The sequence below is a fragment of the Sus scrofa genome, chromosome X, assembly GCF_054392235.1.
Source record: "Sus scrofa isolate SSC_HxYL_T2T_F1_AM1 chromosome X, Sscrofa_HxYL_maternal_Yorkshire_Landrace_v2.0, whole genome shotgun sequence".
NCBI classification, from domain to species: Eukaryota; Metazoa; Chordata; class Mammalia; order Artiodactyla; family Suidae; genus Sus; species Sus scrofa.
In genome coordinates, this window is record NC_139401.1 from 63,572,502 (window position 1) to 63,816,294 (window position 243,793).

Consider the following 243,793-nt stretch of genomic DNA (forward strand, 5'->3'; position numbering starts at 1 on the left):
AAAATCTGAGCTTACTTAATATTCTTGAACAGTCTACTTAACATTTAAGGACTTTCTTTTAGTCATTGAAGCAGATGTTGAGAAATAAGGCAAGGAAGAGGTCAGGTGGTTGGCGTTTATTGGGTTAAAAAGGCTGATCCATGTCATTCTCTGGGACTATGGAGAAATACAGAATGAACATGGGCTTAAGGGGTCCGACAGATCCTGGTTCACATGCCAATTCTGCCATTTATTTAGCTGTCATCTTAAGCAAGTTATTTAACTTCTTTAAGCCTTGATTTTATAATCTGAAAAAGAGTAATCAATGTAAAACCATAGTGCTCATCTCACAGAACTACTGAACGTTGGTCATTCACATAAAGTGTGTAACATGATATATAGCACATATTAATAACTCGGAAATCGTAACTCCTCTCTTTTGCTTATAAATTTGATTTTTCATCACAGTTCTCTTTCTTCAATGAATGCCTTCATAATTCATCTAGTTACTCAAAGCAAAATACTTCAGATATCATCCTTAATTCCTCCATATCTGTCATTGCTCCCTCTCACTGACAAACACACACACACACACACACACACACACACACACACAATTACTTCGTTCTTAAGTTCTTCATGTCATTTTTACCTCTTGAATATTTCTCAGGTCTATCCATGTTTCTTCATTCCAATTGATATCTCCTTAGTCCCAGTCACTATCAACTTTCCCACTTAAGTGGTAGTCTTGTTTCTAGTTTTTCCTAATCTAATATATTTTTATTTCACACAGCAAAAGTGATTTTTCCAATATATGAGTTTATCCTATCATTCACCCACTTAATACATGCCAGCAGCCTCCTATTTTCTTTATGACAAAGATCAGTTTCTATAAATCAGCTCTCAAGGACCTGACATCGCAAACTCCTACTGCTCTTTCAGATGTGCTAACTTTAATGTCTCTTTTTCTGAGAAGTTTTGCCTGCATGTGGGTGTTATTTTTATTCCCATTTTTTTAGGTGAGGAAACTGAAGTATAGAGAAGTTAAGTTTACACAAGGTCATACATCTAGTAAGTAGCAGAGCTGGGAATTTGAAACCAGGCAATCTGGTCCCAGAATCCATGCTTTTAAAGCACTATATTATGTTGCTCCTCACTTTTAATAAATTACTTACTAACAAATAATTATGTAATTATATTAGACTATAGGCTCCAGGTCTGTGTGATTTACCACTGTATCACTGTATCTCCCAATGTGGGTGTCAGAAACATAATTAACATTCAGTAATTGATCATTAGATAAATTGGTCAATATTTATTGAATTAATATTGATGGAATAAATAGTACCTATTATTATCATTATCAAATCCTGCCTCAAATATCATCTGCTTTGTGAAGATTTCTCTAATTTCACACCTAGCTCTTGACAGATTTAGTGGTTCCTACCTCTGTGCTCTCAAATTCATTACATGTAATGAGTCTTATCCAAGAGCATGGGAAGTGTTTGAAGGCAGCAGATATTTAATTCATTTTTGGATCTTTAATATCAATATCAAGAATACCTGGCATATAGCAGGTACTTGATTAATGTTAATGAATAAGAAAATGAAAAGAATATGAACATCTAAGTAGATGATATATGATAGACAGATAGATAATAGACTGACAGATATTATATCACCAAATGAGAATCCAAAAATAAGTTTAAAACTAACGAGGTGAAATTTAATTATAATAACTGTATAGTTATGTTGAGGATTCCAAAAACTAACTTCATGAGATGTCAGGGAGATGATGCTATATGGAAATACATACTAAAAGACTTGGTTACATACTATAAAGGCAAACTCCTCCTTGTTAATTAATCATGTGCTATTTTCAGCAAATATAATGTGATGTTAGGCCATTTCAACAGCAATAGTGCCCTGAAAGAGGGAGCTGACAGCTGTACCTTCTGTGCTAATCTGCCTATACCAACATTATATACCCCACCATCTGTGAAGGAAATTGCATGATTATGAAAGTAGCCATGACTACAGTTCTTCATAAAGATAAACTTATTTTGGAAACAAGTAATCATTACCCCATTTGTCACTTTTATAGGTTAAGATTTTCATATCCTTTCCTTTCCTTTATAATGACAATAATAATAGCACTCCCCCGTAGGAAGACCAAATGAAATAACATTCTTAGAGCACACTTCCCTGTGTCTGGCTGTCTGACTCCAAAGCTATTAATACATTTTATGATGTGTAATACAGACACATCATAGTATTCACTTGTCACATCACACTCAATTGTCACAGCACACTTCTGAAATTTATCTTATTATGGTCATTTCACTGATGATAAAACTAAGGATCAAAAAGCACAAGGGCTCTCTAGTTAGTGATATTAAGTGATGGCTCTGAAATGCAAACCCAATTCCAGAGCCCATGGCCTTTCCACTAAACCCACTATTGCCCTGTCAGATATAAAAATTGTCCTTTGGAAATCCATGAGGAAGAAGAAAGACAACATGTGCACCTAACCTTCATCTTTCAAATGAAAAAAGAATTACAATTCTCAAAAATCACTGCCTTTCACAAGTGAAGAATACATCTATTGAACAACTAGGAAGTCTCTTGTCTTTTGAGCATATGGGAAAATTACCTTTTGGGAACTAGCCACAAGTACTTACTGAGTACATTTTCAGCAGTTAAACTGCTCTAAGCCTTTGCTCCAAGAATTACACACACACACACACACACACACACACACACACACACACACACACGCCCTTTCACCTTCCCCACATTTGATCTGCTGTCTCTCAACAGGCTATAGCTCAGATTTTGGAAATGTAAATCCGTGTTGAGGATTCCTTGGGCCAAAGGAGCTTTCTCATTGATTAATTTAAATGTTATTTCAGTCACTGCTAGTCCACATCCTTTAACATATAAAAGGATTGATGTTAAGCCCATAAATATAAGACTTCATTTATCTATTCCTTTATTTATTCAATAAATATTAATAATAACAGCTATTACAGATTGTATCTACTATATGTTCCAGGCACCTTTCTGGAACCATTCCAGGACCATTCTATGGACTTTGCACCTATTAACTCATTTATTTCATATAACAAGACTTTGAGACAAGTACTACTATTATCTTGTTTTAAAGATTAGATAACTTAAGAATGAGAGAAGTTATAGAATTCACGTAAGGTTATACAGCTAAAATAATAGAGTTAAGATTAAAATATGGGCTTTTAATTAACTATCTCCCTAAACTTCCCTAAGTATGTGTCAGACACTGGAATAGTTTAAGTGTTCAATAGACTTGAACACCCAATATGTACTTCATACAGTGATAATCACTACATTAAAGATACCATTTTTACCTTCAAAGAGCCTACAAACTATATGAGAAGAGGCTAACACGTATAAAACAACATATAAAGACATGGTGTCACTATAGTACTGGAATTCAGGATAATCCTGAATGCAAATAGATTGTCCTAATATCTCTGTAAACCCTTGAAATGTACCAGCAACTCAAATGTTTTATCATCCAAATCATATCACCCAAACTACACATAAACCCTTTCTCCTACATCCAAAGTGGCGCAGAACTTTGGTGACATATATATTATCAAAAACATCAGTAATCCTATTTGACTAATTTGGGGATAAATTCACAAATCACCTTCTGGACTGACCCAGGTGAGCCTTTTCTCAAGAAATATAAACCATAGTATTGCTATTTGGCCTGAATGGGCACCAGGAAATACCAAGGGCTTTTCGAAAATGATTTTTTATTCTACTTTCACTTGGCATTCTGTTAATGACATATGCCAGAGCCTGCAATAGCAAAGGATCATGATACATAAGGCAAGACCAGATATGGCTATGAAAACTTTGCCATAAATTACACATGGCTGTTGGGAAATTTTGTAAGATAATTTAATTAAAATGTGGAATGATCTACAAATCTATGCATTTACGATATTTTCTCTTTTAAATGTTTAAAGCTCAAAGACTTCAGTGGTATTTACAACATTTTGCTATTTTATATCTTTACATTTTAGTATCAACTATTTTAGGGGTTAACAAGCTATAGTTATTGCCTGTTTTGTACATAAAGCTTCATTGGAACACAGTCACACTCATTTTTGTTTTTAATACTGTCTGTCTCTGGCTGCTTTTGTGCTACTTTGGCAATGTTGATTAGTTGAAACAGAGACCTAATAGCCCACAAAGCCTAAAGTATTTATTATTTAGAACTTTACAGAAAAAAGTTTGCTAACTTCTGAACTATTTCATTGAAATTGTTATTATAAGTCTAAAAGTAAAGGGGGTTTAAGGTATAAAAAGCATTGAGGAGTTCCCACTGTGGCTCAGAGGGTTAAAAAGTCAACTAGTATCCATGAGGATGCGAGTTCACTCCCTGGTCTTGCTCAGTGAGTTAAGGATCTGGCATTGTTGCAAGCTGTGGTGTAGGTCACAGATGGGGCTGAGAACTGGCATTGCTGTGGCTATGGCATAGGCCAGCAGCTGCAGTCTCAATTCAGTCTCTAGCCTGGGAACTTCTATATACCATGGGTACAGCCCTAAAAAAAAAAAAAAAAAAAAAAAGAGAGAGAGAGAGAGAGAGAGCAAGAAAAGAAAACTTATCAGGAGATATATATATATACTGACAGCTCATTTTTTACCAAAGAAACATATTAGGAGATTAAATCCTAGAATATTAGAACTAGGCAAACTTTTAGAAGTGTGTCCATAGGTATTCAACTTTGTTATTTTTTAATATTATTGTATTTAGTAGGAAAAATAATCTCAAATACTTTTAACACAGTTATTCAAACCAGTCTGAGTTCTCTGATTCTGGGCAGTGCTCACACATACACATTTACAGAATTATTCATGTAAGTGTGAATTTTATCATCTGCTTTCTGCATTTAACATTATTGCACAAATTTATAACATGTCAGTGCTTAGAGATACTTAGAGCTTCTCTAGTTCAACCCAATCCCACCCTCACTCTAATGTTATACTGAGGACAATGAGGCTTGAAAAGGGGAAGGGATTTGCCCAAGACCCTACAGTAACAGACAAAAGTGAACTGTTTCTACTGCTATTGCTTCAACTCTGTTTTGTATACACATTCTTATATATGGACAGACTGCATTTAAATGTTAATGGAATTTCTTGCTTAACCATTCTCTTACTTTTGTAACACACTTGGTTTCTAGATGAAAAACAAAGATCCAGAAAAGCAAAATATCTTGCCTAAGATATCACAATAAATTACAGGTAGATTTGGGACAGATTGCATAGTGCTAACATCTGCGGAAAATGCAAAAACATGACATTTGATACAAGCCAGCTGAGAAGAAACAAGTGGCTCTCTGGGACTTATCATATTCACAAATGAATGTCCATTCTTCATTTGATGTTAAGAAATTATAGATCGTACTACAAATCTGGCTTCTTGCTTCCTTGTGGGCATAGTGGCCGGAAACCGCTGGTTCCCAGGCAGCTTCTCTTGACAGGCTTGAGTAAAACAGACAAAAGAAAGACCTGATGACGGTAGGAATTATGAGATGGTACAAGATTACTACTGCTTCATATATTCCCAAAATCCAGGGATCCAGACAGCAAGACAGAAAAATTGGGTACTTGCAGAGACTCTGACATATTGGCTTTCAGAATTCAAGCAGTTCTAACCTTTAACTTTGTGCTCTATTTGACCTGAATTGCCCAATCTCTCTCTCTCTCTCTCTCTCTCTCTCTCTCTCTCTCTCTCTCTCTCTCACACACGCAAAATCTGCTTTCCACAGTCCCCACTTGTCCTATATTCTAATGGATAAATGTGACCATTTTTCAGTGTCATAACACCAACTTGAATGCTCCTGCTTGAGAAAACTTCCAAGACCCCTGCAGCTGAAAATAAGTTCTATCTCTTGTGAAGCCTCACAGCTCTTCCTTCTATAATTATTTAGTCTTAGCCCCTGTATTTCTAAAATAGTATCTTGTACAGCTAGGTATAAATATTTATTGAAAAATAAAGACATGATTTGGTCTTCACAAAAACTGATGTTATAAGTAGAACAAGGGTCACCACTCCCATCTGTAGATAATAAAGTTGAGGTTTTGAGAGGTGAAGGGCCACATAGTTACTAGATAGAGACCAGACACAAACCTAGTCTTCTATTTTTCATTATTACTATATTTGAGAGATCAACAGAAGTAAGGCTTCTTTCTTCAGCATATCCTTTGTCAAGATCATCCTAGAACCCTGAACATACACTAGATCTCCTAAAGTGTTGGAAATATGGCTTGGAACCCATACAGGAAAGCTCGAGTGTGGACTCAGCGACTTTTCAAAACAGTTTGTGTTTTCTTGGGATTATTTTCTATAGCTAGTATCAGGGCTGCGTGGTCTGAAAACACTCTCTGGGTTATCTAGGACAAGTTTGAAAATAGCAAAATAATAAATTAAGACTGATAAAAAACTGGAAGTTGTGAAAGTGCTGGCTGACTCTCCTTTTTCTCTATATAGACTAAAGCTTATACGGTACACTCCAAGGGAAAAATACCTTCAAACTTCCACAGGAGTTAATTGTGTCTCACTTCAATCCTCTCATGCTGCTGCTTTGTTACCCTAGGGAACAATCCAAATAGCACTAGTTTAATTGTCAAGTTTAGAATGACTATTCTCTGATGAAGAACCATCAACAATCAAGAAGCCTGTGGTCAGGAATTAAAAACTATGCAATTGGCTTCCCAGGGGCCTGTTTCTTCTGAGGCTTATTTAGAGTCAGAGTTGCATACTTGACAAAAACTAATTTTTGCAGCTGTCAGGAGCTAGGACAGCTGAGAAAAGAGTGAGTTGGATTGGGTTCTGCCTCCTGTACCACTCTAAAGCTCTGCCAACACCAGTTTCTAGAACCTTTCCCACAAATGAAAGTACAAAGGGGAAAGAGTCATGTGTGCTTTTCACAGGCCTGGCAGAGCCTGGAAGCTTGGCACTTAGGTACTTCTCCTTGTTTCAACATGTACCCTGAGTATTCAAAATAGGAATGGCTAGAGGTTAAATATGAGGCACTGGGGTAGATTTTTTTACACATTCTCATTTCTGGCCATAACTTCCTTAAATTGTGTTTAAATTGAAATCACCAACACCTGTTCTCTCTGCAGCATTCAATTTGGAAGAGGAGTTTAAGATTTGCAATGTGCTTAGACATGTCTTAAAAGTTTCCTGATACCACGTCCTATATTTCCCATACTAGATGGGCTCAGAATTGCAGCATATGTTTCCAGAAATGCAGACAATGTGAATGGGTCAGGAAGGATGTGAAGCTGCCAGGATTGGCTATTTGCATAAGCCCAATACCATGTAAAAATTGGGGACCCTTTGCTAAAACTATTAAATTTCATGATGAGGATTGCAAATCATTAAGCCAAGCCTAGTTCCTTCTAAATATGGGGCTCTTTGTGACTGCACAGGTTGCATGTTCATGAAATCATACTTGCTCCCAGTTTACACAGAGACCTGAACACATAGGAATTCTCAAATTAAAACTGTCCCTTGGCAGAAAACCTGATAGGTATAATGGTTATTAAACTATCCTCCCCTATGTAATGATTACATTGTGAAATACTACAGGAAGAGAAAATAAAAGTCTCTGAATGATACTAAAGAACAATTTGAAGACTTTACTAGTTGAGATAGTGACTTCGTAAAGACAGAGAAGTTGATTAGATGAACTTTTGCCAATATTTTTAAACGATACTATTTCTGTGACCCTCACTGACCTTCCCTGACAAAGTTCAGAATCTCTTTGGACCATAATTAACAGCCGATGTTGGCTTCTTGCCACTTCACATTTATTCACTGGACCAGTGCATGACTGCTCCTCTCATCCCACACAGTTGGGTCAGAGCCTTCACTGGTTAATATTTATAAAAAATACTTTGAAGATGAAATCCTCAGTGAGTAGAGAAAACAGTTGGATTTGATAGAACAGGGAGTTTTGGGGTCTGGGCCTCTTTCATAACTGCCCCTACCACACATTTGATCTTTGATAGATCTGTTGTAACTGAGTAGTTGTACTTTCCTTTGGGTGAAATAGCAAAAGCCAAATAAAGAGACCATAACTTCTAGTGGGGTTTTTCCCAGGTCCAATACTGAATGCCTGGGGTTACTTTAAAAGAGAAAGTTTGGCTATTTTGTCTCTCTGGCCCTTAGTACCTTCTCCTTACACATACATTTGGTTTCTATAGCTAGATAACTGATTTAGGTGATTTTGTTAGCATTTTCTATCCTGTTATTCTGGTGCCATGAAGGCCCTACCTAGAAATGTGAATTGTGAGGAAATAAAGAAGTTAATTCTGAGCTCATTTTCCCCAAAGCTTCTGAGTGGACTCAACCTTCTTCCATGAAAGGAAGTTGGAAGGGGTCTATGTTTTTAATTCCATGCAAGGTCTGACAGTGGACTACTCATAATGTCTCCCTTTGCAATAGTATCCTAACAGCAGGGAGCTGCAGCAGTGTAAATAGATTGGGCTAGGCTTCCGGCTCCAGCCTCAGCCTAAGCCTTCGACTGGTAGTATCTCCAGTCAAGCCTATGACTTATATTACCTTCCTGACTTGCCTCCTGGGTGAACTGTAGGCCAGGATAAGCCAGGCCACCTCAACATCTGTGTCAGGGAGCAAAGGTGAGGGAGGGAGTCTGTTTCTTCAGCTCTTGGCTTTGTCGCTGTGTCTAGCTGCCTGCATACTGTTGAAATTCAGCTGCTAGCCTTACTATAAATTCAATCAGTCAACTCTCTTAAAATAATCTGATTTCAGAAACTCCTCAGGCATGGATTAAGATTCTGTATTGCCTTTGGCCTTTGGCTCTAGGGCATTGGATATCTGAATTGATTTCAGAGTCATGGGAACTTAGATAGACTACCAAAGGCTTCTAATTGGCCAACTCTTGGTCCAGTTCAATGTGCACTTATGAAGCCAATTGCTCTGTGCCAGGCCAGTACTAAGAACTAAGTGTACAAAGTAGACTGAGGCCTAGTCCCTGCCCTTCAGGAATTCATAGCCTGTTTACAGAGCCAAAGGAATAAACAGATAATTTCAATATAATGTGATTAATGATAGGCAGGAGATGAGAACTTGATGTCTTGAAAGCAATGAGGAGAAGCAGCCAACCCAGCCCAGAGGCATCAGGGAAGACTTCCTGTAGGAGAGTTCAACAGGTAGAGTTCAAGGGAGTTATCGAGAAAAAAGTGAAAAATAAACATCAAAGAATGAACAACAATAGCAATGACAGATGAGTTCTAAGAGCACTCTATACTCAGGGAACTGTTAGGAGTTAAGAAAATTGAAATTTAAAGTACAAGGGTTGGAGTGATAAGAAATGAGAGTAGAGAGGCAGGTGGAAAGGGAAGCAGTCATGGGAGTCTTGGATGTCACATTAAGGAGCTTAGCTTATATCCTAAAGGCAATAGGGGGCCAGTTTGGAGTTTTAAGCTAGGAAGATTTGTCAACTGAAAGATCACTTGGAATGCAGTGAATGTATGGATTAACAAACACATCTATGTCACAACTTTACCTTAAAATGTGCAATGTTTTCCCCAAAGTCTACAGAATAAATCCTGAATTCATTGGGTTGATTTTCATCAGTTTGCTCTAACCTAAATTTCCATTCTCAACTCATTTTGTTGTCCAACTACATAAAATCACTCTTCTCCATTTATTTAAAGGTCATGCTATTATTTATTCCTAATTGGTCCCCTTATTCTTCCCTTCTCTGGTGAATTCATATTAATTCTTTGAAAATAAGGACAACTGTTTCTCTGATAAGTCTTCCCTGACCTCTAGTTACTCTACTCCTCCTTTCTCTTCCCATAGGACCCTGCTCGTGCTTTATAGCTTTTATGAGAAAGTGTTGTAACATCTCTGTTTCTGTGAGTGTTCCTCACTTGGCATTAGCTGCTTGAAAACAAGAAGATGCTGTATTTGTTTATACATTCCCAGCATTTTACATAGTCAACACTCAATAAGTTTTGGTTGAAAAAAAATCTAAGGAACAACCAGTTAAAATAGAAGGTTAGATACAGACCATAATAATCATTTTGGCACTGGAAGAGTTTAATTGTGAAGTGTAGCAAAAAACAAACAAACAAAACCAATCACTAAGGTGTAGAGGATGGGACAGCACTTGAAATTTCAGTCCATGTCCTGCTGTTGACTTACTGCAGTCATCTTTTCCTATCTCTGTACCTCAATAGTCCCAAGCTATGTATTAGTCCAACTGATTTCCTAAAAGGTTACCAATCACTCTCCCAACCCAGATCCAATTATCTAGGATTATATTATTCATGTTATCCACATTCTTACATTCCAGAGGTGTACAGAAGCTATGGCAAGATAATATATATAATGCACTTGTGTCGAGAAGGAAAAATAAAGTCAAGTCCCTGTGATAGATGAATACTGGGAAAGGTACCTAACAGATACTGAATGCCTCACTCAGAATGGAAACAGCTTTATCTCCCTCTCTTTTTTCCTCATATATAAAGAATGGGCTATAGTGGCAGAGTGGCATTTAGAGCTGTGCTGTTGACTTTGACTTTCCCCAGTAGCACATGATAGCCCATACAAAAAATTCTACAAAGTGAATCTTATAGGTTATATTCTGTGAGATACATACTCATTCATTTGCAGCTTTCCTACACTAAGAAGTCTTCTGTTTGATATTCTCTAACCTAAAAAAAAAAAAAGTAGGTGTTTTTTTGGATTTTGTTGTGAAACCAAAGCCACAGTAGCAAAAGTCAGGTAAGAAAAAAAAATAAACATATTAAGAGGACCTTTACTAGCTGCCTGACAGTAAAGGGGAAAAGCTTAACAATATCTACAAAATGATGGCTAATAGAATGTATAAGTATATGATTTGTAAATTTTTAATTTAACGGGAAAACAAAGCCCAGGTTCTTTATCTATTCTTCTATCACTACTTCCAAATTTTTATAACTCTGGCCTATTGTCCTCCCAAGGTTGGACAATGTTGAATTGACTGAGCCCAGAGAAATGAGTGTCAGGGTTCTAGGACAAACTGTGAATATAAATAATAATGGCAATTTAAAATGATAGCATTTACATAATGCTTTACCATTATAATCATTTTTGCATAAATCGTCTTAATTAATTATTTTAATTACCATGCTCCAGTGAGCCTCAGGGCCTTTGCACGTGCACACTTTACACATTTTCTTTATTTGGATAGTTCTTCTCACCTATCTTTGCTAGTTCTACTAACGCTTCAGGTCTCAACTCAATGATCACTTTATCAAGGTAACCTTCCCTGAATTCACTATCCATATCAATTTTCTCTCTTACACAATCATGGCACTAGTACCATTCTTTGTTTTGCTTATTATAATTGCTATTTTACATGAGTGCCCATGAGTATTTAATTATGATATCTCTATAATATAAATTTGATGAAAAGTGGCTGCCCAGTCACAGACTATATTTCTCAGCCTTCCTAAAATTTTAGGGAAGTGGAAGGTGCATATTACCAGTTCTTACTAATACCATATGAATAGAAGTGTGTCATTTCTCGGCCACAATATTTAAAAAGCAAGTTCGCCTTCTTTACCTTCTCTTTAAATTTCTCCTGCTTATGTACAGAGGCTTCTGAGGCTCTAATGCAGTGGTTTTCAAACTTGACTGCAATGTTATAATCACCTAGAAACTTTATAAAAATTCTGAAACCCCTATGGCATGCCAAGTCAATTAAATATCTGCATGTGGAACTCAGGCATCAGTAATTTTTAAACTCCTTAGGTTATTCTAATGGGTAGCCAAAGTTGAAAACCAGTGCATGGCTTTTGGATCCCTGAAATATTGTGTGGACAAATGTTGTCAGTTTGCGATGAATATCTCTATTGGATTCTCATGAGAGGAAGAAATAAGCTAATGTCAAATGACAGAATATTGGAGAGTTTATTACATCAGTTATTTTACCATAGCTAATATACTCTCCATTATATCTTTAGTGTCTATTGTAGAGTCAGGCACATAGTAGGTGCATACTTACTACTTATTGAAGAATAGTATTATATTTCTCATCTTTACAGATGAAGCTCAAAGTGGGTTAATTAAGTTACCCAATTTTCACAGCTAGAAAGCAGAAGTCTGAATTTGAACCCAGGTCTCCTTGATTACAAAATGGGTATTCTTCCCACTACATTATGATGCTCCATTTTGCAGATGAGGAAATTATAGGATTTCAGAAACACCAGCATTCACTTTAATGTCCCTTATAGGTGACAATCAGTGGCCTGTGATGGCCTCAGAATTCTGGCAACAATTGGTGAGACTATTAGCACCTAATTAGTGGTAAATGAAGGAGCAGAAAGACACTAATGGAGTTGACAGAGGTTGATAAGTGGTAAGACCCCTATCTAGGTCTTAGATTGTCTGTTTCAAGGCCAAGCCTAATTAATACCTCAAACTTTTGGCAACAAAGACCTTTTTTCATGAGACCAGAAAGCTGGCAATTAGAATATAGTATTATAAGGTAGAAAAACAAAGCCTTGGCCCTAGACCAAATCAAGATCTGCATAAATGATGTCATTGACTCCAATTCTCCCATACCTTCCAGCTTTGTCTAACACATCTTTCTAAAGACCTCTTGCATCATATCACCCCACAACTCAAAAATACGTAATGGCTTCTTGTACTTTCTTATATCAATTTTGTATCATTTTGTCTAAACCACTACAAGACAACTTCCATAAGCTGTCCCAGTTATATTCATCCAACTTTTTCTCTTAGCCCTCCTCTATACCACTTCTTCTTAGACAAGGTGCCCTCTTCACACACCCCATCAATACCAACTTTAGCACCCCTTCAAACCTTCCTTTATTTTGAAGCCTGCTCTCCATTTCACTCTGTTCATGTCCCACAACTCCATGAAGTCTTTTATACTACCCTGATCCATCTAGTATTTTCCTGGTTGTTATGTTTTATGCATTGGTTACATCTCCCTGAAGGAGTTGTCAGCGACTTGGTTGGCAAGACCCCATAACAAGACTTCATTTGTGTAATTGTGATCATGATTATTTTCTTTTTCTTTATCTTTTTTTGCTTTTCAGGGCCACACTTGCAGCATATGGAAGTTCCCAGGCTAGAGGTTGAATCAGAGCTGTAGCCGCAGGGCTATACCACAGCCACAGCTGTGGTATAGCAGTATCTGAGCGGCATCTCTACCTATACCACAGCTCATGGCAATGCCAGATCGTTAACCCACCGAGCAAGGCCAGGGATCAAGCCTGCATCCTCATGGATCCTAGTGAGATTCGTTAACTGCTGAGCCACGAAGGGAACTCCAATTATTTTCTTTGCAAAGGTAGTTGGAAAGGCATTAAATACATGACCACATTTGATAGTTACACTTACCCCATGCAATACATATTGATTCCCTAGTTTACTAAATATTTATTGAGAATCTGCTACCTGCCAGGCACTGTGCAGGGAAGATATTTCTATCTAGCCTCTTTTTTTTTTAGAAGAGGAAACTGAAAATTTTGGTAAATGGCTTAGACAAATTCACATAGCTGAAAAATGACTGATCTAGTGTTCCAACTTATCATTCTGCATCCAAGTTTTTCTCTATTACATGTTAGATCTTTCCAGAATCATTCAATATTTCTAAATAGAAATAAAATAAATTTTATTTTTATACATTTGGGGGAATCCATGATATATTATTGGGAGTATTAGCAATATGATCAAGAAATATTTATTGAGCACCAATTGTTTACTGTGTAGAAAGGACATATTCATAAAAATTAATAACACTGGTCATGCTGTGTAAAGTGCCAACTGAATGGCAGAAGTTTCCCACTCTTTCTGAAAAGGATAAGAGAACTATAAGTTGGGTTGGACCAGGAAGGTTTCAAAAGAAAGGTGAGCTTTGAGCAGAGTCTTAGAAGATAAGTAAGATTTTGATAGAGAAATGTGAACATAGGAAGGGTATTTCAATAGAGGAAATAGTGTGAGCAAAAGCTTCCCAAGGTGTTTCAAAACCAGGTTGGGCATCACTGGTTTGTACCAACAGTAAGAAACAAACTTTTGAGCAATATGTGATAAGTGAAAACCCAGCTGGTTTGGAGGATTGAAAGAAGGTGATAAAGAAGTATAAGACTAGGAGACCAAAACCCTGAAATGAGTTAACGAAAGTGACAGAACTTTACAAACTGTAAACATGGAAATGGTTTAAGGTGTTATTTTTGTTATCGTAATTGCTATTTGATAGTACAGTAATTGGTTCAATTTAATCATCACTTTCCCATTGAGTGCTGGCCATTTTTATAAAGCATTCAAAGGCATAACCCTTCACAAGAAAGGCAAATAAAGAAAATATAAAAATTGGATCATGGACATGGAGAACAAACATGTGTTTGCCAAGGGGGAGGGAGTGAGATGGACTGGAAATTTGGGGTTAATAGATGCAAACCCTTGCTTTTGGAATGGATAAGCAATAAGATCCTGCTGTATAGCACTGGGAACTATATCTAGTCACTTGTGATGGAGCATGATAATGTGAGAAAAAAGAATGTATATATGTATGTGTGACTGGGTCACATTGCTGTATAGTATAAAATTGCCAGAACATTGAAAACCAGCTATAATCAAAAAACATAAAAATAATTAAAATAAAAAAAGAAAAAGTAAAAATTGGAAATTTTTTCTCACATTGTTATGAGTCCATTAGAAGTTCAAGAAGACCTGAATCACTACATGGATGGCTTCAGGCACCGTTACTCTTTCACACCTAAAGTGAGTTTCTTGGAGGAAATGGGTTTTGGGGAAAGTGAATTTGTATTGAGGAAAAATAAAGTCTAACAGAATAAGCCAGCAACACTAATTATCATCTCGTACAGCCTGGCACTTTAATCTTTTCAATGATTTGGTTGGACTCATCTTTCTCTCACTCTGACTCTGAGAAATGAAAACTGATTACAATTATTATTTTTTATGGCCACGCACATGGCATATGGAAGTTCCTGGAACACAGATGGAATCTGACCTACACTGCAGCTGCAGCGACATTGGATCCCTTAACCCGCTGCACCCAGCTAGAGATCAAACACGTGCCTCCACAGAGACCTGAGGTGCTACAATGGTATTCTTAACCCACTTTGTCACAGCAAAAAATCCTCATATTACAATTCTATAAAGTAAGTCTTGAAGGCTGTAGAGCTAAGATTAACAGGTTCAAATCCCAGTTCCGTCGCTTCCTAACCATGGAATGTATATCTCTCTGAGACTCAAGAGAGAAAGAATAATTCCTACTTTGCAGAGTTCTCATGAAGATCAAATAAAATATGTATATACAGGGCCTGGAACGTTCCTCAAATTTCAATTCTTGTTTGGTTCTCTGGCATTATAGAGCATAGGTTTGAGAGTCAGAGAAGATACAGGCTAAAGTGAAGGATATTCATTCAATGAATTGCAACTGAATTCCTCAAAAGTGTCAGGCTCAGTGCTAGGGGCTGGAGAAAGCATAGTAAACAAAGCAAGCAAGACTTTTATTTTTATATAATGTATAGGCAAGAGCTTTTCCCACATATATTAGCTGTGTGCCTGTAATACTTTACTGAGCCTCAGTTTTCTCAATTGGATGATAATCATCACCCAACATACCTTACCAGAAAGTTATAAGAATCAGATTAGATAATGAACATAGAAACATTCTTACAAACTGTAAATTACTTACAAAATTACTAATAGTTGTGTTCCTATTTGATAGCAAGAGGGGCTAACAAATATTAGCCATAGGTACCAGAGAACACATTTTCACGGAATGTTTAGGATTGGGAGAGAATACAGATCAGTTGGCACATGCAGAGAAACTCATCTCCAAATCTCACTAGTAAGGTCCTCATGCTGCATTAGTTGGCAAAAAAATGTATATACTCTTTGATTCTGTTTAAGAAATTATTTGTATGTTTGTCTTCCCAGAAACTCCATCTGAAGGAAACTGTCAAATTTTCTAGAAGGAATTTGCCATTCAGATGTTACTGAAAGCTGCTATGCTCTTACAATATGATCCTTCTCCCTAGTAAAAATTAACTGTCCAAAAAGAATGGGCACATAACTCAAGTTATTACAATCAGTCATTATGTAGGTTTTTGACCTGGAGATTCTGGCCACTTTGGCTCTTAACTTGAGCTGCAGATGTGATCAGTAGTTGTTTTTTCCAGTGTGGACTTAGAATGGAGAAAGTGGTCTGTAGAGAGATGAGGAGGAAATGTTCCAAAAGAAGTAGAGACAATAAGATGGAGAAAGACCTGGCAGCACTGAGTCCTTTATTCTAATTGAGCCCCCAAATGGTTTTGTAAGACATCCTTATATGCTTAATTGTCAATAGCTCTTATGCTAAGTTATTCAGTTCCGCTTTTTGCCTTAGTAAGCTTAGCTGGGTTTCTATTACTTGCAACAATACTCCTAAACTAGTAAAGCCCCATAGTTTTCAAAACCAAAGGCAGGAGTTCCCGTCGTGGCACAGTGGTTAACGAATCCGACTAGGAACCATGAGGTTGCGGGTTCGGTCCCTGCCCTTGCTCAGTGGGTTAACGATCTGGCGTTGCCTTGAGCTGTGGTCACAGCCGGTCACAGACGCGGCTCGGATCCCGCGTTGCTGTGGCTCTGGTGTAGGCCGGCGGCTACAGTTCCGATTAGACCCCTAGCCTGGGAACATCCTTATGTGGCAGGAGTGGCACAAGAAATAGCAAAAAAAAAAAAAAACAAAAAAACAAAAAAAAAAACAAAGGCAGGTCATTAGTGAGCTTTTATATACATACAATCCTACCACTGTACAAGTATTTTTTTTTGCTTCTATGTTTATTATTACTTAATCACATGATTTTTTTTGATTACAGAACTTGTAAGCCAGGTGCTAATTACATGGTTAAGAAACATATAGAAACTGAGGTGCAGAGCAAGGCAAAGACTTATCAAGGGTCAATTCAGAGCTAGAAAACATATAAAACTGATATGATTTTTGGATTATTTATGAATTTTGTCATCTCAGCACAAGATGGGGGACCTTGGATTTGTACTAGAGGGAATGCCTCAGAGATGGCAGGGTAAAAAGCCAAAACGTTTCCTTTAACCACTTGAATGACAGAATCTATGAGCCTAAAGCTGTTATAGCATGTAAGCATAGCAATTCTGAGTCCAAAATTGTTGACACTTTCATTTTATGCACTGTGACATATGATAGTTAAGAGAATACAATTTTCAGAGTCAGAATTGTTTGAATTTTATCTGTATAACTTTCAAACTATGTGATCTTAAGCAAATACTTAAACTCTATGAGCTTCAGTTCTCTCATTTACAAAATGCGACTGGAAATACCTTCCTAGCTGAACTCCAAAGTTTTTAGGACTAGACAAAGTAAGAAGGCTTTGGAAACTCTAAAATGCTATCTATGTCATAACTGTTCTGATTTTTTAGAAATATAAAAGTCTTTTCTACTAATGTTGAAAATGATGGGCTTGGTTATGTTTCTATTGTGAACATCATTCTATTATGAATTTCTACGTGCTAGGCTAGGTATGCCTAGCACATAGTAGGTACTGAGAAAAGGTCAGTTACTTGTTGAGATTTTCTGGCACTTTTCAATGAGAAAAGGACCATGCAAGTGATATGCAAATATCTTTTAGTAATCAGGATAACATAAGCAATAGTGTTAGGTTTCAGGAGTTCCAAACCTGGCCTCTCACTGAATTCCTTCTGCATGGAAACATGAAGAAACTGAATCTCAGTAAGTCCAGACACAGGGCACTTGAAAAATTATTTATCAGGGGAGATGGGATTGAGATGGTAGAATAGAAGGACTGGAGCTCAACTTCTCTCCTAAAAACAACAAAATTTACAACTACATGCTTAGCAATCTTCAACCAAATGGACCAGAAACCTTCAAAAAGATATCCTACTCCAGAAGACAAAGAGGAGGCCACATCAAGAGGTAGGAGGGGCAATTATGTGATATAAGCAACCCCATACCTCCAGGGTGGGAAACCCCACAGACTGGAAACTAACTGGTTCACAGAGACTCACCTATAGGAGTGAGAGTTCTGAGCCACACATCAAAATCCCACATGTGGGGAACTGGCACTGGGAGAAAGAGCCCCCAGATAATCTGGCATTGAAGGTAAGTGGGGCTTGTGCACAGGAGCTCCACAGGACTGGGGGAAATGGAGACCCCATTCTTCAAAGGTGCACACAGACTTTCACATTAACTGGGTCACAGGGCAAAGAAAAGTCTCCATAGGAATCTAGGTCAAACCTGACTGCAGTTCTTGGAGGACATCCTGGGAAAACAGGGGTGAATGTGGCTTGTTGTGGGGGAAAGACATTGGAAGCAAAGCTCTAGGGAGTATTAAGCAGTGATCTTTTCTCTGGAAGTGGTCATTTTGGGAAAATCTAGACCCACCCATCAGTGCTAAGAAGCCCCAGGCCAAACAACAATCCAAGTGGGATCAGTAAACAGCCCAGCCCATCAGTAAACAGGCTGCCTGAAGACCCCCCCCCCAGGCACATAGCTGTCTCAAATCACATCCAGAGACAAAGTCCCACCCACCAGAGGGATAGGAATCAGCTCCACCTACCAGTGGGCAGGCATCAGTCCCTCCCAGCAGGAAGCCTACAGCAAACCCCTCTACCAACCTCAGCCACAAGGGGGAAAGACACCAGAAGTAAGAGAGGCTACAATTCTATTATCTGTAAAAAGGTCACCACACCAAAAACCTATAAAAATGAAAAGACAGACAACTATAATTCAGATAAGGGAGAAGGGAAAAACTCCAGAAAAACAGCTAAGCAATGAGGAGATTCCTAGCCTCCAGGAAAAAGACTTTAGACTGTTGAGGCTGAAGATGATGCAAGACATTGGAAATAAACTGGAGGCAAAGATGGATAACTTACAGGAAACACTGACCAAAGAGATACAAGATATAAAACTTAAACAAGAAGAGATGCAAAATACAATAACCGAAATAAAAAATTCGCTAGAAGCAGCCAACAGCAGAATACAGGAGGCAGAAGAACGAATAAGTGAGGTGGAGGACAGATTAGTGAAATTATGGATGTGGAACAGAAAAGAGAAAAAAGACTGAAAAGAAATGAAAAGAGTCTCAGAGAACTCTGGGACAATGTGAAACACACCAACATCCATATTATAGGGGTGCCAGAAGGAGAAGAGAGAGAGAAGGGGACAGAAAAAATATTCCAAGAGATAATAGCCGAAAACTTCCCTAACATGGGAAAAGAACCACTCAGTCAAATCCAGGAAGCACAACGAGTACCATATAAAATAAACCCAAGGAGGAATACACTGAGACACATATTAATCAAACTGACCAAAATTAAAGACAGAGAAAATCTTGAAAGCAGCTACGGAAAAGAAACAAATAACATACAAGGGGACCCTGATATGGTTATCAGCAGATTTTTCAGCAGAAACTCTGCAGACCAGAAGGGGGTGGCATGATATACTTCAGGTGGTGAAAGGAAAAAACCTCCAACCAAGATTACTTTATCCAGAAAGGCTCTCATTCAGATTTGAAGGAGAAATCAAAACCCTCACAGATAAGCAAAAGCTAAGAGAATTCAGCACCACTAAACCAGCTTTACAACAAATACTAAAGGAACTTCTCTAGGCAGAAAAGAAAAGGCCGCAACCAGAAACAAAAATACCACAAATGACAAGGCTCATCAGTAAAGGTATAAATACAGTAAAGATACAAAATCATCCATGCACAATTATGCCACTAAAATCAGAAATCATGAGTAGAGGAGGGTACAAATGCAGGACACTGGAGATGCACTTGCAATGAAGAGAATGACAACTTAAAATAATCTCATATACATATAGACTCTTATATCGAAACTTCAGAATAAGTGCAAACAAAAAATCTACAATTGATATACACACAAATAAGAAAAATCAACTCAAATACAACACTAAAGATAGTCATCAAACCAGAAGAGGAGAGAACAAGAAGAGAAGAAAAAAGAGCACAAAAATAAATCCAAAGCAATTAATAAAATGGCAATAAGAACATACATATCAATAATTACCTTAAATGTTAATGGACTAAACACCCCAACCAAAAGACATAGACTGGCTGAATGGATACAAAAACAAGACCCATATATATGCTGTCTTCAAGAGACCCACTTCACTTCTAGGGACACATACAAATTGAAAGTGAGAGGATGGAAGAAAATATTTCATGTAAACGGGAATCAAAAGAAAGCTGAAGTAGCAATACTCATAACAGACAAAATAGACTTTAAAATGAAGAATATTTTAAGGGACAAGGAAGGTCACTACCTAATGATCAAAGGATCAATCCAAGAAGATACAACAATTTTAAATATCTACTCACCCAACATAGGTTCACCACAATATATAAGGCAACTGCTAACAACCTTAAAAGGACAAATCGATGATAACACAATTATAGTGGGGAACTTTAACACCCCACTTACAGCAATGGACAGATCATCCAGACAGAAAATCAATGAGGAAAACACAGGCCCTGAATTACGCATTAGACCAGAAGGACTTAATAGATATTTATAGGATATTCCATCCAAAAGCAACAGAATACACTTCTTCTCAAATGCACATGGAATATTCCCTAAGATTGATCACATCCTGGGCTACAAATCAAACAAACCTCGGTATCTTTAAGAAAATTGAAATCATATCAAGCATCTTTTCTGACCACAACGCTATATGACTGGAAATCAACAACAAGAAAAAAAAAAACAGAAAAAACACAAACACGTGGAGACTAAACAACATGCTACTAAACAACCAAAGGATTACAGAAGAAATCAAAGAGGAAATTTAAAAATACCTAGAAGCCAATAACAACAAAGATATGACACTCCAAAAATATATGGGATGCAGCAAAAGCCATTCTAAGAGGAAAGTTTATAGTAATAGAAACCTACCTCAGGAAGCAAGAAAAAGCTCAAATAAACAAGCTAACTTTACATCTAAAGCAGCTGGAGAGGGAACAGACAAGACCTAAAGTTAGTAGCAGGGGTTCCAAACCTGACTGTATCACTGACTAGATGTTTGATCTCAGACAAGTTGTTGTATTCTTCTGAGTTTCTTTTTCCTCGTTTGTAGAATAAGAGTAACAATAGTACTTTTGCATAGGATTATTGTGAGGGTTAAATTATTAATTTACATAAAGCTGTTAGAAGAATGGCTGAACACAGAATGATTTAAAAGGATGGCTAGCATATAATAAGTGTGTAATAAATATTAGTAATTATTACAGTCCATTGCATAGACTCTGGTGATAAGAGAACCATAATCTTGTTATTGCTAGATGAGGAAATTTCCTTTCAAACTGATCACATAGTACAAATGTTCTTGCAATTCTATATTACTTTAGTTTCCATATCCCCATCCTGGTTTGCTAACTGTGACAGGGGCTGCTTTCAACAGCATTGCAGACAAGTTTTCCAGGCACTCTCATAGCACATGCAATTGCATTTTGGGCAGCATTGAAAAAAAAAGATGTCTAAGGAATGGTGATGCTGGATAGGAGACAGCTGATAGGCTAGTGTTTGCTGTTTTTGAATTTGCTTTAGTCCCAGGTTTAAGTTAATTCAAGAAGGAAAACAACCAGCATTGGTATCCTTTGCATTTCTATGAGAATATAGTCAGTTTTGGTCTGTTGGAAAATACTGTTTGTTTTTCTCTATGGCTTTCATCATAATAATTCACAATTCCAGTATACACAAGCCTGAATCATCTATCTAAATAAACAGATTTTCAACTGAAAATATCAGAGCACTATTTGTGATTCATTCAGTAATTTATAAGAACTCCTAATGATAACTCTCGACTTTCCAAAGTATATGAGAATGATACCCCTTCCTTTCATTGATCAACATTTCAATTTAGCCAGAAATTAAAGAGATTTTTATGTTCACAGATTAATTTATAATGGTCTAAGGATTTAGTTTCCATGGTCAGGGCAGAACTTAAATGGTTGGAGCATATTCTCAGGAACTTTTGAGGTAAGTCACAGTTCTCTGAAGGAGAGGCGTATTGAGGAAGGCCCTAGCAAGGGGTTGTAGGACTCTACTTGTAGCATATCTCCAGCTCTATCCCTTTCACTGTCACTCATGCCCAAAAATAGCTGTCAGGAAAGTGGACTCCAGATAATCTATCCCAATTTCAAGACAGACCTAGTCCAAACTTAAGCAAAATTTTCAGTTAACTGCAAAGAATGTGTGACCCTGGGTACAGGGGATTACTTGTTGAAGGGAACTAATCACTGAAAATTCTGGTGTAGAAAAAAGAACTCTGACAAAAGAGAATGCTAGCCCCATATTTCTCTACCTCTGAATAGCTGAATGACCTTGGGCAAGACACTTCAGGTTCAGAGGGCAAGTTCCTCTTCTATATAACAGAGTTAATTTTGCATGCTCTGCTTAAACCCCCAAATTGGTATGAGAATTGCCTGAGGAATTATTGCAAACGTGTGTGTGTGTGTGTGTGTGTGTGTGTGTGTGTGTGAGAGAGAGAGAGAGAGAGAGAGAGAGAGAGAGAGAGAGAGAGAGAGAATCATATTGTTCTATGCCAAAGTCACTGCTTTCAGGGCCCAAAGCTGCAAAGACGTCACAGAGGTAGGGTTAAGAAATAACATGAACGTGATGGCTGTTGTTCAATGGTTTACTTCTCCTAGCTTTAAACTCTGTAGGGAGGCTCTCCTACTATGAACAATAGCAGTGATCTCAAGTGCATCTTTTGGCCTCACTCTGATTTCCCCAGATTATTCCATTCTTAAAGGCCCATAGGTGATATATGTTCTCTGATTGATTGTTGTCTCCCCTTTTGTCAACTATTGATTCCCTCTTGTTTACCTTGTAAAGCTGAAACAAATATGAAGCAAGATTCTCTGTATATTGCCATCTACAAATGTGTTTTTCACAGTAAATGCTGCCAAAGGCATTTCTAGAGTAGAATGAGATAGGGCCTTTTTTCTAGGGAAGAGTGAGAAGTAAAAGAAGAAAGAGAAGTCTTGCTGAAATGATTTCCAACTGTTGACCAATGCCTCACATGTTTTGAAACCTTTCAAATGTGGAGTTTAAACTTTGAATTTCAAATGTTATCCCTGGCACCTGAACTTAGGGGCAAATATCCTTAGGCATTTTGAAAAGTAAATAGCAGTATACAAATGATACCAGTAATTAACTGTTGCTTAATACGTGAGAGTCAATATGACATTCTGTTTTGTGTCAAAGACAGTGGGCTTCAAGTTCTATCTCTGCCTCAGTATTGCCATCTTTAAAATGGGATAATAACAACAATACTTGGATAGCTGTTGTAAATATTATATATATATATAAACTAATAACTATCATCATATATATATAATGCTTATATGTATATATACTGCTTACATTATATATATAATGCTATATATATATAATGCTTACATATATATATATATATATATAAAATGCTTACAACAGTTCTCCAAGTATTATTGTTATCAGTCCCATTATATATATGCACATAATGAACAGATTATTATAATAATCCTTATTGCATGTTCCTTTTGCTGCCTTCTTCTTCTTCTCCTCCTGCTTCTTCTTCTGCTCCCTCTTCTGCTTTTTCTCCTTCTGCTTCTTCTTCATCATCTTCTTTTTTTTTTTTTTTTGATTTTCACTGTCAAGATGAAAATGATTATGTCCATTTTACAAAGAAAGCCAAAGGAGGACCAAACTGGGAGTTTATCCAGAGGTCATGTAGCACATAAATAGGAGTGAAAAGTAATTTTTATTCTTCATTAAATGTTACTGTAAAACCTATTATGAAATGCCTTGCTCTACCATAGACTCAATACTGCCCCTGCTCATCTAATGTTTGTTCTGCATGTTATGGATGGACAAGGCACCTTGCCAGAGCATCAGAGAGGCAAATGAGGCATAGTGGTAAGAGGTCAGTTGCTTTGAAACAGAACATCTAAGTTAACAGTTGTACTGGTCCTGCTTCCTATCAGCTCTCTGATCTTGGACAAATTACTTAATATTTCTAAGCCCCATTGCTAATCCATTCCAAAGGCAATAGTCTGCATCTATCAACCCCAAACTCCCAATCCATCCCACTCTCCCACCACCCCTTTGGCAACCACAAGTCTGTCCTCCAAGTCCATGATTTTCTTTTCTGTGGGAAGGTTCATTTGTGCTGTATATTAGATTCCAGATATGTGATATCATATGGTATTTATCTTTCTCTTTCTGACGTACATCATGCAGTATGAGAGTCTCCAGTTCCATCCATGTTGCTGCAAATGGCATTATTTGTTCTTTTTCGTGGCTGAGTAGTATTCCATTGTGCATATATACTACATCTTCCTAATCCAATCATCTGTCGATAACGTGAGAAAAAAGAATGTATACATGTATGAGTAACTGGGTCACCATGCTGTACAGTAGGAAAAAAATAATGTATTGGGGAAATAAAAAAAAGAAAAAAAATACATTTCTAAGCCTTAGTTTCTGCCTCCAAAAAATAGAGGTAAATTCTACTGACTTGGCTTCTTATACAAAAGTGATTATCAACGTCCTGTAATGCCACTGGATTTCCACTGAATTATCCTTATTAGCAGTCACATAGCAGAGGTGTGGACAAATCTCTATTTTTCAAATTACTTTTGTATCCTGCTTGCATTTAACACTTCATACCTATATTTTCATCAAGTGGAACATCTAGAGCTCTTAATCTTAGTGTCTAATAGAGTGCCTGGCACACAGTAGGAGTTTCACACATTTTTTTCAAAAGATGAAAAAAGGAATGAATGGTAATGCACAGGGTGTGGAATACTGCCTGGTGGAGGAGGAATATTTTCTATTATAACATATATATAAACGTATATAACATATCAATCTGTGACAAGTGTTTTAAAAGAGATAAGAATAAAAAGTATACAAATTACTTATAATTGATAAATCCCTAAACATTTCCCAGAAAACTCAGTTGGGGCTATATTTTGAAAATAAGTTTAATTTGGTCATGAAGGAAAGGAATGAGTAACATTTCTGTAAAAGTGAACAGAATTATCCAAAGGTAGGCCGGCCCGAGAATATTGGATATTTTCAGAGGGAGCCCAAGAAGTCTTATATGGCTAAAGAGGTGGGTGGTTGTCAGAAGAATGAGATGAAAGAAGGGGCTGCAGAGAGAAATTTGGGCTTGTGATAAACTTTAAAGGCTAAGCTATGAAACTTGGACTTGAACCTACAGGCCAGAGGTTGCAGACTGGCAGCCCACAAACTAATTTTTATCCAAAGACATGTTTTTTTTGGCCTGAAAAGAGTTGGCCTGCATGATGTTTTTAAACCAATTGAATTAGCTGCCCACTTTAAAAAAAAAAATTGAGGAGATTTCACATTAAACTCTGAATGCTGTTCTTAAAAATAATGGAACATCTGGAATACTCAGGCTTCATTTTTGCCTGGCAACAACCAGTTGGACCTGAGTGGTGGCTGCCTCCTTTAGATGGGGGCATCTGTTCTCTAGTTGGCCGCAGCCTGTACCACCACAACCTTTTCTCTCTCTCTAATGCCAGGTTCTCTTCACTCACTTTGTTATTTAGGAAGCATTTGGGTTTGAAACCCCTAGTAGAGGAAATTGAAGGCTATAGAGAAGAGAAGAAATGCTATCAGAGTTACCTTTTCAGAAAGAACCTTCTTATTCTGATTCTGCTGAAGACAGGCTGGAAGAAGGTGGTTAGGGGAGAAGTTAGAACTTCAGTTGTGGGGAATGATAAGATGGAGGCTCCAACATTTAGGGAGAAGGAAGAAAATATGGGATGAGAGAGTAGTCTTTTATAACCCTCTAATTGGAGGAAATAGCAAACATCCACAAATCAGGAGTTGTAAAAACTCTGAGGGTTTATTCATAACCCCCCCCCCACTCCTTATTTCTAGCCACACTCAAATGTAGTTATTTAAATGATTTTCACTCTTAGACTGTGAATAGGCTCCTCAAAGACAGAGTCCACAATATCTTATTCAACAGTGAATTCCTAATACCTAGCACAAAGCCTGGCAAACAGTAAGTGCTTAGTAAATACCTGTTCAATGCATGAATTGAAGAGATTCTCTACTTGTAAGTGGAGGAAAGGTTTACTGCATGCCTAAGCATGTTGAAACCACAAAAGTCTCTGCAAACCTCCAAAGCCAAACTCTCAGTTTGGAAATAGAATTTTAATTCTGTGGAAATAGAACATATCCATTTATTCAACAGATATGTATTAAGCACTGACCATGTGCCACACCACACTGAGTCCTAAGGATTCAGTGATAAGAAAACTAACATGGTCTGTACTCTCAAGAAACAAATTTACAGTTCAGTGAGAAAAATAAGTATTAAAAGTACTAAACACACAATAAATATAATTGCATTTGTGAGAAGTCCTCCAAAGAAGAAATACTGGGTACTGTTAAAACTCATTAAGAGGTGAGTGAGTGGGGAAACTGAACTAGCCTAGGAGGTCCAAGAAGTCTTTCTGGAAGTGCTCTATTCAAGGAGAACAAATGGTAAGCCAGCATTTCAGGTATGGGGAACAGTATATATGAAAAGGCATAAAGGATGATGGGACATCTGAGGAATTCTGAACAAAGGCCAGTGTGAGCAGAGCACAGAAAGCAGGATCAAAAGTGGTATGAAATAAAATCAGAGAGGTGGGATCATGTAGAGTCTGGTTAAGGATTTGGACATTTATACTAAGAGCAATGGGAAGCCAGAGATAGAACTTAAGTGGGTGAATGATATGATCAGATTCACTTAAAAAAAAACCCTACACAAAAGCATATTGACAATTGGTTATTAATACAAGTCTAAAGGAGAAAGGATAGTCTTTTCAACAAATGGTGCTAAAACAGAAGTACATCTGTTTACCAAAGGACTGAATATCCATATACAAAAATTAACTCAAAATGGGTCATATATCTAAATTTAAAACTGAAAACTATACCACTTCTAGAAAAAAAATGTCGGCTTTAAAAAACACAATTTGCAATTTTGGGTTAGAAAAAGATGTCTTAAATTTGACACCAAAAGCGGAATCCATAAATAAACAAATTGATAAACTGGACTTCATCAGAGTTAAAATTTTCTGTTCTTTAAAAGAACTGTAAGATAATGAAGACAAACTACAAACTAAGAGAAAAATAAGTGAGTCATATTTCTGGTAAGAAACTTGAACATAAAATATATACATAACTCTAAAAATTCCATAAAATACAAGCAGCCCAATTTAAAAACTGGCAGAAATATTGATCAGTATTAATCAAAGAAAATACACAAGTGGAAAATAAGCACATGAACAATGCTCTATATCATTATTAATTGGAGAAGTGCAAATTAAGTGAGAAATGCCTACACTCCAAACTAGAATGCTAGCTTTAAAATGACTTACCAGGAGTTCCCGGTGTGGCTCAGTGGTTAACGAACTCACTAGTATACATGAAGACACAGTTTCAATCCCTGGCCTCCCTCAGCAGGTTAAGGATCCAATGTTGCTGTGGGCTTTGGTGTAGGGTGCAGATGCGGCTCTGATCCTGAGTTGCTGTGGCTGTGTTGTAGGCCTGCAGATACATCTCTGATTCGACCCCTAGCCTAGGAACCTCCATATGCCATGTGTGCAGCCCTAAAAATAAATAAATAAATAAATAAATAAATAAATAAATAAATAAATAAATAAAATGACCATACCAAGTGTTGGTGGGGATATAGAGGAAATGCTGGTGGGAATATAAAATGATAGAACCTCTATGGAAAACTGCTTGGCAGTTCATAATAAATATACACCTACTCTGTGACCCACTCATTTCATGACTAAAAAATATATAGTCTAGGGAAATGAAAGCCTATGTCCTTAAAAAGATGTATGTATGTGTGTTTATAATAGCTTTATTTGTTAGAGCCAAAAATTGTAAAGAATTCAAATTCCATCAGCAAGCTAATAGATACACAAACTACAGTACATTCATAAATGGGATAATATTTAGCAAAAGGACGAACAAACTACTGATACACATATAAGCTTGGATGATATGTGATGATATCACATCTGTGATAGATGCCAGACCAAAAAAAATGGTTATTTCATTGAAATGAATTTTGGAAAATGAAAATTAATCTATAGTGACAAAAAATCAAATCATTGATTGCCAGAAAGGGAGTATGGGGATGGGTGAAATGGAGACAGGAAGTAAAAAGGGGTATAAAAGAAAATTTGGGGGTGTGAATATTTTCTATCTTAATTAAGCAATGTTTTCATGAGTGTATGCATATGACAAAAGTTATCACTTTGTACAACTTTAAATATGTGCACATTATTTTATGTCAATAATACCTTAATATGGTTATTCTAGAAAATCCTTCTGGAACAGAAAGCTTAGAAATAGACCTACATAAATATAGTCAACTGACAAAGGAGTAAAGGCAACAAAATGAAGCAAAGATAGTCTTTTCCACAAATGGTGCTGGAACAACTGGCTATCCACATGTAAAAAATGAATGTAGATACTCTTCACAAAAATTAACTCAAAATGGATCATACCTAAGTGTAAAATACAAAACTATAAAACCCTTAGAAGATAACATAGGAGAAAACCTAGAAGACCATGGGTGTGGTGATGCCTTTTTAGATACAACACCAAAGGCACAATTCATGAAAGAAAAGAATTGATAAACTGGATTTTATTAAAATCAAAACTACTGTTCTTGGAAAACAATGTTAAAAGAATGAGAAAACAAGCTACAGACTGGGAGAAAGTATTTGTAAAAAACACATCAATAAAAGACTATATTGTTCTTTTTTTATGGCGATAAAAAATAAATTTATTTATCATGTGAGAAAGAAAAAAAAAAAAAGACTATTATCCAAAATCTACAAAGGGAGTTCCCATCATGGCTCGGTGGTTAACGAATACAACTAGGAACCATGAAGTTGCAGGTTTGATCCCTGGTCTTTCTCAGTGGGTAAAGGATCCGGCTTTGCCGTGAGCTGTGGTGTAGGTCACAGACGCAGCTCGGATCTGGCATTGCTGTGGCTCTGGCGTAGGCTGGCAGCTACAGCTCCGATTAGACCACTAGCCTGGGAACCTCCATATGCCACAGGAGCGGCACTAGAAAAGGCAAAAAGCCAAAACAAAACAAAACAACAACAACAGGAGTTCCCGTCGTGGCGCAGTGGTTAACGAATCCGACTAGGAACCATGAGGTTGCGGGTTCGATCCCTGCCCTTGCTCAGTGGGTTAACAATCCGGCGTTGCCGTGAGCTGTGGTGTAGGTTGCAGACGCGGCTCAGATCCCGCATTGCTGTGGCTCTGGCGTAGGCCGGTGGCTACAGCTCCGATTCAACCCCTAGCCTGGGAACCTCCATATGCCGCGGGAGCGGCCCAAGAAATAGCAACAACAACAACAAAAAAGACAAAAGACAAAAAAAAAAAAAAAAAAAAAAAAAAAAAAAAAAAAAAAAAAAACAACAACAACAACAAAAAAAAACAAAATATACAAGGAACTCTTAAAACTCAAAAGTAAGAAAACAAACAGATGAAAAATAGGACAAAGATCTTGACAGACAACTCACCAAAAAAGATATTCAGATGGGAAATAAATATATGAAAAGATGTTCCATATCATATTCTATGAGGGAAATGCATACTTAAACAGCAATAAGATACTACTACCAGAATGACTAACATCGGAACCCTAGCAACAGCAAATGCTGGAAAGGATGTGTAACAACACGAACTCTCATTCTTTGTCCATGGTAATGCAAAATGGTACAGACACCTTGGAAGAGAATCTGATGGTTTCTTGCAAAACCAAATACACTCTTGCTATACTATCGAGCAATCATGCTCCTTGGTATTTACCCAAAAAAAGTTGAAAACTTATATTTACACAAAAACCTGCACATGATGTTTATAGCAGCTTTATTCATAATTGCCAAAACTTAAAAACAACCAAGATGTCCTTCAGTAGATGAGTGGATAAATAAATTGTGGTACCTATAGACATGGGATATTATTCAGTACTAAAAAGAAATGAGATATCAAGCCATGAAAAGACATGAATAAACATGCATGTTACTAAGTGAAAGAAGCCGGTCTGAAAGGCTACATATTGTATACAGTACATATGGTATGATTCCAACTATATGGCATTATGGAAAAGGTGAAACTATGGAGACAGATCAGAGTGATAGGGTGGGGGATGAATATGTGGAGCACAGTGGACTTTTGGAGCAGTGAAAAATCTCTGTATGATAACATAACGATAGATACATGTCATTATAATTTGTCCAAAACCCATAGATGTACAACATCAAGAGTGACTTTGGATGATTATGATGTATCACTGTAGGTTCACCAACTGTTACAAATAATTCACCTCTGTGGTGGGGATTTTGATAATGGAGGAGGTTATGTAAGTGTAGAGACAGGGAGTATATGGGATCTCTGTGCCATCCTCTCAGTTTTGTTGTGAACTTATTAAACTGCTCTAAAAATTAAGTTTTAATTTTAAAAAGTGCCTCTAGTTGCTCAATGAAGAACTGACTCTAGGAAAGTAAGAGTGGAAGCAGGGAGACCATTTACAGTGGTCCAGATAAGAGAGGGCAATGCTTTGAACTAGATCGTCAGTAGCAGAGATGAAGTAGAGAGACTTGTGAGATATCTGGGAAGTAAAACCCACAGGACTTGGAGAATGTCCATCATTTTCCAAAGGTCAGCTCATTCTGGCTTCCAAGAGCAAATAATTAGGGGCAATTCCATTAACAAAGCACCCTTGAAATTGCAGAGGAAGCCCGTGGCAAAAACTTACCCTCAACTTTGAATGTCCTAAGAGGACACTGCTGGTTATCTACTTTGTTGCTAAAAATTGCAAAGAAGACAAAGAAAAAGAAAGATGGGACAAACACATAATTTACATAATAGTCTTCATCAGTGTCTCTTGATCTTTAAAGCAAGGGGAGAAAAATAAGATTTGGGGTGGGAGATCAGAGCTCAAAATTCAAAATAGAGTATATACTCCTATTATGTTCACACTGGTCTTTCCCAACAATGACATAAATGTTGATAACACCACCTTTAAACGTAAAACATTACAAGGTGATCCCTCAGATTTGTACAATGTTTTCCTGTTAGTATAGTTGTTCCACATACATGAACTCTATTAATTATCACATCAACCTTCTGGAAATATGTACTCTTGGCCACATTTTTTTTTGTTGTTTTTTTAGGGCTGCACCTGCAGCATATGGAGGCTCCCAGGCTAAGGGTCTAATCGGAGCTGTAGCCACTAGCCTATGCCAGAGCCACAGCAATACCAGATCTGAGCTGAGTCTGCAACACCACAGCTCACAACAACACCGGATCCTTACCCCAGTGAGCAAGGCCAGGGATCGAACCCACAACTTCATGGTTCCTAGTTGGATTCATTTCCACCATGCCACGATGGGAACTCCTTGGCCACAGTTTTTAGTAAGAAAACTGTGAAGACAATTTTGGGTGATGTGCAAGCAACATGAATTTTGGAATTCTTCACACCTGGATTTAAATATCTGTCAGGCTGCCATTTTTTCAATGGGCATCTTATTTTTTTTTTCAGGCTTCTTTGCTTATAACTACCCTCCTCACATCTGTCCATTGGATTTTTCATTGTCACCAACAACCTCCTCCTAACCCACTCTCTATGGAGTGTAGATAAGAAAAAAACTCAAGTCAGTCACAGCACTCTAAATTATTAGTTGTTTGAAAGACTGTCAGGTCCAACCTCTACCTCCTCCTTCCCCATTTCACAGAGCAAAAACCTAAAGTTGAGGGAGAGAAAGAGATTCATCACCAATCTGTAGAAAAACTTCTGGCTTTAAGACCTATGTTACTCCCATTCTATTTTCCTGCCAGCCCAACTGAATTCCCTTTGGGCAAACCTTGTTAAAAGCTTTGGTGGAACTAAAGGTTGTGATGACTACTTAAATAAAGTTTTCAAAGTATCTGTGCATTTCAATTACATATTCCTGTTTTCCATTACAATAGGGAATTGAAAATTAGCCCTTTTACAGTTTGACATCTCTATGAATAAGACTGTTTTTTACCATAATGAGTAAGTTGTGAGATTCTTTACCAACAAAGGGAGTATATCTGGGGTAAAGGCATTAAAATCCCACAAGATAATTTTTCACATCCTCAGGTGAAAAGCTCCCCAGGTCTTTGAATTCTGGAAGGTTCATTTGTAGCCCTTTTCCAAATGCGCATGACATTGATCAGTCTAGCTAAAATAGCAATGAGATGGAAGACTAGTTTTAGTTCTACTAAAGTGGAATGTAGAACAAATTATTTTCTTGCTTCGTTGTCTTCATCTGGAAAATAGAGCAGACGGTGTGCACTCTTCCCTGTCTTTAATATTGTTACTTCCTTTGGTTATGCTAAATAAATTCCCATGATGCTTGGCTGTGAACAAAATAAGACTCTGTGAAGAAACCTGTAAAAAGCAGAAGAAGCCCAGGTGGAAAACCTCCAGTAGTCTTCTGGGACAAGAGAGACCCTCCCCAGATCCAGAAGTCTAAGGAATTTAAAAGCTATGGAGGCCCAGGGCCCCTGCTGACACAAAGGGAAACCTCCTTCCCCATAAATCTACCCTTTCGTTTTTCTCTACTCTTCCATTCCCACATGCCTCTCCATCTTTACACAGGGAAGAGGAGACCTCCTCTACAAAGAAATAATTGCAACAGCCCACATCATCTTCTACTCCTGGCTGTCCACCAAGAGGAAAAAAAGCAATCCTATGTAGGTTCCATTCCTTGAACAGTGCAGTTTGTGAGCCTAAAACATGCAAAGGCCAACTTACAAAAGCAAGTGTCTGCCTATAAGCAAATGGCTACAAAACCCTGGACAAAATCGATGTCCCTTGTACATGACAAGTGTTTCTGGTGTTTACGTGTTTTCCTGCTGTTCTGAGTGATTTTGCCTTTGTACCTCTGGATGGGTGAAGAAAAATGTGTGGTTAGAGGCAATTTCAGACAGGAAAAGGGGAAGAGAAGGGGGTAGAGATTACCTTTGGTTCCAGGCAGAGGGTTCCTAGAGCAATTGGCACCCTGCAATGAGGCCCAATCTACCCCTGTGGAGAAATCTGAAAGGTTTCAACAAGTACAGGCTGGCTTGGCCATAGCTTGTTCCTTGGCCATATTTTGTAGGCGACCCTTCCAGCCTTCCAGTTCAGTGTACATGCCGTGAACATAGACCCTCTTTAAAGGAGATCTCCTCTTTCCTCTATCTTCTATCGCCCTTTACCACTCTCCCCATCACTTCCCACAGGCGCACAGGGTCTGTTTTGAGATTGGATTTCAGAACCAAATCTGGCAAATGCCGGCTTTCAAGAGTTCAGCAGTCCTGTCCTCAAAATAAAGCTACAGGTTAAAGCTTCAGCCCTGAAGCCTAAAACCTGGTCCAGGAAATCAGGCGGCAGTCAGGGAGCTGGGGTCGTCCTGAACTAGAACAATCCTCTCCTGCCCTCACCCACGCTGCGCCAGCACTTGTTTCTACAAAGCCACCAGGCGTTAGCAAGCCACGAGGGGAGGGGAGAAAAGGAAAGGGGAGGGGAAGGGAGAAAAGGAAAGGGGAGGGGAGGGAAAAAGGAGGTGGGAAGGCAAGGAGGCCGGCCCGGCGGGGGCGGGACCCGACTCGCAAACTGTTGCATTTGCTTTCCACCTCCCAGCGCCCCCTCCGAGATCCCGGGGAGCCAGCTTGCTGCGAGAGTCGGAGGGTCCGGAGCAAGCCTGGAGGCAGAGGAGACCGAGGCAGCTGCTTCAGTGAGGGAAAAGAGCCCAAGGGACGCAACGCGTCAACCCCAGCCGTCTCTGGCGACAGCCAACGCCGCTAGGAGAGCGGCGTCTTCGAAGCCGCCGCCCCGAAGCTGCCCTTTTCTCTTCGGTGAAGTTTCTAAAAGCTGCTAGAGACTCGGAGGAAGCAAGGAAAGTGCCCGGTAGGACTGACGGCTGGCTTTGTCCTCCTCCCCTCCACCCTGCCCCCCCTTAAGGGTCTCTCGCCGGCCGCTGCCTCCGCCAGCTCCTCTCAGCCCCCTCACCCTCCCCTCCCCACTCCAGTCAGCCGAGCGCGGCCAGCGCGAGTTTGCAGAGAGGTGACTCCCTTTGGCTTCGATCAGGCGAGCTAGCTGCACGTTGCAAAGAGGGCTCTGGGGAACCAGGAAACCGGGGAGCGTCTTCAGCACTGCAGCCGAATCTGGCTGATTAGGCTATACGCAAGGCAGACCCCCAGGTTCCTCTCACTCCCTCTCCATTTACTCCTGCACGCCGCTATCCCCTCCCAGGAGTTTGTGGGGCAAGAGATCAGACGATGAAAAGGCAGTCAGGACTTCAGTAGCTCCCCAAGTCCCCCCCCCAAAAAAAAAGGAAAAAGAAAAAGGAAAAAACAAACAACCAACACAGCCACAACAGAAAAACGTAGAGCAAAACACAAAGAAAATAACCTGGTTTCTATTTGCACCTGCTTCAGCGGACACTGCATTCAGAAGGCGGAAGGTTTTCCTTTTTTTTCCTTTCCTTTCCTTTCCTTTCCTTTCCTTTCCTTTTTCCTTCTGTCTTTCTTTCTTTTTTTTTTTTTTAATTTACCCCTTCAAGATTTGAGCATCTTTTGAATCTATCCTCCAAGTATTCAGGAACATATTGTGAACCTACCAGGGAAGATCGTGTCTAGAGGGTGTTTCCTCTGCAGGAGACTTTGAGGCTGTCAGGACGCTTTGGAGTGGTTATTCCTGCAAGTTTCCTTCCCAGGAGCTTCCCGCAGGTGGGCTGCAGAGACTACGCATCGTAGCCTGTTGAACTCTTCTCAGCAACAGACGCGGAGACAGGATAAATTAGGTGGAAGATTCTGCCAAGCTCAAGGATGGAGGTGCAGTTAGGGCTGGGGAGGGTCTACCCCCGGCCGCCTTCCAAGACCTTTCGAGGTGCTTTCCAGAACCTGTTCCAAAGTGTACGCGAAGTGATCCAGAACCCAGGTCCCCGACACCCTGAGGCCGCGAGCGCAGCACCTCCCGGCGCCCGTTTGCAGCAGCAGCAGCTGCAGCAGCAGGAGACCAGTCCCCGGCGGCAGCAGCAGCAGCAGCAGCAGCCGAGTGAGGATGGCTCTCCCCAAGTCCAGAGCAGAGGCCCCACAGGCTACCTGGCCCTGGACGAGAAACAGCAGCCTTCACAACAGCAATCAGCCCCTGAGTGCCACCCGGAGAGCGGCTGCACCCCAGAGCCGGGAGCAGCTTCGGCCGCCAGCAAGGGGCTGCAACAGCAGCCGCCAGCACCTCCGGACGAGGATGACTCAGCTGCCCCATCCACGCTGTCCCTGCTGGGCCCCACTTTCCCGGGTTTAAGCAGCTGCTCCACCGATCTTAAAGACATCTTGAGCGAGGCCGGCACCATGCAACTTCTTCAGCAGCAGCAACAGCAGCAGCAGCAGCAGGAGGCAGTATCCGAAGGCAACAGCAGCGGGAGAGCGAGGGAGGCCACTGGGGCTCCCATCTCCTCCAAGGACAGTTACCTAGGGGGCAGTTCGACCATCTCGGACAGCGCCAAGGAATTGTGTAAGGCAGTGTCGGTGTCCATGGGATTGGGTGTGGAGGCATTGGAGCATCTCAGTCCTGGAGAACAGCTTCGGGGGGATTGCATGTACGCCCCACTCCTGACAGGTCCACCATCTGTGCGTCCCACTCCTTGCGCCCCGTTGGCCGAATGCAAAGGTTCTCTGCTGGATGATGGTCCGGGCAAAAGCAACGAAGAGACTGCTGAGTATTCCCCTTTCAAGGCAGGTTACACCAAAGGGCTGGACAGTGAGAGCTTGGGCTGCTCTAGCGGCGGCGAAGCAGGAGGCTCTGGAACACTTGAGCTGCCATCCGCCCTGTCTCTTTACAAGTCTGGAGCACTGGACGATGTAGCAGCCTATCCGAGTCGCGACTACTACAACTTTCCTCTAGCCCTGGCCGGGCCGCCGCCCCCTCCGCCGCCTCCCCATCCTCATGCTCGAATCAAGCTGGAGAACCCACTGGACTATGGCAGCGCCTGGGCGGCCGCGGCGGCGCAGTGCCGCTATGGGGACCTGGCGAGCCTGCACGGCGGGGGTGCCTCAGGACCGGGCTCAGGCTCACCCTCAGCCACCTCCTCCTCTTCCTGGCACACTCTCTTCACAGCCGAAGAAAGCCAGTTGTATGGGCCCTGTGGCGGAGGTGGGGGAGGCAGCGCAGGCGAGGCAGGGGCTGTAGCACCATACGGCTACACTCGGCCACCTCAGGGGCTGGCTGGCCAAGAAGGCGACTTGGCGATACCCGATATCTGGTATCCTGGCGGCGTGGTGAGCAGAGTGCCCTATCCAAGTCCCAGTTGTGTCAAAAGCGAGATGGGCCCCTGGATGGAGAGCTATTCTGGACCTTATGGGGACATGCGGTAAGTTTTCTAATCCTGGAAATGTCTTTTAAGCCTAGAGTCAGTCCTCTCCTCCCTGGGGTGAACACACTGTTACTGGGCCACCTCAATAGTGTTCCATGAAAAGAGCCACCCTAAAACTGGAGCCTTCCCTGGACCCCTGGCCTACCAAAGATTAGACTTTTGAGCTCTGAACTCCCACTGTGTGCCCCATTCCCCACCACTGCCAGCCCAGGGAAATGGTGCTAGCCCTTCCAGATTCCTTGACAACCTCCCACCCCCAACCTCCTAAAATCTTCCCTGATACTGGGTACTCTGTGTCCCCCAGAGCTCCAAATTTAAATCACCTTCGGAAACAAAACCCTTAAGCCCGCCACTACTTTTTTTTCTCCCTTCCTCCAATTCTGAGAATCTGAACAAGAAATATGAGCACTTTCTCCTCTTAAGGTCTGTTAGGGTTTTCCCCTGGCCTGTGGCTGGTCTTGGAGGATTAGAGGCAAAATGACTGGCCCAAGCTTTTCTCAACCCACCTCCTCCAAAGAGATGAAATGGAGTTCAGGATTATGGGAAGAAGGTGGTCTCTGGGTTCTGAGGGCTGCTGTGTGAAGAAAGGGTGAAGTCTCTTTGCAGACAACTGAGGACTTGTCCCAGGGTTGGAGGTCAGCAGAGAGACTCCAACCAGGCACAATTAGAGCAGGGAAAGGTAGGGGAAAACCAAATGACAACTTTCCTGGTAAACAATAGGCAAGATTTGCCTTCACAGGTTGACTTTGTTTGAAGTAGATGCTTGGGTTGGTTTTCTCTTGTAAAAGTGTTTATTTTCTCTATGGATTACAACAGATCCACAGTTCCATATTTCAAATTTACATCAGATCTATAAAGAAGAGAATTTTCTTTTAATGAACAATTTAACCAGATTTGAGTCTATAAAAGTATTGGGAAAAATTTTAAGGATTCCCTGCTATTCCAGTGTGCTCAGAAATCTGTTTTTGTGAGGGAGGAATAGGGTCCTTCAATACATTCCTTCACTTTAAGGACATTCTTGCATTTTAAAACATGATATTTTACCTCTAACCAATAGAGTAAGAACAGTTAGGGATCTTTGAGGATTAATCTTGCCCAAGAGTTTTAATTAGGACATGAGAAAAGTGGCAGTCATTTTCATCTTGTCTGTTAAAAATTAGTCCCTAACACAGTTGAGCTTTTTGGAGACCAGGTTAAAGATTATTTCCCCATAAAACTAAGATGTTAGTTTATCTCCATGATGGCGGGAATATTGACTGGGGAATTAATTACCCAAATCTGCTGGATGCCAGTGTCCTCATGGACTTGTGTCTTGTTCTGTGTTTCTTAGCTATTTTCTTTTACCTTTGACTTTGTTCAAGATTTGTTAGCCTTAGTATCTTTGTTTGGATATTTAAATCTAATAATTTACCTCCTTTCACTGATGTTTCTCTTCTTGAAAGGTTGATGGCACAGTGTGAGAAAAAAGAAGGAATATTATTTTCTGGGCTATTGAAGAAACAGCTTCTAACGAGGCTTTACATTTTTTAGGCTTTTAAGGTTTGGCTTACAAGATTTTCAAATGGTTTATTTATATTGTCAGTTTTTTTCTAGTTAATTTGAAGTTTGTTTGTTTTAAAATTTTTGCAATGTGGTTATACTGTGGAACAAAGAGCTTCAATTTATATGAAATGATTTACTTGCTAGAGTATATTTTGTTTTCCAAGGGCTGTTGCTAGTCAGTGGAGCTTTCTTCTACTGTGAACTTTTTTTGGGGGGGTAGTGGGGGGAATGTCTAAAGTACTTCATGACTTGCCCCATCACGGAACTGTCCCTCCTCTGTATGCCTCCCCACAACACCCAAATAACTTAGTTAACAGGAAGGAGATGAATGTTTCCACATACTTGTTAAGGGATGTGTGTTTTCAAAGACATAATCTGAAATTTTCAGATGGCTCTAGTGAGCAAAAAGTTCTTCCCATTAGGTGTGCAGTAAGCTAGGTGATTTTATCCCAGGTCTTCATGGAAATACTTATTTAAAAAGCCTGTATAAACTAGTGAGAAATTAGCAGTACCTAAAGAAAGTTCAAGCTTATTTAATCTTTCCTGGTTTCTGATTGCTGCACTGGTTACGGAAGTCCTGTGAAAGAAAAAAACTGGAGTTCCTGCCTTGTAGGTTTAAAAGATTTTTTCATTTCTAGGATATAGAATATCCTTAAATCAGTTTTTTTGAAAATTTATCAATTTCATCAGAATTCAATCAAATCCAATCTAAAAGTTAACATTTTCTTACTTTCTCTTTCTTTTCTTAATTTCATAGGGGCTCAATTTGGTGAAATTGCCTTTTTTAAGCCAAAGCTAAAGTTTCTACCTTTTCTGTATTGTGTGCATCATATGCCAGTTTTGAATTAAAAATCTCAACGTTCTAGAGACTTCTGATGATCTGCTGGATTCCTCCTTTTTTTCAGTTGTGTGTGTGTGTGTGTGTGTGTGTGTGTGTGTGTTCATACACATTATTTAATTGCAGGTTTTTTTTTTTAACTTTAGTAACTTCTGAAATAACTCTGTGTTCTTATACATCTACAATGTTTCTGTTGAGAGGAGAGAGGCCCAAGGTGGTCCTTTATATTTTTTTAACTTATCTTAGCATGTGGTATGAACAGAAGAAGTAATAAAAAGTGATAGGGCTTATATGAAAAGCTGATAATCCTTTATGGAGCTGTCTTTCAGAGATCAAATAAGACTGCAACTTTGTTAATTGACTTCTGTCCCACTTGACAGAAGTAGGGCCCTTTATATCCCAGGAAACTGCATAATAATATGACAAATATTTATTCTTCAGAGATGAGACCAAGGGAAGCCTGTGCAGGAATTTGAGTTGAGTTTCAAATAAATTACCCACATGCAAAAAAGAACATTTTAATTTTTCTCTTGGTCATCGTTCTGGTCTTCATAATAAGTAGTATTTTAGTAGTGCTTTGAAATTGGCAAATACTGCCTTTCTCTATTAGCTATTTCAAAAGAAGTCATTTTATTAATTCCCCTTTCCATCTCCTCTCCCCTCCACAGTTATCAAGCAGCTTTTTTTGACTGTCTTGCAAGGAGTAGTTTGTCTGTTTTGTAAAGCCGAGTTTTGCTTTGGGAATGATGTTTTCTGTCCATAAACCTTCATATATGGGGTCAGTATGCTGGAAAGAATAATCCTTTCTTTGTGCTCAGCAAATAGCTGGTGAGTTCTGTCTGGTTACCACTAATCAGAATCCTAGAACCAAATAGTCACACTGGGTGATACCCCATTTGGAAATATGTGTAAGATATAGCGATATAATTCTCTCCTGGTTGTCCACAGAGTATCTCTCTCTGCTCCGCCAAAGGTTAACATCAGTGAAAGATATTTTGAAGAAGCTTGCAGCTTTCCAATTGCAGGGTCACTTCGGGTGCTTTCTTGCTAGTGCTAATTTTGCCTCATCAGACTTCCATTCTTCTTGAGTTGTAAGCTTTGATGTTATATATTGAATTTGCTGGCACATTTAATTTTCTTTTTTACACGTTTTACCTCCCTCTAGTAATTCTCTCATCTGGTATGCATATATGAATTTAAAACAAAGAATTCTTCAGTCTCCTGACCCTTACTTGTGCTGTGGCTCTTCTTGGTGGAATTATGAGTTGGAATTAGGGACATGGACAATTTTATTAATTTTTATGGTGATATCAAGACTACCAGTTTCAATCGGAACCCTGCTCAAGCAGGGAGCAGAGGGCCAGCTGGGAGTGGTAAGCAAGGGGCTTATTTTATAACCAAACCTGAAATCATGATTCTGAAAAATGAGAAACAAATAAAAATCAAGCTTTGTGAGGTTGGTTGGAAAGGGAAAAGGAAACCTCTCTCCACCCCCTACCTCCACCATTTTCTCTTTGTCTCCAGCTTCCTAGAGTGCTGCCTGTTCCCAAATTTCTTACATTCTACTCCTTTCATGCTTTCAAACTTGAAATATAGACTCTTCTTTATATTTTTCAGCATATTTTTTTCTCATTACACCTGTGGCATGCTCCTAAAGAATTTTTTTTTCTTAATCTGGAGAGATCAACCCCAGCACACCTCTCTTTTTAAGACTAGATGATTTAGGGGATTACAAAATGTATAGCTGGGCTTTTGTTTGTTTGTTTGTTTTTTTTTTAACCTTGAGGTTAGAGCTTGATTCAATAGTTGCTGAGGAAGCTAAACTAAATGGCTTGAGGACTTGGCGATTTAATGAAGTATTTTTCTGGCTTCTGTCTCTGTCTCTTGTTCTCTGTCTCCCTCTGTTTTGGCTGTTTTCACAATCTTTTCTCAAAACCTGATGATAACTGGACCCTTTCACCTCTGAGACAGCTCAGTCTGGGTCAGACTTCCGCAGTGCTTTCACAGGCGGTACCTAATCTGTGTGTGATGGTGCTTGATGGCAGTGTCCGGCTGGGCTAATGCGGTGTGCTATATGTAAATTGATTGTTTGAAAATGAAGAAAGGTATTAAAGAAATTATCCTACCTCAGAATTTGCCTGCCAGCCTGTCATCAAGTTCTGAGATGTTGAACTCATAGAGTAAGTTATCCTCATCCTAAACATAAAGTTGACTTTTTTCCCCTTCTTGCTTGTAAAGTTCCATACACTTATCAGTATTAGTTGTCATTTGTCATATTGAAGAGAATCTTGTGTTCTCCTATTTATACAGTGCCCTTTTCAAATAATAAAAGACTTAGCATTTTCCACTTTATTTACTGGCACTCATGTAAATTTGAATAAGCCAGAAGGGTGCTTAGTGAACATCTCTTTGCTAGTTGGGGAGAAGTAGTTGTATTTTCTATAATATTTGTTTATGACGTGGGGAAACCAATCTAGAGCAGCACTTCCCAGCTTTTTTTTTTCTTGAATTTTCCCACCTGACAGATGATATTTTAGATTTTTCCTCAGTAAGGGCTACTTTCAGTGACTGCTGGTTAGAAATGATAGACTGTGATTTGTACACAATTCTTTGTACACTCATGAGTATTGCTACCCTTTCTCTCTCACATGGATTCCTGCTGCCAACCTACAGACCGGAGCATTTTTGAGAGTGGCTCATCTAGATAAGCTTATAGCTCTAAGAGGCTGGTTATTTGAGAATTCTGCCAATTTAGATCAGGCAGTACCTGAGTTTTATTTTTTAATAGCAGCTTTATTGAGATGTAATTCACAATATATATTAGAATTTACCCATTTTAAAGTATATAGTCGCTCAGGGTTGGGGTGGGGTTTGACTGGTAAGTGATTAAAATGTTCTAAAATTGATTGTGCTAATGGTTGCTCAACTTTAAATATAATACAAATATTTTAATCACTTACCAGTCAAACCCCACCCCAAATGAGCAACAACCAGCCACCAATTTAAGTCTCTATGGGTTTGCTTATTCTAACATTTCATATAAATGGAGTCATGCAACATGTTGCCTTTATGATTAGCTTCTTTTGTGTAGAATAATATTTTCAATGTTCATCCATGTTGAAGCACATATCCGTACTTTCCTTTATATGGATGTACCACATTTTATCTATTCATTCATCAGTTGCTGGATGTTAGAGTGTTTTCTACCTTTTGGTTCTGATGAATAATACTGTTATGAACATTTACATACAAGTTTTTGTGTGTGAACATATGTTTTCAATTATTTAAGGTTGAAAGAAGTGGAGTGGAGTTTAGGAGTGGAGTTTAGGAGTGGAGTTTCTGGGTCATATGGAAACTCTGTGTTTAACCTTTTGAAGAACTCCCAAACTGTTTTCAAAAGTGGCTGAACCATTTCACAATCTCACCAGCAATGAATGAGGGTCCTATTTCTCCATATCCTGCCAATACTTGTTATTGTCTTATTAATTGTAGCCAACCAAGTGGGTGTGAAGTGGTATCTCAAAGTGGGTTTGATTTGCATTTCTGTAATGACTGATGATTAGGTTTCTTTTTATGTGCTTATTGACTGTTTATATTCTTTGGAAAAAAATGTATATCCAGATCCTTGGGTTATTTTATTTTATTTTATTTTATTTTTTTGTCTTTTTGCTATTTCTTGGGCCGCTTCCGCGGCATATGGAGGTTCCCAGGCTAGGGGTCTAATCAGAACTGTAGCCACCAGCCTACGCCAGAGCCACAGCAACGCAGGATCTGAGCCGCGTCTGCAACCTACACCACAGCTCACTGCAACGCCAGATCTTTAACCCACTGAGCAAGGGCAGGGACCGAACCTGCAACCTCATGATTCCCAGTCAGATTTGTTAACCACTGCGCCACGACGGGAACTCACCTTGGGTTATTTTAAATTAGATTATTAGTCCTTTTATTATTGAGTTGTATGAGGTATTTTTTTTTACTTATAATAATTTTGTGTTATTTATATGTTTAAATGACATTAGTTTAAGTATATTAGACTAAATAAAGTACATTATTAGTATTAACCTCACTTTTTCTTTTGACTTTTTTTAATGTGGCTACAAGAAAATTTCAAACAATATATGTGACTTACATTATATTTCAATTGGAAAGTGCTGCTCTATACAATGAGGGGCAGTAGCAGATAATCTTTGAAGATTTTTCCAGGTGGATTGGGTAGAGTAGAGTTCCTGGTTGGATGAAAGGAAGTCTAGGGTTCCCCCAAAGGAAAAAGAAGATGATTGCTTAGCATTTTCTTAGATCCTCAAAATAATCAAAAGTTGACTCTTTGTCCGCCTGTGTTAGGGATGTGTCTGTGCCTGTGCATGAATGTGTGTGTGTATGTGTGTGTGTGTGTGTATGATTTGTGAACGTTTTATCAAATACTGTGAGTGTCTTTTCATTTTCTTTTTTTTTTTGTCTCTTTTTTTTTTTTTTTTTTTTTTCTATTTCTTGGGCCGCTCCCGCGGCACATGGAGTTTCCCAGGCTAGGGGTCTAATCGGAGCTGTAGCTGCCAGCCTATGCCAGAGCCACAGCAACTCGGGATCCGAGCCGCGTCTGCAACCTACACCACAGCTCACGGCAACGCCGGATCGTTAACCCACTGAGCAAGGGCAGGGAGCGAACCCGCAACCTCATGGTTCCTAGTCGGATTCGTTAACCACTGTGCCACAACGGGAACTCCTCTTTTCATTTTCTTAATGGTGTTCACTGAAGAGCAAACTGTAAATTTTAAAGTCCACTCCATTTTTCATATATGGCTTGTGGTTTTTGTAAGTTTTTTAATAAGTTTTGAAATGAGGACGTGTGAGTCCTCCAATTTTGTTCTTCTTTTTCAAGATTGCTTTTGGCTATTGTGGAGACTTGAATTTCTGTATGCATTTTAGGATCAGCTTGTCAATTTCTACAAATAAGCCATTTAAGATTTTGATAAAGGTTGCATTGAATCTGTAGATCAATTTGGGGAGTGTTGCCATCTCCGCAGTGTTAAGTCTTCTGATCTACGGCCATGGAATGTCTTTCCATTTATTTATGTCATCTTCACGTTTTTCAACAATATTTTGTAGTTTTAAGAGTATAAACTTTTCATTTCTTTTGTTTAATTAATTCCTCAACATTTAATTTTTGATGCTAATATAGTTTTTTAATATCCTTTTTAAATTGTTCATTGCCAATGTATAGAAATATGATAGATTTTTATATTGACTTCATATCCTGCAACCTTGCTGAAAGTACCTGAGTTTTGAACACCTCTGGGACTTAAGAGGCAGAAGATTCCTGCTGCTGTGCTGAAAATTAAAGCATCCTTCATTTCATCCTGTATGAAGGCTGCATAAGGACACTGTTCTCAATTTACCTCAACTATGAATTAGAATCGGTAATGACAGCCCCTTCCTGGATGAATAGAAGAATGTCTCTAAAATGGTCAGGTCTTTGGAGAATAGTAGGAAATAAATTTATTGATAAGGTTTATGCAGTTAGTAGTCATCTTTTTAGTATTTAGATTTGAGAACTATTAGCAAGGGGATGAGGAATAATAATTTCCATCCAGAAAACTAACATGAAAACAGGTAACAAACGCATACTAGGCCAAAGAGATTACTAGCTGTATTTGGCTTATGTTTAGGTTTGTGTACGCAGCTAGAGTCATAAGTTTATGTTTTTATATATTGTTCTTTAGATAAAGTAAATACCACCACTCCTTCTGGTGTGTATTTGTAGATGAAGAAGTGGTTCATTTACTGTCATATAACTCGATCTTCTTTTCAGAGATGGACTCGATAACCATAAAGAAGAGGTAAAATTCACCTATAAAGGAATTGACCTATGGTCTCATTAACACACTAGGCTAAGGGTGATATCTAATCAGCTATAGCTATTGTGCCCTGAAATGGTAAGTGAACTGCACACTGCTGAACAAAAGGTCCTATTGTGACTTAGTTTTCTTTAGAGATGACCCTAATAAAATGATTTTTAAAAAGTACCCATCAATCAGCCACTTTTCATTAAACAACTGCTATCTGCCCAGCTGTGTACTAGGAGATCAGGGTAAATGAAACATAATTCAGGGAGACTCTTGAGATCACTACCCTCAAGGAGTTTATAGCTATTAAAAAAAAAAACAGAATGGCAGCACCATGATGCCAGTATGATGTCATGCTGTATTGTGTACAATGTATTTTTAAAATGTAGACATTGAAAAAGAAGCTAAAATGGTCAACAGTATTACCTGTGGCTACCTGTTATCCTTTATGTATTAGGTGGGGACATGATTTTACTAAGTAATAGATTATAGGTCTTGATGGATATTTCAGATACCAGGAGGTGATACTTTTTAGAAAGACAGTGAAGAGTGAACTCAAGTAAGGGGTTGGAATATATTTCTGCTTTTTCAACAGTGCCACCCTAGTCAGGTTACTTAGTAGTTTCTTCAATTTTGGCTGTATTACTGCACTTTGCTGGGAACATGTTTTGTCCTTGACTATACAAGTCTGCACTATGTGAGGAATTATTTAAATTGAAGGTGATTAATGAGTCTAAGTTTGGAGTTAGAGCAAATAAAGATGCCCAATGTAGTGGTCAGAACAAGAGTGATTATTTTCCTCTCAAGTTTTCTATTGATCATGGTGGCTTGCTTTGTGGTTCTGTATAAATGGAATTTCAGGGTGTTGGCTAAGGGAGGGAAGTGAGAAGCACAAATAAAACAATTCTTGGAGTAAAGGGAACACGAAAACTTGTTTTATAAGGGCTTTGCTGGATTAGACGATGTAACTTAAAATGGCCCACCTCTTAATTATGGGTTCTGTTTTCTGCAAGTTGAATAGGTTCCTTGCTTGTGAAAGTGTAGTCCCACTATCTGGCCACTAGGGGGACTTCAAGTGTCCCGTGGCAAAGTTTCCCTGGAAATGGCCTCCTTTTGTGTTTTCAGCTTATCACCTGATAACTTGAGCCTGAATCACCTAGTACCAGACAGTAAATAAGCTATAGTGGTACCTAGTATTTTATCTGGGGTGTTCATTTCCAAAGTGCAAAAACATTTTAGTAACACTATTTGACTCCTCTTTGACACTTTTTTCTGAGTGTGGAATAGGGAACAGTGACATTGGACATATTCCAGTAATACTTTACAGTTTACAGAGTGGTTTCATATGCCATTATTGCATTTCATCCTCATTTACACCCTATACAATTAGCCAGGTTTACTGTATTATAATAGTCTTCATACTATTATAATACTGTCCTTCCTATTGTAAATCTTATGTTCAGAGAAGTTAAGTAACATATCTAATGTAAAATAGCTTCAAGGTGGCAAAGCTGAGATTTCTCCCCCCCTCTTTTTTCCTCTAATCAAGTGTTCCTCTTTTATCACACAGGTCTCTCACCTCATAGATAGGAAATAGGAGAGCCAGAGAGGCAAAAGAAACTTAACCAGCATAGGCAGAAATTTGTGATGCTCTTAAGGCTTCTGGGTCTTTTATCCACTCACCAGACTGATGCACTGGGTTGTGTGGGCCATCTAGTTGCCAACAACCTTGTCATTCTACTTTATAGACTGAATTTATTCAACAAAAACTTACTGAGCTTTTTAGAAATCAAGTTCTATACTAGGCACCTATGACAGCAGTGAACAAGGCAGACAAAAATTTCTCCCTTTATGGAGTTTATTTACAGTTTAGTGAAAGGAGACATATAGAATATATCTGAAGGTGATAAGTGTCATGAAGAATAATATAGCAGAGTGTGGGGAATAGAGATTGATAGTGGGAAGGACTATTTTATGTTTGTTAGATGATATTTGAGCAGAGACCTAAAGGAAGTTAGAAAGTGAGCCATAGGATATCTGGGGTTAGAATATTCCAGACATAGGCAACCACAAGTCGAAGTGGCCTGAGGCAGAAGCATATTTGGTATTATGGAAAAGAGAGATCTGTACTGCTGGTTTATGTAAATGGAGAATGATAACAGATGAGATCAGAATTAATGAGGGACCTCTCAGGTCTTCCTTAGAACTTTGGGGAGTCATTGGAAGGTTTTGAGTACAAAAGGAACAAGATCTGACTGATATTTTAACAGGATCCTCTTCTTTAAAACATCTACATTTTTTGATGTTTTATATATTTGTTTGCTTACTTATTGTCTGCATGGAGAAGAGACTATAAGAACAAGGGAGGAAGCAAGGAGAAGAGGCTACTGCAGTGACCCAGGTCAAAGATGATGGTGGCTTAGACCAAGGGGTTATTGATAAAGGAAATGAGAATACACTGGATTCTCAATGTGTTCTCATGATAGAGCCTACAACATTTACTGACAGGAGTTCCCATCGTGGCACAGCGGAAACGAATCTAAGAACCATGAGGTTGTGGGTTTGATTCCTGGTCTCACTCAGTGGGTTAAGGATCCAGTGTTACCATGAGCTGTGGTGTAGGTCGCAGACGCGGCTCGGATCTGGCGTTGCTGTGGCTCTGGCCTAGGCCGGCAGCAACAGCTCCGATTAGAATCCTAGTCTGGGAACCTCTAAATGACATGGGTGTGGCCCTAAGAGGACAAAAAGAAAAAAAAAATTACTGAAAGATTATATATTCATTGTGAGAAAAAGAAAAAAATCAAGGCTGATTGCCAAATTTTGATCTAAGCAATTTTAAAAGCATGATTACTGTTTATTGAGATGAGGAAGATTGTAGGTAGAGCAGGTATGTGTGTGTGGAGGGGGAAGGAATCAAGAGTTTGATTTTGTATGTATAAAGTTTGAGTTGTCTGGTGAACATACTTTTGACTTCTTCTCAGTTAATTTTCACACAGTACCCTTGGCTTTCTAGTCATCACGGAGATTAGAAGGGACATCCGAGATCACCTAGACCTTTAGTGCCTCTTGCTTCTACTCTTTTGCTGGATAGAGGCCAAGAGGGGTGAAGTCTTTTCTAGGGTGAAACAACAAGCCGGCAACAAAACTAGAGCACAAACTCAGTTCCTCTGGAGACCAACTTGCTGTTTCTTTTCTCAGTGTTATTCTGAGCTCATTTGAGCAGGGGGTAGGGGTGGGGATGAGTTTTTTCTTGCCCAAACCTTATTCCATGTAATTAAACTAAATTATAAAACACTGTAACACGACACAAATAGGCTGCTGCCTCCAATCAAACCAATATATTATTATTATATATTTACCAAACCATGTACCAGAATAATTTTCCATGAAAAATACAGTAAACAGACTTTTAATGGCCACTGAGCTTTGATCTAAGCTGAAACTTACAGAGAATCTGAACATAAATGGCCTGAGATTGTAGGATACTAGAGTTCATAGAACGTGGGAGACCGTCTGGTCCAGTTTGGTTATTTTATGGATAAGGTGCCTTAGGCACAGAGATAGAAGGGAATTTGACCAAAGTCACACAGAAAGCTACTTTCTTGTAGTCCGAGCCTATTCTGAGGGTTAGCTCTCTGTTGTTTCCTTGGAAAATCCTACATTGGAAAATGAAAACATAGATGCAAACTATTGCTTTTGGAATGGATTAGCCATGAGATCCTGCTGTGTAGCACTGAGAACTATGTCTAGTCACTTATGATGGAGCATGATAATGGGAGAAAAAAAATGTATACATGTATGTGTAACTGGGTCACTATGTTGTACAGTAGAAAAAAATGTATTGGCAAAAACAAAGAATTATAATGGCAATGATAACGATAGTACTTGCTATGTGCCAAATTTTGGTGCCTTATGTGGACTACTTAATTTAATTCTCACAACAACCTTGGTATATAATCTCCTGGAGATTAAGTGACTTGCCCAAGGGTCACGCAGGTAGGAAGCAGTAGAGCTGTGTGCACATTTGGGATGTCTGGCTTGTAACTGCGAGGTTCTAGTACCAACAGCTTCTCAGATTAACTTGTCATTCACTTCTACTATCACAAAAGACTGATGACTGAGGTGAGCTCATTATGCGTTGGCACTGTCTATTATAGTTCACTGATCTGATCCTCAGCAAATGGCTGAGTGCCTGGGGATTAAAGTGGAGGTGGAGGGACACAAAAGGGGTGGTAAAGAAGTTGATCATTTGCAATAGGGATCAGGGATCGGGAAGCAGAAGTATAGAAATTATTGAAAAAGACCTGGAGATACCAAGGTGGTTGAAAATCTCAAAGCCTGCTACAAACCTGGGTAAGTCAATGCCTGCTTAAATAGGAGGTAAGAAAAATAGGTGAGAAAAATAAAATAGCTTATTTTTTTGGAGTCAGGAGCTGTTTTATGTGTATTAATTCATTTAATTTTTAAAATAATCCCTAAGATAAGCACTATGATCATTCCCATGTTACTGGTGAATGAATAGGCACAGAACAATTAAGTAACATGCCCAAGGTTATAGAACAGGTAACTAAAAGAGTCTAGGCAGTTCAACTCCACAACTTTTGTTATTTTCCATGACATTTAGGGAAAAGAGTTTTACTCATATTATAGAAGTTTTTAATGCAAAACGTTGTGCCTGAGCTTCAAACATTAAGCAACTCATCCTTAAAATGCACCAACTTCTTTTAAGGACTTTTAGTAGGGAAGACACTTATCCAAGGGCACATGATGAATAATTAGCAGAACCAGAGTTTGAGCTTGAGACTCCAGACTGCCAAACTTATTTGCATTTTTCACTATTTCCCTTTTCACATTGACTTGTCTCCCTCTATTCCTCCTCCTGTATCTCCCTGCCTCTCACCTTTTTTGTTTAAATTAACTTTTTAAAATTAATTTTTGAAAATTAACTTTCTGTATCAGCAAGATTGGGCAGAGAATGGGAAGAATGATCAGAATCCTTGTCCTTCCAGATGTCCTTCTAGACAAAAGGAACAAAAATGTCATGAAAAGATGTCAGCATGTGAGAACTGCCCTAAGTAAGAAGAGGAGCTTCCCAGTCTGACCTCTGTCCTTCTAGCCCAAACTGATCGTGCAGGATCCCATAGGAAGTGATAAATGTGGTTGTCAGATAAAACTTTTTGTTATTGTGGAAATGGAAGAAGGCTTCTATGAAAGTCTTCTTCTCTCCAGATTTTTTTTAAGAAAGGTCCAAACTCCCCACTCATATAAGTGGTAACTGCTTAGGCATTTCTTTTGGAAATTGGCAGTACATAAGAGAATGCATCTTTCCAAATGTGTCATATTGGGCCACTTCTCTGAAGCATTGTCCAACCTCTAATTAAATAATGAGGTCGCATAAAATGAGAGTTGGGAGTAAGATGGAAACTCTTGATGTTTGATGTTTGGGTGCAGAAAGAATTCCAAAACATGTTTTGGGTCTGTTTACTCTGCTTACCATCTTTTCCTTTTATCTTTGTCTAAATATACAAAAGTTAGCAAGTGTGTAGTCTGTTGGAGTTTCCAGTTGTTCATTTGAAAAATCTGTTTGATCAGCATTAAAAAAAAAAGACTAAATTAGATTGAGATATTTCAGTTACCAGCTACCTAATAGTAAACCAAAAATCTTAACCATACTTGTATTTTCAAATGGTATGTTGCTTGCTTTGGACATTTGCTAAATTGACTCAAAATATGCCAGGTCACATGTGATATTGGATGGGTGGGGACATCTCTACTCTTCCAGGTTCAGAGTTCCCTATCAGAGATGACCTCACAGTGTCTGGGAGAAGCTGCACTGGCAGTTTTGGGAATTAAGGTAGAGAAACAATATGTTGTTTCCCAAAGCTTTCTGTGTCATTCCCTTTCCCCAGTTTCCAATCCTCATCACCTCTTGCATGGTTTAGTGCAGTGACCTCATGCCTGCTCTCTCCAATCCTCTGTGCTGCTTTCTGATTCACATTGTATTCATCCCACCAGGTTAAATTTCCCAAAGTTCAGTTACAATATTGTTAGTATCTTATTTTTAACTTTCATTGATATGTAAGTTCCTTGAGAGTTAGAATGCTGTTTTTAATCTCTGTGTTCTCAATACTTAGCACAGAGGAAGTCTTGCTGAGCAGTTATGTAATGCATGTTTGAAATTGCAGTTCCTCATCATTTGCTTATGGGTTAAAATGCAAATTCTTTAAGTCTGGTGTTCAAAGCTTTTCATGATCTTGATTACTTTTCCAGCCTCAATTCGATTCCTGTAATTCCATTACAAAAACCTTAAACTCTAGCCAAATGGATCTGTCACCTTAAACCATTTTCACTCTTTTTTTTCTTTGAACTTATTGTTTTTCTCATTATTTCTTTGGCCTTGAAGGCTATTCCAATTTTAACACTATCCATTCTTATAACATTAGCTTGGATACAGTCTCATAAGATATGCAATTTCTCATCCCCTAATCCATTGAGAACTTATCTCTGTGATGTGCTTAAAAGAATGTAGGTTTCAGTTTCCTCCTCTGTAAACTAGGGCTTGAAATTTTTAGATTATAAGATTTTTGCAAGGAGAGGAACAGATGGCATGATAGGTGTTAGTTATAAGTCAAGAGTCAGATAAATCTTTTAGATTTATCCCTTTTTTCCTTCTCTATTGATATGTATTTAGTCCTTAAATTATAATTATTTGTGTGCTTGTCTTATATATCTTTTAAAATTGTACCCTCTTTTAGGGCAAAGGTTGTTTCATGGATATCTTTGTATAAGATTAAAAAATACATAGCTTAGAGCTTGGCACATGGTAGGTATTCCATAAGTATTTATTTATTAAGTGAATCAGAGTCAGTAGTATTAAATGCCAAAAAAATGATCCATTGATCATTAGTTGAACTAATAGAAATATAGGATTCAGAATAAAGGAAGTGATAGTCTTGTTCTGTTAAATTCTAGTCAGACTATAGTTATAATGTGGTGTTTAGTTCCAGTATTCATGGTACATCTCCTCTTGTAAAGCATGGGAAAGCTGAGATGCTGAGTTGGGTATGGGAATGAAGGAAGGGAGCAATGGACATAAATATTGTCTCATATCTGTAGAGCTGTCATGGAATAAAGGAGTTAGATATTTTTTCTGGGGTACCACAAAGGCAAAACCAGTGAGGCTAGATTGCAGTTTAGTAAAAGGAAAATATCATAGTGGATTCACCCTACATCAGAAGTTTCCAACAAGGACCAGATGAGTTGTGAAACATTTGTATGTACTTGCATGGGCACACACCTGTGTGTGTGTGTGTTTGTCAAATTACATTTCATATAAAAATTCAGATTTCTGGCTTTGGAAATGAAGATCTGGCATTATTGGAACTACATTCCGGCATGACGATAATCAGCTGGAGGTGAGGAGCATGTAATTTCCAGTTTGCTCAGACCCAGCATCCTGCTTTATTCACTTGTTACTTTTTTTTTTTTTTTTTTGTCTTTTTGCTATTTCTTAGGCCGCTCCCATGGCATATGGAGGTTGGGATCAGATTGGAGCTGTAGCCTCCGGCCTACACCAGAGCCACAGCAACATGGGATCCGAGCCGCGTCTGCAACCTACACCACAGCTTACAGCAACGCCGGATCGTTAACCCACTGAGCAAGGGCAGGGACCGAACCCGCAACCTCATGGTTCCTAGTCGGATTCTTTAACCACTGTGCCACGACGGGAACTCCTAAGTTACTTTCTTGACTCTTCTAAGCATTTGGTTTTGCCATCCTTGTTGGATCAATGACTTTGGCAGATCTTGACAGACTTCCTTACCGCAAGGGCTTTTCCTTCTCATATAGGAGGGACTAAATAAAAGTACAAGGGATGCTGCAATCAGATCTGACCTGGCTCTCAGTTTTGGCACAGCCATTTACCAACTGTATGATCTTGGGTGAGTAATTTAACCTCTCTGAACCTCAACTTCTTCATCTCTATGCTCTCCTCACAGCATTATTGTGACAACTAAATAAAACAGCTTAGATGAAGGTCATGCCACTTAGTAGATGCTAAAATGTTAATTCCTGTCTTCTTGTTCACCACAAACTTCCTATCCAGTGGGAGTATCACATAGGTAGTAAATTCACCCATATTGAAGGCATTCAAAAAGAAGCTGGACTTGCTGGGAACCATATATATAAGGCAGAGGTTTGGATTCACAGTAGGTAATTTTCACAGTTGCTTTCTGACAATTTAAAAGCCTATAAATGACTCCAAATGTACACCTGGATGATTTTAGATATACCTTGCAGAGTTAGGGATTTTTAATAAATTACAGAGAGGCTTAGGGCTCTTGGAAAAAAAGTTGGGGTCAGGGCTAAAGTATAATGTGTTAAGGCTCAGGCACAGGCTTTGGCATCTGACAGATTTTAGTTTAAATCCTCGGTCTGGCAATTACTAACTGTGTCTTCCGGGCCACCTAATCTTTCCTATTTTCAGTTTCCTCATTTATATAATGAAGATACTAGTACTTTGTGCATTGGGTTTTTTTGAGTATAGCAAGATAATGAATGTAAAAAAGTCTTGACCAAAGCCTGGCCCAGAATGAAAGCTTAATAAAATGGTTCTCCTTTTCCTCTTTCACCTCATTATTATTATGTTTATTATTATTAATTATTAGTACCAGACAAGCAGAACTTGGGAAAACACATGGCTAGACTCTAACTGAAGTATATGAGCCTTTCCTCAGGCCATTTCTGCCCCTTCCTCCCCTCCACAAAGCTCTAAGTCTCCAAAATGCTTTGACTGGAATGTAAGCATGAGGTCATTACAGATAACGGGAACATGGTTTGCTTTGGTAATGTGAGTTACTCAGTTACTTCCCTCAGCCCAGCTGAAATCTCTTGTTTCAAACTGCCAAGACTGAGTTGGTCTGAGAAGACAGGGAGAATGAGAAGACCCCTCCTCTAAGCTACAGCTCATGCAACAGAACAACCCAGTGCAAAGTCCAGCCCCTTGGTGATTTGGGGGCCCCTACATTTAAATCTGTCACTCTGTTGCACACATCAGTCCCTTGCCCCACAGAATCATTGAGAGGGAAATTCCTTAACTCCTTCCATGGCCTGGAACCATCCCCCTTCTCATCCTTGTGCTCTACACAGCTGGGAAACAGCAGACCGCAGAATAAAAACAAGCTTAGTATACAGAGAGCTTCATAGCAATGCTGAGTTTCTTGGGAACTTCATGTTAACAAAGGACCTTCCTGACCGCCCCTCAGCACCCCAAACAGACTAAAACATTTTTTAAACTGTATCTCAGAACAGCTCCCTGCCTGGGTATATTTAAAGATCTGCTGAGTCACTGAAGAGCAGGCTGGCAGATCACAAGAGGTAAGGACTATACCCTGGTCTATGGGGTAATAAGTTGAGAAGTGAAATCTATTTGACTTCTATTTGTCTGTCCAATGGGGACAGACAAGGTGACCCACTTCTAGCCCCCATGACTCTAGAGAACATCTAGTAAGACTTCCTTTTCTATCACTTTTTGTTTCCTTCTCAGTTGATAAAATAGTAAGGGTGAGAGGAAGGGATCACTTGTACCAGTGGGCCAGCTATCCGAAATTTTAATGCTTCTGCTCTCGTAGATGAAAGTAAATGTGAAACTTGATTTGTTCATTTCCTTCTTTCTTTTTTCAGTTTATGGTCTTGTGCCTTGGTAACTTGGCACGTGCCAGTTGCTGGAAGGTGTCTTTCATACACACACACACACACACACACACACACACATATGGTAATATAATTCTTTCTACTTTATTATCCACTGCAGTTCTAAATTTATGAATTTATTACTGGGGTAAAATATCAGTTAGCAATTATTCATTGTAGGTACAAATTGGTCCTGGCCTCTTTGAGCCCTATTCCACAGACTTCACGCTGCTTTCTCTTTCAAGGCAACTTTTATCCTCTTTGCCCATTGCTGCCTCTCTTTACCTACTTTGCCGTATTTTGCTCCTCAGTCTGTATCCCATAAGAGTGACATAGATGCCCACTCTACTTCTATAATGCCATCTCCCTCTTAGCAGAATCTTCCTCACAGCCCTTCTCTTTACTGGGCGTAGAAGCCATAGTGGATCCCAAAAGGGATGTTTCTTGGATGACTTTAAAAGGTTGTTATTAAGACTTTTTTTTATCTCATCAGCAATAACTTGTTTAGGCAGTCATATCCAAGACCTAGAAGAAATCAGGTAAGCCAAAATTTGCTTAAAGCAGGCAGGAAACCTAGGCTTCTGCCTTCCTTCCAACCACCTTCTTGTATTAAGGTCTAATTGGTTTATATCATATGATAATTTCAGGTGTACAACATAATGATTCTACATTTGTATATCCTTTCCCTCGCATTCAGTTTTTAAATAGTTTGCAGAGGATGTGGTGGCTGGCTTTGTTATAGCCAATTGATTTAAGAAATGGGAAAGGACTGGAAAATGGGAGTGGAACCATTGGAAATGTGTGAGATTAAATGGTTACAATTCTTAGGAAGTATAAGGTGCTTGAGAGTTTACCAGTACTTTCAGGCATATTGTCTTCTTTCCTTCCTTCTCAAAACCAACTTGGAGATAGGCACAGCATACATAGATCAACGTCCTTGTTTCATGGATGAGGAAACTGAAGCTAGAGGATATTAAGGGAATATTCCATGGTAATTTAGATAGTAAATGGAAAAAAACAGAATTTGAACCATGTATTTCTGGTTTTAAGTCTTATTTTCTTCTAGATCACTGTAAAGATTTGCTACTGAATAAATGAATGAATCCACATTTGATTGGGAACATTGTTTTCAACTTTGAGTTAAAGATATGCTCCATCCTTTGTGGAACATCATTTTAATTCTCAGCAATATAGGCCCAGTCAAACGATAAACATTTCCTTCATTAATTCACTGATTCATTCTTTTATTCATAAATGCACTTCCTGGATTCTGAGAATTAAAATGAAAATAAGACATCATCTCAGGTCTCAAAACTCGCAGAGACTGGGTACTGATATTTCAGTAGTAAACATAAGAACAGCTGCTTATGAAAAGCCATATCCCTCTTGCATAATGAGTATGGCCCTCTTGAAAATGGGGATGTCTTTTATTTTGGGTGCATGAATATGAAACTTTATGACTAATAGCTTTTTAATCTAATCCTCTCTTCTTAAGAACAGAAGTGAAAGTTGCAGCCTCTTTGTACGTGAATGTAAGGGTTAGGCTTGTGATGATAGACTTTTTTCCCCAGGTACTAGTCAGCAGAACTGGAACATCACTATTCCACTTGTTTGAACACATGGCACTTAAAACTCTTTACTGGCGTAGGTAAACCGATCATGATCAACTATTACATTTTTTTTGAGCATCCACCTCTCAGTAGATGGTGTTAGGTGCTGTGTTAGATGTTGGCAAGGTAGTTTTTTCTCGTTTAATCTTTAATCTGATCCTAAACATTTTTTATTAGTTCCACTTTATAGATGAGGTTAATGACTTGTTCAGGGTCACACAGTGAGTAATTTGGTGGATTTGGGATATAAATTTCAATTTTTAGCTTTTTGTCCTCTGGTCTCACTGCTGTTTCTATTCTTCAACACAACTTAAGCTTTGTTTTTCATAGATACCATTAAATCTACCATTAGCCAAAGCTTCTTGCCTCCATTCAACATTATCCTTCTCTAGAATCTTCTTAAGAAATCCTCAGAAAAGATTTTATAACCTTCATGGGTACTGTGGCCCAGAGCTTAATCCAGGCTTTTAAGTACTTTGGTTAACTGTAAAATGGAAAATCAAAGTTATAGCTAATTCAGGAAAAATGATTTTAGGATATGAATTTCCTGGGCAACTTGTCATCTCTATTTTACTTCATTAGCTTCATAAACTTACCCACAATGTTCTCTGAGAACTAGCAGTAATAAGAATGATAAAGATTTCTTTCCCTTCCTTTCCAAGAGCCCTTCAGCCAGGTGCCACACCCCATCCTGCTTCCCTATTTTCTGTGCACACATGGAGCTGGGAGTTAGACATGAGTTCCTTTCAGCCCTGAGTTGATGCCAGGGTTTTCTTTTCCTCCTGCTGGACCGAAGTGGGAGGAAAAGTTGAATGATTACCAGGAGGACCATGAATGAATGAAAAGGCAGAGCTATGTGAAAGAGCAGTGAATGTATGCTTCAGATACCAAGATTTTTGACCAGACTTTGTTGCTTACTATCTGTGTACCTTGGACAAATTAACAGTTGAGGGTCAAAATTTCCTCATCTGTAACATAAATTCTAATTTTATAGATGAAAGGATAAGTCTAAAAGTGTTTTGTAAACTCAGAAAGGGCTTATAGATTTAAAGTGTGGTTTTTTTTGTTCACAAAATAATGGTTCTTCAGTGATGAAAACTGTCTTGTTTTTCCTAAAAGCCTGAATGTGTGTGGCATTCAGGGATGGGTCTTTGCCCCAGTACCAGCCACACTACAATTGTAGTAAATATGGGCTGAGAGTAGTAGACATCCTAAGCATTGAAACATTGTAAAAATAGGGGTGAGCAGATGGCAGGCAGAGCAGACCCTCCAAGTCCCTTTCTAACACCTCAAAGCCCCTATTATTTATTGATTTAACATTTGAGGCTTGTTTCAAGTGGGCATGTGTATCTGAGCTTTTTTCCTTCTTGTATATAACAGGCATTTGTTAACTTAGTGAAAAAAAAATACTCACCTATCCACTTCTAAGGATTAGTTGTGCTTCTCTAGACATCGGTTCAAAACAGTGAGTTGAAAGGGGACAAGCTTATACCAAAGAATCAGAGATCATCAGAATTTATAGGGGACCATGCTGGTCAGTCCCTTTTTGTACAGGGTGGGCAACTGAAATCTAGGCAGGGAAGTTCAAGTTCACAAAACTCATCATGACACATTCAGATTGGAAATAAAGGGCTTCTACTCCTACATTAATACTAGATGCTCTTTAAGGCCACTTTTAGCTCAGATATTCTGTGATCTTCAGGATTTTAGCCCTTTCTACAATACATTGAGGACAGCGGGGTCTGAGATCCCAGCTCTGGCTAAAGTGTAAATATGTCTCCCCTGTCCCTTTTGTTTTTTTCAGGGATCTAGAAGATGGAGGAAGTATGGTTATCATGTATAATAGTTTCATCTCACTGTCCTCATTAAAATCACATTTGTGAATTCTGTTAATTAATAAAGAGATGATTACCATGGAGAGGTCACGTTGGCTTAATCTTCCCCCCCTCACACTTTGCACATAGCAATAAAGGTTTTTCAGCTCTAATTTGCCAAGCTGCTCTCTTCTCCTGTACCTGTTGAGAGTAGACAGGGATTCCTCAGAGGTCATCTGTTTCATCTTACTCTTTATGTAAAAACCTGCCTCTGAGGTGCTGGAGGCCTGCTTTGAACAGGACTTTGTACAGTGCACCAGGGAAATGAATGCATAATGCTCCTGAAATTACTTCTCTCCTTTTCCCATGATACTTTGGCCTCACAAGTTGGAGGTTTTTGTTTGAAACTTGGAACTCAATGGTGAGTGTTGTAAGGTTTGAACTGGGACCTATAGGATGCAGTCACAGCATTATCTATTAGGCATGTAGGTCAGCTTGCTTATTAAGCTGTTTTTGCATTCAGTGGTTTGGGGAAAACTAAAGTGTGGGTGGGGGATTGTGGTGGGGGTTTTGAGCAATTCATTATTATTAACATAAAAAAAACGCTTTATCACCTAAACTAAGGCTGCTTTTCTCATGCACATTGGCCTGCCTGCAGGATGCTTAGGGACAGTAAGCAGCATACTTGGAGCCCTCCAGTTTTCAGCCTTGGTGCACAGGATAGCAGTGAGTTTCAGCACCTGTATTCTGGCTAGATGCTTGCACATAATTGTGTAGCAGACTATGTGTATCTATATATGTTAATCCATTTCTGAACAGTTGTGTCACAGAGACGTATTAACAATGTCTAACTCTGTGTGCTTTGCTAGTGGGACCATGTCTCTTTTGTACTTGTGACTCTAAGTAACCCCGCATGCATCTTACTGAGTCAATGTGCCCCTGTCTCTTTTTATCCATTCTTAGTTCTCCTGTCTCTGTGCTTTCTTATATCTTTTTCCTCTGGGTTTGGACATGTTTCTATCTTTGTGAACATCTCTTACTCCAAGCCCATATGTCACTGCATCTGTATATGCAGCTCATTGTTTTTGTCAGTGTATGGATTTCTAAGTTTGGCTGGATCTTTATTTTTATTTATTTTATTTTATTTTTTATTTTTTAATTGTTATTTCCCCAATACAATTATCTTTCTACTGTACAGCATGGTGACCCAGTTACACATACATGTACGCATACTATTTTCTCCCCTTATCATGGTCCATCCTAAGTGACTAGACATAGTTCCCAGTGCTAAACAGCAGGATCTCATTGCTAATCCATTCCAAAGGCAATAGTCTACATCTATTAACCCCAAGCTCCCAATCCATCCCACTCCCTCTCCCTCCCCCTTGGCAACCACAAGTCTATTCTCCAAGTCCATGATTTTCTTTTCTGTGGAAAGGTTCATCTGTATGGCTGGATCTTTTAGTGCCAATGCAAGTCTGTTTTGGGAGGACCGTTTCTATTTGTGTATTAGCCCTTCTCTCTTTGTCTGCTTCTTGTCACTTTCTCTCTCTCTTTTTTGCCCCTAGTGTCCTCATATTCATGTATTCATTCATGTCTTTCTATGTATATGTTTCAATGCATCTGCCTACTTAATTCATATTTCTCTAACTAGGTATACCTATGTTTTGCTTTCCTGGGCCCTTGTAATTTTTGACTTATATGTTTGTGTGCATCAATTGGAATTGACCTCTTTATCTTTTTTTGTGCACATGCCTTCATTTTAGTTAGTGTGCATCAGCTTTGGGCAGAACTGTTTATGTTTGTAATCAGTTGTGTATGGTTCTCTGTGCGTGTGTCCCTGTGTGTGTGTATCTGACTGTATGTGTAACAGTCCATTAAGAAAAATTATCAAACATCTAGACATAGTATTTATATACAGTTAACATGATGATTAAATAATTCATCTATTTAGACTCTCTTAACTTAGTTTGCATTACTAAATGTAAAATAATGCAAATAACACAACCAAGAGGTAAAATTTATCATATTTTATAATTCAGATAGTTGAGTTTCTCTTTTGTTACATCAATTTGAATACAGAGAATTCTGTGTTGCTAGATTTCAGTCAGAAAATGGAGGTTTGTATGTAGACTCCACATTCTAGCCAACCTTCATAACATCAAAATTTGATTTCCTCATTTTCATAATGGTCATAATAAAGGCTATCTCACTACCAAATGATTGCATGTGGCAAACTTTTCACCTGTTTAGGGAAAATAAGAAAAAAAGGGCAATGGGTGGATATTTCAAAAAACAAAAATTATTCAGTTAAAGTAATATTCTGAGATTTCCTTTTGCAGCAAAACTGGACATTCTGTTTTGTTTGAGAAAATATTGATCAGGTTTAATTCTGCCTTTTCTAGGGAGGGAGGGTAAGTGTTGGGTGGAAGAGTTACAACTTTTAAAATATCCATGGTAAAAATAATGTTTTATACAAATGGCATAAAGTGTCCAATTTTGTTAGCCAATACATATTTGGGACAGCCATTAAGACTGCATGTGCGTAGGGACTTCCTTATTTTCTTTTTAATCTTTTGTTAAAAAAAAATCCAAATCAGAATATCAAATAGAATATCATTACAAAAGTATTATTATGAAGTTACTTTTTATATCTTCTGAAAGAGTGAAAGTCCTAGATGTTGATCTAATTATTGATAGAATATTAGATTTTAAAATTCTAGGGATCCAGCATTGCCATGAGCTGTGGTGTAGGTCACAGACATGGCTGGCAACTGGCATTGCTGTGGCTGTGGTGTAGGCTGGTGGCTACAGCTTGATTCGACCTCTGGCCTGGGAATTTCCATATGCCATGGGTGTGGCCCTAAAAAGACAAAAAGACAAAAAGAAAAAAAATCTAGTATGTGAAAGAAAAAGGACAGCATCTTGGAATTTATTTTAATTTGCTATGAAATAACAATCCAAATTTATATTTTCTATTTTACTAGTGTGGTGAAAGCTGGATTTCAAGTTGTAGGTAGATCATTAGACTAAAGGTAAGCCTTAAGCCTTGAGGAACAAAAGTAATCAAACCAGTCTATCAAATCACTTTTCAAGGAGGAAACTCTGTCATGTGTTTGGCTAGTTCAGTATATCATGGGTAGTCAAAATAGTTTAAATACTCAAGTTGGCATCCCCAAATGTGTTCCATTGTGCTTAAATGCTTTCCGGGACCACCCTGCCTTATTTATTGCAAAGTTCTATATGTGTAAAGTGCTCTGACATTTTAATCCTCACAACAACCCAGTGAGGTGGGTAGTAAACTTAATGTCTGTTTTATAGAAGAAGAAATTAAGATTTGAAGACATAAATTAACCGGGCTAGGTTTCTACTACTAAAATGTGATTGGAGTAAGATTTGAATCTAGCACATAATCATCTTCCCATCAATATTTGTTTTCTGATTATGTGGAAATCTGCTCACCAACCATGGTCTCTGCTCTCTGAGGTTAACCATTCTATAAAACAGAGACTAGAAGACCATTCAAATAAAGCGTCCATACTTTCAGAGGGCCTTTAGCAATGCTCAAGTTCAGGAAAAGCAAACAGACAACTGAAATACTGACACTTTCAGAAAGTACTTGGGTAACATTTAACCTTAGATAATTTGGCTTTGCGTAAGAAAGGTGAAGTAAGATGGAGGAACCAGTTCTTCTCTGGATCAATGTTTATTTATCTTGTTCTTCTGAAGTCTAGGCCAACAGTCCTATTTGTTATGAAAAGCCCCGTAATGTTTCTCTATTTAAGGACAGCAGATTTAGCATAAATGGATTGGTTTTTTGGGTAGCCCACAGAAGGCTGCACTGACTGACTTTTAAAAGTCCTTCCCAACCCTTCAAATCCATGACATTTTCTCAGGATCATCAGATCTCAAGCCTTCATTTGTGATACTGTCTCAAGTGCATTTGTGATTAACAGCACAAGGTTGCAAGCTGACCCACTGTGGGTGTAGATTGAGGCTTCTGCCCCACCACCCTTTGACATACAGTTCCAGGGTGTTAATAACACCTTCGCATTTTATAAAAGGAGACATTGAGGCTCAGAGTGGTGAAAGGACTTTTGCAGGGTCACACAGCTAGTTGTTGCCAGAGTAAATATCTATTTTGAATTTGTATAATAAATGGTTTTATCTCTGATGTTTTAGTTTATTGTGAAAGTTTTAGAAAGGATAATTAGAAGGAGCACTTAGAATATAATTGCTCCAATTAGTGACTGAAGATCCAGTTAAAGTAACTTATTGTCATCTAGGATCACTTTGAGGAGAACTTTTCCATAGTACTTGTCAGTAATACTTTCCTGTCTTACAGTTCTCTTGGGACTGTTGACCTAGGGCAGTGTTTCCTAAACATCACTCATTCCCAGTGAACTTCACCTTCGCAAGTTTTGACCCTTCACACCACTTCTACTGCTCTGTACTTAACATTTTCTTTTTATTGACTTGCCTTTTGCACTTAATAAATTTATTTTAAAAGAAAATTTCACACAAGTATTGTACATGAGAAACCAGGATTTCTTCCCCTATTAAAAAAAAGGATTTTAAAAAATGTACCTTCACTTACCCATCCCTAGCTTCAACAATTATCAACATTTTTGCAGTTCTTGTTTTTATCTCTTCACCACTCATATTTTTTCTTACTGCAATGTTTTAAAGCCAATCTCAGACTTATTTCACATATAAATACTTCAGTGTGTATATCTAATAGGTAAGAACGTTCTCTTTTTAACATAAACATAAAATCATCACCATTCCTAAAAAATAATAATCTCCAAGTATTGTATAGTACTCAGTCTGTGAGAACCTGTGCTTTTAACATAATGACTAAAATACATATCAGAGTACTAAGAAACTTTACTGTGGTGCCACCTCAACTTATCATCTCAACAGCAGCATACATTTTTACAGTTGGGGAAACATTGCTTTGAGTCTTACAGTTCTTGAAAAGGTTAAAATTCCTTTCCATTCTCTGGGTACTATTTTCCTCATCTGTAAAACATAATGGAAATGTAGGAAAGATAACAGTAGATGATCTATAAGGCTCCTGCCAGCACATCAGGACACGTGTTCCTCTAAGTGGTAATTTAATTTACTTCAGCTCTGCAAAGCCTATTGGACACCACCTGTAGAAGGTAGTTTGAAAAAACACTAGTGAGTGTGTTCCTTCCTGCATGTCTTCTTGATGGTAATGAGTTCTAGCTTTTTCCTCAGAGTTGAATTTGGCTTTCATTCCCCTTCTCCACCCACCTTCTCAAACCACAGAGGCAGCACCCATTTATATACTTTCCCATAATACTGTATTCCTGAAAATACCTTTTGTCAAAATGGAAGTATATATCCAAGTTCCCCAATGACCCATTGGACTGGTTTGGACCTGTGTGTGCCCTGTGTGCTCAGTTTTTGCTTAGCCAATCCCTAGTCTACTGAGGACTTTTGTGTCACTCAGTAGGGAAATGGCTGTCATCATAGCTCACTTATTTCCTCTCAACTTTCCTTCACTGTCTTCCCAGCAGAGGCTCACATCCCCAGAGCCAGTAATGTGGAGTTACAAAAGCTTGAATCAAATATAGTGCTTCTAGATATCTACCAATTGCTTCTTAGCCTTTAGAAGGTAAACTCCTTTAAAGAAGTACTACAAAAACTGTAATTGCAATGTATACATGTAAGGATAACCTGACCCCCTTGCTGTACAGTGGGAAAAAAAAAAGAAGTACTACAGTTAATACAAGTAAAGGAAGAGAAAGCAATAAAGCTTTCCTTCTTTGTACAAGTATGGCAACTGCTGGATGGAAACAATTAGCCTAAAGCCTTGTGATTACTAGCAAAATTCAGAGCAGAATATTTTACATTTCAATGTAAGGTAAAGACCACAAGCTTAAGTTTCTGACTTTCTGGTAGTGCCAAACAATATTAAGCAAATCAGGGAAACTATAAAGTTAAACCCAAATAATAGAGCTGGTTTTCTTTCTTTCTTTGGGGATGATGTCTGATTCATGACATTGGGACAGGTAAAGGAATTTTTTTTAATAATCTGAAAAAAACGTTCTCAGCACAGATGATCTCTGCTAATTTCACTCACTGGGTCCTTATGGGATCTGGGCCTACTTTCAAGTGCATTGGATGCATGTGGAAATATCTGCCAAGGTTATGAGAATTGGGCCAAGAATTAATACATTTTTGAAGCCCCCAAAAGTAGCTTACTGGATAGTGGAGGGGGCATTGTGGGGATACTGAAAAGTATTTGTAATTATTTTTTAAAAGGGGGGGGGGATAAAAGGACAGACTGGGTCATCTATCCATTAGAAAGAAACCTTGAAAGAGGTCCAAAAATCCTTAGAAATCCTTGACTTCTTAAATATGATAACTGTTTTTTTTTTTCTTCCCTGACAGTTGTAGAGGTCAGAGAGTTCTCTCTTCTATTGCAAAATGTTTAGAGGATGTAGAAATAATTGTAGGTAGCTTAGCTGTGGCTGTGGGCAGAACTTCTGTGCTTTATGATCTGTTTGAAGTTATATAATATGTGGCTGTGCCAAATAGCCCATGAGTTATCAAACTGGAATAGCATTAGCGATAGTGCTTTTGTTTAAAAGAAGAAATGTAATACCTGTGGTCAGGTAGCTAAAAGAAGGCGATAACGACTTTTAGAAGCTCAGTGCTACACTGAAACACTGAGAAGAGCTTAATATAGAAGAGCCATTATCTCTTCTTTCCTTGTAAGACTGAAAAGAATATGGAAATTCCCATTAGCATTTCAGATATGTAATTGCCAATATCTTAGTTTGTTAATTACTTCAGATGTTATCTCCTTTACCCCCTTACCTTTGGGTGTCTATTTGGGATGGTCTGTGGTACTAACTATTCTGTTTATGTGGTTCACTTTTGTTTGCATAAAGAACTGGTGTGTGTGTGTGTGTGTGTGTGTGTGTGTGTGTGTGTGTGCATGCACTTGTGTGTTATTTTGGTAAATATCCACTCATTTTGCAACTAAAGTTTTATTTCTTTATGTTTCACATGGAGAGGCAAAGGAAGAAAAAAACATCTTCTCAGAGCAGAATGAAAGAATAAGAAGGGTCAAAGAAACATATTTGAAATGCCCAAGTAACTTGTGGGGTTTTATGTATATTACAGAGGAAAGATTTTCTGTCATCTGGTTGTCAAACCATTGGGGCCAGGAGACTTCAGATGTATACCAAATATGTTTCTTCAGAAAGAGAAATAGTTGCATTCTCATGTCAGCAATATGGCTGCAGACCATAAAGTCCTCATGAAGAACTGGAATATAGGTATTTTGGAATCTCTGGTTAGAGCAGGCTTTTAGTTCAAGCCCTCAGTGGTACTCTTCAAATTTTCTTTTTCCTATTTGATTGTGAAAAATGGTGAAAACCATGCCCAATTTGGTTCCATTGTGTAGTTGACAAATAGAGTTCACTGTTAATTGAGCCCAGCAGCCATAACTTCCTTGGCATTATACTCATCTTCTGCTGTGCTTGTTGATGAGCTGCCATACCGAGTATATACATGGACAACAAAGCCAGGGAATTAAATAATGAGCTGATGCCTTTGGAGCCACAGTTTAAATGTGTACTATTTCTCTCCCTTAGTGAAACTTCTCTTTGAAAAGGAAAAGACATGAAACTTGAAAAATAGCCTGGAAAGAACCCTTCTCCCAATACTTACACAAGTCCGGATAGCCCGGTCTCAGTCTCAGAAATCGTATTTTCAGCAATGTGGCTTCCAGTAGTAGATCATTTTATTTTACAGAGTTTGGTTTTTAGAGCTGATGTGCTGAGTGCCAGAAGAGAGGGTTCTTCTCAGGCAAACATGCTAAAGGGGAATGGTTGCTGGTGGAGACTGCAGAATCCTTTTGTAGGTCTCTCTTCATTGTAATGCCCGGTTGTGTAACCTTTATTTAATTTTCTATTATTCCTCTCTCTCTGAAAAAAAATTATGATCGATTTTCATATGGAACATATTGCTTTTTGGTAGCTTTCTTGATATAAAATTTCCATACCATAAATTTCACCTACTTAAAGTATATAATTCAGTGTTTTTGGTATATTCACAGCATTGGGCAACCATTATTAAAAGTCAATTTTAGAAAATTTTCATCACTCCCCAAAACCCAGTACCCATTAGCAGTTACATCCTATTTCTCCCTATCTCCTCCAGCCCTGGGCAACCTCTATTTATTTAATCTATCCTGGACACTTCATGTAAATTGAAACATGCAATATGTGCCTGCTGCATTTGGCTTCTTTAAGTTAGTATGATGTTTTCAAGGTTTATCCATATTGCAGAATGTATCATTTTTATGGCTTAATACTATTCAATTTTATGAATGAACCACATTTGTTTATCCTTTTATCAGTAGATGGACATCTGGGTTGTTCCCACTTGTTTGCTATTATAAATAATGCTGTCATGAACATTTGTAAACCAGTGTTCGTGTGGACATATGTTTTCATTTCCTGGATATATGCCTGGGAATGGAATTTTTGTCATAGAGTAATTCTGTTTTTAAACTTTTGTGGAACTGCCAAACTTTTCCAAAGCAGCTGCACCATTTTATAGTCTCACCAACAGTATATGAGAATTTCAGTTTCTCAACATCCTAGACAGCACTCGTTATTGTTCTTTTAGGTTTTTTTTTTTTTTTTTGATAGTAGCTGTCTTAGTGGGTATGAAATGATATCTCATTGTGCTTTTCATTTGCATTTCCATTGACAGCTAATGATGTTGAACATCTTTTCCTGTCCTTACTAGCTGTTTATATATCTTCTTTGAAGAAATGTCTATTCAGATCCTTTGTTCATTTTTAATTACTTGTTACTTTCTTTTTATTATTAAGTTGTAAGATTTTAAAATGTATTTTGTGTGTGTTTGTCTTTTTAAGGAAGATACTTTATAGTTATATAATATTTTCTGGCAGTCATTTGTGTAGTTCTATTGGTGTTACATATTTTAGTTGCATTAGCCACTTTGCTGGGTATGAATACCAGCAGAATCTGAATGACCTTGGCTTCCCTGCTGAGAATGCAGCCCAGGAACAGAAATTTATCAGAAATGTATCAGAAGTTTGCCATTTAAGCCCCCCACCCCCACACTTATCTTGGGAGAAGGAGAATCTACATTTAAAGGTCTGTTTTATTTATTTATTTATTTATCTTTTTTTACTTTAGCTTTGTTGGGTCTGGGACCTTTTCTTTTTGCTTTGCTTTGTGCAGAATTGAACAGTGAAGGAAGGGCACATGAAATCGTGATAGAAAAGTGAGTAGGTTTTATTCAAATCAACATATTTATATTGGTTTTTGTGACCGGTCATTTGGCCAAAGAAATTGCTTATGTTAAGTTTGGGGATACTTTGAATTACTGATAAGACGCACACAAAAGTGTATTTTGCTTTTTATATGGGCTCTATGTACTTGTGTATGAAACAATGGACATTAAGAATAACCCTCCCCCTTTGTTTTAGCAATTTATATTGGTGATTTAAAAATAAAATACCCTAAAGTGGAGAGTCATGGAACTCCATGTAAGAGGAAGACATTTTAAAATCCCACACACATGAGTTTCAAATATTGGTTTTTCTGTTTCTTAGCTGTGTCCTTACACAAGTTACTTTGCTTCTCTGAGTCTCTTCCTTTTTGATGGAGTATATGAAAACCTACTTTCTCAAATTACTGTGAAGACTAAATAGCATAATGTATGTAAAGTGGGACGTATGTGCTCAATGAACTAGCAACTGTTTTTGTATTTGAGGATAGGGGCTAGTGGGTTTATTAATGGGAACCTGTACATTAATGTTACAGTTTAACCTCAGATGGTAGCAGAGAGTCCATAAAACAGAATAGGCTGAGAAAATTAAAGGACTTTGAGCATTTATTTTCTCCTTTATCTAGGCATAAGTGCTTGGTAGCTATTGATAGTTTCTTCTCCTGGTTATTTTGTTTTTTTGAGGACACTATTATCCAGCAGCATTTTCTTATAATAATAATATCTTATAGCTTGTTTTCTGTCTTTAGAAGTGCTTCATGCCCTTTATTTCTGTCTTCTCATAAATAGCCTCTGAAGCAGGTGTACAGTCAGTATCAATTCCATTTTTCAATCAGATAACTGAGTCCCAGAGACATTTAGACATGTAAACTCACCCAGCAGTTTAGTGACAGTATATGAACCAGTGTCTAGGTCTTATTTTCCGACATAGCTCTTTTCTACCCATTACATTCTGCCCATTATGGTAAATAGATACATAGTGTGAATGCATTATTTTACCAATTATCTTGAAGATCCATTCAAGTGGCTTACTGTGGGCAAGGTTTTTCATGGTTCCACCTCTGTTAGTGTGCCTATAGAATTGTCATTGAATATCTTAATACTCTACATGGTCCTGGTTAACAGCTTTGCCTTCAGAAGGACATTGAAAACTGGAAAGAACTGCAGAAAAGTAGGTGAACAGACATCACTTTTCAGGCTGGTAGACTTTCTACTGAAGCTATTTGCAAGGTTACTTTGTAGTAAAGAACTGCAGAAAAGTAGGTGCACAGACATCACTTTTAAGGCTGGTAGACTTTCTACTGAAGCTATTTGCAAGGTTACTTTGTAGTATCTAAAAGCACTACTTCAGAAGAATGTTGTGAGATCAAAATAGACACTTTGGATGAAGAAAAGAGGGTAAGCATGGGTGAAAATGTGGTAGATGATTGTCCTGCATTAGTTTCTTTAATGTCCAGCAAGCAGTCCTTGGAATGCTATTTCAACAAACCTTGTATAATTTAGAAGATACTGTTACAAATTTCTAACAAGAAGCTCATAAATCTGCAATTCTCTGCAATTCTATGTCTTCCTAGGCACATGAAGGAAAATTTATGAGCTTCAAGTTTCTATGTAGCTATTAAACAAAGCATATTTAATCTGGTTAGAGCTCACACTGGCTCTTGCTTGCACGATTATGCTCTTGTTCTCACTCTTGCTCTCTCTTTCTTTTTGGTTAAAAGCAATAAATAGGTTTGTTTTCTTCACATGTCATCAGTGCAATCATTTGTAACTTTTTAGCTGTTAGTCATCCCCTTGCAAAATAAAATGGCAGCACACAGGTGATTGGAAAAGTTAGATTAGTTCCATCTGTGAGTGTTGCCATAGGTCATCAGTTTGCTCTTCTTTCTTCCATTTGACTCATGACTCTGACATTAAAGGTAGGATAGTCATTTTTGGTATTTTTGGCCTTTCCTCAGCAACACTCAACAGTTCTCCCACGTATTTGTCATAGTCTACTTCACTAATTCCATTCCACAGGAGTGCTTAATTCATCTTAAGCAAAAAACTATCTGTCTTTTTCCTAAAGATCCCCAAGGATAAAAAGATACCTCCAGGGGAAATTTAGTGCCTCAGTCCTGACAGAAATTTGTTCCCAAATGCTGACCAAAACTTTTTCCTTCCATTTGCCGCTTATTGTGTGTTCAAGGGGGATGTATAACCTAATAATAATGATTATATTGTACACAATAATGATTTTAACAAGTAGTAGTATCTTTTGTCAAAAATAAACAGAGCTTGGATTTCATTATTATAAACACTCATCTATGGTTTAATAATAGCTATGAATATTAATTTTGTAACAATATTACCACATAATTTTGAAACTTATAAAGTCACATTTAAAGTGTTTCTATTATTCTGGCCAAGATATGGAGGGTTTGTCCCTAATTACTAATCTATAACATGAATGTTCATTGTACTTTGTTGCTGGATCTAAAGATACTATCTTCACCTGACTTCCCATGGTTGGTCTTTATGACTCTAGGTCTCAGCTTAAAAGTCTCCTTTTCAGAGGGGCCTTTCCTGACCACTCTATTTCAAGCTAACTTTCTCATTAATCATAGTCATAGCATCCTCTTTGCTGCCCTTGAAGCACCTTTTCCAATTTCTCATTATAAATTACTTTTTTCACTCAGTTGCTTATTTTATCCACCTTCCCCACTAGCCTGTCAACTCTATGAAGGCAGAGATCATGATCCTTTTGTTCACTGCTGCATATGTTCCCAGTGTGATCAGAGTGCTTGAGTCATAAAAAATGCCCAGTAGATATTCATTGAATAAGTAAATCATAAGGAAGAATTCACATTCTAACTCTTAGTTGAATAAGTGTAGGCCATGAATTCCTTACCTTGGTTGCATGTGAGAATCATTAATGAAACTTGAGCAGGTGATACTTTTTATTTATTTTTTTGTATTTTGTCTTTTTAGGGCTGCACCTGCGGCATATGGAGGTTCCCAGGTTAAGGGTCAAATCAGAGCTGTAGCTGCTGGCCTGCGGCACAGCCACAGCAACGTAGGATCTAAGCCACGTCTCCAACCTACACCACAGCTCACAGCAACACCAGATCCTTAACCCACTGAGCAAGGCCAGGGGTTGAACCTGTGTCCTCATGGATGCTAGTCATGTTCAGTTATCACTGAGCCATGATGGGAACTCCACAGCTTTAAAACAATGTCAAAGCTAGCTGTCTACCCTAGGTCTAAATGTGAGAATGTCTATTTTTTAAAAGGACCATAAATGACTCTAATACACTTCCAGGGCTAAGAACCACTTGTTAGCAGTGTGAAATTAACTCACTGGCTAGATGACTTTCTTTGCCTTTAGTTTCCTTATCTGCAAAATGAAATGATAATAGCTCACAGTGTTATTTGGCACAAAATATTAGTCAGTCAATCAAAGTCAATACTCCTGTTCTCTCTTTACAATCAATCAGTCAGTCAATCTTCAAGATAATTATTTTGTTTTATTTTTTTGGCTGCACCTGTGTATGTGGAAGTTCCCAGGCCAGGGATTGAACCTGCGCCATAGCAGTGACCCAAGCCACTGCAGCAACAATGCTGGATCCTTAACCTGCTGGGCCACTAGGGAACTCCCAAAATAGTTAATATTATATTATAAGTGAGGAAACTGATCTCAGAGAGGTTAGTTTACTTAACCAGTAAGTAGCTAAGCTTAGATTGGGTGGTATGGTGTATTAGAAAAAAAAAAGCAGCCTACATAAAGTTTTCCCTTTTCTTACTCTGTGCAGCAGAAGAGAGAAATAATTTGCTAAAGACATAGTCCAATTTTATAAGACTCTTGGAAAGTTATAGTTCCCAGCTACTAAAGTGAGTTCCAGAGTACTAGTACCTGGATTGCCTTGGAGATTAGACTACTTATCTTAACCCTTTTGCCTGATCCTATTTGTTTGAAAGACCCTCCCAACTAACATGGGAATGCATTTCCAATTTTGTAATTTAAATCGTGAGCAGATTTAGTTAAAATTTACTTTCCTTACAATTTTTTTAATATCACATGTATTTTGCAGAGTCGTAGTGATAAATGTACCCACATTTGCTCATATGTGATCTCTTTTCTTAGTCTACGATGTCTTGGTTGTACAAATATAATGGGCTCTTTGGAGTAAAGGTACAGTAAAATTACCAATCCAAGAAGCAAGTTTTCTCATTTTTTGTTCCTATTTTGGTTGACAACCAGAGCATATGTCTCCAACATTCTCTCTGCATTTTATTGGTCAGGAGATCTGGTATCTCCAGACTCTTGAGATGAAGACTTCTTCCTGGTTATCAGGAAGAAGCAGGTGATATTTTTTCAATGGGAAGAGAATGTTTGGTTCTATGTCAGCTTTTGGAAAGGAAAGATTGTAGCCTTAACTCTAAGTAGACAGATTGACTTTTGACCTCATTTGTTCCTGTTTTGTTCATGCCCAAGTGTTCTTGAGGGGATGGACACTTTAGGCTTATCCATCTATTTTGTGGTCAATTAATACAAAACTGAAGATTATGGTTCCCAGTCAGAAGCTTTTCAAAGTATCCTAGGGAATCAAAAATAAATATACTGTTTCCTATCCTTCGAATTTCTGATTCATTTTATCTGGCATGAAGGCCAGGAATCTATATTTTAAAAATTTACTGAGGGATTTTAATATACAGCTATAATTGAAATTTTATGATTGATATTTTCTACTTTCCCACCCCCTGCAATGCTTCCCTAAGGTGGCATGTAAGTTTGGTCTTGAATAATATATAATGATTTAATATGCAAAGATGAGTAGAAAGTGAAGACTTTACATGTGGAAGGAATTGGAAGAAAAATTTGTAAAAACATGCGAGCAGCTAGAACTTGGAATTTTTTCCTAATGAGAGAAGAGGAAGCTCTATATTTGGACAAAACAAATAGCATTGCCCTGTGTATGGGTAAAGAAAAAAAGATGGTGCTCATCAACTTTAAATTCCTTTGTAATGAAAACCTTGATACACCTCTCTGCTTATAAAGGTGATTTAACTCCAAATCATATACCACTATGGAATTTCTTCCTCAGGCTTGAGGTCTTAAAGAGTAAGAGAATTACTTCTTTCTTCACTATCTACTAGGTTTTTTTCCCTATTGCAGATTCCTCCAGAAGAACAACATTCTGTTTTTATGTTTCATTGGAGTTTGAGTTATATAAAAATACCCAAACTCTTTAAGTGTTGTTCCTTTTAAAGCAGTGATCTTCAGTTCTATTGGAAAAGTCAGGAGTCATAAAATGAAAATGGTACAATATTTTCAATAATAAAGAGCCACAACAACAGCTCTTTGATATTTTCACAGCCATCACATTGCCATGGAACTGCAAGACTGTGCAGGTGATTAATCTTTGCCTGTTGATAAATGATTCTGTGTTTACACTAATGGAGTGATCTGGGAGATAGGTCTCCACTGTCAAGAGGTTGGTTTTGAATGTTTTTTCCCAGTGGTCGTGCTGCTAGCAACTACTGATCTCCTTTAGATAAAAACCTATTTAGATTCAAGTCTTTATATAATTTGTGCCACAATCATGATACACACCAGATATATCGACCACAACAAAAACAATTAAGGTTCAAGAAATGTCTCAGAGCATAGTCGTTGGTGGTGTATAACTCCCCAATACCAAGGAGAAGTGGAGAACAATGTGTTGTTCAGTAGTGGCATCCTATATCTATCTTGCAGTTAGGATTTAAGAATGTACATCTGATCTATACATTTTGAGGTATTGTTTGTCCCCTAGACAATCCTAGTGGAGTTTTCTGGTGTTGGTTTTGTCTTAATGTTTAGGACATACCCACAGAATATTGCTTATTTCTGCCTATTTGTAGAGAACCCACAAAACATAAGATTAGTTTGTCTCCAGGATCAAGGAGAAGTGAATTAACAGGTATGAAACAAATGGAAAATGGGCCAATTCTATTGTCCAGTCACTCCATTAATATTTGCTTGGTGTTCAGTAACCCTCTAGCAGACACTACTTATTGGGGATCTTGGGGAAAAATACATAGTTTCTGTGTCCACTGTTCACCATACCTCCTCCCCACTCACAAACTCCTGTCTCCATCATTCTCCATGCTCATAGGCCCAGGGCACAGTACAGGGAAGAAGGACAACTTAAGTATACATAGAATGTTGGAGATCGATTTCAAGGCAAGAGGTGTAAGAAAATGCAATGGCTATGGTCTCTGTAGAAGAAAGTGAATCAGATAGGTTCTAGAGGGCATTTTTAGTAAGGATTTCTGGAGATTAACATTGTAGAAAAGTAGGTTGTAATCTCGTTCCGAGAGGAACTCCTGTGGACTCATTGAAAATATTGCCTGACTAGGATTCAGAGAGATCTGCATTTGACTACTGGCTTTGCCACTTGAAATAACTCAGGTAAGGATTTTTTAAAAAACAGATTGTTTATCGGGAAAACACTCAATAAGTACATGAATCTAAGAAAATTAACTGCCCAGCTTTCCTACCATCAGATGATCCCCCTTCATTGAATAACTGGGGAACCATTGATAACCTTTTCTCAGGAATCAGGAAGTAAAGAGGTTGGGGGAAATGTAAGAAATAAAGAAACATATTCCTAAATATGTTTCAACTCTCCCAAGCTTCTTTGTTGGTAAGGTTGGCTTATGTAGTTCTTTTTGAGTTAAGTAGGTCTTTTCCTTGAACCATATGAATTAGACTGTGAGCAGCAATAGTTTCTAGTTCTCAACTGACATTGGAGGACATTAACTCATAGTAGTCCCTCACTGGGAAGTGAGAAATTATCTCCACTGTAAAATAGTACAGGAGTTGATAGCCAAATATCCATGTCATGGGTCTCAAACTTTTTTTATCATTTAGTATCAGCATATTAGTGATAGCAATAAGCATTATGGATTGAGTTCTGAGTGGTGGAACAGGGAAATGCATCATGATGTGATAAGACTAGTCATTTGGCTTCTGTTATGTATGTTATCAATTACCTCAACTGTAACAATCAGTTGGTGAACTTTTAGTGTGACACAAGTGATTGGCCTGGTTGGTTCATTCTCCATGTAAAGGCATATCTCTGGGGTAAAATGTCTGAATCTGAGGTTACTTAGCCCTGAGGTTACAGTACCTTAGTTGATGAGGCCAGGGTCATTCTAGGCTTTGATTCCTGCCTGAGATACCTCACTCCTTTCATGGTCCGTGATCACAGCCTACACCTGCCACCAGTAAGCAGTTTTAGAAATCACATACAGTACTTGTATCAAGTGTTTAGAAATGGAGAAAAGGTGTGAATGGATCAAGGCAGTCCATGGATGGTGATTGGCCCACAGTACAGGCTGGTGTACAAGTCTGTTGTACTGAAAACATATGAATTACTCCCTATACTATACTGATGACAGTAGACACTCTCTAATTATGTATCAGAGCTTGTTTTCTGTGAGAAATTGAGAATATTAGTCAAGTGACTCTTTGGTATCTACATACATTCCCATCAGATCTCCAAACCCTTCCCTTTGTTCCCTTCTTGCAAGTTCTTTCCCGTAGCTGACTATCCACTATTGTGGCTCTTGGTGGCTTCTCCCAAGGGCACTTGTATTTTAATAGGGGCACTTGTATTTAAAGAAGAGAGAAAGCTCAAAATTCAAAAGACTAAATTACTAAAGAGGTAATTTTAGGAATCAGCAGATTGTGAGTGTATTTTGGGAGGGAAGAATCTTCCATGTACCACCAAATCATGGCTGTAGATGATGGCTTCTTCCACCTCCATATAAGAGTATTTCATTTCCTTCCAACTGATCCTCCATCCCCACAAACATCCAAACATACACATACTTTCTGCTTCAGCCACACAAAATTTATCTTTCCTTTCACTTCTGTGTAGGTTTGCACGTTCTGTTCCTTCTGCCCAGCAGGTTCTTTTCCTTTCGTCACCTGGAAAAATCCCAATTTAGTGGTCACTTTACTTATGTGTGCCATCTTTGTTCATACTTCCCTTATCCCACCTCTTTTTAAGTCTATTCACTCATTAGTTATACCTCTACAAAAGAAGAAATTGCCTTTACCACTCTGGTTCTCATGCACTTGGTATATTGTATGAACTTTATAAATGATTGAAGATTGAGTGCATTAATTAATGAATGACCTTCACCCTTTCAGGTGACCAGTTTTCCTCCTAAGAAGAACCAAATGAAAACTAATTTTGGAGGATGAAGTTAGATCTTTAATACATGCATACATTTATTATTAAAGCATACATAGTTACATAGTTTTTGAATATTGAGTTTAGTGTTAGATTGGCTTCAAACATAGTAAGGCTTGTTCTAGAACCAGTTGTAATACAATTGCTCCTCACTGTATTACTTCTTTTTAAGGCTGGGCTAAGAAAAGGCACTGACCTATTTTTTTTTAATATTGTATTATAAAAGGGTGGGAATTCACCACTATCAATTCTAGTTCATTTGCTGATTTCTTTGGCTTGCCTAATGAGAGTATTAACACCCCTGCACTTCTCTGTAGCTCTGTCACTTAGAAGATACCTCCATACCCATTATCATATTTAATATTCGGAACAACTCCATAAAATAGGCATTCTCAAATGATAGAATATTGTAAATCAACTATACTTAAAAAATTTTAAAAATAAAGTAGGCATTCTCATTTTTCTGATGAGGAAACTGAAGCTCAGCTAGGTGAAGTTACTTGTTAAAGATAATGCATTTAGGAAGTGGAGGAAACAGGAGTTTAACCCAGGTTGTCCTACCTTCTAATCCATTGCTTTTTACTGGACCACACTGAATCAGCCAGTAGGCAGTAAAATCAGGTGTGGAATGGAGTGCCATGTGTGATGTTTGCCTAAATGTGTACATCCTTGCTGGAAGGCAGTCATGATTTATGCTGAATAAGTGTTCAGTAATGTTTGTTTCATTTATTTGGCTACCCATATGCTTCCTGGGGGGAGGCAAGCTAGGGCAAGTGTAGACAAACATCTATAAAGTTTGGATGCTTTCCTTCAAAGCAGGCTGCCTGTTTGAAAAACATACTTCTTGGTGATAGAATATGGCTCTAGTGTATATTTTATTTCATTACTGCATCAACATGAATGGGCATTTTCCAAAAAAGTCTCCGAAAATATTTGTGAGTCCCAGATATTTTCTAATTTAGACAGTCTTGAGCATCATCACCACATTTGGCATTTATAGGAAATTCTACTAGAATGCTTCTGGGAAGGCTGCCTGGTATAATGAAAAATAAGAATGGACTTTGAAACTAGTTAGATTTGGGTTATAGTCACTCACAGTGTGACCCTACGTAAATTATTTAACTTCTCTGAATTTCACTTTTCTTATCCTTTGAATGGAATTTTAAAAACCCCATCTTGCCTGACTGTTGTGAGAATGAAAACTAAATACAGCGCTCGGCACATAGAAGCCATTTGGTAAATACTGTTTCTTTCCTCCACACCCCAGCGCTGTCCTCCCAGTCTTTAGTTATCCACAGACATACATTTAAAGGTTGGCCTACTGCTCCATTCTGAAATTCACAGCTCTTGCAAGGACTGATTATCTATTTTTTTTTCTTCCAGGGCCTCCTATGTTCTGCTCCCTACCCCACAATTCTAGGGGCTCCCAAAGTAGATAGGTACAGGATGTTCTGAAGAGTATCAGAGGCTGTTACTCAATCTTCTGGCCAGCACTCCCAATTGCTCTTCACACACTCCATATGAAGGCACACTCCAGGTCTTGGAGCCCATGTATGCGTCATACATTGCATTGCCTCTTGTACCCAAATCCATCTCAAGGGTGAAAAGACCAGGCTCAAACTTGTCCAGGGAGTAGATTTCCCAAGCTGCCCTTCTCCCCACTCCATTTGATTAAAGGGGGGCACTTTAAACTCATTGAGCTTTATTTATATAGACTAGAATCAGAGTGATTGGTGATGCCTTCTGTTCCCAAGGTATCCTAAAGTACTTTTCAAGGCAATGTGACAAGCACCAAGGCCACACAGCCCAGTGCAGTGGCCGCCACCCAACACTTCACAATTAGTCATGCCCAGCCAGGGATCACCAAGCCTGTTTTTATTGGAAGAGCAGAGAGGGAGGGAATGTTAGCTGGCAGTTTCCCTATGTACCCTTTGTGAAAGCACCCTTGGCTCTTCAAATTTCACATGAATAACCAGCTCAGGTGAATTTCCCTCTATCAAAAAGCAGAATGTCATAGTGCCAAGCTGATGCCAGGGTAATGCCTCAGGACATTGACCAGATAGGCATGGCCTCACAATTGTTTTGTGTCCTTCACCTCCTTTTCTCTCATCTGTTCTCTTTCTTTCTTTCTTTCTTTCTTTCTTTCTTTCTTTCTTTCTTTCTTTCTTTCTTTCTTTTTTTTTTTCTTGCATTTTAGGGCCGCATATGGAAGTTCCCAGGCTAGGGGTCTAATCAGAGCTACAGCTTCTGGCCTATACCACAGCCACAGCAACGCCAGATCCGAGCTGCATCTGCGATCTACACCACAGCTCACAGCAATGCCAGATCCTTAACCCACTGAATGAGGCCAGGGATTGAACCCACATCCTCATGGATCCTAGTCGGGTTCGTTAACTGCTGAGCCATGAAGGGAACTCCCTCGTCTGTTCTTTTTCTGTCTTTTTCTTCCTTTATCCCCATCTCCAGTATGTTCTGAGGAAAAGTTCAGCAAAGTAGTGGATGGTGTGTCATTTTAAGGTGATTCCTTTTCTGTCTACCTTTCTCTTTCCTCATCATCACACCAGAGCTTTTACAGCAGGGGAAATTTTGAAAGTGAAACTGCAGTAGCACCCTGGGCTTCTTTCCCTTTAGTAGCACTCAAGACACTTGTTACTACTTGTTCACATTTTTTTTGTTACACTAAGGTTCAAGAAGACAAGGGCTATGTTGTCTTGCTTACCTCTCTATCTCTAGTATTTGGTAGACACATAAAGTAAACCCTCAAAAAATGTTTGTCAACTGTAAGTATTTAAGAGCTCCATTGCTAGTATCTTAGCTCCTGACCCCTCTTACCTTGGCCTTGTAGGTTACCTTCTTCATTTCCATATCATGCAGAGCAAATTATACAGCTTATGTCCTTGAACAGAGTATGTAAGTTAAAATGAAATCAACTTCCCTATCCTAGGCCTTCTAATAGGTTTGGGTTTGAGATTAGATTTGCATTGGCCATTGGCTTTTGTTCTGAGTATAAATAGAGTCCTTTTTTACTGTTGTAGTCACCTCTCTGTCCCTTGGGAGTCCCAAAGGGGAAAGTTTGCCATTGATAACATTTTGAGGACAGACTAAACTTGAATAGGTTGAGCCTTCCCCATATGCCTAGTAGAGATCACTGCTAGTGCCTTGCTAAAAAGAGAATTATAGGACTTCTCTCAAAGCAGAGAGGCCTAAAATTAGACATGCCAGCTGTGTTTTTGGTGTGCAGGTGGAGGGGATACAAGCAGGCAGTTTCTCCTCTTTTTCCTCTCTTACTTACACAGCCGAGAGGTGGAGCCAAACTTCAGGAGGTGGAGCTGGACTGTGGAACATGCCCAGTGGTTCCTGGCCCTGGCTAGGTGACTATTTTGCTATACCTACAGAGAAAATTAGAACACATTTGGGTTGCCACTCTCATTTAAAGTTTCATATTTAAAAAAAAAAATAAGTAGAGGTCTGAAGGAACTTTTTTTCTCCTCTCAAGTTGATTTTTGAGCTTTTTAAAGCCATAGCTTTCAAACTATCCAAAACTCTTATTGTTTTATTGTTTTCTTTCCTTCTTCTTACCATGTGTTTGATGACCATCAGGAGGCTCATAATTGCTCCCTCTGGCCAGGTATGGAGCCAAGTCTTTGATTTAGGTTATAAAATACCTTGGAAACTCAAAGACTAGATTGGAGTGGGGGAGGTAAAGACTTAATTTCCTTTCAGGATTAAGCAGAATGACAAACTAAGAACTCAAAGTGAAAGCCTTGAATTGTCACAGATATCACAGGCAAAGAATGATTCTTTGCTGAAATAACAATTGCTCAGATCTTCCCATCTGAAGATCCTGGTTCAAGGCCTTGCTACACCATTTAATGATCTCAGGCATGTGATTTAAGCTCTTTGAGTTTAAGGTTTTTTCATCTGTGAAAAGGAAATTATGACAATAATTATTACCTCATAGGAGTTGATGATAAATATGTACTTCAGTAGGGAGAGAATTAAGTCAGATAAAGAATGGGGAAATGTTTTGTAAACGGCACAATTATACTATAATATGAAAAGCTATTCTTATTTTCCCTTCATATTCCCTTCTCCCCACACTTCAATTTTCTTGCTTTTTTGTACAGCATGGATGATTTAGATGTGATTCTGGACAGAGGGATGGACTGGGTGACTTCTTACAATCTCTTCTAGTTGAAGAATTTGTAATGTTTGCTTTTTCCTATTATTTCAAATTAACTCAAGTAGGAAGATCATCTTTTAAGACAAAGTAGAAATCTGGAATTCATCAATTTTGATAATGTCTCTTAAAGTGTAACTGGAGATGGTGTCCGTCCATTAAGTTCTGGTGTCTTACCATTGTTCAAATAAACAGTAAAATGCAAATGACAGGAAATTGGCTGGATTCTGAATCCTATTCTTGCTTGGGGTAGCAATGAGCCTGTTACGGTCACTGTGACCTTTGATTTGCTGTTTCTGCAACTTCACACTTAGCCCAGAATTATCCTTCTGCTTCTGCATTTTATGTTGGAGTTTCTTCCAGGTATCAGATTAAACATTAAGCTAGCCATGTGTATCTGCATGAGCCATGGGCCTGAAAAAAGTAGCTTGAGGTGGGGGGAAAGTCAAAGCTGTGAGCAAGAAGTGAGTATGCAATTAAAAACAAGATTTGGGACCACAGCTCTGGGCCTAGAAAAGTGACATGTCAGCTTGTCATAGTTGATACCAGTAAGTGTGGGATGGGCTGTTTGAAACTTTTTTTGGCTGGCTTAGTGGAAGAATGTAGAGAGACTAGGATAGGAATGCATGTCTCTGTAAAGCTGAGGAAACAAGAAATAAAAGAAAACACATAGAAAAAATGAGTTTTGTGGTAATAGGATCACCACAGACCAGATTGTGAGAAGTAAATTGGAGATTTTGATTTCTCCTGAACATATTTTTTGATAATGTAGTCCTTTTTTATTCTAAATGCAGAAGGCTTGGTTCCCTTTTTCAGCTCCCCTAGCATATGAAAGTTGAATCCTTAAAGTGGGCTTGCTGGATAAGCTCTACCCCTTGGTGAGCACTATGACCCCTCCACATTCCAAATAATGCTTAACAGGGCTCTCTGAGGATACAGGCTCCTGGAGATACATGTCTATTACATAAAGGTAGGCAAGGAAAATCATCTCTTAGAATTGATTAACCAAACATAAAATCTTCAAAGGAATTTGTTGGAATGCTGAAATGAAATGGAAATTTGTTGGGATGTGAAATGAAAACCCCAGGCTAGAAGGGCATCTTAACAGCAGTGACAACTCCTAAGTTTCCCTCTGCGATGTCATGGCCCCTTCTTTGTTCCCATTGCTGATACCACTTGTGCAATAATGTCTTCTCTTAAATCAACAGAAGGTACAATCCTCTAAATGTCCAAAGAATAGCTCTCTATGAGGACACTTGGTGGTAGTGTTTTCTTCATGTAAGTGGTGAATCTCTTTACAGAAGCAGATTAGAGGATTTGGGAAGAGGCGTAATCAAGCTGGGAGATATATGCTGAATATTATATCTAAATATGAAAGTAAGGTGATGGATTCAAGGGTAATGCTTTGCTGATGTAGGGTCCTCTGGAAACCTTATTGTTCCGTTTGATGGACTATAGGTTTATTAATAAAGATCTTGTAGTTTGGGTGTTAATTGAAATTAGCCACTTTAACTTAAGGTGGAGATGATGTGAATCTGCATCCACTAACTATAGCCTCCACTTCAGGTTGAAGCTGGCAAAGAAATGGACTAAACAATACCTAAGAGTGAAGTTAAGTCAGACAGAGAAAGACAAACATCATATGATAGATGTTGAATCTAAAAAAATGATACAAAAGAACTTACAAAACAGACTCACAGACTTCAAAAACAAACTTATGATTACCAAAGTGGAAATGTGGGGGTAGGAAGATGGAATGGGGAGTTGGCTTTGGCATATGTACGCTATTATATATGGAATAGATGGTCAACAGGGACCTGATGAATAGCAAAGGGAAATCTACTCAATATTCTGTGATAAACTATATGGGAAAAGAATCTGAAAAAGAGTGGATAATGTATTTGAATAACTGGATCATTGTTGTACAGCAGAAATTTTAAAAAATGTAGATCAACTATACTACAGATGCTTTTCATACTAAGCAAACTCAATAAAGAAAAAATTGAGATTTACACAAGGGATAAATTATGGAGCAATTATCCTCATTTTCATTTCCTTAAAAGATTTTGAATATGATTCTTTTTAAATAGGAAGCTCCCTGAATACATTTCAAATATGGTTGGATGTATACACATTTACCATTCTAGGAATTGTATTAAAACACATAATTTTGCAGCATAGAGGAAATGTGCTTCTGATTATACATTGGGCATTCTTTTTTTTTTTTTTTTTTTTTTTTTTTTTTTTTCTGTTTAGAGATACTCTTTATTTTTTTTTTTTTTTTTTTTTTTTTTTTTTTTTTTTTTTTTTTTAATTTTATTTTCCCACTGTACAGCAAGGGGGTCAGGTTATCCTTACATGTATACATTACAATTACAGTTTTTCCCCCACCATTTCTTCTGTTGCAACATGAGTATCTAGACATAGTTCTCAATGCTATTCAGCGGGATCTCCTTGTAAATCTATTCTACGTTGTGACTGATAAGCCCAAGCTCCCAATCCCTCCCACTCCCTCCCCCTCCCATCAGGCAACCACAAGTCTCTTCTCCAAGTCCATGATTGATTTTCTTTTCTGAGGAGATGTTCATTTGTGCTGGATATTAGATTCCAGTTATAAGTGATGTCATATGGTATTTGTCTTTGTCTTTCTGGTTCATTTCACTCAGTATGAGATTCTCTAGTTCCATCCATGTTGCTGCAAATGGCATGATGTCATCCTTTTTTATGGCTGAGTAGTATTCCATCGTGTATATATACCACATCTTCCGAATCCAATCCTCTGTCGATGGACATTTGGATTGTTTCCATGTCCTGGCTATTGTGAATAGTGCTGCAATGAACATGCGGGTGCATGTGTCTCTTTTAAGTAGAGCTTTGTCCGGATAGATGCCCAAGAGTGGGATTGCAGGGTCATATGGAAGTTCTATGTATAGATTTCTAAGGTATCTCCAAACTGTTCTCCATAGTGGCTGTACCAGTTTACATTCCCACCAGCAGTGCAGGAGGGTTCCCTTTTCTCCACAGCCCCTCCAGCACTTGTTATTTGTGGATTTATGAATGATGGCCATTCTGACTGGTGTGAGGTGGTATCTCATGGTAGTTTTGATTTGCATTTCTCTTATAATCAGCGATGTTGAGCATTTTTTCATGTGTTTGTTGGCCATCTGTATATCTTCCTTGGAGAAATGTCTATTCAGGTCTTTTGCCCATTTTTCCATTGATTGATTGGTTTTTTTGCTGTTGAGTTGTATAAGTTGCTTGTATATTCTAGAGATTAAGCCCTTGTCAGTTGCATCATTTGAAACTATTTTCTCCCATTCTGTAAGTTGTCTTTTTGTTTTCTTTTGGGTTTCCTTTGCTGTGCAAAAGCTTTTCAGTTTGATGAGGTCCCATGGGTTTATTTTTGCTCTAGTTTCTATTGCTTTGGGAGACTGACCTGAGAAAATATTCATGATGTTGATGTCAGAGAGTGTTTTGCCTATGTTTTCTTCTAGGAGTTTGATGGTGTCCTGTCGTATATTTAAGTCTTTCAGCCATTTGGAGTTTATTTTTGTGCATGGTGTGAGGGTGTGTTCTAGTTTCATTGCTTTGCATGCAGCTGTCCAGGTTTCCCAGCAATGCTTGCTGAATAGACTTTCCTTTTCCCATTTGATGTTCTTGCCTCCCTTGTCAAAGATTAATTGACCATAGGTGTCAGGGTTAATTTCCAGATTCTCTATTCTGTTCCATTGGTCTGTCTGTCTGTTTTGATACCAGTACCACACTGTTTTGATGACTGTGGCTTTGTAGTATTTCTTGAAGTCTGGGAGAGTTATGCCTCCTGCTTGGTTTTTGTTTCTCAGGATTGCTTTGGCGATTCTGGGTCTTTTGTTGTTCCATATAAATGTTTGGATTGTTTGTTCTAGTTCTGTGAAAAATGTCATGGGTAATTTGATAGGGATTGCATTGAATCTGTAGATTGCTTTGGGTAGGATGGCCATTTTCACAATATTGATTTTTCCAATCCAGGAACATGGAATATCTTTCCATTTTTTTACATCTTCTTTGATTTCTTTGATTAAGGTTTTATAGTTCTCGGCATATAGGTCCTTTACCTCTTTGGTTAGGTGTATTCCGAGGTATTTGATTTTGTGAGGTACAATTTTAAAAGGTATCGTATTTTTGTATTCCTTTTCTAATGCTTCATTGCTGGTATACAGAAATGCAACTGACTTCTGAATGTTAATCTTATATCCTGCCACTTTGCTGAATTTATTAATCAGTTCAAGGAGTTTTGGGGTTGAGTCCTTAGGGTTTTCTAGGTATAGAATCATGTCATCTGCATACAGTGACAGTTTGATCTCTTCTCTTCCTATATGGATGCCTTTGATTTCTTTTGTTTGTCTAATTGCTGTGGCTAAGACTTCCAAAACTATGTTGAAGAGCAGTGGTGAGAGTGGGCATCCCTGTCTTGTTCCAGATTTGAGTGAGAAGGCTTTCAGTTTTTCCCCATTGAGGATTATATTTGCTGTGGGTTTATCATAAATGGCTTTGATTATATTCAGGAATGTTCCCTCTATACCCACTTTGGCGAGGGTCTTGATCATGAATGGATGTTGAACTTTGTCAAATGCTTTTTCTGCATCTATTGAGATGATCATATGATTTTTGACTTTTTTCTTGTTAATGTGGTGTATGATGTTGATTGATTTGCGTATGTTGAACCATCCTTGTGAACCTGGGATGAACCCAACCTGGTCATGGTGTATAATTTTTTTGATATGTTGTTGGATTCGGTTGGCTAAGATTTTGTTGAGAAGTTTTGCATCTATATTCATCAATGATATTGGGCGATAGTTTTCTTTTTTGGTGGTATCTCTGCCTGGTTTTGGAATGAGGGTGATGGTGGCCTCATAGAATGTCTTTGGGAGTATTCCTTCTTCTTCAACCTTTTGAAAGAGTTTAAGGAGGATGGGCACCAATTCCTCTTTATATGTTTGATAGAATTCACCTGTGAAGCCATCTGGTCCTGGGCTTTTATTTGTAGGGAGTGATTTTATGACCTCTTCAATTTCATTTCTAGTGATTGGTCTGTTCAGTTGGTCTGTTTCTGCTTGATTCAGTTTTGGCAGGCTGTAAGATTCTAGAAAATTGTCCATTTCTTCCAGATTGTCAAACTTATTGCCATATAGTTGTTCATAGTATTCTCTTATGGTTTTTTGAATTTCTGCTGTATCCGTTGTGATTTCTCCTTTTTCATTTATAATTTTGGTGATTTGGGTTCTTTCTCTCCTCTTTTTAGTGAGTCTGGCCAGGGGTTTATCAATTTTGTTCACCTTTTCAAAGAACCAGCTCTTGGTTTTATTAATTTTCTCTATTGTTTTTTGAGTCTCTATTTTATTGATTTCTTCTTTGATCTTTACAATTTCCTTCCTTCTGCTGACTTTAGGACTTCTTTGTTCTTCTTTTTCTAATTCATTTAGGTGGAGGGTTAAGTTGTCAATTTGGGATCTTTCTTCTTTTTTGAGAAAGGCCTGGATTGCTATAAATTTCCCTCTGAGCACTGCTTTCGCGGCATCCCATAGATTTTGAGAGGTTGTGTCTTCATTATCATTTGTTTCAAGATAGTTTTTAATTTCCTTCTTGATTTCCTCATTGACCCATTGGTTTTTTAGTAGCATGTTGTTTAGTCTCCATGGAGTAGGTTTTTTCTCTTTCCTTTTCCCATGGTTGATTTCTAATTTCATGGCATTGTGGTCAGAGAAGATACTTGAGATAATTTCTATGCTCCTAAATTTATTGAGATTCGCTTTATGTCCCAATATGTGGTCGATTCTTGAGAATGTTCCATGAGCATTTGAGAAGAATGTGTATTCTGATTTTTTTGGATGTAGTGTCCTGAAGATATCAATTAAGTCTAACTTTTCTATTGTTTCCTTTAGGATCTCTGTTGCTTTATTGGTTTTCTGTCTAGAGGATCTGTCCATTGATGTGAGGGGGGTATTTAGGTCTCCTACTATGATTGTATTCTCATCAATATCTCCCTTTATGTCTGTTAATATTTGTTGTATGTATCTGGGTGCTCCTATGTTTGGGGCATATATGTTGATGATAGTAACATCCTCTCCTTGGATGGATCCCTTAATCATTAAATAGTGTCCTTCTTTGTCTTTCTTTATGTCTTTTGTTTTAAAGTCTATTTTGTCTGATATGAGCGTTGCAACTCCTGCTTTTCTGTCATGTCTATTGGCATGAAATACTTTTCCCCAGCCTTTCACTTTCAATCTATATGTATCTTTTGTCCTAAGGTGAGTTTCTTGTAGGCAGCATATTGAAGGTTTTTGCCGTTTTATCCACTCAGCCATTCTGTGTCTTTTGATTGGGGCATTCAGTCCATTGACATTTAAGGTGATAATTGATAGATGATTATTTATTGCCATTTGATCCTCGTGTTCCAGTTGATTCTATGGTTCTCCATTCTTCTTTTTTTTTTTTTTTTTTTTTTTGGTTGGATGGTCTCCTGTTATTATCTGCTTGAGTGTATTTTTTTTTTTCATTTTTTGCAAATGCAATATTTGGTTTTGGCTTGTGGTTGCCCTGTTTTTTAAGTATGCTAACCCCTTCCCATAATTGTGTGTTTTAGCCTGATGGTCCTGTAAGTTCAAACACTTCATTATTATATTAAAATTAAGAAGAGAGACATACATACAAACAAAAAGGATTATTTACCTCCTAACATCCCTTGCCCACATTTTATGGTTTTGATGACTCTTTTATTTTTTTCTTTTTAATTTTATTTTGTTTGAAGCATGTTCATGATTAAATCTGTATGCTGGCTTATTTGAGTGACTGCTCTCTGATTGTATCTTCCTCAGTCCTAGTTCTTCCTCTTCTTCTTCTTCTTCTTTTTTTTTTTTTCTTTTCTTTTTTCTTCCCTTTCCTTCCTTTCTTTTTGGTTTAGAGAAGCCCTTTCAATATTTCCTTTAACCTGGGTTTTGTGTTGCTGTATTCTTTAAGTTTTTGTTTGTTGGGAAAAATTTTTATTTCCCCTTCTATTTTAAATGATATTCTTGCTGGATAAAGTATTCTAGGTTGCATATTTTTTCCTTTGAGCACTTTAAATATCTCTTGCCATTCCCTCCTGGCCTGTAGTGTTTCTGTAGAGAAATCAGCTGATATTCTTATGGGGGTTCCCTTGTAGGTAACATTCTGTTTTTCTCTTGCTGCCTTTAGGATCCTCTCTTTATCACTAACTTTTGCCATTTTTATTATGATGTGTCTTGGTGTGGGTCTGTTTGGGTTCAGTTTGTTTGGGGCCCTCTGTGCTTCTTGTATCTTGAATCCAGTATCCTTTAGATTTGGGAAGTTTCCAGCGATAATTTCTTCAAATATATTTTCCATTCCTTTATCTTTTTCTACTCCTTCTGGAATTCCTATTATGCGTAGATTGGCCCGTTTTATATTATCCCATAGGTCTCTTATATTGCTTTCCAGTTTTTTGATTCGGTTTTCTGTCTGTTGACCAGATTGAGTGATTTCCATTATTCTATCTTCCATATCACTGATTCGTTCTTCTGCATTATTCATTCTGGTTTTTACTGCCCCTAGTTCAGTTTGCATCTCTGCAAATGAATGTTCTAGTTTTTCTTGGCTCCTCCTTATATTTTCTAGCTCCTTTCTGAGGGTATCTGCATTGCTGTTCATATCTTCTCTTAATTCCTTCAGTATTTTCACTATTTCTCTTTTGAACTCCAGGTCTGTCAGACTGCAGAGATCAGTTTCATTGTTGACTGTTTTAGGTGAGTTCTCCTGTTGGTTTGACTGGGGGTGGTTTCTCAGCTTCTTCATCTTGCTTGTTGTCTTCTTTCTCCTGAGGGAGTTGTACTCTCCGTTATCGGGTAGTGTTTGCCTTGTCACTGCCCTGGAATATTTCCTGAGGGCTGTCGTTGTTGGTCAATCTTTTTTTGAGGCAGTGTGGCTTTTCTGAAGTGTTGATGGGACTAACAGTGTTTCTTTGAAGCAAAGGAGGACTTCCTGAGGGCAGACAGGACTGGGAGGTCCACCCCACGATGGTAGCAGATTTCACTTGGTTCTCAGCACCCCCTGGGGTCTTGGGCGGGTAGCAGGGCCCTTGGAGACTCAAGAGGTTCCTCCCCAGGGCAGCCCGACTCAGAAAGACCGTCTGAGATCTTTTCCCGATTCCGCCAGGCTTGTTGTAGCTTTTCTGGGCTGCAGGGGGTCCTGCCTGGAGCTGGCAGTCCTATGCAGCTGGTCCACTAGGTCTCAGCACCCCTTGGGGTCTTGGGCGGGTAGCAGGGCCTTTGGAGACTCAAGAGGCTCCTCCCCAGAACAGCCCGACTCAGAAAGACCGTCTGAGATCTTTTCCCAAGTCGGCCAGGCTTGTTGCAGCTTTTCTGGGCTGCAGGGGGTCCTGCCTGGAGCTGGCAGTCCTATGCAGCTGGTCCACTAGGTCTCAGCACCCCCTGGGGTCTTGGGCGGGTAGCAGGGCCCTTGGAGGCTCAAGAGGCTCCTCCCCAGGACAGCCCGACTCAGAAAGACCGTCTGAGATCTTTTCCCAAGTCGGCCAGTCTTGTTGCAGCTTTTCTGGGCTGCAGGGGGTCCTGCCTGGAGCTGGCAGTCCTATGCAGCTGGTCCACTAGGTCTCAGCACCCCTTGGGGTCTTGGGCGGGTAGCAGGGCCCTTGGAGGCTCAAGAGGCTCCTCCCCAGGGCAGCCCGACTCAGAAAGACCGTCTGAGATCTTTTCCCAAGTCGGCCAGGCTTGTTGCAGCTTTTCTGGGCTGCAGGGGGTCCTGCCTGGAGCTGGCAGTCCTATGCAGCTGGTCCACTAGGTCTCAGCACCCCCTGGGGTCTTGGGCGGGTAGCAGGGCCCTTGGAGGCTCAAGAGGCTCCTCCCCAGGACAGCCCGACTCAGAAAGACCGTCTGAGATCTTTTCCCAAGTCGGCCAGGCTTGTTGCAGCTTTTTCTGGGCTGCAGGGGGTCCTGCCTGGAGCTGGCAGTCCTATGCAGCTGGTCCACTAGGTCTCAGCACCCCCTGGGGTCTTGGGCGGGTAGCAGGGCCCTTGGAGACTCAAGAGGCTCCTCCCCAGGACAGCCCGACTCAGAAAGACCGTCTGAGATCTTTTCCCGATTCGGCCAGGCTTGTTGCAGCTTTTCTGGGCTGCAGGGGGTCCTGCCTGGAGCTGGCAGTCCTATGCAGCTGGTCCACTAGGTCTCAGCACCCCTTGGGGTCTTGGGCGGGTAGCAGGGCCCTTGGAGACTCAAGAGGCTCCTCCCCAGGACAGCCCGACTCAGAAAGACCGTCTGAGATCTTTTCCCAATTCGGCCAGGCTTGTTGCAGCTTTTCTGGGCTGCAGGGGGTCCTGCCTGGAGCTGGCAGTCCTATGCAGCTGGTCCACTAGGTCTTAGCACCCCCTGGGGTCTTGGGCGTGTAGCAAGGCCCTTGGAGACTCAAGAGGCTCCTCCCCGGGGGAGCCCGTCTCAGAAAAAACCGTCGGAGAATTAGGTCGATCTATTCACGGCCTGGCTAGGCTTGTTCTAGCTTTTCTGGGCTGCAGGCCTTTTCTAGGGGGCTGGTGGTGTTTGGTGCTGCTCTGTGGAAGTGTAGCCCCTCCAAAGGGCAAGCAGGCCTGTGCAGGGAGAGCCCCTGCGGTGGTAGGCTTCAGGCAATTGTTGAGGCCAGCCCTCCTGGATGGCAGGCAGTCCCAGGTTCAGCGAGAGCATAGGGGGTGGCGGGGGTGGGGGGAGGGAATGCACTGGGAAGCACAGCTTTCTGCTAGCTAGCGGGCCTGTAAGCTTGCTGTGGCGTGGGGGGTATTCTATGGGGACCCACCCCTTCTTCTCTCCCCTCCCCAGCACGGGCGCAGACCAGGCTCTTCTCCCAGGTTCCCTCTGAGGCGGCTTTCCACTTCCCCGCCCCTAGAGTATTGCTCCCTTCCTCTGCGACAGCTTTGTTTTCTAGTCTCCCAGGCAGTCTCTGCCCCGTCAAATGGTTTAGAGACCTCCCAAGCAGTTTCCGCTCTTCCCCGCCCCCCTAGCCCGGGGACTAATCTCTGGAGCCGAGGTCTCGGTGCCCACCCCCCCCCACCAGGCGTCCCCCGGCCCTTTCTTGGGGACTAACCTTCGGAGGCGAGGTCTCGGTGCCCAGCCCCAACCCAGGCGTCCCCCGGCCCCCTCTCGGGGACCAACCTTCAGAGCTGAGGTCTCGGTGCCCAGCCCCCACCCAGGCGTCCCCCTGCCCTTTCCCGGGGACTAACCTCTGGAGCCGAGGATTCGGTGCCCAGCCCCCACCCAGGCGTCTCAATTTTTGGTGACTGTGCCCGTAGTTCAGATGGTCCGTTGGGTTCTTGATCTTTTTTCCGTACTCCGACTTACTGCTACACTCTTCTCTGCATCTGGAGATTCCTCCGGTTCGTTTGATCTTTCCCCCGGTAGGAGACTTTCCAGGGTGCGGGATCCCTTTCTCCTCCGCAGTTCCCTTTCAGGAGCGCCCGTCCCGCTCGGATTCACCTTCTCTCACTCTCCTCTTTTCTCCCGTTCTGCCCAATAATGTCACGAACTTCTTGCCGTTATTGGAGTTTAGGTTCCTCTGCCAGCGATTGGTTGTTGTTCTGTGCGAGTCATTTCTTCTGTAGATGTGCTTTTTTTGTTGTGTTTGTGGGAGAGGGCGAGCGTGTCCCCCTACTCCTCCGCCATCTTGTCCTCGGTCGATTATACATTGGGCATTCTTGAGAGATTGTAAAATTAATTTATTGCCTATAACATCATTTCCTGTTGATTTCTTGTTTTTTATTATCAATGTTTCTAAGGAAACTTTTTTATATACTAGGTATGATGGCTATGAATGAAGATGAATCTATTTAAATTATGCTATTATCAACTATTTATAAAGAATTTGTGATAATCTTAACACAGTGGAATTTTTGAGCATATCAGGGGTTAGTTAGTTACCTCTACAAACTGTGTTTCAGTGAGTTTATTACTGGCAACTGACTTTGTTTTTTTAATGTTAATTTTTTATTTTATTTTTAAAATTTTTATTAGAGTTGATTCACAGTGTGCTGTCAATTTCTGCTGTATAGCAAAGTGACCCAGTTACACATATATACATTCTTTGTCTCGTAATATTTTCCATCATGTTCCATCACAAGTGATTGAATATAGTTCCCTGTGCTATACAGCAGGACCTCATTGCTTATATGTTCCAAATGCAGTAGTTTGCATCAGCTAACCCCAAATCCCCGGTCCATCCCAGTCCCTCTCCCCTCCCCCTTGGCAATCACAAGTCTGTACTTTATGTCCATGAGTTTGTTTCTGTTCTGTAGATAGGTTCACTTATGCCATATTTTAGATTCCATATATAAGTGATATCCCATGGTATTTGTCTTTCTCTTTCTGACTTACTTCACTTAGTATGAGAATCTCTAGTTCCATCCATATTGCTGCAAATGGCATTATTTCATTTTTTATGGCTGAGTAGTATTCCATTCTTTATATGTACCACAGCCTCTTAATCCATGAACAAAAATAAACTAAAAATGGCTTAAGGACTTAAAAAACAAGACAAGGCACCATAAAACTCCTAAAAGAGAACATAGGCAAAACATTCTCTGACATTAACAGTACAGATGTTTTCTTAGGTCAGTCTACCAAGGCAATAGAAATAAAAACAAAAATAAACCAATGGGACCTAATCAAACTTACAAGCTTATGCACAGCAAAGGAAACCATAAAAAAAAGAGACAACATATGCAATAGGAGAAAATATTTGCAAATGATGAAAACTGATAAGGTCTTAATCTCCAAAATACACAAACAACTCATACAACTCAACAGCAAAAAAAACCCCAACAATCCATTTGAAAAATGGGCAGAGGTTCTGGATAGACATTTCTCCAAAGAAGACATATGGATGGCCACAGGCACATGAAAAAATGCTTAACATCACTAATAATTAAAGAAATGCAAATCAAAACTACAATGAGGTACTACCTCACACCAGTCAGAATGGCTGTCATTAATAAGTCTACAAATAACAAGTGCTAGAGAGGGTGTGGAGAAAAGGGAGCCCTCCTACACTCTTTGTAGGAATGTACACTTGTACAACCACTGTGGAAAACAGTATGGAGGTACCCCAGAAAACTAAATACAGAACTACCATATGGTCCAGCAATTCCACTCCTGGGCATATATCTGGACAAAACTTTCATTGAAAAAGATACATGCACTCCTAGGTTCAAAATAGCCAAGACATGGAAACAACCTAAATGTCCATTTACTAGTGACTGATTTGGTGCCTCTTATTTTGCTAACTTCACAATGTGGATAAGTAGAAAACCAAGAAAGCTCAAGGAAATGCTACTCAAGCATTTTTATTAAAAAAAAATCAAAATAGTACCAGAGAAAAAGAATATACTCTATTTCCAAAGTCTACAACTCTTTTATTTTCATAACACTATTCTAACTCTGCTTCAGTCCATTCCCAGCTGATTTAAGAATCAAGGTTCTAGTGTGTCATCACTCTTAAGACTACTGTTTTACTTCTCACTTTGGTTCTGAAAAGGCACAGCATATTAAATTTCCTTAGTCAGCCTCCTTCACATTTGATTTCTTTTGAACCTTTTACTTTTTATTGAAGTCTAAATCATCTTTTTGGAAACACACCTTTATCTCTATTTTCTTCTCTGGATATTTTCCCTACCTGAATTTCTGAACTTTATGGACTAATGGTTTTGTATCTTCTGTAATTGGTCACAGTAATATATTTTATTTAAGTGATTTCTTAGTAATCTTACTTTATTAAAAGATCTAGACTATTTCATTAGGGAACAGAATGTTAAATGACTTCATAGAACAATGGCAAAATACACATGGATTTTTTCCTCAGATACAAATGTTTTTCCACAAAAAGTGAACTAATGTCTTTATAACATTGAACATATTTTTGCAACTAATAGGCTGTTTTAATTTTAGAAGGCACAAAATATATTTAAGGCAGTAGTTAATTAACTTTTTTCATATTAATTTTTCAGAAAGGTAACTGATTCTATTTATTTAACTCCAGGCATCAAAAGCATTTAATCAGAGAGAACTAAGGAATAATTTGGTTATTTTTAGATCTCGTTAAACTTTGTTAAGAGGACAGTTTCCAATGAGATGGGCAAATTGTGGATAATTGGAACTGTTTTCCAATAATTTTTGTGGTAAACAACAGATCTCCCTAACAGGCAGCTCTTTGTAACATTCCTATTTAATGAAAATGAAAAAAATACTTTATCTTGAACAATAAACATATGTATTAACCAGGCAAGCATCTGTAGTTTAGCATTAACAAAGCAAACTAAACAAAAACCTTATAGAAGTGGTCATTTTTTAAAATCACCACCACAACAAAAATTATTACATAAACTTGTATTCAAATTTGTGTGAAAAACTTGAGATATTGACTTATGGGACCAATTCAGTGTTCACCTTCCTCTTCCTATTTATTTCCTAATAACTAGGAAATGAAAAACTTCCCTTTTTTATAATTCCTGATTTCCAAATTTAGCATGTGATATATTTCAAAGGAAGAAAGTTACCATTTCAAATCTGTACAATTTGTAGCTTTGATTTAGATTAGAGTATCTGTTGAATTAAAATGAGCCTCACCTTTGCTTAAACCTACCTGTCTTAAAACATTCTGAGCAAGCAGATTACTTGAAATGTCTAAGCTAGAACACTTCAGAAAGTGCTGTGAAAGGATTGTTGACGGATATTGTGTCACAGATAACTCTTCTTTAGTAATTAAAGATTAAGAAAACCCACATAATGGAGTTCCCGTCGTGGCGCAGTGGTTAACGAATCCGACTAGGAACCATGAGGTTGCGGGTTCGGTCCCTGCCCTTGCTCAGTGGGTTAACGATCCGGCGTTGCCGTGAGCTGTGGTGTAGGTTGCAGACGCGGCTCGGATCCCACGTTGTTGTGGCTCTGGCGTAGGCTGGCAGCTACATCTCCGATTTGACCCCTAGCCTGGGAACCTCCATGTGCCGCGGGAGCGGCCCAAGAAATAGCAACAAAAAAGACAAAAAAAAAAAAAAAAGAAAACCCACATACTGATTATTGAAAAATTTAGCAATGATTTTGAGAAAAAGAATTATGGCCTATCACAGCCTGCTTTTTTTTTTACCTATTTATTTATTTTAAAGTTTTATTGAAGTATAGTTGATTTAACAGTGTTGTAATAATTTCTGCTATACAACAATGTGATTCATTTTTAAAATATTTTCACATATAGATCATCACAGAATACTGGGTTGCATTCCCTGTGCTATTCAGTAGGTCTGCATTGGACTGTCATTCCATATACCTCGTTGTCAATATTGCAGTTTTTTAAAAACCTTTTTAAAAGGTTATTCATATTATATATAAATACCGTACACTGGAAGTATAATTGTAGTTTCATAATTCTATGGTAATAGTTCACTCTAACTCAGATGAGGATTATTTTAAATGTAAATGATGTCTTTTGTCTTCATTTATTATTTTATTGTAAGTTTCCCATGGAATTTAAAAAAATTCATCAAAAGGACTTTCGACTCCATTAGGTCATGAAATTTCTGATGGAGTTCAGAGAGGCTACTGTTCTCTCTATTCACTTATATTCAAACAGTGAAAGACTTTATGCTAATTACTGTATATAAATATTATATTTTCTCGTGCTTTACCAATCTTAGGAATTTGGGGAACCTTCATTCTTTTTCCTTTTTTGCTCTGAGTACTCTTTTTTAATGCCTCTTATTTTTCTTCAAAACATAAAGAAGTAAAGAAAAAATAGCAAAATAAGTGAAATAAGTTAGAGAAAGACAAATACTGTATGATTTATATGTGGAATCTAAAGCTGAACTCACAGAAAGAGAGAGTAGAGTAGTGGTCTCCAGGGGCTGAAGGGTTGGGAAAATTGGGTTGATCAGAGGGTACAAACTTCTTCCAGCTATAAGATGAGTAATTTCTAGGTATCTAATGTCCAAGCATATTGACTGTAGTAAACAACATTGTAGTATTCACTTGAAAGTTGCTAAGAGAATAGATATTAACTGTTCTCACTAACTTGTATGAGGTGATGATGGTTTTAATTCACCCTATTGTAGTTCTCATTTCACAGTATATACATGTATCAAATCATCTCATTGTATACCTTCAATATACACAATGTTATATGTCAATTATATGTCAAATATATCTCAATAAAGCTGGATAAAAAATGTTACTACTTGCATCATGTAGTTCAGTGGTTCTCATTGAGGTCAATTTTGCCTCTCCCCTGCCCCACCATATTCCCAGGACATTTGGCAGTGTCTGGAGACATTTTTGTTACAACTGGGGTGGAAACAGTGCTCCTGTCATCTAGTGTAGAGGCCAGAGATGCTACTAAATATCCTATAATGCACAAAACAGACCCCCACAAAAAGAACTATCTTTCCCCAAACGTCAATTGTGTGGAAATTGAGAAACTCTGGTATGTTGGAATCCAGGAAACTTGGAATCTAGTCTCAACTCTACCACTAACCACCAAGTAATTTAACAGTTTTCTGGGCCTCAGTCTCCTCACTGAAAAACGAAAGATTGAATTACATGATCTTTATAGATTTTTCCAGCATCACAAGCTTAGAAACCTATGAAACCTCATGATGGTCTCTTTGCTATCAGAGAAGGGTTCCTTGGTATTCCACTTTTTTCTTTGTTTGAGTAGCCTTCCAGATGAAGTACTTATTTACTTTGTTTTTCAATTTTTTTATTTTTAAATTTAATTAATTATATATATGGAGATAGAGATCTCTCTGTATATTTAGATATCTTTAAAGCATTTTTAAAATCTATTTTATACAAAGCAGTAGAAATATAAAGTCCTATTTTAGATTATTTTGAATATTTGATTTTTAAAATGGATTAAAAATCTACCTTGTCCTCCATATACAATTAAACAAAAACATACTTTAAGCATATTGTTTGCTTTGAGAGTTCTGCCATGTGTATTCAGTTCTCCCACACAACCCTGCAAGAAGCTAGTCAGATGGATAATTAGATTATCATGCCACATGATCTTCACATACTCATTTTAGGCATACATAGATTAGTGAACACCATACATTACATGCCATTTCTCCAGAGAAACTAGTTGTGTCATTCCTGCAGAAATCTCACTTAAATAGCCACATGTGGGCATGTTTTCTCAGGCAGTTCAAACAATAAAGTGGTCCCTAATCTGTACTGAAAAGTAATGATTCCTTTAAGAGTAGTTCTTCTGGTTCTCCCTGTCTCTCTAGGTACCACATGCCAACCATTGTTCTATGCACTAAAACAATAGCTAGGTTTTATACAGTACCTTACAGCCGTATCACACCCATTTTACATGGGTGAAACAGAGGTAAGTGACTTGCCCCAAATTACATAGCTAGGAAGTAGTTTGCTCAGTGTGGAAACTTTTTCAAAAAATTATTTCATCAATACAGTATTTGTTCACCTGAAACTAATAGTGTATGTTAATTATAACTCATTTTTTTAAAGCCATTTCATCGAAATGTAAAAAAACCTTCTGGCATGTCTCCTGAGCATGGATCAGCAAACTTTTCTGCAGTGGCCCAGATAGTAAATATTTTAGGCTTTGTGGGCCATATGCTCTCTGTCACAAAACTCAGATTTGCTGTTATATCACAAACTCATGGACATGGAGAACAGACTTGTGGTTGCCATGGGGGAGGGAGATGGAGTGGAATGGACTAAGAGTTTGGGGTTTGTAGATGAAAACTAGTTCATTTGGAGTGGATAGCCAGTAGATCCTGCTGTGTAACACATAGAACTATAACCAGTCACTTGTGATGGAACACAGTGGAGGATAATGTGAGAAAAAGAATGTATGTATATGTGTAGCTGGGTCACTTTGCTACACAGCAGAAATTGACAGAACATTGTAAATCAAGTATAATAAAAAATTTTTTAAAAACCCACAAGGTAAAAAAGAAGGTAAAAAAAACCAAGGTGAACAAGGTTTAAAAATAAGCAGCTATCGACAGTACATAAATGAATGATTATGGCAGTATTCCAGCACAACTTTACAAAACAGTAGCAGCCTGGATTTGGTGTGTGGGCCACAGTTTGTCCATCTCTGCTCTTGAACATTCCTTAAGGTTCCATGACCCTGCGTGGTATATCCATCTGTCCTCTTTCCCCCTTTAGGAGCATAGCTAATTTAAATATTGCATTAGATACTTGTAGTAAGAGCACACTTAAAACGCTGGCCTCCTCGGATAATCAGAAATTAACTTCCTGAACTCTTTACCACAGCCTAGGCACTGCTCTGATTTGCTGTCTTCTAGCTCCACCTTTGGCCCCTTCACAAATCTGACACACAGGCTTTCCAGAAAGCTGTTTGATGTGGAATGCAGAACAGTTGGCTTATAATGGCTATGACTGTCTGGTAACTATTTCCCAGGTGAGTAGGTGCCCTGCCCTTCCTACACAGAGCGTTTTGCTAGTCATGACATAGAAATTGTGGATATCCCTTGATTTTGGAATAGATGTGTTCCAGCAGGAACAGGCTAGAAGTGGGAAAATAAAATTATCCAACTACTACTTTGTAATTGGACATGGATTCCTTTGGATAAAAATCATCATAGCAGACTACCCTTTTGGTGAAAGGAAGCCTGTTTCAGACGGAATACTTTGGATGAGATTTTGAAGTCCTAGCTTCCTTTACTACCCACTTAACCACTGTGTTTATGGCCTTGGACAAGTCACTTCCCTTCTGTGGGCCTTAGATTATTAATCTTTGAGATGGGGATAACAATTTTAATTATTCCTCAAGGTTCTTCTGAGAACTAGAGGAGATAATGGATGTGAAAGTGCCTAGAATTGCCACATGTAAAGATGAGGGAATAATTGATAAGAGTGGGCCATTGGGGCAGCAATCCAAAAATTTCTGAAAATATGCTGCTTAAATAAGCATCTATTATTGCTTTTTTTGGTAACACTTTGTAGTAATTAGCTTCTATTCTAATTAGAAAAGTTATCTTTGGCTCTTTGCTGAGTTTACTTATAATAAAAGATTCCAGTTTACCCTTAGAACATTACTTCAGTTTTTTTTTTTTTAAATATAGAATTGGCTCTGACTGGAGCCACAATCCACTTTTAGCCACTCCCTATTCTCTCTCCCTCACCTTATTTTTGTCCACTTTTTTCTACTCAAGGCAAAATTTGCAGAGAAGAATGTCATCTTGTGATCTTAAGGCAAGCATGATGGTAACCTATCCATGAGCAATTTCTCTAGTGCCTAATGTATAATGAACAGTTGACTCTCATAGAATTCAGTCTAGATCCATGTTTTCCAGTATGTAGCCATTAGCAATATGTGACTATGAAGCACATGAAATATCACTAGTTCAAATAGAAATGGGAGGGAGGGAGTGGGAGGTGAAGGGATTTATCCAGAAGAAGCTACTCAAATAGACCATAAATGGGTATTTATTAGAAAAGAGGGCTATAATAGTTAAGTGTGTGTGACATTATTTGCTCTTATATATTCTGCTTTTCACCTATTTGTGGCTTTGATGGATGTAGTCACAGTTCTATGTTATAAAGGTAATATTACTATATAGATATTATATTTTAGCAATGTACAATGAATACCTACTTATGCATAAGGGTACTGGACAGTGGAGAATAATTTGGTTCTTTTGCTTCATGGACAGTACAAAATGCTCAGTGGTTAGATATATGTCATAGTGAGTTCACTACTGAAATTAGACTGTGAGAATCACTTTGATTTAAATGACTGGTTAGGAAACTGGGTTCAGTTCACTTAATTCAAGAAACTAATTTTTGGCAATTTCTAAATCACCAAAATTGTGTTTGAATGTTAGAGCCTATATTTGTCTTTCAGTTACTAGGATGTAGGAGCCTTGAGAAGGGAGACCGATGTTTATCCATATCTGAGCTTATATCTGTCTGTCTCTCTCCCTGTGCTTCATGTCAAACAAGTACTCAATAAATATTTATTTGCAGTATAAGTAATAGGAGTCCAAGAAGTTTACTATTTGACAAAGGAATATAATTTTAAAGGCAACTTTACTACTTGGAACCACATGTAGATTTTCATTTTAGAGATTTCACAGTACTGAGTAATTTATTTTAAAAATAAATTTGAAGCTAAATGACAAGTCTGAATGATGAAATGATTTTATTTACTTATTTTATTTGTCCCACACTTATGATTTTTACATGTCATTGCCTAGAGAAACTGTTAAATAAATTATGGTATACTCAATAATATGGAATATTATGCAGCCATTAAATCAGGCAAACATGCATATACTGACACATTATATGTCAGAGTGAAGAAAGCAGATTTCAAATCAATATGTTAGGTATCATCTGACTTTTGTAAAAAGAAAATCACTACATTTGAATGTACTTATATAGATATGTTTATATGTGCATAGGAAAAGTTATGGCAGAATATATCTTAAGTTGCTTAAAGTGGATCTTCCTGAAGAGTGAGATGGAAAAGAGTTGTGTCTCGGTGTTTATTTATACACTCTGTATTGTTTGATTTTTAAAACAATGGTTATTAATTATTTTTATAATTTTTTTAGAAAATTATTTTAAAATAATTGGTACTAAAAGTAGAACAGGTCAATACAAGTTTCAAACAAAACAAAAGTAATTAGGAGGAAACCGATCCCCAATTGAATTGGGTATTTAGGGGACATTTTGACTATTAGTTCAGCAGTGGTCACTTGAAAAAGGTTTTTCAACAAGTTCTGCTTAGTTCTTTAAGACAATTTTTCTGATACCACGTAAGTTTTTTTTTTTTTGTAAAATGATATATGTTTTTAGTTATTTAAGTTTGAAATATAAATTGTATGTGCTTTTAAAATAAATTAAATGGATATTTCAGCCAGATAATAATGAAAATACATGGGGTAATAAGGGGTTATTCAGCAACTCACAGTCTGTACCTTTTTCTTGTTGTTTATTCATAACTTGGGGAATAAAAAACACATTTTTGGCCCTTGTACTTTCCAAATAATTCCCTGTCTCTCCAGTACAGTTGAAAGCTTATTGATTGTAAAAGCTATGTATCTTATATCTTAGGATACATTTATTTTTATCTTAGAATTTGGGATTTCGGATATAGAACTTAAATCTTAGGGTTTCAGGTTTGAAAGAAATCTTAGATGCCATCTGCTCAGTCCAACCTGTATGACACTTGAAAACCTCTTGCAGTAGGAAATAGTAAATATAGAGTAGGCACTCAGCAATTTAGTTATTTACTCACAAAAGGAGACTTTTTGAGTCTCACTGTATATTGGGTACTTATTTATAATAATAATCAGATAATTATTTTACTCTTTATAGACATTCAGAAAACTATAAAAATAAAATCTTTTTAAAATTCAAATGTTTACGTGCTTGGCTCATTTGTTTGTTTGACCTTTTCAGCTCTTATCAGCAAGTGTAGTTTCTTGAAAGATTCACCTTTAACTTACAAGAATAGTATGGAGAGATGAATGAGAAGTAGAACCATAGACTGATTCACATGAATGAGAGCTTGTAGATAACTCAATTCAATCCCTTATTTTATGGATGGGTGAACTGAGTCCTACAGAATGGAAGAGACTTGTCAAAATCACACAGCAAATCAGAGGAGGACCTAATTAGGTCTCTTGCCTTCCATTTTAGTGAACTTTTTATATTGATTTCACAGCAGTGTCACATCCCCTTTTGCATTTATAGCTTGACCATAGTCATTTGTCCTGAGAAATGTGGTAATAAATTAAATTGGAGACAGGGCCAACTTGATTTTTTTTTTCATAGATATTTTCCATGACCATAAATAACATAATTAGAAAGGATAATGCTTACTTTATGTTTATCTTTCTGTTTTAGAATAACAAGCTAAATTATCTCTACCCAGTCCCTTTTAATATAAAAAAATATTTTATCAAGATTGAATTTTTCTATTTTTTCAGGAGTGTTTATTTATTATTATTATTAAAATATAGTTGATTTACAATGTTTTGTCAAGTTCTGTTGTACAACAAAGTGACCCAATCACACACATTTCCCTGTGCTGTATAGTAGAATCCCATTGCCCATCCATTCCAGATATAACAGTTTGCAGTCTACCCCACCTAGTTAAAATCCTCACTTCACTAATAACTTACTGTGGTGGGCAGAATTCTAAAATTACCTAGTGACCCTAGTCCTTGTATGACCCTCTCTCCTTCTCTTTAAGTATGGGTAGACTGTGTGACCACGTTATAATTACAATGATTATGTTATATTCTGTGGTGTGATTGACTTTAAGAGGGGTCTGATCATACAAACCTTTTTGTTTTTCTTTCTTTCCTTCTGTTTTTTTTTTTTTTTTTTTTTTTTGCTTTTTAGGGCCACACCACGGCATATGGAGTTTCACAGGCTAGGGGTCAAATCAGAGCTGTAGCTGCCAGCCTATACCACAGCCACAGCAGTGTGGTATCTGAGCCGTGTCTGCAACCTACACCACAGTGCATGGCAATGCTGGATCCTTAACCCACTGAGTGAGGCCAGGGATCAAACCTGCATCCTCATGGTTGCTAGTCATATTCATTAACCACTGAGCCATGATGGGAACTCCATACAAATATTTTTGATGAAGAGATTTTTCTTCACCTGGTAATAGAATAAAAAAGATTTACAGCTCAAGAGGGATTTGATGTGCCAATACTGGCTTGAAGATGGAAGGAGCCACATGCAGAGTAGAGTGACCTTTAGGAATGATCCCCAGCTGACAGCCAGCAAGAAAATGGGGGTCTTAGATCTAGAGCTACAGAGAAATGAATTCTGTCAATATCCAGTGAACTCAGAAGTGGATCCCTACCCCATAACCTCCATGTAAGAGATTATTTTGGTTAACACCTTGATTTTTGGCCTTGTGAGACCCTGAGTGAAGAATTAACCTGAACCTACGAGGACTTCGGACATTCACAACTTTGAGATAATAACTGTGTGTTATTTTAAGCTTCTAAGTTTGTAATAATTTGTCAGTAGTGATAAAAACTAAAACACATACCCATGTGGTCTAAGGCAAGCCATATTATCAAATCTCATGTGCCTCAGTTTCCATTTGCCTGTCATATTGGAAGTAATCTATACTGCTTTGAAATTGTGGAATGTGACTTCCATAGTAATACTTATTGATAGCCTAATTAATTTTGGTGATATTGCTAATAACAATTTTTATTCTCCCAGGCTTGTAAAAATCCTTTTCACACACAGGTTAAAAAGTAAAGAAATATAATTTATCCCTAGGTAGAATTTCATACAGTGTGATCCTAGGATAACCAGCCCATATGCCTGCAATCCTATTGTAGCAGAGAAAATATAGAGCCTGTAAAACTGTTCATTCATATAACATACTTACCGACAACTCGTCTGTACCTAGCACTGTAGTAAGCTCTGTAGATGATACAAAAGGGAAAGGGATAAGACATGGTCTTTGCCTTCAAGTAACACATAATGTAGCAGAACAGAGGAGATAGTGGGGGTCACACTAACTATACTCCAGAATTGGAAGTATTTGATGCCTTGAGGTGAACAGATAAAGTTTGGTAAGAGTTCAGAGTAGGTTTTCTGTGAACTAACTGGGCCTTGAAGAATAGTGTAGATTTGAATAGCAGGAGAAAGGGAAGTAAAAACATTCCAGATAAAGAAAAACATAAGCAAAGATGCTGATAACCTAAAAAGTCACATGAGGGAATAACAAGTAATTCAATATAACTGAAATATAATAGGAAATGAATTTGGAAGAATAGATTGGGACCATGTCATAGATTTACATGTTAAGTAGTTTGGACATTATCATGTGTTTTTAAATAAAAGGATCAGATTTGTGATTTAGAAAGAAAATTCTGGCAATCATGGGGATAAGGGTTGATGGGGAAGTGTGAAGGGTGATGAGGCAGAGACTGGAGACAGGGAGACAATTTAGGAAAGAAAGTGAGAGAGGATAAAATCATGACTTAGGGGAATGGTTTTAGAATAGGGATGATGTCTTAGAGGAGTCACAGAGGTAAAATGTAATTAATTAGCACAGAAGGAGGCAAAGCTCAAGAGGTTTGTACGATGCTGAGGTATGTTGAAGGCACATAGCTAGGAAGTATCAGAGTCAGAATTAGTACCTAGACAGCTTGGTTGTGAGCTCTTGCTTAACAACTGTAGTTGGTGTCTGAGAGGGTAAATAACAGGAATAGTCAGGGAAAGAACTCTTTTATACAGTGTGACAGGAGCAGCACTCCCATCCAGCCTCCAGCTGGAGTTTGAAGGCTAAGAGTTGGGGTATACTATAAGTGTATTTATGTGTGTATACATGTATGTGCACATGTGCTGCTTCTGGGAATAAAAGTTGGGAGCAGTTTAGGCAAGCTCGCTGTAGCAAAATCTGTGAGCCATCAGATTCACCTGCTCTAAAGAGAGGCCTTAAAAATTTGGATCAGTTCATCGTGCATTACCATATGATACACACTGATATAGGGTGACTCTATTTCACAGGGTCTGAAGGTTACTTTTTGGAATCCTCATTTGTTTGGTCTGAGTCTGTTCTAAAGATTTGCTAACACTCTGCTTGTCACTTTCTCAGACTCCTGGCATGTACAGCCTGATCCATTTAGAAATATGTAGCACTTAAAGGTAAGCATCTTGAGAGTTATCCCAAATAATCTGGGGCAGGATTTGTAGCATAATCTCAGGACTGCCTATAGGAAGTCCCCTGGGATGCGTGTTGCAAATGTAGATTCCTGGATTCCCCTTTCAGACATACTGAGGTTCAGGAATCAACATTTGTATGTGTCTGTTTTCAATAAAAATAAAAATTCTTTATTTTCTTTATTTTTATTTGCTGTTTGAAACCCCCAAATAAGTCAATAAAATTCTCTGTATGTCACCTTCTCCTAGACATTCTGAACATATATTCCCCTCCATCTACTCTGATAACTTAAGTCTAAACCATTTACCTAAAGAGTTAGAGTAGGATTCCCTATTGTTGTTATGAAGTCTTTCTCAATTCTCAACAACTCGTGTGTGACTATAATACGAATACATCTAGTTAACATTGATGTTAGCATTTTCAACCACTGCCTGAAGAAATTTGGTCCTGACCTTAAAGGAAACTTTAAAAAAATCTTCTTTACATTTTTCTTTTCTTCTGTGAAAATTTTATATTGGTAGCAGAATATTTTTCACTTCAAGTTACTATTGTCTGCCTCCAGAGGAAGAGGCTTGACCTGGTAATGTTTTTTGAATATTCTTTGCAAGATTGATTGTCATGGCCTCCTTTGAGTAGTCTTCTCCACTTTAGTGCCTTAGTGACCATTGTGAGAAAGGGAATTTTATGGGTTGGAACTGCTTAAGTGAAATCCAAAAATAATTAGGACAGTAGCTCTTTCTTTCATAGTGAGTTAGGTAGGAGTCTCAGTGCCTTGGGAAGCACAAAGGTATCAGCCTGGGGCATTCCCAAAGGATTCTTTAAGTGGCCTGTATTTCAGAGGATATCATTGGAATTGGCTGATAATTTTGAGAGAAGATGTATGCATGGTTGTGGAATGACTCACCCTTTTTGCTTGGATGATTTCACTTTCATTGTGGACAGACTCTCCGGAGGGCCAGTTTGACATACATGTATGTTCATTACCCCTGGAGCGTTCTTTATAAGAAAGCATTTGTTGATTGGTTTGCCATTTGGTTTTATAGTCACTCTGCAGGCTATGAAATGGTCTTCTGGTCTCCTTATTTGTCTGAGAAAAGCAGTTTTTCCACTTCTTATCTTCATTGCTGCAAAGCAACAGAAGGGTAAATCAGAGTAGCCAAATGATTTCCTTCTATCTGTCTGTTCAGACTGCTCAGGAACTATATAAGAACACCAAATCTGAAGTTTTCTGGTTTGTATTTGCCCCCATCTGGACATGTGATTTTCTGTTTTTCAGGTAGCAAAACTCATAGATCATTGGTATCACTTCGTTGAAGTGAATTAATCCAAGGAGCATGTGTTGATGCTTTCCATGTACCAGGCACTGTGCTAAGCAATCTCTTAACAGAAATGAGCCAAATTTCAGTCCTCTAGGTGTTTTTAGTTTAGCAAGGAACACAAATACATAAGCTAATTGCTATTTTGAAAAATATCATAATATATGTGAGTATAAAGTGCTGCAAATGTCATTAATTCTGAGGTAAAAGAGTGATAATGGTATGTCTCAGAGGAGGTCAAGGGAAGAAAGGTACTCTAGACAGAGGGATTAATTAGCACAGAAGCATGCTAGTACATTGGGTTTGAGGGAATGGCAGATAGTCCAGTGTTGCTTAAGCAGAATGCAAGTAGTTGGTAATATCTAGATTAGGTTACAAAGGGCCTTGGATGTCATTGTAAAGGTTTTAAACTTTATCCTATTGACAGAGTCTTAGAAGAACTTAAAAAATAACTTGCTACATATTGAGCACTGCTTACGTACCTGACACTGTTCACGAAATGAGTATTGCCTTCTCCAACATTTGTTTTCCCCATTGAAACTTGGTAGTTTTTAGTTTGCATGTCCATAAAAGGATTTTAGGTAGAAGTGTGACCCAGAGAATTTGCATTTTACAGTGATGACTTTGGGAGTAATATGTAAAATGATCAAACTAGTAGAGAGATCATTTAGGAAGCTACTGCCTAAACCAGGCTGTAGATGGGCAGAAAAAGATGGGGGCAGTATGTTTACTGGATGGGTCTAGAGATTTCAAATATTGTAAAATTTGAATGAAACAGTCTAGCTATATCATTAACGTTTATGAATACAAAGAGACCACATGGTGTTTTTGAAAAAAACTTGAAGCTTGGAATTAGAGCATTAGAGTTTAGGCCCTGGCACTAAAGTATAACTAGTTGTGAATCCATAGGAATCTTGCTTTTCTTCTTTGAAATTTCCCTAACTATAAACTATGAGTTTAAAACTTGCTAGCTACTTTCTAGAGTTATAGGGAATAATTGAGATAATACACGTGAAAGACAATATGCTGTACAAACATTGGTTCTTGAGGCAGCTGTTATTTAATTTACTGAGTATTGTGCCTACCTCACAGAATTGTTATGACCATCAAATGGAATAATGGATTTGAAAGCATTTTGTTAACTTTGTGTGACTCAAAAGTTAAGAACTAGTAAAAATAATAAAAAAGAACAATTCATTCTATCTCCAGATGTTCTGTCTCCACTGTGACTCATACTCATTCAGAGCTGTGCAGATGAATCTCCACTTAATTTTCACAGGCTGGATTCCCACATGTAACAGAATCAAATGGGACCAAAAACAGTCTATGCGTTGTCTTCTCCCCTGTCAAATTGTAGCTCTGGGACTAAGAGAATACCCATTTTACATGAACTGTCAACCAACATTGTGTTCATATTCCGTTACTTTACCTATGTCCGTGCTGAATTTGGGCACAGGCCCTTAGATCCAACAGAAGCCCCAGGCTCTGTGCCTATCAAGGGAATAGGTTTTCCACAGGGTAGTAAACTGAGCAAGATCTGGAAATCTAGTTTCATATTGCTTGTGGTCAGTGGAAATACCTTTGCAGGCTGACCCCACCACAGTTTGCTATTTCCAGTGTTTACCAGCTACATGGAAATTCTGCTTTTGATATCTATGAGATGGTGGATAGAAGTGAGAAATCAGAACAGCACCTACTCATACCCTTGAAATTTTAAGATAGAAAGGTGTACAAACCCTTCTTTTCCATTGTTTATTTCATCAACAGTCAACAGAATCTGTATAGTCATTCCCTCTTCATTCTCTTTTAATTTTAATGGAGCCAGCTTAATATGCTCTGGCTTTTGATTTTCATGGATCATGTTGAGTTTTCAAACTATTATTTTTGAGGATAAGACATTGGGAAGAGCTATATTCCTTGTCTTTTTACTCTTGTCAGAGGAGGTTAGAAGGGCTTAAAGAAGTGCTCTCTTGAGGTGAGTCAGTATTAGTGAATCAAATGCATATTCAAGAATTTTGTACCATAAGAGTCAATATTGCAGCCTGTAATGTAAACTTTTAGAAAAGATTTTGGAGTTCCATAGTGGCTCAATGGGTTAAGGATCCAGCATTGTCACTGCTGAGGCTTGGGTTCAGTTCCTCGCCCTGGAGCTTCTGCATGTCGTGAGCAGAGCCAAAAAACTAAAAATTAAAAAAACAGATTTAACATGGAAAAATAATGAAAGAAAATTAAAGGGAAATATGTCACTAGTTACCCAATCAGCCTCTAAAAATTCATTTTCGTGTTTGTGTATTTAACCATTTTCTTTTTCTTGTATTTGCCCATATAACCTGTGTTTTTATATCTGTTTTATATAAAATATGGTTTTACATAATGGCCTATTTCCTTTTTATTTTTCCTTTTTATGTACATATTATCCTATAGTATTTTTTTATTTTAATTGCTTCTTGACATACCATACAGCTAAACTGTCCAATACATGAGGCTATTTTTATTTAAGTTTAAGTTAATTAAAATTAAATTAAAATTTCAGTTCCTCAGTCTCATTAGCCACAAATCAAGGGCTCAATAGCCATATGTGTCTAGTTGCTACTGTTTTGTACTGTGCAGATGTAGAAGATTTCTTTCAACAGAGGAAGTTCTAATATTTATGTATTAATTTATTTATTTTATTTCCCCAATAATTTTTTCTCTACTGTACAGTATGGTGACGCAGTTACACAATACATGTATACATTCTTTTTTCTCATATTATCAAGCTCCATCATAAGTGACTAGACATAGTTCCCAGTGCTACACAGTAGGATTTCATTGCTAATCCATTTCAAAGGCAATAGTCTGCATCTATTTTTTTGTAATTTTTATTTATTTTTTAAAAATTTATTTATTTATTTTTCCACTGTACAGTATGGGGACCAAGTTAAACATACACGTATACATACTTTTTCCTCCCATTGTTGTGTTGCGATTTAAGTATCTAGACATAGTTCTCCATTCTACACAGCAGGATCTCATTGTAAATCCATTCCAAGAGCAATAGTTTGCATCTATTAACCCCAAGCTCCCAATCCATCTCACTCCCTCCCCCTCCCCCTTGGCAACCACAAGTCTTTTCTCCAAGTCCATGATTTTCTTTTCTGAGGAGATGTTCATTTGTGCTGGATATTAGGTTCCAGTTATAAGTGATATCATATGGTATTTGTCTTTCTCTTTCTGACTTAACTTCACTCAGTATGAGAGTCTCTAGTTCCATCCATGTTGCTGCAAATGGCATTGTGTCATTCTTTTTTATGGCTGAGTAGTATTCCATTGTGTATATATACCACATCTTCTTAATCCAATCATCTGTTGATGGACACTTGGGTTGTTTCCATGTCTTGGCTATTGTGAATAGTGCTATAGTGAACATGCAAGTGCATGTGTCTTTTGCAAGGAACGTTTTGTCTGGATATATGCCCAAGAGTGGGATTGCTGGGTCATATGTATAGTTTTCTCTTGGGTATCCCAGCCATAGAGCAAATGTGCCATAATATACTAAACTGATTTTCTATTACTGAATATCTAGTTGTTTCTTATTTTTACATATTATGCATAACATGACAATAAATATATCTATGTATGCAACTATTTGCTTTGGTTTATTTCTTAAGATCAATTTCAAAAACTGAAATTGGGTCAAAGAGTATGAACAGATTTTTTTTTAGAACCTGTATTGTGCTACTGTAGTCTTTTCAATACTATATACACATAAAAAAAAACTAAATTAAAAAGTAAATGGAGACAAAGATGACCACGAGGACTATATAGTCAATTTTTTAAAAAAATTTTATCAACTTAAAGTGCTTTGAGCAGCATATGATTATACCAGTTTCACCGCAATTTCAACAGCTCTAGACATTGTCACTTTTAAGTTATTCAATATTGTTTTTCATTAAATGATAACTTAAGTTTGTGAACTTTACATTCTTTTCTGTTATGGATTGTGACATGATTTCCTACCTAGTTTTGCTTTTTCTTGCATGGAATTATATATTTACATATTTCCTCATTTATATTTTGATTTCTTAATGTTTTTCTTATCAATTTGAAAGAGGGTATTTTTTCCTCTCCCATGGCATGCAGAAATTCTCGAGCCAGGGATTGAAGCCATGCCAGAGCAGTGACTGAGGCCTCTGCAGTGATAATACCAGGTACTTAATCTGTTGAACCACAAAGGAACTCTGAAAAAGGTCTTTTTAAAAATTCTATTGAAGTTTTATTGAATTTTATTAACAGTTTTGTTAATTTACAGTGTTGTGTTGATTTCTGCTATACAGCAAAATGATTCAGCTTACATGTACACATATCCATTCCCATATAAGTTATAACAGAACATTGAGTAGATTTCCCTGTGGTATATAACAGGTCCCCACTGATCATCTATTCCATATACAAAAGTGTGCATTTGCCAATCCTAAATCTCCAATCTATCCCTCCCTCTACTCTTCACCTTTGGTAACCGTAAGTTTGTTTTCTATGTCTGTGAGTCCGTTTCAGTTTTATAAATAAGTTGATTTGTTTCATTTTTTTAGATTCCACCTATAAGTGATAATAAATAAATAAATAAATAATAGTATGATAGTCTCTAGTATGATAGCCTCGATTTAGTACGATAGTCTCTAGATCCATTCATGTTGCTGCAAATGGCATTATTTCATTCTTTTCTATGGCTGATTAATATTCCATTGTATATATGTACCACATATTCTTTATCTCTCTATCAATAAGCTTTTAGGTTGTCTTGGCTATTGCAAATAGTTCTGCAATGAACATTTGGGTATATGTATCTTTTTGAATTACGGTTTTCTCCAAATAGATAGCCAGGAATTGGATTGCTGGATCCTATGGTAGTTCTATTTTCAGTTTTCTGAGGAACCTTCATACTGTTTTCCATAGCGGCTGTACCAGTGTACATTCCCACCTACAGTGTAGAAGAGTTCCTTTTCTCTGTACCCTCTCCAACATTTATTGTTTGTAGACTTTCTGATGGTGGCCATTCTCACTGGTGTAAGGTGGTACCTCATTGTAGTTTTGATTTGCATTTCTGTAATTAGCAATGTTGAACATTTTTTCATGTGCTTTTTGGCCATCTATACATCTTCTTTGGAGAAGTGTCTATTTAGATCTTCTGCACATTTTTTTTTGGTCTTTTGTCTTTTTAGGGCCTTGCCCGCAGCATATGGAGGTTCCCAGCCTAGGGGTCTAATCAGAGCTGTTGCCACCAGCCTACACTAGGGCCACAGCAATGCCAGATCCGAGCCATGTTTGTGACCTACACCACGGCTCATGGCAACACCGGATCCTTAACACACTGAACAAGGCCAGGGATTGAACCTGCAACCTCATGGATCCTAGTTGGATTTGTTTCTGCTGCACCACAACAGGAACTCCTAGATCTTCTGCCCATTTTTTGATTGGGTTGGTTGTTTTTTATTTTATATTGAGCTGCATGAGTTGCTTGTATATTTTGGAGATTAATCCCTTGTCAGTCACTTCATTTGCAAATATTTTCTCCATTTTTATATAAAACATATGTCAAATTTTCCACCAATATAATCTTTAAAATTTTATGCTTTCCACTATATAATCTTAATGTATCCTCCATAATGCTCAGAAAATTTAAAAAAGAACCAAAGTATTTAAAGATTTTTTTAAGATTTTTTTTTTTTTTTTTTTGTCTTTTCTAGGGCCGCACCAGAGGCATATGGAGGTTCCCAGGCTAGGGGTCGAATTGGAGCTGTAGCTTCCCAGCCTATGCCACAGCCACAGCAATACCAGACCCAAGCCATGTTTGCAACCTACACCACAGCTCACAACAACACTGGATCCTTAACCCGCTGAGCAAGACCAGGGATCCTACCTGCAACCTCGCGGTTCCTAGTTGGATTCGTTAACCACTGAGCCACATTGGGAACTCCTTAAGATTGTTTTTATACCACTTTTAAATGTTAATTTAAAGGTAATAAAAATAGACTGAAAATTGAACAATTTGTCAAAGGACACTTAAATCTTGGGAGATCAGAAAGGAAGGAAGGATTTATAATTTTGTAAGTTCCCCCAATTCCTTAACCTGTAATAAGAATTAGCAGCTTCAGGCTCTTAAATATTTTTAGGTTTATCTGGTTGCTCCCTCTACCTAAGGCACATATGAAACCTTGAGGCACAACCATCCCCAAAAGAATGTACTTGTGTTAATTCATAGGGGCTAGTCCTGAGTGGGTCCAGAATCATTTGAGGTCCTCGACCTGACATCTAGGAGACCCAAAGGGGAAGTCAGAGGAATTGCAGCTAAGTAGTAGAGTATTCCCTGCCTCACACTGATTAGTTTCTCAGAGGTCTGTCTCCTGATAGGAAGAAAATCAGCAAATAGAAACTTTCGGAAGAGTACTTAAATTTGGCATGATATTTTTGTTATTATTTTTGTTTAAATAATAAAAAATTATCAAACCATACAAAAGGACATATGAAATGGTAAAAGTCCTACTCATTACCTCACCTATTCTCCACTCTCCCTCCCCATTTCACTCCTTAAAGGTAAGCATGGTGACCAGTTTAGTGGGTATGATTCTACTGACTTTCTGTGCATGTAAAAACATGTTTATATAGTTAAATACATGCATATTGTTTTTCACAAATACTATTACACTACAGTCACTGTTCTACAAATTGATTTCTTCACTTAATATATTTTAGGTACTTTCCCATATCCATATATAGCAGTATTAATATTTAAGACTTCACAATATTCATCTGTATGGATGTGTTGTAATTTATTTGGACAGTTCCCACTACTGAAGAATATTTTGTTTTTTTTCATAACTTTTTTGATATTAAAAGTAACACTGTAGTGGGATTGCTGGATCAAACAGAAAACCATGACTCAAAAACACACATGTACTCCAATGTTCATTGCAGCAATATTTTCAATAGCCAAGACATGGAAACAACCTAAATGTCCATCAGCAGAGGAGTGGATCAAGAAGATGTGGTATATATACACAATGGAATATTACTCGGCCATTAAAAGGAAATAAACAATGGCATTTGCAGCAACATGGACGGACCTAGAAATTATCATGCTAAGTGAAGTCAGTTAGAATGTGAGACACCAACATCAACATCAATTACACATAGAATCTAAAAAAAGGACACAATGAACTTCTCTGCAGAACAGATACAGACTCACAGACTTTGAAAAACTTAATGGTTTCCAAATGAGACAGGTTGGGGGTGGGGAGATGCACTGGGGGTGTGGGATGGAAATGATGTAAAATTGGGTTGTGATGATCATTGTACAACAATAAACGTATTAAAATTCATTGAGTAATTAAAAAATAAAAATAAAAAAGTAACACTATAATTAACATCCTCAAGAGGTAGTATATATGGTGCTTAAGGGGAATGGTTCTGGAGCCAGACTATTTTGATTAGAATATTGGTGCTGCTACCTCCTTACTGTATCGTCTTGGAAAAGTTACTTAGTTTCTCTTTGCCGCAGTGTCATCTTGTGAAAAAATTAACATAATAATAGTCTACACAGTAAGATTGTTAGGAGGATTTAATGAGTTAACATTGAACTTAAGTATTTATACATTAAATGTCAGGCACATAGAAGATATTAACAATTGTTAGTTAATATGATTGTATACCTTTAGTAGCATACTTTTTTGCAAATACAAATTCTTAGTTGTTAAATAATCAGATAAAAGAGTTATGCATTTTTAAAAATTTTTTGGCTGCATCCATGGCATGTAGAAGTTCATTTTATTTTATTTTTTTATTTTTTTATTTTTTGGTCTTTTTTGACTATTTCTTGGGCCACTCCCGTGGCATATGGAGGTTCCCATGCTAGGGGTCTAATCGGAGCTGTAGCCACCAGCCTAAGCCAGAGTCACAGCAACGCAGGATCTGAGCCGTGTCTGCAACCTACACCACAGCTCACGGCAATGCCAGATCGTTAACCCACTGAACAAGGGCAGGGACCGAACCTGCAACCTCATGGTTCCTAGTCAGATTCGTTAACCACTGCACCACGATGGGAACTCCTAGAAGTTCATTTTAAATGCTGGTAGATACTACCCCTTTCCCTGCCAAAAAAAAAAAAAAAAAAACAAAAAAAAACAAAAAAAAAACAAAACAAAACAAAACTACGAGCATTGGATATTATTAAGCTTTTTAATCTTTGTAAATCTGATAGGTGGGGGAAAAGCAGCTTATCATTATTTTGAGTTTCCTCTCTTTAATTATGAGTGAGCATGAGCATCTTTTCACATGTTTATTGGCCATTTATATTTCCTTCCATGTGAACTGCCTGTTCTTGGCTTTTGCCAATTTGTTGTTGTTTGACTTTTTCTCTGTTTCTTATTGATTTATAGAGCTCTTTGTATATAAAGGACTTTAGCTCCTTGTCATATGTGTTACAAATGTATTTCCCAATTTATCTTTCAAGTTGTTTATATGTTTTTCTGTCCAGCAGTCTTAAATTATGTAATTAAATTAATCATTCTTTTCCTTTATGGCTTTTAAGTTTGAAGATCATGCTTCAAAAGTTGTTTCTAGGTGAGTTTGATTTAAATCATGTACTGGAAGTATTTTTGCCAAAAAGATTCAACTGTGGATGTAAGAAGTAGAAGGGATCTTGGAGGTTGCGTAATTCAACTTCTCATATCTATAAAATTTTTCTTTGCAGAGGAAACAGAATTTAGCCCAAATGAAGGGAATGAACTCTGAAGATCTCATAGCAAGCTAGTGGTAAAAATTACACTGAAACTCTGGGCTCCTCCTGATACCTATTCCAGTGATCAATTTAGTTTAACCAGATTTTTTTCATAAAGACTTTTCTTACTTAAAAAAACACATATTTAAACAACTTAGACATAAATTCATTTTTAGGAAAGTATACAACAAATGACTTCTTAGAGGGTGCAGTTAATTTTCAACTGACCAATTCATATTTCTTATAATGTGATGTTATCTTCTGCAGATTCAGGTTCCTACCTATCTTTTTTGCCATGCCTCTTTGCCTAGGAGAAAGCAGCTGAAGCTTGCTTCCACGAGGATGCTGAGGAGAGTTAAGCTCCTTTTGCCAGGACCATACCAACCCAGCTTTCTGCAAGCTGTGTTAATTTGTTTTCTCATTCATTCATTGATTCATTCATTCATAGATTCAGTAAATATTTGGCAAGCAGTGTAAGAGCCAAGTCATGTTTTATGCATTGGGGATAGGACAGTGAAAACAAAGTCCCTGCTACTCTCAAAGAATTGATAAATAAGCGAACCATCACAACAGGCCCTGGTCCTGTTTTTAAAGCTAAATGTCTGGTGCTTCTGATCTTATGATCACAAAATGTTTAGCTCTAGTCTCATCCTCCTTCAGAGATGGGGCATTATTAAACCAAGTACTCAAGAGTTAGCCATTTGGAGACCAAGTCATGTCATCTGAGACAGCTAGTGCCAGGATTGAGGCAGCAGAAAGGAGTGAGCATATAGTCAGGAGGTACTGTGTGTGGGCCCAGCTCTCTGATTCATGTCTAAGACACAGCTTTTCTTCCTCCTTTTGCTCATCTGAAGAATAGGGTTAATGAAAATCTCTACATATAGGGGTGTTGGGAGATTAAGTAAAATACTTCTCAGTTACTCTTTATCCACCTGCCCTGCTGTTCTTATAAACATCTAACATTATTTTTTGTTTTTATTATACTTGTTTCATGCACCTTCCCTAAAATGGAAACCTTCTAAAGGCAGTCGGTGACTTTATCTGACTTGTTCATTGCTATATTCCTAGTCAGATTGTGTCTGGTTTATGATATTTCCTGAATACATTTTTCTTGACAAAATGGATGATAATGAATGTGAAGGTATTTTTGAATTAATGAAATTCTATACATATAACAGTTGTTAAAGATCTCTAATCCAACTCCCTTGTTTTATAGATCACCAAAGACAATTTGACATATTAGAAAGAATGCTGGAATAAGAATTAAAACCAGAATTCAAATTACAATTCTGCTATTTTGCAGCTTTTTCACTTTAGACAAGTTATTTAAACTCCCCAAGCTTTCCTTAACGCTAGTGCTCTCCTTGCAGTATGGCTATGAATATCTCATGAGAAAAATTCATGTATCTGTGTTTTATGAACTTAAAATGGTCTGCAAATTAAATTTTATAAGATGAGAAAACTGAGAGTCAGGAAGAAAAGGTGGTGACTGGTCCAAGGTTATGCAGAAATTTAGTGTCAGAATTTATAATGGAATCTCAGGGTCCCAATTTCTATTGCATTATACTTAGGCTGATTCCAGAGCAGATATAGAGGAGGAAAGTATATAACATCTAGGGATAAGATAAAGCAGACTCTCTATGGCCGAGTCTTTTCTCTTCATCATAATGGCAAAAGGGAACTAGGAAGATAATGTGTCAGAGACCAGATGATCACTCTGCAGAATGGAAAGAGTCAGTTCACTAAGTTGTACTATTTATCTATATTTATCTAACAATGACAGTTCCATCAAGTCTTTACAACTTCACTTTTACCTAGTTCAAAAAGATGCCAAGAATGACACGTTTTCTTCCTCAGGTTTTATCCTAAAATGCATTTCGTTAATTTTGTTTTTAACTGTACTGTAGAGAGAGAATAAAATAAGAGTGCATAAAGCAGTTATTCTCTATGTCTATTGAGAACAAAAGAAAAAAATAATCTGAGGGATTTAGATTAGATATAAGGAAAAACTTGTGGCCAGGATGCGAGCAGTACTGTGATCAAATGGATATTGTGGAATATATGGTATTTTTTACAGAGCTTTTGAAATTCCAACTGTGGCACTGTGGGTTAAGGATCTGGCGTTGTTGCTACAGTGGCTCAGGACACTGCAGAGGTGCAAGGTTTAATCAGCACAGTAGGTTAAGGATCCAGCATTGCCATAGCTATGGCTTAGGTCACAGCTGTGGTTCAGATTCAGTCCCTGTCCCAGGACCTTCCATATGCCATGGGTGCAGCCAAAATAAATAAATTAATTAATTAAATTAAATTACAGAGCTTTTTCTTCTGATATAAGTTAACAGTGTCTTAATTAGGAGTCGAATGTTGCTCAGGGTCCATCTTGGCCTTCAGATTAACATGCTACTCGAAAGGCAAAATTGGTTGTTTTCAGACTTTTTTATTTGGCTTAAGAGCAAGTAGAGGAGGAAAGAAAAAGGGAGGAGAGCTTAATAGGAAGTTCTCAGGCAGTGTCTGGGGTAGACACTGGAAATTAATCAATGGAGGGCACATGATGGATGGAAACAACATACATGCATGGATTATTTGTGGTATGAAACATAGGTGCTCTGAAAGTAAACAGTACAAGTTGAGAACAAGATCATATTCTATGTAAGGGATGCAGAGTCATGAAGGGCTTCATGGAATAGGTGATGAGCTGAGAGTTGAGCTGTGGCAAGGAAGAGGAATGGTTGCAGGTAGGGTGAGGTCATTCCAGTTGGAGGGAATGGCAGTATAAGCAACAACACAGGGGTGTGAAAGAGCATGGTTAGATTGGAGAACTGAAATAGAGTAGTATTGCTGGAAGACCATCTGGAAAATGTTGTGGAAGTGGTGAAAGAAAGAGCTGGAAATAAGCCTTGAAGCCAGGCTTTGAATTGTATCCTGTAGGACAAATGGTTTTCAGTGCCTGCCCAAGAGGATAAGACATTTAATAAAATTAAATTAATTTTAATTAATTTTTAAATTAATTTAATAAAATTACACTTTCTCAGGTCTTTATCGCTTCAGATTCAGAGGACTCTGGGCTAAGTGGGGGTGGGACTAGATCTCTGTACTATCCACAGGGGTGGGACTATCTGTTTATTTATTTGTTTATTTTTGTCTTTTTATCTTTTCTAGGGCCACACCCATGGCATACAGAGGTTCCCAGGCTAGGGGTCTAATCAGAGCTTTAGACACTGGCCTATGCCAGAGCCACAGCAACGAAGGATCTGACCTCTGTCTGCAACCTACACCACAGCTCATGGCAATGCGGGATCCTTAACCAACCCACTGAGCAAGGCCAGGGATCAAACCTGCAACCTCATGGTTCTTAGTCGGATTTGTTAACCACTGGCCGCGATGGGAACTCTGGGGTGGGACTATCTATATTGTCCCTCACTATCCACAGGAGAAGAGTTCCTGGACCCCTGTGGATACTAGAATTCACAGAGCTGAAGTCTCTTATATGAAATGGTGTAGTATTTACATATAACCTATTCACATCCTCCTGTATACTTTAAATCACCTATAGATTGCTTATAATACTTAGTGCAATGTAAATGCTATGTAAATAGTTGCCAGTGTACAGAAAATTCAAGTTTTGTTTTTTGGAACTTTCTGAATTTTTTTAATAAATATTTTTGAACTGTGGTTGGTTGAATCCATGAATGAAGAACTTGCAGGTATGGAGGGCCAACTGTATTGCTAAGTAGCTCCTTAAGGGATTATGATGCATCAGCGAATTAAGACACTACTGTAAACCATGGGAAGTTTTAAGAGCTTTTAAGGAGAAGAGTTAGAGAAGCCAATGTTTTAGATAGGATTCCTCTGGGATTTTGAATAATTTATGGATTGGAGAGGACCAGATAAGAAGGAGAGACTTGAATAAGAGAGTTGCTGTTATTTTGAAGGTAAGGGTTTGTGTGTGTGTATTTATGTGTGTGGGGGAACTATTTAGGTAGTAAAATTAACAGATAATAGTCCCTGATTGGCTAGTGATGGTATGAGGGATACATTGAGGAAATGTTTTAAATCAAGTCTAGGTGACTTGTGGTATTTTCAGTTGGATCATGGGAGACTACTCTCCATTGTGAGAAACTGTGGTTTAATAGTTTATCTTGGAGTCAAAGAGACCTGAGTTCAAATCTTGCAGCCATGATTTACTGTCTTTGGGTCTTGGACAGAATACTTAAGGTTTCTGGACCTCAGTGTTCTTTTCTATAAAATGGGGCTAAGGATGTATACCTCATTCATTTGTGGTAAAAAATAAATGAGATTAAGTTATATAGAGTGTAGTATGGTAGCTAGGACTTATAGGTAAGTGTTAGTTATTATTGTGCTGGATGTTGGGATGTGTACTGGAATGAGGTGGGGTAGGGGATTTTTAATTTCTATCAATGACTCCTCTCCCTACTATCAATATCATTATCTTATGTTGGGGAGCAAAGCACTTTCCCAAATGTCAAGTTAATACCTGGCTTTGTTTTGGCTTGGGGCATACTTTGCTGTTTGTATGTTTAAGAGAGTAGAATAAACCCTGTTACTATTGAATATCTCGATGAGGCTGTTTTCCTAACTCCTGTAGGTTCTTTGGGCCAACACAAAATGTCTAAACTTGGATTTCCTGGTTGTGGGCTGAGCTTGGAATCTCATCAGCATTTCATTGCTACCTATCTTGTATCTGCTTTCATGGTGCTATCTTCCTTCTTTGAGTTTCTGAAGCCCTCAGACACGTCACAGAACATTTTCATATTTCTTAAAATTGTGTTTTCCTTGCCTCGGACAAAGTCGCGAAAAGAGTTTAAAGATAAAGTTATATCTTTCATGAGCTTTGCATAAAGGATTGCAGTGGCTGCTGCTTTTCTTCCTTACCCAGAAGTACCTGGCAGATGAGGAGGCAGTATGGTGTATTTCAGAGCTCGTTGGACGGGAAGTCAGATGCCCTGGACTCTAGTCCCAATAAGAAGTTGGGGCAGCATGAGTAAATCAGGGAGAAAAAACTATTTATTTTATGTGTGCCAGGCTTGACACCTGATTCATTTGTTACAAAACTTCTTTGAGGCTGGTATATTATTTTTCCCAGACAAGACATAGGATAGGGGACAGCAATATGTGTATCTTTGTATCTTTAATGTATTCTAAGGGCCTCCCCCAGTGTCTACCACGTATTAGGGCACTCAATAAATTTTTTTTCTCATTTCTCTCTAGCAAGAGGGTGGTTCCATAATGGATGGGATCCATTTTGGTGGCTGTTATACTGTTTAATGCTATTACTATCTTTTCAAAGGGTCCTGGAATATATATTAGCTATATGACTGTTTATATTGGTCATTATATATATTTTCATAGGTTAACTATTCTAGAGCCTAAGCCCTGTGATAACTTAGTGTTAGTAGAAAGATTGTTCTATGATGGAACTTTGGCATAGGAATCATAACTTCTGGGTTCTAGTCTCAGGTCTATCTCTGAAAATCTGTTTCTCCAGGCCAATTATCAGTACTTCTCTGGGCCCCCAATTTTCTTCCTGAACAATAAGGGAGTTAAACTACATCAGAGAGTTTCAGCCTTCATAGTACGTTAAATTCAGTTCGAGAACCTTGAAAAAAATTGGATTCTTGGGCCCTACTCAAATCAAAATTGGGAGAGGGGAAATGCAATGATGTTTTATGAAAATTCTCTTAGTGACTTTACTGTGCACCCAAGGGTAGGAAAGATTGGACTATATAATCTCTGAGGAACATTCAACCCTGACAGTCAATGAGAGGCAATGCCATATAGAAAGCATGGCGGACAAAGTAGAGGTAATATATGCACTCAAGTCCTGATTCTGCTACCATACTAGCTGTATGATCCTCTCTTTTTTTTTGCTTTTTTTTTTTTTTTTTTTTTTAGGGCCCCACATGCAGCATATGGAAGTTGCAAGGCTGGGGTCAAATTGGAGCTGCAGCTGCTAGCCTATGCCATAGCCATAGCAAAATGGGATCTGAGTTGCATCTATGACCTACATCACAGTAGCTGTATGATCTTGAAGAAAGTGCTCAATGCCTCTGGTTCTTCATTGTAAAATAGATATTCTACACATCCTGCAGTAGTAGTTGTAGAGAGTATGGGCTTTCAATAATGTTTAACACATACTATGCCTTCAGTAAATAATCTTTTCAGTATCAGAAGTTCAAATGGAGGATATAAGGAAAATACTGGTTCAGTAAGATTAAACAGGTAAATTAAAATCAAGTTGTTTTCTCATTTCCTGCTTTCTCGGCAATGTGTTCCGGAAACAAAGAATGTGGAAACAGTTCTCAACCCTCGAATCTGATGACACTGCAGAAAGGAATCTGGCTAGTTCTGTGGCCATTTGGCTCTGACGGCTCAGAAGCCATTGGAAAAATTTTGGCTCACAGAATACAGCAGATGTGGCTTGGGAGACGCAAAGACATGATTGTAATAGGGATTCATCTGTTCAGTCCCATTTCTGAGAGCGATTCTAGGGGAAAAGGACAGCTTTGCCATTTGAGGGGGCATGCTGATTAAAAAAAATGTCTTGATGTCTTGGCATGTTTGTCAGTGATAAAATCTACAGGAAAATGGAAATCACCAGTAGGCCTATATGCATAGTGACATATATTCTTCTATTCATCATTGTGTATTGTGCAAAGCAGGTTTGAGGTTTGACTATGCCTCAGAGACACGGCATCTGACCTATTCTAGAGTAAACGTTTGACAAGTATGTAAAACATCTATCTTGATTAGTAATAGGATTTAGTACATGGTGGGCTTTACTCCCTAAACCCCTCAGGCAAAACACAATTTTCTATTTCTACAGTAATCATCAGCTTGGCCCTTTTTGTAATATTTCTCTTGCTAAGCCTTGCATTAACCATTTGGGCACTTGTCATATCCCAAAATGAACCCATGAAATCTCCTGGAGGCTAGGGACCATGTCTTTCTCAGCTTTACTTAACTGCCATAGAACAGAGCCATCTCTTCATAATGTATGAATGGTATTATTTTTAAATGGGTGAATGAGGAGGATAAGCAACCTCTCTTCTTCTTGCCTTAATTATGTATGATGAAGATTAATGTGTGTGTGTTGGGGGAGGAGTGATTCTTGTATCACACAAAATATAACCTGACTTGGAAAATAAGGCTTCTAGAATTATAAAGTGAATGCTGCTATAAATCTCCTTTTTTGAAAAAATGAACAAACATACTAGCAAAAATTGTGAAAATCAATTTGCCCACAACTCTGGAAAGGAAACAAAGGCTTGCAACAAAGCTGATGAGCATTTATTAAAGAAAAACTGTTGTATATTCTCTGATCACAATGGAAGTAATTAGAAATCAATAGCAGAATAAAATTTTTGAAATTCACAAATGTGTAGAATTAATGAAATCCTAAATAAGCTATGGATCAAAGAAAAAATTGTATGAAAAAACACTTGAGATTAATAAAAACAAAATTGTAATATAGCAAATCCAATGGGATACAGATAAGCTAAAGTAATACTTAAAGGGAAATTTATGGATATAAGTGCCTATTTCTATAGACTGAATATTTATATCCCCACCCAAGCTCATATGGTGAAATCTAATGGCCAATATGATGGTATTAGGAATCGAGGCTGTTAGGAGGTACTTAGAATATGAGGGTGGCACCCTCATGAGTAGAATTAGTCCTCTTGTAAAAGAGGCCAGAAAGCTTGCTTTCCCTTCTGCCCTAAAAAAATAAAACTGGAAGTCTGCAAACTGGAAGAGGACATGCATTCAACAAGGCTGGGCTCCTGATCTCAGACTTCACATCTCCAACTGTGAAGAATAAATTTCTGTTGTTTATAAGCCACTTAGTCTGAGCTATTTTGTTATACCAGCCAGAATAGACTAAGATGTCTACATTAAAAAACAGGAAAAATCTTAATTACTTAATCTCCCACTTTAGGAAATTAGAAAAAGAAGAACAAAGTAAAAGTAGTGAGAAAGATTAATAAAGTTTAGAGTAGAAATAAATTAAATATACAAGAGAAAAAAATCAATAGAATCAATGAAATCAAAAGCTCTTTGAACAAAATTGACAAACTGTTAAATTACTATGAGAAAAAAGAGAATTCACGTGATGAAATTGGCAATGAAAGTAGGGACATCACTACCAACCTTAAAAAATAAAAGAAGATTTAAGGCGAACACTATGAACAACTGTATCGAAAAAATTACATAACCTAGATGAAATGGAAAACACCCAGGAAGACACAAACTGTCCACACTGACTCAGAAAGAAATAGAAAATCTGAATATTTCTATAACAAGTAAATAGAGTGCATTACTATAAAGACTCTTCTGATAAAGAGAATCTCAGATCCAGATGTCTTCACTGAATTCTATCAAACATTTAAAATAGACTTGTGGTTTCTCAGGGTAAGAGGAAGGGAGTGGGATGGATTGGGAGCTTGGGGTTAATAGATGCAAACTATTGTTTTTGGAATGGATTAACAATGAGATCCTGTTGTGTAGCACTGAGAACTCCATCTAGATACTTACAATGGAGCATGACAATGGAATGTGTAACTGGGTCCCCATGCTGTACAGTAGAAAAAGAAATTGCATTGGGGGAAATAGCAATAAAATAAATAAATAAATTTCCCATTAATAATAATAAATAAAGCTCATTTAAAAAGAAAAAAAAATAAAGAATTAACCAGTCTTTCACAAACTCTTCTAAAAAATAGAAGTGAAAACCATTTCCCAAATCCTGTGTTTCTCCAAGAACAAAGATGTCATTTGTGCATGCGTACACACACACACACACCCCCGCCACACACACACCCACACACACACACACCCAAACTAGAGGCCAATTATCACTTTTTGAATATATAATTTTTTAAAAATCCAAAAAAAATGATAACTAACTAGCAACAAATAATGATAAGTAGGATTTATATTAAGAATGTAATCTTGAGACTTATCTCTGGAAGGTAAGGTTGGAAAATCTGCTAATAAATATAATGTACTATATTTAAGAGAATAAAGGCTCTATCAACATCTCAATAGATGTAGGAAAAAATGGCAAAATCTCTAACCCTCTTTTATGATTAAAACACTTAACAAACCAGAAAAAGGAGAGCACCTACTTTAACTGATAATGAATGTCTATGAAAAAAAAAAAAAACACAGCTAAGATCATATTTTAGGGTGAAAGAATGAAAACATCCCCCGTAAGATCAAAAATAAGACAAGAATGTCCACTCTCACCATTTCTATTCACCATTATATTGCAGGTTCTAACCAGGGAAATCTGACAAGAAAAAAAAAAAGTAAAAGGCATCTAGATTGTAAAGGAAGAAAGAAAAGCATCTTTATTCATGATGACAGATTTCTAGAAACATACAACCTGCCAAGACTGAATCAAGAAGAAACAGACAATTTGATCATACTGATGACTAGAAGTGAAATCGTATTTGTAGTAATAAAAAATTCCCAGCAAACAAAATTTCATAATTGGAAGGCTTTATAGGTGAATTCTACCAAACATATAAAAAAAGTAATATGTATACATCTCAAACAAGTCCAAAAAATTAAGCAGGATAGAAGACACATAAATTTATTCTAGGAGGCCACCTTTATACTGATACCAAAACGAGACAAAGACACTACAAAAATATTATTGGTCAATATCTTTGATGAGTATAGATACAAAAATTCTCAACAATATATTAGCAAACTGAATCCAACAATGTATAAAATGGATCATACATCATGATCAAGTTGGATTTATTCCAGGGTCACAAAGATAGTTCAACCTTCACAAATCAATCATCAACATTAAGAAAGCAAAAAGAGGAATAAAAATCATGTGATCATCTCAATAGATGCAGGAAAACATGTGAAAATATTCAACATCCATTCATGATAAAAAAAAAACTCTCATCAAATTGTGATTAGAGAGAAAATATCATAACAATGTAAAGTTATTTACAACAATCCCATAACAGTCATTGTATTCAACAATGAAAAGCTGAAAGCCTTCTTGCTAAATTCAGGAAAAATACAGGATTCCCACTCTTATCACTTCTTTTCTTTTTTCTTTTTTTTTTTTTTTGTCTTTTTGTCTTTTTGCTATTTCTTTGGGCTGCTCCCGCGGCATATGGAGGTTCCCAGGCTAGGGGTCGAATCAGAGCTGTAGCCACCGGCCTACGCCAGAGCCACAGCAACTCGGGATCCGAGCCGCGTCTGCAACCTACACCACAGCTCACGGCAACGCTGGATCGTTAACCCACTGAGCAAGGGCAGGGACCGAACCCGCAACCTCATGGTTCCTAGTCGGACTCGTTAACCACTGCGCCACAACGGGAACTCCTCTCTTATCACTTCTAATTAACATAATATTTGAAGTCCTAGCCTCAGAAATCAGAGCAAAAAAAGAAAAAAATTTTTGAAAAAATTTTCACAATTGGAAAGGAAGAGGTAAACTCACTACCATTTGCAGATGACTTGATTCTATATACAGGGACCACTTAACTCTCCACCCTAAAACTGTTAAAACTACAAAATTAATTTAGCAAGATTCTAGTATATAAGATTAATATACAGAAATGTTTTGGGTTTCTGTATACTAATAATGAAATATCAGAATTTTTAAAAATATTACTTAAAATTGCATCCAAAAAAAGCTAGGAATAAATATAATCAAAGGAGGTGAAGAAACTCTACTCTGAAAACTATAAAACATTGATGAAGGAATTTGAAAGTGGTACAAACAAATTAAAGAAAATCTCAGATTGGAAAAGTTAATTTTTTTTTTTTTTAGGGTCACACCTGTAGCATATGTAAGTTCCTAAGCTAGGGGTCGAATCAGAGCTGCAGTTGCCATCCGTGTTTGCAATCTACACCACAGGTCATGGCAATGCCAGATCCTTAACCCACTGAGCAAAGTCAGGGATCAAACCTGCATCCTCCTAGACACTAGTTGGATTTGTTTCTGCTGTATCACAATGGGAAATCCTGAAAGAATTAATATTGTTAAAATGTCCATACTACCCTAATGCAATCCTATCAAAATATCCATGATATTTTTCATAGGACTAAAACAAACAATTCTAAAATTCATATGGAACCACAAAAGTCCCCTAATTTCCAAAGGAAGCTTGAGAAAAAAGAACAAAGCTGAAGGTATTACCCTCTCAGGCTTCAGACTATACTATAAAGCTACCATAATCAGAACAGCATGGTACTGTCACAAAAACAGACATGTAGACCAAAGGGACAGCATAGAGAACCCAGAAATGGACCCAGACACCTATGGTCAATTAATCTTTGACATAAGAGGCAAGAACATACAGTGGAGGAAAGATAGATAGTCTCTTCAATAAGTGCTGCTGGGAAAATCAGACAGATATAAAATAATAAGATTCAAACATTCCTTCACACCATATACAAAAATAAAGCAAAAATGGTCTAAAAACGTAAATGTCATCATCAATGATGATAAAAATCCTAGCAACAGTGGTTGCCTATGAGGGTAGGAATCAACTGGGAAGGAGAACTCTCTGTGGTGGCAGAAATGCTCTGCATGCATCTTGATTGGGATGGTAGTTACATGGGTGTATGTATTTGTCAAAACTTACAGAATTGTATACTTGTGGTTAGTGAATTTTTCTGTGTAAATTTTACTTCAATAAAAAAGTTGTGGCATAAACAAATAAAACCCTAAATGTAAGAATGGAAACCATAAAACTCCTAGAAGTGATCATAAGCAGGACACACTTGACATAAAACATAGCAGTGTTTTTTTGGATGTCTCACAAGGCAAAAGAAATACAATTAAAAATAAACAAATGGGATCTAATAAACATAAAAACCTTTCACATAGCAAGGGAAACCATCAACAAAATGAAAAGATAACTCACAGAATGGAGAAAATATTTGCAAATGATGTTACTTACAAGGAGTTAATATCCAGAATAAATGAACAGCTCAAACAACTCAATATTAAAAAAAATCAGAAATGTGTAAAAGACCTGAATGGACATTCTTCCAGAGAAGAAATATAAGTTGCTAACAGGCAAAAAAAAATGATGCTCAGCATCTTTAATTATTAGAGGAATCCATATGAAAACAATGAGATATCTCCTCACACCTCTCAAAATGGCTACGATGTAAAAATCTACAAGTAACAATTATTGGAGAGATTGGGAAGAAAAGGGAACCCCATACACATTGGTGGAAATGTAAATTGGTGCATTCCCTATGGTTAACAGTATGGAATTTCCTTGAAAAGCTAAAAATATGACTACTATATGATTCATAAATTCCACTCCTGGGTATGTATCCAGAAAAAATAAATGGACACTAATTCAAAAAGATGCATGCATCCCAGTGTTTAGAACATTACTATTTACAGTAGCCAAAATGTGGAAATAACCCAAGTTCCTGCCAGTAGACGATTTGATAAGAAGATGTGATACACACACACACACAGGAATTAATATTCAGCCAAAAAAGAATGAAATTCTGTCATTTTAAGCAACGTGAATGGTCCTAGACTATGTCGTGCTCAGGGAAATAAGTCATACAAAGGAAGACAATAAGTGTATGACATCACTTATATGTGGAATCTAAAATATAATACAAATCAGTGTATATGCAAAACAGAAACAGATTCACTGATAATAGGAAATAAACTTGTGGTTACCAAAGAAGGGAGGGACAATGAGTAGTATGAGATTAATCAATACAAACTACTATGTTTAATGGATAATCAACAAGGATATACTGTAAAGCACAGGGGATTATAGCCATTATCTTGTAAATAATATATAATAGAGAATAATCTGTAAAAATACTGAGTCACTATGCTGTACACTTGAAACTAATTTGCATTGATTGATTTGCAAATATTGAACCATCCTTGTCTCCAGGGGGTAAATCTCACTTGATCATTGTATCAATTCTTTTAGTGAATTGTTGAATTTGGCTTGGTAATATTTTATTGAGTATTTTTGCATTTTATGTTCATCAGAGATATTGGTGGGTAATTTTCTTCTTTTGTGATATCTTTGGCTGATTCTGGTATACAGGTGATGCTGGCTTCATACAATGTGTTTGGAAGCATACCTTTCGCATTTTTTTGGAATGTTTGAGAAAGATAAGTATTAAATCTTTTCCAACTGATTTGTAGAATTCACCTGTGAAGCTGTCTGGTGCTGGACTTTTCCTTGTAGGGATTGTTGTATTACAGATTCAATTTCATTATTGATAATTGGTCTGGTGTTTTATATTTCTTCATGTTTCAGTCTTGGGAGATTACATGTTTCTGGAACCTATCCGTTTATTCTAGGTTGCACATTTTATTGTACAATTTTTCATAGTAATCTTTTTTTTCCCTTGTATTTTTGTGGTGTCAGTTGTAACTTCTTATTTATGTGGACCCTCTTTTCTTTTATCTTGATCAGTCCAGTTAAAGGTTTATAAATTTTATTTATCTTTTTAAAGAATGACCTCTTATTTTCATTGATATTTTCTCTTGTCTTTTTGTCTCTATTTTATTTATTCTGCTCTTTGATTTGTTGTGGGCCAATTTCTTTTTTGTTTGTTTTTGTGAGTTTTGTTGGTTTCTTCCTTTTTTTTTTTTTTTTTTTTTACTGCCATGCCTGTGGCATATGGATGTTCCCAGGCAGCTGCAGCTGCCAGCCTACACTACAGCCACAGCAATGCGGGGTCTGAACTCTTTCTGTGACTTACACCACAGCTCACCCATTGAGTGAGGCCAGGGATCAAACCTGCAATCTCATGGATACTAATTGAGTTCGTTACTGCTAAGGCACAATGGGAACTCCCTATTCTTTTTTCAATTATTTCTTTCCTTATACTAATTTTGAGTTTTCTTTGTTTTTCCTCTTCTAGATATTTTAGGTGTAAGTTTTGGTTGTTTATTTGATGTTTTACTTGCTTTCATGATTTAGGCTTCTATTTCTATCACTATAAAATTTTCCCCGCAAAGTAGTTTTGCTGCATCCTATTGATTTTGGATCATTGCATTTTCATTTTCATTTTTCTTAAGGTATTTTTAATTCCCTCTTTAATTTTTTTCATTGACCCATTGCTTGTTTAGTAGTATATTTTTAGGCATCATATATTTGTTTTTTTCCAGTTTTTTTTCTTGTAGATTATTTCTAGCCTCATACTATTGTGGTCCGAAAAGATTTTTTATATGATTTCAGTCCTCTTAATTTATTGAACCTTGTTTTATGGCTCAGAATGTGATCTTTCCTGAGGAATGTTCCATGTGCACTTGAAAAGAAAGTGTATTCTGCTTATTTTGGGTAATATATATAGAACCTATTAAGTGCACCTAATCTAACTTGTCCTTTCAGGCCACAGTTTCCTTACTGATTTTCTGTCTGTATGATATTTTCATTGATGTATGTGGGGTGTAAAATTCTTCTACTATTACTGTGTTCCAGTCAATTTCTATCTTTATCTTTGTTAATATTTGATTTATGTAGTTATATGCTCTTATGTTGGGTGCATATATACTTAAAATTGTTATATTTTCTTGTTGGATTTATCATCATTTACTGTCCTTAGTTTTCTCTTGTTACATTTTTTAATACCTATTTTGTTTGATGTCATTATTGCTACTCCAGCTTTCTTTTCATTTTATTTGCATATAAATACCTTTGGCCATCTCCTCACTTCCAGTCTGTGTTATGTCTTTCAATCTGGAGTCTATTTATAGGCAGCATATATATGTCTTGTGTTTTTAATGTATTCACTCACTCTGTCTTTGTTTGGTGCATGTAGCTCTAGTTACATTTAAGATAATTTAAGTTAACTTATTGCCCTTTTGTTAATTTTTTTTGTCCTTTTTTATCCTCCTTTTCCTCCTTCTCCTCTGCCACCACCACCTTTGCCTCCTCCTCCTCCTTCTCCCCCTCCTTTCCTCTTCTTCTCTCTTCCTTTGAGATTTGATCACTTTCTTTAGTGTTATACTTGGATATATTTCTCTTTTGTGTGTGCGTGTGTACTCTAGGTTTGGGAATTTGGACACATTCTAACAACCCTGCGTTTTTATCCACCCAAACATTTAATGTTTTTTAATCATATTTTACATCTTTTAGTTTTGTGTATTCCTTAACTACTTATTGGAGATATAAACAATTTTTACTACTTTTGTCTTTTAACTTTCCTGTGAGTTTTATATGTGGTTAATCTATGACCTTCATTGTATGTTTGAGCTTACCAATATAATTTTTTCTTTCATACTTTTCCTATTTCTTGTTATGGTTTTTTCTTTTCCACTTATAGAAGTCCCTTTAATATCTCTTGTAATGTTGATTTAGTGGTAGTAAACTCTTTTTGCTTCTTTGTGCCAGTAAATCTCTTTATCTCTCCTTTAAAACTGAATTATAACCTTGTTGGGGAGGGTATTCTTTGTGTGTGTTTTTCCCTTCACTGTTAATGTATTAACATTCAATTATGACCTGCAAAGTTTCTGCTGAAAAGTCATCTGATAGTCTTATGTTAGTATAACTGTTTTTTTTTTTCTCTTGCTTCTACGATTTTCTTCTTTATCTTTATTATCATTTTATTTGTGTGTCTTGGTGTGGACTTTTTGGGGTTCATCTTGTTTGGGACTATTTGTTCTTTTCAGAACTGGGTGTCTATTTCCTTTTGCTGGTTAGGGAAGTTTTTAGACATTATTTATTCAAATAAGTTACCTGCCTCTTTCTTTCCATCTTCTCCTTCTGAGATCCCTATAATGTGAATGGTAATACACTTGATGTTGTCCTAGAATTCTCTTAAACTGTTCTCTCCTAATTTTTTTCCTATTTAGCCTAGACTATTACCACTACTCTGAATTTCTGTTTGTTGATCCATTCCTTTGTATCATATAATCTAGTGTTGATTCCTTCCAGTATGTTTTTTATTTCAATTATTGTATTCTTAGCTCTATTTGGTTCTTATCTATATTTTCTATCTCTTTGTTAAAATTCTGTATTCATCCATTCTTCCAAGTTCATTGACAGCTTTATGATCATTAACTTGAACTCTTTTTTGGACAGATTGCTTATCTCCATTTTCTGAGGTTTTGTTTTGTTCTGTCATTTGGGATATAGCCCTCTGCCTCCTCATTTTGCCTAATTTTCTGTTTTTATTTCAACTTATTAGGTATAGCAGTTACCTTTTCCAGTCTTGGAGAAATGATATTATGTAGGAGGTGTTCCTTGAGGCCCAGGAGCACACTCCTCTCTGTTCACAAGAGATATATGCTCTAATGTTGCCCTCTTATATATGCGTGTGCTCTTCTGTCGTGGAAGGACTATAGGAACATTCGTGGGGTTGGTTACTGGCCTGGCTGGCTTCTGGACCCTCCCTTGTGCAATAGCTACTGGCCTGATGGTGGGTGGGGCTGAGTCCCGACTCTGCTGACTGTGGGGCCCAGCAAGATGGTTATTACTTTCTATGAATTCAAGGCCATCCCTATCAAAATCCCAGCTGGCTTCTCAGCAATGGAGTGAACTGCTTTACCTCCAAAATCTCATTGAAACTCCATAGCTGTCCTTTGAGTTCTATATTTCTTTACGTGTTTTACAGACACAGAAACTAAAGCAACATTGACTTGTTCAAAGTCATTCTGTTAGAGAGTGGCAGAGATGAGCATGAAAACCAGATATTTTACCTGTGTAGCTTCCCAGTTCATCAAAAAGCATCATTAAAGTGAACTGAAGAGCTATAACGTAAGGTCAGATAATACCTTTAAAAGAAAACATGACTGTCAAATTTAGAATCTCGGACTGCCAAGGGAATCTCAGACTGCCAAGGGAAAAGAATCTACCAGCCTCATATCATTATTTTGCCAGTTTTTTTCATTGATATATCCCTCTTACCTCCAAAGTAGTAGGCATAAGTGGTCTGTAAGGAGAAAATAACTTTGAACTCTGATTTTTATCTTAAAAATTCATGTAAAGTTTCATTATATTCTACAATGTGATTAATAAAAATGTATTTTAAATTACTCAACATCAGGAAAAATACGATGCTCTGTAAAGATGTTTGGTATTTTCCTAAATCCCTTCATTTTTGAAAAGTATAGAGGTATGTATGAAAATGATACACCTTTATACATCTAATCTTATTTCCCTTCCCTTTCCTGCTGTATTTATCTTTCCCTGAAATCACTCTATATCAAAGAAGGGTGGTCTTTTTTATTTTAAGAATATTAGACCTTTTTCTTTTTATGGCAAGACAGAAGGTAATGGCATCCTAGACTTAACAATGTAGCTACCACGTGGCAGGCATACAGGGAAGCACTTAACATTTGTTATTCAATATAATTCTCACAAAATATTGGGAGAGTAGAAAGTATTCCCACTCTCCAGATGAGAGAAGTCGAGCTCATAGAGCCTAATTACTGGGTCCATATTTCAGTGGTAGAGGCAGGGTTTTAACCCAGGTTTGGCTGGCCCCAAAGCCTAGCTGGATTTATATTCTCTCCCAAACGGGGAAAACTGGTGTGTAACTTTTGCATTTCACCCTGGTTGCACAGTCATTGAGAAACTTGATTACATTAGTCAGACACCTTCATGTTTCTAAGGTATCCCTAAGTCTGAGAGACAGAAACACAGAAAGACACAGATAGATAAAGACAGAGAAAGAGAGGGAGACAGAGATTGAGAGAGAGAGAGAGAGAGAGAGAGAGAGAGAGAGACTGAGATTACAAGTGGCTGCTAAGTGTTTCTGACCCCAACTTCCTCATGGCTGAACTAGCCTTTATAAGCCTACAGCTTCTAGTAATCTATTTTTATTTAATTAATTGTGAAAATACTGGAGAATAGCAAGTTGTGTTCTGGTTGTGAAAACTTCCAGTCTCTGAGGCAAAGCTTTTACATCAGACTTCATAAAACTGAATGCCCAGTGTTGGGGTAAGTGAGCATATACACAGGGGAGGTGGGAAGAAAAACAATGTTGCATGCAAATTCTGCATTTGCTTATTCTCAAATCAAACCTCTGCTGTGCTTGCAGTTAGAATGCTATTTAGAGAGATGTTAGAAACTTCTGAGGTTTTTCTTTTAAATTTTCTTTTATTGTGTTATATTATAGACATGCAAAAGATTACGTGTAAGTTACTTATACAGCATAATAATGAAACAAGTCCTCATGAACTCTGATTAAATAGTAAGAACATTAACATAATTTTTTTGTTCACTAGTCTAATCCCACAGCCAGGAATGGTGCCTGATGTGTAGCAGATGCTTAATAAATATTTTTAATGAATGCATAAATCAATTTGCATCTCCCTTCATTATATCATTACCTCCACCCTCTCCTCAGGGATAATCATTATCCTATATTTGAAGTTTATTACTCCCTGTCATTTTTACATTTTTACACATATGTATTTCCAAATTACATGTTTTTTTTGTTTCTTTCCAAACTTTATGTAATGGAATTTTTTTTATTTGCTATTATGAGTTATGTCTCTTATGCAACTTTAGCTCGTGAGATGCACCTATTTGTAGCTGTACTCTGTTTCTTGTCATTGTTGAATTGGATTTTATTGAGTGAGTATGATATAATTTATTTATCCTTCCTCCTGTTAGTGGATGCTTATAATTTCTGCTGCTATAAACAAAGCTGCTACAACCATTTCAGCTTCCTGGTACAAATGTGCGTAAGTTTCTCTAGAATACAAACCTAAGAGAGCGACTGAAGTTGGAATTTTCTTTTCCAGTTCCAAAAGATCAGTCCATGAGTCAGAACTGCAATGTGTCCTTTGTTCACACTAGGCCAGGGTCAGTAGGAATGCTGTCCAAATCATTTTGCCAGAGAGAGGAGGAGGAGGTGGGCAGAGACTGGCCTAGTAAGGTCAGGAAATACCGGAGGCCTTTAGTCAAAGTGGATTGTAGTTATAAAAAATTCAGATTCTCAAATCACCATTATTTCTCCTACTCTTCCCCATCCTTTATAATTATTTTATGTAAGGTGCATTTTATTAAATTCATATCTAATAAATAAAATGATTACTTTATTCAGTCTTTATGCATTGCTTATAAATTTGATTAAATATATATATATACTTTGCTGGGAGTACTGCAGTTATTAAATAATACATACTTCATCTTCTCATGTTCCTTTTTTTTTGCCTTTTTGTCTTTTAGAGCTGCACTAGTGGCGTGGAGGTTCCTAGGCTAGTGGTTGAATAGGAATCATAGCCTCCAGCCTACACCAGAGCCACAGCAACACGGAATCCAAGCTGCATCTGTGTCCTACACCACCGCTCACATCAACGCCAGTTCCTTAACCCACTGAGCAAGGCCAGGGATCAAACCTGCATCCTCATGGATGCTAGTCAGGTTCGTTAACCACTGAGCCATGACGGGAACTCCTCATGTTCTTATTTTTTTCTTTTTTTATCTTTATTTTTTTATTGTAGTTGATTTAAAATGTTCTGTCAATTTCTGCTGTGGAGCCAAGCTACCCAGTTATATAATTATATCGTTTTAAACATTTTAGTACTGTATTTTAAATATTAATAAGGATGAAAATTTCTATTTTAAAGGCTCTTTCAAAAAAGACCTCTTGCTTACTTCAAGCAGGTTTTCTTTTTTTTAGCCAATATTTACTTTCAGTCTTGTAATAATAACTGTCACTTCCATCATCATCTGATATATACATGTATACCTTTATACCCTTCAAAAACCATTTCTGCCTTTGAGGTGCTCTCTCATCTGTAACAATATGTACCCTGTTTTATTATATAATGTACTATGTGATTTGACAGTTCTTCACTTCCTATATTTTTCTCTACCAGATAGCAAGTTGCTTAGAGGCAAGGATAATATCTTGATTATCACTATACCCCTAGCATCTAGTCCTGTACTTGTTCCATAATGCTAGGTGCTAGTAGTTGAGTTACTCTCTCTAATCTAAAACTTTAATTTCAGAGTTCCCGTTGTGGCTCAGTGGTTAACGAATCCGACTAGGAACCATGAGATTGCAGGTTTGATTCCTGGCCTTTCTCAGTGGGTTAAGGATCCAGCATTTCTGTGAGCTGTGGTGTAGGTTGCAGACACGGCTTGGATCCCACATTGCTGTGTCTCTGGCTTAGGTTGGAAAGGTGAGGATTATGGGGAGAAAAAGTAGGCCTCCAGAAATAGCTGCTGGATTTCCATATCAGCAGAACTTTATAAGTGCTTTCTGTTGTACTTGGGACTTGAATAAAGGCTAATATTTGTGTCTTAGAGATAAGTACTTGTCAAGTGTATCCTGAGCGAAAGCTTTCTTTGCTTTTGCCCTGCTAAGGATGCTTACTAGGGGTTGAGGGGAGGATAACCTTTCATACTTTGAGGATTCTGATGACTGTGTGGAGCAAAATAGCCAAGAAGCCATGGGTAGAAAGTGAAGGTGAGTAGTGAGAAGACAATACAGTAATGGAAATCATGTTAGATTTGGAGTCAGTTACTCCCAGAGCTTCGGATCACATAGTTTTGGGCTTCTCCTCTCTGAGCCTGATTTTTTTCATCTTATATAATTATAAGAAAAAATTTCTCACAGAGTTGTTTTGATGCGTTGAAATCATCAACACAATGAATAGGCTGCCATTAGAGCTTATTTTCCTTTCTTCCTTAATAAAAAGAAGTACTCATAATTACTAGTGAGTGAGAGAATGGGCAATTTTCACCTACCTTAGGCAGATTAACCCAGGAAGTCACTTAACTTTTGTTTAATGATTAGATATAGAACATAGGAGAGATAAAAATGACTTTTGGGTGGTATGAACCATGTTCTATTTGTTTAAATTGAATAAATTACTATGGGGGACTGAGATCTACCCTCTGATTAAAGTTTTAGGATTTCTTTCTTGGCCTCTCCTTCAGTTCACCTGGAAGGACACAGACACAGATCCTCTTAGAGATAGACAGTTAAACTAGGTGATCTTTGAAGCTCCATCCAAGCACAAAGAACATGAGTATTCTAATAGACAGATGTTGAGATGGCTACTTGAAAGATTTCCAGCATTATCGTGCATCATTTAATGATAAAAGCCTCATGCATAGGGGTTTTGTTACTTTATGTTATAGAATGAGGGTGGAGGATGACCATGTGATCTACACAGACTCGTAAGGAAAGTGAGGGAATGGAAAAAAGACCTAAGAAGGCTGATCAAGATCCTTCACTTCTGTTATTAATTTCAAGAGCTTTTTACCCTTTTCTTTAATTTATACTTCCACACACCAAGAAGCTTAGTAGGATGGATGATATTATTCCTACTTATAGATGAGAGTGAGGCTCCAAGAACTAGAGCAAAGCACATCAACCTGCTTTGATGCTTAGTCTGGTTTTGGCATAGTTCTTCCTTTTGATAAGGTAAGGTTTGAATTCATGTCATTTAATATTCTAAAATTGTTTCCTGATCACTACCTTAAGTTAAATACCTTAACCTCAGGTTCCTGCCTTCACCCTTCCCTCATGTAGACAGTCTATGAGATGGCTGATTCCAGAGAACTTGTGAAATATCTTAGCAGATCCAAAGGGCTCTATCCACATGACAGAAACCCTACAAACAATCCCTGGGAGAATTCCAAGGAAAATTCAGCTTCACACTGACTCAATTATAGCAGTAAATAATGATAATTTACATGTGCAGTTCACTCCTGAAGACATCAAACTTTTACCCTTCTATTTCTGCCAACTACTGACATGTGTTTCATTGTTCCTTTTTTCAGTTTGGAACCTACCAGGGACCATGTTCTCCCCATCGACTATTACTTTCCACCCCAGAAGACCTGCCTAATTTGTGGAGATGAAGCTTCTGGCTGTCACTATGGAGCTCTCACTTGTGGAAGCTGTAAAGTCTTCTTTAAAAGAGCTGCTGAAGGTAAAGAGTCTTGCACACCCACTTTCACTTCTCTTTCTCCTTTATCTTCTAAAGAGAGACACCAGTCTTCCAGGATGTAGGGTTTTATCATCTCTAGGACAAGGTGACTAACAGTGCCTGCTCAAAGAAACTAAGAGCCTAATAAAGCTAGTTTTCATACTTGCTGGTCCCCTGGCTTTGGCAGCCTTGATAGTACAGGCAATGTACATAATGAAGGTGGTCCCAGGCAGTGCTTGGACCTTGGTGGGTCCTAGGAATGAAGGAAAAATTAAAGATTTGAAAAGATTTAATTTCTTTCCTGCTGGTATTCCACTATGATGCCTAGTTAGGGAAAATAATTATCTTATTAGAGATGTTAGAAGTGGAGAAACCCTAACTGAGCTCCCAGCCTATTCTCTGTGGTGAATATAAGACTGTCCATTAGTGAAGGCTTCCTGGCCTTGGCCCCAGAAAGGAAGTGTTCACACTGTTTAGCAGATCATCAGTCTATGCACCTGCTCCCTCCCACTGCTGCCTCCTTGGGGCCTGTTTGCATTGATAGCTTCTAGGTAGATAAGGACCCAAAGTGATGAAACACTTTTATTCTCTCCAGAGACTTGCCCTCAGGCCCTGTCATTGGTTTAGAACCCTAAGCTAAGTTGCACCCTATATTTTGCCAAGTGGGCTCAAGCCCTGGCTCCTTAGTCTTATTTAGCTTAGAACAATATATGTTTGCTCAGCCTCCAGAGGTGCTCAGGCTATATCCCACAGCAAAAACTCATATTTCCAGACCTCCCATATGTGTAATGTGTCTCCTTCCTTTCCATTTTCCTGGGCTTAAGGCTCCAACCCATCCACTTCAGTCTCCATCCTATACTAAAGACTGCCTTCTCGATCCTTTTTTTTAAATTTTATAATGATTTTTATTTTTTCATTATGGCTGGCTTACAGTGTTCTGTCAATATTCTACTGTACAGCAAGGTGACCCAGTTACACATATATGTATACATTCTTTTTTCTCACATTATCACGCTCCATCATAAGTGACTAGTTAGAGTTCCGAGTGCTACACAGCAGGATCTCATTGCTAATCCATTCCAAAGGCAATAGTTTGCATCTATTAACCCCAAATTCCCAATCCATCCCACTCCCTCCCCCACCCCCTTGGCAACCACAAGTCTATTCTCCAAGACCATTATTTTCTTTTCTATGGAAAGTTTTCTTTGTGCCATATATTAGATTCCAGAAATAAGTGATATATGTGGTATATGTCTTTCTCTTTCTGACTTACTTCACTTACTATGAGAGTCTCTAGCTCGAGCCATGTTGCTGCAAATGGCATTATTTTGTTATTTTTTATGGCTAAGTAGTATTCCATTGTATATATATATATACCACATCTTCCTAATACAATCATCTGTTCATGGACATTTAGGTTGTTTCCATGTCTTGGCTATTGTGAATAGTGCTACAGTGAACATGCATTGCATGTGTCTTTTTCAAGGACAGTTTTGTCTGGATATGTGCCCAAGAATGGTATTGCTGGGTCATATGGTAGTTCTATGTATAGTTTTCTAAGTTACCTCCATACTGTTTTCCCTGGCAGTTGTACCAATTTACATTCCCACCAACCAGTGCAGGAGGGTTCCCTTTTCTCCACGCCCCCTCCAGCATTTGTTATTTGTGAACTTATTAATGATGGCCATTCTGACAGGTGTGAAGTGGTAACTCATAATAGTTTTAATTTGCATTTCTCTAATAATCAGTGACATTGAACATTTTTTCATGTGCTTCTTGGCCATCTGTGTATCTTTGGAGAAATGTCTGTTCAGGGCTTTTACCCATTTTTCAATTGGGTTGTTGGCTTTTTTTTTCTGTTGAGTTGTATAAGTTGCTTGTATATTTTAGAGATTAAGCCCTTGTCAGTTGCATCATTTGAAATTATTTTTCTCCCATTCTGTTAAGTCGTCTTTTTTTTATGGTTTCCTTTGCTGTGCAAAAGCATGTCAGTTTGATTAGGTCCCATTTGTTTATTTTTGCTTTTTTTTTTCTGTTGCTCTGGGAGACCTACCTGAGAAAACATTTGTAAGGTTGATGTCAGAGTAAGTGTTGCCTATGTTCTCTTCTAGGAGTTTGATGGTGTCTTGTCTTACATTTAAGTCTTTAAGCCAATTCGAGTTTATTTTCATGCATGGTGTGAGGGTGTGTCCCAGTTTCATTGCTTTGCATGCAGCTGTCCAGTTTTCCCAGCAACACCTGCTGAAAATAATGCCTTTTTCCCGTTTTATATTCTTGCCTCCTTTGTTGAATATTAATTGACTGTAGGTGTCTGTGTTTATTTCTGTGTTGTCTATACTCTTCCATTGGTCTGTATGTCTGTTTGGGTACCAGTCTTGATGACTCTGGCTTTGTAATAGTGCCTGAAGTCTGAGAGAGTTATGCCTCCTGCTTAGTTTTTATTCCTCAGAATTGCTTTGACAATTCTGGGTCTTTTGTGGTTCCATATAACTTTTCAGATTGTTTGTTCTAATTCTGTGAAAAATGTCATGGGTAATTAGGTAGGGATTTCATTGAATCTGTAGATTGCTTTGGGTAGTATGGCCTTTTTAAAGATATTAATTTTTGCAACCCAGGAGCATGGAATAGCTTTCCATTTATTTGGATCGTCTTTAATTTCCTTGATTAATGCTTTATACTTCTCAGCATGTAAGTCATTCACCTTCTGGGTCAGGTGTATTCCCAAGTATTTGATGTTTTGGGGTGCAATTTTAAAAGGTATTTTACTTCTCTTTTCCTTTTCTAATATTTCATTGTTAATATACAGAAATGTGGCTGATTTCTGAATGTTAATCTTATATCCTGCTACTTTGTTAAATTTGTTGATCAGTTCAAGCAGTTTTCAGGTTGAGACCTTAGGGTTTTCAATATATAGTATCATGTCATCTGCACACAGTGACAATTTTAACTCTTATCTTCCAATTTGGATATGATTTATTTGTTTTGTTTGTCCAATTTCTCTGGCTAGGACTTCCAATACAATGTTGAATAACAGTGGTGAGAATGGACATCCTTTCTTGTTCCAGATTTTAGTGGGAAGGCTTTCAGCTTTTCTCCATTGAGTATTATATTTGCTGTGGGTTTGTCATAAATGGCTTTGATTATGTTAAGGTATGTTCCCTCTATACCGACTTTGGTGAGAATTATTATCATGAATGGATGTGGGACTTTGCCAAATGATTTTTCTCAATCTATTGAGACGATCATGTGGTTCTTGACTTTTCTTTTGTTAATGTGGTATATGACATTGATTGATTTGCATTATGTTGAATCATCCTTGTGAACATGGGATGAACCCTACATGGTCATGGTGTATGATCTTTTTGACATGTTGGATTTGGTTGGCTAAAATTTTTGGGGAATTTTTGCATCTATATTCATCAAAGATATTGGCCTATAGTTTTCTTTTGTGGTAGTATATTTGTCTGGTTTTGGTATTAGGGTGATGGTGGCTTCATAGAATTTCTTTGGGAGTATGCCTGCTTCTTCAGCCTTTTCGAAAAGTTTAAGGAGGTTGGGTATATGTTTCTCTTTGTATTTTTGGTTGAAATCACCTTCGAAGCCATCTTGTCCTGCCTGGACTTTTTTTTAGGGAGTGTTTTTATGACATATTCAATTTCATTTCTAGTAATCAGTCTGTTCAGTTGATCTATTTCTTCTTGATTCAATTTTGGCAGGCTGTAAGTTTCTAGAAAATTGTACATTTCTTCTAGGTTGTCAACTTTGTTGGCATACAGTTGTTTATAGTATTATCTTATGATTTGTTGTATTTCTACAGTATCTGTTTTTATTTCTCCTTTTTCATTTCTTATTTTGTTCATTTGGGTTTTTTTCTCTCCACTTCTTGGTGAGTCTGGCCAGAGGTTTGTCAATTTTGTTTACCTTTTCAAAGAACCAGCTTTTGGTTTTATTGATTTTTTTCTATTGTTTTTGGAATCTCTATTTTATTGATTTCCTTTATGATCTTTATGATTTCCTTCCTTTTGCTGACTTGACATTTTTTTGTTCTTCTTTTTCTCATTCATTGAGGTGTTGGATTAAGCTGTCGATTTGAGATTTTTCTTCTTTTTTGAGGAAGGCCTGTGTTGCTATGAATTTCCCTCTGAGCACTGCTTTTGTGGGGTCCCATAGATTTTGAGTGGCTGTGTCTTCATTATCATTTGTCTTGAGATATTTTTTAATTTCCTTCTTGATTTCCTCATTGACCCATTGGTTTTTTAGTGGCATGTTGTTTTATCTCCACGTAGAAAGTTTTTTCTCATTTCTTTTCCTGTGGTTGATTTCTAAGTTTCATGCCATTGCAATCAGAGAAGATACTTGAAATAATTTCTATACTCTTAAATTTGTTGAGGTTAGGTTTGTACCCCAATATGTGATCAGTTCTTGAGAATGTTCCATGTGCACTTGAGAAGAATGTATATTCTGATTTTTTTGGAGGTAATGTCCTAAAAATGTCAATGAAGTCTAACTTTTCTGTTGTGTGCTTTAGGATCTCTGTTGTCTTACTGATTTTCTTTCTAAAGGATTTGTCCATTGATGTGAGTGTGGTGGTAAAGTCTCCTACTATTATTTTATTCCCATCTATTTCTCCTTTTGTGTCTAGTAGTATTTGTCCTAGTTATCTATGCGTTCCTATATTAGAGGCATACATATTGACAATTGTAAAATCCTCTTTTTTTTTTTTTTTTTTTTTGGTCTTTTGTCTTTTTAGGGCCACATCCAAGGCATATGGAGGTTCCCAGCTAGAGGTCCAATTGGAGAAACAGCTGCTGGCCTACACCACAGCCACATCAGTGTGGGATCTGAGCTGCATCTGTGACCTACACCACAGCTCATGGCGGCGCTGGATCCTTGACCCACTGAGCAAGGCCAGGGGTCAAACCCACAACCTCATGGTTACTAGTCGGGTTTGTTAACCACTGAGCCACTATGGAATCTCCCAGTAATATCCACTTCTTGAGTGTATCCTTTTACCTTTAAATAGTGTCCTTCTTTGTCTTTCTTTATGTCCTTCATTTTAAAGTCTATTTTGTCTGATATGAGTATTGAAATCCTGCTTTCCTGTCTTGTCCATTGGCATGAAATATCTTTTCCCATTTCCTCAATATCAATCTATATGTGTCCTTTGCCCAAAGGTGAGTCTCTTGTAGAAAGCAGATTGAAGGTTTTTGCTTTCTTATCCAGTCTGCCACTCTGTGTCTTTTGTTTGGAACATTTAGTCCGTTGACATTTAGGTGATTATTGATAGATATGTATTTAGTGCCATTTTAAACCTTGTTATCCCATTGATTCTATGATTCTCCTTTCTTCCTTTCTTTTTTTGGTTGTATGATTTCCATTTATTTCCTGCTTGAGTACTTTTCATTTTTTGTGAATGTAATGTTTGGTTTTGATTTGTGGTTGCCAAGTTTTTTAAGTATGTTAACCCCTTCCTGTATCTGCTTGCTTTATCCTGATAGTCATATAGGCTCAAACACATTATTAAAAAAAGAAGAAGAATCTATATTTTCTTACTTTCCTTCCCCACATTCTATGATTTTGCAGTCTTTTTTTTTTAACATCTTCATGTTTGTCCTTTTGCTGTTCTTGTGTTTATCATTGCTTTTACAGTAGTTTTTTTTTCTTCTTTTAGATCTGTATGCTGGCTTATTTATGTGATTTCTTTCCAATTGTGGTATCTTCCATCCTATTTCTTCTTACTTTTTTTATTTAGATAAGCCCTTTCAGTATTTCTTTTACAATGGATTTAGTATTGCTGTACTCTTTTAGCTTTTGTTTATTGGAGAAATTCTTTATTTCCCCTTGTATTTTAAATGATATTCTTGCTGGAGAGAGTATTCTAGGTTGAAGCTTTTTTCCTTTCAGAACTTTAAAATATATCTTGCCACTCCCTTTGGCCTGTAGTATTTCCGTAGAGAAATCAGCTGATAGCCTTATGGGGGTTCCCTTATAATTAATGCTTTGTGTTTCTCTTGCTGCCTTTAGAATCCTCTCTTTATCTTTAACTTTTGCCATTTTTGTTATAATATGTCTTGGTGTGGTCCTGCTTGGGTTCAACTTGTTTGGGGCCCTCGTGCTTCCTATATCGTGATATCAGTTTCCTTTAAATTTGGAAAGCTTTCAGCTATAATTTCTTCAAATGTATTTTAAATCCCCTTTTCTTTTTCTTCTCCTTCTGGAATTCCTCTTTTGTGTAGATTGACCCACTTTATATTATCCCATAGATCTCATATTGCTTTCGTGTTTTTCCATTTGGTTTTCTATCTGCTGACCTGATTGGGTGATTTCCATTATTCTGTCTTCCATGTTACTGATTCGTTCCTCTGCATTATTCATTCTACTCTTTGTGCTTTTAGCTTAGTTTGTATCTCTACAAATGAATTTTATAATTTTTCTATGTTCCTCCTTATATTTTAAAGTTCCTTTCTAAAGGAATCTGCATTACTGTTCATATGCACTCTTAATTCCATGATATTCAGCCTTATTTCCTTCAGTATTTTCAATACCTTCCTTTTGAAATCAGTGTCTGTCAGACGCAGAGGTCTGTCTTATTGTTTGCTGCTTCAGGTGAATTCTCCTGTTCTTTTAACTGGGATTGGTTCCTGAGCTTCTTCAGCTTGCTTGTGTTTTTCTTTTTCTGTGAGTTTAGGGAAGCCAAACTATAATCTTGGAGGACTACTTCTATGCAAGAGTGCCCCTTTGTATTTTGTGGGGGGTACTCTTTATTTTTGGCTTGAAGTTTGAGTATTTGCTGTTTCTTTCTTTGATGTGAGCAGGCGGTTATCCCCTGGGTGCTGAGTGTGTTTCCAGGAGCAGGAGGCAATGGGTAGGACTAGTAGCCTGTGCCTGGTTGCTGGGTTCTCAACAGCAGCAAGCACCTGCAGGAAGGTGGCACAGGCTACTCTTAGTTGCAGGACGCTGGGAAGTGATAGTGAGCCTAGACAGATATACAAGTTGCCCAGAGCATTTAGCAGTGGCAGCAACAGGGTTTGCAAGTTCCCGGGGGAGTGAAAGCAGCAACAGGTAGTGTTCAATTATAATGCCCTCCTCTGAGGTGATTGGAGCTGCAAGTGGTGCCTTTTTAGGCACCCCTAGTGGTACCAAGCCATGCCCACCTCTGGAGTTAGTGATAACTATGGTGGTTTGCCCTAGCCACCTACGGGCCATGCAAGAAGCACCCTGTCCCACTTAGACCACACAGGAGGTGCTGCACAGGCTGCTCCTAGTTGCAGGATCCTGGGAAATGACAGTGATCAAGCATGTGGGCCCTGCCCAGAGCATTCGGTAGTGGCAGCAACAGGGCCGGTGTGCTCCCAGGGGTGTGAGAGCAACAACAGGTGGTGTTTGGTCACAATGCCCTCCTCTGTGGTACTGTTCATGTGCTTGAGGCCACAAGTGATGCCTGTTTCTGGATCCCTAGTGGTGGAAGGCCATGCCCACCTCTGGAGTCTGAGATAACTGTGGTTGTTTGCCCATGCCACCTGCAGACCACACAAGAAGCACCCAGTCCCGCTTAGCCCATGCAGGAGGTGCTGTACCAGCTGCTCCTAGTTGTAGGGTCTTGGGAAGGGACAGTTATCAAGCATCTGTGTGCTGTCCAGTGCGTTTGGCAGTGGCAGCTGCAGGGCGGTGTGTTCATAGGGGGGTGAGAGCAATAATGTGTGGTGTTTGGTTGCAGCGCCCTCTTTTTTTTTTTTTGCTGACCCCTGAGGAGACTGGGGCCACAGGTGGAGCCCACTCACAGGCTTCCAGTGGTGGCAGGCCATGCCTCCCTCTGGCCTCTGAGATGACCACAGAAGTCTGTTCTTGCTGCCTGTAGATCAGGCAAGAAGCACGATGTTGCACTTAGCCCCCTGCTTCCCTTAGCCCACAGAAGTGGTTGCTGGCCACCCATAGCCTGCACCAGAAGTGCCCTGCCCTCTGGAAGCTAGCATGGATGTACTCCAGGAGATTCCTATGCAGGTACACCCCTCCTCCTCTTGCCCTCCCCAACAATGGCACCTTGGTTCTCCTGGGGGCCCAGATCTCTTCCTGGGTTCCCTCTGCCATGGCCTTCCACTACCCAGCCCATAGCATACCACTCCCCCACCAATGGCACACCTCTCCTTAGCTCTTCAGGTTGTCTCCACAGAACTAACCCTAGTCCTCTCCCTGCTGCTGATCTGAGCCTGAGTCTCAGTACCCAGCCCCCGCCTGAGTGTCTCAGGCTGTGGTGTCTGGGCCAGTGGTTCAGATGATCTCTGTGACTCTTGCTCTACTTTTCCCTTCTCAGTTCAGCTGCTTCACTTTTCTCGGCATCTTTGAGGTCCTCTGTCTCAGCTGATGTCCCTGTCAGTTAAGTGGCTTCCCAGGATGTGGGTTCCTTTTCTCTTTCACAGCTCCCTCTCAGGAATGCTAATCCCATCCTGATTCCTTTTTTTTCTCTCTCTCTGTTTTCCTTTTGTTCTTCCCAGTTATGTTAAGAGTTTCTTGCCCTTTTTAGATGTTTATGTTCTTCTGCCAGCATTCAATAGATGTTCTGTGCAAGTCGTTTTATATGTAGAAGTGTTTGTGGGAGAAGTTGAGCATGACATTTTACTCCTCTGCCATCTTTATCAACCTCTCTACAATCCCTTTGATGAACAGCCTCTGGACATATTTGCTTTGCTCTAGGGGCAGACTCAGTTGCTAAACACCAGTATCTATTCTTTCCCCCACTTTCCACAAAGGACATACTTCCTGCCAAGACATTTTTCTTCCTTCTTACTGGTCTAGAAATGCTGAATTCCAAGTGAAAACTGAAACACTTATCCTTTCCTTATGTAAGTGCTACAAACCCTGAGGACAGTCTTGAAAGTGGCTATACCTTTCACAAGAAATATGATGACACCCACCATAGGACAGCAGAAACACCACAAAGTTCTTTGGATCTAGAGAAAAGGTAGAAAAAATGGGGCCCTTTAACTAGTCCTCCTACTGATAGCCAATTGGAATGATTGTCTTCTAATCTTTTTTTGGCCAGGTGGCAGGAAAACCCATAAAATGGAAAGCTTTTGTCCCTTAAGCCAAAAGGAGACTGCTAGCATTTAGAATTAATGAGAACATGCTGCATATTCCACCCATAGCCCTAAATGGCTCATTGCTACTGCTTACCCCAGACAGTATGAGGTCCAGGCCCCATACTAGGCCTTAGCAATTTGGAAAGAGACAGAGAGCAGTGCCTTCCTTTCTTAAGAGTACTCACAAAACAATGACTGTCTGAAAAGGAAAATGAAGAGTATCTCCAAAGACCATATCACCCCAACATCCCCAGTGAGAACCTGTCTCTTCCCAAATCACTGTTATCCTATAGCCCCTATCTACAGAGCAGAGAATGAACCATAGCACTCATCTAGAGATAATGTGTCAGTAAGCTCAGACAACACAGTAATAGCAGTCATATCAGAAGGGAAAAGAGTTCAAGTAAGGAAGCAAAAAGTAAATTCAATAATCAGAGAGATTAGATTATATTCGATGCTGCCTCTGGGTTTTACAAATCTGGGTCACCAAATTGTTGTTTTTGGAAAACAAGGTAAACAATCAGCCATATTGTGAAGGGGAAGATTTTCCTGTCACAACATATTCCACATGGGAGCTTTCTGCAGAAGTTAGGGCTGAAGAAGGGAGGAAAGCAGAAGGCAGCTGGCAGGACTGCCTGGGAGTAGCTGTGCTGTTATGTGGATCTTAAGCTATTTGAGAACAAGGAAGCAGAGGGGAAGGATAATCATTCAATTTATTGAACACTTGAAAATCCAGCAAGGTTTCAAAACTCTTCAGATCCTAGAATCACTTAAGTTAGGGAAACTTGGTAATATTTTCTTTGAGAATATAAGTGTCTATGATCTCATGGGGCCAAATGATCTTAACTGCTTGAAAGATGAACATCACCATTGGATTCCTTGCAAAGTCATGGAGCCTCTTGGTCCCTTTGGAATATGGACCCTCCAGGCTGGAGCCCTTTGAGGGATAGGAGAATGTGATTTAAAAAAAAAAAAACATGAAACAAAGCAAAAACTAAAGCATTGGTGTTTTCTTTCACCTCCCATCTCTAAAGCTTGGTAGCTGGAGTTTAGTGCCATTATTATCTCTATTTGAAGGCAGGGGGCTGTCTTATTACCTGCAGAGAACATTTATTGATTTTTTTTCATTTTTACAATGTGTCTTTATTGCCCAAATGGCCTTTCTGAAGGTGATTCTGAACCTGCCTTGTTGAAACTTGGAATTCCACCTGTCTTGGAGGGAGTGGGAGCACAAATCTTTTTCTTCTTCATTTGTTTGTCATTGTCAGTTAACTCAGACGGAGTATTCAGAGTGTTGATTACCACTTTTTTCATGGTTTCAGAAATCTCTGGACTGGGCACAGGTACAAGACTTAAAAGCCTGGCATGTCAGACCGAAATCCATTTCTAGCTTTGGTAGTTCATAAACCATGAGGCTTTAATGCTGTCATTGGTGCAAAGCTCAGCACAGAGTCGATTGTAATCTAGCCTGGTTTTCCTGTTGAGGAGGAGGAAGAGAAGAGAGCCCCACATTTTCTCATTGTCAGTAATGTTGGGAGTTTGGGGTGAGGATGAGGCTAGTAAGAGAAAGATTGTATATTTTGAGATAAAAAATAATTGTAATAGGCCAAGGGAGTAAAAGTCATTAAAATCTCCTTGATGGAAACTTAGCAAAAGAATGTTTGTGTATGTGGGGGACTATGATCTCTGGGTTAGAGACAGGCATAAAGAGAATCAACTAGTGGTGAATGAGATGAGCAGGGAAGCAAAAGAGGAATGTATGTTGGATGCTATCAAAAAGGCCAGGAAGTCAAAGGAAGGTGATGCTCATGCACAGGGTAGGTGTTCAGAGGGATTTTGGTTGTGTGTCATTGACTAAGAAATTTTCCTCCTTTGGACCTCAGTTTTCTCTGTCTGTAAAATAAGGGAGTTAAACTAGATTTTTTAAAAATACTCTTTTGGCTTAGACTTTTTGTGACAATTCTGCAGATTCTAAACATCACTGTTATTTCAGCAAACACACATGGATTTATACCAGTATGCACTTTTGGTTTTACCTTCCTAGAAGATGGTGAATCCTAGTTCCCATTCTCTTAAAAATCAATCCTCAGAAGGGGATAGATCCAGCTGAGAGAGTACACTGTGGATGGTCTGGGTTAAAAGTCAGGACTGTGAGATTCCCTCTTCTCCCAGCATTATGACCATGGCTGGATAACTTCCTTTCTTTTCCATTTTCTCATCTGGAAAATCAGGATATGAATCTTCATCTCTACCTCATCATGTTTCAAAGAGGGTTAATTAATTCATCATGTGCATTATGTGCTCAAGAATTTACTATTTTTCAGACATTTTCTAGTAAAACGTTGGAGATTGTACATCCATTTGTTTTGTACACATGGAGCACTGTTTGGTACACATCATAAAACTGAAACTGGAGTTTACATTCTGAACTCAGAGAATTACACCATCCTCACTGATGTTTACAATATGTCCCAATTTAGTATCCTTGGCAAATTTTATATAAGTATGGCTTTGATTCCCTCTCTCCCCCCAGGTTTTTGTGAGGGAAGAAATGTAAGTGAACCTTCACTGACCTCTTTCTGTCCTTTAAATCTACTCTTTCCCACCTCAACTCATGTGGAATTGAATGTTACTTCTGATTTGGAGTTTTGCAGAGAGTTTTTGGGCATATCAGTGTCCTCTTCACTCCCTAACTTTTCAAGTAACATTTCCCAGGGACAAGTTAACTATACTGGGAGGAATACTTGGAGGATCCTTGGAGCTCCAACAGAACCTTGACCAGGTATCTTTGGCCAAGGAGTTTACCTATCCTGATTGCATGATTCCTAGAGATCTTTTCACAAACATCATCTTATTTTTTATCTGTCTCTGGTTTTCTTAAGTGTCATAGCCATACTTTAGATTAGGGGTCAACAAATGTTTTTTCTGTCCAGGACCAGATAGTAAATATCTTAGACTCTGTGGGCTATATGGTCACAGAATCTACTATTCAACTCAACATTTGTAGTATGAAAGCAACTCTAGACAAAACTTAATGGGTGTGGCTGTACTCTGGTAAAACTTTATGGGCACTGAAATTTATATTTCATTTAATTTTTGCATACCATTAAATACTATTTTTTTGTCTTTTGTCTTTTTGGGTCATACCCACAGCATATGAAGGTTCCCAGGCTAGGGGTCAAATTAGAGCTGTAGCTGCCAGCTTATGCCACAGCCACAGCAACACAGGATACAAGATGTGTCTGTGACCTATGCCACAGCTCATGGCAACACTGGATCCTTAACCCACTGAGCAAGGCCAGGGATCAAACCCGCATCCTCATGGATATTAGGCAGGTTCATTAACCACCGAGCTATGTCAGGAATTACTAAATATTATTTTTTGATTTTTTTCAACCATTTAAGATTTAAGTCATTATCAGCTCTTGAGCGACACAAAAGCAAATAGTACTTTGGATTGGGCTTGTGAATTATAGATGTTGACTTTTGCTCTAGATGGTTGCTCCTGTGTTTATAAATCTGCATAATAAATTTTGCTCTTTTCAGTCTCCTGATATCTTCATAATTCTTTATATTATCTAATTTTAAACATTCTTCTGAGTTGGCCTGTCAAAATTTGTACACCTTGCTTGTCTAGAATGCCTGGTCTGGTGGCATCCAAGTCCTAAGCTTTTTTCACTAAATGGGAGAAAAAAAACTAGGAATACTAGAAAATGATACTTTTTCTGATGATCTAATAGATCACTCACCCTTGTAATATCCAGAGGAGAAGCTGAAAATATTCTACACATTTTTATAGGCTTTTGTTTTCTATAAGCATGTGGATAACTATAAAATATACGTGAATGACTTTTGCTGGATGCCACATATACCCCCAGACAGTAAAGGGGAAGGGTTTGGGGACTATCTGGTATGAAGTGTTATGGAAAAACTCGTAGAAAGTAAGGCCCAGGTGGCCAGTTAAGTTATGTATCTACCGCCTATTTTCCCATGATTCTTTGTATTTACATATTTGCTGGCTTAATTCTGCTCCTCCCCATAACAATGCTATACCACAGGCCTGAAGAATAAATAATTTAGCTCTGTAACTCATTCCAGTTGATACCCACCCAAGTCTCTTATTAGACCCCAATTTGGGAGCCATGTCAAGAATTTGGCATTGCTGGTCTATACTGTTCTGTGGCTGATTATTTATAGCATGTGCACTTTATGGAGCAAGAAGTTTCTATGTCACTTGCAAGATCTTCTAAGTCCATTGTCCCCTTCCACCTTGCCTGATTATTCCCCAGTCCTTTATATTTTTAAAGCTCATCAATATACTGCTTTTCAATACCTAGCAGAATGACTTAGTAATTGTGAAACTCTGGGTAGAAGATTTTTTGCAGTTTTATGCTATTTCAAGGGTAAATATTAGACCTACTTTTTCTTCAGATGCAGGAATTATTTTTTTTCTTTAATTCTTTGGTCTCTAGTCTAGTCCCATGACAAGAAACACACTGTCCCTCATAATAAGAGAATTCTCTGAGAAGCCATCATTTCAAAAAACAATATCTTCACTTACAATAGCCATGTGTGCATATTTCTGGTACCTGTTATTCAGGTATTCATACTCCTTCCCGTCATTGCTAAGCAACTGCTCTCAGTATCCCAAGGAGGCAGGTAAGCTTTGTACCTGCCAGAAGAGAGTACAGAAAAGGAAACTTCCTCTTATACAGAAAAGGAAACTGATATTTGGAGGTGAATGCCTCTTAATAAAGGGAACAAGGATTAGAATTCTCAGTCTATTTGCTTCCAGTCTATGTTATGATGCCTGAGCCATTCCAGTAGAATTACCACAGTTTCTAGCTATATTGGTGCCTATATTCTATTGATTAGCTCATAAGAACAGGCCTGGTAGTAATCTACTCATATATTCAGTCAGTGTACATTTGCTAGGTACTTATTACACATGAAGTATTAGGCTCACATACTCAAAATCCAGAGGCTGCCTGAAGGAGCTCAGTGATCATAATCTTGAACACATTTAAATCTCTTCAGTGGATGAAGAGCCACCATATGCAGTCTCCATTTGAACTTTCCAAGGACCTGCAACAAAGGGAGAGGTCATCCTCCTGATTTTCTATTTAAGTAAACTGAGGTTTCAGCAGTTAGTGAATAGGTAATAAATGAAATACCTGGATTTGAACCTAGGTCTTTTGGGTGCAAAAGTAGCAGTCACCCTGCTATAGCACAGCTACCCCTCAGATATATTAACATATTAACCTAAAGCAGAAAGAAAGTGCAATGCCTAGGCGAACAAGAAAGACAACAGTGAAGAGAAACAAGAGTCAGAAATGAGAGAATTTAAGACTTAAGTACTGTAGGGAAAAACCATGGAGCCCAATGAGTACCAATAACACAGGGACTGTTCTTCCTAAAAAAGACCCAAATACTTAAAACAGCTGGTGGTTTACAAGTAACTCTTCATTAGGTAGGGCCAAGGACATGTGACTAATAGTACTGAGGCAAAGTTATGACTCTGATGAAACCAGGATTCATAGCTCTTATTTCAGTCTCATCGCACAGCCACAGAACAGGAAGCATGATTTAACACCTTTGCTCATGAAAATTTTGCTCCTCATTACAAAGCTAGGGGAAGAACTCAGAAACATGGTGTAAGGATACAAATGGTAGAATCATGCTTCCTTGACTCTGCTTTGAGCCTTCTCAGAGGAGTGTGCCACAGAATGTTTTCCATGGGGCCAGGAGCAAGAAAACTCCATTCCTCTCCTCTTTGATGTCAGAGACCAGAAAATACTCTCTTTCAGGACAAAGCTAAAAATTGACAGAGGCAAAATCTTGTTCTCCTTTATCAAGGTTTTAAAATTTTTATTTTCTTTCCTCTCCTGGGACACCTCACAGTGTGAATGGACCATGATTTCATTGTGGTATCTGGATGTGAGCCATGGAGACTGTGGGCCTCTTATAGGTCCATAAAGTTAGATAAACAAATTCCTACAGTCCCATGTTCACAAGTTCTTTCACTTTCTAGGCAGTTGATTCAGCCATGATTTCTTTAATGGAAAGAATTAAAAGATTTGCAGTGGTTAGAATCACAGATCTTTAAATGCTAACCTGTTAAAAATTGAAAGAAAAGAACTTAAAAATCTAAAAGTCTGACCAAGCCATGTTATGAATGAGGAAACTGAGACCCAGAGAGAAGAAATTACTTTTCCAGCATCATACAACATATAAATGGCAGAAATGAGGGCCTTATAGCCAGTTCTTGTTTATTGACGGAGGGATTCTCCTGCCTCACCAGCTGATCAAGAGCGCTTCAGAGATTGTTACCTTGGAACCTCCAAGAATTATGTGAGGCAGTGTAATAAGCTTTTAAACTTCAGGAAGAGGAAACAGACCAAAGACAGGGCTAAGTGAAAGCAGGATGCTTGTTTAGTGAACATTCCAGAGTCTAGAGGTAATTGAAGGGATTCTCATCAGATGAAGCAGGTCCCTTGATGAGCCTTCAGTTAGACTTTAGTGCCTGTTCCAACCATCCCTCACCCCCCAGCACCACCCCATGCTGTCCTACTCTGTTCTATGGCTTGTTTTGTTTTGTTTTTGTTTCTGTTTTAATGATTTTTATTTTTTCCACTATAGTTGGTTTACAGTGTTCTATCAGTTTGCTGCTATACAGCAAAGTGACTCAGTCTCTCTCTCTCTCTCCCCCTCTCTCCCTCTCTCTCTCTCTCACACACACACATATATACATTTTTTCTCACATTATCTTCCATCATGTTCCATCACAAGTGACTAGATATAGTTCCCTGTGCTATAGAGTAGGAACTCATTGCCTATCCATTCCAAAGGCAATAGTTTGCATCTGTTAACCCCAGACGCCCAGTCCATCCCACTCCCTTCCCTTCTCCCTTGGCAACCACAGGTCTATTCTCCAAGTCCATGATTTTCTTTTCTGGAGAAAGGTTCATTTGTGCTATCTATTAGATTGCAGATATGTGATATCATATGGTATTTGTCTTTCTCTTTCTGACTGACTTCACTTAGTATGAGAGTCCCTAGTTCCATCCATGTTGCTGCAAATGGCATTATTTTCTTTTTTATGACTGAGTAGTATTCCACTATGTATACATACCACATCTTCTGAAGCCATTTATCTGTCAATGGATATTTATGTTGTTTCCATGTCTTGGCTATGGTGAATAGTGCTGCAATGAACATGCAGGTGCATGTGTCTTTTTCAAGGAAAGTTTTGTCCAGATATATGCCCAAGAGTGAGATTGCTGGGTCATATGGTAGTTCTATATTTAATTTTCTGAGGTACCCCCATACTGTTTTCCATAGTTGTTGTACTCTCTGGCTTTTTGGAAGCACACTGCTGTCTAGGTAGTGGAACAAGATGCAGCACAAGAGCACCAAATGGGGCCATTTGGTTCTGACATTGATTTACCGTATGGCCTTAGGCATGTCTTATTCCTTCTTTTCACCTCAAAATCTCCATCTAAATAATAAAATGCTTGCACTAATTAATCTTGAATATTTCAGCAATAAATCTATAACAACCTAAACCTTTAACAATAAATCTCTAAAATTTTATAGATACTCCAGATATTTCCATTGGCAAGTGGATCACTTTATATACATCAGTCTTGGGAAGTAGGCAGACCTAAATTCAATCCTTAGCTCTATGCCTTAATAGATATGGGACCCTGAGCCATTCACTTACCTTCTTCGTGTCTCTGTGAAGATAGAACTAGGACACAGGGTTATTGTAAGAACTAAGTATATAACACAGCTCCTGGTCCCCAATAAGTTTTGATTTCTTCTCCTGGAGTGGAGCCTTGGTCATTGGCACATGTACACTTATGATGTCCCCTGGGTAACAGAAAGGAGAGATGGCAGATTGTATTTATAGTAGTTCTCTGGTTTAAAAAAAGGCCTTGGGTTGGTGCAGTGTTCCCAAACAACCACTTATCTTCAGTGTTACTTACCTAGTGATCATAAGGGTCAATAGTATTTGTATAAGAACATCAAAAATGCCAATCTCTCTTACCTCTTTGCCTCCTAGTGCACTATGATTAACCCTCCCCAGAAAGGCCGGAAAGCATGTATTCATTGCCTCTTTTGACTTGTGGGGCTTTGAACCTGAAGGTGTCAGAGGTCTCTGTGTATCTTCATCTGCAATAAGATAAATTCAGGTCCACAAGCCAGGAGAAAAGCTAACAAACATCATAAATTATCCTCCCCATTCTTTAGCCATTGGTTTCCTTCATCTAGCCAGAGGCATGTCTTAAAGTAGATTGAGGCCAGATTCAATAGAAACCTGAGCCAGCACCTGTGTAAATAAAATTTTAAAGCTTCTTTTCCTGAAGCCGGATGGCTATTTTTTAAAACCAAACTGGACTGTATTTTATCTAGAGTTCTCTCTCCTACATTCTTAGTGCTTTGGACCTCTTGGAGAAGTGTGGTTTGGTTGTAGTATTATTGCTTTATTTCTTTTTTTTTGTGATGGAGGGGGCATTTCTTTAAAAAACAGGACAATACCCTGGTATGGCCTGTGACTTTACTGTGTTTAAAATGAAATTCCAGTGATGTACTGGAATTCATTCTGCTTCTCATAGATAACCACCCATTCTTTAATTTTGATTCTTTTAAAAATCAGCTAACCCAAACCAGCCTGTAATTTACTGTTTAACTTCTAATTTAATTGCCTTCAGATCTTGTCCAAAACCCTATAGAGGGAAGGCACCTTTCCAAGGGTCCCCAGGGTATACTGTCCTTGAAGTCATTTAGCTCTGGTCAGCTTAAGAATAGAGACAAGATTGGTCCTTTATTTGTTTTGCTTATGATTAAAGGTCTCCCACTTCCCACTCTCCTGCAGGATCTCTCCTGCCACCCCATCTCTGTAGCCTCCCAGAAACTCCTCTGTAGCCCATGCCACTCATAAAGAGTTTTCCTTTTATCTTTTGCAGTTTCATGAGGACTAGCCAGCAAGTTTAGCTTCAGATTATGCTTCCATGGGAGCATAGATAGTTACCAAAAACAGTAGAAAAGGGTATGGAGATGTGGAATGATTTCTTACCTACCTAGTGACCCCTATAAAAATATTAAAGTGCTCTCTACTCAGAAGCCCTATTGATATAGGAGTAAAAAACTTGAGTCCAACATTTGTTGACTCTGTCACCTTGGGAAAATGAAATCTCTTCCCTGAGCCTTAGTTTACTCACTTGGAAAATTGGGATAATGAGATAAGGCAACTAGGAGTTTTCTTACATAGTGCCAGACTTTTGAAAATAAAGTGAACCAAACACCTTTGACAATGCCTCTTAATGTATAAAATAGAAATTAGTCCACATCAGGGCATTCCTGTTGTGGCTCAGCAGGTTAAGAACCTGACTAGTATCCATGAGGATGCAGGTTCGATCCCTGTCCTCCCTCAGTGGGTTAAGGATCTGGCATTGCTGCAAGCTTTGGTGTAGGTCGCAGATGTGGCTCAGGTCTGGTGTTGCTGTGGCCATGATGTAGGCCTGTAGCTGCAGCTCCAATTCAACCTCTAGCCTAGGAACTTTCACATACCACAGGTGCAGCTGTAAAAAGAAACAAACAACAATAAAACCCCACAAAAAATAACAAAAAGAAATTAGCCTGAATCAAATTCCAGCATGTTTCCTGGAGTCCCATGATTTCACTGTAGAAATGCAAGTATGGATTAAATAAATAATTCACATGTTGCTATTTACATAGTTTGATAGTAAGTATTTTTTTGACATATGACATATTTCAGACATAGCTCAGAATGTAATAGTTTTGCAGCTTTGCAGATGTATTCTTTCCCAAGTACTAAAGTCCTAAAAAGAGTTGGCTAGAGTTGTGAGGGGTAGCACAGAGTTGGACAACACAGGGCTCCCTGGGACCTGTCTCCTATTTAGAGGGAACTCTGGACTATATTTGTATTCATATAGTGTAGTGGCAGGGAAGAAGAGCCAGAGGTGAGCAGCTTTCACTCAGTCATTTTTCAGTAGTCATGTATTATGTTAGGCCCTGTGTGGGCTGGGAGATGAATGTGAAATGACCTTTCAAGGAGCTTCCAGTCTGGTGGACATGCCCTCCAAGGTCGGCTACAGTCTTAACACTGAACAGGGTATTTAAGTTCAGCATAAGTGGTATGATGGAACAGGGGAGAGAAAAATCTACAGGCATAGCTCCCCATACCAAAGGATAGCCCTAACCAAGGCCAGCACATTTTGAGGGGTTTGTTCCCATCAGTAGGTCTGGAAGCCTAATCAACAACAAACAGTGATGATAATTATAGTATCTAATAATTACTGGACATGTTTTATGTGTTAGGCACCACACCAAGTGTTTATTTAATCTTTACAACAATGGTATGAGGTAGTAGATACTCTTAGTACCCTTATTTTACAAATAGGGAAACTGAGGCTCAATGACTAAGAGAACATTAAGAGAACTGATTCATCTCAGTTCAACAAGCATTCAGCATCTATTATATGTCAAGCCTATGCTTAATGCTGGGGAGAGAGAGATGAATAAAACGTACCCTCAGTCCTACAGGAGCAACTGAAAAGCACACAGGAGGCTAATTATCATCTAGGCCTTCTGCTTGATCCTGGGAACTCAGTGATGAATGAGGCACACTACTGCTCACAAAGATCTCAAAGTTTGGTAGGGGGTATCAATGTGGGAACAAAAATTAAATACTCCTGTGCTAAGTGTCATGAGAAAGATAAATATAAAATGATTGTGTAACAAATGATTGGTTTATATCAAAGCCCAAAAGAAGCAATGTTATTTAAGAATAATGGAGAAACTAATTGATTTAAGTCAACCCCCAAATGAAAAGTAGTGTTTATTCCAGCTCAGTCAATCATTTTCCATTTTTCATTCTATTGCTGAAATGGATGATCAGTATTATTTCCCATGGGAGAATAACAAAATACTGCAGGAGGCTGTGCCACGACAATAAACTGTCCCATTATCCCATTACATGCCCACACCACGCTTTCCCCTTCCTCATCTTTATTCAGTAGTAACTCCCTCTTCCTCGAGTGCTTTTTCTTCACATCTCCAAAACCTTAAGCCTCACCTTCCTTCAAGGCCTCACTCAAATGCCTCCTCTTCCCTGAAGCCCTCACCCCCATCAAAAGGTATCCCAGCTCTCTTGTACTCCCACAGCACTTCATGGGTGCCTCTCTTGTGGTTCTTACCACTCCCTGCTTTATCTTTTTTCAGTAATGTGCTTATACATTGTTTTTCCTCCACTAGACTGAGTTCCTTAGTGGAAATTTCACTTTGTTGAAATCATGATTTTATATTTAATACACTTGAATTCTCTTCTGGCTCATATTGGTGCCTAGTGGGTTTTGCCCTTCAATCTTAAATATGTGAAATTACATTGCTTATTTGGATATTTATACTATCTACTAATGGCTTTTTAAAGAGACTTCTACCTCAATACAGCAATGACTTAAAATTTCTTTTAGGTCTTGCCCTTATGCATACATAATTTATAGAGTTGCATTTTATTATTTTTCCTTATACCTCTATTGCTGGATATTTAAATTGTTTACATATACTTAGGCTGTATTCACGTTCATTACTTTTACTTTTTTTTTTCTTTCTAAAATTTCCTTAGGACTCATTTACACCAATGGAAATGCTGGATCAAAAGCAGGTGTTGAGGGATTTCTGCTGTAGTGCAAAGGGATCAATAGTGTCTGTGCAGCACCAGGACGCAAATTCGATCCCCTGCCCAGCACAGTGGGTTAAAGGATCTGGTGTTGCCGCAAGTGAGGTCACAACTGTGGCTCGGATCTGATCCTTGGCCCAGGAACTACATATGTCATGGGGCGAAAAGAAAGAAAAAGGAAAATAAAAAGCAGGGGTTGAGCGTGGTAGCATGTGATGGGCATATCTTTAAGAATAATAAATGCATTTGAGGAATTAGAGAGGGGCAGATGAGTGTATAGACAGTCAAAATCAGGTGTTATGATTTAAGAATTTATGAAAGGCCCCTCTGTTTGAAAGTATCTTGCCATACATGATCTGTCAGTGTCTGAAACTCTCCCAGGTGTGGAACTGTTTTGGAAGACTGCTTCTCGGGACACAATCAGCCATTATCAGGAAATACTGTTGGCACATAAGTTATCAGTATGTTTCTTGGCATGATTATGGAAGAAAGGAACATTGGTATCATAAATTTTGAGAGGCACAAGGGATTCAGAACACGTTCTGAACATAAAGCACTTATATGGAGTAGGAAACAATAGATAGATCATCAAAATGGCAAGCTTTGAGGAGCCAAGGGTCAAATTAAGGCACTGAACATTTGGCAGGATGAAAGAACAGAAGGGGAAGAGGGAAGCAGAGGTGTGGAGAGAGATGAGTAGGTTTCACATACTTAACAGGACTTGGAATTGTTGTGGGTTTGTGAGATCACTCTATACTAGGGTGAGATGAATGGGTTCTGGGCAACCAATAGTTGGCTTTAGATAGAATTGTAGGAGCCAGAGCTTGAGGGGATACCCAGGTCCATGCTAGCTTCTTGAGACTAAGACATCCATGAGGTGTTTGGATCAGAAACCTATAAGGAATAGAACTCAAGGCAGCATGACAGATTCAACACATAACAAGTTCACATCTGTTATCACACAGTGGTAAGACTACTGATGCAGGATAGAGGCCAGCTGCCACTGCTCTCTGTAATGGGAAGATCATTAGGGGTGGTAGGCACGTTTGAGGAATTAGAGGGAAACAGGTGGGTATATTTACATATTGGTTGTATTTACTGACATGGTTTGGAGATTGTGGCTTTCAGATACTCAGATCTTCTTGTTTAGGTGGAGACTGTAAGATCTATTGCAGAAATGTGAATTCTATATGAGGAAAAAACAGGTCTCCCAAGTGAGAAAAGAACATGGAACCCTGCAGGGTTAAGGATAGAGGGGCCCTGTAAGAATTGAGACAGCATTTTCTAGTTCTATCCCCCTGAATTCCCTATCCCCTTTGGGACTCAATTTATCTCACTTTGGTTCCTAGTGCCACCACCCACTCACTGTTCTTCCACTCTTCACCTTGAGTGTAAATATAGAGCACATTCTTTGAGTTCCCAAAACACAATAGAAATGAGCTCCTATTCATCAAAATTCACATTAGTAAATAATAAGGAAGAACAAATTGGAAATCCAGTATAGAAAATAAAAGTAATATTGTATTCCTTGGTATCCCAGATAAAATAATAGTGAAATTTCTCTGGGCATTAATCATCTTCCTGTAAGGTGGCTCTTTTTGGTCATGTCAACTTGGCCCAATCTTTACTTGGTAACCTTTCTTTCTTATTAACTCATCCACTGTGCTCCAATGAGGTCCAAAAACTTGCACTCATGAAGTAAGAGAAAGGTCACTTTTTAGCAAACCTGTTTATGGCTTGTGAGCATTTGACACTCATGTTGCTAGGAACACCTGTGAGTGACCTGAACCCTCTTTGGAGCAGAATGTTATTGTTATATTGCCTCAAAGAGACCCTCACTCTTCTGGGAACCAGAACTTCAAAGTTCAGGGAATATGTTAGACAATAGATCCTGTGGATAAGCCTTCCTCTGATTAGCTTCAGACATGTTTAAAGCAGTGAGGATATGGTAGATTTAGCTTTAGGAAATTGAGTTTACTTCTCTAAGCCTTGTTTTCTTTATCTATAAAATGTAGATAATATAGTGGTTGAAAAAGCCACAGGAGTCAATGCTTGTGAAAACACTCTGTGAATTGCAAAGTATCTATAAGTATTGTTCAGGACAATCATGGTCATGATAAATGGATACTTGCCTCTGATCACCTTGGAAACTCTTCGCAAAGCGTTGTCTACAGGGGGAAAAGTTTTATTTGCAAATTACTCCTTTTTTGCATGTTTTCTGTGTACATAGCTCATTAACATAAGGCACATCTTCTCCAATCTGCAGTCGCACCAGAATGATTACCTCTTTGAAATGAATTTTATTCCTCTCAAAATGGTCTATTGCAAAGATAACCTCCAGATTGATTGATAATATGTTTAACTACTTTTGCATGATATAAGGCTAGGCAGGCAGATAGTTTTATTTATAGAGGTAATTATTGTCTTCCAGCAAGTGAGCAGTAGCCAGAAAATGGTCAAGAGAGACCATGAGGAATGCCTTCCCATTACAGTGAAGCTTTGAGTCTTACTTGCAAAGAAGTTACTGAAAGCCTTTGACTATATGTTGCAGTGTTTATGGCAAAAGCAAAACTCGCTTTAAGAGCAAGCCCTTGTTTCATTGCTTAGTTTTTTTAATCCCCAGCAAATATGATTTTGACCTGGCATTTGGAAGCAAGGCAGGGTCCTAAGTTTCTGTATACAAATTGGGAAAGAGCAGTTATATTATTGGAATGAATTTATTTGTTGTAAGTTACAAATATATGGGCTTTTTCAATTTCATCACCCTCAAAACTTTGTTTTCCCCATTGGAGGCATCTGGTGGCCTTTAATATACTTGCTTTGAGCTCATGGGCATTCCTGCCTGGCTAACACAGGAACCTTGAGAAATCGTTTCCACAGCCCTTTTCTTTGTTTTCTTTTGATGCCCAAGCTACCAGGGTCAGAATGACTGTGGTGGGCTGACAAAGAGGTGGCAGCAAGCTGAGTTTTGTCCTCTGGCTTCCCTTGACCTGTTCTATCCATCATCCAAGAGGCTCTAGGCTAGCATTCCATAGAGAAGCCTTACCAATCTCACTTATACTAAAGGGGAAGCAGGATTTCAAACAGCCATTATGGAGGGAAAGAATGAAACGTAAGGTTTATAAAAATTACAGTTCTCTCTTTGTTGAATCTTTTCAATCCAGAAAGATAATTAATACTTTTAGGAAACTCTCAAAACCTTATGATCTAGGACCCACATTACAGAGAGATGTCTTGGCCAACAAAATATTTAAAGATCAATCAATAATTCACTCATGCATTCAACTAATGTAAACTGATAATATTTATGTACCACATACTTTTTGAAATGACAAGAGTTTTATCCTTGTCTCCTTCACAATCTAATAAAGATAGCCATTTTTTCATTTTATAATTATCTATTGTATTTCATATACTGCTAGATATCTTTACATGTTAATGACACAAACAAATAATTGAAAAGCCAAGGGAGGACAGGAGAGGAAAGACTGAGAGTAGATGTAGCCATTTCCAAGACTTAATACTGAAATATTAGGATTGCAGTTTCAAAGGACTATTTTGAAATTTCACCCCATGGCATTGCTGGTAAATAGAATCTTGCTCTCACTGAAAGAAAGAACATGGATGATGATGAAATGAATGAGATTTGGGAAGAGTCAAAGAATTCATTTTCTTTTAGAAAAGAGTCTAATTTATGCAGGCATAATGGCAGCATAAACACTTCTAGAAAAAAGCAAGCAAGCATGTGACTAGACAAGTCACTAAAGGTCTCTGGACTTCTGCTTCTGCATCTGCAAAGCTGTTAATGGTATCTGCCTTTTCTACTTAATGGCAATGTTGCGGGGTGGTATATAGGAAGGGATTTGCTAATGTTACCATATTTACAAATATATGATATTGAAGTTAGGACCTTATAAATTAAGTAATTTGGGCTACAACTTACAAGGCATTCTTCATTTTCTTTTCTGACTCCTGTGTTGGTACCAAAAAGCATGCTAGGATTTTTTGAAATATAAAATTCATATGCTGCAATATTCACCCTTTATAAGTAGGCAGTTCCATAGTTTCTAGTGTGGGGTGCAAACCTCACCACTATCAAATTCCAGCACATTTTCAGCATTTCAAAAAGATACCTTCTGTGCATTACTCTCAATTTCCCCTCCTCTCAGACCCTGGCAAATACTAATATACTTTCTGTCTATATGGATTTTTCAGCTCTGGACATTTTATATAAATGGAACAATACAATATGTGATGTTTGCATCTGGATCTTTTCACTTAGCGTATTTTCAAGGTTAATCCTTCTTTTGGTAGGTATTAGTACTTCATTCATTTTTCTAGCCAAATAACAATTATTGGGTTATGTGGTAAACTTACATTTAACTTTTTGTAGGACTACATTTTTGTTTTTTTTTTTTTTAGAGACGCCATCATTTAACATTTCCATCATCAGTGTAAGAGGGTTTGCATGTCTCCACATCCTCTTATTGTCTGTTACATTATTGTTATTATAATTATTATTACCATCCTAGTGGGTATGAAGTGGTATTTCATTAGTACCACTAATCACTAATCAAAATAGTGTTTCACTAATGGCTATTGATGATGTTTTGTATCTTTTCATGTAGCTGTGGAGCATTTGTATACTTTCTATAAACAAATGACTATTCATGTCCTTTTCCCATATTCTGATTGGATTATTTCTTTTTTACTACTGACTCATAAATATTCTTTTTTTTTTTTTTTCTTTTTGCCATTTCTTGGGCCACTCCCACGGCATATAGAGGTTCCCAGGCTAGGGGTCAAATCGGAGCTGTAGCCATGCAGGATCCGAGCCGCGTCTGCAACCCACACCACAGCTCACGGCAACACCGGATGCCATAGTAGACTCTCAGAATGATTGAAAACTGAGGAGTTCCCGTCGTGGCGCAGTGGTTAAGGAATCCAACTAAAAACCATGAGAATCTGACTAAGAACCATGAGGTTGCACGTTCGATCCCTGGCCTTGCTCAGTGGGTTAACGATTCAGCGTTGCCATGAGCTGTGGTGTGGGTTGCATACGCGGCCCAGATCCCACGTTGCTGTGGCTCTAGCGTAGGCCGGCAGCCCATCTGCTGTGGGAGCAGCCCAAGAAATGGCAAAAAGCCAAAAAAAAAAAAAAATCATAAAATTCTTTATGAGTTCCGGATACAAGTCTCTTATTAGATACATGATTTGCGAACATTTTTCTCCCATTCTGTAAATTGCATTCTCATTTTGATGGTGTCTATTAAAGAACAAAATCATTAATTTTTGTGAGGTTCAGTTTTTCTATTTTTTCCTTTTATTTCTTGTATTTTGGTGTCATATCTAAAACTCCATGCCTAATCCAAGGTCACAAACATTTACTCCTGTCCTTTATTCAAATAATTTTGTAGTTTTACCTGTTATATTCAGGTCTATGATCTATTTGGAGTTAATTTTTTCTATGATATGAAGTGAGAGTCCAACTTCATTATTTTGCAGAAGATATCCTGTTGTCCCACTATTATTTGTTTAAAAAGGTATTCTTTCTCCATAGAGTCATCTTAATATCCTTGTTGAAAAACTATAAATGATAAGTATATGAGCTTATTTATATCTGGATTCTCAGTTCTATTTCATTGAACTATATGTCTTTATGAAACCAGCAGACTATCTTGATTACTGTAGCTTTGTAGTAAAGTTTGAAATGGGAAAGTGTGAGTTCTCCGAATTTGTCCTTCATTTTCAGATGGTTTTGGCTATTCTAGAACACTTGCATTTTCATACTTAATTTTGAAAAACCATGTCAATTTCAGGAAAAGTGACAGCTGGGATTTTGATAGAGATTTCATTGAATCTGTAGATCAATGTGAGGGGTATTGTCATGTTAATAATATTAAGTCTTCAGATTCGTGAAAACAAGATGTCTTTCCATTTACTTAGCTTTTCTTTAATTGTTTTCAATAATGTTTTCGGAGTTCCCGTCGTTGCTCAGTGGTTAGCGAATCCGACTAGGAACCATGAGGTTGCGAGTTCCATCCCTGGCCTTGCTCAGTGGGTTAAGGATCCGGTGTTGCCATGAGCTGTGGTGTAGGTTGCAGATGCAGCTCGGATCCCCAGTTGCTGTGGCTCTGGCGTAGGCCGGTGGCTACAGCTCCGATTTGACCCCTAGCCTGGGAACCTCCATGTGCTGTGGGTGCGGCCCTAGAAAAGGCAAAAAGACAAAAAAAAATAATGTTTTATAGTTTTCAAAGTGCAAGTTTCACAATTCTATTGTTAAATTTATTCCTAAATATGTTATTATTTTAGATGCTTTTGTAAATGGAGTTTTCTTAATTTAATCTTGGTTTAATTGCTAATTTAATTTAATTTAATTGCTAGTTTAATTGCTAATCTAGAAATACAATTAATATGTATATATTGATATATGATACTGCATCCTTGCTGAATTCATTTATTAGCTCTAGTAGTTATTTTGTATTTTTTTAGAATTTTCTTCATACAAGATAATGTGATCTCTGAATAGAGATAGTTTTACATCTTCTTCTCCAATGTGTATGCCTTTTATTTCTTTTTCTTATCTAATTGCCCTGGCTAGAACATCCAGTACAATGTTGAATAGAAGTGGTGAGAGCAGACATCTCTGTCTTATTCCCAGTCTTAGGGGGAAATTTTTCAGTATTTCACCATCAAGTATGGTGTTAGCTGTGGGTTTTTCATAGAATACTCATTATCAAGTTGAGGAAGTTTCCGTCTACTCCTGGTTTGTTGAAGTATTTTTATCATGAAAGATGGTTGGATTTTGTCAAATGCTTTTTCTGAATCTATTCAGATCACATGCGGTCTTTGTCTTTTATTCTACTAAAATATTATATTACATTGATTTTTGCTTGTTGAACCAACCTTAAATTTCTGATATAGATCTCACTTGATTATGGGTTATAATCCTTTTTATATATTGCTGTTTCGGTTTGCTAGTATTTTGTTCAAATTTTCACTCTGTATTTATAAGACAGTATGACCTGTACTTTTCTTCTTGTACTATCTTTGTCTCACTTTGTTGTCAGGGTAATAATACCTTTATAAAATGAATTGGAAAGTGTTCCCTCATCTTTTTCTTTTTTGAAAGTGTTTGTGAAAAATTGGTATTAGTTCTTTAAACATTTGGTAGAATTTCCTAATAAAGTCATTTGTCCCTGGCCTTTTCTTTGTGGAAAATAGATAAATATGAACATTACTATTATTATTACTAATTTAGTATATCTGTTAAAGATTATTCACACTTCAAATTTATTTTTGAGTCATATTTGGTAGATTGTAATTTCTCTATTTCATCTGTGTTACTCAATTTGTTAGCATATAATTGTTTGTAGTATTCGCATACAATCTTTTATATTTCCATAAGATTTCAGTAAATATGATTCAATAAATAATCTTTACTTCAATGGTATCATCTTATTTTTTATTTCTGATTTTCATAATTTGAGTCCTTTTTTTTTTCCTCTTGGTCAGCTTGTTAAAGGTTTCTCAATTTGTTGATTTTTCCAAAGAACCAAGATTTGATTTTGTTCATATTCTCTTTTGTTTTCTATTATCTATTTCATTTGTTTATGTTCTCATTTTTTATTATTTTCTTCCTGCTTACTTTGTTTTTAGTTTACTTTTTCTAGTGGCTTAAGGTAAAAGGTTATCTTCCTTATTTGAGCTCTTTCTCAATAGCTGTAAATAATGTAAATGTAGCCACTTAGAACTATAAATTTCACTCTAAGCACTGCTTTCATTGAATTGCAAAAGTTTTGACATTTTGTATTTTCAATATGAGTTTATCTGAAAGCATTTTCTTGTTTCCTTCATGATTTCTTCTTTGAAAAATTATCTATGCTGTGTTGTTTAACTTTCACATATTTGTGAATTTCTCAAACTTCCCTTAATTTAATTCTCTTTTGATAAGAGAACATCCTTTGTATGACCTCAATCCATTTAAATTTATTGAGACATTTTTTTATGGCCCTAAGTATTTTCTCTCCTGGAGGATGTTTCATATGCACTTAAGAAGAATATATATTATGGTGTTTTTGTGTGGTGCATTGTATGGATGTTTGTAAAGTCTATTTGTTTATAGTATTGTTCACGACTTCCCTTTTCTTCTGCTTACTTGTTCTATCCTTTATTGAAAGTGGGGTATTTAAATTTCTATTATAATTATAATTTGATACCCTATTTTCCTTTCAATTCTGCCAGTTTTTACTCTATATTTTTGGGCTATGTTATTAGATGCATATATTTATAAGTGTATGTCTTCCAAATGGATTCAAATTGTTACCATTATAACATGTCCATCTTTGTCTCTAGTCTTGATGCCTAGTTTTTGTCTTGATAACAGTATACCTACTCCAGCTCTCCTTCAGTTACTGTTTGCATGGAAAAACTTCTTCCATCCTTTTACTTTCAAACTGTTTGTCTCTGTATCTAAGATGTATCTTGTTGACAGCATACAGTCATATATTTTTTCCAGTTCAATCTCAAATCTCTGTCTTTTAATAGCAGTGTTTAATCCAGTTACGCTTAACATACTTACTTATCAGGCAGGATTTACACCTCCCAAACCTCATGATTTGTTGTTGCTGTTGGTTGTTCTTTTTTATTGTTTGCATGTTTAGCCACTTTTTAAAAACTAATTCTAGATGCCTGGGAAATGTTGGAGCTTTTCAAAGCCTCTAATGGACATCTTATTTCCCCACTTCTCTTTTAAGCTTTTTGGTTGTCTCATTGTTTGCCTAAATGTTGTTACCACCAACTCAGCCAGCCAGGGTGTTCAATATTTGTCTCTGATTATTTTCTACACATTTCCCCAGGGAAAAAGCTATTCACATTGGGCAAGCTGTAAGTCAGGTTAAATAAACATAGCCTTAAAAGTTGAGTCTTTCAGGGAACACCTAGACAGGTCAAATAATGACAGTTTTCTGGAAAAGGGGCTTTAAAGGAGTCCCAGCCCCATTCTGCCTCTTCCAATGGTTACCAGGCTGCTGGTTTTCACTGCCATTACAGATTGATGGTTTTCCTGGTTACAATTCAGCTTGGAGGGGATGCTGGGTAATAGAGCAAGTTTAATGTCTTAACTTTGAATAAATCCTCCTCAGATTGCTATAATCATTTGGTTAATTTCTAGCATTCTAAAAATGTTTATACTGACCATCTTTTAGCCAGTTTTCTAATTTATTTTTATGGAGAAGAGAATTTTAGTTCTTCATTCTATCATTTTCTCTGACAGTACTCCAGTCTAAAATGTTTTGATTGTATACTCCTCAACCTTTAAAAAAGTGAGTATCTCAGTGTCCAGGAAAAATGACCCTGAAAGTTAACTGGATTTTCAGGATCCTTCTCCTATTCCTAAAGTCACTTACACCAGTGTCGTTTTTCATTTGACAAGCAAAAAGAAAGATGTTAGTGTCTGAATGTGCTATAAAAATAGAATCCAGACCATGTTCTCCTCTACACAGAATCCTCTAGTGTATTCCTATGTCGCTCATGGTACAAGTCTTCTACCTATAAATTAATGACTTCTCAGGCCTTACCTTCTACTGCATTTCACCCTGATGTAGCTGCACTATCTTCTTTGCCAATTCTCAAACATGGCAAGCATTCTCCCACATAAGGGGCCTGTATCAACTGTTCCCTCAACCTTGAGTGCTCTTCCCTGAGATACCTGTGTGGCTCACATTCTCAGATCATTCAAGTTTAGCCAATTGCCACCTCAATTAAACTGCCTACACCACTCAAATTAAAATCATTGTCACTCAGCACTCTCCATTCCCTCTACCATGGTTTTTGTACATAGCACTTGTTGCTTTCAAACATACAATGGAATTTTTAAAATTTATTATGTGTATTGTTTATTCTCTGCTTCCTTGCCTCCTACACCTCCCCACAAACATTAAAATGGATATTAGTCAAGACAGGGATTTTTTTCATTTTTCAAAGTTTTATTGAATTATAGTTGATTCACAATGTTGTGATAATTTTTGCTGTACAACAGGGTGACTCAGTTATGTATATACACACATCCATTATTTTTCAGATTCTTTTCCCATATAGATTATCACAGAATATTGGGTAGAGTTCCCTCTGCTATACAGCTGGTCCCTGTTTACCATCAATTCCATATACAATAGTGTGCATATGTAAGTTATAAACCCTCATTCTACCCCTCCCCCTCACCTGTCCACTTTGGTAACCTATAAGTTTGTTTTCAAAGTCTGGGAATCTATTTCTGTTATGCAGAAAAGTTTACATGTATCCTTTTTTTAGATTCCCACATGTGATATCATATCAAGTTTATCTTTCACAGTCTGACTAATGTCACTTAGTATGATTATCTTTAGGTCTATCCATGATGTTCAAAAGGCATTGTTTCATTCTTTTTATCCTTTCCTCTATTGATAAACATTTAGGTTGCTTCCATGTCTCAGCTACTGTAAATAAAGATGTAATGAATATTAAGGTGCATATATCTTTTCAAATTATGGATTTCTCCAGATAGAAAGCCAGGAGTGGGATTGCTGAATCATACGGTAGTTCTGTTTTTGTTTTTTTGAGGAACCTTCATACTGTTTTCCAGAGTTGTTTGGGGAATGTACATTCCCACCAACAGTGTAAGAGGGTTTGCTGTTCTTTGTACCCTCTCCAGCATTTATTGTTTGTAAACTTTTTGATTATGGCTGTTTGGCTCATATGTTGTTTGTATATTCTGGAGATTAATCCCTTGTCATCTACATCATTTGCAAATATTTTCACCCATTCTTGGGGTTGTCTTTTAGTTTTGTTTATAGATTCCTTTGTTGTGCAAAAACATTTCAGTTTATTTAGGTCTGTTTGTTTAATTTTTTTTTTTTATTTTCATTACTCTAGGAAGAGGATCTGAAAAGATATTGCTTCAGTTCATGTCAGAGAGTGTATGGCCCATATTTTCTCTAAGTTTTATAGTATTGGTCTTTAAATCTTAAATCCATTTTGAGTTTATTTTTGTGTATGGTGTTAGAGAGTGTTCTAATTCAATTATTTTCATGTAGCTGTCCAGTTTTCCCAGCACCACTTATTGAAGAGACTTTAATTTCTCCATTGTATATTCTTTCGTTCTTTGTTGTAGATTAGTTGACCGTAAGTGTGTGGGCTTATTTCTGAGCTTTCTATCCTAGTCCACTGATCTGTAGTTTTGTTTTTATGCTGGTACCATACTGTTTTGATGACTGTAGTTTTGTAGTGTAGTCTAAAGTCATGGGCCCTGATTTCTCCAGCTCCATTTTTCATTCTCAGGATTGTTTTGGCTATTCAGAGTCTTTTGTGTTTACATAAAATTTTTCATTTTTTTTCTAGTTCTGTGAAAAATGCCATTGGTAATTTGATAGGGATTATGTTGAATCTGTAGTTGGCCCTGGGTCATGTTGTCATTTTGACAATATTGATTCTTCTAATGCAAGAGCATAGTATATCTTTCCATCTCTTTGTGTAATTTTTAAAATTTATTTCATCAGTGTGTTACAGTTTTCAGAGTATAGTTCTTTTGCCCCTTTAGGTGGGTTTATACATAAGTATTTTATTCTCTTTAATGTGATGGTAAATGGGATTGTTTCCCTTATTTATCTTACTGATCTTTCATTGTTATATACAGAAATGCAGTAGGTTTCTCTGTATTAATTTTGTATCCTGCAACATTATCAAATTCATTGCTGAGCTCAAAAGGTTTTCTGGTAGCATCTGAAAGATCTTCTGTGTCATCAGAAAACTGATAATTTGACATCTTTTTCAACTTGTATTCCTTTTAATTCATTTTATTCTCTTCTTGTTGTGGCTAGCACTTCCAAAACTATGTTGAGTAAAAGTGGTGAGAGTAGAAATCCTTGTTTTGTTCCTGATCATAGTGGGAATTCTGTCAGCTTTTCACCATTGAGAATGATGTTAGCTCTGGGTTTGTCATAGTTGGCCTTTATTACATTAAGGTAGGGTCCCACTATGCCCACTTTCTGGAGAGGTTTATCAGACTAGGTGTTGTATTTTGTCAAAAGATTTTTTATACATCAATTGAGATAACCTTAGTTCTTTTATTCTTTCATTCTTCAGTTTGTTAATGTGATGTATCATTCTAATTGATTTCCAGATATTGGATCCCTGAATTCAATCCCACTTGATCTTAGTGTATGATCCTTTTAACATATTGTTGGGTTCAGTGTGCTAGTATTTTATTGAGGATTTTTGCAATATTCGCCTGTAATTTTCTCTTTTTTTGTAGTATCTCTGTTTGGTTTTGGTATCAGGGTGATACCAATTGGGTTTGGAAATGTTCCTACGTCTGCAATTTTTGGAAGAATTTCAGAAGGATAGGTTTTATCTATTATCTAAATGTTTGATATAATTTGCCTGTGAAGCCATCCAGTCCTGGACTTTGTTCGTTGGAAGTTTTAATATTACATTTGCAATTTCAGTACTTGCGATTGGTCCATGCATCTTTTCTATTTCTTCCTGGTTCAGTCTTGGAAGATTATATCTTTCTAAGAATTTGTCCATTTCTTCTAGGTTGTTCATTTTATTGCCATATAGTTGCTTATAGTCTCTTATGATCCTTTGTATTTCTGTTGTAACTTTTCCTTTTTCATTTCTAATTTTATTGATTTGAACCCTCTCTCTCTTTTCTTGAGGATTCTGGCTAAAGGCTTATTGAATTTGTTGATCTTTTTAGAGAATCAAGTTTAATTTCATTGCTCTTTTCCATTGTTCTTGTAGTCTCTATTTCACTTATTTCTCCTCTCATCTTTATGATTTCTTCATTTCAACTGACTCTAGGTTTTAGTATTCTTTTCTCTAGTTGCTTTAGGTGTAAGGTTAAGTTGTTTGAGATTTTTCTTGTTTCCTGAGGTAGGCTTGTGTTGCCATAAACTTCCCTCTTCGAACTTAATTTGCCACATCCCATAGGTTTTGCATTGCTGTGTCTTTGTTGTCATTTGTGTCTAGGTATTTTTTGATTTTCTCTTTGATTTCTTCATTGATCCATTAGTTGTTTAGTAGCATAGTGTTTAGTTTCCACATGTTTATGTTTTGCACATGTTTTTTTCTTGTAGTAGGTTTCTAATCTCTTTGCCCTATGGTCAGAAAAGATGATGGATAAGATCTCAGTTTTCTAAATTTCCTGAGGCTTTATTTGTGGCCCAGAATGTGATCTATCCTAGAGAATGTTCTGTTTGCACTTGAGAAGAATGTGTATTCTGCTTCTTTCAGTTGGAATGTTCTATAAATATCTATCAAGTTTATCTAGTCTAATGCATCATTTAAAGCCTGGTTTCCTTTTTTATTTTCTGTCTAGATTCTCTCAGTGTTCTGTCCATTGTTGTAAGTGGGGTGTTAAATTCCCACACTGTTATTGTGTTATTGTTGATTTCATCCTTTTATGGCTGTTAGTTGCCTTATTTATTGAGATGCTTCTGTATTGGGTGGGTATATATTTACAATTGTTATATCTCTGTATCTTCTTCTTAGATTGATCTTTTGATCATTATGTAATGGCGATGTCCTTCTTAGTCTCTAGTCATCATATTTATTTTAAAGTTTATTTTGTTTGATATGTGTATTGCTACTCCAGCTTTCTTCTGTCCTTTCACTTTCAGTTTGTATGTGTCCCTAGAACTGAAGTGGGTCTCTGATAGACAGAAGTGGGTCTCTTGTGGAACTTAAGTGGCTCACTTGTGTGTGTCTGTATCTTATTTTTGTATCCATTCAGCTAATCTATGTCTTGGTTGAGTTGCTTAGTTCATTTCCATTTCCATTTAAGGTAATTATCAATATCTGTGTTCTTATTGCCATTTTGTTCACTGTTTTGGATTTGTTTTTGTTGGTTCTTTTCCCTCTCTTCATCTTCTGTTCTCTTCTCTTGTGGTTTGATGACTGTCTTAGTGTTGCGTTTGGGTTGTTTTTTCTTATTTGTGTGTATATCTGTTGTAGATTTTTGGTTTGTGGTTACCATGTGGTTTTGATATAGGAATATATATATATATATATATATATATATATATATATATATATATACACACACACACACACAAGATTGTTTTAAATTGCTGGTCTCTTAAATGCAAATGCATTTCCAGTATCTTACATTTGTACCCTCCTCTTCTCATGATTGCTGGTTTTAGTATCATACTTGTGTGTGTATGATTTCCTTCCTTTACTATATGTTTGCCCTTACTAGTGAGCCTTCTCATTTGTAATTTTCTTGTATCTAGTTGTGGCCTTTTCTTTTCTTTTTTTATTATTTGTTTTTTAATTAATTTATTTTTAAAAATTTTATTTATTTATTTTTGTATTGTTATTTCCCCAACACAATTTTTTATTTCACTGTGCAGCATGGGGACCCAGTTACACATACAAGTATACATACTTTTTTCTCCCATTGTCATGATCCATTGTAAGTATCTAGACATAGTTCTCAGTGCTTCACAGCAGGATCTCATTGCTAATCCATTCCAAAAGCAAGAGTTTGCATCCGTTAACCCCAAATTCCCAATCCATCCCTCTCCCTCCCCCTCCCCCTTGGCAACCACAGGTCTATTCTCCAAGTCCATGATTTTCTTTTCTGTGGAAAGGTTCATTTGTGCCATATATTAGATACCAGATATGAGTGATATCATATGATATTTGTCTTACTCATTCTGACTTACTTCATTCAGTATGAGAGTCTCTAGTTCCATCCATGTTGCTGCAACAACATTCTTTTTTATGGCTGAGTAGTATTCCATTGTGTATATATACCACATCTTCCTAATCCAGTTGTCTGTCAATGGACATTTGGGAGTGCCCCTCTACTGCGGAGAGACCTGGCCAGCCCACCTGCCCTCTGGAAGTGCCCATTTTTCTTTTCTACCTAGAGATGTTCCTTTAGCATTTGTTGCAAAGCTGGTTTGATGGTGTTGAATTCTCTTAGAATTCTTATAGAATTCTCATCTGTAAAGCATTTTATTTCTCCTTCAAATATGAATGAGATCCTTGCTGAGTAGACTATCCTTGGTTGTAGTTTTTTTTCCTTTCATCACTTTAAGTATATCATGCTGGAGTTCCTGTTGTGGCTCAGAAGGTTAAGGGCCCGACATTGTCTCTGTGAGGATGTAGAATACATTCCTGGCCTTGCTCTGTGGGTTATTATCCAGTATTGCTGAAAGTTGCAGCATAGGTCATAGGTTTAGCTGGGATATGGACCTGCCCTCAGCTGTAGCTCTGATTTGATCCTGGATCAGGAACTTCCATATACCACAGGTGCAGCTGTAAAAATAAGAAAAAAAAATGAAATAAATAAAAACATAAAAATGCAAAATAATATGCCATGCCACTCCCTTCTGGTCTGTAGAGTTTCTACTGAAATTCAGCTGATAATCTTATCATGGTTCCCTTGTATGTTATTTATTGCTTTTCCCTAGCAGCTTTCATTATTTTTTTTCATCTTTAATTTTGGTCAGTTGGATAATATGTGTCTCATTGTATTCCTCCTTGGTTTTATTCTATATAGTATTTATTGTACTTCTTGGATTTATTTGAGTGATTCCTTTCCCATGTTGGAGAAGTTTTCAACTATTATCTCTTCAAACATTTTCTCTAGCCCTGTCTCTCTCACCTCCTTCTGGCACTCCTGTAATATAAATGTGGGTGTGTTTAAACTTGTCCCAGAGTTCTTTTAGACTGTCCTCATTTCTTTTCATTCTTTTTTATTCATTCTTTTCCATGTCAGTGATTCTTACCAGTCTGTCTTCCACTTTGTTTTTTTGTTCTTTTGCCTCCTTTATTCTGCTATTGGTTCCTTCTAGTGAATTTCTTTTTTATCTTGGTTATTGTGCTAGTTTAATCTTTAAATCTTCTACTTCTTTGTTAAACATTTCTTGTAATTTCTTAATCTTTCCCTCAAGTTTTTTTCTCCCAAGATATTGAATCATCTGTACTGTCATTACTCTAAAGTCTTTTTCCATGTAGGTTGCTATCTCCAGTTCACTTACTTGTCTGGCTCATATTCCTCTGCCCTTTAATTTTGTGTAGCTTTTAATGTAGTCTCCTTTTTGCAGGCTACAGTGTTGTAGCCTTTCCTGTTTCTGGTGTCTGCTCCCTTTTGGATAAAGTTGATTCAGGGGCTTGTAGCCAGCTTCCTGATGGGAGAGACTGGTGCCTTCCCATGGGTGCATGGAGCTGAGTGTTGTCCTTCTGTTGGGTGGGGCTTTATTTCTGGGTGTGATTAGAGGTGGCAGTGTGCCTAGGAGGACTTTAGGCATCCTGTTTTCTAATGGATGGTTCTGTGTTCCAACCCTGTTTGCTGTTTTTCTTGGCTTCTCAGCCGTGAGAGGTGTGGCCATATTTTTCAAAATGTCAGCCTCCGGGGATGCTCACACTGATGTTTACTCCCTGAGACCTCCCCCTTCAGTGTCCTTCCCCCACAGTGAGCCAGAGCTACCCCCTGCTTTCCCAGGAGACTTTCAGGTAAGTCTGACCCAGATTCTTATGGAGTCCCTGCTTTGCCCTGGGAGCTCCTGAGCTCAAGCCCTGCTAGCCTTTAATGCCAAATGCTTAGGCAACTCCTACTCCCAAAGCCAGACCCCCAGGCTGCAGAACCTGACATGGAGTTTGGAACTCTCACTCCTGTGGGAGAGCCTCTGTGATACAGTTATTTTCCAATCCGTGGTTCACCAACCTGGTAGATAAGGGATTGCTTATATCATGAAAGCACCCCTCCTACCCTCTCAATGTGGCTTCTTCTTTGTCTTGGGGTGTAGGATATCTTTTTTGGAAGTTCTCAGTCTATTTTGTTGATGTTTGTTCAGTGGTTAGTTTTAATTTTGGTGTTTTCATGTGAGGAGGTGAGCTTGAGTCCTTATACTCCACTATCTTGTCTCTGACAACAAGATAGGGATTTTTTATTATTTGTTAACTGATATATCCTGAGCATCTAGAACATTTCTTGGCATGAAGTAGGTATTTAATATATATTCAATTAATTAATTAATTTGGCCTAGGTTTATCTTAATATTTTATCTGTTATATGGGCATAGAAAGCAGTATCTAGTACAGATTCTGGCACTTAGTAGGTGTTTAGTGATTTTTTAAATGGCACAATGAATATTATCCTCTATTTCCAATGCTTTTATTTTTCCAATATTGTCAGGTAAAAGAAATGGTCCACCTAAATGAACTTTCCAAATAACTTATCTCAAGAAAGTCTAGATTTTAATATCTTCATGTATCTCCTAATGCAATAATGGATAAAATGGTTTTCATGCCTTCTAGGACATAGCAGAGTGACTGTAACTTAACATTTTTGTTGGATTTTGAAAAACTATTGGAAAATAATCATATTAGAGAATACTCAGTGTGGCAATGATTTCCTCTCTTACTTTATGTGAGGTTGGACAATTCTGTTAAACATTCTTAAATTCAGTTTCATCATTTATAAAATAATAATAACAATAATAATAACTTTTATGAGTACCTTATACATTGTTGTGAGGCTCAAAGAAGATAATGCATGGGGATATTATCCCAGTAAGGTGTAAAGATACCTACGAATGCAAGGTAGGAGTAATAAAAATTGTATGATTTAGAAAGATTCTGAACATATATGAACTGATTCCTATTGGTGTGTGTTTCAGGAATAAAGTGAGGGCACACTCAATGTAAGAATAGCTAAGTCTGAGTAACATCAGTATAGCTTGTCATTAGTTGAAAATAATTTGACATTCCTGATGTTCTAAGGTGAGCCTCTTTCAAAACTGGAATTTTGCAAGTCTCCTAGCCCTAGACTATTGAGATGTATTCATGTTTTACATGTTTACCCCTGTATTTTCCAGGGAAACTTCTGGTGCCCTTGGTTCTAAAAATACATTCCAAAATGCATATGCCCTCAGATACTTGGGGGCTCCCAGGACAGTGAAAAAAGAAGAGACAAAGTTAGCCCCATTTTCAGCTCTTGTTCCTAAAGTTGGCCAAGGTGATGGTTTTTTGTGGGGAGGAGTGGTTTGGTTTTCATTGGGGAAACCCTTCCAAAATGTACCTTTGAATTCTCTTGACTTTCCAAAGCACAAGTGAAAAGGAGTAGTTTATTCACTTTTCTTGAATTCTGCATTATAGAAGAATTTTAAGATTAATAAGAGACATCATTTTGTCAGTGACCATTATTTTTGTCTTTCAGTTATTTCAGCATTTTTGGTAAGAACTCTTTTGGACAAGTCAAGTGTATGGCAGGAGAAGACATTATCTTTATGACAAATGGATGGTTGTGTGGGCCTTTCTTGATAGATGTAGTCTCCCTGCCTTCTTTTCTCTGAAGGTTGGAAGGTAAAGTTTAGGAGTACTTAAAGTAAGTAGTCAGTATTCCTTCAAATGCCCCACTAGCCTCCAGATGTCATTTTTCCTGGCCATGCCTATTGGTCAGTTCTAGAAACTGGTCTTTAAGATAGTAATCAAAATGCAGGCAAAAGCAGAAGTTGGGGGAAAGAACAGTCAAACCCATTTTGCTGTAATAAAGTAGTTGTAAAAAGAAAAAAAAACTTTGTTTTTAGTAGATAGGAAAATAAAAAGTGGATGGAGTCAATGTGTTTGGTCAAGACTGATTGAATATTTTATTGCTTATTGATCAACAAGTCATTAATTTCACAGCCTGCTTCATCCATCACTCTTGGTTCTTTATAACTTCCACGCCTTTTCAAATACATTATTTCCTCTGTCTGTAATGCTCTAAACCTGTGTTTTTTTTCACTTAATGAAATTCTGTGTTTCCGTCAAGATTACTTCCTCTGTGGATTCTTCTTTAATATTAGGAGTTTAACTTGACATTTGCAAGCTGTTTGAATTTCTCTTACTATACAGATTATCATTCCCTTATTTCGTCTTCTGATGACATTATATAACAAATATTACCCACTTTGCCCAATTCTTTCTATATACTCTCCTAAGTCCTATTTTTAAAAAATAATTAATTTAATCCTCTTTCTCGTTTATTTCAATATTTACCAAATGCCTATGAGGACCAGATATTGTATTAGGTGTTTTGTACACATTATTTCATTTATATGTCCCTCCAGTCCTATGTGTTATCATCTCAGGTACCCTTTATTTTTAGAACTATATAGGAAGAAAAATCTGAGTAATTTGATTAAAGCTCTTTATTGTGGAGCACTTGATAAAGAAATAACATGTAAAGTCCCTTGAGTGCTGCAGAATAAAGATTTCGGCAGTACCTTCAGCCTTGATCATCTCTTCCCACATTCCATGTGATTCAAGGAGAATGCACACCATTCGAAGAACTCTTTTTAAATAAGTACCCAAAATTTTCCAGATGTTTTACCTATATTATTTTAGATTTTTATGGCTCCACAAAGATTGATGATGTGATACCAGTTTTACAAAGGAGGAAACAGATTTGGAGAGGTTTATGCTCCTTGCCCAAGTTTATGCTACTTGTCACAACTAGTAAATGACATTTTGGGGACACATAATCCAGTCCCTATGACTCCTAAGACGTTGCTCCTGCCACCAGATCATGCTTCATTGCCTGTTAACAAATATCTAAGAACAGGTAATAGAAGCTTCACAGTCTATGCCTGATAGTCTCAATCTCTAGACACTTAATGTTAATTTATTGAGAGAGTACCGAATTCTCCTCATCATGTTCTCCTATCATGTTATATATATGAAGAAACTGAGGGTCAGTTTCTGTGACTTGGCCAAGGTGTCACAGTGAGCCATTGGAGTCAATCTGTAACTTATACTTCTTGCCTCAGTCCCAACTGTTTTATACTCATTTGTATTATTGTTGTTTCATGTGTATTTAATCTCCAAATAGATGTGTTGTTTTGATCTTTTTTTCCTACTTTGTAGTGTATCTTGGAGACTGTTCCACTCAGTTTGTATAGAACTGCTTCATTTTTAAATGGCTGTATTTTGTGACTCTACCTATTGATGGGCATTTATGTTGTTTTAAGTCCTCTGCTATTATAAAAAATGTTGCAGACAATGTTCTTGTATATATGTCATGCCACAAATGTGCAAACATGTGCTGAATCAAAGTATATTTTAATTTTGAAAGTTTTTGCCAAATTCTCATCCTTATGGTTGGACAGATTATGCAGAATCTATATCTGATAAAATTTATAAATGAAATAGTTACTGTTAATATTAGAAGAATTATTGAATTATTTTCTTTTTTTTCTTTTTTTTTTTTTCGTCTTTTTGCTATTTATTGGGCCACTCCCACGGCATATGGAGGTTCCCAGGCTAGGGGTCCAATCGGAGCTGTAGCTGCTGGCCTATGCCAGAGCCACAGCAATGCTGGATCCAAGCCGCGTCTGCAACCTACACCACAGCTCACGGCAACGCTGGATCGTTAACCCACTGAGCAAGGGCAGGGACCGAACCCACAACCTCATGGTTCCTATTGGATTCGTTAACCACTGCGCCACGATGGGAACTCCGAATTATTTTCTTGACCTTATAGAGATGCTCAATAGAGTGTTTCTTTAAGTGATCCTCACTGTACACTCAAATGAGCCTTCAGTTTAAAGAAATATGATTTATACACCACTGTTCAGGAACACATCTATTGGGTAAAGCATAGGAAGATGACAGTATGTTTTTAGAATGCGATTGAGACTACATAAACTGTGTTTCTAATCATATTACCAAACCCTAGGGGTATGCTGAGATGAAAGTGTATGGAGAAAAGTCAGAATCACCTAGAAAGAAGCAAAGCTTACCAGAAGGGTGGAACCAGTAGTGTGCCGATAAACTGGATTTCTTCCTGCAAAGGGGCAGGTGCAAATGGGAAGCCTTGATATTTGTAGCGTTTGATGATTTGTATGGTGTAGATACACTTATGAGGACCAATTTCAAGCTACCAGTAAGAGAGCACTGAATGTGAAATTGTGAAGAGATGCTCAGAATTTGCTTTTATGAATCACTACAAGCCAACTCCAGCACAATACTGGATGGAACCTAAAGGAAGACAGCTTGAGAATGTAAAACTTGGATCTGACCAAATGTCAAATGACCTTGGCAGAAGTGAGCTGGCTATTCTTCATAGTATTTTTCTTGGTGAGGTTGGAGCCTGTACATCTCCAAGATGGTCTTTGAAAATCCCATCTGAAGGAAATCATATGTTTGGTGCTCCCCACAGTACTCATCTGAGTGAACTGAACCTCACTAGTCTCCAGAGAAGCAAAGAAAGCAAAGGGATTTGTGAACTGTCAAATGCTATTTCATTGTCAAATACTTGTCTTATTATTAATGCGGTGTCAGCTACAAAACTACATAAGCAGTCAACTCACTGGCAAGATCCAACATCAGCAGTTTTCTCCACTAGCTACACATTAGAAGCAACAGAAGAATGTGAAAACAAAACAAAACAAAGCTCAGTGCTCACCTATACCCCTGAGTTAATTGAACTTGAACCCCTGAGATTGAAACCAGGTATAGGTATTTTTAAAATTTTTTATTAGAGTGTAGTTAATTTACAGTGTTCCCTCAGTTTCTGCTGTACAACAAAGTGACCCATACACACACATTCTTTTTTTCATTTTCCATCATGTTCTAACCCATGAGACTGAACATAGTTCCCTGTGATGTACAGAAGGACCCCATAACCCTCATCCATCCCCCTCTCTCCCCCTCCCCCCGGCAAACACAAGTCTGCCCTCCATGTCCATGATCTGTTTCTGCTTTGTAGATACATCATTTGTGCCATATTTTAGAATTAACATATAACTGATATCATATAGTGTTCGTCTTTCTCTTTCTGACTTACTTCACTTAGTATGAGAATCTCTCTTTCTAGCCACGTTGCTACAAATGGCATTAATTGGTCCTTTTTTATGAGTGATTAGTGTTCCTTTGTATATATGTACCGCATCTTTTTAATCCATTTATCTATTGATGGATATTTGTGTTGCTTCCATGTCTTGGCTATTGTGAATAATGCCGCAGTGAATATAGGGGTGCATGTATCTTTTTCTATGAAAGTATTATCCAGATACATGACCAGGAGTAGGATTGATGGATAATATGGTAGTTCTATATTTAGTTTTCTGAGGTACCTCCATACTGTTTTCCATAGTGGTTGTACCAATTTATATTCCCACTAACATTGAAGGAGCATTCCTTTTTCTCAACATTCTCTCCAGCATTTGTTGTTTGTTGGCTTGTTGAAGATGGCTACTCTAACTGGTGTGAGGTGGTACCTCATCGTAGTTTTGAATTGCATTTCTCTCATAATTAGTGATGTTGAGCATTTCTTCAGGTGGCTGTCGACCATGTGTATGTCTTCTTTGGAAAAAGGTCTATTTAGGTTTTCTGCCCATTTTTCATTTGGGTTGGAATCCAAATTGGAATATAAGTAAAACTATCACTGTTGGCAGACGGTGTGATGCTATAGCTAGAAAATCCTAAAGACACTACCAGAAAACGTTTAAGGCTCATAAATTAATTTGGTAAAGTCATAGGATACAAAATTAATACATAGAAAACAATTGTATTCTTATATACTAACAATGAAAGTTCAGAAATAGAAATTAGGGAAACCATACCATTTACCATCACATAGAAAAGAATTAAATACCTAGGAATAAACCTACCTAAAGAGATAAAATACTTGTACTCTGAAAACTATAAGACACCAATGAAAGAAATCAAAGATAACACAAGTGGATGGAAAGATATGCCATGCTCTTGGATTGGAAGAATCAGTATAGTCAAAATGACAGTACTATCTAAGGCAAGCTACAGATTGAATGCAATCCCTATCAAATTACCAATTGCATTCCTTACAGAACTAGATCAAAAATTTTTTAAATTTGTATAGAAACACAAAAGACCTTGAATAACCAAAGCACTATTGAAAAGAGAAAAACAGAACTGAAGGAATCAGACTCCCTGACTTCAGATGATACTACAAAGCCACAGTCATCAAAACAGTATGGTACTTGCACAGAAACATAAATATAGATCAATGGAACAGGATAGAAAGCCCAGAAATAAACCCAAGCACCTACAGTCAACTAATCTATGACAAAGGAGGCAAGAACACACAGTGGCAGAAAGATAGTCTCTTCAATAAGTGATGCTGGGAAAGTGGACAGCCACATGTAAAAGAATGGATTTAGAACATTCTCTAATTCCATACCCAAAAATAAACTTAAAATTGATTAAAGGCCTAAATGTAAGGCCAGATACTATAAAACTCCTAGAGGAAAACATAGGCAGAATGCTCTTTGACATAAATCACAACAACATCTTGTTTGATCCACCTCCTAGAATAATGACAATAAAGACGCAAATAAACTGACATGACTTAATTAAACTCAAAAGCTTTTGCACAGCCAAGAAAACCATTTTAAAAAAACAAAAACACAACCCACGAAATGGGAGAAAAATCTTTGCAAATGATGCAACTGACAAAGGCTTAATCTCCAAAATATACAAACAACTCATACAACTCAATGATGAAAAGGTAAACAATGGTATAAGTATTTTTTAAAAGCTCCCCAGGTGATTCTCACTTCCAGCCAAGGTTGCGTATTACTTCCCTATACAACCTGGTTCTGCCATTGAATCGAATTTTACTACTGCCCCTCCTCCTTTATCATATCCCAGCCACATTGTCCATCTTGCTGTTCTTACAACACACTAAATTAGTTCATGACTTTAAGCTATTATTATCTTGGGAATTTTCCCCTTGGCTCTTTGTATGTCTATATCATTCTGTTTTTCAAGTTTCAGCTCAAAGCCTCATCCTCAGAGAATTTTTCCTCACTCTACCTAAATTAACTCTCTCATCTTATCACAACACCCTGTTTTATTTCTTTCATTATATGTAGCACCATCTGAAAATAGCAAAATTATTATTTATCACTCATTTGTTACTTGTCTTTTTCCACCAAAAGATCACCCAACTTGAGGGCAAGGCTTTTGACTGTGTTATTCACAGTTGTTTCCTCACTTGCCTAAAATAGTGCTTGGAACATATTAGGTATATACTCAAATATTGTACTTTCATCATCAAGGATTGTTGTTAAACATCTTCTATGTTTTAATTTAGTGATGTATTAAAATATTTCATTGTGTTTAGGCTTAAACTGCATAGCATGGCATTCAAGGTTCTTCATGACCTAGCTATCATCTAACTTGTCAGCCTCACCTTCTACTTCCTATCCCCTTGAAGCAGTAGGCTGTATGAATTGCAGTAGCTAGGGGATGTAGTCTAGAACTGAAAATTGCAGGGTTTTCTTTAACAGAGAAGTGTATGTGTATGTGTGTCTTGGAGACAGGAAGCAGAGTATGGAATATTTGTGACCAGGACAAGGGCCAGTGAGGAGTGCATCATAGTCATAAGAGGGTTACTCATGGAGGGAAGTAGAAGACAAGATAGACTCAGTAACATTATACATAACTCATCTAAAGTATTTAATATTTTCCCTTTTAGAAATCACTTTCACATGCATTCATTATAATTTGTTTTTATAAATCTATGATGTAGACAATGGCATTATTTTATCTTCATTTTTTTAGATGAGTAATCAAGGTTCAGATTTTTCTGAGGCCATTTGAAGCTGAGATTTGATACCTGCTATTCTAACTGCCAGTCTAGTAATCTTTTTTTACTGCTCAATGAATTTATTACATTTATAGTTGTACAATGATCATCACGGTCCAATTTTATAGGATTTCCATCCCAAACCTACTTCTCGGCCTTTTGGCTAAGATCAAGTGTAGTATCTGTTCTTATCAGTCTAGCGCTCTTTATATTTCTATTTGATAGAGCTTGAATTAGATTGTGGAAGGTATAGAAAGCCAAGAAGAGGAGTCTGGCTGGATTCCTGTCCTCACCACTAGAGCTAACCATAACGCCAAAAGAATAAATAAAAGATCAAGGTTCTGTAACCAAGAAGGCTTCCTGTAGAGCATTAGCTGAGGGGCCTGGCTTAGGGCCTATTCATAGTACTGAGTTAACTGCCATCTGGGTTTCTGGGTGAGTGGAACAGGGAATGGTTCCATACTTTGAATAACAAGGACTCAGCTACCTTATGTGCTTTTCACAGAAGACTTGTCCTTTGGCAGTGTGAAGTTTGTTCCAAAGGCCCAAAAGCAGTATCCTAGGAGAAAAAAAAAAAAATGTACTAGGAGTCAACAACGCTTGGTATTTCTTTTCACAGAGGAGAGCCCTTGAGTGATTAAACCAGAGGTTCTAGGCTACCTCAGCCCCAGAGAAAGTTATATCCATAGCATACATGAGCCTAAACAGGCCTTAGTTTTCTTCCAGTCTGTGTAGATCACTCAGGTGAGAGGCACTTAGCTACTTCTTTCTTTCTGTAGGGTAGTATTTTTGTTTTTTAGAGAAAGCCCTTAGAATCAAGAAAATTGAGACTAGAAAAACAAGATAGGCATGCAGACTGGCTTCAGCCCTCCTTGAGTAACACTCAGGTGGACTCTGAGAGTCCCAGCAGAAATCCTAACATGAATAGAAGACCTCTGAGCCACTGTTACTGAGTGTGCCACTGTTCTCTTAATGCCTAACACATACTCTTCTAGTTATAGATCAGGGAGGAAAGATCAAGAGAGAATTAGAAATAGGCACCAGATTCTCAGGTCTTCCTCCTTCCTACTCTGTGCTCTTTTACAATTCTGTGCTACCTCTTTCTTTGAAGTACAATGTCAGGGCCCTTATGAGAAAAGATATCACATTCACAAAGACAAGCGGGTCATACAGACCTGTCTTGTGGATCTGCTTATCTGGTAACGGTAGGTGAGTCACTCAGTATCTCTGAACCCTATTTTCCTCAGCTCTAAAATAGGAATAGTAGCTGCCTGGGAGAATTTTGACAAGAATTAAATGAATCAGCATCTTCAGAGGCCCCTAGAATAGTACCCAAAGCACAACAGATTATCTCCTCTCTTCATTGCTTTCCCTAGGGAAGTCAAGTGTTACTCCTCCTTGACACTATGAAGAGGCAGTGGGCAGATTTAGAAAACACAGGGAATATAAACCAGAAGAGAGGCAAAAAAATATTTGCTTGGTTATAGTGTCTCAATAGAAAGCAGATGGTAGCCTGGATTGAAACTGGATTGTATTCTTTGGTATCATTAGGCACTCTGTATCTCAGATTTCCTTATATATAAATTGAGGGAAATGGTCTATACACTCCTTACTTTGAAAAAAGACTAAGCAAAATGATTAATATGAAAATGATTTTGAAATAATAAGGCAATTGTACAAAGAACATAGCAGGAAACCTGAGTTTTAGTTCTATCACTGTCATTGACTCATTGTTTAATCTTGGTCAGGTCTACTCTGCTTTCTGGATCTCGATTTCCTCATCTATAAAATTGAGAACATCAGACTAGATGACCTCTGCAGAGGTCCTTGCCTCTTCTGATATTCAAGGCATTTATTATTTAAATAATAATAATGGGTAAGATCTATATAATGCTTTATGATTTATGTTATTTTATATCTATTATCTTATGTGAAAACAGCACTTAACTGCTAGAATAGGGATAAGGAGTTATGGTTTCTTGTCCATGTTTTGACATTGACTCATGCTTTGACCTTAAGCAAGGTTTTTTTCCATTCTTTGAGCCTCAGTTTCTTAATCTGAGAAATAGAAGATATGAGGGTTGGATTAAACCACTAGGTCTTTAAACATTTCCTCAAAGCCCTTGGGGAATCCCATAGAGTTTCACTAAGGTGTATTGCAATGATAAGGCTGCAGGCAAGGGGATAAAAAAAGATGTCTGGCAGGAGTTCTAAGTTTTCTATACCTACTTCAGGCATATTAGGTTTAATTTTCATCTGAGATACACACACACACATCTCTGTAATGTTTCATTTGTTAAAAAAAAATAGGTTCACTGAAAAACAACAAAAAAATGACTTGAGTATGTATTCTCTAAAGCCTTAGGTTTTAAATGTGGGGTTCAATAAAATATGTTGTTTGATAACACCATTTTGTTGTTTTAATGAAATAGTATATTCCTCCAAGTTAATAAAGACATTGACTATACAGTGTTACCTTTCATGAATATGGAATAATTAATTTAATCATTCTACTAATGTTGAACATTTAAACTTTTCCAATACTCATCTCTCAGCATCCCCTGGGGGTTGGTTCCAGGAGCCCCCATGGATGCCAGAAACTGCAGATGCTCAAGTTCCTTATATAAAATGGCATAAAACTGAAACCATAAAACTCCTAGAAGAAAACAAAGGCAGTATGCTCCTTGACATAAGTCCTAGCAAACTATTTTTTTGGATCTGTCTCCTCAGGCAAAAGCAACAAAAGCAAAAATAAACAAATGAGACTACATCAAACTAAAAAACTTTGCACAATGAAGGAAACCATTCACAAAAGGCAACCTACTGAATGGGAAAAGATACTTGCAAATGATATGCCTGATAAGGGGTTAATATCCAAAAATATACAAACAGCCTACATAGCTCAATATAAAAAAAAATCAAAAAATGAGCAGAAGAAGTGAATAGAACATTTCTCCAAAGAAGACATACAGATGGCCAACAGGCACATGAAAAAATGTTCAACATTACTAATCGTCAGAGAAATGCAAATCAAAACCCCAGTGAAATATCACCTCATGCTTGTCAAAATGACTATCATCAAACTTTCAACAAAAAACAAGTGTTGGAGAGAATGTGGAGAAAAGGGAACACTCATGCACTATTGATGGGATTGTGAATTGGTGCAGCCACTGTGTAAAACAATATGCAAGTTCCATTAAAATACACAAATAGAACTAACATACTATCAGCAATTCCACTCCTGGGCATTTATCCAAAGAAGATGAAATACTAATACAAAAAAACACTAATTCAAAAAGATACATGTACTCCTATGTTCACTTAAGCATTATTTATAAAATAGCAGAGATATGGGAACATCAATAGAATAATGGATAAAGAAGATGTGATGTGTGTGTGTGTGTATAGGAATATTATATATACATATAGGAATGTTATATATAGGAATGTTACTTGACCGTAAAGAAGAATGAAATGTTGACATTTGTAACAGTATAGATAGATCTAGAAGATATTATGCTAAGTGAAATAAGTGAGACAGAGAAAGATAAATACCATATGATTTCACTTATATGTGGATTCTAAAACACAAACCTCAAAACAAAATAGACTCATAAATATAGAGAAAAAAACCGATGTTCACCAGAGGGGAAGGGGGTGAGATGTTGGGCAAAATAGGTGAAGGGGATTAAGAGGTACAAACTTCAGTTACAAAATAAATGTCCGGTGGAGGGGGAGGGAGTGGGACAGACTGGCAGTTTGGGGTTAGTACATGAAAACTACTGCATTTGTAGTGGATAAGCAATGAGGTCTTTCTGTATAGCACAGGGAACTATATTCAGTCACTTGTGGTGGAACGTGATGGAAGATATGAGGAAAATAATGTATGTATATATATATATGTGTGTGTGTGTGTGTGTGTGTGTATGTACATATATATATATACACACACAACTGGGTCAGTTTACTGTACAGAAGAAATTGACAGAACATTGGAAATCAACTGTAATAAAATTATTTTTAAAATACGTCCTTGGAATGTGATGTTCAGCCTAGGCAATATAATCAATAGTGATAACTATTGTGATAACTTTGTATGGTGACAGAGGGTTACTAGACTTAGTGTGGTGCTTAAATCCTAATGTATATGAATGTCGAATCACTATGTTGTACACCTGAAAATAATATAATTCCTCATGTCAGTTATAGTGTAATAAAAAGGGGATAAACTATGAACAACAAATACACACATAAATAAATAATAAAAATAAATTGATGCAACAGAATGAATACAGTTGAAATACTGATCCATGGTTGGTTGAATCTGCAGATGTGAAACACATGACTATGGAGGGTTCACTGTATTCACTGTTTAAATAATGCTGCATTGAACTACTTTTTGTGCTTAACTTACTGTTTTCTTATAAAACGTTCCAAAAGTACAGTTACTGATTGAAGGTTACATGAATTTAATTTTTTTAGATATATTGCAAAGTTACCCACTAACAATCCCTCTTCACTGGCAACTAGTATTGTTTACCAGCCTTATTTGTGAAAATGAAGTCTTATTTAATTTGTATTTCTATGATTACTAATAAAATTGAAATTGCCCCATTTTCATGTGCTTATTGATCTTTTGTATTTTTTCTTTTAATTGCCTCTTCATATCTGTTACCCATTTTTTGTTGTACAGTTCATCTTTATATATCAAGGAAATTAACCACTTCTTTTCCATACTTAAAACCAATATGTACTTTTTAATTTGTAGTTATCTTTAAATGTTATTATTATGCTTCTTTCACATAAGAAAGTTTAAATGTTTTATAGTCAAGACTATAATAATTTTCACTCATGTTTTCTTTATTGTCAATGTTTTAAAAATCTCTTTTGTACCTTCAAAAGTTTAAAACTGTTCACTTACACTTTCTAACAATATGTCAATAATTCCTTTTTATTTTTGGTTTTTTTCATCGAGGTATTTAATCCATCTGGATTTTATTTTGGTTTCAACTAGTAATTTAACTTTATTATCTTTTCTAAATGAGTATCCAGTTGTTCTGACACTATTTAGTGAATAAATCATCCCTTCTTTACTGATTTAGAGTTATGTACTACACATGCAGTGTTTGTTTTTGGCTTTTCTGGTCCCTTCCACTGATCAGACTATGCTGGAGTCAATACCAAACTCTTGTAATTATTATGGCATTATATTACTTTAAGATGTGGTATATATACACAATGGAATACTACTCAGCCATAACAAAGAACGACATAATGCCATTTGCAGCAACATGGATGGAACTAGAGAATCTCATCCTGAGTGAAATGAGCCAGAAAGACAAAGGCAAATACCATATGATATCACTTATAACTGGAACCTAATATCCAGCACAAATGAAAATCTCCTCAGAAAAGAAAATCATGGACTTGGAGAAAAGACTTGTGGCTGCCTGATGGGAGGGGGAGGGAGCCTGGCCTTATCAGACACAATTTAGAATAGATTTACAAGGAGATCCTGCTGAATAGCATTGAGAACTTTGTCTAGATCCTCATGTTGCAACAGAAGAAAGGGTGGGGGAAAAATGTAATTGTAATGTATACATGTAAGGATAACCTGACCCCCTTGCGGTACAGTGGGAAAATAAAAAAAAAAAAAAATTTAAATGTCTGCCAGGAAAAGTCTCACTACTCTGCTTTTTCAAAAATATCTTGACAGTATCTCACATTGTATTCCTTTAGATAAAATTTGGGGTTATTCTTTCAAGATTTTGTTTGGGTTGGTTTAAATTTATAGATTTTATTAAGGAAAAAACAACAGGTGTCCTTGTGTATTGCATCTTCCCATCCAGGAACACTACATCTTTCCATTTAATTCCAGTCTTCTCTTCTGTACCTCAATAAAGATTTTTTAGTTTTGTTCATATAAACCCTGCACTAACATTCTATTTGTAAAATTATGAGAATTTCTACATTCTTCAGTCTTCTCTATAGGTGCATAATAAAGATGATAACTCAAACCTCTTTTCATTTACATCAGGCAGTGCCACAGATGGTGGGTAACTCCACTAACTTAACTTCTCTGCTTCAAATGGGCTTTTTCACAATGAGAAAATTAAAAGAAACCTAACCAAACATTGACCTCAATTCAATACTATATGGCAGCACCAGCGTGGCTCTCAAAAAACAATTGAGATTGAGAGTCTCTGGAGAAAATATCTGAAGGCTATCCCATGACCTCTGTACCTGCTGGAGCTTTGAATCATACTTAAGGTTTATGATAGAAGAATAGAACCATGAAGAAATATGCAGAACACTAGTGGACAATCAAGAATTTTAGAGCCCTCTAGCATATAGAGGACCCTGTGTTAGCTCACGTGACATTCACAGGAGTACATAGTTTGAGCTGTTCTAAGACAGTTATCAAGAATTTAAATGTGTGATCTGTTTGCAGTTCTAGAGTGTGGACTTACCTCTTTCAAGATGGGAGAGGGTTTTTGTATTTTGTCAGAGAGTTCACGTTTTTTATGAGACTGATTGTAGGTTGTTGATATAATTTTGTTGTTAGAGGTCAACAGTGTCAAAGAGCCAGGTGTAACATTTGTAACATCTGAGGAGGAGGAGATAGGAGTTTGTGCTCTTTGTGTTAATTATTGTCACCTTGGCTACAGCATGGGAACAGAGGACCTTCTAGGACCATCTTGTAGCAGACCCAGATCCCACTTACATGTTTATTTTGTCAACTGAGAAGGCAACCACAGGTCCATACACTTACTAGACATGAACAGAGATCCTTAAAATCCTCAAAGGGCCAGTCTTGAGACTATGCCCATCTACACCATCTCTCCATTAGATGCACTTGGCAGATTTTGTGCTGACTCTACCACCAATTTACTCTGACTTAGGGCATGTCACTTCAAAACTTACATCAATTTTCATAACTGAGGAGACAAGCACAACATTGGGACATTTTCAGAAGGCTTTTGAAGTCATTTACATACCAAAGATTATGTATTTCTAATTAGACCCAAAGAGTCAGAGCTATAAGGATATAGATACTGAGTTTCCTGGAAAGAAGAGCCTTGTAACAGAGTACAGAAATTAAGTGAGCTGTAAGTCAAGAAAGGGTGAGATAAAAATGCTGCAGAGGGCATTCAAGCTTTGTGTGGAGTACTAAGGATGGTGTGACCAAACAGTGTTTAAAATTCTAATATGTGAGATTCATAGCCTTATGAACAACAGTGTGGAGCAAACAGACACTATGGTGCCAGGCAAGTCAATTTCATCTTAATGAGCATCATTTGCTTTAGCTATATAACAGGGTATATAGTAATCTCTGTTATACTTAATTTGTACAAGATTGATTGTTGTTAACTTTTGCAAGCTGATCAAATTGGAAGGATTTTTAAAAATTTGCGTTATTATATTTTATATTTTAATCTATTGTTATTACTATAGGTTATATTCAATATATAGTTTAAATTTATTTATTTATTTGCTTTTTAGGACCTCACCTGTGGCATACGGAAATTCCTGAGCTAGGGTTCGAATCGGAGCTACAGCTGCCAACCTATGCCACAGCTGCCAGCCTATGCCACAGCCACAGCGATGCCAGATCCAATTCGCATCCATGACCTACACCACAGCTTGCAGTAATGCCAGATCCTTAACCCACTGAGCAAGACTGCATCCTAATGGATACTAGTTGGGTTCGTGTCTGCTGAGCCACAATGGGAACTCCAATAAAAAGTGTATAATATAGTAGAGTGTAAATATAACCTTTATGTGCACTGGAAAACCAAAAATTCATGTGACTCCCTTTATTGGCATATTAACTTTATTGCCGTGGTCTGGATCCACACCTGCAGTATCTCCAAGGTATGCCTGTAGTCTTGAGGACTGTAGTAGTACTGATACTGTGGGGGTGTCCCAGTTCTAGAACATACATAGCACTGGAAATGAACTCACTGGAATTAGATATAGGACTTGCCTTCTAGGAGTCAACACCCAAAAGCTGTATGGCAGTCATCCTTTCTGTGCACCGTCCTCAGTTTGCTATACAAAGAAGCTGTTAGCAAGTTATGTGTTCTACTTATACTCATGAAATTCTGTGGTATGGTAGAAAGAATATTGGCCTAGTGGCCTTAATTTTTTCATCCGTGAGTGAAGGTGATAATGGTTCATACCTCAAAGCACTGTTGAAGTGGTTCATTTGAATAGCATATGTAAACCCCTTCACACAGGCCTTGTTCATAGTAAGTGCCTATTAAGTAGTAATTTTCTTCCTTCAGGGGCCCCTGTTTCAGTGTCCATCAGGCACATCACTTCCCCAGAACCTGTGCTTGGAATGAGAGCGTTGTACCAGGATGATTTTTAACAATCCCTTCAAATCCAGTCCTTTAACAAAGGAAAGTTAAAGGGGGAGGAGGGAGGAAGGGAGGAAATAAAAGGAAAATTTTTCTAACTTGGTTACACAGAATCTCCTATATAAAATAACCAACTACAATAGGTGAGTTTTCTGTGACTGGTATATATACTTTAAGCTGAGTGAATGGAGAGGAAAGCTGGGTTATGTCAAAATTTATTTTTTTCCCTGATATCAAATAGCAGTTGCTCTCCAATTTTTATTCCTTTTCTATACCACAAAAATCCTTCCTCTACCAAAAGAAGCCTTCCTAGAACCCTCAGCCTATACCATAAAGTAATAACTGGGAGTAAGTGGGAGAAAAAATACAAAGGACTTGCAGAAAGAAAGGGGTGAGGTGAGGGGATGCACAAGCTCAGCTAGAGGCAGGGCCACCAGCATAAGTTCTATGTGTTTCCAAGTGTCAGGGTATGTATCACTGTCTATTTCTGCTTGTGACTCTATATGCCTCTGGATCTCTCTGTTCCACTTGAGTATTCATTTTGCCAATGTTTATTGATGGCCTACTCTGTGCCAGGCCTGTGCTAGGAGCAAGGGGACAAAATGTTGAATAAAATATGTGTTTTTGAGTGACCTCCATGTCTTTTCTTTGAACAGCTATAATCCTAAGTATATCTGAGTCTGAGAATGTGTGTGGTGTGTTTGTGTTTGTATGTTTCTGTGTATCTGTCACAACTTCAGGTGTGCATGACAATGACTGATTTTCTTCTGCTAGCTTCAGTGGACGGACTTTCATTTGCTGTGATTCACTTTCCAAACAGTAGGCTTTATCACTGTTTGATTTTTATAACCTGTAGGATTTGGGTCATTATAATCACTAGCATTTTTAAAACAATTAAAAATCATATGGATTTCTATATTATAGAAGGTTTGTATGTACTTGTATTAAGAAAAAGAAGCATCTTATTAGTTCAAGTTTGATCCTGAGCATGATTACAGAAGTCAGGAGGAGGGAACATTGCCTGAGTCCAAGTCACTGCTATGCCATGCTAAGAGAGTGACAATTTCCATCATAATTTTCTCATGGGCATTCTTGGCTTTTAGTAAAGAGCATCCTATTTAAAAACTTGTGGTTTCTAAGGGGGAGGAAGTGGGATGGACTGGGAATCTGGGGTTAATAGATGCAAACTACTGCTGTTGGGATGGATAAGCAATGAGATCCTGCTGTATAGCACTGGGAACTATATCTAGTCACTTATGATGGAGCATGATGGAGGATAATGTGAGAAAAATAATGTATATATATATATACATATATATATATATATATATATATATATATATAGGTGTGATGGGCTCACTTTGTTGCACAGTAGAAAATTGACAGAGCACTGTAAATCATGTATAATGGAAAAATAAAAATCGTTTAAAAATGAGTAATCCTAGGAGTTCCCGTCGTGGCGCAGTGGTTAACGAATCTGACTAGGAACCATGAGGTTGCGGGTTCAGTCCCTTCCCTTGCTCAGTGGGTTAACGATCCGGTGTTGCCATGAGCTGTGGTGTAGGTTGCAGACGTGGCTCGGATCCTGCATTGCTGTTGCTCTGGCGTAGGCCGGTGGCTACAGCTCCGATTGGACCCCTAGCCTGGGAACCTTCATATGCTGCGGGAGCAGCCCAAGAAATAGCTAAAAAGACAAAAAAAAAAAAATGAGTAATCCTAATAAAGGAGGTATCAGTAACTCCCAAATTGTTCATTCCTATGAAAATCACCTATGAAAACCAAACAATATAGCATTACATTAAACCAGGCTGATTTAATAGTTATCTTCTTTGTGATCAAATTGGGATCATTCTCTATCCACTTCTCTCATATGGCAGGATATATCTTTATACCTTTTCTGACTAGAAATACTTCCAGAAAGATTCTGTAAACACATTGACAGGGCTGTCTACTCTTATATTTGTTCCCCCAGGGAAACAGAAGTACCTGTGTGCCAGCAGAAATGATTGCACCATTGATAAATTCCGAAGGAAAAATTGTCCATCTTGTCGCCTCCGGAAATGCTATGAAGCAGGGATGACACTGGGAGGTACGATACTTATCTTTCTCTTTCTCCTTCCCCCTTTACTTTCCTCATTCTCTCATTCTCTCTTTAAACCAGATTTCCCTCTTTGATGCTTCCAAGGAGGCCAGTCATGCTCTAGATACAGGCTGACCCCTTCATATCCAACGTAGCCATCAGCCAGCTGGAGCTTTTCTTTATCTTAACCATGCCACACCGCACTGTGGGGCTCAGCATAGGAACAGGAGGTGTGGAGCAGGGATCAGGACCCATGAGAGGGTGAGTGAGTGTGGACTTGACTATGAAGGGTTTCCTAGGGGACATAATGGTACTAGCCTTATGTTGTTAAATGGTGGCTAGGATGAGAGAACTAAGGAATTCAGAACAATCACAGGTGCAGGATGACCGAGGCACAGGCTGGCCCTGAACACCCAGCAATATCCTTCAGTTAGCTACTGCCTATGAAGTGGGGCTGGCCACCTGGAATGAGAATCTGCTTTTCTTTGGAGCCTATTACTAGGCTGCCAAACATAGCCAATTTCCTATCCCACATCTCCCAGGGATGAACAGGCCTTTTAATCATTTTCTTTTCTTTGCAAATCTATTGACCATTTCCAAAAGGATTTTTTTTTCAGTTGCTGCTCTGTGACTGAAATGAAGATACAGCTCTTTAAAGGCAATTCCCCATCATAATGCTCTCTGTCCTCTAGTCTGTGTCTGCCATGATTGTTGTCACCATTTCAGAAAGGTTTGGCTGACACTTAGAGTTTACCCCTTCAAATCCCTCATTTCTTCATGTTTACATATACCCAGTGCCAGGGTCCCTTCTACTACCTGCTGCTTCCAAAAAGATGCACCGTTCATGATAAAACAAGCTCATTAGTCTACTTTGATTTGGAAATTTGAAGAAAGGCAAGCCTTTTTCTGAATGCCTAAAACCGTAGCCTCATACCTGATTACATATTATCAGCCTGGAAAACCCAAGTGCCTAGAATCCTGCCCTCTTATCTCCCCCTCTCAAGGCTGATTTAGAGCACTTGTTATCATCGGCTTTTTACAAGGTGCTCAGTACCTTGTCTTCCTATGTGCATATTTATAGAAATTAATTTTCTAACCATGTGTGGGTTTTCATGTGGATAGCTGTATTGTCCCCTCCTCACAGGCCAGTAGTAGTCTTTAAAGAGACTGAAGTACTAAAATTGAATTGACCCAGACTTAATTTAAGACAGTTTTAACAGAAGCATCTCAAATAGTGTCTAGTCCTCCTAGACACTGCAGGCCGATGCTCTGTGAGTGGTTTTCCAGGCAACTACGGCAGATAAGATTCAAATATCTGATAAAAGCCAGCTTTGTTTTTCTTTGCTTGGATTACTCCAGAGAAATCCTACAATTGTGGTATACAGTGGGGAGGAAGAAACAGGACTGGAGGTGGAGGGATAGTGCAGAAGGACAGCTAGGAAAGGTGATAAAGGAGTTGACAAAATGATGGTGTTCTCCATATGAATGTTGTAACAACATTCATGAGGGTGTCGTCCCCCCATGTTGAGGGTTCTGATACACTCAACTCTCAATTATTTAGCCCTCTCTAAGAGATGGGAGCTCCCAGTTTGAGAACCCATTAGTTTTCCATCTACTGATATGAGTTGCAAGCCCACTTTGATACAGGTAATGTTTAATGGTAACAAAAGTCTTCATAACATTTGGGTCCAAATCCTAAAATTTGTTTCATGAATCAGCCAACATCTTGCACTATAAAGCAAACTGTGACATGATTACAGTGAACCTCTTTTGGAAAGAAGTCAGTGTATAACAGTTTCACTATTTCATATAGCAGTCCAGCATAAATCTGTAAATTACTTTCTTGAAGAGAATGGTATAGTAAGTTTTCAAATTGACATACTAGACAGAGTCCTCAAATTTGAATGGGCATGGCAAATACAATGAAAATAAACTGAGAAGTGTGGTGGTTGCTTTGGTTTCAGTTCCGTTTCTACATTTACTGAGTGTCTACTGTGTTCAAGGCATCATGCTGGGCAATAGAGTTTCAGAATGGCAAACTTCAAAGAGGCATTCACAAGATACAAGGAATCTTGATAAATGGTCTTTCTTTGGAGTCAGGTAGACCTAGGTTAAAGGGCCAGTCAGCTTCAGTATTCACTGTGCCCCCTCTAACCTTCAATTTCTTCATCTGTAATTTAGACATGCCACTCTTACAGTTATAATGGAAATCAGATGGCACAATGAATGTGAACATACTTGCTAAATGACAAAGTGCTAGACAGATGTGAGAGCTTATTATGACATTAAGGTCACTAGCAATTTAGCTGGTAAGGTTGTTCATGCACTTCTCAGTCAGCTTTATCACTGAGTTATTTGGCATGCCCTGTAATATGTAATAGCTCCAACAGGCAGATCATCCCCAGAAGTCACTCTTGGTCATGTCATACCAAAAGTACCATCAAGATCCTTCTTGGGGAGTTCCCACCATGGCTCAGCAATAACAAACCCAACTAGTATCCATGAGGACATGGGTTCAATCCACAGCCTCACTCAGTGGGTTAAGGATCTGGCATTGCTATGAGCTGTGGTGTAGGCCAGCAGTTGCAGCTCCAATTCAGCCCCTAGCCTGGGAACTTCCATATGGCGTGGGTGTGACCCTAAAAGGGAATTATATATTATGTTTGAGTACTATGTCAGTAAAAACCCAAGTGTTTATCTATTAGACACCATAATTTGAAAAACTCCATTTTGCTTAACTTTTTTCCACATTCCCTACTTCTCTGCTGCAAACCCATCCTGACTTTATTTTTAACTTGCAAATTCAATGTATACTACACCTTTACTCAAACAATGGAAAAAGAAAGCAAGTGTCAATAATGGTAGTCTTTCTGAATACTCCTTTTGCATAAAATATGGATATAGCATCAACATTTTGATCAGCTTGAAGGAAAATTTGTATAATTTTGTCTTATTTCCCCATAATTCCATTCAAAATTGTATACTATATTCCAAAATGGCAACTAAGAATGTGGCCTTGGTCAAGTCCCTTCTCCCCTCTGGGGCTCAGTTTTCTCATCATAAAAATGAGGCAGTGGGCTTCAGCAAAGACCTTTTAAGCACTACCATTTTGAGATTATTTGTATAAGGTTAAGCTGTATCAGCCCCCTTTTTTTCTATTGTCTATCTGCTATCCCAGAAGTATAGATAGTCTATACTTGAGTGCTTTGACTTGCATAGTAATTTTAGCTACCTCAGGTCATCCCTAAGTAAGATATATCATGTGTCTAGACTGTATGGATAGGTTATTGACAGAGTGGAGGGCAGAAGTTCTGTTTTAGTAGCTTAGAGGAGCTGGCACTCTGCAGCTGATGGCTGCTTGGTCTTGATGTCTCAATGTCTCTAATCTGGCATTCTCTATAGTGTTTGGCAATGGGATCTCCTTAGCTCAGAGATGTTTAAAATACATACCTTTTCCCTTTGTGCTTCTAGAGCTATCCACCTGTTGATTCTTCTTTTCTTAGAAGCTTTTGGTATTTCTGAAAGGATCCCAGAGATGGTTGTATTCCCAGAGTGTTTCCCTTAAAGACTACCTCCAGGCTGTCAACTGCCATTTACAACAAGAATAGGCCTTTAGTTGAATATAATTAATTTCTGGCTACTTTAAAAAAAAAAACACATGCTGCTAATTGCTTCAATAAACTAACCTCCTTGCTTGCTTTTCATTTAAGAAAATTATTAAAAATATAACTGTCCAGAGAAGCACCTTCTCTCTGGTGAATCAACTGCTGCTTTTTTTTACAATTCATAATTAGAATAAATGCACAGCCATCTCTCACTTTTATCTGCATTTCCCAAAGATATACTCCCAGTTTCCAAGATGAGACAAGAAATAAAGAATTACCTTTACCTGCCACCTTCTTCCCTGACCCTTCCTTCCTTCCCATTTTCTCTCCTATTCCTCCCAAAACATTATTTCTTTCTATGTTATGCAACTCTTGAGTTCTAAGCTTTTAGTACATGACATTGGTCCCTTCTTACTCCCTCCTCTCTTGAACCACGGAAGATGGTAGGCCTTTTAGGAATTTCAGGTTGCAGCCAAACCTCAGAAGAGGAGAAGAAACATAGACCCCCAGAGAATGTGAGAATTTGAGGTGTGCAGCATTTTTTTCAGAGGTTACTCTAGCATATTTGAAAAGTCTTTTTCCTACTAGGAGACTGAACTCTACATCTATGACTTAAAACTGGTAACATATCTGCAAGTTTTAACAACCTCCACGATTCTCTAGGTAGAGAGTGTCCTGATCTGATGTTGCCACGGACACTATGAACATCCTTGTCACTTCCAGTGTCGAAAACAGCTTTGATGCCAGCTCTTTCTTCGTTCTCCATGCTTAAGAGCAGCCCAGCATTGCTGCTTCTGGATCACATGCCCTGGATGTAAGAGCTGAAATACCATCATGGCATGGTTTTTCAAGAGAAAATTTTCACAGCATTTCTTCACCCACCTATCAATCCATTTATCCTTCCAGCCAGTCAACTAGCAAGCCATTTCATCTTTCCATACATTCACTCATCTGTTTATCCATTTAGCGAATATTCACTGAGCATCAACTATGTGCCAGACACTGTGGTAGGCATTTGGGGGGAGCATAGATGAATAAGATACAGTCCCTGCCCTCAGAAAGTTAAACAAGGGGACACAGTGATAATTAATATGCTTCAACCTTAAAGGATAAATAGGAAATGACTGGGAAGAAGTTGAATGAGGTGGAAGGGAAAGGACATTGAAGGCAAATATCACAGTTTGGATAAAGGCACAGAGAAATTTTTTAAAATGCATTGAGGTTTTTAGAAATAGAAAGTGTTTAATATGGCCATATCTACAGAAATATGGAAGGTAAGCAGAAACCAAATTGAAAATATACTTGGTTATCATGCTCAAATATTCAAACTTCAGGTAGTTGAAGAGCTATGACATGGCTCATGTTCACTCATCATTTTGTTTATTTGCATGTTTACTTGTTTTTAAAGAGGATTAGTGGCAGCATGAATATTGTATAATGATGGCTTAAATTTTATAAAAAGAGATAATTGGCCAGGTAGAATCAGCAAGAGAAATTTTTAGCATCAATTAAAAAAAAAAACCTAGGATTACAGTCTTGGTTCCTGAGGTTAGTTGCCTCCATTTCAATTAATGCCTACCAGTGCTGACCATGTGCATAAGTCCTTCCATTGTACAAGTTGTTGCCTTGCTTTAGGCCAATGCTGTCTGGTGCGGGTTCTGAGAAAAATAGTTATGTGATAAGGACCATGAAAAAGGATTTTTGTGGTCAAATAAGTTAGGAAAACCTGTGTATTATAGTGTTCATCAGGGAGATTTACAGTACATGTTAGCTTATCATAGACCTTGGAAAGTATTACAATAAAGTAACCTGAGGAGGTGAGGTTGGTAACTCAGGATTCCCAAATTTAATTCAAGCACAGAAACTTTGTTTCACATGATACTTCTTAATATCCTACAAAACCACTATTTTATAGAATACTCTTTGGAAAACTTGGTTATAGAGAAATACTCCAGTGTATAGGAAGATTATATCCCTAGCCCAGGTCATCCATTTTATAGATGTATATATCTACATGTGTATTGCTCACCAGGAGAATCAATCAAGAATGATTTCATGACCAAGAGCAGACCATCCTTATCACACCTCAGTAGTATGCATCAGAGGCTACTATGAACTCTAAACCATGTTTGGTCTGTAGTATTATTGTCACAAAGGATAGGATATAATTCAGGTCAAAGCCCAAGTTATTATTATTATTATTGTTTTTTGTCTTTTTAGGGCCGTACCCATGGCATATGGAGGTTCCCAGGCTACACGTGGAATTGGAGCTGTAGCTGCTGGCCTACGCCACAGCCACAGTAATGCAGGATCCCAGCCGCATCTGCAGGCTACACCATAGCTCATGGCAATGTGGGATCCTTAACCCACTGAGCAAGGCCAGGGATCGAACCTGCATCCTCATGGATGCTAGTCAGATCCATTTCCACTGAGCCATGATGGGAAATTCCCAAAGCCCAAGTTATCTTAGGGCCACAGGTACATATTCCTGATCCAAGGAGCATGCAGAATGTATTAGTTCTGGGAAATATAATGACTTTGAGCATCATCAAAAAATCATGCTCAAAGAGTGATCACTAAATATTTTGGATATCTAGGCATTCTGCCCTAAGGTTTTACAGTCCTTTTGTATATTTTCTGACCAGCATACCAACATCCACTCAGAACCTCATCATTGTACTACCACATACACTCATTGATCAACTAGGAGGCCTAGAAATCACAGATTTGTAGAATTTGAGTCCCAGTGCCCTCCCAATGATTGAATCCCCTCTAAACTCTGTTTAGCAAGCAGCAGAGTATAATAAAGAATTAACAATGTGGAACTCATTTAATGAGATTTCCTCCCTTCTACTTTGACTGTGTAAATTAGAGCCCTAAAACATCTCCAGGTTGGAGATACAAGCAATAAGTCTCAATTCTGCGAAGTGCTACTCCCCACACAAATTTCTCAGATCTGAGTGCTCTCTACAGATCTGCATAACTGAGACATGCACAGAGGAGTAGAATTACTCTATAAATTTTGACATCAACACTATGACATGTGGCTCAGCACTACAATTTCTGGGGTTTGGGTTTTTTTGTTTTTGTTTTTAGTTTTAAAATGTACTGTGTATAGTGGAAATACAATGATTGAGTAGGATACAGACAGGCCTTGTTTCTTTTTTCTTTTTTTTTTTATTTTCCCACTGTACAGCAAGGGGGTCAGGTTATCCTTGCATGTATACATTGCAATTACATTTTTCCCCCCACCCTTTCTTCTGTTGCAACATGAGTATCTAGACATAGTTCTCAATGCTATTCAGCAGGATCTCCTTGTAAATCTATTCTAGGTTGTGTCTGATAAGCCCAAGCTCCCGATGCCTCCCACTCCCTCCCCCTCCCATCAGGCAGCCACAAGTCTCTTCTCCAAGTCCATGATTTTCTTTTCTGAGGAAAGGTTCGTTTGTGCTGGATATTAGATTCCAGTTATAAGTGATATCATATGGTATTTGTCTTTGTCTTTCTGGCTCATTTCACTCAGTATGAGATTCTCTAGTTCCATCCATGTTGCTGCAAATGGCATTATGTCATCCTTTTTTATGGCTGAGTAGTATTCCATTGTGTATATATACCACTTCTTCCGAATCCAATCATCTGTCGATGGACATTTGGATTGTTTCCATGTCCTGGCTATTGTGAATAGTCCCGGTTCTGTCACTTACTATCTTGATGACCTTGGGTAAATCATTAGATCTCTCTGAGCCTCAGTTTCCCAAATTCAATTCACCCTTGAATCAACCCTTGTAATCTGTCCTCCAAGGCCAATGTCACCCTCCTCCAATTAGTTACATAACATAATCGATGACATATTGGAGAAAAAAAGGTGTATTTCTCTCTGTAATTATAGTTATCAAGTGAACTTATATATGGAGAGACCAGAGACTGTATGTTTTAATTCCACCAAACCAAATTATCTAGGAGAATGTATATTTGCTGTAGTCTGTCTCTGAATATTTACTTTTCAAGAACTATATAGTTAGAGGTATAATTTTCTCTAATCATCAAAATTGATGATACCTCATACCTGGTACTTGACTAAGTAGCTCACTGGTAAAATTTCCACTTAAAATCCTTGAGTTTTTAAAGTGTAATAGCAGTAGAAGGTTTTACTATTGTTTACTTTTGCTGCAAATGCTCCAAATTCCCTCAGTTGCTTTTGAGAGAGTAAAATGATGTCATAGGCAATATTTTTCTAAGGCAGTATGTGGAAAGCTAAGAGTACACAGCCACAAATGGTCATGTATTTTACAAATATAACAATTTGGAAAAAAGTTTCATTTGAGCTGATAACATAATTTTTTTGTATGAAAACATTTTTCTTTTGGTTTGAGAAGAGTGACTACCACATGCTGTTATAAATTAGAGAATGTATGCCTTAAGATGAACAAAAGTGTTTAGAATATTTTCTTATTGTCCTGAACTTATACATAGACAGTTTACCCGAGCACAATGATTTTTTAGAGACTTTTTTTACATCCTTTAGGATCGCGCTTATATGAATTAGAACTAAGGGGGAAAATACACAGCCAGCCATAAACTAGTAGAGCCTTCAAATTGTCTATTCGTGATATTTCCATAACAACAGATATCTAGAAAGTAAACTGCAAATGGCATCACTACTGTGGCTCACCTCTTTTGGAATCAAGTTCCATTTTCTTCAGTATGTTCAATCCTTGCTACACTTTTTAGATCTCTTAAGCAAGCCATAGAAAGGTATTTCCTTCCCCCATTTAATAACCCATCGAACCAGTGGTTCTGTTGCTGAAGTGAAAATTGATTATTGAGGGACATTTCAGACTTCTAGCAGTCAGAAATTTAAAAAAAGGTAAGCACCAATCCTGAAAAAATCACCTGCAGAAAACTTGGACTGGCATTTGGAACTAAAAAGAAAATCTGGATCTTGACCAAAACAAAAGGTCACCAGCCTGGGCCTGCACAGTGTGGTATATCATGCTGGCCGCAGTGAAAACGAAAGAGACTGAGGATTCTCCCCAGGGTAGAAAATGAGGCATGGAAGCTTTGATTAGTGGACTGTTAGGCATACAGACATTAATTTTGAAGCATTCTCATGTCCAAGCTGAGTAATAATGCTTTTAATATTATGGGATATTTTGGCTGCTGCAAGAAATTCAGAAGACCAAATGGGGAGTCTTTGTTGGCCACTAATGAGACGGTTAAATTCCACCTCCCTTCTCTTCCTCCACAGCCTTTCCCCCCAACCACAACCATAAACTAATTCTTGCCCACTGTGTACCAAGAGGCACATACAAACACATATATAAGCTCTTTAGTATATTCATCAGCAAAGCAAAAAAGAAAAGGGGGGAAAACCAAATCTCCAAGTAAAGAATTTTCGATTTCCCAGTCTCATTTCTATATTATAGGTAGGTAGGAAATGAGAAAAGGCAACCCCTAGTCCAAAATGGCAGCTACCCCCCTCTCCCTAATTCTGCATGCTGCCTCCTATGTCAGAGGATCTGACTCAAGTATCTGATTATGGGGCCTGCTACATGCTAGTCCATCTTTAAGTTGCTACTTTCACCAGTGTCTCTCTTTCATATTAGGAAAATTCCAGTTTGGATATTGCAAGCATCTCATAATGACCAGACATTAAAGAAAGGCTGACCTGCCTCATTCAAAATGAGGGTTCTAGAGCACTCCAGTAGATATCCTGGAAACATCTGGAATCTGAAGCTTAAGGCTTTAAACCCTTGCTTCTCAACAGAGACTCTCATGTTGGGTCTGGGGGCTACTCTCTTAGTTATTGGCTCCTCTCAGAGGAATTGATGTTGCTTCCCTACCTCACAGGGATGTTGTGAGGACTAACTCTAGAAGCAGTAGCAGTTACCATTCATGTAGCCATGAGTGTCATGAGTTGTTGTTTTCTGTAATATGACTTAGCGCTAGCAGAGTGCTTTTTGATTGTTCTTGATTGTATATGATGACATCAACCACTGACTCAAGTGGGTGCAGTGAAGCTCTGGCTCAGTTTTATGGTGCTGCTGGGAAGAAGCTCTGCTGATGGGACTCAAGGTGCTGCCTTGAACAAAATGCCATTGTGCTTATCTGAGGATCTTATGGCCATTTTCACTTGGTTATTAGGTAGTTCATAAGTTTCCGCTTACCACCATTTTTTTCTGGACCACTGCCAGGGATCTAGATCTTAACCTCATGTTCCATCATTTTAGCTGAAGGTTGTAGCTGATCCATAGAAGTTCAGTAAACAAGGAATAGATTTCTGACTTTCCTTGTGGAACACCCCCAAGAAGCCAACCAACACCTCTCTTAAAACAAAGCAGGAGACTAGAGTCAGACATTTCTTTTCTCCTTATTCCCAAAGTTAATATGACACTGCTTTTAGAAGTACACACACATTTGAACTTTCCATAAAGCAGGAGGAATGCAAAATCCAAGAACCAGTGCCTACTTCTCTTGTGTTCTATTGAAGTTTTGGTGGAAATAAAAGTGGACAAGACTTTACCTCTTACTTCTAGTTTTAGTGCCCCACACTGGTCAGTCACATCATACACATGCTTCTTAATCAAATGTGAGGCCTGTTCTTTCCCAAGCCAGCCTCAAACTTTGCATCAATGTAAGAGGAGAGTCACTTAGAGTGTGTAATATCTTACTATGCTCTGTCTCTGCTTCAGAGCCTTCATATTTAAATTAGTCTTTGAGGCCAGGGGTAGACAAATATGAGAGTCAGAAGCACTCTTCCAACCTTGCCTGGGGCCTACATTTTCCACCCAAGTCCTTCTCCTCACTCTTCACACACACACACACACACACACACACACACACACACACACACACACATACTTCTTTCTTCCCCTGACTCAGCAACATTCTGGAGAAAAGCCAAGGAAGGGCTTCAAGGAAGGAGGGGAGTTTCCCCCTCCTCAGGGCAGAATTTTAATCTCCAGGCCAACAAGAGTTTCCCTAATGTGGATTGAAAGTCTAATGTGGTTTATTTTTTAACTGCTTTCTATTTGTTTGAATGTTGCATATTTCTGCTAGTGAATTTTCCCTTAATAAAGCCATTAATACACCCATGGTATTTTCTTATTTACAACAGACTGACAGAATTAATGCTGTTAACATTGGGCCTTTTTTTCTTTTTCTTTTTCTTTTTTTTTCCTCTCGTTTGCTTTCCAGGTCATGCTGACCTGTTCAGCTTGGACTGTTTCACATTTGTTTTTAATGTCAGTTTAAATGTAATTGTAAAAGCATGTATGCTCTAAATTCATGTAGTTACTTTTTCCAGTGGAAAAGCCTGGTATGCAAAAGCATTTCCAGGCTTTGCAGTTTCACATGAGCAGGTTTTTGGTAATGACCTTGTGCCCCTCACCCAGGATGGCATCTGGACAGTGAGCCTCTTTCTTCTGGCTCAGTAGTCAGAGAGAGTAGACTTGGAAATAGTTTATGCCAGATCCTGTGCTTTGGCAAGGATATGCAGCATTGCATGTCATTCTATTATTAATTACATTTACTCCTCCATGAACTAAAAGCCATTAGACTAAATAGTCCAACATAAACCTTGAAAGATAAAATTTGATATTCCTTTCTATAGCTATTCTTCTGACTCAGAATTGGGACTGAGAGGAGAATGGGGGCATGGGCAGAAGGACCAAGGAGGCTTCTTGCCTGAGAGAATTTGGTCTACACTTATTTGTGTACACTTAGACTTGGATGCACCCCCTACTAATATTTCACTCCATGCCTGCCAAGAACTGGCTCTGTTCCCTGTCTCTTATCCCTGTCCTAGTTCTTCCTCACTCATCTCCAACTAATCCTTCTCCCAACTAACATGCTACTCTAGCTGATAAAATTGAAAGAGCACTGCACTGGAAGTCAGGATACCTGGTTCTCATTCTTGCTCTGCTACTATGTAGCTGTGTGACCTTGGGCAAGACTTAGCTTTGGCCTTCAGTCTACTCATCTTTAAAGTAGGAATTAGTTTCAGTGGGCAAAGAAGAGATAGACAACAGCTGGGGGCTTCAAACATTTTCTTGGCAATGGAATCTTTGCTTCAAATAAAATATGATGCAGAGTCCCAAATGAAAATAGAGAAGAAAGCACTGCTTTGAAAGAACTTGGGGTTATTGGAGCCACATGCTCAGGCCCACTTTGTCTCTTCTCAGGGGCCCTTAAAGAAACTTGCAAAATCCTTCTGTCTCCATTACTGTACTAAATTGATATCTGGAGAAACTTCTAATTTGATTCTCTTTCCATATTGATTTCAATTGCTGTGAAAACCCTATATGTTTCATCAGTTAGCTTTTTCAGAGAGAAATTCAGCTGCTGGAGATAAAAGGAATGACATGGAATAATGTGGGGCAACTATCAAGAAAGAGTAAGAAGCATCATTTATTGACCCACAGGATTTACTCTGTGCTAAGCATCTTACATGTATTCTCTTAGTGAAAAATTAAAACAACTCTGTGAGGTAAATCCTATTATTAGGATTCTAAAACCTGTCAGTTTGACCCTCAACTTTTGTTTGGCTTGAGACCAGTTGCCCAAGATGGAAGGCAATACTCCTTATAGATTGCCACTCTAAAGAGTTTTTAAGAATGTTTTCTAGCTAGAGATCCAGTCTTCGGCCTGATCATTGACATACCCTTTTATAGAATTCAGAGTACGTTCACTGATATCATCTCACTTTCTCCTAATAATAACCCTATGCAGTAGTCAGGGCAGATGTGAAAGCTGAAGTGTAACAGAAATCAAGGGATATGTTCAATGTCAGACATCCCATATGATTCTGAATACCACTACCAATAATAAAAAGCTTTTATTATGAATAATATTTTAGAACTTTTATATCATTACATTCTGCCTCCTTGAATTCAATGAAAATTTTCACCATGCTACAGTCTTGGAGGGTTCTTCTGGTGGCATAGAATCTTTCCTCTACCACCACAGTATCTATATTCCTCATTAACAACCTTATTAATTTGGTACTAGTTACCTATCCCCACTTTACAGATGAGGAAATTGAGGTACAGAGGGGCTCGAGAGTAACACAGCTAGTGAACAATAGAGTCAGGGTTAACAGTGTGACAGTCTGGCTGTAGATTATTTGCAGTTAACTACTACCCTTTATACATATATCAATAAAATAGAGAAAAAGAAGGAAAAAGATGTTCTGGAGATCATATAGTGAACTCCCCTGGATCCTAGTCCAGTGTTCTTCTGAACTTCTAAGCCTGAAGTTGTACAGTGAGATCCCCTGACTCTAATCCTAGTGGATGGAAAGATGGCTCGCATGATTTAAGCCAGAGGCCACAAACTAGCTTTCCGCAGGCCAAAATTGACTTGCAGAATTCTGTTTGTTCAGCACAAACTTAGACTGCCCCTAGGCAGGGCATCAATCACATTCACTGTCCCTAGCCCATCCTATTTATGTTCGCTAGGCTGTTGTAACGCATTTATGTATCTCCCTGACTAGTGAAGGTATTTGAGTTCATGACCCATAGATTTAAGCATTATAATATATAAGCACCTGCATACACACATACTTATAAACATTCACATGAATAAAGCCTAGTTTGGTTTCACGCATAATTTGCAGCTCTGTACAAAGTGTAGTTTTATGTTTAGTTAGCATTTAGTATTACATTTAAGACCCAAATTCAGCTCTATAGGAAGTTCTGTGTTGAAGATGCTCAGTTACCTTCTCATTTCATAATGTCACTCTTTCCTTCCCTCTCTGCCATATTTGATTCTGTGTTAATCCTGCTGTCCCATGCCTGAGTTTGGTCTCTTGCCATTCACTCTCTACTCTTTAGGAATGAATGATGAATGGAGAATGAAGAATCATTTTGGAGGGCTCACTATGTGCAAGACGTTCTCTCTCATTTAGTTCTCATAAGATTCCTAAGAAATGGGTGGTGGCACCCCCATTTTACAAAGGAAGAAATGAAATGAGAGCTAAGCAATGGGCTCAAAGTTATTAAGCTAGTAATTGATGGAATTGGGATTTGAACCCAAGATTGTCTGATTCCAAAGCCTATCATATTGCCCACACCACACTTTTGTAAGGAAAGTATATTAGTTTTCCACTGCTGCTTAAGAAATTACCTTGAATTTAGTACCCAGTTATCAGCTCACAGTTTTGTTAGTCAAAAGTCTGACACAGCATGACTGGATTTTCAGCTCAGTGTCTCACAAGGATGATATAAAACTATTGGCCAGACTGCATTCTAATCTGGAGCTCACAATCCTCTTCCAAGCCCACATGATTATGGGAGGATTCAGTTCCTTGAAGTTGTAGGGTTAAGGTTTCTGTTTCCTTGCTGGCTGTCAGTCAGAGGCTCCTCTCAGTTCCCAGAGGATGCCCTCATTCTTTGCCATGTAGACCTCTCTGCTTTCAAAGCCTATAACAGAGAATTTTCCTTTTGTTGAATCCCACTGACTCCGTGGATTTCTTAGCAGAAAGAGCCCAATATCTTTTAAAGTTTATCTGATTAGGTCAGGCCCATCAAGGATAACCACCCTTAAAATTCAACTGACTTGTGACCTTAATTACATCTGCCTAATCGTTTCACAACAGCACCTATATTAGTGTTTGACTAAATAACTAAAAGAAAGTGCGCATACACCAGGGGTTTGGGAATGTGGGTAGCCATCTTGTGCCTAACTACCACAAGAAGTGATTCTTTCATACTTTAAACTCCATGGTGAAATGTGAGGAAGAGAAACATCCTTGACCTTAGGGAGAGTGACTCGAACTTTCTGTTACTTTGGAAACTTTATCTAACCTTACCTGCCCTCTGCCCATGAATGAGAAAATCTGCGTCTTGATGTGGCAAGGAATGAGGCTGTAATAGTGCCTAAGGGTCATAGTGGCTATAGAAGCTACAGATTAATCACATCTACTTCTCCTGAGAGATATACTATTGAACCTGATTTGAAAAATCTTTCTCTTGTGCTGTAGAGACAGACAGCCCACATAGGGATTTAATGCCATTAGGCTGAAAAGTGAGTTCTCCATAGGATCCAGGCATCATTTCAAGAGTTACAATCTCCTAAAGATCAGGTACAGACAAGAAAGTACCTTCCTTTCTTGTCACTGCTTTGACCTGCATTTGAAAGACAGGGAAGGTATGCAAAAGCAACTCACATAGCATTGGAACTAGTCGCCTTTACTGTCCCCTTTTATCCTGGCTTTACCACTCAATTTGATCAAACCAATGGGTCTCTGCCATAACACAGGGGGCTAGCAAACCTGTACCTCACATGAAAGAGTTAGATCTGATTCTGGGGCTCAGGTGCAGGATACAGGAGGGTGTGGGGGCGGCCTTCATGGATGAAAACAAGGCCTTGGGCATTGAGTAACAGCTGAGACTAGCAAGCCTCATTGTCCAGCATTCCAAGTCGTCTAGCAACATGCTGGCCTCTGCTGCAAAGAGAGAACAGAGGATCCTCCAACAGAATGAATGGAATCTGATTTCAATTATGTTCAGTACAGTCACCCTCTTCAGGCAGAGAGGCCAGAACACCTGGTGCAACTTGGGCCACTGTGGCCACAGGGACAGCACGTTACCGTTACCCAGGTCCTGGAGGCAAGTGGGAATGTGGCTAGCCAAGTTTTCATTAGCACTATGTAGAGAAGGGGAATTATTTTTATGCTGATGGATTCTCCCCACAGTCTCTGCACATATTGATCTTGCTTGTAATGAGTTTGCTTAGGTCCATGAGTCATCACTCCACTGAGATCTGAGTCATGGGTGGGAGAGTCGAGGTGACAGAGCGTACCTCTCTGATTGCACCAGCACCAACTTCTCTGTGTGTCCTTCCACCTTTTAGAAAAGCCCACACATTCATCTATATACAATTCATTTAGATAATTTTCTTCTTTATTAATATCATGATTTGGGCATGACAAATGGGACAGCTGCTCCACTCTAAATTAATAGCACTATTCCTTAGAACTTCGTAAGATGAAATAAATGTTCTATATCTGTGTTGTCCACTGTAGCAGCCACATGTCACGTGTGGCTTTTGAGCATTTGAACTTTGGCTAGTGAGACTAAGGAGTTATATTTTAAATTTTATTTAATTTTAATTAATTTTAATTTAAGTAGCCGCATGTGTCTAATGGCTGCTGTGTTGGACAGTTCATATACAAGAGGAGCTCAGAGATGCAGTTACTGAGATGGAGTAGAAAAGAGTCTAAAAGAGAGCTGATATGGCACAGGGAACTCTAGATTAGGAATAAGAGCTCCAGTTGTAGTCTCAGCTCTGCCACTAGGTGACCTTGATCACTCTGGCTGCAGCCTCCCCATCTTTGACTTGAAATTTTGGATTAACAATATTTAGGCCTGAAATAATGGCTAGGGCCTGAATTGAAATTTGGGATACAGATGAGTTTTAGGAAAAAAATTTTTTAATTTATTTTTTATTGTTATTTCCCTCAACACACTTTTTTTTCCCCACTGTACAGCATGGGGACCCAGCTACACACACGTATACATAATTTTTTCTCCCATTGTCATGCTTCATTGTAAGTATCTAGACATAGTTCTCAGTACTACACAGCAGGATCTCATTTCTAATCCATTACAAGAGCAATAGTTTGTATCTGTTAACCCCGAGCTCCCAATCCATTCCGCTCCCTCTCCCTTCCCCCAGGCAACCACAAGTCTATTCTCCAAGTCCATGATTTTCTTTTCTGTGGAAAGGTTCATTTGTTCTGTTTACTAGATACCAGATATGAGTGATATCATATGGTATTTGTCTTTGTCTTTCTGACTTATTTCACTCAGTGTGAGAGTCTCTAGTTCCATCCATGTTGCTGCAAATGGCATTACTTCATTCTTTTTTATGGCTGAGTAGTATCTCATTGTGTATATATACCACATCTTCCTAATCTAGTTGTCTGTTAATGGACATTTGGGTTGTTTCCATGTCTTGGCTATTGTGAATAGTGCTGCAGTGAACAAGCGGGTGCATGTGTCTTTTTTAAGGAAAGTTTTGTCTGGATATATGCCCAAGAGTGGGATTCCTGGGTCGTATGGAAGTTCTATGGATAGATTTCTAAGGTATCTCCAAACTGTTCTCCATAGTGGCTGTACCAGTTTACATTCCCACCAACTGTGCAGGAGGGTTCCTTTTCTCCACACCCCCTCTAGCACTTGTTATTTGTGGACTTATTAATGATGGTCATTCTTACTGGTATGAGGTGGTACCTCATGGTAGTTTTGATTTGCATTTCTTTAATAAGCAGAAATGTTGAGCATTTTTCATTTTAAATATTACATGAATGCTTTCTAGGAGTATATGTATGTGTGTATTTATGTGCACATGCACCGCAGAGACAGGGAGGCAGTAAAGCATTAATTTCAGTCCACCAGAGTTCCCACCATTTCTCCTACAAACACACACACACACACACACACACACACACACACACACACACACACACACCTGTGTAGACACTGAAGGTGTATTAATTCTGTGACCCCCTGGTTGAGATGAGTTCTAAGGACCCTATTTTGTCATGCTGTGAATCTTTAAACCACTATAGTACCCAAACTTTTTTCTACTTTGGGTAAGTAAGTGGAGTATTCTCAAAGCTTCCTGCCTCTTCCCTTATGGATTTGTTGTTAGTTACTGAAGTTTAGAGTCAAGGGTAGTAGTGAAAACCAGGGAGTGTATTACCCTAGTCCCACTCCTCAGCTTTGCTATTCAGCTAGAAGTAGGGTTTAGGGCTTTAGACTCCTTGGGAAGGCAGCATGATATAGTAGCAAGAACTTTAGCTTCATAGTCAGCAGACTGGGTTACGATTACTAGGTTTTGTTTCTTGATAGCTGTGTTACCTCAACTTACTCAGTTACCAAATAGGAAATGTTCCTCACCTCATAAGATCCTTGTGAAATTAAATGATGTTTTTAAGAAGTGTGGTGTATAGAATTTTCAGAAAAAAATAAATATCCGTATATCTCTTAGTTGCCTCAAGCTTAGGGCTAATTACATCTCTGTCCTCTCCCAGTCCAAGAGAGGGACTACATGATCTGGCAACTTCTGAGCTCAAGGCCAGAAAGTTCCATTGATGGGGTCTACCTCTAGAAACTGTACCAGGGGGAGCATATTCAGTAGGCACTGCCAGTCTGTGAAGCTACCTACAAGAATCCATGTCAGCAGTGGGTTCACTGGATAACAAGATATAGTGGTGGCCAGGCCACTAGCTCTGGGACAAGATGAGCTTACCCCTGCCCATACCTTCTAGCTTGTGCCCTTGATGGGAGATGGGAGGTGGGAGTTGACAGTGGGTGTGCATATCTCCTTATTACTGACTGTGCCCAAGCCTTGCAGAAATGATTGCTGGACAAGGTCATCTTGAACTCTGTGTTGACTTTCCAAGCTCCTTTGTTATTTTACCCTGAGTTCTTCTCTGTACTCCTCTTGCACCACCAATCCCCCTATTTTCTCCTCCTCTACCCTAGCTGTTGATCCAAACGTGTGATTCATTCTTTCACTGATTTACTGAATTGCAGTATGATTGGAGTTTGCATTGCAGGACTTATTTTTCTAATTAGAGCTGAAAATCAGCTCCAGATAAGTATCTTTTTCTGCATGAGCCAGAAACAGATCAGCATCAGGTCTTGTTGTATTCATCCATTAAAATTGAGCAATCAGCTTCTCTCTTTGTTTTGTACCTTTTAAAATGTATTATTATTATTATTATTTTAAAGGGATTAGAGATAAAGTGGTTTATGGCCTGCTCTGGTGCAACTGCCTATGCTAGACCTCAGAGTTATAATCTTTTCAATTATTTATATTTCTGCCTATATAAATGCTAAGGAAAATAGCACAAAGTAAACATCTCAATGCCCAAGCACCTCTAAATTGTGTGCATGAGAGCATGAGGGGAGGATGGTTTTTAAGGTTTGAGTTTTAGATTATTGTTGTTGTTTTAAATAATGTTATTTCTATAATCATTTTAATGGCTGCTTCCTAGCATGATTTTCATTTTTGGGGCAGATTATAGAGGCAGCGATGTTGTGTTATTTCTTTGATACCACTGAGGATTTCAGACTTCAGCTTCCCCCTCTCCCTTTTACTAGAATCAATATGTGTGTTACAATGTATGCTCAACTGTGAGTGTAAATGTCTGACAATACCTGAAGCTGTTATAGTGGTCAAGTGGGAAATGCAGCAACACCAGAAACTTTTCATTCATTGACTGAAAAGTGGGATTATAGAACAAGTCTAGTCCTTCTTCAACAAATCTGCCTTTCTAGTCCCCTACACTAGCAATCTGCTAGACATGCTAGACATAGACACAAGTACATCATTTACTTGATTTAAAACATTCTGTATTTGCATTTCACCTATGAGACAAAGCTCAAATTTCTCAATATGATTGATATACATGCTCCTTTAAAGTCAGGCTTCATCTTTGCTTTCAACCTTATAAATAGCCACTCTCCCTACACAAACAATATACCCTCCAGCCACACTGGTCTATAACTTTTTCCCCTAAACATTCGGCACTTTTGTTTATGATCTTTCCATCCCTCTCTGCTTGCTGAAATCACTACTCTTCAAGGTCCGGGTCAAATGTCACCATAAGCATTTCCCTGACCCTAACTCTCCAGAGAGATTGTTATATTCCTCTTTTTTTTTACACCCCTGTTGTAATGTTCACCAGTTGTACAGTTTTTAATTTTTAGAATTTTTAGTGGCATTTATTTCTCCCCTAACAAACTGGGTTACGCTTATGCCCTTTTTTGCCACAAAGAAGCAAAGCCCTAATTGTGGATGTTTCTTGAATGAATGAGTGAATCATGAATTCATTAGTAAATGATTTAATTGAAGGTCCAAGATATGAGTACTGGGGACTGCATTTAGGCATAGCCCAATCCAAGGATATACTAGGTCTGTCTGGCAAGGAGGTCAGGGAGAAAGCAGGATACGAAAGTTTGAATTTAGTAGGAATTTAGAATGATATATCATTCATGTAACCAGTGTTTAAACTGAGCACTTGCCCTTAAAGGAGTTTAGAGTCTATGATCAATGGGAATGAATATCCTTATTTTCTTTGCTCAGGTAGCTTTTCTAACAGGGTAGCTGTGCTATGTGTTTTTGGCCACTGATAATAAATCTAAGTTTACCTTCCTTCCCAATAGCTCGGAAACTGAAGAAACTTGGTAATCTGAAACTACAAGAGGAAGGGGAGGCTTCCAGTGCCACCAGCCCCACTGAGGAGCCAGCCCAGAAGCTGACAGTGTCACATATTGAAGGCTATGAGTGTCAGCCCATCTTTCTGAATGTCCTAGAAGCCATTGAGCCAGGCGTAGTGTGTGCCGGACATGACAACAACCAGCCTGACTCCTTTGCGGCCTTGCTTTCTAGCCTCAATGAACTAGGCGAAAGACAGCTTGTACATGTGGTCAAGTGGGCCAAGGCTTTGCCTGGTAAGGAAAGTGGGGGCACGGGATATGGGAGATCATATTTATTGAATGCACCTATGGACCAAACACCATGTCTGTTCCTTTCTTGCCCTTTAACTCATGTAGTCCTCACCATAACCTTCTTGGGGGAAGAGATTGGTATAATCCCTACATTAAACATAAGGAAATTCAGAAATCAAAGAGAAGAGTAGCATTAGTGAGTATCCCATATGCCTCACATCAGCACACAGAAACCATGTTTCCACGTTCAACCCGCAGACATAGTCAGCATTTCCTCATGATCACATAGCCATACCTTTATATGCCTTAAGATACTCTTCTGCATGCACACACACAAGCTCATCCTAAAGATAATCTTGAGCCTGACTGATATTCTGTCTTCAATATTTCTTAGGATCCATACCACAGGAGTTCTTATAAATATGGTATGGTAGTAGGTGTCAGAACACTTAGGTTCTAGTCTTAGCTCTGCTGGTAACTCACTGTGTAATCCCTTCCCTTTCTGGGTCCCAGTTTTTCCATCTGGATAATGTATGAAAAGTGGTTTGGACTGAACTGATTGTTTTCCAATTTTACTTCAAGTAACTCTTGGTGCTCTTTAAACTACCTTATGATCATAGTGGCAGGAAATATTAGGTGATAGTGAAAGAAATATGAAGTGTTTGTCTAACTTATGCATGGATACCTCCAGTGATGGGGAATTCACTTTCTCCCTTGGCCATCTGTTGTTTGAAAATGTCTGATTACTAAAATGTTAGAGCTTAAAGAAGACTCAGAGATACTCTATCCAGTGATTCACAAACGTTCTTTTAGCAGCCAAACTCTTTATTTCTCAGAAACATGGTACACAGATCCAAATGTAGCTGGTTGATTTAAAGCCAGTGCCTCTCCCTCATTGCCCCTAGAGAAGCCTCTTGCAGAATCTTAAGGCTCCAGGGAACAAAGTTTGGAAATAAGTGAAGGATAAACTTTTTAAAGGTTCTCTTAATCCTAAACTTCTATGAGAAATAGACTTTTGAAACATTCATAACCAAACCTCTTCTTGTGGAGTCAAGGATTAACCTGCCATTTAATGACAACTGCCAATTAGATAGGAATTTATATTGAACAGAGCAGTTTCATATATATTACCTGAATTGATCCTCATAAGAATCCTATAGAATATTCTTCTCCCTATTTTATAGATAAAGACACTAAAGCTCTGAGAGGTAGTGTTCTTGCCCTACAGTTATACATTCAGAAGGTATCAGGGCCAGAACTTTAGCCCAGGTCCCCTTGTAACTCCAAACTCCCTCCTCATCCAACTCTTCCCATACTGTGTGTAGTGCCCCTGTAGTTTTTTAGTCCTAGGGATCAAGGCCTCATCCAAGACCATCTAAGGCCAGTTGGGCCATAATATGGACTTGCTGCCTTGAAGACATTGCATGTTGACTGTCAAGGCCCCTTTTTGTCTTTCTGACTCACAAGGCCCAGTTACAGCCACCAGACTGTCCCTAATACCTTCCTAGTTTAAAAAAGCTGAGGTTTATTAGCCAATAAAATCCCTGGGAAGAAAGCCCAAGGACTCTGGCTATGTATGCACTGTGCCAAAAACAGAGAGTTCACACAGGGGGAAAAAATACCAAAAAAAAAAAAGAGAGAGAAAAGAAAAAGTTGCTTTAATTCTTATCACTTATTCAGCTGGGTGTCTTGGTGTCATGTATGTAACAGAGTTCAGTTTAATCTTTTCAAGCAATTTCCAAACACCTAAATTTTTCCATCTTATAGGATATAGAACCTTTTTGAATACATGATTCCACTTGATCCTCATAGCAATCCTATGAATCAGAGGGACTTTTACTCCCATTTCATATGACAAGGCTCAGAGAGGTTAATTAACTTGTTCTATTTGGTCACTTAAAAAAATGCATCCAGAGCTTGGGCTCACACCCTCTTATTTCTAGTTTGATGGTCTTAACAATAACCCAGTGCAAATCATGATGGAAGAATTTGTATAATTGGGAGTCACTGGCTTTCCTCAGCCCAATTGCTGGAATGGGAAGCCCTCTACTTAGATTAACAAGTCTGCAAGTTAATATCAGTTCACCATCTAGCTTGTCCAAGGAAATAATCTCTGACCTGAAGTCATTTAAAAGAATAACTTCAAAATAGAGCCAATTACCACATTCATTAGAACTGTTATTTCTATTATCAATAATCACTCACTAATTCAAGTTGTTTGATCATTGAACAGATTGAGTTCCTGTCCTTTGAGAGGGCACTGTGCTGGGTACCTACTCAGATAAATTTTTCTGTCATAGTTATGATTTATAGAAATGGTCTAGTATAGCACCTGGTACATTGATAAATGATAATTGAGGGAGAGTGAGTAGTTTGTATTACACAGTATATTTATAATCAGATGCATTTGGCTTAGAATCTTAGCTGTACACTAGTTGTGTGATCTCAAGCATATCATGTCTGCACTTACTTCTGTTTCCTCATTTGTAGAGATGCTAGGACAACTGCTACCTTTCAGGTTGTTATCAGCATAGCAATTATGTATAAAGAGCACCTCTACAGTGGAAAAAAATTGTGTTGGGGAAATAACAATAAAAAATAGATTAAAAGAAAAGATCACCTAGTACAATAGCTGAAACATAGAAGATACTCTATAAATGGTGGGTCATTATTATGAAGCTTGAGTGCTAAACTATTGCTTTCACTAAAATCAACTTCAGCTGGCACCAGCTTTGCTTAGAAGCCCCTACATGGGTCCCAAATATATACTGTCTTCTTTGAAGACCTTGGCTGTCAGGTACACCAAAGCAGCAAATATTTCCGGAAATGTCCTATGCTCCCTAACCTGTTTGATGTGTTTCACAATCTGAAAAATGACTCCTTTCTATTTCTCCAAAACAGCTGCATGCAATATAAAATAGGTATTAGTGAATGTATAGTGAAGGAAACCTTTAAGCTGGAGCTACTGTTTCCTCAAATGATCCCTTGATAGCTATACTGTCTGAGCAGGCTACTTCAAAGGCTGGGCATTAGATAACAGAGTTAGGTACTGTAATCAGATTAGACCTATAGAAAAATTACTCTGCTATGTTGCTGATGTGTACACTTTAATTAGGCTTGAGTGCTAGGCAACTCTCACTAAGGACCATGAATTAGTGTCATAGCCAAACCAAGCTTTCCTTTTTTTTCCCCTCAGTGTTAGTTCTCTGGCATCTCAGAGAAGGAAAAAAATCATTGGTATTTCTGGATTATTTGGTCCTTGTACAGTTTAAACCTCATTCCCCCCATGCAAACTCACATTCACACACTTACCAGCCAAGGCTTTCTTTGCTTTCCATTGCCTCCTACTCCCAGGGTTCAGGATTCAAGCTCACAGGCACCCTCCCAGAGAGATGCTTGGATGTTCCATGCTTGACTCTGGCTTTTTGTCTTCTACTGGAAAGAGTCAGTCCCATGCATTCTGTACTACAGAAGGTCTTCATGCAGGAAATACTCCCGGGTCCAAGGCTCCAGCTAGTCTCTTAGCATATCATCACTGTGACAATTGGAGACACATGCCTGGGAGTTAAGACTGCAGTCAAGGGTGATGACATGAGAGACTCTAGAATATCTGATGTTTGGTAGGCTTGAGACCTAATGGGAAAAAAGGAAATAGAGTGTTTATGGCAAGGACAAACCAAATAGAACAATGTAGCTAGATAGTATAGACTTCAGCTCTGAGCTTAGGTCTAATGAGAGCTTGTGACCTTGGTAGTTCATGAGCTGTATCCTTAAACTGTACTATGTAAAAATCGCTGAAGAAGAGAATTAGAAAACCTGGGTTCTAGTCCCATTTTGACCACATATAGAATTTATGGCCTTGGAGAAGTCTTCTCTGTCCTTCAGATTCCTTGTTGGCAAAATAAGTGTCACATTGCTCACCCTTTAGGATAATTGCGAGGCTTAAATGAGGTAATAATCATCAGGAAAGTTAGAAGCATTATCTAAATTCATGTAAGTGGAGAGGAGATAAGATGGCAGAAGAGTAGGGGGACACGCTTGCCCTCTCCCACAAACACAACCAAAAAAGCACATCTACAGAATAAATGACTCACACAGAACAGCAACCAATCGCTGGCAGAGGAACCTAAACTCCAATAACGGCAAGAAGTTCCTGACATTACTAGGCAAAACAAGAGAAAAGAGGAGAGTGAGAGAAGGTGAATCCGAGCTGGATGGGTGCTCCCGAAAGGGAACTGCAGAGGAGAAAGGGATCGAGCACCCTGAAAAGTCTCCTACCGGGCGAAAGATCAAACGAACCGGAGGAATCTCCAGATGCAGAGAAGAGTGTAGCAGTAAGTTGGAGTACTGAAAAGCTGATCAAGAACCAAACGGACCATCTGAACTACGGGCACAGTCACCAAAAATTGAGACGCCTGGGTGGGGGCTGGGCACTGAGCCCTCGGCACTGAAGGTTAGTCCCCAGGAAAGGGCTGGGGGGCGGGGCAGAGCGGAGACTGCTTGGGAGGTCTAGAAACCGGTCTGTCAAGTTTGATGGGGCAGAGACTGCCTGGGAGACTAGAAAACAAAGCTGTTGCAGAGGAAGGGAGTTACACTCTGGGGCGGGGAAGAGGAAAGCCACATCAGAGGGAACCTGGCAGAAGAGCCTGGTGTGCACCCATGCTGGGGAGGGGAGAGAAGAAGGGGGGGGTCCCCATAGAACACTCCCCACGCCACAGCAAGCTTACAGGCCCGGTAGCTAGCTGAAAGCTGTGCTTCCCAGTGCATCCCCTCCCCCCACCCCCGCCACCCCCTACGCACTTGCCGGACCTGGGGCTGCCTGTCATCCAGGAGGGCTGGCCTCAACAATTGCCTGAAGTCTACCACCACAGGGGCTGTCCCTGCACAGGCCTGCTTGCCCTTTGGAGGGGCTACACTTCCACAGAGCAGCACCTAACAACCACCAGCCACCGAGAAAAGGCCTGCAGCCCAGAAAAGCTAGAACAAGCCTAGCCAGGCCGTGAAAAGATCTGCCTAATTCTCAGAAGGTCTTTCTGAGTTGGGATGCCCTGGGGAGGAGTCTCTTGGGTTTTCAGTGGCCCTACTAGCCGCTCAAACCCCTGGGGGTGCCGAGCTCTAGTGGATCAACAGCAGAGGACGGCCAGCTCCAGGCAGGACGCCCTGCAGCCCAGAAAAGCTGCAACAAGCCTGGCCAAGCAGTGAAAAGATCTCAGATGGTCTTTCTGAGTCGGGCTGCCCTGGGGAGGAGCCTCTTGGGTTTTCAGTGGCCATGCTAGCTGCCCAAGCCCTCAGGGGGGTGCCGCACTCCCATGGAATAGCTGCTTAGTGCCACCAGCCCCCTGGAGGAGCCCCTGCAGCCCAGAAAAGCTGCAACAAGCTCGGCCAGACTGTGAAAAGATCTGCCTACATTCTCAGGCCATCCTTCTGAATTGGGCTGCCCTAGGGAAGAGCCTCTTGGATTCTCAGTGACCCAGATAGCTGCTCCAGCCCCCAGGGGGCGCTGCGCTCCTGAGGAACACCTGCCCAATGCCGCCAACCTCCTGCAAGAACCCCACAGCCTAAAAACACCAGAGCAATCTCTGCCTGACCAAGTGAAATCTGCTACCATCATGGTGTGGACCTCCCAGTCCTGTCTGCCCTCAGGAAGTCCTCCTTTGCTTCAAAGAAACACTGTTAGCCCCATCAACACTCCAGAAAAACCACACTGCCTGAAAAAAGACTGACCAACAATGCCAGCCCTCAGGAAACATTCCACGGCAGTGACAAGGCAAACACTGCCCGGCCACGGAGAGTACAACTCCCTCAGGAGAAAGAAAACAACAAGCAAGATGAAGAAGCTGAGAAACCACCCCCAGTCAAACCAACAGGAGAACTCACCTAAAACAGTCAACAATGAAACAGACCTCTGCAGTCTGACAGACCTGGAGTTCAAAAGAGAAATAGTGAAAATACTGAAGGAATGAAGAGAAGATATGAACAGTAATGCAGATACCCTCAGAAAGGAGCTAGAAAATATAAGGAGGAGCCAAGAAAAACTAGAACATTCATTTGCAGAGATGCAAACTGAACTAGGGGCAGTAAAAACCAGAATGAATAATGCAGAAGAACGAATCAGTGATATGGAGGATAGAATAATGGAAATCACTCAATCTGGTCAACAGACAGAAAACCGAATCAAAAAACTGGAAAGCAATATAAGAGACCTATGGGATAATATAAAACGGGCCAATCTACGCATAATAGGAATTCCAGAAGGAGTAGAAAAAGATAAGGGAATGGAAAATATATTTGAAGAAATTATCGCTGGAAACTTCCCACATCTAAAGGATACTGGGTTCAAGATACAAGAAGCACAGAGGGCCCCAAAAAAACTGAACCCAAACAGACCCACACCAAGACTCATCGTAACAAAAATGGCAAAAGTTAGTGATAAAGAGAGGATCCTAAAGGCAGCAAGAGAAAAACAGAATGTTACCCACAAGGGAACCCCCATAAGAATACCAGCTGATTTGTCTACAGAAACACTACAGGCCAGGAGGGAATGGCAAGAGATATTTAAAGTGCTAAAAGGAAAAAATATGCAACCTAGAATACTCTATCCAGCAATAATATCATTTAAAATAGAAGAGGAAATAAAAATTTTTCCCAACAAACAAAAACTAAAAGAATACAGCAACACAAAACCCAGGTTAAAAGAAATACTGAAAGGGCTTCTCTAAATCAAAAAGAAAGGAAGGAAAGGGAAGAAAAAAGAAAAAAAAAAATAAGAGGAAGAACTAGGACTGAGGAAACCACAATCAGAGAACAGTCACTCAAATAAGCCAGCATACAGATTTAATCATGAACATGCTTCAAACAAAATAAAATTAAAAAGAAAAAAATAAAAGATTCATCAAAACCATAAAATGTGGGCAAGGGATGTTAGGAAATAAATAACCCTTTTTGTTTGTTTGTTTGTATGTTTCTCTTCTTAATTTTAACATAGTAATGAAGTGTTTGAACATACAGGACCATCAGACTAAAACACACAATTATAGGAAAGGGTTAGCATACTTAAAAAACGGCATCCACAAGCCAAAACCAAATATTGCATTTGCAAAAAATAAAAAAAAAATACACTCAAGCAGATAATAACTGGAGACCATCAAATCAAAAAAAAAAAAAAGCAAAAATGGAAGAACGGAGAACCATAGAATCAACTGGAACACGAGGTTCAAATGGCAATAAATAATCATCTATCAATTATCACCTTAAATGTCAATGGGCTGAATGCCCCAATCAAAAGACACAGACTGGCTGAGTGGATAAAAAGGCAAAAACCTTCAATATGCTACCTACAAGAAACTCACCTTAGGACAAAGTATACATATAGATTGAAAGAGTGGGGAAAAATATTTCACGCCAATAGACATGACAGAAAAGCAGGAGTCGCAACGCTCATATCAGACAAAATAGACTTTAAAACAAAAGACATAAAGAAAGACAAAGAAGGACACTACTTAATGATTAAGGAATCCATCCAAGGAGAGATGTTACTATTGTCAACATATATGCCCCAAATACAGGAGCACCCAGATACATACAACAAATATTAACAGACATAAAGGGAGATATTGATGAGAATACAATCATAGTAGGAGACCTTAATACCCCCCTCACATCAATGGAGAGATCCTCTAGACAGAAAACCAATAAAGCAACAGAGATCCTAAAGGAAACAATAGAAAAGTTAGACTTAATTGATATCTTCAGGACACTACATCCAAAAAAATCAGAATACACATTCTTCTCAAATGCTCATGGAACATTCTCAAGAATCGACCACATATTGGGACACAAAGCTAACCTCAACAAATTTAGGAGCATATAAATTATCTCAAGTATCTTCTCTGACCACAATGCCATGAAATTAGAAATCAACTGTGGGAAAAGGAAAGAGAAAAAACCTACTCCATGGAGACTAAACAACATGCTACTAAAAAACCCAGGGGTCAATGAGGAAATCAAGAAGGAAATTAAAAACTACCTTGAAACAAATGATAATGAAGACACAACCTCTCAAAATCTATGGGATGCTGCGAAAGCAGTGCTCAGAGGGAAATTTATAGCAATCCAGGCCTTTCTCAAAAAAGAAGAAAGATCCCAAATGGATAACTTAACCCTCCACCTAAATGAATTAGAAAAAGAAGAGCAAAAAAGTCCTAAAGTCAGCAGAAGGAAGGAAATTATAAAGATCAAAGAAGAAATCAATAAAATAGAGATTCCAAAAACAATAGCGAAAATTAATAAAACCAAGAGGTGGTTCTTTGAAAAGGTAAACAAAATTGACAACCCCCTGGACAGACTCACTAAGAAGAGGAGAGAAAGGACCCAAATAAACAAAATTAGAAATGAAAAAGAAGAAATCACAACAGATACAGCAGAAATACAAAAAACCATAAGAGAATACTATGAACAACTATATGGCAACCAGTTTGACAATCTGGAAGAAATGGACAATTTTCTAGAATCTTACAGCCTGCCAAAACTGAATCAAGCAGAAACAGATGAGCCGAACAGACTGATCAATAGAAATGAAATTGAAATATGTCATAAAAATACTCCCTACAAATAAAAGTCCAAGATCAGATGACTTCACAGGTGAATTCTATCAAACATATAAAGAGGAATTGGTGCCCATCCTCCTTAAACTCTTTCAAAAAGTTGAATAAGAAGGAACACTCCCAAAGACATTCTATGATGCCAACATCACCCTAATTCCAAAACTAGACAAAGATACCACCAAAAAAGAAAACTATCGGCCAATATCACTGATGAATATAGATGCAAAAATTCTCAACAAAATCTTAGCCAATCAAATCCAACAACATATCAAAAGATCATACACCATGACCAGGTAGGGTTCATCCCAGGTTCACAAGGATGGTTCAACATACGCAAGTCAATCAACATCATACACCACATTAACAAGATAAAAGTCAAAAACCACATGATCGTCTCAATAGATACAGAAAAAGCATTTGACAAACCCCAACATCCATTCATGATCAAGACCCTTGCCAAAGTGGGTATAGAGGGAACATTCCTGAATATAATCAAAGCCATTTATGATAAACCCACAGCAAATATAATCCTCAATGGGGAAAAACTGAAAGCCTTCTCACTCAAATCTGGAACAAGACAGGGATGCCCACTCTCACCACTGCTCTTCAACATAGTTTTGGAAGTCCTAGCCACAGCAATTAGACAAACAAAAGAAATAAAAGGCATCCATATAGGAAGAGAAGAGATCAAACTGTCACTGTATGCAGATGACATGATACTATACATAGAAAACCCTAAGGACTCAACCCCAAAACTCCTTGAACTGATTAATAAATTCAGCAAAGTAGCAGGATATAAGATGAACATTCAGAAGTCAGTTGCATTTCTGTATACCAGCAATGAAACATTAGAAAAGGAATAAAAAAATACGATACCTTTTAAAATTGCACCTCACAAAATCAAATACCTCGGAATACACCTGACCAAGGAGGTAAAGGACCTATATGCCGAGAACTATAAAACTTTAATCAAAGAAATCAAAGAAGATGTAAAGAAATGGAAAGATATTCCATGCTCCTGGATTGGAAAAATCAATATTGTAAAAATGGCCATACTACCCAAAGCAATCTATAGATTCAATGCAATCCCTATCAAATTACCCATGACATTGTTCACAGAACTAGGACAAACAATCCAAACATTTATATGGAACAACAAAAGACCCGGAATTGCCAAAACAATCCTGAGAAACAAAAACCAAGCAGGAGGCATAACTCTCCCAGACCTCAAGAAATACTACAAAGCCACAGTCATCAAAACAGTGTGGTACTGGTATCAAAACAGACAGACAGACCAATGGAACAGAATAGAGAATCCGGAAATAAACCCTGACACCTATGGTCCATTAATCTTTGACAAGGGAGGCAAGAACATAAAATGGGAAAAGGAAAGTCTATTCAGCAAGCATTGCTGGGAAACCTGGACAGCTGCATGCAAAGCAATGAAACTAGAACACACCCTCACACCATGCACAAAAATAAACTCCAAATGGCTGAAAGACTTAAATATATGACAGGACACCACCAAAATCCGAGAAGAAAACATAGGCAAAACACTCTCTGACATCCACATCATGAATATGTTCTCAGGTCAGTCTCCCAAAGCAATAGAAATTAGAGCAAAAATAAACCCATGGGACCTCATCAAACTGAAAAGCTTTGGCACAGCAAAGGAAACCCAAAAGAAAACAAAAAGACAACTTTCAGAATGGGAGAAAATAGTTTCAAATGATGCAACCGACAAGGGCTTAATCTCCAGAATATATAAACAACTTATACAACCCAACAGCAAACAAGCCAATCAATCAATGGAAAAATAGGCAAAGGACATGAATAGACATTTCTCCAAAGAAGATATACAGATGGCCAACAAACACATGAAAAAATGCTCAACATCGCTGATTATAAGAGAAATGCAAATCAAAACTACCATGAGATACCACCTCCCACCAGTCAGAATGGCCATCATTAAGAAGTCCACAAATAACAAGTGCTGGAGGGGCTGTGGAGAAAAGGGAACCCTCCTGCACTGCTGGTGGGAATGTAAACTGGTACAGCCACTATGGAGAACAGTTTGGAGATACCTTAGAAATCTATCCATAGAACTTCCATATGACCCCGCAATCCCACTCTTGGGCATCTATCCGGACAAAGCTCTACTTAAAAGAGACACATGCACCCACATGTTCATTGCAGCACTATTCACAATAGCCAGGACATGGAAACAACCCAAATGTCCATCCACAGATGATTGGATTCGGAAGAGGTGGTATATATACACAATGGAATACTACTCAGCCATAAAAAAGAATGACATAATGCCATTTGCAGCAACATGGATGGAACTAGAGAATCTCATCCTGAGTGAAACGAGCCAGAAAGACAAAGACAAATACCATATGATATCACTTATAACTGGAACCTAATATCCAGCACAAATGAACATCTCCTCAGAAAAGAAAATCATGGACTTGGAGAAGAGACTTGTGGCTGCCTGATGGGAGGGGGAGGGAGTGGGAGGCATCGGGAGCTTGGGCTTCTCAGACACAACTTAGAATAGATTTACAAGGAGATCCTGCTGAGTAGCATTGAGAACTTTGTCTAGATACTCATGTGCAACAGAACAAAGGGTGGGGAAAAAATGTAATTGTAATGTATACATGTAAGGATAACTTGATCCCCTTGCTGTACAGTGTGGAAAATAAAAGACAATGAGTATATCTCAGCTTTCCAATAAAAATAAAAATGTGTTAAAAAAAATAAATTCATGTAAGCATTCCTAATGAAGTGTATAGCAGGACAAAATTTCAGATAATTCTGTATCTATTAAGGAGAAGAGTAATGATGTACTGGTAGGGGATAAGCTCTGAGGTAATGCTTTAAGCATCCAACTATTTAGAATCCTCCAGGAGAGCATATCCATATTCTCTTCTACCTATGTGGTATTATGGAGGCAGCATCTAGGAGCCTTTGTTCTCTGAGCTTAAGGGAGATAATTTAGACATCATATAAATCCCATTTTATAAAATGAGAGAATGTGGGTCTTTAGTCAATTTAATGAATATTTCTCTAATGCCTATTCAAATATCTGAACTAAGGAGGGAAACTAAATAAGAAGGGAATGGTCCCTGTCTTCAAGAGGTTCTAAGTCTTGTAGGGGAGACAGATGTGTGCATAGATAAATTCCAATACAGTGTAATGCATGCTATAATTGGATGGGGCTACGTAAGATTCAGTAAGATGGCAAAATAAGAATCATTAAGTCTTCTGTTTTGATGAGTTAGAAAAGACTTCACAGAAGAGGTAGGCTTTCAGTGAAGACTTGAAAGATGAATAGGCATTTATCAGATAGAAAGCATAGGGAGAGAGGAATGCATCCTAGGCAAAGGCAACTGCCTCTGCAGAGACAGCAGATGTATAGAGGCCTGGTATGTATGTGTTCAGAAAACTGTGGGTTTTTCAGAATAGCTAGAACCTAAATTATGGGAAGGCAAATGAAAAGGAATTAGTCTAAAACAGCAATCTAAATGTCCATCGACAGATGAATGGATTAAGAAGATGTGGTATATTTACACAATGGAATACTACTCAGCCATAAAAAAGAGCAAAATAATGCCATTGGCAGCAACATGGATGGAACTAGAGACTCATACTAAGTGAAGTAAGTCAGAAAGAGAAAGACAAATACCATATAATATCACTTATATCTGGAATCTAATATAAAGAACAAAAGAAACTTTCCACAGAAAAGAAACTCATGGACTTGGAGAACAGACTTGTATTTGCAAAGGGGGAGGGGAGAGGGAATCTGGTGTTAATAGGTGCAAACTCTTGCCTTTGGAGTGGATTAGCAATGAGATCCTGCTGTACAGCACAGGGAACTATATCTAGTCACTTATGATGAAACACGATTGAGGATAATGTGAGGAAAAGTATGTGTGTGACTGGGTCACTTTGTTATACAGTAGAAATTGACAAAACACTGTAAACCAACTATAACGGAACAAATAAAAATCCTTAAAATAAATAAATAAAACAGCAGGTCATAAAGGCCCCGATTGTGTATAATAATGGCAGTAGGGCAGGAATGCCAGTAGAGTAGGAAACTAGCAGGAGGAGGTACTTATTGAATAGAAAATGATGGAGAGGAAGTGGGAAGAAGGAAAGGGTCAGAGAAAAGCCTGGCATGGTTGTCAAAGGCATTCCACCATGTGATGACATGTAATAGCATCCCTTTCCCAGGATTGTTAGAAGGGACAAATAAGATAATAACTATAAAAGAGCTTTGTGAAGTGAAAAGTGCTATTCATGTGGGGGAAACAATTACACTGCATCTTCAAGAAAGGCAGTGAGCCTTTCTGAAGATCAAGAGCATGGGCTTTGGAATCAGACTGCCTTACTTTGAAACTTGCTCTGCTAATGTCTAGCCTTATGATCTTGGATAAGTTTCTTAACCCTTCTGTGACTCACTTTTATAGATTCACAGGATGGGAACAATAATAGTACTCACTTTATTGGATTATTGTGAGGATTAAATGAATTACTATAAGTAGCATGCTTAGAAAGGAGTTCATTCTTTATAACTAGTCAGTAAGTGCTAAATTATTCTTCTCTTTGCACGGAGAGTGCACTTTTTGCCTCCATCACCATTTCATTTGAGCAGATCAGTGAAGTAGTGTGTACAAGGAATATTATCCCTGCCATATAGTTCTCCCCCTGCTCCCAAGCATTGATGGCTCCTGGGGCTCTTCAGGGGCAGCCCAAGTGCCAGAGTTTCTCAACCCATGAAAGTCCCAGATGTCACTCAGCCCATCAGTGCCCAGTCTGACCACTGCCTCTGCCCTATCTCCAGGTTTCCGAAACTTGCATGTGGATGACCAGATGGCAGTCATTCAGTATTCCTGGATGGGGCTTATGGTGTTTGCCATGGGCTGGCGGTCCTTCACCAATGTCAACTCCAGGATGCTCTACTTTGCTCCTGACCTGGTTTTCAATGAGTAAGTACTTGCGGGCCCAAAACTCACATAGACATAGTATACTGTCCAGACCTGGGTGACTGGGTGGTGGTGATGATGGTAATGTGTGTAACTGTGTGAGTTCATTTAACCTTTTAGGTTAGGCAGTAAAGGCCCAGTCAGCCTGCTCAATCAGAGGTGGTTTTGCCTGGTTGAAAGGCCAATTGATAGGAGGGAAGAGGGGGTGGTGCTGAGGCCATCACTTTTCCAGTCAAGACCCAATCCTGGTATTTTGGCAGTGCTTCTGACCTGCTTTCAGCTTATCTCAGACCTTCACTTCAGAGCCCTTCCCCTTCACTCTGAACAACATAGGAAGTTAGCAGAGAAACTCTAGTTGTAAGCGCTAAAATTCCTTTGGTCCCTTTGCTACCACTGAGGGCTACTGCCAGTCACCATTTGTTGAGAAATTCCTTTGGGCCAGAACTATATTAGATACTTTCTAATCCATTCTCATTAGGCCTTCATGATAACTTGATTTTCCCTTTATAATCTTTTTTTTAAAATGGATAGGCTCAATAAAATAAAATGACGCATCCAGCACAGGTAGTGCAGATTGGCAACAGAATTCAGTGTGGCTGTGTAACTCCCAGCTCTTATAGTGCCTCCTGGTGGTAAGTGATGAGGAAAAGCAGCCCCACCATTCTCTGCCATGTGATCTTGGCTCAGCTACTTCCTTTTTCTTAAAACCAGGTTTAATTAATGCTTGCCCTGCCAGCAGCTCTATTTAACCATCATGAATTTGGCCAAGAGTTCATATTTTGGAATTAAAATTTTCTCACCTAAAACCTCTGTTCCTATATCATTGTCTTTGGGCAAGACCCTTAGCTTCCCTGACCTTTAGTTTCCCCATATGTTAATAAAGTAAAACTTTCTCAAATGACTTGTTATAACAACTAAAATAAGAGCTAATGGGTGTGAAATGTCTCACCCATAATGCTAAAGAAGTAAAAAAGTACCTTTCCCATACTCTCTTTTCCTAATAGTGATAATCTTTTCTATGTCTGCTGTTTGAAGTCCCCTGTGGCATTGTGAATGGAGCTGGCCAGGAAAATCTTCCCAAGGAGCTTGAGCTAGTCTCAGCACAGAGAATCCCTTTGGTAAGGGAAGGAATTGACCTTTCCTCCCCTCCAGCCCTCTAACCCAGAAGAGCCTTAAAATAAAATCTACAGGCTTGTGGTTCCTTCCAGTACAACAGTGCCATATGGGGGGAAACAAACGTCCCCAGCTGCCCTCTTCCAACTCAGCCAGCCCTGGTAGCCAGAAACTAAGAATAACCATTGAGCTTTTGGCACAACCTGCTTTGTGGTTTCCAGATCTCCAAAGAGTTACCTATGATGCCATCTTCTGGGGCAGGCCTTAAAAAGCCCCCTTCCTGTTCATCTCTCAACGCTTCCTCTTGCTGCCCTCCAGTGATTGAATCAGCTCCTAAGCACCTGTGCTACCCTCCCCATCCAGAGCCCTAAGAACGCTGTGCCTTTGCAGGGTGATAATTTGCTATTTTCTAAACCTTAATTTCTTTTTCCACCTCTCTGTAAGTATGTGGCATCCTGCATTGGCTTTCTGGTCCATTCCCATGTACCTAATCAAAAGCTACCACAGAATTCCCCAGAGAGTCAGGGTTCTACATCAAGCCCCAGGGCTCCTGAATCAACAGGCTCCCTCTTCCTCTTGTTATAACCCATTCTGTTAGAGCTGTTAGACTCCCTGGAAACATCTAAACCAATGTTTCTCAAAAGGGATGCTCAACATTTTTGAAGGAATGGTTTCTCATTGTGTCACACATTCCCAAATGTTGGAACATGTTTAAAATTCCTGGTACCTACTCACTAAGTACCAAATAACATCCCAGTCACTGTGACAGTCCAAATCTCCCCCATGTATTTCTAGCATCCACTAAGGGAGCAGTACTTCTCCATTTGAAAGCCACCAATTGCTGATAGCCTCCTGAAGGTACAAATGGGAAAACTGACACCCAAAGAGAGAGAAAGAGAGGAACTCTGGGTCAATCCATTTGCTGATCTGTCTTACAGGAAACCTTGTCATCAACCTTGCTTTATTCTTTTCTTATTCCTTCTTTGTGGAAAACACAGCTTATGAGGGTAATGATCTTGAACCCTAGCTTTGTGACCTTGGGTTACTTACTGAACCTCTCTGAACCTTATTCTCTTCATCTGTAGAATACTGAATAGTATCATAATGGCATCTTACAACATGTCATATTTTGAGCAATTACTATGTGCCAGACAGGCACAGTGCTCCATTTTTTTCCAGGGTTTGTCTCCCCCCCTTGTCCACGCTTTCATTCCCACCTACCTCTGATGTCTTCATTTTCATTCCTGCCCCTCATTTTCCTTCCTTTTTTATTTTAGGTTTTTAAAGATCGATAACTACTATCAATATGCTTTTTTTAATAATTTTTTTATATTCCCACTGTACAGCAAGGGGGTCAGGTTATCCTTACATGTATACATTACAATTACATTTTTTCCCCACCCTTTGTTCTGTTGCAACATGAGTATCTAGACAAAGTTCTCAATGCTACTCAGCAGGATCTCCTTGTAAATCTATTCTAAGTTGTGTCTGAGAAGCCCAAGCTCCCGATGCCTCCCACTCCCTCCCCCTCCCATCAGGCAGCCACAAGTCTCTTCTCCAAGTCCATGATTTTCTTTTCTGAGGAGATGTTCATTTGTGCTGGATATTAGGTTCCAGTTATAAGTGATATCATATGGTATTTGTCTTTGTCTTTCTGGCTCGTTTCACTCAGGATGAGATTCTCTAGTTCCATCCATGTTGCTGCAAATGGCATTATGTCATTCTTTTTTATGGCTGAGTAGTATTCCATTGTGTATATATACCACCTCTTCCGAATCCAATCATCTGTGGATGGACATTTGGGTTGTTTCCATGTCCTGGCTATTGTGAATAGTGCTACAATGAACATGTGGGTGCATGTGTCTCTTTTAAGTAGAGCTTTGTCCGGATAGATGCCCAAGAGTGGGATTGCGGGGTCATATGGAAGTTCTATGGATAGATTTCTAAGGTATCTCCAAACTGTTCTCCATAGTGGCTGTACCAGTTTACATTCCCACCAGCAGTGCAGGAGGGTTCCCTTTTCTCCACAGCCCCTCCAGCACTTGTTATTTGTGGACTTCTTAATGATGGCCATTCTGACTGGTGGGAGGTGGTATCTCATGGTAGTTTTGATTTGCATTTCTCTTATAATCAGCGATGTTGAGCATTTTTTCATGTGTTTGTTGGCCATCTGTATATCTTCTTTGGAGAAATGTCTATTCAAAATGTCCTTTGCCTATTTTTCCATTGATTGATTGGCTTGTTTGCTGTTGGGTTGTATAAGTTGTTTATATATTCTGGAGATTAAGCCCTTGTCGGTTGCATCATTTGAAACTATTTTCTCCCATTCTGAAAGTTGTCTTTTTGTTTTCTTTTGGGTTTCCTTTGCTGTGCCAAAGCTTTTCAGTTTGATGAGGTCCCATGGGTTTATTTTTGCTCTAATTTCTATTGCTTTGGGAGACTGACCTGAGAACATATTCATGATGTGGATGTCAGAGAGTGTTTTGCCTATGTTTTCTTCTCGGATTTTGGTGGTGTCCTGTCATATATTTAAGTCTTTCAGCCATTTGGAGTTTATTTTTGTGCATGGTGTGAGGGTGTGTTCTAGTTTCATTGCTTTGCATGCAGCTGTCCAGGTTTCCCAGCAATGCTTGCTGAATAGACTTTCCTTTTCCCATTTTATGTTCTTGCCTCCCTTGTCAAAGATTAATGGACCATAGGTGTCAGGGTTTATTTCCGGATTCTCTATTCTGTTCCATTGGTCTGTCTGTCTGTTTTGATACCAGTACCACACTGTTTTGATGACTGTGGCTTTGTAGTATTTCTTGAGGTCTGGGAGAGTTATGCCTCCTGCTTGGTTTTTGTTTCTCAGGATTGCTTTGGCAATTCCGGGTCTTTTGTTGTTCCATATAAATGTTTGGATTGTTTGTCCTAGTTCTGTGAACAATGTCATGGGTAATTTGATAGGGATTGCATTGAATCTATAGATTGCTTTGGGTAGTATGGCCATTTTTACAATATTGATTTTTCCAATCCAGGAGCATGGAATATCTTTCCATTTCTTTACATCTTCTTTGATTTCTTTGATTAAAGTTTTATAGTTCTCGGCATATAGGTCCTTTACCTCCTTGGTCAGGTGTATTCCGAGGTATTTGATTTTGTGAGGTGCAATTTTAAAAGGTATCGTATTTTTTTATTCCTTTTCTAATGTTTCATTGCTGGTATACAGAAATGCAACTGACTTCTGAATGTTCATCTTATATCCTGCTACTTTGCTGAATTTATTAATCAGTTCAAGGAGTTTTGGGGTTGAGTCCTTAGGGTTTTCTATGTATAGTATCATGTCATCTGCATACAGTGACAGTTTGATCTCTTCTCTTCCTATATGGATGCCTTTCATTTCTTTTGTTTGTCTAATTGCTGTGGCTAAGACTTCCAAAACTATGTTGAAGAGCAGTGGTGAGAGTGGGCATCCCTGTCTTGTTCCAGATTTGAGTGAGAAGGGTTTCAGTTTTTCCCCATTGAGGATTATATTTGCTGTGGGTTTATCATAAATGGCTTTGATTATATTCAGGAATGTTCCCTCTATACCCACTTTTTGCCCCTCATTTTCTACCTTGCACTCTCTCTCCCTTTTTTTCCTTTTGCTATTCCCTATTCTGTTCTCCCTTTCTCCTCAGGTCTTTTTCCTTTCCTTTTTGTATTCCTTCCCTTTCTCTTCTTCCCTCCTTTCCCCTCCTTCTCCCTGCTTAGGGTGTGCAGCAGTGTTACAGTAATTCTTCATGTCAGGATCATGATCTCTGGTAAAAAATGAGCCAGAAAGACAAAGACAAATACCATATGATATCACTTATAACTGAAATCTAATATCCAGCAGAAATGAACATCTCCTTAGAAAAGAAAATCATGGACTTGGAGAAGAGACTTGTGGCTGCCTGATGGGAGGGGGAGGGAGTGGGAGGCATCGGGAGCTTGGGCTTATCAGACACAACTTAGAATAAATTTACAAGGAGATCCTGCTGAATAGCATTGAGAACTATGTCTAGATACTCATGTTGCAACAGAACAAAGGGTGGGGAAAAAATGTAATTGTAATTTATACATGTAAGGATAACCTGACCCCCTTGCTGTACAGTGGGAAAATAAAAAAAAAAAAAATACTGCAGTGTTGCCATCAACAGAGGCTTGGAAACACAGTAGAGACCAGAACAAAGCCATGTCCCAAGACTCAGCAGCTATTATTCAAAAATTCTCTAGGGTGAAGGGCTTGGAGCAGCACTGTTTTGGTCAATTAACTTGTGATACTATCTAAATACTTCCTTTTTCCAGTTGGGCTCCAGCCTACAATGAATACTTCTACACTCTCGGCCCCCTTCCCTTCCTTCTTTCTCCAGGCCAGCCAAGATCTTCCGAGATAGGGTACTGAGTTCTACCAGCCCTGCTCAGCCTGTGAATGAGGCTAGTGGTTTGGGGACCAAAATGTCAAACCACAGGCTTCAGGCCAAATCTGGGAGGTCTTTTTCCTTACAACTTAAGTGAGTGTCAAATTCCCTTTCCTTTCTCCACAAGATATAAAATCAATTTTCCTCTCCCTCCCTCCCTCTCCCTCTCTCTCTCTCTATCTCTCTCTTTCTCTGTCTCTCTCTGTCTGTCTCTCTCTCTCTCACAAACACACCCACACACACAATTTTTGAAGTGCTGAAAACCAGGAAGGTCTGCTAGTAGGGGAATGCTATGTTTTCTCCTAGAGGCTTGTCATGGCCAGTCATGGAACAGAGAGGTTGCTACCCCAAGAAGCTATCCAAGCCTTGGCCACTTCCCTATATAATTTATAGGTGATAATGTGATGATCTGTTCACAAGTCACTATAATAAAAGCAGCTCACGCTTTTTTATTATTCCCAAACTGTTGGAAGGAACAGCCCGTATATGAGGGTGTAGGCTCCCCTTCTGTAGGGGACATTTAGATTGGACATTCAGAAATACTTTATATCTGATTTGCTAAGCATTGGAACTCATTTAAAGGGACAGTGAGGAGTCTCCTTCCCTGGGAGTTTTTTTTTTTATATAAATAAAGGATTACATTTCTAGAATAAGAAGTATGGTTACTTGAGAATACTGGTGTCCTTATGTTAAGAGTTGATTTCTAAGGCTTGTCTTCCAGAAATCCTCCAAGTAGAGATTTCTGGGAGGCAGTTTCTGGCTCTGACTGTAGCTGGGATATTAGAACTGTAGTCAGGGAGACCATGTGCCTGGCCCATTGTATTCATTTGGTTAGGCTTTCCTGTCCTGTCTCAGGAAGCAGGAGGGGCATAGGAACCTGGAAATTCCATGTGCTAACCCATATCCTGGCCAGGGGAGATGAGTAGTTATCAGGATGTCACAATTTTGAAAAAAAAAAAAAAAAGAACAATCTTATTCCTTGTCACTGAAGCACAAGCAAGAGAAACAGCATCTTCTTCTTGGAGAACCTGGAGAGGGGAGGGCAACCATAGACATTCTGTCTGGGTTTATTGTAAGCCTTGCCTTACTCCTCCCTTTTCCCTTTGTGTCTCCTTCTTAGGTACCGCATGCATAAGTCCCGAATGTACAGCCAGTGTGTCCGGATGAGGCATCTCTCTCAAGAATTTGGATGGCTCCAAATCACCCCCCAGGAATTTTTGTGCATGAAGGCACTGCTGCTCTTCAGCATTAGTAAGTGCCTGGAAAGGCAAGGAATGCCTCTAGGGGCATAGGGAATCAAAGGGGAGCTACTTTTTCCATTAAAGGGTTATCAGGAAGAAGCCAGTTCCTGAACATTTCCCTTCTTCTTTCACTCTCCCTTAGCATCCTTTTTTCCTAACAAGGATGAACTTCACAGCTAGAGAGAAAATTTTTGCTAGAATTCAACCTCCATTAGATCCCCACCTACCCCCAATCTCTCTCTGGGACAAGGGCTTTTTGGCTGGTTGTAGCAGGTTTCTGAATTTTTTCATAGCTTCTTCTATAAAACAGGCAAAGATCATCTAATATTATTGTAAGGGCAGAAGGGAATGCCTCCTGGAAGAAATTTCCTCTTCTGCTAGCAGGAGAAGGTCTATGTAAGTAACTCAGGTAGCTTATTTGGCAACCAAGGCATATTTCTTTAATGTCTCTTCTAAGCAGAGTGCTGCCTTAGCCTCTGTGAGGGAGAAAGGAGGCCATATTTGATATTCAAAGCCACGTGTTTTAATTGTCTAAAACAGAGCCGGACTGTGGACAACATAAAACCATAGGTCCTAAGAAATATGTAGATGAGAAGACTAGAAAAAGGAAAGACTCAGTAAATTTTATTTGCTTGATGCCCTTCAGACTGGGTCCATCTAGCCTTTTCCCCAAGACCTTCCTGGCAGACTTCCTGAAGGCCCCAGGCATATACACCTCAAGTGACAGGAATCCAAGTAGATGGCTCCTTTCCTGTGGGGGTGGGGGTCTAGTTTTTGGTCAGAAACCTTGGTGCTTTGTCTAATGCTCCTTTGTGGGCATGATTCCCCTCCCCATTCTGTCTTCATCCCACATCAGTTCCAGTGGATGGGCTGAAAAATCAAAAATTCTTTGATGAACTTCGAATGAACTACATCAAGGAACTTGATCGTATCATTGCATGCAAGAGAAAAAATCCCACATCCTGCTCAAGGCGCTTCTACCAGCTCACCAAGCTCCTGGACTCTGTGCAGCCTGTAAGCAAACAGTGGAGGGTTCTTTTTCAGGGAGAGCAGCCTGATAGAGCCAAGTGATAATATGCTCTTATAGGGTCTGGCACCACCTGTTTGGAGGTGCTTCCATTCCCCTCTGGCTTTGAGTGTGGTCCAGGATGAAAGTGCAATGAAGAAGAAAGGAACACAGGTCACAGTGTCCCAGCTGGATGTTGTGAAAGAGGTGGAGGAGTTGAGAACAGAGCAGTTGGGACACAGGGAAGGGGCTTAGAATAAATAAGTTCTCTAAGCAGACAAAACAGACCTGGAATGTTTTCCCCCTCTTCCTTGAGTCATGTGCACATGCGCACGTGCGTGCACGTGTGTGTGTGTGTGCGTGTGCGTGTGTGTGCGCGTGTGTGTGTGTGTGTGTGTGTGTGTGTGTGTGTGAGAGAGAGAGAGAGAGGGAGAGGGTCTATGCTGGAAAAAAGGAACACCCAGTCCTGAGTCAGAGAGCTTGCAATGGTGTAAGTGATCTCTTGAGAGCCCTCAGTGACTCTATGGAGACCATTTAGGGCACATGTGTGTGTGGATGTGTGCACACACACACTACACACATACATGGGAAGGACAAAGGACATAGAAGGAAGGAGGAGGAAATCAAAAGTTGTGGGGGAGAGCCTGTCAAGAAGCCAACTTCTCGTCAATCCTGTTTTCTCCCTCTCTTATTGTCCTCCTGCAGATTGCACGAGAACTGCATCAGTTCACTTTTGACCTGCTAATCAAGTCCCATATGGTGAGCGTGGACTTTCCAGAAATGATGGCAGAGATCATCTCTGTGCAAGTGCCCAAGATTCTTTCCGGGAAAGTCAAGCCCATCTATTTTCACACACAGTGAAGCTTTGGAAGCCCCCATTTTCTCACCCTACCCCACTCCCTTTTTTCAAATATCTTCTGCCTGTTTTAACTCTGCACTACTTCTCTGCTGTGCCTTGGGGAATTTCCTCTATTGATGTATAGTCTGTCATGAAGATGTTCCTGAGTTGTTTTTGCTGGGCTTTTTTCCCTTTTCCTCCTTTCTTTTCTTTCCCTCCCTCCCATGGCACTTTCAGACTCTGCTTCTGCTGTGGCTCTTATCTGTGTTTTGAATGCCATTGTATTTCTTCAAATCTATGATGATCCTCATGTGGCACAGTGTCAAGTTGTGCTTGTTTATAGCACTGTGCTGTGTGCCAGCTACACAAACGTTTACTCACCTAATGCCACGTGAAGTTTAGAGAGCTAAGAGTATCTGGGAAAACAAAAGACAAACAAACAAAAACAAAAGCAAAACTTGCTAGGATTTTTCGCTCTTAAAAAATATGAAAACAAACAAATTCCCAAAGAGGCCAACAATAACTAGAATAAGGTGAAAATTGCAAGCCCATAGGGAGTCATTGCTTTTTTTCCCCAAACCCTCTCTGCCTGGGAGACTTTATTTTCTGCCAATGGCTATTGCCATTAGAGGGCAGGGTGACCCCAGAGCTTGCGGGAGGGGGGAGCAGATTTAAGAGAGGACAGAGAGGACAGATGGATCACCAGTACCTGCCCACAGCCTTGGCCCCTGAGGGCTAGACTGCTCAACTGCAGTACAATTTATGGCACTGAAAAATGTGCTTCTTGTTAGAAAACTTGTCTGTATGTGAATGCCTCCCCCCACCAGTCTCATTTCTCTCTTATCCTCTGCCTCCACCCTCAAACTGACTTTCAATAGCCTTTCTAAGAGCTTTGAACTGAATGTTCTCTTTAGCCAAAACTTGGCCACTTCCACTGTAGAATCAGACCAGCGAGAAGGAGAGGAGATATCTGACCTTTTGGAACGCCCCATTATGATCCAGGTCTGCTTTCCCATTTATGGCTCAGGGAGGAGCTTGGGGCTGGAGGCAAAGGAAAAGGAAGTGGTGGCTTGACTGTTCTCCTGCTTAGGGCACTGAAGATTTGATCCCTTTTTGCCTCTACTTTTAAAAGAACTGAATGTTCTCTGACTGACCCCATGCAGCTGCAAGCACCATCCACCCTCCCTTCAGGGTTTTGTGGGCCTGAACTTCACCAGACTGTATTACAGCCACAGTGGTGAAGCTTGTCTACTTCTTTGGGCAAGTTCACAGACTCTCTGCTAAGAACCCCCACCACCAAGAAAACTAGCAAGCCAGCATCTTAACATCTACACCTAGATGCCAGTAGGCTCAAAGACTTGTTACCAAATGTCTGTCATCAACTATGAGATTTTTGGATCTCTTAGACAAACTGGAAAAAAGGCATCAATGGGATTGGACAAGCTGCGCATCTTGCCCTCATCCCCTAGAGAGAATACCTTCCCATCAAGTGGATAAATGCCTACTTCCTCCTTCAGAGCAACTAAAGGGGTCACACAGATCAGGGTTGAAAAGAAAATTCAATTGCCAAGGTGGGAAGAATGAAGACACTAAAACTAGAAACCCTGTAAATGCTCTCCTTGCCACCCAGCATATCCACCTTCAAAAGTCATGGGAAGAAGAGAGAAGAAATCAAGAGGAGACTGACTACTAAATTAAAAGTCTTCAGAAGCAAAATCTAAAATCAGATGGACACCATCTGGTGATTTTACTCATCGTCCTCCTCTGCTGCTGATTCTGGGCTCTGACATTGGCCATAAATGACTCCCCACCTTTATTGCTGCCTCTCAGTCAGAGGAAGCTGAAACATTGAGACTACAAAACCATGGCCTCCTTTGGAAAGGTCTGGTTGATATGGCTCCTTATGGGCTGCCACCTAGGAACTCGAGGTGTGTTCCTGGGATACTGGTTTTGTACAGTCCTTTGGCACACCTCTGTTCTGTTGACTTTGTCCCCTAATCGTGAGTACAGGGGAATATCCACCTATGTTCTCATCTTGGCCACTGCCTCCTCACTAAGCTCTTCAATTCATCTGATAAACTGAAGAAATTAGGGGCCAGTCACCAAGCTGCCCATTTCAGTTGGTTCACTCAACTTGTTGAGAAGATAGTTTTTAAGTGACATGATATGATCTACATGACTTTCCTCCTCTGATTTTTGTTGATATTAATAGCCAAATGAACTTGCAAAACAGCTTCTTTAAATAACAAGGGATAGGGGAACCTAAGATGGGTGATATACCAATCTATGACTGCTGCACAAAACTAAAGCCAACAGGTTCTCTTACTGGGGTAGGATAGACAAATTCTGGTTGATATTTGTTTTGACACTATTTGTTTTATGTAAGTTCACAGGATCACTTTTAGCTGTTTTAAAAAGAAAAAAAATCAACCACGCTTCATTTAAACTAGATTACCTTTCAGTAGTTCCTTTACATCTGTTTTGAAATTATTTTCATCTTTTGTGGCATGTGTATTCAATTTTATCATTCTAATACTTCCTGTAAATACTATATGCTCTCCTTTTCATTTCTGGGGCTATCAAAATTTTCATCTGTATGGATTTCCCAATTGTGACTCTTGTCTTTATGAATATATGTTTTGTAACTGCTAAAGCCAAAAATCAATGAAACAGCAGTGTAAGTAATTAAAAGCATAAACAACTGGATTACTCCAAATCTCCCAATGGCAAGACTAGGGAAAAATGGCCTGAACAAGGATTTAGGCCTACTGTTTTTGCACTGGAGTTTCAATGAGCAAAGGAAATTTTAGCTTGTCTTTGTCTCCCACAGATGAAGGGGGGATATTTTTTCCTTTGGCCATTAATGTTCCAGCCAGTGTAATTGACTAATTGACACAAGTCACATTTTGCATGCACTCTGTTCTACAAACAGAGTTGATGTGGTTGTTACACTGTGCTCACCCTGAAGGATTGGCTACCCATACCCACTCACCTGGTGAGTTTGAAGATCTTCATCTTCACTCACCAGATGAGTCAAGGGGACTATCTCCAAAGAGGTTTGTAGTACTCAATGGGGATGGAGAGTGAGGAAGAGAAAAAGAATGAGCACCAGTGAGAAGGCTCTGTCTGTGCTGGGCAGCAGACAGCTGCCAAGGTCACAAACTCTGTGGTGAAAGAAAAGAGTCGTGTGGCAATTTCAGCTCTCGTTCATTGGGCAGCTTGCCTAGGCCTGGCCTCTGAGTTGAAATGTGGGTTGGGTTCTTTGTTCCATTGCTTTTCTATGCCACAGACAGTATCTTTGTTCTTGGAGAGTTCATTATTTTTTTAATGAGAAAGGGATTTTTGAAGGATTCTGTCATATAACTTTGAAAAAGAAAAACAGTAATACATATATTTTTATATATGTTCACTGACACTAAAAAGTGTCGGGGGGAGCTTCAATCTGTCCTTTGGATATTTGCTGAGATGATTGTCCAGGTTGAGAAATAATATGCTGATGCTAGAGTACCTCTCTGCCATACTCTACTTCTAAATACATATATGCATATATAGCAAGAAGTATTCTATTTGTACTTCAAGAGAAAGTAGGTCCACCATCCACATGATACTGACACTACACAAATGACATAACTTTAAGCATCAAGTAGCTTTTAAGTGCTCATTTTATTAGGCACAGCACAGGCATGGCTTTGCCCTCTTTTCTCCTTTGATATTCAACACAGCACAAAAGACCAGGCCACTCCCTCTACCCTCTCCCAGTCTTGTGCTACAGGGTTGTACTTCATGAGACTCTCTTCAGACAGCCCAATAACTATCCCTGCATAGTCCCTGCATGGCCCTGGGAAAACAAGAGGTTGACTACTAGTTGTCATATACCAGTTGCCTAAGTAAGAGGGCACTGGGCCAACGGAGTGACCTTCATGCTCAACCACCTATAGGGGTCATGGAAATCAGGGATGCTAAAACATAGGATCCAACCCCAAACTTAAGTCAAAATAAGCCATTTAGCATGTGCAATTTCTTGTAAAAGGAAGTTTCTACCCCCACTGCCTTTTATAGGCAGGTCTATTCTCACCACTAATCTCTTGGAAAAATCTTTGAAAGCAGTTTAAAAAAAGAGACAAAGAGATGAAAACATCACATTATGTAACCAAAGATTACACTGTATCTGCTAAGATACCAAATTTTTTAAGGGCAGGGAGGGAACAAGAATTAGTGCCTCTTTGGTAAGCTATCCAAAGACAGACTAAAGGACTTTGCTGGTGACTGACTTATAAGAGTTCTGTGGGGTTACCCCACACACAATATATACATTTAGAAGAGTGGAAGATAATTTTGAAAAAAAAAATGGGATTATGGGTCCTTCACTAAGTGATTTTTATAAGCAGAACTAGCTTTCCTTTTCTCTAGTAGTTGCTGAGCAAATTCTTAAAGCTCCATCATTGCATGATTGGAAATGGAGCTGTCTTGGCCACTGTATTTTCTAGTGCCGATGTTAGCATATCTGAAGATGTGAAGCCCTTACTGAGAAGGGGAGCATATAAAGGACTAGATTTTGCACTAGAGGGGACAGCAGGCAGAAATTCTCATTTCTGCCCACTTTGAATGGCACAAAAAAGTTCTCTGCATTTTAAGGCAGAAGGTTGAAATATATTGTAAATGAGTATTTGTATCCATGTTTTCAAAACTGAATTATATATATATAGATATAATGTGTTCTTATAGCTTTATCTTTCTCTGCACCTTTATATTTGGTTCCAGGTCATAATTGATACCATGTACTTGTGAGAGAGGCCACAGCTACATCTTGGAAGCTCTCTCAGAATTGAAAAGACACCTGGGTTGATCAGATAACTAAGAGATATCTGCTTCTATTGAGGCCAGACCCACAGGCCTTGCAAAGGAGCTGAGGGGGGAAAAGGGTAGGGTACATGATGTATTGCACTTTACTAGCCCAAGACAGATGAATGTGTAAAGGGTGGCGAAGTCTCATTGGAACTTATTGGGATTTACCATGGAGAAGGCCCAGACTTGTGGCCAAAGGCCAACGCAAATAATTAGCCATTGGCCCTCTAATGGGACCTGTGCAGTTGAAAGAAGGAAGGGTATTTTTTGTTCATTGCCATCCTTGTGAGAAAAGGGCAGTTTCCTGCACTTGGGAACCTGGAGCAAGTGCTCCATTTCAAACAATTCACTCACCTGCGATTGAGGTGCTCTTGCTACTGGGTGTCTATGTGCTCTAATTCTGATTTTGGATATGTTCTGTAAAGATTTTGACAATGAAAATGTGTTTTTCTCTGTTAAAAAATTATTAATGTATTAGAAGTAGTATCTCTGTAGGTACAGGTCCATCTCTGCCCACAGGTAGGGATGTTTTTCTTCAATTAAGAGATTGACACTGGGGTCTGTTGCCCAGAGCCTCCCAATTCTTAACCGTTTCTAGGTGAAGGCAGAAAAATCCACATTAGTCACTTCTCTTCAGATACTTCAGCTGAGGTAAAAACAAAACAAAACAAAACAAAAACAAAAACAAAAAAACAAAAAAAAACCACTTGGAATGTTCCTCCCCACCCCCCCAAAAAAAAATGAGTGGTAAAAAATTTAACAGTTAGAGTCTTAAAGGGAAAAATAGCTTTTGACTCAGCTTTGACCCCCTATTAGATTTGGCCAGGAAACAGTTAATATGCATCGATTGGTTTCCAGCCCTAATTCAGTATAGCAGAGGTGCTGGTTCTCTTCCTTATGCTACTTCTCTCTTAGCTTTTTATGGAATTAAATGACAAGCTCTGGTCTCAGTAGCCCTGTGACCTAAAACAGTTCCCATATGCACTATTTAACAAGGCTATCATGAGCTACAAATTCCACTGGCCACCCACCAAAGACTTGTCCTTACACACGTCCCGAAGGAAAGACAATTCTGAAATGCTGCTGTTTCTCTGGTGGTGCCGTCTCGGGCCGATGTTTCACATTTTGGAACTCTGTTCCCTGCACAGCATATAGGCCGGCCTGCAGTCTCTTCCAACTTTAGCCCTTGGTGCTAATTGTCCTGCAGTGAAGTGCCTGTGGGATTGCCCTATCCCATAAGCCACTCAGGTGCTGAGAGTAGCCACCATCGGGATGACTCAAGCTAAAAAAAAAAAAAAAAAAAAAAAAAAAAAATCCCCTCACCACTCAGTGACACCTTTCTGCTTTCCCCTAGAGTGGAACATTGATTAGGGAGTGCCTTGGACATAACATTCTTATGCTGTCCTTCAGATTAATTTGGCAGCAGGAGGGAGCAGACTATGTAACCAGATGTAAGAACTAATTTTAATGTTGAGTGATAAAAATTAAAGAAATCATATAAAGATTTTTAAGGAAACATTAATTTTGCTTGAATCTTCTTTTGATGGGGCTTCAGTTCTCACAGAAGTACTTGGCCTGCACTGGGCAGCAGGACCAGCCCCAAACGCTAGTGTTCTATTCTCTTTTTGTAATCTTGGAATCTTTTGTTGCTCTAAATACAATTAAAAATGGCAGAAACTTGTTTGTTGGAATACATGTGTGACTCTGGGTTTGTCTCTGTCTCTGCTTTCAGAAATGTCATCCATTGTGTAAAATACTGTCTTGCTGGTCTGCCAGCTAAAACTTGGCCACAGCCCCTGTTGTGGCTGCAGGCTCAAGTTATTGTTAACAAAGAGACCAGAGAAAAGCTGCTAATGTGCTCTTATCACCGTTGTTAATTTGTTAAAACATAAAACAATCTAAAATTTCAGAAGAATTTCATCAGATTTCTTTTAATTAGCTCTTTTTATTGGCTGTCTTTATTGAAGTCAAGAGTTGGTATCATGCCCAGTGGCTTTTTAATGCCACTTTAATTTTCATATATTTTTAAAATCTTTGCACATGGATTATAAATTTGTTATGTGTTGCCCTTAGCATAGGTTGACCTGGGACCACCAAAAGATCAAAGGGTCTGAGCTAGAAAGCACAGATGGACACTGGCAGCCCATTACCACTTCTCATCAAAAACCCTGAGCTTATCCACCAGGAGAAAGCTACACAAAACCCAGCTGTTTACCCTCATTCTCATTCTCATGGGAGCATAAAATGGATGGGGGTGTCACTGCCCCGGTTCTTGCCAAGATAAGGAATGGGCATGTTCACATCCTCACTGGTGTTCAGGGGCCACATCATCCTATGATTGAGGTGAAATCCAAGCCAGCCTTCTTTAGGGTTTACAAAAGTTCAATAAATCCCCCTTTTGTCTCCTCTCAGTGTGAATACTTCATGACATCCCAAATTGGATTCTGGGCTTTAGGTACAGGCCATCAATGAGGTGTGACAGATGTGTTAAGGAATAATAGGAAAATTCTTTATGTCTCAATGTCCTTACCTGTAATAGAGATTGTCACAGTGCCTCTTTACTAGGCCAGGTTGGGGAATTCAGGAAGAATGTATATGACCAGCTGGTGGGTTTATTGCTCTTGTTTTTATCCCTGTTAAAATGCCAGAGGTTTCTCATATTAAGCCATGTATGTCCTTGATCACTTGAGAGTGGATGGGTTTCTTAGAATTTTCCTGAGAGCAGTGTTTGATGGAGAAGAGACAAAAATAAGAGATTCTTAGGATGTATGTTTGTTTATGTGTGTCTAAGTAAAGAGAGGAAGAATGTGAATGTTTGTGGGCTGTGTGTCCAGAAGAGCCTCTCTGACCACCATTGCTTAGGTTCTCTTTCCTTGGACCTACAGAGAGTGATCTAACAATCACCCGCCATGGTTGCATTGACCATTCAGCTCTTGCCTAAAGTGACAGATTCCACCGTAGACTTTCCAAGGAGTAGCAAAGCACTGAAGTCAAGGGTAAAGAACACCTAGTGGATTAAAAAGAGCCTAGATGTGGGAGTGCTATATATGACTTGATCATGGTTATATAGTTACTGTATAGCTAGGATTCTGGCCTTCTGATTCACTATATACTAGTCAACTCTCTGCCCTTTCCTCAACATTAGATTTCTCATCTATAAAATGAGTGTGTCTGGAGATGTGGAATAGAACCAGATGAGATGGAGAGCCCCTTCCAATGTGGACACAGCGGTTATTGTGAACTACAGCAGCACTTTTTAAAATAACATAAATGGGAAAGGAAGAGGCCTTTGATTATCCCTAGAACACATAGTTTTGGAACTAGAACCCCCATGTTTGTACTCAAAAAAATTTTACTTAACACCTGGGACAGGGAATCAAAACAACAATTGAGTCCTGGGTAATATATGCTGTCAAGTCCTTGATGGATGGAGATACTGCTCAAAAGTAAAATAATTTCTTTACCATTTAGATGATCTTATATATAGCTAAGTAGGAGTTAAGCCACAGTGCATGCTTTCAGTGAGTTTACAGCCTACTAAATGCCTTAGACCAGGCCAATTTGGTACTTCCACTTATCGCATCCACCCCAAACCCTCCCACATCTATCCCTCAGACAATATTGGGCTAACCTCTGATGTATAACTGCTACTTTTTAGAGCTAGAAGTTATCTTAGACAGCATCTAGCCCAAACTTAGCATTCTTCAAATGAGGAAGTCACAGCAAAAAAACTTGTTGACTGCTATTGTGAATTAGGACCTACATCAATGGACTAGCCCTAGCACACCTAAATCACAGACCAGTTGTACCAGTTGTATACATACAGGCAGCATGCCAGGGTAACAGGGAACCTTAAAACCTCTACCATCTCTTTACACAGTGGTTTAGAGCCTCAGTGAGAGAGCCTCCACTTCTCATCTGTGGTTCCTATATATACATCCCAAAAATATCTACTACAAACTCCCAGTGGTTTTCTTTTTGCCATTGCAAGGAAGAGTGAGAGAAGGACAGAATTATTGGAGGAGTTGGAATAGTGACTCTAGAAGCAATGAGAAACATTTAAAAGACACACTGAAGTATGAAAACCTATTTTTCTGAGTTAATAGGCATATGCAGAAGATACAAATCCTCAGATTCTTCTGCCACCATTTTCTCAGGCCACAACTTCCCTTTTTTCTTCAATATCCTTCCCAGATTGCTGCACGCAAGAAGACCATTTGCAGAATTTGGTCTGACTGCCAACTAGCAAGCCTGTACCAAAAAACCTGACTTAAGTCAGACTATATGCAAACAGTTCTCTACAGTCTCCATTGGGGCACTTCAAATCTAAAACCAGAAAATAGGCCAGCAGAGTAAGAATAACAATTGAGATAACTAAGAATTTTTTTTAAAAAAGTTGTAACATAATTAGTAAGTTGGAAGCTTGCTGTAACATATTGTATAAGAATAGAATAGAGAGTGACACAGAGGTTGACTCAAGGGAATAATAGTAATAATGATAATAATAATAAGTAATATAGTGAGCACTTACTATGTCCCAGGAAGTGCTAAAGGAAAGCTCTTTATATGGTGTCCTACATAATCCTTACATTAACCCTACAAGATAAGCACAATTATTCCTATTATGTAAATAAACTGAGGCCCTGATTCAACTTATTTCTGGCTCAGACCCAAGATTACTTCCAAGTAATAAAGATTGAACTCAAGCTAAAGTATGTTTGTTATCAAAGTCTATGATTTCTATTATTGCACCACTTTTTCTTTTTTGAAAGGCTGGTTGATTTTCTGTCTTTGCAAAGAGGCCCAAGGAACACAAAAGCAGGCAGCATTAGCTATAGGAACAAAGAAGGAGATATATCACAATAGAATTGTCTCCACAACTGCCTCTTCCAGGAGTGGCAGTGATATCTGATGTACATGAGACTGTGATATCCTCAGAGCAGCCACCTACTCCCCAAACTTCAGATGAGTCCTTTGGAGTCCTCCAGCCCTACCATCTCCCAAGTGTCTCATCAAGCCTCTTGCTTTCCCTGCCTGTCTTTTCTCTTCTTTCTTCTTCTTCTGTTTTTTTTTTTTTTGTCTTTTTAGGGCTGCACCCGTGGCATACAGAGGTTCCCAGGCTAGGAGGCTAATCAGAGCTGTAGCCACCGGCCTACCCCAGAGCCACAACAATGCCAGATCCAAGCTGCGTCTGCAACCTACACCACAGCTCATGGCAATGCCAGATCCTTAACCCACTCATCGAGGCCAGGGATCGAACCTGCAACCTCATGGTTTGTAGTCAGATTCGTTAACCACTGAGCCATGATAGAAACTCCTCCCTTCCTGTCTCTGGTTAGAGTTACCAACTGTTCACTGGGTGTCCAAACTCCTGTGAGCATGTTTGTCTATAAAGGCATGCAGGAGAAAGAGCATTGGATCAGGAATCAGGATACCAGCTTCTGCTACTTACCATCAGGTGAACTTTAGCAGGTCACTTCACCTTTTCGGTCTCCCCATCTGTAGAGCAAGGGTGATAAGGACTAGGCTAGTTTTTTCTAGTTCTAACATGACTTCTTAGATGT

The 243,793-nt window shown here is 38.4% G+C and overlaps 1 protein-coding gene and 1 pseudogene across 2 annotated transcripts; both read left to right on the forward strand.

Annotated features, from left to right (window-relative positions):
• The first annotated feature begins 33,777 nt into the window (after window positions 1-33,777).
• On the forward strand, window positions 33,778-233,835 carry AR (androgen receptor). 2 transcript variants are annotated; one of them, XM_013986227.3, is made up of 9 exons: window positions 33,778-34,076; window positions 34,826-36,540; window positions 135,124-135,275; window positions 190,993-191,109; window positions 210,884-211,171; window positions 224,624-224,768; window positions 231,420-231,550; window positions 232,397-232,554; window positions 233,252-233,835. In XM_013986227.3, the coding sequence occupies exons 2-9, from the start codon at window positions 34,997-34,999 to the stop codon at window positions 233,405-233,407; spliced, it is 2,691 nt and encodes an 896-aa protein (XP_013841681.1). In that variant the 5' UTR covers window positions 33,778-34,076; window positions 34,826-34,996; the 3' UTR covers window positions 233,408-233,835.
• Window positions 180,801-180,918, forward strand: LOC146394635 (U2 spliceosomal RNA; annotated as a pseudogene).
• Window positions 233,836-243,793: the final 9,958 nt, after the last annotated feature.

Excerpts from the sequence above, each read along its gene's own strand:
- AR (XM_013986227.3), top strand. The coding sequence starts at position 34,997 with ATGGAGGTGCAGTTAGGGCTGGGGAGGGTCTACCCCCGGCCGCCTTCC. Across the intron at positions 231,551-232,396 it reads ACTGCTGCTCTTCAGCATTA|TTCCAGTGGATGGGCTGAAA; the intron begins GTAAGTGCCTGG and ends ATCCCACATCAG. Across the intron at positions 232,555-233,251 it reads TCCTGGACTCTGTGCAGCCT|ATTGCACGAGAACTGCATCA; the intron begins GTAAGCAAACAG and ends GTCCTCCTGCAG.